Genomic DNA, 243793 nt, shown 5'->3' with positions numbered 1-243793 from the left:
CTCCTACCTAACTAGTTACAAAAGCTGAATTATATTGAGAATATTATTTCAATTCAATGAATTTCAAATTGTATCTTAATTTGAAAGAGCCGAGTATGACAAGGCCCAGGGCTAATGAAAATGTCTTAACTATTCATGTTGTATTATTTAAAAAAAAAGAAAAAGAAAAAAACCACAAACATGTATGAACTGCAGAGGCAGTAATGAAGTAGGAAAAGAAAATTAGAGAGGTGGAAAGCACACAGAACCCACTTACTAAACTAGAGTTGTTAAATCCACACGAGTTTAATGTCTGTACTTATGTACACGAGTTGTCTTTGGAAGAAACAAACTGCAAACTTAGCTAGATGGATACACACAGCCCAGAATTAAACTGCACAGCGACATTTTTATTGTTCCAGCCTGAAAAAACATCCCTTTGAAATTTCACACAGCAAAGCAAGTTAAAAACTTCACTCATCAAATAAATGATAATTTAAACAAGAACTTGCTAAAGAAACCTCATCACAACAACGTTTTAGGGCCTGATCACTTTAAGTCCACGGGGCCATTATGAATTATAATCTGCAAGCCGTTTTCCTACAACAAGAAGGAGAAACATGTTTCCTTGACTCGGGTGACACATAGAAAAGAAATCATGATTTTTTTTTCTTTTGCTGTAACAGGCAGACACTGATTTCTTGTTGTGATCAGGAAAGATGGAACGACTGTTGGCCTTCTCTTGCTGCTATCAACAGTTTGTCACGCATTATCTCAATGCTTGAGTAGTCCGGCAATTTAAGATAGTTCACACAAGTCATTACAGAGGGTAAGAAGTCATCTGGGTTTTCTGTTGATTCAAATGTCTTCCGCACAATTGTCAGAGGTGGATTTAAACTCCGGAACCCTAGTTCAGAGGAAAAGAGTTCCAGAAATTTGGTTGATTTTATTAAAAATGTCACCAGTATCACAAGACATATCGCTGCTTTGTTATAGTGTTAAACTCCCACACAAAGTACTCCTCTCTCCTGGCTAATGATGGCTCACTGACTAAGAGAATTGGCCACTGTTTAGAAGAATCAGGCTCAATTGCCAACACCTACAGGGTGGCTAACAGACATCTCTAAATAGAGTCCAAGGAGGATCCAACACTCTCTTCTGGCCTCAGAAATACTTGACAAGCAAAACACCCATATAGAAAATAAAAACTGGGGCTGGAGAGATGGCTCAGAGGTTAAGAGCATTGCCTGCTCTTCCAAAGGTCCTGAGTTCAATTCCCAGCAACCACATGGTGGCTTACAACCATCTGTAATGTGGTCTGGTGCCCTCTTCTGGCCTGCAGGCAGACACACAGACGGAATATTGTATACTAACTAACTAACTAAATAAATAAATAAATATTAAAAAATAAAAAAATAAAAACTGAAAAATCCAAACAAAGCAGACTCGTTCAATTTTTATTTCCAGAATGTATTCTTATCTAAATTAATGAAGAATTATAAAATCTGCAAACAGTCTAGAACTTTATCTAAGCAACATTCCTGTGCATTAGTAATTATGTATGTTTAAAGCAGTCTCTGAATTTCCCTGCCGGTGTTTCTTCACACTCCTAAGCAGACAGGTTGGCAGCTTAGGAACATAATAGTATTGTAATAACTAAGAAATACTATACTCCAAGCAATGGACTAGCTCTAAAGACAAATGATGTTTTACTCACAGTTAGAATTAAGGCTAAACACAGATACTACCCACCTCCAACTGGCAATCGTGGGCTACCAGTCACAAACTGGAGAAACAATCTCTGCTGCTCATTATCAAAACTACTGAGAATCTCAAACAAGAACTTCACAGCTCGACTAAAAAAAAAAGTAGAACAGAATTATTTTGTGTTAAAATACTATGTCAATATATCAAGCCTTACTTATAATTATTGACGATATCTATTTCCAGATATAGTTACATATGAACTCTCGTTATAACACACTTTAAAAGTTTTATTTTGTCATCATAGTTGACATCCTAATGGAACAACTTTAGCAAAACTCAATTTTAGAAAAAAACTTCCCACAAACTGTGATGAGTTGATCCCTCTCCCTCTAAATCCCTAACTATTAACTGAATAGGCAGATCCTACACTTACCTGTCATGAGTATAGCCATGATCAGGCCTACAGCATTCCATCAATGTCTTTGCATCCCAAGTGTCTGCTTTACTGCCGCACAGGAGCTGATCCAGCTTTGAAACGAAATAAGGAGAAAGAATTAGTAAAGAAACAACTTCATGCTTGGGTGACAAGTAGCTAAGAGCATGGCTTCCAGGGGGCTACCCCTGCCAAGTCCCCTTCTCACTGAGCAGCAGGGTGGCCTGGACTAGAATGCTGCTGCTGTACTTTACTTTCGCACAAGGATCCTATCTTCCCACCCCCAGGCCTCTACAACACCTTATTTAACATATTTCCTTAATCAGAAAATTTCCTTAGCCTTTCCCAAAACTCCAAGCCCTTACTCCAAAACGCTGTAGAATGGTAGGGTTTGAAGCAAAAAGGCAAACTATTCTGCTACAATAACACAGGCAGAAATGAATGTCTTTTAGATGTGAGCTACTCACTTCTTCTGGGTAGAAGTACTGAAGATGACTGAGTGGGAAAACTGACTCAAATCCATCTCTGAACGAGTCAAACTGCCTAGAAACACCTTCATTTAATGCCCAGAATATCACCAACTGCAAAAAGAGAACACTTTTAAAACTCCACAAAATTCCAAATCAATATAATATGTGATAAAGTATAGTAATTAACCTTCTAGAATCATTTTAAAAACTAAAACTTAAAATACAAAAATAAACTCAGGCGGTGGCGGTGGTGCATGCCTTTAATCCCAAACTCTCCCTCCAGAAGAAAATCATGTCTTACCAGAAACCAAAGACAATGTTCCAAGAGGTTAAAATGTTACTGAAATTAAAAATTAACATTTCAAAATTCTTAGTTAGCAACCAGCCACATTTTTAATGTGGAGTGTTGACTTCTAAATCCTGTCAAGTTTAGAGAACCATCCTCTGTAGTGTGTACCTCTTCTTAGAAACAGATACAGCTTGGATATTCAGGAGAACAAAATTGAGAATAAGAAAAAGCAGCCCTAAATTTACTCAGCTCCCAGTGGCCCTGATTAATTTATTGGTACACAGAACATTCAGATTAAGACAAAACCATTATTAGTTTAAAACTAACAGTTACAAAGTAGTTTTAGAAAAGCAAGGATATAGAAGTTTGCACATTATTTGTTAGTAAGCTGGAAACACAGCTTCCCCAAAGATGGAAGAAACAGGTAATACAAGAAGATAGCCTGATTAGTTATTAAAAAAAATTACTTGAGTCACAGAACTGTTGGGAAGGCAAGGATCTTGGATATTCTTTTCTTTTTAAAGAAAATAAAGAAACTAGAGTGAAAGTTTTTCAGAGGCTCTATAGTCCCACACAAGGTATTTTAAGTAACGTCAAGGTTTCAAGATGAGCATTCTAGTTTGAATCCAATGTTCTTTATAGCCCATGTCAGGTATTAACCCAAGCAAACTTTTAAACTCCGCTAAATGGAAAAACATATAGCCTGCAATTTTTGCATGCAACAGGAAATAGTTTCTCCTACATTTAGCGACCTTAAGTCCACAGTTGTAAATACCTTTGGGGTGAGCCCAACAAAGACATTAAGTATGGGTATGTGTGCCTATGTCAGTATTTTAAAAAGCAATTCTGCCAAGGCTTAAAACAGGGACAGAAATGTAGCTCAAACAAGTGATAACTTCTTTTTGCTGATATCTTCTCTCACAAGAGAAAAATGCAGTGTAATGCACAGTATTCAATTAGGCTTAAAGACGGGCCAATGTAAGATGCATGAGGCACCGAGAAAGAACTAGTAAGCTTTTTACAGACGTGTTTACTGCAGAGTAAAGGGATACGAAATGCAACCTTTCAGCTCTAGGGCTTCTTCCAGGATGAGAGAAGATAAGTGGCATCTACCTATACAATGCTGCTCCATCGTTATGGAGCCTTTGATGGGTGAATAACAGCTGAAGAAATCCACTGTGTCCTTTGAGGTAACACAGAATAAAATTTAAGGTCACTTTTCTAAGTCATCATTGAGGTAAGCAGCAGACAGAGTTCACAATGTTGAGGGTCATCTTAAAAGTGGACTATGCTGGACCTACTCAATATGCAGCTTTTGGCAGCAGATTATGAGACTGGGTGGAAGATCGTGGTTTCAATAATCCACAAAATCCATCTATCTATCCACAGGTCTCACCTCCTAGGTTTAGACTTTTGTGTCTATTTTCAAAGTGTGGAGCAAGCTAACTTCTTACGGTTTCTTTGTTGTTGTTTTAGCATAAAATATTTGTGTGTTTTCTACAAAGTAAACAGAAGCTTACAAAGGCTAAGATAAAAGGTCCTCTAAGAGTGGTCCCAGTGGTGAACAAGGTCTTTAGCAAAGGTCCACACAGGCAGAAGCTAAGGGTTCCACCAACCCTAACACACCTGTTCATACAAACACAGCAGATAAACTCCTACGGCCCATGGCCCACAGAAAAAAGACAATACATACTCTTAGGTAGTCCTCTAAATTGTGGATAGTGACTGGTATATCCTTCCCTCCTTTCTTCAGTTCAATGTTGGGAAACCCCGGCAGTGTAAAGTCCAGTCCCAGATCTTCCACTGAGCAGCCATTCATTGTGAGAGTTTCCAATGCATACTGTAGACTCTCTTTAGTCTTTCAACGGAGAGAAGAAGAGCACAAAAATTCATGCAAAATTATATTGTATTCACAAAAGACATAACACTATAACAATTGATGGTTCCTTTAGTTCCTGATTAAATTTTTGATCATACACTACATATTAAACAAGCCGTTGGGATCACAAAGAAAATCATTTTAAAGACCTCAGTATCGATACGACAGAAACGAGATTGCAGGAGTTATTTTCCATATTGAGAAGTAATTTCTCCCTGGAAGCACACTCAAATCACATATTAGAGAAAGTTAAACAAAATAGAAAAAAACCCTTTTCTTTATTCTAGGCCATTATTGATAAGCCTAATTATATACCCATGAATATATAAAATTTGTAAAATTACAGACAGTGTAATAAACTTTTCCCCTCCCCTACAAAGTTCAAGTGTAAAGCACACCCTGGAGATGTTCACTTCTTGTCCCCAAAGCACAGCACAACTTTGTACAGTGGGGATGGGTGGCTTCCAAGAAAGCTGAGCCACATCACATCAAACCCAGAAGATTTTTTTTAAAATGCCTACAACTTGAAAGGGCTACATAAAATGCTAATTTTTTAAAGCATTAAGGTTCAATGACAAACACAAAAATTTAAGTACTAAAAATAAAGGCATTCAAATAATGCTGATTCATTAGGAAGTTCTCGAACTACCCTTCATTAAAGCAGACAGGGGATTATGGAAAACAAGTGAGGAAGATATGGGAGAAAAGTCATGAGAGAGGAACATAGGAAATACTGGAGGTTTGCTCTCAGGAGGAATCTAGATAGAACATTAACAGGCCTGCCCATGCAGATACACACAATACAACAACAGAAAGGATACTATCTTGGGGAAAGAAAGTTAATGGAGTCGGGGAAGGGGCGAGGGGAAAAATGTGTAAAGTACAATGATGCATTTGAAAAAATTTTTAAGAAACTTATGACTTTGTACTTTAAAAAATAAAGTAAGCCTGTCTCTAAACAGCCTGTCACAGATCAAAGCAATCCCAACTGTCTACCCCAATTATGTAGTCATGTATAACATTCAGTACATTCAGAACATAAGAGAATAGACTGACTGTTAGTCTAATACTAGATTAGACTTAACACATTCCCAATTATCTTGTGAGAATTTAACCTACCAAGTCAAGGGTCTAAAGATCTAGCTCAGTGGTGGAGTACTCGCCTTGCAGACTTGAAGTGGCAGGTGTGGTCCCTAGCACTGTAAACAAACAGGTCAAATCTGAGCCAGAAAAAATGTGCCCCATTTGTTTTATAAGACAAGGGGACAGTAGGCCAGGGATGTACCCCAGCTGTTTATGTACCCTGGGCTTACCTGTCAGTACTGCATAACCTGACATTGTGACAAACGCCTTTAATTGCAGCATTTGGGATTCAGAAACTCAAAGTAATCCTTGGCTACATAGTACATTTACATAAAGTTAGGACACCAACTGTTCATACATCTTACAAGATTGCAGAAGACTGGGAATATGTGAGGCAATCAAAACATGCTACAACTTTTAATCTCCTTTCCTTTTCTCCCATTCTGTATGTAATACACGCTAAATAATGTGACAGAAGTTTAAAGTACTAGTGTCTGCAAACCTTTGGATAGGAATAAGGAATCAGGCAGACCCCTGACGTTAAATGGACAACTAGTCTAGTCAACCAGTGAAATTTAGGCTCAATGAGAGATGTAGCCCAAAACATCCGGTGGAGAATGATTGAGGAAGACATCCAAGGTACATCTCTGGACTAAGTAAACACAACAAAATCTTGTAGTTATTCAGTACAAACCTATACAATTCTAAATAACTTCTTAAAACATCATTTATCCATTTATTTTTGTGTTTAAATGTCTCTTTGTCAGAATATGCACCCACATGTGCATTGTGTGTCCAGTTAAGAAAACAGTGTCAGATCCCTGGAATTAGAGCTACAGATGACTGTGACCTACACCAAGTAGGTATGAGAAACGAACCTAGATACACTTGAGAAGAGTAGTAACTGCTGAACCGTCTCTTCAGACCAAATTCTAAATGTAAGATTAATTCTTATACAGAAATAATAATAATAAAAAGACCTAAATTGTGTCTTAGTTTCTTTTCTGTTGCTGTGATAAATGATTGAGAAATCCAACTTAAATGAGACAGGGTTTATAGCAAGCTACAGCCTGTGCCAGGACAGTCACAGTGGTAACAGCTTGAGAGAACTGTTCATATCACAGCCACAGTCACAAGCAGAGCTCAATAGAATAACTAACATGCTCAGCTCACTTTCCCCACTCTTACACAACCTCTGCTTATAGAATAGAGCCATCCACTGCAAGCTATTCTTTCTGTATCAATTAACATACTCAAGAAACTCCATGCAGATACACTACCAGAGGCTAGACTCAATCTAAATAATTCCACATGGGTATGCCCAGAGGCTTGTCTCCTAGGTGCTGACAATTAATACTAATAGCTATTACAGCACCTTTAAACACTGTCTCCTTATAAACATAACTGGGAGATAAAATAAATACCCTTTCAAATTATCTTCCAGTCTCTACTGTATTTACCCCATCAAGGTGCAATGCTGTCTTTTATTAGCTTGTTGTCTTACCTTAGATAATCTTCAAGTGCTGGAAAGACAACTATTAGCTGCACTGGTGCTGATCTTACATATGACGGCTCATAGACCTGATGCCCTCTTCTGGTCTCCTTAGGAACCAGGCACTCATGTAGTACATAAACTTACATACAGGCAGCCATACACACACATTAATACAAATAAGTAAGCTATGAAATGACAGTTGGTTAAACCTACACAAACAGAAGCTACTGCACCATGTTATGTTTTAGAAAATACAACCTGTTTTTCTTCTGATATTCAATACCCACACATATAATCACAGGTTAGCCTAAATGAGCTGGTAATACATACAATTAAAAACACAATAATGATAGAGGATCAAGATTATGAGACAAAACAGAAACCTTAGACATCTATGAACCTTTTCTTTATTATAATAGTGAGCCTAGCACTTCACACATGCTATTTTAAGTGCTTTACAACTGAGCTGTATAGTCCCAGCCTGTCAACAACCACTAAAAACCATTTCCAAGCTAGGCGTATTGGTATAAACTCGCAATGCAAGCACAACCTGTGGTGAAGAGGGAGTAAACAGACAGAAATAGAAATACCTTTCTGAAGAATTAATGAGAAGGCATCTCATTATCTAAAATTTAAGACAAGTGGTCTTTGAACTTTCATTAGAAGTATAATTTATTTAAAAGTCAAGACATCCACTTGATGTTATTATAGATCACAGTGGGTACATTGTGAAATTATACTTCTGTAAGTTTGAAGGACACATTAAACATCTCCAATAAAATGAAATAGTGCTGGGAAAGAAAGATGGCTCAGTGCTTAAGACTTAACGGCAATTGTTACTCTTTCAGTTTCTAGCTCCATGTGACAGCATCTGATGTGCTCTTCTGGCTCCCAAGGGCATTGCATGCAAGTAATATACAAACACACATGCAGGCAAAACACCCATAAAGATAAATTCATGTATTTTAATTAAAAAGCAAAGTAAATCCTATCATCAAATTAACTAGGTCAAATACAAACCAGTGAAGAAGTCTCATAATTCTGACACAAAGAACTGATCTGACCCTCTGGACATCTCCTCTAGACCTACCTGAGATTTATCCTGCTCCAGTCTTTTCTTCTGTCTGACAATGTCTTCTAGGTGATATACTGATCTGGCAACAACAGGATCAATGTCAAATAAATCATGAGATGTCAGTGAAGTTTCCTGCCGCAGCATCCATTTATAAAAGGGTAGGCCAAGCGGAAGGTCCACCTGAAAGGGAACAGGCAACATACTTTGTCACAACTAGTTTGTAAGAGGTCATTTGCAAAGGTCAAATACTCTCCAAGAAAAAAAGCAATTTAGGAACTGTTTCTCTTTACATGAAACCAAGAGTCACAAATTGGGGCCCAAATCTCTGTCAACAGTTTAGAAGGTTAAAGAACCTATAAACAGGTTCTTTAAATAGAAAGATGGCTCAGAGGTTAAGAACATTGCCTGCTGTTCCAGAAAATCCAGGTTCAATTCCCAGCACCCGCAAGGCAGTTCACAACTGTCTGTAACTCTAGCAACAGGAGATCCGACATCCTTACACAGGCATACGTGCAGGCAAAACACCAATCAATGCTCATAAAAATAAACTTAAAAAAATGAAACCTATTTTAAGCATAATACAAAAATAGAAATGAACATACAATATAAATTAAAGTTTTTACCTGAGTACCTCTGAAACACTATAAAGTGTTTTGACTTTATTTTGAACCAAGTAAACTCAAAACGATTCTACTTATGTATTTAATATTTTGAAATCAGAGAAGGTAAAATGAACTTACTTAAAACAAAAATTAAGACAGAACTTCTAAAATAACTGAGTTGTATACACCTCTTTACAGAGAATGTAGACTTGTGGGTTTATCAAATGAAAATGTCTCACTCATACTGATAAAATAGCTCATAAAATGTGAGAAGAGGAAATGAAGAAAAGTCCAGAAATATTCAAACCTCCATGAATACTGATCACTTGGTTTATTTTCATAAGAACATCTAACAGAAATTCAATGAGTTTACCTACAATGCTCATGGCTTTCTTGCTGAATTAAAATTTAATTGAATCCTGAAAAAAATTTGATTAATGCCATCTTTATGTTGCCCGACTCTGAACCCTGGCTACTAAAGGAATGGGTTTGGTGCTGTTACCTCAGACACAGGACAGCCTTATATGTGTGCTACAGAAGCAGAACTGGCATTTTAAACAAAATTCTCAAGCAGCTGGTGCACACATTCGAAATAGAGCAGCAGTGCTCTAACATAGCATTGAGTGTAGGGAACTGAAGTACTTTCATAGAACATTGTACAAAATTACAGATAAGCAAACAATTCTAAACTTACCAATCTGAAATCCATGATAGCCTTAGCCATTAATTTTCCTAAGAAGCGAAATTTCATCTTAACCTTTGCGATATGAGCTGGCTTAGCTGTCCTACCAAAGGGAAGCGCAAACAGGCCCTGGAGGTTTTGAATATACTTGGTCCCTTCTTGGCTTCCTGTAAAACGAACAAATTACCAAACTTCAGATGAGATTTTCCAAAACAAAACAAAACAAAACCTAGTAACTAAGAACATTAAGAAATTCAGTATTCACAAAATTGAAGCAATGACCTCTAAGCTGGAAAGCCTTCCCATTGGATAAATGAGAAAATAGGGGCAAAAAGAAATGAAAGGCCAAGAACACAGCCCCAGCAGAGACTAAGATGGAGGCCCCCTTACCTGTTCTGAGTCATACAAACTGAACAGCTCACAGCTGCACATTACCTTTTGGATTGCTAAGAGTTACTTCTTCACCTCTCCAGAGACCTAAATCAGCCCTCTGTAGTTCCTGAGAAACAAGTGCATAAAACTCCAGTGTTGGCCCAAGACCTGTACCAACCTAGGAAAAGAAAAAATCATTTTAGAAACTGTGGTGCCTTTTATGCCTGGCAACCTCTTAGATCAGTGGCCCCTATAAGTGCAAGGGTACACTGGAAGCCCAAGACAATTATCAGTGTTACCACATGTATCATACAAGGTGTTTGCCAGGAAGCGTAATAAATGGTTTTGCAAGATGTCCTGAATAGAGATTCTCCGAGTCTTGGGCACTAGAAACCCTTTATCATTCCCCTAACCCCAACATTCCAATTGTATGGTTCAAAACTCTTGCTGCAGTTATGAATTTTTCCTTTAGAGAGCAACAATGTACTTTTCATACATGCTTATTTTTCTCTTTAAGGGAATTATCAACCTCAAACAACTCAAGAGCCATCTTCACAGGAGAAGCCTCCCAATCTTCCCCAAATAATTAGTTTGGCTCTTTCCTATGGCATTCTACGGTTTTACCACTATTCCATTACATACTTGCAAGTTTTAAATGAAGAGAATTATTTTGACTGCCTTGAATCCCCAGAGTCTAACATACATTTAATAAGAATTTAAGAGTTAAAATTCAAGGCCCAAATTCATGTCAGGAAACAGAAGCTAAGATCAGTGGCCCCTATAAGTCCAAGGGTACACTGGAAGCCCAAGACAATTATCAGTGTTACCACACGTGCACCCGTGTGAGAGAACACAGCATTTCAGCGGTAGGAGTCAGGGTGGGGATCTGGAGCTATTATTATTTAAAAATGAAAATTCAAAGGTTCAGCTTCCAAAGTTTCTACACGACAGCACCATCATCAGTATGCTTGGAGCAATGTTCACGGACTCGGCATTCCTCCATGTTCTAGCAAGATCCCACCAGTTTAGCACATAATAATAATAATAATAATAATAATAATAATAATAATAATAATAATCCACCAGTTTAGCACATAATAATAATAAGAAGAAACAATAATAAACTTATGTCACAATTCAAGATTATAATGTAACAATAATTGTTCAAGTGGCCACTTGCTTACAAACCATGTGTAAATAAAGGATATTTTATTATTACATGTACTTTTTAAAATGGTGCATACTATCGATCCTAAAAGTTGATAAAGTCCACCATATTAATTTCAATTTTCAAAGCAGTGACTGTTTGCACCCAGAAAGTCATTCTGATTAGATTCCACCCTTCCCGCTGAAGTCCACATGAGTACATGGGTACCACCATGTAAACATGAGTGAGGGCTCCAACAGAAATCTGGTAGTTCACCTTTGGCTTCTTATTCCCCACAATCTAAACCAGTATGTTGTGTGATGTTTTATTCTTTATTATTTTTGAGGAGCCTTCCACCCAGCTCCCAAATAAATCGCACACGGAGGCTTATTCTTAAGTTATGAATGTCCATTAGTTTGACTTCTTTCTTGCCAGCTTTTCTTAAATTGTCCTACGCATTAGCCACTGGGCTTTTCCCTTTCTTACGTCATGCCTCACTGACACTCTTATTCCGAGCGTGACTGGTCCTAGTGCCCTTCTTCCCTTCTTCTCTTCCTCCTCTCCTTTACCTCAGTCCTCCTGATTTATACTCTCTGCCTGCCAGCCCCACCCATCCTTGCTCCTGTCCTGCTATTCACCTATTTTTTATCAGGACCATCAGGTGTTTTATACAGGAAAAGAATTACATCTTCAGAGATAAACAAAAATCACCTAACTTTATATTACCCAACACCAATCACTACACAATATAAGCCGTTATCCCTTAAAAGCACATTCTAAACTAATGATTCTCTACCACCCTCTTTCATTTGATCTGCCTGGGGTTGCTGAATGACCACGTGCACCACTGTTCCTATATCTTACATACCACATTAACAGTGATTATTTCCTAAGAAAAGCTTTCTTGTTCAAAGGACAGCACATATATTTTTTTTAACCACAATCTAATAGCCTACATAGACTATTCCAGTATGTCTACTTCCAGCATGACCACTGACCTTGACTACTACACTTCTATATCCTAACTACTATTACCTCTAGCTACCTTGATCCCATGAATAGCTGGAACACACTGCCTCAGTTATTCTGTTAGAACCAGAGATCTGCCTGCCTCTGTCTCCTGAGTGCTGGGATTAACTTTTATCTCAATGATAAAGCATAACCAAACTAAAACCTAGTGAAAGGTCTCAGCATCTTCTCCAAAATGGTCAAGGAACCAACAAGCAATGCAAAAACAGTATGTTTTCAAATCATACCAAGATTCTACTACTAATTCATTACTAATTTCAATTACTAAAATTGAAAAACCTGGTAATACCAAGTACAGACTCATAAAACATTGAAATAAGATCAGAAATAACATCACTGGGAAAAGAGAAAAACCTGCTACTTTACTGATGTAAAGTATGATAGACACTTCTTAATAAAATTAAAATATATTACCAAATGACTTAGTAATTGAGCTATATATCCAAGAGAATCACAAATATGTTTATTACAGAAAGGCTTGGGCATGAATGTTAAAAACATTGTCACTAACTCAAAAAAAAAAAAAAATGAAAATGCCCCAACTAGATATTGACACATTATCAAGCCATCTGTGATATAAAATACACAAGAAAAATTGGAAAATTAAAACAACAAAAAACCCTACACAACATGAATGAGGCCTATATGCATGGAGGAAATGAAAGAACAGCAACACAACAGCCACATTACTGCATGAGATTGTAAAAATAGGAAGCCAGGCCATAGCTGCTATGTAAAGTCTTTACAGAGATGGATGTTCCTCACTTGCCATGGTGGAGATGGCTCCTGTCTGTATATATGTCAACTCTTAGAACATGATTTATCAATAAACTCAACTCTGAAAATGCAGTCCAAGCATTTCTGAAATAATGATTCTAAGAACAGCCTTTCATTTCATGAACACTATACAACTATGTGCATAATTATGCCAGGAAAAAAAATCCTATTTCTTAATGTGCATTTAAACCCCTGAAAAATGGAGAACGTAAAACTTATCATTGAAGAGAAAGTAGACCAAATCTTTGTAAGGTAAATTTTCCAGCTGCCTTTCAGAATTACATAGTACCAATATGCACAAATGATATCGCACCATCAAGGAGTCCAAAACTCACCTCATTTTCATACTGGATTTCTAACATGGCCCGTGAACTACCAAGGTCCTGCATCACAGACTCAGCTTGTTTTAGCAGCTCCTCTCTGTTCACAGTGCGCTAACAAAAGAAATGGATGTGAAGAAATAAGAAATAATGCTCCAGGTAGCACTTACTGCAGTGCAAAATAGATTTCATTGTCAGAAAATAACTCCTTTAAGCACATCCCTTAGGAAGGCTACAGTATTTGCACTGTTAAAAATTAGCAAGTCCCTGAAACTGACCAGATTCACTACCCTCTATGACAGATTAAACAATAAAAAGCTGAGAAGACTCTCAGATGAGCTAACCTTCTAAGACTTGGACAAGCTAAGCTGCAAAGAACACTCTCAGAGAAGAAAAGCTGCAAAGACGACTCAGGGAACAGAACAGTTACCTGGAAGAACGAGAAACCAACTGAGCTGCCTGGAAGAAGTTTAGACCAACTGAGGAACCTGTTGAGTTGTCTGCAGCCTCCATGTTCCCAGTTTTGTCACGCATGCTGGGGTGGGCTTTGATAATGCAACCATCTTTTGAGTAATTTTTGCTTCTATAAGTAACCTCTCATCTATATTCCTGTAAGTAGCCCTAATGAAACTCATCTTCATGACACTGGACTTTGGTGGTATCTGCACTTAGTTCTGTTGTGGATTACCTAACTGGGGTGAGTGTATGTGTGATGTGTCTCCCCAGGAAAAGTTTTGTCACACAAATGTTCTCCATGTATGAAAGAAAGCTAGATATAAATAACTAATATAACCTGACCCATGGCAAGTTTAGAAAATTCAGGTTAGGAAAAAGACCTCTGCTACTTTGCCAAACAGTGGTATAATTCAGGGCTCCAGCTACATGAAATATCCTTGGGACATTTATACACTGATGATAGTGAACTGGGTGGGGAGATGACAGAGGAGACAGCTAAGCTGGAAAACATCTAGGTTCTGAACATTGAGGTTCTGCTACAAGAACAAGATGCCTCGTAATGAGAGCATGATGATGATAAAGAGCCTGCCATTTCCAAACACAGCATCATGGCAATTGATGACTCCATCAATTAAAGAAATGGCATGGTGTGCTGTTAAATACAGCTATGTGGGTGTATATGTGCTTGTTTCTAATTACAACCCCTCCTTCTACCTTTTGTTATCCCTAATGGCTCTCTGAGATAAAAAACTTGGAAGAGAAAAGTCATGGAAGAAAACAAAAAGCAAACAAAAGAACACTGGAAGTCACCCAGGCAATATTGCACATTTTTAATTCTACCACTTGGGAAACAGAGGCAGAAGGGTCTCTGATTTCAGGGGCAGCCTGTTCTACAGAGTGAGTTCCAGGACAACCAGGGATACACAGAGAAATCCTGTCTGAAAACACACACACACACACACACCCCAGTGCAGATCAAAAGGCTGGGATTTGTCTCACATGAAATGGCATCAGTACAACTGCAAGCCAGAGAGCATGATAGATGATGAAGTCAGCAAAACTGGAGCTGACTGGGTCAAATTCAAAATCTATCAGGGATTCTGTTTCACTCCCTTCCAAATGGGCTGCCATGCTAAAGGGAGTAAAATGCATCTAATACACAGAGAGTCCATTTTAAAAGAGAAGTTTTAAAATATGAAAAGGAAGAAATTAAGGTGTGTTAGTAAGATTCATGGTAAATGAAGGATGTTATTTCAGAAATAATGGAAGACAAAAAAAAGTAACAGACAATACAGTTTCAAGAGGCTCATGGGAAAATATACTAACAGAGGTGATTTTTTAAAAGATAGAATGATAGTGCTCAGCAATTAAGAGTGCTTGCTACTTGTCTCTCAGCCCCCACATCAGGCAGCTCACAGCCTCCAGCTGAAGGGGACTCAGTGTCTTTGCTTCTAGCCACAACCATAAACACACTCACAGACAGACCTAAGGATCAAGTGAAGGTTGTTACTCCACGGGCATAATCAGAGTAGTACTTTAGGTATAGCCTTTAATTTAGAAAGCTCAGCATAAATAAATACTTATTGGTAGGAAATGCTTACCTTTTTTCTATCCAATCTAGGTGCAACTCTGCTGTCTTGTGAATCAGACTGGTTGATTTCTGGGTTGGTATCAAGCAATCTTTGCATTGCCCGGTCTCGATCAAATGCAGTTACATAAAAAAGCATTTGTCGGGTATCAAAAGGAAAGAAAAATGGGCTATAAAAGATAAAATACAAATTTACCATCTGTGTGAGAATCAAAAGACATTTAAAAAACATCAAGATCTATATTGAAAACAATTTGATATATTAGTGACATAACACCTTTAATTCCAGGTCTCTGGAGGCAGAGATAAGACAGGCAGACTATATAGAGGGAGCCTGTACACATGTACACACACACACACACACACACACACACACACACACACAATTCCTATATAAATATTTTTAAAAATCTGTAACAGCTTTGTTGCCATGGAGTTTTACTGTGCTGCCTAGATTGGCTTTAAACACTTAGGGGAATAGTCTCTCCTAAAATTTCTCAAATGGATGGGGCCTACAGGAGTATGCCAATACATCATCACACCTGGCTCTTGCTGAACTCACTAAATGTTAAGCAATTGTATTCTATATGCCTTTCCACATGGAATCTACCATTGTCTATCCACAACTACCTTAAACCTATTCTGAAGATTTTAGGACATGCAAGCCTCCATGCCATATGAGTTCAACATTCCATACTCTACATACAAAAGTTAATGGCTTTCTTATTTCGTGATATTCATCATAGGCTTAGCATTTAAAAAAAAAAAAAAATCACTGCCAAGACAAGCAAGCTCCCTGTTCTCAAAAAATGAATCCTGCAGCCAAGACATTTCCTACCATGATTTTTAAGGGTTTGATTTTATTTTCCTTTTTGAGAAAAGTTCTTGAAATGTCCATCAGAATCTCTGTATTGTACAATACGGCAGCATGTAGAGATATGGTGAATCCAAGTGAAAAACTCAATTTCTAACTTGATTTTTACTGTAACTAATAGGTCTATAGTGTCTAGTTAAAAAAAAAAAAAAAAAAAAGGCTCAGAAAAACCAAGCATCACTTTCAGGAAGAATTTTACTGCCCTCAGTCAAATATACTTCACTGGGTTTGTCAAGTTGTCAACAATACTACAATATTGGGAAAGATATGAACAAGTCAACTTCAACATCTCCATCACAAATCAAATAAAGACTTGTTAATACTTAACAAATGTATCAAAGGGACTATCTTACCAGGTTTTTCCTAGTTCAGTGAGCCATGTTGGGATGTTTCCTGTCATGATTACTAGAGGATCTTGAAGCTGCCTATTCGCTTTTGCTGTTAACTTACTGTTAATAAATTCACTAGTTGGAATAATCTCCTTGCACATCGCATTCTGTAAAATTTTTAAAAAACAGTTTAAAATCTAGTTATTTATCCATAAGTAGGTCAGTCTGTACAATTCACCTGTTTTTGCATGCAATATCCAGTCCCTCAATGGTATTTCCCATTTCTGAAACTACCTATAGCCAAACCCCATGAAGCTGTTTCCTTCACTCCTCACACTATATAAAGAGGTATCCAACTGTTTACTCAATATAAATCTTTATATGAAGAAATGAGTGCTGGCAACTTAACACGAGGGAACCTCAATTTCCTTTTGGTCAAGGTATTTCATCCCAACAATTGAAACCCTAACTAACTAGGACAGAAATTGGTACCAGGATTGTGAGGTATTACTGCGACAAATCTTGAACCTTGTTGTCTTTTGTAAAACTATGGAAGGACCTTTGTTCTTTGGATTGGAGTCACTGAAGACTCAATTCAAACCTTGGTGAGCGGTGCTGTGGGAATGTGGAGGAAAAGAATGCTGGTAAATGCAGAGGATGGAAGCCTGGCTTGTGAAGTTCTAGGGGGAAGTTTTGGAAGACAAAGATTATCATTTTCAGGACCACTGCTAGGAGGGCTCAAAGACTAAGTTGTGACTAGCAAGAGTAGCACCACTGAAGTGAAACCTTTGAGTTACAGGGACAATTGATGCTAGTCTCTTGGAGCAGTGATTAAGAAGAAACGAGCATCACTGAGGTGAAATCTTCTGGGAAGTGTTTCCTCAAAGTCAGCACACAGAAGCTGTGTTCCAGAGGTGACCAAAGTTTTCCCTTGAGCTGGCAGCTGATCTTAGTACTGAAAGAGCCACCCAGGTGGTACTAATTTTGAACACATAAAGGGGTCATAAAGAACAGGTAGGGTTGACACCGTGGCATGGCTCAAGTCCGTGAAGAGATTTGAGCCCAGGAGATTTGAGTTGTTGGTGAAAGTGCAAACCACCTGCAATAGACCTCAGTATTTTGGAGATGCCAGTACCATGGAATGACCACTAAGGACAGCAGCAGTAATGGAGTGGAGCTTAGAAGACAAGCAATGTGCCCAGCAAAGGGAGCCGGAGAAGTGACCCAATCCCCTTGGAGGAACCATAAGATAGTGAGTAAATGCCAGATATTGGAAATTGAGTTATTTACACTGTAGGAATTCAGTTTTGCTTTGTTCAGATTGTGAATGTGACACATTTCTTCCCTCTTGAATAAAAAAATTAATTTAATTTCTGTTTTTGCAGTAGCCCACAACTGAGAGACTGTGAACTTTTAAAAGAGATTTTGCAATTTTAAAGAAAATAGATTATTTTTAAAAAGACTGTGGGGACTTCATGTTTTATATTTTGATAATATTAACATGTGACTTTGGAGATAAGAAAAAAAGGTTATGGTTTAAACAGTGATATGTTTATGTGTCAAGTTGACAGGGAATCAGTTGTGCTGGCTAGTTTTATGTCAAGTTGATTGATGTAAGCTATAGTCATCTGAGAGGAAGGAGCTCAAATGAGGAGATGCATCTATAAACTGGGCCAGAGGGAAGCCTGAAAGATATTTCCTAATTAGTGATTTTTGTGGGGAGCACAGTTCATTAGGGGTTTGGCCATCACCACACTGGTGGTCCTGGGTTCTATGAAACAGCAGGCCGAGCAAGCTATCACAAGGAACAAACCAGTCAAGTAAGCAACACTCTTAAACGGCCTCTGTACCAGCTGCTGCCTCCTCCAGATTCCTGCCTTACTTGAGTTCCTGTATGGATTTCTTTCAATGATAAATAGTGATGTGGAATGTAAGCCAAATAAACAAACCCTTTTCTCCCTAACTTGCTTTTGGTCATAAGAATTTCATCATAGCAATAGAAATCCTAACTAAGAAAAAATATTTGGCTATTCCCTAATAAATAAATAAACAAAGCAAATAAATAAAAGACTTATTCTAAGAATATTAAGTTCAACAAACGAGTTCACTGTATACATTTAGTGAATCACTGTTTCTATTTCAACTGTAATAAAGCACTCATTTACTAAACAGAAAACTGTAAGACGACACAGGATTTCATGAAGAGACATTACTCACATCATACAAGTAATACCAGTATCGACTGATGGCGTGTAAAACTCTTAAAAGAAGGATCACATCTAAGGATGGGTCTTCAAAGGTAATATTTTCAGGTGGTGTGGGAATGAGGTAAACTTCTAAAGGATTTGCTACTGATGGGCACACTCCATCTAAATGATAGAAAGTTTCAGTTTTAATCAAAGCAACAAAAGCTAAACTACAGACTCAAAGTTACCTTTACCATCTGAAACTGTGTCATGTTTAACTTCTTGGTATATCAATGTCATCAAACATTTCTTCCCTTTTAACCTTGTGCACAGTAACACATAGGTACATAAAATTTCAAGTTCCCCTGAACATACATACCCAAACAACAGTAAAAAAATAACTAACCCCTTTTTGGATTCCCTGTTGCAGTCCTATGAGGTTAATTAAGGGCCAATCTGTTGGTGACCAAAGTCTTCAGCAGTCTTTAGTATAAATGTAATTTAACCCTTCATGAAATCATGAATTCTTAAAATATTAGAAGAATGTCATGATTGATTTTCAGTTTTAATTTTATAGATACTTAATTCTAGATTACTAGACATTAAGGTCAAAGATTTAACTAAAAGTTAAATCTACAACTATAGTAATTTATTTAATTATACACAAAGCTTTCTGGAGCTCTGAATCAGTTTTATTGGGAAGCAGGAATGCAGAGAGGCACGGGCCCTGCTTCTTGCAGTATGATGTCACCTTACCATGCCATAACTCATCATGCTTCTTTGCATTTCTGGGGGAAGTTTTTGTTGGAGCTGTTTGGGCTCTTCCCCTTTTGCCACCAACACAATCTTTACTATTTTCTTCATCCTCTCTCACGGGTTTGTACCTAAGGAGATATAACAGTATGAAAGTCAAATGTAGCTTTTTAATGTGCAAATTATTCAGCAAAGCTAATGTCTAAGTCACAGAATTCCTAAGAGTTTTCGGAAGTCTGCCCTCTATCTCCCTATTCGGTTTCAGAGTTACCATGTGTTTGTCTTCCTAAAACAAAACAGTCAGTCTTCCCAGGAACACTTTATTTGGGAAATGATTCTTTTCTGTAAGTGGCAGAAGCTATAAAGGCAGCATAGGAAGCTGCAGCCAAATGCCAAAGAATTCAGAGCTTCAAACTTATAATACTTATAATACCATACCATTTTGACTCCATTAAAAGACCTAAACTAATCAAAAAGCAGCTTACTGCCTATAAACATGCTTTCTAGTAGACAGAATGAAGAACTAATGTTCACATACATCTATGCATAATAAATATTTAAAAGGCTTTTCATAGTTCAAATGCAGGATTTAGGTTCTCCCTCTAGTCACAGAATTGGGCCATGAATTTAATATGAATTCTAAACCAAAGATCACATACCACCAAGAGAAGCCAGTTCAGACTTACCATATTGTATGAGTCTTTGTCCAAATACCAGCTCTTCCCAAAGGATTGCTCTCATCATCAGTAGATTCCCTTTCATCTTCAGCCTGTACACTGAACTGCCGCACTGCCTGATACACCGTCATGTTATAAGGTAGTAAATGTTCTCCAATATAAAACTGTAGCCTGTGCCTTACATTTCCTGAATTTAAAAACTGAGCAGCCTGAATAAAGCAAAGAAAGGTCCATATAAGCCCAAGTACTGGCATCTATACATTAGCCAAGACATATCCTGCTGGAGAAACAAACCAAGACCTATGGTGGACGTTTGAAACTACAGATCCTCCTGAAATCCATATATTCTGATTATCACTTACTTAAAATGTTTTAAGACAGAAGTGATCAGAGATTGAACTTTTGTTTCAAGAATGAGGATACTTGCATATACACAGGGATGGGACCCAAGTCTAGACAATTCATATTTTGCATTCACTGATTTGAAGACAACTGAATATTAGTACAATTAATAACTTCCATTTTTTCTATAACCTACCACATATAAGCAAATGTGATATCCAATTGATTTCTGATTTTGAAATCCCTCTAGGAAATTGGTCAATTTTTTTCCTCTAGATACATCATTAATTTATAAGCAGATACAATAAGAAACTTATAAATAAAAAATTTATTACATAAATACACTAAAATAAACTATTAATTACTAAAACAATTATTCATTTCTGTGATTTTTTTTCCAACAATGGTTGGTGAGAGGCTATTTGAACCCAGAAAATTTAAATCACAGATAGAGCATGATGTAACCACAACATGGTATAAAGAGTACCTACCAGGGACTCATCTATTTCCTCATCTGATCCATCATCATCACTGTCTTCATCATCTTCTCTTACTCTTCCATACCCTAAGCAACAAAACAAAACCAAACACAAACAAAAAAAGAATTAGGCCAAAAATATAGTTAACTAGGAATTTTAGGTGTCAGATAAAAGATTATATACACTGGTTATACTGATATTTTCTTTAAAAAGTAGATATTACATTCTGACCTATCAGAAAGAATTCTGATTCTTATCAGAAAGCATTCTGAGAACTACAAATTCTTAAACACAAAACGCTCTGCCTATTATTAAGCAAGTTCAACATATGCCTATTTATTTCTGGTAGGAACAGAGATTCCTACTACCTAAGGTTTATCAGGAGCACCAATATACCCTTTAATACTAATTTCATAACCATACAAGTAAAGAACATAAATGTAAAATACCTCTAACCACAAGGTATCTTTCAATAGCTTGCACCAGAGCCAGAGGATCGATCTTGACAGGTCCGCCTTTCCACTGCTTCACATTTGCACAGTCTGGGTGTCTTTGTAATTGACATTTTAACTGATGTGTGTTGAAAAATTTTAAAGCTTGTGATCCTCTGTTGAGAGAAAAGCTCAAGATAATTTGAGAAAAAAAGGTTATTCTATTATTTTCAGTCAACATATATTAGTTTAACTAAAACACACACACACAAAAATCCTTTTTTATAGTTCAAAGCACTTAGCATGGAAAGAACATGATCTCTGGCCACCGTGAATTCATATGAACAACGATGTCATAAATACTGGCTTCAATGAAATGCCATGCCTATTGATTATTCAGGTGGAATAAGAACTCTTCAACTATCTGAACACACTTCTGCAGGAATTTGTCCTTCCCTACTAAATTCTATTCAAAAAGCAAGAAAGGAAGAATCCTCTATTTTTTTATTTTTTGCTTCTACTTTAAATTTCACTTATAAAAATAAAACATCAAATAACATAAAAATAACAAACCAACCTTCAAACTTACATTGCTACATACTTTTAAATGAACGGCTATGTCTTTGATAACTATTTTCTTCCTGTTATAAGTTCTGACAAGAGTCAAATATAATCAAACTTAAATGTGGCTAATTATACAACTCCATGAAGCATGCAAATATTAATCAAGCATAGTTCATATAAACACAGACAAAAGTGGAAAGCCTCATGGCTTTTTTTATTCTGGTCTATGTTTGAGACTCAAATAGCCCAGGTTAGTTCTAAATTCTAAGATGCGTTTCTGTCTACACTTTGTGGCTATTCATTTAAAAAAATGTAGCAAAGTAAACTGAAGGTTAGTTTTAAATTTTGTATTATTTTGTTTTATTTATAAGCGAAATCTAAAGGAAAACAAAAAGGATTCTTACCTTTCTTGGTTTTTGATGTGAATCACAGATATGCCGCCATATTTTGTGATATCCCTTTGTTTCATAAAACTATTCCAAGGTAGTATAATGCTATGGCACATTATACAGAAAACAACTTCAGCCACACTATGGATAGCATTATCTACATTGACTACAGATACTGTTTTGATTCAAATTTTTAAAAATGTTTGAAAACACATAAAAACATGGATTTTAAAATAAAAATAACATTTTTTCAATGAAGCTTACAGAATTTTATCTTTCTATAACAACTTTTAAGTATTTAAAAATCAGTAAGAATAACACAAAAGTTTTATTGAAAGTCAAACTATAATATGATCGCTTAGATGGTAAAACCCATTATAGTTATATAGTTATAACCACTTATCACATAGTCTCACAATAAATGTTTTGTTGCCCACATGCAAAAAAACTATTTGAGACCAGGCAGTGGCGGCACATGCTTTTAATCCCAGCACTAAAGAGACAGACAGGCAGGTATCTGTGATTTTGAGGCCAGCCCTGTCTACCTAGTGAGTTCCAGGACAGCCAGAGCTGTTACACAGAAAAAAACTCATCTAGAAAATAAAAATGAGTGAAAAATAGTTGGAGAAGCATTACATGTTAAAACTTATTAATGTAGAGAAACTAAAATTGTGTTCCAATATTGTCAATCCAGTCACTGATTTACCTATGTTAAAAATATTAGTTGTCAAAATACATGGTGTGAGCTAAAAATAGTGTCACATGCCTAATCCCAGCACTTGCGAGGCAGAGACAGGCAGATCTCTGAATTTCAGTCTAGCCTGGTACATGGAGTTCTAGGACAGGCCAGACTACACAGAGAATTTCTGTCTTTTAAAAAAAAAAAAGACATGATATTACCAAGAGCTTACCAGCCCTCTAACCGTGGTTTCCTTCAACAATTCTGGTAGAAAGTGGCCATACCCAGGCAATGGTCCTTACCTGCCTCCAGCCCCATTTCCACTAGGGAAATCGTGCACTTTGACTGGAAATTGCTCCATTTGGCTGAGGCAGTTGTTCATCTTATGAACTAGTGCCAACAAAGGTGCATGGCCCACTGGTTCTACTCTTCCAATGGGCTCTTCTCCAGGAAGCTAGAGTTACAAAGGAACAAACATTAAACAAACCTTTGGAAAAGTCAACATTACATAGCAAAAATATTTTTTAATATTTACTTATATATTAGATATATATGAATAGTTTGCCTTTATGTATTCTTGGGTGTCAGATGGATGCCTGCCTGGTGCCCTAGGAGTTCATCAAATCCTCGGAAACTGGAGTTACAGATGGTTGTAAGCCACCATGTGGGTGCTTGGAATTGAACCTGGGTTCTCTGGAAGAGCAGCCAGTGCTCTTAAGCACTGAGCCATCTCCCAAGCCCTAGCAAAAACATTTTAATAGGAAGTTTCACAAATGGAGATTATCAATTTTTTTCTTTTATAATAGACTTCATTAGGACAATGTTTCCAAGTAAGTTGGTTAGTTCTTTTTATTTTATTTTATGTGCACTGATTAGTGTTTTGCCTGGCTGTATGTATGTCTGTGTAAGAGCATTGGATCCCTGGAACTGGAGTTATAGACAGCAGTTCTAAGCTGCCATGTGGGTGCTGGGAATTGAACCTGAGTCCTTTGGGAAAAGTGGCAGTGGTTTTAACCACTGAGTCATCTCTTCAGCTCCCATATACATAATCTTAAGCAAGATATAAAACATTTGGTATATCCTACACTTGCACCCACATGCATGTGAAAATAAGATTTAAGATAATACACAACAAAATTAGTATCTAACAATACCATTTCTGATTTTAGACAGTGTTCTAAAATGCCTATGAACACTTAAAAGGGGCATGGTTAAGCAGTTAAGCTAATAAACAGTAATCATTAAGCTCATCATACCAAAAAAAAAAAAAAAAAAAAAAAAAAAAAAGCCACTTCCCGAGTTATGCCTCTAATGCAGTTGTAATAGGAGGTCTAATCAAGAGTATATGAGAGTCGTTAGCTCTGTTCTCACCTACTAAGGGCAAAAAGAAAAGGTGGGAACAAGCCTACAGACCCAGACCCTGTCTTTGTAACCTATAATATAAAGATAGTTGTTAAGCATCTTTTATGGAAAAAACTATAACCTCAACAAATAGTAATAAATATTAAAATGTAAAGCTACTACTAATGATTTACCTTGTGGGAAGGAGGGAAGAAAAATACTTGACAAAGTTGATGTGGGCTTCAGGTCACTAGTGGTTGGAAGAAGGATGGTTTTCTGTTTTTTTTTTTTGTTTTTTCTACCCAGACTGGTCTAGAACTCACTTAACTCAGGATGATCGGCCCTGCCTTGCTCTCCAAGTGTTGGGATCTCAATCATGGGCTTTATGTCTGGTTGCATTTTACTATCTATTTTATTACACATAAAAATTTAAAGTCAGGCATGGTAACGCATACCTTTAACCCCAGTACCAGGGAGGCAGAGGCAATCAGATCTCTGAATTCCAGGCTAGGCTCATCTATAATAAAATCTTGTCAATAAATACATGTCAAATGAATCTAACTGAGTAGACAACACACCGCATACTCTCATTGGGACACAAATGTATGCACTTGATAGCACCAACTCTATTAAGATGTGACCATTATTAACTTACTGGAGAAGAAAAAAATACATGTAGGAATCGCTTTAATCGGATCTCTCTGCTGACAGCATCCTTTTCACTTTTAGATGTCAAGTAGAGCAACAGTTGTTTCACAAATCCACTATGTTGGATTTCAAATGATGAAACATCTGATTCGGAGACTATGCTACGGATTTCTACAAGGCACTCAGCTCCACCATCCACCTGAAAGAGTGAAGAGAATTCTATACTGATTTAAACAGTACAATTCACATTTCCCCAAAAGTTAATCAAAATATATTTACATGGGCCAGCTATGAACCATATGAGCTGTAATACAACCTTCCAGATAAGATGAGCCCACCGGAGCAAAGTGATTCGAACATTACTTGGCTAATTCTCTACTTAAGATTTGAAGCCCACTGCACATGAGGGAATTCATTCCCAGTACTGTAAACCAGGTTAGAATCCAGTGGAGGTCATAAGCCCTACTGTTGTTTTGCTAAATGGCCAGTGTCAAAACATCTTATAAATAATCAGATTAGTGTTGGTCCCAGTCTTGGTCAGAGACCGTTGTTTGCAACAGACAATAACTGGTAAAATGCTGAGAAAAATTTCTTTTAACCGTTCATCCCAAAGCAGAACATCTACTATCAATCCTTACAAGGATCAGGGAACATCACAGAAAAAGATTTCATGATGAAAAACAGGTATTCTATTTAACTAATTCATTTTCTATGTAGGGATTAAAAAATAATATAATACAAACTCAAAATAAAAGGGCTAACAGAAAAAATTGTGTCCTTAAGTGGATGTATCATTATGTTCAGCAAAATATGACATGTTATCTCTAACTATGCAGAATACATTTAACACCAAAAATAAACACAGAATTAGAACAATGGCTACTAAGAACCAGAAGAGAGGGGGAACAAGAAAGGGTATTGGGAGGAAAATTTGAATACAAAGTACATAATATACATGTATGGATATGTCATAATGAAGACTATAACTTTGTACAATATTTTAAAAACTTTTTCAAATTAAGAATATTTTTCTTTTTGAAAGCCAGATTAAAATGATGAAATGTGCTGTGGTTTTAGTTAGTAAACTTAAAATATTTATAAAATAGCTTAGAAAACAAGAACGGAAATTAGGAAAGGTACATTTACAGAGTCAATAAAATGGTCATGACAAAGTCTCACGCCTTTCCAAGTAAATGCTATGAGTCTGCAGGTGGAGACAGTTATGAGGATTTAGAAAGAACATTCTTAAGAAGCCTTCTGAAATTTGGTCATTTGTCAAGAACTAGAGAGCACAAAGAATGAAAAGCAATGGCAAGTCAAGGGACACGGAGCAAAAGAATTAGTTGTAGAAACCAATGTTTCTACAAATCCCACGAAGTGATCTATCGGCAAACAAGATGCACTGCACAGTACCTGGAGGTTGAGTTGTTCAGTTGCAGCACAAAGTCTCTGAAGTACATTCAAGGCAGGGTTGCTTCCATCCATATTCTCTGAACTAAAGTAACGCTCAACAAATTTATGCGCCTGCTCCTTAATCCAACCTTTAATTTTTTCTCTACAAAGAGGAAAAAGAAGATATTAATGTCTCCATGTAGGTTAAAAAAAAAAAATCTACACTGAAAGTCAGATTAGAGACCTGTGAGATATTTTAGCAGGTTAAGGTGCTTGCCAAAATGACCTGAGTTCAATACCCAGGATGGTGGAGAGAACCAACTTCTGCAGGTGTTTACTGACTTCCACAAGTACTTAGTTAGATACATACATATATAGACATAAAGGAAATAAAATTACAGCTTTTATTAAAAAACAACTAGCAGCTCACTTAAAACACTGGCCTATAATCATTACTATAATTCAGATTAAGTAAATATAGGTTAATTCTGAAAACAAGCTAAGATGTATCTATATAATTGCTTAGGTATGTAGAATATATTTCAGGACATCACATGAACAGTAACAAGAAGATGTTCTAATTTCTAAGTGTTCAAACCCAAATAAAATTTACGTAACAATTGTTCATCACTATTCCCTAAAGAGGTAAGGTGAAAATAAGGTATACCAGAAGGATGTGACCAGGCTATTTAAATTATAAACTTTAAAAATACATTTGCTTATTATTCTTGATAACTAAAACAACTCAAACAATCAAATTAAAAGTTATCTTTAAAATAAAATATTACTGGGAAAATGTCTTATTTATAGAGGAAGTAGTCTACACAGATACTCTACATCGAGTGCCTTCCCAAGAAAAGCACTGCCATATGACCCACACACTGGGAAGAAATTAGTATCTGACATGGAGCCAAGTACGTTTTTAAAAAAGCAGCTGCTCTCAGCTACAAATCTTCAAATTCCATTAAGTAGGTAGAAAAATTTCATTAAACTGTATAAACAGAAAATGAAAGCATAACTCAGTAAAAGGTTTCACATAGAAGAAAACTAATCAGAGCTGTCAAATGGATATATTATTGCTATGGTTTTTATATGCAGGGCATAGGGCTGAAACCATAGGCAAGTCCTGAGCTACATACATCCTCATAAGAATATACCTTATCTTTGAGTTGAGAACAAATTTAACGAAGCCCATGTGTAATCTCCATGTAATGAATGTGCTCAATACATTCATACTGAGACCTTTCAGATGAAGAACTCCCACCCCCAATCCCAGCACAAACTTTACCTATTATTGGATATGGTGTCTTTTGAGGCTGCCCTGGCAAGACCACTAACTCCTGCAGTTCGTGCTGGCTCAATGTTGTTGCTGTTGGACTGTGCACTTAATCTCCCCCATGTTTTTGGATTCAAGCTTGCCAGGAAGGAAGATTTAGGTGACTGAGTAGTGGTAGGGCTTTTAGCTATAAAGAGAAAGAATTACATTCAAATCATTTCAACAAAACCGAGGGGAAAAAAAATCAACAAAATACACAGACTTAATATAGGAATTAAGAGCACCAAATCATTAGCAAACTTATCACCTTCTCCTCCATTTACCTATTAATTCAACAAAGGACTCACCTTGATTGTCCACTTTGTCATCATCTCTTGGAGGTGAATACTTTGGCCTTCTTGGCCCTCGTTTTGGCAGTCGTTTTCTCTTGAGAACATCACTTAATCGACTGTTGCAGAGAAAAACAATGGATGAGGAGGTTAGCAATTACCACGGAAGAACGCAGCTAAGATACAAGAGGCAGTAACATGAACAAAAATGTCACAACAATTTTCACTGAGTGATTTTAATATGGAATCTGCAACAGTCACATTCAAAAGAATGTATGGAGACAGAAAATTGCTGCTAAAAAATAAAAACTAAAGCCTTAATCTTCTTCATATGCAATTTTGTAAAATGTAACGTATTTAAATAAAAATACAAAGAATGAATGACAAAAAAAATAAAATGAGTATATTTCTTCCGTAACTTAACTTGCAACATATGGGGCTTAATGTTCATACTACTTACAGTATCATATTCAAAAGGCATAACGAAGGCAATAACAACATAAATATATTCATAAGGATTTCCATAATTGTTTTAAAACTATGTAAGTCTATTAAGTGATAATGTGAACAACCTATTTGGAACTAGAACCAATATTAATTGAATTGTCTACAGCATTTCTTTTACCACGTTTTGTTTGATTGTTGAGATAGCATTTCCACATTACCTTAGGTTGGACCTCAAATCCATGATTCTCTTTCCTCACCCTTTGGCTCTGAGAGTAGGGAGGGGCTTCACTTCATCTGCCCAAAGACTTTATTCTAAGCAACACTACAATACACTACACCTTGCAACCTCCTGTTCTTGACATTAAAAATTATTTAGTAACAAAAATACAAAAGAATGAGCAAATAAATGAACATTCTAGGGGACAGCAAGATAGCTAAGTAAATAAAGGATCTTGCCATCAAGCCAGACAACCTAAATATGATAGAACAAATGAACCAACTGGTGCAAATTGTCCTCTGACTTCCAACACTGGCAACAGGGAACACAAACACACAAATAAATATGCTTTTAAAAATTAAGCTAATTGTTCTAGTTGTGTTGCTCTGTAGCTCAAATAACATTTAAATAATTCAAATGAAGACTCCCAGAGTCTGGTAATTCTATGAAACAGGTATATTTAATATATTCAAATACACAACCAAGAAAAATAAATTTTCAGGAAGAAATATGCTATAACAACTTGTAAATGAAAAATGAACATTTCACTTGGAGGGCTGAGGACATGGTTCAACAGTTAAAAGCATCTGTTTCTCTCCAGGAACTAGGGTCTGTTTCCAGCACCTACATGGAGGACCACAACCTTATTTCAGGGCATCTGATGCTCTCTTCTAGCCTCTGAAGGCACCCACACATTTATGATGCACAAACATATACTAAGGTGCACATACATAACAAAAGCATGAAGACTGTCTGTAAGGCCTGTTCTACACAATGAGTTCTTGATGAGAGTCAGTGCTACATATCAAGATTTAAAAACTTGGAATAAGGAACAATTTAAGATAAAATATTTTAAAAGTAAGGTTTTCTTTGGAATAATAAACTATTACATTGTATAATAAACAACTACTTCCTTATTGAAACTGGCTTAGAAATATTATATTATCAAACTATTATAAACAATTGTTAATTAATATAATGTTAGAAAGATTATTTTAGTTCCAGAACACAAAGAATCCTATCTCCATCTACCCCTAGCAAAAGAAAGATTACATCTGTCTGCGCTATCTCACAGAATCCTGTGATGGAGCAGTTAAAGGTATCTCAGGCATCAAGTAAACATGTTATAGTAAAACCCTTTAATAAAATATGGTTACTGAAAGACAAAAGTATAGAAGAAGTGCTGAGATGGAGGAACAGTAAGGTAGAAAGGTAAATGGGAGAAAAGCACAACAGCATCAAAGATGGGAAGGTAGAAAGTCCAACAGGCTCAAAGCTAATTTTCACAAACTTGCCCAATTAACAATGAAAAGCATAAACTCACCCACTTTCCTGGATTAGCAAACAGCCCAATCTAGAATTTTTACTTAAGCTAACGTACGTAACTGCCACAAGGTGGCAGCAAAGTAACTCTTCCTTTAAGCTTCTGACCCCCAGCCATCTAGCCAGATGTACAAGACTGGTTCTTTAAGGTATACAAGATTTAAATTTAGGATCCCAGTGAGAATATTTTACCAGATATACATTACAGGAGCTAGAAAATTAGGAGCACTAGCTCTGATTTCCTAGCAGCCACATGAGTTCAACTCCCAGCACCTACAAGGGAACTCACAACCATCTTGAAAGTCTAGTCCCAGAAGGTTGGGTGTCTTCTTTTGGCCTGCAAGGGAACTGCATGAACATGACACAGAACCATACATGTAGGCAAAAACACCCATAAATATATAATAAAAATGATAAAAGTTTTCATAAAAAATTTTAAGATGTATTTTATAGCAAAAGGAAAAACACTGATTATGCGGAGTGCAATTTAAATTTCAGAACTGAATGTGGCTTTCTATATACAACTCATGGCAACAGTCCAATTTCCAAAATAAGACCTCTTAAACATAATCTTCTAATGCAACAACAATTAAAATAATATAAAAGTTTCCCAATATCCTACATAGTACAACAGAACAGGCATAAATGAGTTTAAGAACTACCATTTATTTTTCTTTAAGATATAGCCATGTGCTTGGGAATTAAAGCTAAATGAGAAGTCAGGTTTGGCCACCTTGCCTATAGTCTCTAATTTTATATTTTTCCCTGCATCAACACCTTTATAACACAAAGGCAGATATGCAGTAATACAAAGTAATTACAAAATTATGGAATCAGAAACAAAGGCTAAAATACTCTGATATGTGTAAACAAACCTAGTATGTCTGCACTTTATTTCATTTGTGTACCAATGTGAATTATATGCTCATATCTCATGTAACTACAAAACAGGAACCAGTAAAGTAGCTTCCCTAAAGTTATTCTCTTTCCACTCCAAAGAGCAGAAGAGCTGAGGCTCTTCTGTGGTAGAGGTTAATTGCTGAGGCTACAGAATCGATTCACACTACCACAAAAAAGTCCACCCTCGGGTATTTTATTCTCAAGTAGGTGTCTGGAACATCAACGCAGATAAAGGCAAAGTACTTTAAAAATTCACAACAGAACTCACCCTTGAGGGCTCAGGTCCAGTGAATCATCTCTGCTATGCTGCAAGCTGGGTGACCCAAGATCAGCAGAAGCATTGGTTGCAGCCGTGGCTGTCCCACTGCTGGCTGGTGTTGTGGACCCCAGGGATCCTGAACCATTTGTACATGCCTTTGGTGGACTTGTCAACAAAGACTCAGATTCTGCTAAATGCTTTACTTGATGCATGACACCTTCAAACATAACAAAAAGAAAGAGAGGTCAGTTTAATCAGGAGTTAAGAATAACCCCTACCACTATGCAATCCCTAAATGTTAAGCCTATTAACTAGAAATAAAGCCAGGAAAAGAAGTTTTCATATCGACTCCAATCAGAAAGAGTAAAATTCAGGGGCTGGAGCGATGGCTCAGAGGTTTAGAGCACTGGCTCCTCTTCCAGAGGTCCTAGGTTCAATTCCTAGGACATACATGGTGGCTCATAACCATCTAATAATAAGATCTGGTACCCTCTTCTGGCATGCAGGCATACATGCAGATATAAAACTATTTACTTATATAATAAATTTTTTAAAAATAAATAAAATGCAAAGGTATTTTAATTGAATGTCCTCTAATCTTCAAACCCAAAATCATATAAAACAGTTATACAAAAAGTAGAAAATATCCATTTTATAAATAGTAAATCTAAGAAACGCAGCACACATTTTATATATATATATTCATATATGATTGCACAGACATTTTTCAGGGGTCCCAGTCTTTCATTAGATTCTTTTTGCTTTATGTTGTTTAGGGTTTTTTGTTTGCTGTTGTTTGTTGGTGTCCATATATCTCTAGCTTCCTAGAATTTTCTATGTAGACCAGGCTGGCCTCAAACTAACAGCCATCCCGAGGGCTGGGATTATAGATGGTTACTATCATACCTGGCTTCCTTTAGATGCTTTAAGAAAAGAAGGGGGGAGGGGCGGATGATTTATACTTCAGGCACTTGCTATAAAAATGTTTTAGGCTAGACTATGCTAGATACTGAGGACATAGTTAACAGGCAGAACAAAAGCAAAAATGACTAGGAATGATACATTTCTTAAGGATGCCAGTAAGTAATGATGAGCTCATAAAACAAATACAGCAAGCTAGAGTACAACTGCAGGAGAACCAAGGTCAATCTGGAAGGAAAACAAGACCTTCAGAAAGAGGTTAATATTTATTCTGGTGTTTTATGATTAGCATGACCTAGTCATGCACAATTAACACCATTATGTATGCACCACAAATATTTGAGGGTAGAAAACAGAATACGATGGTCCAGCAGATTCTCTATGCTTAGCAAAAATCACTTGGCATGGGAGAGAGATGAAAGTGGGCAAGTGGATCTCATTCACACCTAAACCAAAAAATTAGATGTATACCCGCAAACCTACCTGACTTATTACAGACAGGTAATGGAAAAACAATGTTTTGTTTTTAACATCTTTAACATCTATACCTACTGCTGTTCTTGTTCTGTTTTTTTTTTTTTTGTTTGTTTGTTTTCTTTTTCTTTTTAAGTATGTTGTTAGTTGAACAAAGCTAGTTACTTGGAGATGGTGTCTCACTATGTTAGTTTTTGGGCTGGAAGTCAAGAGATCTACCCCTCTTTTGGATTTAAGGTATACAACACTTTACAAACATAACTTCAAATGGTTAAATCTTCTTCCTCCTTTGTTCCTATTACTATATTGGTATAATATTTTAAAACATGGAAAAAACTAAAACCCCAATATAAGAAGTGTTGACTCTAGCCAGGCAAGCAGACCATGCCTCCTTCCCCTAGACTGGTAGTGGCGGTGGTGGCACACACCTTTAACCCGCACCCAGGAGAGAGAGGCAGGCAGATTTCTGAGTCTGAAGTCAGCCTGGTCTATAGAGTGAGTTCCAGTAGAGTCAAGGCTACCCAGAGAAACTCTACCTTAAAAAAAAAAAAAAAAAAAAAAAAAAAAACAAACCACACAAACACCAACATTACCAACAACAAAAAGTTTCCTCCTGAATCACACAGTAACAAAAAAACCCAGAAATCCACAGCCAGACAAAGGGACACTGGAACATTCAGCCTGAATGAAATGTCTCCATCAAAACCTTGCCCCTCAGGGCTTAAGGAACCATGTGAATGGTGATGGAAATAACTTAAAGGCCAGATGGAATGAAGAACATAAAGGAATTAAGGCTCTCTAAACAACGTATATAACTCAGAGACAGGGGCAGCGGGCACAGGTCAGCATGGGTCCGCACCACATGGAGTTATAGAGCTGAAGAAGTGGAAACAAGCTGCCATCCCTAACCCTCTAATCCAGAAGCTATCCAACTGATAACCACCTGCAAATGAAAATTTGGTATTCTCCAAGGGAGTCTCACTCAGGAAATAAACTACTCCTAAGGATATGCTGCTGGTCCAGCAGTAGATGGTCAGCATAAATGAAGTTCCACATTTCAATGTCACATCAAGGTTCTTCCTTTTACCCCTTTTACTTCTCCCCTTTTTTCCTATTTACTCTTGTTTTGTACATTTTTCTTCTCTCTTTTAACACTAGAGATTCTTTGAGTATATATTATGGCTTTCACTTCAGTGTTTTTATGGGATTCTTAAATGTATGAACAGTGGGTTCACTACACATATATCTGTTTCTTAAGACTTTTCTTGGGCTCGTTTCTACAGTTTGTCTACTCAGGAGGCAAAAGTAGACAGATCTCTGAGTTAAAGGCCACCTGGTCTACAGACCAAGTTCCAGGGCTTCCAGGACTACACAGCGAAAAAGAGGGGGGGGAAAAGAAGAAAAAGCATTACCTTCTCTTCGGAAGTAAACACTGAAAATATCAGGTAACTTTTGCATTAAGATTTCTGCCATCTGAAGTGCTCCAACTACTATCTTCAGATCTTGACTTGATAGCATGGAAGCAATGTGACTAAAAAACAAAACATTTGTGTATGAACTATCTGAAGTTGGTCTTTGTTTCCGGCCATACAACTTAAAATTTAAGAACAAAATTCCATTCTATTATAACAATTATAATTTTTATTAAATTCAGTTAGATTTTAAATTTAAATAATATTAAAATAGACATTAAGTGATTCAAGACATTCTAAACAAACTTTACTTCATTTTTTTTCCTGTACCATGATTTGGAAATTTCTAAAATTAATTCAGATTTGAATTTCTAAAACATTTTTAGTTTTTTCATGAACACACCTTGAAACAGCATGATTTTTCAGAACATCCTTCAGAAGTTCAGCATCAGCAAAATAAATTATCCTAAGAATTGCTCTAAGGCACTTATGTCTGACTGCAGGTCCTGCTGAGGAGCTATACACTTCATAGAGAACACCAAATAAGGTCTTAATGAAAGACTTAGCCAGTTCCGGATCTTCTTTCATTAGCTGTGCTCGAGCATCATCCTTCTTTAACTCTGAATATCCACCTGATATTTAAAAAAAAAAGTCAAGTCCTGAAGTGACTGACTACTATAGAAACACAGCAAAAAACAAGTATTCAGCCAAGCAACTCTGTGAAATTCTAGGGCAGCCTTTCTCATTATAGAACAAACTAACTTATCTGAGCATTAAGAGACTACTGCACTGAATATTCTGACCAGTTAAAGTATCACTGTACTAAGTATGCTTCTTTGTACTAAAACATAGTCTAAGAAACACTAGGAAAATTTCAATACTAACCTACTAAAATACAGGTTGAAATAAATACAGGACACTATACAGTAAACAAAGTTATTATGCAGATAAAAGTTATCAAAAAAAACTGGAAAACAATGTGACTTTGCTATTTTGTTCACAAAAATATGTGTAAAGGAGAATGAATTTGATGAAGACTATGAACAAGGGTTTGGCCAATTATAGTTACACATCTTGCCCTTTGCCTGTAAAGTACATTTGTTCATGTCTCATAATATGATAGCTTTGAGACTACGACAGTATTAAAAAGGGCAAAGACTGCGTAACCTCTGAAGTTTCCAACATTTACTGCCCAGACCTTTTCTAATAGAGTGTTGTAGGGTCAGATCAAGAGAACACCTGCATTCTAACCGGCGCCCCATCACTTAAAAAAAAAAAAAAAATTGTGGCAAAGACACAGCACATGTAGCAATACTGACTTATTCATAATAACTGAGGCACAGGTTTTAATTAAATATATCACCATTATTCAACAATCTTACGCCCCTCCAAGGATACTCAATAAAACCATAACTATGTAAAAAGAAAATATTACGCCTAGAGAAGGAGAGGGAGAAGGAAAAAGGCAGGGAGGGAGGGAGAGAAAAAACAAAAATATTACAGGTTCCAGCAACAAGGTAAAGGTGCTTAATAAGGCGAAAGATAGAACCTACATGGCAGAAGAGAAATTCAAGTTACTCTCTGACTTCCACATGCATGTTATAAAACACGTATGCCCACATAACATACTCAAAATCATTGTGAAATAAACCCCAACAGTGCATCTCTACTTAACTCAAAGGATACTTACTAGTGTTAGTATTGGCTAAGGGGTTAGGTTTTCTCTGAATGGCACGTGCTGTTCCCGTGTCCTCATTGATTTGCTGCATAGAATTAAAATCAATAGTATAAACTCGTCCCAGAGTGGACAAGCTTATCTCATCCTCACCGACCTGATGGGCTGCCTGAGAGCAAAGAGAAAGAAACCTTGAATATAAACATGTAGAAATTCTTTAACTTAAGCACAACAGGGACCCTCTACACATGCTACTTTACACATCTATTTTATGTGGCTAGTAAACTGACAGAAAGCGGAAATTTTAGTACTGCTGAAAAACTCGTTGCTTTAAAAAATCATTTTAAATTAAACCAAACCGTGAGCTCTGAGGCAAAAGTCAGATACATACTTACTTACAACTCTTAATGGTTAGACAGAAAACATTTTTTACCTAATCAATTTCTACTAACCTAAAACATTCCTTTAAGCCTAATACCTTGTAAAATTGTCTTTAGGTAAATAAAATACATCATATTTACATGCTCTTCTAAGACTGTAAGGAACACAACTAAAACTTAAGATTAATAATTCCGATGCAAACACTGCACAGAAGAGACTATTATTTAACTTCAGGCACCCTAGAGAAGTGGCAAAATATGCTGCATATGGCAGTTGTGCACATGGAATCCCAGCACTCAGTAGGTTTCCAGGTTCAAAGACAGCTTAGACTAAATAGTAATACCTATCACTTTAAAAACAAATAAACAAACTACTCTTAATACAAAGATCAGTCTGGGCTGAGACTCCTAAACAGACTCAAGTAATAGAAACAGAAATAGAGAGTAATGGAAATAGAGACTAAAGTAACAATGAAGATGTAATTATCAGGAGTATGCTAAAAAGAAAAGCACTTAAAGTTAGAAATTAAGAACACTAGCAGTTGTAGTATAAAGGGCTAGTCAACAATTAACTCATAAAAGCACAAGTTGGTTCTGAATCCTGAGTTCCTTTATAAGGACTCCTGACTTTAGAAACTGATTGGAGGAACATATCTGGAAACTTATAGCTTTATAAGAGGTATAAAGATGGTTGCAATTCAAAAGCTGTATTAAATTTAGAAAAATTATGTTTAAGTATGAAAAATGCTAGCAAAAATGTATATAGCCTCTTGAGTCCTGCAACACTTTTCTACTTCAAGTCTTTTTGTCATCTGAGAAATTTAAGATTATTCCAGTGAATGCAAACATCAGATGAACATAAATCATACAGAAATTGTCATTAACATTTTGGTATATTACTCCGACGTATTATTCATTTTCTTTTCTTATACCAAGTTACAAAAAGTTCCATCATTTTGAACACTGCTTTCACATTTATGTCATTAAAATCTATTGCACAAATACTGAATTACATACTAGTCTATTTATCACAGTTTTCATGTTCACCCTGAGGCAGGTATTTAACTTGTTTTCCCGTTTTTCCCCATTAAGTATAAAAAGCACACACTGGGAGATTTCTTCTGGGTTGAAATAATAGACCTGCTTCGAGACATAGTCTAACCCTCCAGTGTTTCCTTTTGGAAACAAACTATGGGATAAAGAACTTAGATTACTTGCTCCAAGCCAAGCAGGTAGTTAGCAGCAGAAGCAGGACTAGAACATCATGTTTTCTGACCTCAACAGAATGAGGACCTTCTTTCTCAGGAGACAAAATGAGAGAATCTTAAGTTAATTCAAAACTGAGCACACTAAACACACACCCACCTCCCCATTCCATCCCTACACCCTCTGTCCACAAAAATAGGCATATTTAAATGGTACAATGAAACTACTACCTCAATGATCCGGCTGTCAATCCTGTTGTAGGGATGCCAGAGGCCTCGGTCATCCCGCCACTGCCAAATTGCACCATCTGTATTCTGCGCATTTCCCTTCTTTAGCATTGTATCAACTGCAAAAATGCCTTCTTTTGGTAAACATGGCATAAGTTCACTGGAAATAAAAGGTGTAATTATTTTAATAAGTAAGTTTCTGTGCCAACTATAAGTGTTAAGTAAGACTCTCAAGGAAAATAACCTCATTTTTACCAAATCAGAGAGGTCAGTTCATACAGTTCTTGAGGACTTCGTGGAACAAGATCAATCTGCTCTTGACAACTTCCATTGGAGGCACCACACAGAAGAAAGTGAAGTGTTTCTGCAATGTCTGTTAAGCCAACAACACATAACATAAGCCTATTAGACTAGGTGTAGTAATTTATTTAAAAGACAATCATTCCCTAGAGTAGGGCAAAAATTAAAATTATTTACTCACAGAGGATCTGAATATAGGAAACAGCAAAAATATAAACCAATTATATGTGGAAAAAGAATAGCAGAAGTTTGTGGCTTTTAAGCATGTCTTTCTGTGGACCTCCATCCTGAGTACATATCCTCCAGCTTACCCAAAATACCACATTGGATCCTTTTGCTACTGTAAGGAGCACAACACTTTCTAACAACAGGCTGTCACTCAGATATACACATATACCTACCACCTTCCTTTCAAATATACTGGAAGCACGTGGTCTATAAGGTAAACACCTGGGGCTCAAGCTTCCGGCCTTACATTATACTTACATGTTAACTCAATACAAACATCATTAAAATATTCTCCATATCAGTTTTCCACTCACAGAAAACATTCAGTATCTGGAGAATCTATGATAATCACTCAGGTGCAAAGGGTTAGTTACTCTAACAGCTAAAACCTAAGAACAGTTATGTCTTTGTTAGCTGTACTATGTTTCTAGAAATAATGTCTATATGTAAATATGCACAAATACAGCTATTACTTTTATTAATCTTGAAAAGGTACGGTTTTGCAAACTTTTTCAAGTAATATTAATACACTGTGTAGGGTTTTACAAGGATGCTTTAATGGGCATGAGGAAGGAATTCAGAGACAGACCACTTCCTAGACCTACAGGCTTTAAGCTTCATTCTGCAGAACCACAAAAGGATCTTGAAATTGTGCTATATAGATTATTTTTTATAAAGATATCAGATAAGTGATCAGAAAAGTAGTTAAGATAACCCTTGAAAAAAGAGGTAAACGTGCCCACAATTACTTTTTATCACTGTAGAAGGAAACTATCTAATGTGGTCCATGAGATTAAGGAAATGTCCTAGATATGCAAAGAGGTAACAATATGACATCAAAGGGAAAGTATCCACTGTGTTCAAAGAAAGCACTTCCCAAGCTGGTATTTAAAGCTGGACTACTGTGCCTCACAGCAACTAGTGAGAAGCTGTTCTCTCACTGTTTAAAGAAGTTCTAGAGACTTCAGAATAAGTAAAGTTACAAAACTGTGAAGGAGTTAAACATATCTCCATTTCACTGACGTTGGGAGCACTGTGTAAACAAACAAGGGAAACAATAATCTGTCCAACCAACCACCTCAATGACACTGTCTTTTGTCAAGGTCTATCGTCAATGCATTAGTTCACAAGAAATGCAATGAAAATGAAAAAAGGTTTATCCAAGACAAAATATTATACAGTCTGAAACAGTGGGACCAAAGCTGTGTTTTAAGTAAAAGGCAAAACTGACCCTCAAGATCGAACCTTGGAATTTAAGGTTCCAAGTATAAAATAATTAATCACGATTGGAGTTGTTCCGATAGTTAACACTGTAACAAAGAATCAAGATACAGATTTTTTTCTGAAACCATACCACCTTCTGACGTTTACTTATGAGACAAGGCCTAAGAAAGAGGGATCAATTTGTCACTGGTTAAGAAAAACAAAATTAGTAAGTTTTGTAAAAATTGGAGATACTGATCAGTAAAATTAAGGTCCAGCTTTCTGAGAGAAGCATTCTACACTCAGATAATTAACTGGAAATATCAAACAAGGGCTGAGAGAATTGAGTTATTGTTAAAAGTAATATAAAAATTAGAAAACTAAAAACAGATCATTAGTGGTTAGTGTAATATGAACATCAATGATCTTGAGTCATTCCCAATATATATTAAAGAATATAACATTAAAATCTCATGATCGAGCCAAGTGTACCAGCATACACTTTTTAATCTCAGCACCAGAAAGGCAGGAGGGATCTCTAGAAGTTTAAGGCCATGCCACAGCAAGTTCTAGGTTAGCCAGGGCTATATAGAAAAATACTCTCTCAAAAAACTAGAAAAAATCTTTAGCACTACTGGATATCAAACACCCAGACTTCGTATATGTCAGGTAATCCTCTATCACTGATCTTACTTTCCTACCCCACCATTTTTCTTCTTCAATACCCAATGGTATTTATGGTTTCTTACTTTTGTGACTTAGGTTGACTTGTTAGTGAAGAAAGAGACACTTTTATGGCTTAAAATACCAATAATAAAACAGCACTTACTTTGTTTCATAAGCTGAACAGCTAGTGTTGGACAGTTGGAACACATCAGAGAAAACATGCGAACCACCATTATAAACATCCCAGAACTTAAAATCGGTGGAGTCACTACCAATAGTTGTTGAACATTTGTTAGCAGATCTTTGGAAGCAACCTGCTGCAGTAAATTCTTCATGAACACAAGAAGAAAAATTATTATGCTGTTATTTAGCAATTGTACAATTTAAAAAATATACTACCAAGACGATACTGACCTCCTCGTGTTGAAAGTTGTCCACTAGGCGTGCAAAACAAAGGCAAGTGCTTTCTACTGACTTTTTGTCCTATTTTTCACAAAGGAAATGAAGTTTATTAATATAAAATGTTAGCACCACCTGTCACTTAGCTCTTTCTTTGCCCCAAATCTAGATAACCTCTTTATCAGATATAAGCTTTGAAAAGCGTAGTTGGTAATATTAAAAAAGTATGTGCAAACATTTCTATTGAGAGACTTGAAGATTCAGGAATTTGTAACCATCAGCAGATCCAATCCCCTAAGCACTAAGAAATGAAGTTACTGATAACCACTGGTTTTTATATTGCTATAAAAATAAAGCAATTTTTGGAGAAAATATATGTAATACTCATCATAACAACAAAACTAACATTTTCTTTATTTCAACTAGGCTTCCTTCTGTAAAAATAGAAATCAAAAAAGATGCAAAAGCCCAAATCTTTCCTGTTACTAGATTCCCAAGAAAGAAAGCTAAAAAGTAGTAGCTGACTTAATTTAAAATTTCTGATTCTTAGTTCTCATTTATGAAGGACGTTAGGTAGTACTGATTTTCACAATTAATAACAGAACGTATTTTAAATTATCGCGGTTTCAACTATGCTTTTAAGAATAAACAAATTAAGCCAGGCATGGTAGTACACAGTTTAATCAAAACATTTGCGGCGGAGGGAGCAGAGGCAACTGATCTCTGTGAGTTCTATGCTAGCAAGAGATATATAGTACGATCATATCCCATAGATTAGATAGATAGATAGATAGATGGATAGATGGATGGATGGATGGATGGATGGATGGATGGATGGGAAAGAAGCAAACTATCTAGGCATGTATAATAGGCTTGAAAGGATTCAAGTTCAGAGCTAGCCTACACTGCACTGTAAACTATCCCTTGTCCCCTATAGAAAAGAAAAAAACTTAATGTCTCTAATCTATCATTAGCATTATAGAAATGTAGGTGACAAATGAGCCCATCATTTTATGTAATCCCTTAAGCATATTCTGTACATCTAATTGTCCCAAGGTTTAAAATAATCTGTGAAAAGTATATTTCTTTAAAAGTATCTCTAGTAACAACAGCATTTGTAAAATATGGGTACAAGAAAACCCAGTTTCTCCCTGACCTCCAGATATAGCAACTCAATCCCCCCATTCAAATCTGGTATGAATACTGCTGTTCAAACTCTATCTCTGATATTTTACCTTTTACATACCTATTCTGCTCTCCTCCAATCCCAACAGGTAGAATCTATACTTTCCATTTCTATTTCAGGACAACCCGTTTCTCTCTTCCAGTCTTGACCCATGCTCCCAATGCCTTTTAGGGGGATCTTTCTAAAAGTAAATTCTTATCTCACAAAGGAAAATCTTAATTGATACAATAACAAAGTCATCAGTTAATACCAATATAAAGATACTGAACCTATAAATTGCTTAACATTTCGGTAAATCTGCCAAAATCTTATAAAAAATAATCTAATATGTTACTAGATAATATATTTAAAAAGAAACATGGATCAAAACACTTTGAGTTATACACATCCAATTAGAAAATCGTAAACAGAATTTGGGGAAAAAACAAAAGACAATAACAAAACTTTCATGACACAGGAAACAGATTCATACTTTACCTGATGAGTTAGCCTCTGGGTAAGTAATGGTAGGGAATCTGCCACAAAATGAAATTCATCAGGTGTGATACTCTGGCAGCAATTGGCTGCAATTGCTAGTGCATTTCTTTGGGCATTTATGCTGAAGAATTCTAGATACAGCAAGCAGTCTGCCAAGCCACCCTAAAATACAGAAAACTGTTAAAGTGAAAGAAAAATATCCTTTGAAAAAAAGAACTATTATAAATGTCTATAACGTCACATAGTGCATAATATGTGCATCTTACGGAGCTACAATCAAGGAACTATCACAATGCAGTTCTGAAATAACATCAAAGGAAATACAGTCTTTTAGCAACAACACTTACCGCCTGTAAAATGGCTTTACTATGTCGCCGTGACAGCATCTCCAAGGCAGTTAAGGCCTGCTCTGCCACATCGATACACTGAATAACTTGCAGCTAGGAACATTAAAGTAGGTACCAAAGGTTATTATTTATTTTACAACAGTACTTTATCTGCAAGAACACTGTATTCATCTATTTGTAGCCACTTACACTACCTCCAACATGAAACCAAACTAGAAACCAAACTAGAAAAACTCACCATTGGGTAAAACTTATAAAGCTTTTACTTTCCTCCCAACAACTTACTTGACTTTAGAATACTGTAAAATATTACCATAGAACAAAATTTCCTATCTAAAACAAGTTAGTTGATAAATGCAGCAAAATTTTTTAAACCTGACTTAAAAAGTACATTTAATCAGAGTAATTACATTTTGCCAGATAAACTTAGTTTTATTGTGCATTTAAGAAAAATGTTGGATATAATACAGCATAAGTACGACCACTGACCATATGAAAAATTTCCTTTCTCCATTAGTCAATTTTGTGAACATAAGCTCTCCTTTGTCTCAAACTTTTCAGCAATCAAATAACATTATAGCTATGAATTCTACTGTCCTGATGTTCTGTTAACTCCTTTTATACTGATTGTGATGTGTTTATGCTCTCATACACACATGCTATAGAACGCATGTAGAAGTCAAAGGGCAAATTTCAGAAGTCAGTTTTCACCTTCTACTTTGCAAAAGCAGGTCTCTATCTCATGTCTCATCACTATCTTACAGGTATCAAGATTACAGATACATGCCACTTGGCTTCTTTAAATATATATAATGTATGCAATATTCTGTCTGTGTGTATGACTTTTTAAATATTTATTTATAGATTGATTGATTGTGTATACAATATTCTGTCTGTGTGTATGCCTGCAGGCCAGAAGGCGGCACCAGACCCCATTACAGATGGTTGTGAGCCACCATGTGGTTGCTGGGAATTGAACTCAGGACATTTGGAAGAGCAGGCAGTGCTCTTAACCTCTGAGCCATCTCTCCAGCCCTGCCACTTGGCTTTTTATTTGTGTTCCAGGGGTGATAAAAATTTAGCTCATAAGGTTTATCCTTAAGTGCTAGTACTCAACTCACTGGCCCCCGATGTGTTATTTTTAATGAAATGCTTTATGATGCTGATGTTAACGTGTTAAAAGCTATCATTAAAAAAAAAAAATCATGAAGTTGAACTTATAAATGATTTATTAGTTTCAACTACTGGGTTTTTTGTACATAAAATAGTTTTTAATATATAGTTTTGAGTATATTTGTTAAAAACACATACTTTAATTACATCACAGAAACAAATTCAAGAATCCAAAATTTGACTCCTCCTGTGCACTTATGAACAAGCTGTGCAAAAGCAGGACTACCTTTTCTAAGAAGACAGGAATAGCATCTACGACAACAGCAGATGATCGAGGGAGTGCTTCCATCATGTACGTTAAGGCTCGGCAAGCGTGATTCATCTAGAAAACAGGATGAGTTTTTATTCAATACATACTCGAATTAAAATTTAGGTAGCCTTTAAAAAATACATGATGTACTTACAATGTCAAAATTATGTTCCATCTGTAGTAATGTTATCTGTTAGAAACATAACAAAATGTTAGAAATATTTTTAAAATATTTCTTGCATTTCACTGAGATGGAGAGAATTTTTGTTCCTTGCACTACACACAAAAAAGTAATAGCAAGACATATTTAAGTATTATTATGCTTATAATGTCTTTCATTACATGCTACATCTCTAGGTTGGCAATGCTGTTTTAATGCATGAAGCTAAAAATCATCATTTCTGTTGCTTATAACCAGCCATTTTAGTAGTTCTAATATACTTCAGAAAAGCCCATTAACATGAAAGAGATTTATCAACTGACACATCATCAGAGCCAACAATGACTGGTATTCGCTGAATTATTATTAACACAGACTGAAGACTACAGTTTACATTCTGTACACATCTAATAGAAATCTAATACGGTACTGTCATAACCATATGCTAATCATACAGTGGTTTGAAAACAGAATCGGATACATTAGAGACTACAATTAATAAATGACATGCCAATTAATTACTTCACAAATAAGTCTAAAAGTTAGAATTTATAGTATTTTCTCATTAGAAAAAGACTTCAGAGTTGCAGCTATTTTGGTCGAAGAAAGCAATGCAAAACTTGAAATTTTTAAATGCACTATATTTCAGGTATTAAGTACCCTTCAAATAGTTGCTGAAAATAAAAGATACACAATACCTGATTATTACATGACTTCTCTGGTAAATACATACATAGAAAAAACTGTTCAAAACTGAAACATTTATAACATTCACCATCTAAATCAGTCCTTTGAAAAACCCATCTAATTTCAAAGGGTTTTCATGTTAACACAAAAACACTAAGCACTAAGTTCCCTAATTGAAAGATGAAAACTTTCCCTTACACCAAAAGGGACTACTTGTTTTTGCCTTTCTGTTTTGTTTTTTCATTTTTATGAGACATACCTTGGCAGGTATGGAACTAGTTCTATAATATCAAGCTGGTCTCAAACTCGCAGAGATCCACCTGTCTCTGTCTCCCGAATGCCAGGATTAAAAGCATGTGCCACCACTGCCCAGCAAAAAGAACTACTTGTAAATGTCAATTGTTTTAATCTTATTTCTGTTGCTATGATAAAATATCCAAAAAATAAAAGTAACTTAGAGGAGAAAGGCTATTTTAGTCAACAAGTACAGGACAGAGTCTATCATTTCAGGGGAAGACAAGGCAAGGACTTGAAGCAGTTAACCACATCAACAATGAAAAACTTACTCCTTACTCCTGTTCAGTATTTATAGTCCAGGATGCCATGCTTAGGGGATGGTGGAGCCCATTTAAGTTAATGTGATCAAGACAATTAAAAAAAAAAAATATGAACTCAGGCCAAGATGACCAAAGACCCTCTTTTATCAAGATTCTTCCCAAATTATTTTAGATTATGTTATGTTGGGAGGATCAGAATTTAATCTGAAGGTTGAGCTAGCAGAAAGGCAAGAAATTGCTTTATAGTTGCCAAAACCAAACCTTTCAAAAGGAAAGAATGTGCTAAATAATGGCTGTGTGAAGCCCTTTATATTTGATAGACTTTACTCAGAACTCCTGAATATCAGGTTTCCATAGTGTAAGAATGTGACCAAATGAGAAAATCTCATACACCATAATTTTTGTCAACTACTTGGATATATGATAAGGAATAATATTTATTTAATTTTCTGTAACAAAATATGCTATAAGCCTAATACTTGTATAAAATTAATGGTTTGCTGCCTGGCTTGACAAGTCTTCCCATGCATAATAATAAACAAATAATAAACACTCAATCTTTCTCCACCACAAAGATAACCCAAAGTATTATTTCCCCAACGAAAAAGGAAATTTAACAATAAAGCCTAGCACATTTTTCACAGTAAAGAAACAAAGCATTACTGATGGGTTGAATAAATCATTTAAGTAATGAAGATCAAGTGAGTGACTTCAACAAAAAATTGGCACAAAAATATTTACGAACTCAAGGTGGGTATATAGCTCATAAGTGAAGTAAGCAAATATAAAAACAGCATGCTTACCAAAGCTGGAACAACACTCTTCACAGGAAACCCTCCTAATGTCTCCTCATTTCCCATGACCAGTAGCTGACACATTTCAATGACTGCCTGAAGCTGTTGACTCTCATCACTCGCTTGCAGTCCTTGAAGAAGCTGTTGGGCCTTAGAACCTGCACGGAAAAAGAAGGCATTACTTTTAAACACTGGAGCTAGAGAAATAGCTCAGCAGTTTGGAATAATATTACTCTTCCAGAGACTCCGACTCTATTTCTGGCAGCAATGTCAGGCTGTTCATGATCACTGATAACTGCAACTCTAGGGGTAATCTAACACCACTTCTGGCCTTCTCACATATTCATCCAAACGTGTGTGCACAGAAACATGTAGAAATACTCACAAAAACATAAAAATAGTTGATATTTTTAACATTGAAGAGCTAGGGAGATGGCTCAGTAGGACTGAGACCAGATTTCAAAACAAAATGTTTGTCCAGCCATGTAGAAATAAAAGACATAATACACATAATTTTAAATACCTACTCCTGGAGACAGATGTTATAATAATAGCAAAAAGAGAAAAGGAAAGCAAACGAAGTAAGTCTATGCCACTTTACACTCAAGGGAGAGCTAACTATTTCTGCTTAGCCTTAACATGACCTCAATTACTTGGTTTACGCCTTTTTAACTTAAACAAGTTCATTAATTTTTAGCAGCAAAACTCACATCACCAAAAACCAAACAAAAACTGCACTTTCAAAGAAGTTAATGTAGTGAGTATAATTTTAGTCCAATAAAAATTTCCTAATAACGGTATCTGAGGGTAAAAAGAATTTCATATTTCTTTAAATATGCAAACCAAGATTAAATACAAAACAAAGAAAAGAAGCAAAAATTAAAACAGGCGGAATAATGCTTCTGAAGATATGAGGTACTCTGTATAAAAAACAGATAAATAATCTTTGTAGTTCTAATGGTGCTACCGGTTCATTTAAGCCTTGATTCCATTATGCAAATTAGTTACAGTGAAAGAACTCATTTTAAAATCAATACTGGAAGTAAAAACTCAGTGCTACAGTGCTTCCCTAGTATTTGTGAGACCTGGGGATCAATCCTCAGCATGGTAAACAAATTAGTAAAATCTGCAAATCTGTTTTATCTCTTCAGAGATGCTTTCCTATTAAAATGATTTGCACGGTAGGCTTTTAAACTCAGTTATCATTAAGTTTTAAAATATATAAAACTGGATACAAATATACCTGAAAATAACTTTCAATCTACATAAAATTTACATCAAAAGTAGTTTACTATAATTAAGGTTCAGGTGATCTTCCCGGTGAAATAACCCTCAAAAAGACGTGTGACCTGTTGGGAAATATTATTTTAGGGTGTGTTGCTTTTGTTTCTGCTGCATTTATTTAACTCTGTGAAGCTATGATTCTTTCCCTATTTAAAACACCCGATGGTCTAATAAAGAGCTGAACAGCAAGGCAGGAGCAAAGATAGGCAGAGCTTGCAGAGAGTATAAACAAAAGGAAGGGGAGGAGCAAAGAGAACAAGAAGAGGACTTCAGGGACCTGTCACCCAGTTACCCAGTCAATAGGGTAGAAGAGAAAGTAAGATACATAGAAGAAAGAAAGCTAAAAGAGCAGAGGCAAAAAGTAGACAGGATAATTTAAGGTAAGAAAAGATGGCTAGAAATAAGCCAAGCTAAGACTGGGCATACATCACTAAGAATAAGTGGGTGATTTATTTGGGAGCTGGGTGTTGGACTCCCCAGAAAGAGTTAAAAAAATTACACAACAGTGACCTTTGCAAGACTTGTTTTCTAAACTGTATGTAACTAACAATTTGTATAATTGCTGCCTACTATCTTGTAATAACTAAAAGTCTACCTGAAAACAAAATGTACAGACATGTTCAAAATAATACAACTTCTAAATTCTAAACTAAATATTAGTATCAGTATGACAGGTATATCATTTGTGCTTAAACAATACATAATTTTTAAAAAGTAACTAATGAAAAGAATCACCAGTACTTCCTAATTTCACCTAAAAAGGATGAAATGCTGTACACCAAGTCTATCTTAGCAACACATCACCTAAAACAGAGAAAAACTGGCAAATATGCCATGCAATGGGTATCTCAAACACTGAAGCTGGTAAGCCTAAGTATAATCATTATCAGTGAGATTACAATTATCTAAAGCCCTATACCAAACCAACTGTGTGAGAACTTCAGTAAAAACAATGGCCAAACTGGTTAAGTACTTCTGATGCATGAAGAAATCCAATTATTACCAGTAGATTTTAAATATTGGATCATTTTACACTCATAAACAATTAAGTTGGGAGTTCAATTGTAAACCATGTGACCAGCAAGCAAGGATGATGCCATGCATTCAACTCCACCGCCAGGAAATAAATAGAATAAAAGCAGTAGCAGTCATCACCACCCATAGCACTGTTTAAGTAGGCTAAAAGTACTTCTAATCAAAACTTGGTGCATATTAAAAAAGTTCTTATACACAGAATTAAAACTGTCCTTTCTCAAAACAAATAGTAAAAACTGTGTTACTGTGTGATGGAGGAGTGTCTATGTGTTAATTTCATTGGTTAATAAAGAAACTGCCTCGGCCCCTTTAATAGGACAGAAAATTAGGTAGGAGGAATAAACAGAACAGAATGCTGGGTAGAAGGCAGTGAGGCAGACACTTCAGGCAGTTGCCATGCCTCTCCTCTCCAAGATGGACGCAGGTTAAGATCTCTCCTGATAAGCGACCACCTCGTGGTGCTACACGGATTACTAAATATGGGTTAATTAGCTAGTAAGAGGCTAAAACTAATAAGCCAGGCAGTGTTTAAAAGAATACAGTTTCCGTGTAATTATTTCGGGTATAAAGCTAGCCAGGTGGCCGCTCCATCTACAACTGTGTATCTTGCAAGTCATCTCAATGTCAAGTTTAGTAACAACAGGAGATATTACTCCCGATGCTGAAATCAAGTATATAAAAAAGTTTCTCATTATGTTACAAAGATCACAAACACTAAATTAGGAGTAAAGACCAAGTGAGTTCATGTTACATATTTCAAAGGCTTCATAAAGCAAAACTAGAATTACTGAATTTACCAGCACTTAATAAAATTATTCAGGCTGGCACTGAAATTATAACTGACAAGTTTGAGAATGAAATAGTACTGCTTTGGTTCTTGTTAAGCTACCAGCAGTTTGCAGTTATCAGTTTAAACATCAACTGAGGTGAAAAGGGAAAGCCCAGTATTGCAATTACTAGTCACATCCTTATATTTGCATGTAAGGATTTCAGAAACCTCCCACATAGCCACAGACCAACATTCCAATAAGCACTGGAGATCAGAAATTGGCAAGCCAACATTTTCTATAAGGAGCTTTGGAGGCCATATGATCACCACCGTAGTTATCCCAATTATGACTGTAGTATTATAGTTCAATAGTAGACACAGACAGCACCAAACTAATGAACATGGCTTTGATCCATTACAACTTTATGGAAAGTAAAATTTGAAATTCACTTAATTTTCAACTTAAAATATGATGCTTCATTTTTTTTCCAGGCACTTAAAACTATAAAGACAGTCCTAGTTCTCAGGCTATATAAAAGAAAGCAGGAGTAAGTGAGATGGCACAGTCCAACTGAACTCTGTAGATCTTATAGTGGAGTGAGAAAAGTGGCTCTTGACAGTTGTCCCCTTACCTCCACATAAACTGCAATGCACACATTAAAAAAAAACAAACAAACAAAGCAAAATCAAGCAGGGGCTAGATTGGTCCTAACAGGATATTGCAGAATTGTAACATTTTATATTTTCTTCAGTTCTTTTATACATAAAAAAAAATACTAGCTTAATTGATATAAATTGGAGATACAAAACTAAATTATAAAGAGGAAAAAAAATCAACACTTCTAGGCTATTTACTGCGACAATGGCTGGGAATATGGCTCACTGGTGTAATGTACAAGGTTCAACTGCTCCAGTACTACCAACAAAGAAAACAAGGGATGGGCACTACAGAATTTCAACAGAAATCTGCAAAAAAAATCAAGAACTGCCTAGAACTGAAAAACACAGCATTTCAAATTAACTCAATACAAAGCAAATAGGTAGCAAAAGATTGTAGCAGACAACATTTAGGAAAAAAAACATTGTTATTAAGTGTAGTGGCACATTTAATCCCAGCACTAGGTAGACAGAGGAGAGCAGACCTCTAAATTCAAAGCCAGTCTGGTCTACAGAGTTATACACAGAGAAATGTTCATACACACACAGACACACAGACACACACAGACACACACACCCTTGCTCACAGGAAAAAGAAAATCCTACAAAATGAAAAAAAAAATTAAAAGAAAAGCTTAATGGAGATAAACTGTGGCAACTGGGGGTGTGCTGATAAAGAATGTTATATGAGAAAATAGCCTTTGAAATTTAAGGCATAATAATTTTTCAAACAAAAAAGATTGCTATTGGTCACCTTTAACTCCCAGGACATACAGTTCTCCAGCCAAAAGAAAATCATGCAAGCAAAAATTAAGCACAATGGAAAGAATAAACATTTTTTACAATGCATCTAAAACTCTAATTGTTATCAAATTTATAAGAAATGTTTCATACAACAGGAATAGAGGAGGCCAGAAACTAAACCATTACAATTCTTATACTGCTTTTGATATGACAAATTATTAAATTAAGATATTAAACCAAGGCTATATATAATATTTTTTAGAAAAACCATTCAAACACACAACATACAATTTAGTAGAAAAAATATATTAAAAATAATACCAGATGAATATCTATGTCTAAGTCATAGTCTCCCAGCCACAACAGCTGCGGAGGCATTTTTGAGCAATGGGGAACACTCACGGGCTGTGTGATAATGAGAGATCCAAACACCAAACAATCCAGGGGCTTTGAGTTTGTTACACATGCCACTGTACAGGAAGTTCATGCCGCTATGAATGTGGTGGATGAAAGAGTTGTGGAACCTAAGAGAGCTGTGTCAAGAGAGGATTTTCAGAGACCAGGTGCCCACTTACCGTGAAAAAGGTCTTTGTCAGTGGTATTAAAGAAGATGTGGAAGAACATCATGTGAGAGATTATTTTGAGCAGCAAGGGCAAATTGAAGTCATGACTGAGAGGCAATGGAAAAAAAGAGATTTTGCTTTTGTCACCTTTGATGGTCATGACTCTGTGGACAAGATTATTCCGAAATATACTGTGAATGTGCACAACTATGAAGTAAGAAAAGCCCTATCCAAGCAGGAGATGGCTAGTACTTTGTCCAGCCAAAGAGGTCGAAGTGGTTCCGGAAACTTTGGTGGTGGTCGTGGAGGTGGTTTTGGTGGCAATGACAGTTTTGGTTGAGGAGAAACTTCAGTGGTCGTGGTGGCTTCGATGGCAGCCATGGTGGCAGTGGGTATGGCTCTAATGGATTTGGTAGTGATGGAAGCAATTTTGGAGGTGGTGGAAGCTACAATGATTTTGGCAATTACAACATTCAAATTTTGGAACAATAAAAGGAGAAAACTTTGGAGGCAGAAGTGCTGGCCCTTATGGTGGTGAGGCCAGAACTTTGCTAAACCACGAAAACAAGGTGGCTATGGTGGTTCAAGCAGCAGCAGCAGCAGCTATGGCAGTGGCGGGAGGTTCTAATTACAGCCAGGAAACAAAGCTTAGCAGGAGAGGAGAGCCAGAGAAGTGACAGGGAAGCTACAGGTGACAACAGATTTGTGAACTCAGTCAAGCACAGCAGTGGCAGGGCCTAACTGCTATACAAAGAAGACATGTTTTTACACAATACTTGTGTGGGGGGAAAATAAACAACTCCAGGACTGTATTTGTGACTAATTGTATAACAGGTTATTTTAGTTTCTGATCTGTGGAAAGTGTAAAGCATTCCAACAAAGGGTTTTACTATAGATCTTTTTTTCACCCATGCTGTTGATTGCTAGATGTTATAGTCTGATCATGATGCTGAATAAATATCTTTTGTTCTTATTAAAAAAACCTCTATCACCACAAAAACAAAAAACTCCTTTATAACCTAAAAGGATGTTAAAACCACTATTTTGAAAATTAGGCAAATAATAAGAAAAATTATCTACCTGTAGCAACTCTCCTATGTAATCAAACAAAAGGGAAAGTCATCTTTTATGTATTTCCACTAAATACTTCTCAAAAATTTGATCTAAATGCTATCATCTTGTAACTATTATTACTTTGAAACTTGAGTTTAGTTTGCCAGGGAACAACCAGAAATTATGTAATTCTACTTGTGTGTGGCATAATGTATGCCTAGGAAAACAAGATCTCTCCTTCCACTATGTAGGCTCCAAGGATTAAACTCAGATCATTAGGTACATGGGACACATCTATAGTACTATAATCCTTAGCATAAAAACATATTACCATTTTGAGTAAACATTTTTCACTGGGTAAAAAGGGATAGACAAGTGTCAAATCCATGTCTAGAGACATGAGATTAAGAACACTTGCTCTTTTAAGAATAGACTGGATTCTCAAGGCTCACAAGATTACAAGATTATGACACTCTCTTGAGATTTCTGAAGACACTGCATGCACATTGTGGATATATTCACAAAAATGCAGTCAGGCAAAACAGAAACATAAAAACAAAGTCATTTTTAAAACAACCACAAATCTGAAATAGACACAAGAACTAGCAATTTATGAGAAATAAACTATTTTAAACAAAAGAAATCTAATGTTAGATACCATTGAGGAATAAATCTAAGAGCAGTTAATGTGTATTTGTGTTTGAAAAAAAAGATACCTAAATAATGAAAAGTTCTAATTACGTAATATCTGGAATTTAGTTCAAACACAAGGAAGAATATGGGTTAAGAATAAGGATAAGGACTGGAGAAACTGATCAGCAGATAGGAATTATCATTATCATTGAGAGGACCCAAGCTCAGTTCTCAGCATCCACACCAGGCAGCTCACAATTGCCTGTAACACCAGCTCTAGAGAATTCATCTCCCTTTGCTAGATTGTGAGGGCCCCTCCACACATATGCATACTGATGCATAAGGACACACAAATGGACAGTTGACATACACACCACAAATAAATGTTTAAATATATACAGGGTTAGAGATGGTTCAGTGGTTAACAGCAATGACTTGTATTCCAGAGAACCCAGGTTCAATTCCCAACACCCTCATGGTGGCTCACAACCATCTCTAACTCTATTTCTAGAATATCTGATGTCCTCTCTTGGACTCAGTGGGCACCAGATATGCAAATAGTGCAGAGATAAGGCAAGCAAATAACTTATCCATAATAAAAATTGGTGAGGTGTGCAGCATCTCAACCAGCTAGATAAAGAATTTCAATGTCGTCAAACTTATAAGGCCCGGACCCAACTTTCTAATCTTTAACTTAATGAAATGGCGAAATAATTTTAGAAAAGCAGAAAAAGCATAAATTGACTGCAATGTATGAATCATACTAAACAAAGTTTTTAATTTTTGAGAACAGCAATATTTCTTAAACATAATCAACCTTTTAAACTATGCCTGCTTATCTTTAGGTTACATTAAAGAATATACAGATGCTTTTAGTGTGAAAGAAATGGCAAAGGATATACATAAAGCAGTAATTGCTGAAGACTATTAAGTTTTCAACTTGGGTCTGGGTTGGATTTATTATCTTATGCCACTTCCTGTCACTAAGCCTTGTGGCTGCCCTATCAGGGTACTCAGTGACTTGGTAGATGTATGTACCTTTTGGGTTTCATCATTTATCACTGTCCACAGTTTCCTGTTGCTGCTTTGTTTCTTAAATATGCAAACTCAGGCCCACATCTCATGCAATACACATTCTTTCTGTGGGATCTACGTACTGCTAGCTTCTAACTACATTTATATATCTACGAAAACTTCATGTCTCTGAAGTTCCTCTAATCAGACAACCTCTCTTCTTCCTAACTGGCCTACATCCTTACTATGTTTTCTTTCACTGTACTGATACTGCTCTCTGCATTTTTAACATACTGTATTACTTGTGGCCGAGGTAGAAGGCCATTTAGAAAACAATTCTGCTTAAATGTATTTATGATTAGTATAATACCAGCATCTAGTAAATAGTATTAAATATTCAAGAGTTCAAGAACACAGGTATGGTAGTATCTACCCATAATCCCAATACATGGGAGACCCAAGGACTCAGTTATAATTAAGCCTGGGCTATATTGTGTACCTCACAAAACTCTTAAAAAAAAAAAAAAAGAACTTTGTGACAGAATATGCCACCTGAGATGTAGGGAAACAAAAACACAACTGCTTTTAAGTTTTCTTGCTAATAAAAGTCAGAAATTAGTTGTGTTGTTTGGTTGTTTTGCCTGCATGTATGTCTGTGTGAGAATGCCAGATCTTGGAGTTAAAGAGAGTTGTAAGCTACCATGTGGGTGCTGGGAACTGAACTTGGGTGCCTCGACCTCTAAGTTGTCTCTCTAGCCCGCTGATTTTTGTTGGTTTGGGGGGAAGGGCACAACAGAAGGAAAGGAAGATTCGGGTGTAAAAATTACACATAATGCAAAAACTAGTTTTTGTTTTCAGTTTTTGGTTGAGACGGTTTCTTTGTGTTGCCTTGGCTGTCCTGGTACTTACTTTGTAGACCAGGTTGGCCTCGAACTCACTCAGAAATCTGCCTGCTTCTGTCTCCCCAATGCTAGGATTAGACCCAGCTTATAATGCAATATTTTAACTAGAAAATAAAGGCTTGGTACATGAGCCTGATGGGTTCTATCCTTAAACCTATACAAAGTTAGAGAGGACCAACTCTAAAGTAGCCTTCAGACCTCTACAACTTGTCCTAGCATGTGCACCCATACAAATCAAGCATATATTTAAACATGCACACACTAATACCACCTGTAAGACTTTATTTTATTTTTAAAACTTCAAATACTTAATGATATATATTAGTCAGTTAAAAAGCTGACTATAAAGTTAATAAAAAATTAACAAAAGATAAGTCAAAAAGGATTTTAACTGGACTTTTAACTATACGACAGGACTTTCCATTATAATCAAGACTATAGTCACTGTTATGTCTGGGGAGAAGTAATGCTGCTGAGAAACTGTTCCTTTCAGGTTCATGTTAACACTGTCTTATAGGGGAAATTTTATAAAGCTTCAGATAAAAAATAAACTGAAAATATGTAATCAGATGACATATCTATGATTCTTTCCTACAGTCAGAAAATTAATTTTTTCAATAAAAATCTGGATTATCAAAAGTACAGAAGGAAATCTAAAGGATGTTAAATTATTATATCAACAAGTAACCAATAAGAGTAACACTTAACTAATTATCTTCAATTGAGGGAGGAAACATTTTAAAGTATTCACTTACTAGCTCCGCTTCCAATCGTTCTATGGAAAAGCTGTGACATCCGAGGACCAAGAGGACCAAACAGGTGAGGAGGAAGACCCCTGGCCTCTAACAGGGCTAAAAAAAAAAAAAAAAAAAAAAAAAAAGGCAGGGAGTAGTTGAGTTGATTTAAAAAAATTGTTCTTATCTAGAAATGTCAAGGAAGTGACTCATCTCCTACATCCCAATGTTACTTTCCAATCTGAATTTGAAGAGAAACTAAGTTAAATTTCTAAGACCTCAGACATAAACAAATTTAGTTACTACAAATTAAGGAACCCCATGATATCTTCAAATATATTGAAGTTTTAGGGAGAAGTTAAAACATATCCTGATCAAAACTATGTAAGAAACCGTGAGGTAAATTAAGTTTTCCATAAACATTACTTCCCAGAGAGATTTTGGTAAACCTATCCAAACCATGAAAATCATTTTTACCAGTTAACAAAGAAAAGCTATGTTTGTAAATGGGACCACAGAAGAAATTACAAAAACTTGTTATCTCTCAGGAACTGTAAAGCAATGTGAAGCTGAAACATCATATCTCTTTTTAAGTCTTATATTGAAAACCCATCATTTGAGATTTAAGTACAAACTTACCTATTCAAACATAGAGTACATAAAATACAATATTTTATTTTATTTTAAAGGCTCTGAGAACATTAATAAAAATAAAAAACGAAAACCAGAGTTTACAAACAAAACAAAACAAAACATAACATGGGACTTGGGGAAAACCTACCCTATTAGATTTATGGTGTTAGATACCACAAAATAACAACATATTGAGGTGCTTTGTTAATTTATTGCTAAAGCCAATTACACATGTAATCATGTGAATTAACTTTTTGAAAAAAAAAAATGAGGCTTTGCTTGGTTAAACAGTAAAAACGAAGGCGCAGACAGGTCATTTCCAAACTCAAAATATCATGTTGTCATGAAGTACATTTTTTTCTCCAGAGGAGCAGGTATACCTAGAACTGCTAGACAACATTCAGGTGAATATACATGAATTGAATCAAGTCAAGAATAGGAGGATCTGCAGCCTGTGATAATCATTTCTTGCAAACTCAATAGCTCTCTTTACCTTGTAATCGTCCCATCTCAGAATCATCCGATTCACTCTCCCCAGAGGTGGTCATGCCAACAGCCCCTGCAACAGAACTAGAGGCTTGGGGAGAGGGAGGTAAGGATTAGGAGGAGTATTTAATCTTGTATGTCTGGCTTACCTTAAAGAAAAACCAAAGTTTACAGACTATAATAAATTAAATGTGTCTTCCCACACATTCAGCCATTCTACAATCCCTTTCACAAAATTTAGGAGCAAAAAGAGAGGTCAGCTACTTTTATAAATATAATCATAAACTTTGCAACCTTCAAGCCCCTGAAACAGCTTTCTCCAGAATTCCTCTGCTGTTCATCAATCAAGTCAGGCTCTAAATTATAGTTCAGAAGTGTAAATAATCATTTATCTGTTTTGTCTAATTGCAAGAGATTATATACACTCTTCCTTTGGGAATGAACTACTGAAGACATACATTACAATTTACACATAAGTGCAAAGAATAGCGATGAAGTTATGAAAAAAAAGAAAGATGCCAAAAATTAAAGTAAAACGAAGGCTTCTACACAATATATATGAACCAAATAAAAAACAAAACCAGTTTAAGTTAACAGCAGCAGATATTATAACTCTTAGAGGAAACTAGTAGTCTGCTAAATCACTAAGTGTATGCTGAGGCACACACAGTTTCAAAAATAAGTTTGGTCTACGTATGACTACATCATTAACAATACCATCAGCCTACTTACTGGATATTGACAGAATGCAAGGCAAGAACACAGAGGTTTATGACAGACATAAATTTGGGATTTCTTCTGAACAGGACATGGTGGCAAGTCCATCACCAGCAGAGGGGACGGACGGACGGACGGACGGACGCACACACGCACACACACACACACACACACACACACACACACACACACACACACACCACAAGACCCCATTAAAAAGTAAAAGATGCCAATGTGCCAGTCACTAACCAATTCTACATTTTTAGAAAATATTTCTTTACAAATTGTATTCTTTAACTTCACCGGACTCTTTAATTCTTAAATATAATTTAGAAAAAAAAAAGCGAACAAACAGTAGCCCATAGGTTAAATCTAGTCCATTAGTTATTTGTTGATATAACTGATAAAAACATAGCTGTATGCATCTTTATGAACTGTCTTGCTGCCGTTTTCCAATTAAAATCCCAATGTTAACAATTTCATAGTTAAAGTTAAAGCCTCTAAGATTAGCACAGAAGATTAAAAGACTAAACTGCACCATACAAAGCTACTTATGAGGAAGCATTAATATGCATATATGCTGAATTGTCAACATTTGTCAACTACCACCCAAATATTCTTCATGCACAGGAAAAATTTTAGCTTCATGACTTCAACTGCTCATGCCACCTAGTAATCAGGTTAGAACCCAGAGAGCCAGGCTTCACTCCTACACTCTAAACTATACTTCTAAAACACATCCCTCATCTGGAAATTTTAATTCAGTTACAATCATTGTACCAAGCCCTATCGACAAGTAATAATATTTTAGGTACTAATTAAGACCCAGTCTGTTCAAATGGCTTTTTTAAGTATGGGAAAGCAAGCAAAATTTAAACATAAAATGTCCAAGAATCTACAATCATTAAAAGATGTCTATATTTCTAATAAATTTCATAATAAACACAGCAAACTACATTTCGACAAAGATGTTAACCAAGAAATGCAACTTTTGAAACATAATTAGGAGCCCCTTTAGTGACAAAAGACTTGGCCTGTCTAATACAAGTAAAGCAGGTCTAATTCTCAATGACAGTAATAGGCCAAAAGGATTCTATTACACTGGAACTCTAGTAGTGTGACCTTCCTCCCCAAACCACTCTATAGAAAGGATAGGTACTTTTCTTTTTCAAAAGGTTAAATTGCCAAATAGTGACAAATTTGCTATTATTCAAAATGAAGAAATTGAACTTTTTGCCAGCCCTTAGCGTGTAGAGGCCAAGGGAAGACATCAGGTTTGTCCATCTATGGGTACCAGGCTTACTCCTGAAACAGTGTCTCTATATGCTGGCTTAGGCCAACACCGGGGTTACAATACTGTAAATATAAGAGGCCAAGTCCAGCTTTTTAAAGAGGTACTAAGGAATCTCAATTCATACTTTCCTGCTTCTGGAGTAACAGCTCTTAGTCACTGAGATCCCCACCCCCAGACCTTGGTAGCTCTTTCCAAGTCTGACACAATTGTCCAATGATGTCAAGTTCCCTTTACATACTGTTGTACAAAATTAAGCATTCAGATTAATCTAGCCTTTAAGCTAACTTAAAAAAAATTGTTAACTCAAATATTCATTAGTCAAGCCCAAAAACTTTATTCATAACCAAAGTAATCAGAAAGAGAAGGCATTAAAAATGGGGGTCGTAGTGCAGGCCTTAATTCTAGCACTCAGGAAACAGAGGCAGGAGGATCATTGTGAGTTCAAGACAAGCCTGCTCTGATTCCAGGACAACTAGGTCTGTTAAAAAAGAGAAACCCTTGTCTCGAAAAACCAAAAGAGAGAGAGAGAGAGAGAGAGAGAGAGAGAGAGAGAGAGAGAGAGAGAGAGAGAGAGAGAGAGAGAGAGAGAGAGAGAGAGACCCTGTCTCAAAAAAATCAAAGAAGAAGAAAAAAGAAAAAAAAAAAAAGAAACTGCGTGCACGGTATGGTAGCTTACACCTTTAATTCCTGCACTTAGAAGAGGAAACAAGGCAAGCTCTGGGAGTTGGAAGCCAGAGTGACAGCAGGCCAGAAAAAACTACATAGTGAGAACCTATCTTTTGTTGTTTATAGGACTGTTAATCTTTAATTTTTATATAGTTTTAATTTCAAAACAAAATAAAACCAAAGCAACACAATATAAAACACCCAACCATTTTATTTGGTGAAGGAGGGAGATTTCCTGTATTAAGGCATCAATAACAGAATAGAGGAAAATAAAACTGGACATAAGCAGAGAGCCAGGTAGAGACCCTGTCTTAAAAACAACAAAAATCATGCTTTCTAGGATATGACCCTGACCATTTCCTGAAGTTATGAAGTCTTGCTATAAAAAGTGAATACCAGGACACTGCCTATTTTCCTTTGCCAACTACAGAACCACTGTTCAAAAAACAGACATCAAAAAGTAAGTAGTTCAAATCACCCCAACTGTGTCCTCTATGCTAATTTTGGTTTGTATTTTATACATAGAAAAACTAAAGTACATTTTCCCAGAAGTATTTTACCTCAGGCCAGAGGAATTTCTGCTATGCATAAAGAAATTACTAAACTCAATGCTATTCTAACAAGTCAACATCCATGTGAATATTTCAAAAAAACAAAAAAGACGGGGGCGCCCTCTATCACAGTGATTTCAAAAGTAAATGACAATAAAACACACTACAGTCACTTGAAGCATTTATCCTCTTAGATAATGTATCAAAGACCAAATCTACCTACCCTTCTCCTTTCTAGCCTTGAAATGTATACAAATAAATTAAACTCTTCTAACCCCTAGGGAGAGAATACAGCTGTACTTTGTGTCTATGAACTGGATTGATGCGTCATACATCTTAGCTTAGAACTCTGGGAAGGCTTAACCAATGTGTGCCTCGGTTTTCCCTCATTTATAAAATGGCAGAAACAGAATTCACACCTCAACAGGTTGTTTTGAATAGTTAATGGGATTGTGTGGGGGAATGTTTAAAGCCACATCTGCAGAGTGAACAGGTGCTACAATTATAATTACTTTAACAGTAAACTCTAACAATGAATTCAGAAATTTCATTTCTGTCACTCATTTGATGACTGACCTCATACTCGAATATACTGACTTGAAATACATAACGAAAGGATAGGAAGTGATGTTCAGCACTGAAAAGGAGAGGCTTTGTTATTATCAATTAACTAGTTAGAAAAACAGAGGGGAATCTTTAAAATTTAATCCCCAATAGAAGAGATGCTACAAATTCACTGTATAATTTTTCTTAATTTAGATACAGTAATGACTTCAAAATAAGCCTAGCTAAGCAGAGTACAATAACCATGAGTAACCAGACCTTTCCAGCAATCTAATTTATTACCAACCACAGGCATAAAGAAAACTACTGTATAGTCTAATATCAAATCACACTACATAAAAGCTTTGTTAAAAAGTTTGTATGTTTTGCAACTAAATTTGATGTAGCATGATTGTAGAAATACAGTGTTGATTCTGTTTTGAAAGAGCAATTTTACACTAGGTTTTAAAATTCACTTTCCACAATTATGGTAATGGTAACGGATAATTAAAGCTAAAAAAATTGCATTTTTTTCCTGGGGGGTGGAGGGGTAACACCCAAAGATCATAAAGAAAAAAAATTTTAAAGCCCATAGAAATCTAAATACTATTATTATAGTATCTTCAGAACAAAATAAATTTTTAAGGGCTTACAAAATGCTAAGTTAAGATTCATATGCTTACAAAACAATTTAAGTACATCCTTACATATTTATTATAAAATTAAATTCATTAAAACAATTGTTAGTCAACTCATCAAATATATCGATTCATATATAAAAACCTTAAATGGAACATTTACACCTTCGTATAAAGCCCTCTGAATGTAACTAGTAAATGTTTATACAACCATGAAGCTACTAATCAAAACACCCAATCTATTATGTACAACAAAATGGGTGGGGGGGTATTTCATGGTGACATCTATGGTAATTTTGTTCCCTCCTTTATCTTACTTATAAATAAGATAATTCATCCAAAATTAAAGTTTTAAGACAAAGGAAAATGTTTTAGAACTAAAAGTGCCAGTCTACCTGCTGCTCCTTGCGGAGCTTCATCTGTCCGGGCAGCTGAGGAATTTACTGTCTCCTGGTTGCTTTCTGGGTCTGCCATTTTCTCTTGCCGCCGGGCCTCAGCTGCTCCTCTCTTGCCCAGGCCAGAGCCTCGCCGACTGCAATAGAGAAATGTCATCACAGTCAGCATTACCAAGGCACAAGGAGCAATGTATAGACAACACAAAGCTCAAATTCACACAGCACAAAGCCAGTTTCTTCTCCCTTTTAAATAAAAACTGTTATAGAAAAATCACAGACTTTGTATTTCTGAAATTCTTCCAAGTTATAGCTCACACAGTACAAGCTTTTATTACTGGAGCTATTGTCTTCTTTACAGACATGATTTTAAACACTTCCAGCTAAATGGAAAAGTGGATCTTCCTGGAGGAGGAAAAAAAATCTACACATTTAAAATACAAACTCACTTCCAAACATAGACAATGGCTTACAGAATGACAGCAACAATAGTAGGATCAAAAGAACAGAGATCATGCCCATACTCTTATATCAGACTACCTAAAACATCTAAATCAAATATCTTAACAACGCAAAAACTGTTAGGGGTTTAATACTTATGAACACCACATATGACTTTGAGAAAGTCTGTTTTAAGCACAGCCTGTAAGTGCAACCTGAGAGTGTCGAGTAACACAAAGAGAATTGGTTCAATAAGCATGAGAATGAAACTCTCAATTCACCCGAGTAATTGAGTTTATTTTTAGCCAACTCTAAACAGGAGTGGGCTTAACTAATCTTTCCTTCAAAAGTAAAGAAATCATTCAAACCTAACTTCGTACCAAGCTGCAAATGAGAGTTAAATACATTCAACATGTAATTTTAACAATACTCTAGGCGAAACACTCTGTATATACAAGATGTTACTCAAAGACTGTTTCTCTGAAAAAAGCCCACAAGCTCATTAGGTCAACAAGGCATAAAAAAAAAATAAAAACCTTCCAGCACTCGGGAGGCAGAGGCAGGCGGATCTCTGTGAGTTCGAGACCAGCCTGGTCTACAAGAGCTAGCTCCAGGACAGGCTCCAAAGCCACAGAGAAACCCTGTCTCGAAAAACCAATATATATATATATATATATATAAACCTTAAAAATCCATAAAAGGTTGTAGACCAAGACTGTTTACTTCCAAGTTAGCTAGACGGCTTGTGCACAACATGACCATGTGTACTGAAATTTTACATGCATTGATCACAAGGCCATGCGTAACGAAAAGGTGCAATGAAAGAAAAAGAAAATTATATTAACACTAAATAATATCTGACTTCACATGCAGCAAATTCAAACTATAACCCTTGGTAAGACTGAAAGGTAGAAGGAGTACTGTAGAGTTGTACAGTTAAGGGAGCATATCTCTCTTCTAGGTGACCAGAGATCAGTTCTGAGCTCCCAGAATCGACATAGGGAAGCTCACAATTGCCTGTAACGCCAGCAAGATCAGTCACCTCTGACCCCTAAAAACACCTCCACATTATCAATAAACATAAAGATTATTTTAGAAAATGATTTTTTCATTTTTTTTACAATGATGAAAATTTGGCCCAAAATGTGAATAAAGTTCTGCAGAACTCAGAATTATTTTCTCACAAGCCCTCAAAGGTATTAATAAGAAACCTCAAATGCAGTCAGTTACACTAGTTCTAGATACTTTAAAAGCAATATGGAAAAAAATGTGTGTGGAGGACAGAAAACAGAAGTTTTTTATTCTCAGGCTATGATGAATTCATATTCTATCTGGGCACTATGGCACAAATCTTTAATCCCAGCACTCAGAGAGATCTTTGGGTTTGAGGCCAGCCTGGACTATACAGTGAATTCCAGTACCCCCAGGGCTATATAGAGAGAACCTGTCTCACTTAAAAAAAAAAAAAAATTAAATTCTCTCCCATGTCATCATTAAACACTGAAAGCTGATCAAAACCGACTGTCTTAGGAAATAAACAAGTGCCATTCAAAAATTTGACTGCCTACTTAAATCTGAACAGAAATAAATCAGACTATAAATCGATTACCCATTACTATTTTTACTGCATTTTCTAGAAGAAACTACATTTAAAAGAGGAAGAGTTAGCTGGGTGGTGGTGGTACACGCCTTTAATCCCAGCACTTAGAGGCAGAGGCTATTGGATCTCTGAATTCCAGGCCAGCCTGGACTACAAGAGCTAGTTCCAGGACAGGCTCCAAAGCTACAGAGAAACCTGGTCTCAAAAAATAAATTAAAAAAAGAAAGAAAGAAAAAGAAAAAAGGAAAAGTTGATATTTGGCTCTAAAATAAAGCTTTATTTGGAGTGTACATTTAATCCCAGTCAGTGCTATATAGTGAGACCTTGTCTCAAAGTTCCTAGCATGTACATGATTGTTCAAAATTGTTCTCTCTCCTCTTATTTTGGCAAGGGTGGGTTTTGTTTTTTTGTTTGGTTGGTTGTTTTTTTTTTTTTTTTTGGTGTGTGTGTGGAGGGGGGATGTCAAAAAAAGAATTTCTCTGTTTAACAGCCCCGGCTGTCCTGGAACTCCGTAGAACAGGCTGGCCTCGAACTCACAGAGATCCGCCTGCCTCTCCCTCCCAAGTGCTGGGATTAAAAACAAGGTGTGTGCCACCACACCTAGTGATACAGCCATTAAAGCGGGCACCCTTTCGGTTCAATCACATTGCACTGAAAGTCCACCTATCTTAAACGAATCTAATCTGCACAAAAGAATAACTGGAAATCTATTTGTAGAACTATGCATTTTTTTTCCCAGCCAGCATTTCACTATATAGTCTTTGCTTGTCTGGAATTTACTACATAGACTAGGTTTGCCTTTAACTCGTAGAATTTTGCCTGCCTTTGCCACCAGAGTGCCAGGAGGCGACATTAAATCCAGCTCAACCTAATGTCTAAATACTGGTAATAATTGTAAAATGTTTTTTCCAAAAGAAAAAAATATATAAATGTGTCAAAAATAACATGGTTTGTGCAACTCCTTTGAGGCATTATAAGTTGGGCTCTCATTTTTATGTTTTTTATTCATTTGTTATGGGATAGGGTCTCACTATGCAGCCCTTGCTGCCCTGGAACTGGTTATGTAGATCAATCAGGCTTCAAACTCAGATCTATTTGCCTCTTCCTTTAAGTGCTAGAGGATTCTCAGCCCAACCACACTTGGCTCAATTTTCACTTTAGTTCTGTTGTCAATTACTGCAACAGGAATTAGACATGACTAGAATGACTATGTTTACTACACTGACTCACTTAGAAAAAACTGGTTTTTGTGGTTGCTATTGGTTGCTTTTTCTTTGTGTTTATTTTTGTTTGGTTGTTCTTTTTTGGACAGTCATGGGGGCACATGCCATTAATCCCAGCACTCCAGAGGAAGGTGGATCTCTGAGTTTGAGGCCACCCTGGTTTACAGAGCAAGTTCCAAGACAGCCAGGGCTACACACACACACTTTTAAATAAAAAACACCTATCTAGAAAAATAGAATTAACTTTTAAAATTTTTGCTTAAAGTTGACAAGTTATTCCATTACTTTTATTTAATATGTAAATTACATTCTATATATTACTGAGCTGGGTGTGGCAGCATACTCCTGTGAGCCCATAACTTAAGGGACTGAGGGAAGCAAAAATTAAGTCCCAGGTTACCTTGATCACAACCAAGACCCTATTATAGCAATGGAAGGGAACGGAAGGAAGGGGAGGAAATGGAGACAATTTGGAGTAAGGGAAAGAAAAATTAGTTGGTAATTTTAAGATGTACATACAGAAAGATTGAAACAAAGTTGAAACACTCAAGCAAAAGAAGGTAAAAACTGTAAGCTCAAAAATTCAAATTACCTGGTACTAGCACAGGAGCCCGTGGTCTTTTGACGTGTGCTCCTCCTCAAACTGGGGAGCTCAGCAGGTGGGGACTCACTGCGCTTCTTGGTAGACTTTCTTAAACCTACATGAGAAATACAAAAGTAGAATTTTCTAAATTATCATGAATCAAGTGTCCAGAACACCATGTTTTATAAAATACCTATCAGCTCTTTCCGTGATCTTTTAGGATTAGTCCAATCACTCAACACAAGTCTCACAGTAGCAGTCCTGCCTTTCCCAGGTCCTCTACCCTCTAGCTCCTGAGATTTCCCTGGTATATATTCTGGACTTAATTCAATTTAACTGGGTTGTTGTGGCGCATGCCTTTAATCCAAGCACTCAGGAGGCAGAGGCAAGCTAATCTTTATGAGTTCGAAGCCAGCCTGGTCTACAGAACTAGTTCTAGGACAGCTAGGGCTGTTACACAGAGAAATCCTGTCTTGAAAAACCAAATTAAATAAATACGGAAGGAAAAGAAAAAAAAATTCACTCTCATTAATTTTACACTACCCCTTGATCCATTTTGGCTACTTTACATAAGGCTAATAAAAAGAACACAGTATGCAAAATAGTATTTCATTATTTATGCCATGAGCCTGAAGCTAAAAGATTAGTGGAATGACCAATTTTAGAACATATTTAGGAAGAAATCAACCCAGCACACTTTACAATTATTCTGAAAGCCCTTATAGTGATAGTTGCTACTACAGTTCTAATAACCAAGAGCTTGTTATTTTTAAATGAAGAAGCCATGACAGCATCTACACATAAACACCATAAACAATGGTACCATGTATGACAGTATACTGGGCAGTAGGCTCTATTTAGTGAAACAACTTCAATAGTGAAAAGACTCCCAAGTCAATACTCTGAATACTAAAGTTCTCTGAATACTACTGGACCAACCATGTTAAATGAATGCAAACTTTTCAGAGAACAAGTATGTGTTTGGTCTCAATTCTATTTTTTCTTTAAGTTTTAAGTTTTGGACATATATTTTTAAGGTGAAAATTCGCTACAGGGTGGGGGAGGGGACAAAGACAACTCATTGTGTAGCCCTAACTGGTCCGATGCTTCTTTGTCTCCCACTGCAGAGATTAAAGTGCACTCACTACCACTACCTGGCCTGGTACTTTTGAATTCTTAAAGCGCCAGGAAGGGGACTGGGAGAGAATGAGTTGAAAAAAATAATTCAGAAAATCTGTGGGACAAGGGAGATGACTCAGTAATTAAGGAAGCTTACTAGCAATCCAGATTCAGTTCCCAGCACTCATACACAGAAGGTAACCACCTCTATCTCCAGATCCAGGTAGGCCTTCTTCAAACCTCCACAGACCGTGCTAACACACTCCTTGCACACTTACATACACTCAAACATACAGATATTAGGTATCTCCATCTTTTTCATTAAGTTAAAACTGCTGCTCATTCAAGTAGAAATCATCTTTATATAATCAGGAAAATCGATGAATGAGTCTTGAAACAACATCTAAAGACAAATCCAATGGCCAGAGTGACATTTACTATAAACTAAACATTCAGGAAGTATTTTACTTCTATATAACCTTTGAAAGAATAACTAGACAGTTAAAATGAATGGAAAAGAATCAGAGCATTATAATGTAATTAATAAATAAACACTAGCTTAAGAATTCTTGAAATCTCCATTTGGTTTTAGGTTAATTTTCAACCTAATTTCTTGATGTAATCACACACCTGTGCTTTCTACTCTACTAAGCCTTTGTCTTGACATACACTTTGATCACAAGAGACACAACAGAAGTGCATACTGCAATAAAACTGACAACATATTTAGTCAACATTTTTTAAAAAAAAATCCAGCCACTTCGGCAACATGTTATAAACTTTGCACTTGGGGATGGAAATGGGAGGATTATGTTCAAGATTAGCCTGGGTTGCATGAGTCTATCTCAGAGAAGAGAGAGAAATTTGTTTCAATATTATCTCCACAAAACAGTAACTTCAAACCTAGTCTGAGTTACACAAGGCTCTGTCTCAAGCAACCAAAAGCACTCAAGATCGAAAGGGGATGATAGATATACAAAATATACACAGGGAAAAAAAAAAGCAAAACAACTTTCACTTACAATAAATCACTTAAAAATCTGTCAAGAGCCAGGAGGTGGTAGTGTACACTTTTAATCTGTGATTAAGGGAGGCAGAGGCAGACTGAGTTTAAATCCAGCCCTTTCTACGTGTAAGTGAGTTCCAGGACAGCCAGGGCTACACAGAAAAACATTGTCTTGAAAAACCAATCACAAAAAAACAGTATTTGGAAGGAAAAAAAAACTGATAAGGATACTAATAAGGTCATGTCATGTTATATGTGTATCTTTCTGTATAACACGACAGTGACAGTGGTAAGTAATAGACAGTAGCAGAAAGAAGAAAAGCCTGCAGAGCAATGATGGTATACACCTTTATTATCAGCACTTGGGAGGCAGTGATAGGTGGATCTCTGAGTTCCAGGTCAGCCTAGTCTACAAAGCCAGGGCTGTTATACAGAGAAACCCTGTCTCATCGGTCCCCTCCCCAAAAAAAGGAAAGAAAAAAAGAAAAAGGAAAAAGGAAAAGAAATGCCTAGTGCCATGAAAAACAGAAAAAGTATTTGCACATGCATAAAAAAAAACTGCCTTCTGAAATAAAAAGACTAAAAAATATGCACTGAATTCTACCCCTTCACAAAATGTCACTAAAATGTCCATTAAAAGAAAACTCTGACTTTCAAGGTACAGAGAAACACTGTCTCAAACTCCCCCTACCCAATAAAACACACACACACACACACAAACACACACCTCATAATAAATCCACAAAGGTGGTTAAGAATCATGAACTAAACTGGGCGGTGGTGGTGCACGCCTTTAGCACTGGGGAGGCAGAGGCAGGTGGATTTCTGTAAGTCTGAGGCTAGCCTGGTCTACAAGAGCTAGTTCAAAACTCGCTCCAAAGCAACACAGAGAAACCCTTTCTCAAACCACCTCCCCACCCCACCAAAAAAAAGTTACTTATGGCTGGAGGGTGGTGGCACACTGCTGGGCGGTGGTGGTACATGCTTTTAATCCCAGCACTCTGGAGGCAGAAGCAGGAGGATCTCTGAGTTCGAGGCCAGCCTGGTTACAAGAGCTAATTCCAGGACAGGCTCCAAAGCTACAGCGAAATCCTGTGGGGGGGGGGGGGGGGGGCGCAGGCGGCCCGGGAGAGACACAGGACAGTTTTCCAAGTGAAAAGCAAACATTGGCACTGCACTCCAAAATGTTAAAGGCAGAAAATTGAGACAACCACCAATTAGAGCTGAGTCTACATACACTAAAGACAGAGAAACTGATGGTGCTAAAAACCTCTGGGGCAATTCTGTAGTTAAAACAAAAGATTAAATGATGAGAAGTTTATGAAGCTACCCGATTTCCAGATCCTGATTACAGAGTTCCTGTATAATTTTCAACTGTGAAGCTGGACAACTTTCTGGACCCAGGAAACACAGGAACGTTATACTTCACAACATGCAAGTTACAGAAATTCTTGTTTAAAGCAACCAGTTACAAATAAATATGTCATGTTCCCATGCCACACCCCAGGACTCTTCTCAGTTAAAGTTCCTCAGAAGTTTGACACCCCTTCACTTTCAGACAGGAGTTTCAAATCTTCCCCGTGGAATTTTACCAACCTAAAAAAAAAAAAACTAATCTAAAAATAGTAACACAGATAAGATTTCATTACAGAATAGTCCAACCAATCATTAGGCAGTAAATCTCAACTCACACTCACAGCTTAGAAATTAGGTTTCCGCTCTTATCTTTCACTTGACTCTGAGCAGACAATCACTACCAAACACTGAAGAAAAGTTCATAGTTTCAAACAAAACCTATCCAAATGCTAGCAAACACACAATCACTTAAGTCAGAAAAGGACAATATTCAAGCATGGAAAACTACCGCTGTAGTCAAGAAACAAAACTAATAAACCAAATACAGGATTCAATGTAGAAAAAAAAAGAATCATAACACAATCTCTTGAAAATAAGATAGTAAATATGTGGGCTAGGGTGAAAAAAAAAAATCAACAGGTTGGAAGAGGAAGCTGGGAAAGCTACCAGAACAGAATGAAAGAAAACCAAGGACAGAAACATCAGGTTTCATTTAAGAGGAAATCCCCCTACCCACCCATTCAAAATAAATAAATAGAAACAGGAAATCTAGAGCGAAAGTAAACAAGGACCAGGCAACTAGCAATGGGTTTTTCTAGGACAATCCTGACTTTTAGGCTCAAAGTTCAAACCAAGTGAAAGTCCTAGATCCAGAAAAACAAAGACAGTTGGTCAATCTAACAATGAATGAAAACAAATGCTAAAGAAATAGTTTTACTTTCTAAGTAACAGATAATATTTAAGCTACATAAAAGCAAATTACCAAGACATACAGGTAGTCATAGTATTAAAAAATAAAAGTGGTAAGATACAAGCCATTTAAAATCTGAGAAAATAGCTCTGAAGAGGCTGAGGCAGGACAACTATGAACATGAGGCCACCTATAAGAAAAGCCTACAAAACAGGAAAAGATGAATGAGTAAAGCACAATCTACAGCTGACAGCGACACAACCAGGCATAAAGTATAAAGACCATATGGAGAAGTATGGAGGCATATGGAATTAAGAAAGTGATATGATCAAATAAAAGTAGAAAAACAACAAAAAATTCAGGGAAATAACAGATTAAAATGAAACATTTATTTCATATAGTACAGACACATATATTCATGTAATACAACAATTATAAGCAGAAAACAGAAAGTTTATGTTAAGCAGAAGGATGGGGAAGTTAGACACAAAATTCTCATAAGTCTTAGGATTAACAGCATATTGGTGTAGTGCAGGTTGGTTTGAGGTTCCATCTTTGGGAATAAAGGGATGTTAAGGGCTATCCTCATTTTCCATAAGGACAATAAAAGATCAAGCCAGGCAGTGGTGGCACATGCCTTTAATCCCAGCACTGAGGAGGCAGAGGCAGGGGGATCTTTGGAAGCTGAAAGCCAGCCTGATACAGAACGAGTTCTAGGTTAACCAAGGATACACAGAAAAACCATGTCTCGAAAAAAAAAAAAAAAAGCAAAAATTAAAAAATTAAAAATCAAACCACAGGGAGAAATAACCAATCAAGGCACATAGCTTAGTAAATGCCAGAGTAACTGACTAATAAAATGCATGTGACATTAAGTATTGTAGATTTGTTTTGTTTTATTGAGGGGAGTGCTTTATTTTTTTGAACCATTTTGCTATATATAGCCCAGGTTGGCCTTAAATTTGATTGAGACTTTCAACTTGATCTGTTTGACTGAAATGTCTCAATGCTGGGTATAGAGACATGATGAACAACAACTGACTACTGGTTTTTAACAGTAACATGTAGGTAACTTAGATTTTAACTGTTCTTATGTGTTAAAAACTAACTCGGCAATGCTTTTAACATTTTATAGAGTTTCAAACAAAATATGTGTTGGTTTCTTTTTAAATTTTGTGTCTGGGGGAGAGGAGAAACAGCATGTGGCAACCGGAGGAACAGGCTTCCTACTCTCACTTGTTTCTGAGGCAAGGGTCTATTTTTTCTACTGTCTACTACAGGAATGTGTCTCACTATAGGTCTGCGTGGATTACAGGAGAATGCAGCTACATCAGGGTCTGAAGATCAACTTCAGGTCATCAGGCTGTGTGTCAAATGTTCTAAGCTTTGAGCCCTCTCTGTGGCCCTTCCTGGCATCTTTTCACATTTAAATTATTAAATTATTACTGTCTTGTAATATATGTGTTTGTGTCCCTGTGTAACCAGGACTGGTACAGAACTATGTGAGCCAGTGTAATCTCAAACTCCTAGGGATCTTTCCTGCCTCTGCCTCTCAAGTGTTAGGATTAAAGGCATGCCCCCACAATTTAACATCCAACCTTAAGTTTTCTACCTCAGAAGGGACAAAAATAACCCCATCTTTCCAACTCAATGAGAATAATATAAAAACTTATCCAGAGTCTAATCTCTAAATTCTTCACTTCTGCTCAATTCCTTTTAGTTTCCTCCCTCTGTGTTAGATGCAAAGCACCATGTATCAAACAGACAAAAGTTCTCACAAAGTAAGTTCACTTTCAATTGCTTTCTCAGAACTCTTCATCTGCTTGATTCTTGTAGAATTCCAAAAGTGGCCATAAGCTGCATAAACTCACTAAAAGAACATGAAATCCATGGGAATAATTGATGGGAATAAGTTGGTAATACTATGTCAGTAACAATGTGCACATTGAAATATAAAAGCCCACTAATTATTTGAGGATTCTGAATATATAACCTGCCATACTGTTTACTTTAACTTTATAAAATTCATTTTATGTTCATTCACATTTCACAAGAATATTATCTGAGAAATAAGATTAGAGGCAAGTTTGCCCCTAACTATAATTGAACGTTTTGTTATTCACAAAATTGGCATGAGTACCAGAAAGCACTACTCTGTGTTTGCTGCTGAAATTAGTCACCTTCAGTTGTGTTTCCTACACTGTGATAGCCACATGGTTGTGATTATGTTAAATAAGTCTCTGCAGATACACACTCTTCAAGTATTATACCCATTTCCCAAAAAAGGTTACAAAGTAGATTGTTGAACTCTATTATGGACTTGAACTCTATTATGGACTTTCTCCCCAAAACATTAATATTTCAAAACCAATAACAGATATCTTTCTCTAACTCCACCCATTGTTATGCATTTCAATTCAAGACATTACAGAATGGCCTAGATTTGAATCTTAGTGCTATGACTTCTTTTATGACCTTGGACAGAAACCAGACCAATGATTCCATGTTCTACCTGTGGGCTGAGAATAGTATTTGGCATAGAAAGCTGATGGACAAAGGAGACGATCCATGACAGTCAAATACAAGCACAGTAAATATTGGCTAGTATATTTTGAAACTTTTTTATTTATTTTAATAAAAAAAAAAAAAACCCAGCAGGGCAAGGTGGTGCAGGCCTGTAATCCCAGCATTTGGGAAACAGAGACAGATGGATCTCTTTGAGTTCAAGGCCAGCCTGGTCTACAGAGCAAGTTCTAGGTCAGCCATGATTGTTATACAGAGAGAAATCCTGTCTCAGGAAGGAAGGAAGGAAGGAAGGAAGGAAGGAAGGAAGGAAGGAAGGAAGGAAGGAAGGAAGGAAGGAAAAAGAAAAAAAGGAAGCAGTGAGACTGGGAAAGCAATGCGCTGACCTCATATGACAGACTAAAGAAGTAACACTGTACAATGAGTCTAAGAACACTCCATCAAGTTTCTGATCATAAGCATATTTAATAGAATATGCTATTTGTTTATGTTCCAACAAAGGGACAGATCTTTTTTCTTTCTTTCTTTTTGGAAAAATCCTTTTAAAAAAAGTCTAGTTATCTCCCTACACAATGGTCAAGAAAGATCTACAAAACTCCAAAAGCAATAGAGACAACTGCAGAATTACACGATAAAGCCCTATGCTGATGTTGCCGTGCACCTAGGCAAGAGAAGATACAGAAAAATCAAGCTGGCACTGAGCTTGAGAACTCCTCTTTACTGGTCAGCCCTCATAGTGCTAATGGTTTAAGTGTTCAAGATTATTGGGAGAGCTGTCACTCATAGGTAGATCTTATGTCAACATGAACCAATTTACACAATAATGGCAAGTCTGTAAAAAAGGCAAACAACTGCTTTCTGACCAGATTTGATTATCACTCCACAGGAGAGAACTCACATTTGCTACTGTAAACCATGGTATTACTGCTTGTGGGGGGTTGTAAAAGCTCTAGTGAAAAAGTTATTGCTGCTTTCTTAGTAAATAGACATGGTATGCTTGTTATATTTCCTTCTAAGTAGCTATGTCTATGCTCATAGACAAGTGCTACTATTTGCTAAGATGAGCATTTTTGAACTGCTCAGTGGTAACTGCATAGTCTTGATCAAAAGAGTGCTAAATGCTTTAAAGGGATATCTGTACCATGCCCTAACAGTACAAAGAACACTGCAAAGGGTAAAGGAACTTAATAATAGTTTGGGGAAGGAGGGATGGCACACGTCTCACAACAAACAGGAGAGTTTATTGCCTAGAACCCAAAGTTGAAGACAGAAGGCAAAAATTGATTCCCTAACTCTGTCTTCCACAAATGTGCCATGAGCATACCATTTCCTCTCCCCTATTCTCCTTTTTCCTCATCCCTACACATACATACATACATACATGCATACACATACACACACACACTCAAAATGATATAAGGAACTTAGAGATGACTCAACAAGTAAAAGGTAAAGACAGTGCTGTCGAGCTTGAGACCTAAGTTTGATCCCCAAAACTGACAAGATAAAAGGAAAACTCCCACAAATTATCGTCTTACTTCACCATACACTAAAATGTTACCACACTAAATGTGCACCACCATCCTCACATACACGCAAATAAATGTAATATTATTTAAAGAAACCAAAAAACTTTTTTCCAGAAATGGGGGAAAGGGTAAGAAAAGGGATGGAATGCTACCTCCCCGATATGACATGTTGTAATCTTGAACAACAATAGTTGTGATTACCTTCACAAGATCTGCTCAACTAGACTCAGCAAAATCTGTCCTGGAAAGAGAAAAGGCTCAGACCCAGCTACTCCCTAACGAATTATACACATTTAAAGAAATTGATGATAAGGGTAAAGACATTTTCTTAAACGGCATAAGCTCTTAGCTAAATATCCTAGAAATTATCTCTCACTGTCTGTTCCTCTAAGTAGCCCTAATGAAATTTGCTGGGTTCACTCACACACACATACCATCACATCCCATATAACATTTAGCTAAGGGAGTAATTGGGAAGAGGAAGGTGAATATTAAAGGAAACCCAAAAAAAGGTAATAGATATGACTGGATTACATGAATATAGAAAGCCATTTTGTATAATTGTATATATACAAATAAAAACTCTTTCCTTTCCCCTTCCTTCTGCCTCCCTTCCACCCCTTTCTTTCTTGAGGGTCCCACTATAGCCTCAAACTCACAAAGATCTGCATGCTTCTGCATTTGTCTCCAGCCTGCTGGGACTGAAGATGTGCACCACACCACACCTGGTCCTAGAAACTATTTCTTTAAGGTGACTGGCTGGAAGGGTTGAGAAACGGATCATCACTTATCAGCCTTCGTTGTTCTTCTACACAACCTTGGTTTGATTCCTAGTACCCAAATGGCAGCTCACAACTGTAACTCCAGTTCCAGGGAATCTGACACCCTCTGTCTATGAGGGAACCAGGCATGAGCATGGTAAACAGACATAAATGCAGTCAAAACACCCATATACATAAAAAAAAAAATTTGAAATGTTGTTAGTAAGAAAAGAAAGCTCAGCAGGCATAGCGGTACATGCCTGTAATCTCCACACTCGAGAGGCTCAGGCAGAAGGATGAAGAGTTCAAGTCTTCTAGAGTAAGCTATAGTTCAACCTTACTTGCATAAAGAAACCCTACCTCAAAAGAAATGAAGAAAGCTGACATTTGAGGAGTTAGAAGACATGGCCTGTAGTATTTACTATGTCCCATCACCTGACCATGCAATTGCCTTAAGAATTAAGAACCTAGCCTGACAGTGGGGGCACACGCCTTCAATCCCAGCACTTGGGAAGCAGAGGCAGGAGAGTCTCTCTGTGTTCAAGACCAGCCTGGTCTACAAAATGAGTGCCAGGACAGGCTTCAAAGCTACACACAGAAACCCTGTCTCAAAAACAAAAACAGAAACAAACAAACAAACAAACAAAAAAAGAAGACGAAAAAGGAAGAGTATGAAGAGATGAATAACTTGAGTGAAGTACTGAGAAGAGGAAAGGAAGAATATCAATCTTCAGCACTGTAATAATGTAAACAGAATTCAATTCACTGGCTATAAAAACTACAGTTTTCTAACAGAAACACCCACAAAGAAAGCCATAAGTTATTACTTCATTTCAAGTGAGAAAGAGGAATAAGAACTGACATTAATATTTCTAGTTGTCAAGAAAACCTGGGCAGAATGGGGTATCAAGCTTTTTTCAGGTCTTTCATTTCCTTTTGATGCCAAGTTACTAAACTTCCAAATCCCAATGCATTACCTACACAATTTTAAATGATGTCACCTTTCTAATAATCATATGATATAAGTAAACAAAAAATAAGTAAACAAAAAATCAGAATCTAAAGTAGGAAAGAATCAAGTTGTCCTCTGGCCCCCATAAGCACCACAGCACATGCCCAGGTATGTGTGTGCATAGCTATAGATTTAGTGCTAAACAGGGTTAACACCTGAGGCTCTGTATTAAGTTAGGCTAATTGGGTATTAGCAAGTTTTTGAATAAGAACATTAGTGAGAGTGCCTATCTGAAGGCTCAGCCAGTAAAGGTGCTTGACACTGGTGTGAGAACCTGAATTAGATCTCCAGGACCCACAGGGTGGAAGTAGAGAAACATAGGTACCAAGACATATGTGTACCCACAAACACAAGAAACAAAAGTAATTATTTTTTTAAAAAATGCTAGCAGCAACCATTCAAAGGCTTTCAATAATTAAGGAATACCTTAGCACTTTCTAGCCAATCTTAGAAGAAGACTCAAAAAAGAAAGACTACCTGAGCACCAAAGTGCTATGCTATATGCTTGCAATCAATCCCAGGCTTAAGTGTGAAGATCACAAGGCTTGAAACTAGTTTGAACAACATGCTGAGACTGTCAAGAATTTCAAAACATAAAGAAAATCAAGACCCTTAAACTTGTTATAAAATGTAAAAAGGGCTAGGTAGTGGTAACACATGCCTTTAATCCAAGCATTCAGATGACAGAGGCAAGTGGATCTCAGTTTGAGGTCAGCCTGATCTACAGAGTAAGTTCCAGGACAGCCAGGCTACACAGAGAAATGCTACTACCCACCTACCCCCAAAATGAAAAGGATGTTGCTTATGTTCTTAATCTCTTTGTCCTGTATTTCTTATAACAGAACAAAGGGAACAGCTTCAATATGACCAAAATCAGAAGTTATAAAGTCAGTATCATCTGTGTGCCTCAGTTACAAGAAGAAAGTCTCCTGTGAAGAGGGGTGGAGTGAAAGGAAAGCGGGGAGGGAGAGGGGGGAGGAAAAGGGAGAGGGGAAGGGCAAAAGAGATAGCGAGAGCACATGTGTGTGCACCAAGGTAGTTCAAAAAGGAAAATATACAGCACTATGCTTCTTCCATCTGTTTCTTTGCTTAAAATAGTGTTACTACTCTCCTACAAACTTCAACAGGACAATATTCTTTCCATTAACTTAAGTGCCTAGTAGTACGTGGAATATAAGAAGCACCTTTTAAAAGCACCTTAACAAGTCAAAATATTGCACTTTTTAAATCTAGTACAGAACACCAACTTTTCCCCCATGCTGACATTGGGAAATGACTGATCAGTAGATGTTGTAAAGACAAACATACAGACAATGAAATAAGATTACTTAACACTAGTAAGTTAATGACTAAGCAGTAATAACTCTGTCTCTGCAAATTTAACTTGTATTTCAATTGACATGCATTGCCATATGGAGATAAAATAGTAAATCTGAGAGAATAAATAAAACTTGAAAGCATAGTCACTCCAGATCAACCAGGAGATGTTCTTTAAGTAAAGAAAGATTGTCCCATAAACTTACTTGCTAATTTGGCCTGTAATCCAGAAGGTCCAGGTTTTGATGTCTCTGACTTAGAAGACCCTGGAAGAGACAGTTTTGTTTTAGGTAGGCTAACTTTAGGGCTGAAACGAGCAGCCCAATCAAATTTTGAAGAGCCACCAGTTTTACTCTGCTCCTTCTCCCTGCTACTTCTTCTGGGACTAGGACTGGACGCTGAACGGGAACGCCTGGCCTTGTTCTGGTCTTTTCCTTGTTTCACCCTGGCACCTGGTGGTACAGTCGAAGAGGCTGAAGCTACAGCCGAAGAGGAGGAGGAGGAAGTAGAGGCAGCAGAAGAAGAATCGGTGATGGTGCTACACCCAGCTTTGGCTGAGGTGGCTGATTTTGAAGCCAGCTTGGTGGGTTTTGCAGATCTCTCTTCGGCACCAGTTGATTCAGACTCAGGACCACTCTTAACACAAGAACTCTCTGTCCTCTTTCTTTTTTGACTCCGTGAACTACCAGCAGCCACACTCTTTCTGGTGTGAGCCTTGCTTGTTGATGGCAATTGTGCAGATTTCACTTGTTGCTCCTGGTCTAAATGTCTCTTCTTCGACTTACTATGTGGCTTATTGGTTTCTGAGAGAGACTCAATGTGCTGAAATGCTCTGGGCTTTTTCGCAGAGCTAGGAGAATTGGTCCTGTTGTAGTCTGGACTAGCACTGCGTTTCACTCCTCGAGAATTGTCTTTCTTAGGCACCTGCCCCGTTTTCTGCCTTTCAGAAGTATTGGCTCTGTCTGGATCCTCTGGTTGTGGAACTATGACAGTAGATGATGAACTGCAGCTTCTAAGAGGTTAGATAAGAAAAAGAGTTAGTAGTAGCATATCACGAGTAAACCTGACATCTAACACTTAAGTCTAAAACTCCCCAAAATCCCTGAACTAAATACTTGGGGGAAAAAGAGGGTGGGACAATTTTTGTGAATTCCAATATTAAAATTTTCAAATAGTTCAAAAACAAAAGAGAAAGACTGATTTTTTTTAAATGTCTTTTGTTATTAAAAAAAAAAAAAAAGCATACTTTTTACAAGGAGAAGAGGGAGGAGGTATTCTCTCTCTCATAGCCCAGAATTGTCTATAACTAAGAAGAGTCTCAGTTAAGACTGTCTTTGAACACCGGTCGTGCTTCTGCACCCATGTGCTGGGATTTCAGGCTTGCGCCACAACACCCGGTTCAAAGTAAGAATACTCTTTGACCCAAAGATCACTGACACTAAACTCCTGATCAAGAGTTTATTGTTTTAAGAAAAAGAATGCTTGGTGGTTCATAACCACTATGTTTTCCCAATGTATAGAGGAAATAAGCATAAATCATTTCTGAAAGGTTGGACACCACCTTAGAAAACAATCTTCACAGTAACACCCCTTTGCAAAGCCTCCTACCAATTGGAGATCTAGAGAGATGGCTCGTTTAAAAAGTACTTGCTGCTACTGATTCCCAGCACCCACGTGGAGGTTCACAAGCACCAGTAACTCCACTTCTAGGGATCCAAAACCCTCTTCTGGCCTCCTCTAGCATCCACATTTATGTAATACACATAAATAAAATAAAATTTCCTTTAAAAAGAATACTGACTTGTACTAACAAAAAAAATACTGACTTAAACAGGCACTGACAATCATTAAAAAAAATGTTCATTAAATGACACGGTCAACTGCCAACAATGGGGCACAATTAAGAGGAGTTGAGTTCAGTTCCCAACACCCTGACCAGGTGACTCACAACTAACTCCAACTCCAGGGAATCCAATGCCTTCTTCTGGTCTGTAGGCATTGGCACTCATGTGCACACACCCACAAAGATATATATAAACACACAGGGTTTTTTAAATGCCTAACGTGGATTGTTAACCAAATGAGGAACCTCATAACTCCCCAACAAGTAATAATTCCATTGACTAAGGTATGTTTAAGTGATACCACCAGAAAGGGGATAAAATATACACTCAGAGGAAAAAAAGAAAACTTGTGTAGATAACTTTGTAAATTTTAATATTATGCAATAATTCAAATGCAATTTGTCTCCCTTGAAATTGTACAAGCAATGTGAAAATTTACCTTTTAGAAAGGTGTCCCCTTGACAGTTCAGAAGTGGTATTAGATTGCACTTTGGGTGCCTTAAAATTAGATTTTCTACTCTCAGGAGGGATATATCCCTTATGTTTTGCCTGCCCTAAATGTGACCTGTCAGCAAAAAATCAAAACAGAAATCTATCAGGACACTGAGATGCAAATACAGTATTGAAAGTGAAATTTTTACATTTAAAAAAGTCTCCCAAATCAGAGTTGACCTACACTTCTTCCAAATATTCATTAAATTGAGATCCTATCAAATAATCTGCAAAAAGTAATTTTTGTCTTGAACCCAACCACCTCTATACCCAAAGGTGAAGATTCCTAAGTATCAGTTACCAAAAGGCAGTGTTTACTTAAGCAAACTTTTCAGATTTCATTACAGAAATTCAAATATTTTCACACAAAACACACACATAAAGCATATATTACTTTTAGTATCAGTGTGTGCTAATACACAGTAGGTTAACTAAATGACAATGTACTATATATTCCGAACTGAATTCTGGATGTATTAATAAGGAAGAAATGATAAATAACACAGGTATATTTGAGTTGATGTTTAACATTAGTACATAATGCAACATATATAAAAATATATTATCACATAGTACCCCATAAATGTGGAATTTTTAAACTTAAAAGAAAGCAATGTGACTATGGCTTTAAAGATTTATTATAGCTGGCTAAGCAGACCAGTGGTAAAGTATGTGCCCAGTTATCATGCTTGACAAGATCTTGGTTTCAATCTCAAGCACAGAAGGTAGGGAAAGAACCTGTTTTGTTTCTCTTTAAGAAAAAAACTGAAGAAAAAAGGCAATTATGATTCAAAAAATGATGGTTTCCAATTTGTAATTAAAATTCAAGTAAAGACAGTAAATGAGAAACCCATTTTCAATCTGGTTCTGCATTAAAAAAACAATGTGGATATTAAATAGTAAATAAAACATAAAATCAAGACAGTATTAATAGAAAGTACACATGTTCAAATGTACATATACATCACCCTGGAGATAGTAAAAATTACCACAAAACAGTTCATGTTCAAAAGACTCCAGTGATATACCTACATTTTGTTTATTTACAACAAATTTTTGTATCAATGCCATCATTATTCTAAAAGCAAGTTTTGAAGAAATTGTGTCAACAGTTAGATCTTTTGTGTAACCAGCCAGGGTCTACCTGATAATTACATAGGCAATAAAAAACAAATAATAAAAAATCTATCAAAAAACTCATCTTAATAAAAACAACTGGGACCCATGTTCCTCTTAAAAGTGTGTTCTAATAAGGAATGAGAGCACAGTGTTATTAATAATCAAGACAGTTGCATTTCTAAAAATAAACTGACTGGGGTAGAAGAACTAATTTGTATGCAGTAGGTCCTGGGTTTGGTACTAACTTTCAAAATTGTTCTATAGTTACTTACAAAGAAAGGTATAACATTGTTTTTTCAGAAAAAAGGATTTAGTGGCAACAGAATATTTATATACTATATCATCCAGATACTATATTATTTTCAGTTTTCCTGTTATACTAGTTATACTTGTACTGGAGAATGAACTCAGCCTTGCACATGTTAGACAAGTGATCTACTGCTGATCTGTTTAATAATTTAAAAATCATGAATTGTTCATTCAAAACTAGCCATGTTTTTGAGAAATAATAATTGAGTAGTGGTGCACCCCGTTATCACCAGCACTAAAGACGCAGAGGCAGGCAGATCTCTGGGAGTTCAAGGCCAGCATGGTCTACAGAACTAGTTCTAAAAAACAGCCAGAGTTACACTAAGAAGCATTATCTCAAAAATCCAACATCAACCTCTGGCTTCCACAAGTGCATACACTGGCTCCTATATACTATATACTAACACATAAGTAAGTAAAATAGAGGCTAAAGAGATGGCTCAGTGGTTAAGGGCACTGTTTACATCCCAGAGGACCCGGGTTCAATTCTCAACACCCATATGGCAGCTCACAACTGTCTATATAACTCCAAGTCCAGGAGACCTGACACCCATGGCAACACCAATGTACATTAAATGAATAAAATAAAAGCAAATAAGTGTTACATATCCCAAATATCACAAAAAAATAAAATTCTTTATCATCAAAAATTAACCTACATTAAAAAAACAGAACTATTCTTTCAAAGCAAAATTATTCTTGGGTTTTTAATTAAAGTCCATTAAAATAATTTTGTAGTGCTAAACTTAGAATGCATTTATCATGGCCTTACTAAGGCCTTCAATAAACTAGGAAACAGCATATAAATTCTCAGTGTCAGGTCACAAAAGTAAACTCTATTAAATCAGATCAAAACTGAGCCAGGCAGTGATGGTGCACACTGGGAGGCAGAGGCAGGTAGATCTCTGTGAGTTTGAGGCCAGACTGGTCTACAAAAAAACAGAGCTGTTACACAAAGATACCCTGTCTCAAAAAAAAACCAAATCCAAGACCAAAACAAAACCAAACCACAAAAGCCTGGTAGTTGTGATGCACACCTTTAATCCCAACACTGAGGTGGCAAAGAAAGGTGATATCTGAGTTTAAGACCTTCCTGGGAAAAAAAAAAAAAAGACCTTCCTGGTCTACAGAGCAAGTTCCAGGGCAGCCAAGATTACACAGAGAAACACTGTATTAGAAAAACAAAACAAAAATTCACAAAACTGGTCTAAACTAACATTACTGTGTGATCCTTTCAAAATCATTTAGCTGCTGTTATTCTGACTGAGGAGTGACTAGTGTTTTTAAAAACTACCATACAGAGCTAGCAAGATGGCTCAACAGGTAATGGCACTTGCCACTAAGTATAACAACCTGAGTACTGTCCCCAGGACCAACAAGGTGGGAGGGAAGGAAAAAAAAACCTCTACAAAGTTGTCAAATCTGAACACATGCACTGTGGCTCACTCATACATTAAATAAATAAAACTTTTAAAACAGTGTACAATTGCATGAAAACACTAGCCATTTTACCTATTTGTTTTAGAAAGAGAGTAATAGCTCTTCTTTATTTAAAGGACAGTCAATATTTTCAGCTTTATAGGACTTGGGGCATAACTTAAGTGGTCAAGTAACTACACGCTGCAAGCCCTGGGTTTGATCCCTGGCACCACAACAACATAAAAACAATTATAACCATCAAATCAGGTAGGGTCTTCTCTTTAGATCAACGTAAAGACAGGGACATATTCCTTTGAGCTTCCTATAGTTAAGTTCAGTGGTCCTTAAACTAATTTTTTGTATTGTTTTCACATAGTACCAATTCTTTTCTCTCTTTTAATCAAAACATCTTTCACCACTTGACTTTATGTAGAATTGTTGAGAAAAGTGACTATTAATCAACAATACTTCCACATTATATTGACACCAATATTAGGTATATAGCTAGGGAGAAAAAAGACTAAGCCCACCATAGTGGTGCATGCCTCAGCACCTGAAACAGAGTCATACAAAGCAAGTCTAGTCTACATAGTGAGAATCTTAACAAAAACAAAATAACAACAATCAAAATTTTAAAAGATGACTACAATCAAGGTTATTGTGTACTTGCAGAATCATCTTAAAAGCAAGTCTCAAACACTTGTCTTTTAGGTTAAGAGTATTTACTATAAGTGCAATTTAGTCAGAAGTTTGGTAGATAAAGGATTAACTGTAATCTCTATAGCTTGGAAATTAAATCAGTGGTAAAATATAAGCCTTAGTATGTATGAAGCCCTGGGTTCAACTCCCAGCACCAAAACAGAACACCCACCATAGCCAAATCCATACACACAAATTCATAGCCCAAAGATTACAAAGAGATCAAAACTTTATGTCAATGAGTATATTGCACTTAATGTTAGAAAAATAAAATGTGACTAGTTAAACTATACAGTCTCTCATGTTATAAAATTTTTAAATGTTTGAATTCTGAATAAGGATAAGATAGATTTGATTTAAGCACTATAAAAATCAAGCCACAAGAAAACTCAGAAGAAAAAGATGTTCTTGGTTCTAAAAAAGGACAAAAAATAGGAATGGAATTAATTTTGATGACTTCATACATTAAAACAAAACAAAGCCAAAAAAAGCCAATCAAGGTCATGAGTTAATAACCTTCCATGAAGAGCTACAATTAATTATACAACAATCATCTTTGAAACTAAGACAAAGGCCATCTAACGAGCAATGAATGACATATAGGAAGCCAATATATAGCAAGATATTCAATTCACAAGCAATCAAAAAGGCTAACTTCTGCCAACGGCATTTTTTTTTCTCACTTCTAAAAATAACTGCATGGGGATAGAGGTGTAGCTAAGTAGACAAAACATTTTCCCAGCATTCACGAGGCCTTGGATTCAATCCCCAGCACTGCATCATCAGATATTCAGCTAATCGATACTAAAGACAATTCAACTACATGAGACCCTTTCTCAAATTAAAGGCAGTAATAAAGACATGGAACAAACTACATACCACAGTTATCTAAGTGGTAACACTAAAATGATCTTATTTTCCTGTAGTTCCCCATTTTATAGTCCCCATACATACTTTTATGGAAAAAGCAATACAGAGGAAATTAGCACTGATATAATCTTAAGCAAAATTGCTATAAAAGTTAATTTAATCCCACCACTGCCCATTGAGAAAACAAGTGAAAGCACACAGTACAATGAAAATGATACTGCATGGCCAAGAGGGAAGGGATAGCCTACAAATACCTGTGCTAGAAGTGGAAAATGCTAGAAGTATCCCTGAGAGCAAGCCAACAGAGAAGCAGTGGAAGGAAGATTTTTCCTAAGGAAGAAAAAGAGAACAGAAAAGAGAGGAACAGATCAGCTACCATCCAAAAACTCAGAGGAAAGAGAAAACGAAAAATAATAGGAGTAAGATGTCTAGTTCATTACACACAGCAATGGAAGATGTGAGAATAAAAGGGAACAATCAGAAGATACTTTTATCATAGGAATGAATGAATGCAAATTATTCTTTTTAAAAGGTAAAGGGATTGAAGTGTTGACTCTCAGTTAAGAGCACCACTTGCTGGTTCATAAGGACCAGGATAATACCTACAAGGAAGATCACAACTATCTGTAACTCTAGTTCCAGAGGTTCTGACACCCTCTTTGGCCTCTTAGAGAAATACATTGTGGCACACATATATACATGCTAGCCAACAAAAACAAAAACAAAACAGAAAAACACTCAGACACAAAAATAATCTTAAAAGAAATAAAGTTAAGTTAAGTTACTAACCATAGCATGGTGGCACATGCACACAATCCCAGCAATCAGAGGCAAGGGGCTCAAAATGGGACTGGCCTGAACTAAATACAGAAGCCTTGTTGAACAAGTGACAAAAGCAAATAATGAGAAAGAGTGAGCTTGAGAGGTATTCTTGATATGGGAGGACAGGTTAACTGGAAGAAGACTATTCAAAAGTGGCAGCTTAATCCTGTATGAAAGCAAACAGCAAACCAAGACTGAATTTAAACAAAAGGTCTAAAGATAGCCAGATGATTTCACAGCAGTGGCAGCACGCACCTTTAATTCCAGCACTCCAGAGGAGGCAGGTGGAGATCTCTGTGAGTTCAAGGCCAGTCTAGTCTACACAGCCAGTTTTAGGACAGCCAGGACTACACAGAGAAATCTTGTCTTGAAGAAAGAAAAACACCTGTATAACTGCAGTTCTATGGGACCCAAGACCCTCTTCTGTTCTTCATAAGCACATAAACACACCCACACACACACAAATAAAAATTCATCTTCAAACTACAACTGCAATTGCTCTTTCCTAATAAACTCAACCTTCTCCCTCACAAAAACCACGAGAGAAGTTTTTTCAAGATTAGATAATTGTTAGGATAACACAGTAGCAAGTTAAGTCTGGGCTTTGATGAGAACACAATCAATTTCTTTCCAGCTGAGATTCTACTACCAAAGAACCAAGACAAGATGGCAATAATTTCATTAAAAAAACAAACAAACAAAATCCTATGTTCTTTTTGGCCTAAAGCTGTTTGATTATGCTTATATTTATACACATAAAAACTAGAAAATAAATTATTAACTACACAGTTGAACACAGACATACCTCAAACAAGATATGATATGATGCTAAGCTTAGGTAAGTAAATGAGACCTCTTGTTTATTACTTCTGTAAAGAGATCATTCTTTGGAAATAGGCTGTCATGAACTTACTATGTTGATCCTGAACTGACAATCCAGTTCACACAGTGCTGGAGATCCAAAGGGTTTTTTGTTTGGTTGGTTGGCTTTGGGTTTTCTGTTGTATTGCATGCTAGACAAGTACTACGCATAGACAGTTTTGGAACAAAACAAAATTTACTAAATATCTTTTTTAAAAGACATGATTAAGGTCAAAAAGCATGTGAGCATCAGCTGGAAAGATGCCTTGGTCATTAAAAACAATAGCTGTGCCTCCAGACAAACCAGCACCCAACAGGGACTCCCCTCCCCTCTTCTGGCCTCTACTAGCATCAGGCATGCATGTGGCCCACAGCCACAAATGCAGGTAAAAAGAAAAAACTTTTAAAAGAAAATTATGAAAGTTGAAATTCACAGAAGTGAAGAAAATAAACTCTTTGCATGTTTTCCGTCATTTTCAAACATTTAAAATTTTCATTTTTTTCCTTCAAAAGGAAGCACAGGATAGATTGTCTTAGGGCTGGAGAGTTGCATATGCTGCTCTTTAGAAGAGTTCCCAGCATTAAAATGAAGTGAAAAATTCTACCATAAACACCACAAGATTTACAAGCATTTATAAATCCAATACCCTCTTCTGAACTCCAAGGGCACCTGCATAAACTCACATGCAGACACAAACATAAGCATTTAACTTAAAGGAAATAAATAAATAAATAGATAGATTGCCTTAAAAACACATGAGGGGGCAGAAATGGGTGTGTCAGGTAAAGATACTTGACACACACAAGTCTAGCAACCTGAGTTTAATTCCTAAACGTGTGAAGGTGGAAGGACAAGTGATTTATTTCACAAGTTGTTCTCTCATCTACACACACAAACCACAACATGTGCACCCAATACTCACAGATCATGCACATAATGATGACATATTTTCTTAATGCTTCATTTAGAAATGTGCTATTCTACAATCTACTGCAATTCCAATTATTGCATCCTTATAAAGCTATTTAAACCAACACAATTCTAATCACAATAGTTAATGACTTCATTTGTTTCAAACTTTTGGGAGGATATGGGTGAGACAAATTCTAGCTTTACAGCCAGACTGACCCTGAACTTGCTGTGCAAACCCAAGAATGGATCAAATTTGGGGTCTTCCCTGCCTCCCCTCCAGAGCACTGAGAATACAGGAATAAATACCACATCCAAAGCAGCTCATTTGTAAACAAGTCACTATTAGAAAATGCTTACATTCTACAGAACACTGATTTATCAAACCAACAATATTTTGCAATGGCTCAAAATGTTGACAGTTCATGTTCTAAAACATACAGCTTCAATTGTCCAAAAGATCTAACTTATATGAACCCATGTACTTGCAGTTTTAAAAAGACTGACAATCTCAAGATCAACAGAAACATTTCATGTGGACTGTGGAATTCATTTTTATTTTACTTTTGTATGTTCCCTGTTCTGATAATTATACTTATCCATATCTCAAACTTGGACATGGGGATCTATGTATTTTGTTACTACCAAATTATGGCGGGTTGTGCTACCTAAATTATAGTGGCATTGAATGCTGAAGAGTTTGAAATTTTCCATTTTCAACAATATGTGAAATGAGCTGGGTGCAGTTTCTCATGCCTTTAATCCCAACACTAGGGAGACAGGCTGTGCTGAGTTCAAGGCCAGCCTAGCCTACAGAGTGAATTCCAGGAGAGCCAGAACTATACAGAGAAACCCTGTCTAAGAAAGGAAATAAATAAATCAGTTTGTGAATGACGCAGATATTAGGATAAAATCTCAAAAAGTAATGCTATTTAAATTAATGAAGAGTTATTTATTTATAGTCATCAACATAAAGGTAAAAGTATAGCTGTTTCATATGCTGAACGTAGAAAAAGAAAGCACAACTCTATACTAAGTGTGACACTAACTTTGCACATTGTATTAGTTAAGATAACCAGCAACTCCAAGAAACAGACACACCCACTTGAGAGGACTAAGCAACTAAGATTCCCCTGAAACCGTACCCCAAAGACTCGCAACTTCTACAGCAGAGGCAGAACTCACACACAAAGCTGTCCTGGTCCAAAGTTCATACCCATGACTACTTACAGTCAACATGACAAATCATATAATTTATTATTTACATCTGACATTTCAGCTTCTTTTTAATGATATACCAATATAAATGACTACCTCAAATTGTTAATTTAAGTAATCATTCTAGAAATAACTAGAATTCACTCTGACCCATTTCAAGCTAACCACTGACATCGCTAGATTACAGACTTATGCTTGACAAGTAAAGTTCTGAGTACTTAAACAGTGAGAGTCCATGCCTAAATCAGACCCACATTTTACATTTAAGAGACTGTATCTTACTCTTCATACTATTGTATATAAAACCATTTTGATACAAAGACCAACAGCAGATGACAAAATCAGAGAGCTGCTATGCTAACAAAACATTTCACAGCCTCATAGTTCAGTGTTCGTATGGAGTCCACAGGAAAAACTAGTCCACATCCCATCACCCTCTAACTGGGTGTTAAAACCTTCCTTTCAATAATATCATTCCGTCTTAAGAAAAGGACCACAAATGGCTGAAGGACATGTTGCAACATGTGTCAGGCAAGTAGAAAGAACAAACACGATATGCCTTATGCGAACAACCTTAAATTCAGACTTCATATCAGTGGCTGGGAACTGATTTTAGAGGAGCCTCACTTTAGAAAAAGACTGAGAAATTACTTTAAATTCTAATTGTGTGTTACTTTGCTCAGAAATTAGGGAAATGCCCCATGAGCAATGCTTTGGTCCTCATAATGAGAATGTTTTTATGTGTTTGTTTTTTAATTCCCAACTTCTTTTCAGATTACTGTGAAATACATACCTTCCTCCTATTGAGTCGTCTTGTGGTTGGGCCCCGGCAGTGTTCCTCTGTGAACGTCGCAGTGACCCCCCTGGATTGTTATTAGGCCGGTTGGACATTGGCACCTCTCTCTTGAAGGGACATACCCTTTCTAGACACTACCATTCACTGAAAGATAAAAAGGAGGGAAATAGTCTAATTAGATATGCACAATACTATAGAGAAGAAATGTGGGGCAGCAAGCAATACTACCTTACCATACTGTGTAACTTAACTATAAACATAGTATAAAAGAACAGAAATTTGGAGCTGGAGTGATGGCTTAGTGGTTAAGAGTATTTGTTGCTCATCTAGAACTTGAGTTTGGTATCCAGTACCCACATTAGGCAACTCACAATCACTTGGAACTCCAGCTCAGTGGATCCAAAATCCTCTTTACCATCCTTAGGTGCAAGCATACATAATAAACAAGAACTAAGGGCCAGCAAAATGGCACACCTAATCAAGAGACTTGTTGCCAAGCCTGAGTTTGATTCCTGGACCCATGGTGGAAGAAGAGTACTCGTCAGTTGCCCTATGACCTCAATTCATTTGCATACATGGACACACTAACCACTGCTACCTTATCACTCAATGTAATTATGGTTTCAAAAGGTTAAACTAAAAGGCCAGTTCTCAGGAAATGTTTCAGAAAACAAGCCAATTATTTGGGACTAGAAGAATAGCTATTAAGTTAAGACCAGTTACTGTTCTTACTGTGACCTAGAATTTGGCTCTAAGCACTTGTCAGGTAGTCCACAACTGTCCAGTAAATCCAAATCTCTTGGACTCCAAAAGTACCTTCACTCAAATGCACAGATCCACATGCAAACAGACACACATCTACCAGATAATTTTTCTTAAAGCCTATACTTTAATCATAGAACAATTTGTTTAAATAAATTCAAGTTGGGTATGGTGGCATCCTTAATTTCCAGTTCTGCTGATGTAGGAGGGTCTTCTGTTTTGTGTTGATTTCATGAGTTAAATAAACAAACTGCCTTGGCCCTTTCATAAGGACAGAAAATTAGGTAGGTGGAGTAAACAGAACAGGATGCTGGGTAGAAGGTAGTGAGGCAGTCGCCTTGAAGCTCCAGCCCAAGATGGACGTAGGTTAGAATCTTCCCGGTAAGCCACCACCTCGTGGTGCTACATACATTAATAGAAATGGGTTAATCAAGATGTGAGAGTTAGCCGGTAAGAGGCTAGAGCTAATGGGCCAGGCAGTGTTTAAATGACTACAATTTGTGTGTTGTTATTTCCGGTGTAAAGCTAGCCGTGCAGAAACCTGGCGGGACGAAAAGGAGGCCTGCTCGCCTCATCACTACAGAGGCAGGAGGATCTGTGAATTTGAGAACTATACTATATACAGAATTCCAAGCCAGCCACAACTACATAGAAAGAACCTGTCTCAAAAAATAAATCATAAACCCAATCTTTCGTTTTTGTTGTTTTGAAGACAGACTTGTTATATATACAGAGTTACTGGGATCCAGTTTTCACTTGTATAGTACTATCCAGAAAAGAACCATCTCACAAAGTCCCAACTTTTTTAAAGCCTCCAAAGAAACTGGCAATCAATTCTTTCAGTACATCTGTTTACAAAAGGAACAAATGATCTCCGATTTTACAATCTGGCCACTACCAGACCATAATTAAATTTCTTAAGTGGAATTTTGGGACTATTTTATAACTGTGATAGGAAAAAGTAGTTTATAATCTGACCCAATTCCATACAAAAGAACTGTTTACCCTTCTTTATTCTAAGCAAACTATCAAGAAGTTCAAATTACTACCCAAGCATAATAGCTCATTCCAGCACTCAAGAGGATGAGGTAGAAATGAACATTATGTTCGATGCCAGCTTGGGCTATTGCATCAAGACTCTGAATACAGAAGAGAAAAATTTCACCTTGGGGGAGGAGGGTTTGAGGAAGTAGGGGTAGGGTGGGGGATGGGTAGGGAGATGAGTTATTACAAAGAATTTCAGTCCTTTCTTTGGTACCAAACAAAAGGGAAACAAATAACTGTCAATATAAGTTTTATTTTAAAAAATAATACTAACCAGTCGGTGGGGGACACACACCTTTAATCCCAGCACTTGGGAAGCACAGGCAGGTGTATCTCTGTGAGTTTGAGGCCAGCCTGATCTACAAAGTAAGCTTCAGAACAGTCAGGACTCTTACAGAGAAACCCTGTCTCGAAAAACCTAGATAGATAGATGATAGATATAGATAGATAGATAGATAGATAGATAGATAGATAGATAGATAGATAGAGCACTAAATTCCTCAATGTTCTGTACATTACAAGTATACCATGACATGCAAACTTCAGACCCTTCACAACATGGTCTTTCTTACAAGTGTTTGTATTGAATTAGTTTCATCTCTCACTACACACTGGGTTCTCAAAGACTGCCAAGAAGTTTTCACATATGGCAATACTTCATGTTACAACATTCACAAATCAGCAAATGAAATACAATGGATTAATCAAAGTCTTCCCCCAAGACTCTACCGGTACTAAACCGTAAAGCAACAAGTTTTATGCTACAATAGCTATAGTTGGCAATTCACATATTAAAAATAATCTTCAGGGAAAAGTGAAATAAACACAGAAAAGATAACAGACACTAGGTAAGCGTATCTGAAACACTGGTTTCAGTTAACTTCCTAACACTCACCTGTCCGGTTTTCACTAAATACAGAGATAACCACACTCAGGAAGTAACTCTACCAAACTTATTCTCCCTACCCCCACTGCACTGTTAAATCTTTTTTTTTTTTTTTTTGGTGCCTCTATAGCAAAACAGATACTCTCATGAACCTGACTCAGCATTTCTTCCAAGAACAGGGACAAATGAAACTATCAAGTCACAGTATACAGGATAACAATGTACAGATTTCCTATCCTACTTCTTACTATCTAACTCTAACAAGCTAGATGACTAAGATCAAGTATCACTCACTTAAAAGATGACTGCTCATCAGCACTCAAGCATCTACAATTAAAGTTAGGTTGGGAGGCTGATATCTTGATTCCAGGACCACTGTCAATATGACTTCCTTTTTTGTTCTGAAACACCATCTCACACTCTAGCCTAGGGCGGCTCTGAGCTCTTAGCTATCCTGTTTCAGTCTACTCAGTGCTGGGGCTACAGGTGTGAGTTACCACCACTTCCTGCTTAAACTGACCTTCACAGCCCAAGTCCTTATTCAAATTCATCTTGGAGCTTTCCCTTGTTCAATGCCATATATAGTCATGAGAAGTAAAACATACTCTATTACGAAAGTAAGACTTTCTCTAAGAGGCAGTAGAGTTCAGAGGTTTTAGGCCAGCATTAGCTATGAGACCGTACCCACCTTCCCCTCACCAACACCCTCAAAAATATAATACATTTGAATCGAGAATCCTCTTTTCTCACTATTTACCAAATTAAGAATATTGTGAAGCTTGAAAAATAACGCTGAACAAACCAGTAAAAAAATTTCTAAGATCAGTCATTTCTTCTCTAAAGTAGAAAAACAGTTCACTAAAACAAGAAGCAGAGATACACAAAAGCTAACGTCCACACCTTCAAAATGTAAAATTAAAAAAACAAGCTGGGTTTTGGTGCACACCTTAAATCCCAGCATTCAGGAGACAGAGGCAGGCAGATCTCTGAGCTAGAGGCCAGCCTGGTCTACAGAGCAAGTTCTAGGACAGCCAGGGCTACACAGAGAAACCCTGTGGGGGAGGCAACAAGAAGAAAAAGCCAGGACAATTAAGTCTCTCCTAGGGGTGTAATGGATAAAAACTAACAAAGAATGAATATCAAGTGATAGAAGATCCACCCTCAGGCTTTGTGGAGACAAAAGCTACACTTCCAGCTGTTTTAAGACAAATGAAAACGAGATGGTAAGACTGTGATTGACATTAGAATCTTCAGGAGGGAGGCTCCTCACAGGCTTTTTAATCTCTGTACACAGGCTATTATCACTAGAGTGAATCTAGAGCCTAATATAGGGAAAGTTGCATATGTGCCTTTAATCTCAGGAGACAGGCAGATCTATAAATTCAAGGACAGCTTGGTCTACATTGCAAATTCTAGACCAGCTAAGGCTACACAGTGTGACCCTGTCTCAACCTCCATCCTTCTACCACATATTCCCACACATTCTCTCTCTCTCTCTCGCTCGCGCTCTCTCTCTCTCTCTCTCTCTCTCTCTAATGCTGTTAAGGATGTAAGGGAAAAGGAACTGTTTTAGAGGAATGTAAATTGTATAGTAACAAAGAACAAAAAAACAGATTGATCTTGCCATTTCTTACTGGACAAAGATGGTCTTGGCAAGCTGTTCTGCTGTTTCTCAGCCGTTTGTTGGTATGGTATACTCTGATGATTCTAACCTTTGTTTGGGGAAAATCTCCTAAACCTTCCCATGTACATCCAATTGAAGTCCTGACCAAGAACTTGCCTGTTACCTGACCCAGCTATCACACTCTTTTATTGGTTTTACAAGACAGGGTTTCTCTGTAACTTTGGAGCCTGTTCTGGAACTTGCTCTGTAGACCAGGCTGGCCTCAAACTCAGAGATCCATCTGCCTCTGCCTCCCGAGTCTGGGGTTAAAGGTGTGCACCACCACCTCCCAGCCACACTCTTGAGTATATAACCATAAGGTTTTTAAGTCAGCATACCAAGAAATACTTGCACATCCATTTTTACTGCTGTTATTCACAATAGCCAGAAAATAAAGCCAGCCTAGATGTGTCTGTTACAGTGAATGAATAAGCACAATATGGTACACAAGCCAAATGAAATTTTATACATCCATAAAGAAAAACAAAATTATAACATTTACAGGATGTATACATTTTGAATGTATACAAATACCACGTTTTCTCTCACATACAAAAGCAAATTTAAAATAGGTATCTATATGTATGCTTGTAGGAAATAAAACCAGAAAAGTAGAGAGAAAAAATATCTAAAGGGAGGTAGGAAACAGTAATGTGGAATACATGCATTGGAAAGCAGGAGGAACAAGCTAGAAGAAAATAAGGGAAGAAAATGGGAGAGGGCAATGGTGAAGGAAATGAGTAAAAACAAAGTATTGTTACATACGTATGAAGATGGCATTATGAAACACATTACTTGTATGTTAACCTTAAATTTAAAAGAAAATTTAAGTCAGCTAAGGGGAAAACAAAATACCCAGAGCATAAAGAGTATTATTACCAAATAATGGTACAAGTCCTGAGCCAGGCAATACAAACAACTGCCAAGGAAAAAAATTCAAACATTCTTAGGAGTAGAGGTTTTCTCCAGGAGGAAAAAAAAAAAAGGGTGAGGGGAGCGTGGAATATGAGGCTAACAACTTGTACTAGATGGGAACAAATCTCAGGAAGACCTAAATAAATGAATAGCAAACAGACGGTGAATGTTCTTACAAGAAAGCCTGAAGCTTCATTAACACTGGCATGATGGAGGAGGGTCATCTGTCTATGTTATTTTCATTGGTTAATAAACTGCCTTGGCCCTTTGATAGGACAGAACAGAATGCTCCATCTACACTGGCAGACAACACTACAATTATATAAGGCACACTCTTCCAAAAAAGCTTCATTCCAAAGCACTGCAAGCTTTTTAAGTGAAAATACCCCATATAAAATTATGAAGAGGTACAAATCCTTACTTAAAAGTCAACTGAGTTGGTGGTGCTGTAGCTAAAGTGGCAGAGTACTTGTCTAGCATGTCTCAGAATCTGGGTTCAAACACTAGCAAATCATACACACACCAACACAAATTAACTGCTAATTCTTACTTTAAAAGGGGAGGAAGAGATGACTTTGTCATTAAAGGCTAAGATCAAAGCAAAGCAAAAAGGCTTAAGGTAGTTCAATGGTAGAATGCTGTTCAACATCTGGGTCCCCTCCCCATAAAAATTTTAACTTTTACCTTTTAGGGTAGGACTTTCACTACCTTGGAATAGTAAAACAGAGCTTTTTAATTTGCTCCTGTCTTTAAGTTCAGTCCTGCAGTAAAAACTGCCGTCTTTCCTAAATATTTACTCTGTCATGGCAAAAGAGTAGCACATATTCTAAGGCACTTGACAGGAAGTGCCTTTTCTTAAGCAGTTCATACTGGTAGAAGGTACATACAAACACTACTTTCTTTTAAAGTTTGGAGTTCTATTTGAGGCAGGATCTCCTGTATCACAAGTGTGGTTTGAACATACTACATGGCTGAAGATGACCTTGAACTTCTGTTTCTGTTATCTTTACCTGTCTGGTACGAGTCTACAGACATGTACCAGTTTATGTGTTAAAGAAATCAACAAAGGTTTTTGGGCATGCCTAGTAGACACTCAACCACCTAGGTCCAAGCATTCTATTGGGGAGAGTGCACCTAGGTCCAAACATTCTATTGGGGGGAGTGAGGTTCGAGACAAGGTTTCTCTGTATAAACAACAGCCTGGCTGTCCTGGAACTTGCTTTACAGACCACACTGCCTGGAAAACGGAGATACGCAATCCTCTTCCTCCCAAGTGGTTAAAGGCGTGCACTGCCAATACCACCCAGCCAAAATAAATCAATTTTTAAATATATGTATTTTATTCTGAAATTGTTTCTGCTTTCTGAAGTATTCCACTGCATCAATAGGAAAATCCTAGATATTCTATTATATTTATTTGGGGGTAGAGGAGAACTTTACACATTGAACCATCTCAACTGATAAATGTGTCTATTTAAAATCTTCAACTATGTCCACAGATCAAATGCTAAACTCCTCCTCAAGTATTGGAAGGTACCATATAAACCAACTGACATTTACTTTGTGATTCAAAAAAATCATATTAAAAGCCCAGGAATTCTAGACAAGTACAGGACCATAGAACTAACTATGTACCACCAGCCCTCCACTTCCCAAATTACCAGTCTCTCACTTAACTTTGCTTCTCACGTAACATGCTAAATAATCACCTTTAAGAATGAAAAAACAAGCCAGGCAGTGGTGGTACACACAGGCCTTTAATCCCAGCACTCAGGAGGGTCAGGAGAGAAGCAGAGGCAGGATTTCTGAATTCAAGGCCAGTCTGGTCCACAGAGTTTGCTCCCGGACACCCAGGGCTACTGAGAAACCCTTTCTGGAAAAACAAATCTTGAAAAAACTACACACAGTGGGGCAGGCCTTTAATCCCAGCTCTATGGAGTCAGAGGCAAGTGATTTACACAGAGTCGGCCAGCACTACAAACAAAAAAGGATGAAAAGAAATGGCCTGGCATGGTGGCATATACCCTTAAGCACAACACTGAGAAGGCAGAAGCAGGCAGATCTCTGAAGTTAAACGTATCACACCACACCTAGATAGCAATGATTTTTTACAAAAATTTTTCCACCGATGCTTTCATATCAATTGGACTTGCTTGCTTGGAAGGAGAGGTCTTAAACTTTGCCCCACAGGTTTATATACTGAGTTTGGTTGACAGCTTAACAACTTTAGAAAAAGGCCTAGATCCCGGATCTAGAATGTTCTGATCTTTAATTACTCCACTGACAGAGTTAGTAAGATGGCATTATAGGGGGCGAAGAGTGAAAAAAATAAAAGGTGAAGCCTAGCTTAAAAAATAAAATAAAATTACTGGAAATATAACTCCCCCAAAACACATTTTTTCCCTCTCCCATCACCCTCTACTTCCTGGTTGGCAGCAAGCAAGCAGCTTCTGCCACATGTTTCAGGCCTAAAGTAGACAGCCTGAAACTGTGAAAGAAAAATAAATAATTCTTCCTATTAAATTTTTTGCAGGGTTGGGGTATACACTTCAGCTATTAGAGTGTTTGCCTATCACACCGAAAGCTCTGGATTTAATCCCCATCACCACATAACTGACTATGCTACTAGTACACACCTGTACTAAGGGAAGCTGAAGGATCTGAAGTTCAAGGTTTTCCTCTGGCTATGAGTTCCACGACAGGAATACAGAAAATCCTTTCTCACACATATTCAAAAATACTAAGCTGTTCTTTGGGGCATTTATCACTGAACTGAAAAGCTCACTAAGAAGAGACACAAGGCCTGTTGGTAACCAACCACACCCACCCATACAGTACTAGCTGGGAACCAACCATAGGGCTTGTGCAGGCTCAGCAAGAGCTTGACAGGTGATAAGTCTCTAACAAATATTACTTAACCTTTACAAAAAGGACTTGCCCCTAGAGAAACTTACATTCTAGTGGGGCAGAAGACAAGCAGCAAACATCAAGAAGTACTGACAAGAAATTACATACTCAAAAGCAAGAATAAAAAAGGAAGAGATCTTAGGCAAAAGAAATTAGACGTCCCCTACCCAAATTCCACTTCTCATCCTCTAGACTCCTATCATCCTACCCCTGCTTAAGCAACATGGCACAAGCCTATGAGCCTGTATAGTCCCAGCTGTTCAAAAGGCTTGCGCTCAGGAGTTCTGGCTAGCTTAGGCAATAAATACAAGACTCATTCCTTGAAAATCATGGTGGGGGGTGGTCAACAGAGGCACACACCTTTAATCCCAGCGGTTGGGAGACAGAGGCAGATGGATATCTGTGGGTTCAAGGCCAGCCTGGTCTACAAAGCAAGTTCCAGGACAGCCACAGCTATTACACACACACACAAAAAAAAACCCTGTCTCAAAACACCAAGAGAGAAACAGAAAGAAAACGGGGGAAGGTGAATGACATTTTAGTCTCTGGGACACAAAACTCATTTTGATTAAAATATTAGACCTAAAAACTAAGACCCAAGCTTTCCCCTCAGGGGGAAAAAAAAAAAAACCTCAAAATAAAAAATGGCTAACACCCCTTTTCAATTAAGAAAGGGGGCAGCCTAAGGGTTTAACAGCTGCTCAAGACTGGAACTGGTATTCGATAACAGCAATGTCACTGTACTCTTTCCCATCAGAAAAGCTTTTGTTGTCCTTTGATTAATGTGGATTTAAGAAAATTGTGATATGCTTAATCGTCGATTCATTGTTATGGTATTGACCTGATACTTGTAACTGCATATAAGATGTTGAAAAAAGTTGGTATTGACCAATGTTGAAAATTATGATACTGACCTACTGATATTTGTAACTACATATAAAATGTTGAGAAAAGTTGGTATTGACCTGATGATGTTTGTAACTGCTTACAAGATGTTGAGAGGGCTGGAGAAATAGCTCAGTGGTTAAGAGCACTCACTGGCTGCTCTTCCAATGGTCCTGAGTTCAATTCCCAGCAACCACATGGTGGCTCACAATCATCTATAATGAGATCTGGTGCGCTCTTCTGGCCTGCAGGCATACATGCAGACAGAATACTGAGAATACTGTATACATAATAAATAAATCTTTAAAAAAAAGATGTTGAGAAAAGTTTGACACACCCTATAAATGTTGGGATTTAATGCATATGATAAGTAGTTTGGATTTTGACACAATGTAAAAAAAATTAAGAGGTGCTCTAAACTAGCTGAAAAAACATTTTTTTTAAATATTTATTTATTTATTTGTTATGTATGCAATATTCTGTCTGTGTGTATGTCTGCAGGACAGAAGAGGGCATCAGACCTCTTTACAGATGGTTGTGAGCCACCATGTGGTTGCTGGGAATTGAACTCAGGACCTTTGGAAGAGCAGGCAATGCTCTTAACCACTGAGCTATCTCTCCAGCCCCCCTGAAAAAACATTTTCAACTCAGGCGATTCTCCTCTCCTTTAATAGGAGACTATAGCCTTTAGGAGCATGATTATTCATAAAGCATTATAATTTATCCTGACAAAAATTTATGGCTCCAAGACACAGAGCCCAAAGGTATCTCTCTCCCCTAATCTCTTTCCTTCACAGAGATCAGCAGTCAATGACGGGTCTGAAGTATCTCCATCCTAAAAACCTAAGACAGAAGATCACAAAAAAATAAAATATGCCTAACTTCCAATGACAGGTAATTTGGGGTAAAGGGAGGAGTCTTTCCCCAAGGCAGACGTAGTCATCTGTCCTGTTGCAGAAACAGTTTTTTTAAAATATTTGTTTATTATGTATACAATATTCTGTCTGTGTGTGTCTGCAGACCAGAAGAGGTCAGCAGACCTCATTACAGATGGTTGTGAGCCACCATGTGGTTGCTGGGAATTGAACTCATGACCTTTGGAAGAGCAGGCAGTGCTCTTAACCACTGAGCCATCTATCTCTCCAGTCCCCCAGAAGCACAGTTTTTTATTTTAAAATTATTAAGAGAGAGTGAATTGTGGGGCAATATTATATAGGTCACATATTTCTGCATTGAATGGTGGCCAGACTCTCAAGCCACAGTTCGCACCTAAGGTGGTCACACAGCACTTACAGATTGGCTGTAGCCTGGGTCAGGATATGCTAATGTTGTTCTGCTCTCTTCTTTGTAATTATGGAGACAGCCTGGGAAGAGGTGTTAATCCAAGCTAATGACTTTAGTCCTGCTACCCAGGAAACAAAATGCTAATGAACTTCCCCCTCGGTTTACCTTTGAATATAAAGGTTATTTTGAGAATTAACTCGGATGATCTTCAGGATTGAAATATACCCTGAGACCCTTCCGATATTGCTGTGTGAACAGTGTCTCAATTACTCCCACGCCTCCACACCAGTCCAGAGAGATAATTTATGTTGGGGTTGGACCCCGACACAGGGGCTGCCTAAAACCATCAGAAAACAGATATTTACACTATGATTAAGGAGTAACATTGAGAATAATTCTATTGTTGGGAGTCACCATGACATGAGGAACTGTATTAAAGGGTCGTAGCACCAGGAAGGCTGAGAACCACTGGCTAGACTGTGTTGTTAAAAATACTAAGAAACTAATTACTACAGTCAAGCTGAAAGTCTGAAGGCTAGATGGTAATAATACGTTGATATATTTGGTTTCTCAAGATTTATGCATGTTATTTTGAGTTTTAAGTAATTCCAGCTTCAGGAAATTTAACACCCTCTTCTAGCTTCCTCAGGCAACCACATACATATGGCATACACTCACACAGACATACATATAAATAAAAATAAAGTACAATTTTAAAAATTATTGGTCATGAGGGCTAGAGAAATAGCTCAGCAGTTAAGAGCTCTTGCTGCTCATGCAGAGGACAAGTATTCTGTTCCCAGAACCCACATGGTGACTCACAACAATCTGTAACTCCAGTTCTAGGGATTAACATTGTCTTCTGACCTCCAAGGATACCATACATGAATGTGGTGCACATGCATACACGTCGTCAAACACTTATACACAAATAAAAAAAATAGTCATGGGCCAGGTACAATAATACACTTCATCCCAGTACTCAGAAGACAGATCTCTCATTTCCAGGCCAGCTAGGGCCACATAGTGACAGCTTGTCTCAAAAACAAAAACCAAAAAAAGGATCAAGTAAAATGGTTCAGCAGGTCAATATGCTTGCTGCCAAGCCTAACGACCCGAGTTAGAACCCCAAAACCCACAGTGGATTCGAATCCAACAATATGTCCTGATTTGCATACATGTCACACTACACAGAATAAGATTTTTTAAATTAAACTCAGAAGAATCTTAAAAATTGTTTTTTTCCTAATTTACATGTTAAATTGACCAAGGTCAAACAACTGGAAAACCGTTACCCAAATTCTTCTTGCTACAGATTTTATCAATACTCTTCAATGATATCCTTACCACCCAAAGACAAAGTCCTTTTTTTTTTTAACCCAGTTTTTCAAGACAGGGTTTCTCTGTATAGCCTTGGGTGTCCTAGAACTCTGTAAACCAGGCTGATCCCGAATTCACAGAGATTCGCCTGCTTTTGCCTCTGCCCCCAAGTGCTGAGAACAACAGCATATGCCACCAACACACAGCCTAAGACAAAGTCTTAACACTCAACTCTTGAGTATAAGAGAAACCCAACTTCTCGAACTGTATTTTCAGATGTAAAGAAAAAAAATTTATCCTATCAGTAAAAATGGTTACTAGCTAGCGATAATAGCTAACTAATCAAGCTTTTTGTTCTTGGCATTATTCTAACTCCTTTGCAAACATTAATTTTCATAATATCGGTGCTATTTTTCTTTTTTTAAGGGGAAATTGAAGTAAAAAAAGAGACTTGCCCAAAGTTACGTGGCAAGTAGTTTAAGAGCCAGGATTTAAACTGATTAACCACTACTTAGATTCCTTCATCACTAGGACATTATCACATTAACTTTCCAAGACTCTGCAGTCTATTAATTCTACCATGCTCCATGCAGAAAACCAAAGGGGAGGACTGAAAGGAACTTAGTTGCTATTGCTGATATTACTACTTAAAGCCCCTCCTACATAATTTATTATAAATAGTTTACATAAATATATGCGGTATACTCTTAAAATACTCTGGGCTGGTCAAGGTTATTAGAGGTTAATGAAATAAGAGATCCCCAGCACTGTCAAAAACAAAACAAGCTGGGCGGTGGTGACACACACCTTTAATCCCAGCACTTGGGAGGCAGAGGCAGGCGGATCTCTGTGAGTTCGAAGCCAGCCTGGTCTATAAGAGCTAGTTCCAGGACAGGCTCCAAAAGTTAGAGAAACCCTGTCTCAAAAAAACAAAACCAAAAAAACAGACAAAAAACAAAACAAAAAAAAAAAAAAAAAACAAAGCTAAGCTAAGCTTCTATTTTTCAGCTGATTCAAAATACTCTAATGATGGACTAGTATCTTCTCATTAATTCCTTTCACCTCTAATTTATATAACATGTTTAGGCACAAGAAAGGGAGTAGCATGAACTAAAGTGCATGCAGCTGAAAGGCAATAGTGGCTGATTAGAAGAGGCATATTATCTTACACTGCACAGCCAAGGCTGAAATTCCCCACGTCTTACCTCACAGCAGCAACTGGAAAGCAAAACTAAAAAGGCAAGGCAAAAGACAGAGATGTACTCTCCATATTTAGCACTCTAATTTTCTAGAAAACATTTTGAAAGCAACTGTGTCTCAATGGATATTGACAAATAATTAGCAAGTCAGTCTGTTCTAAGTTAAAACTAAAACTACTTAATCTTCAAAATTCAACTGAATTATTGCCATCTACTGAGGAAAGGGCACAATTGCATGTGGATGTGGTATAGAGGAGGATGGATCATGGAGAAATTCCATGAGACTAGGCCATTTCCCCTAAGTAGGTAAAAGAATGGAAATAAATACCTCACAAAGATAAAGTCTGAAACTGCGTATTCCTTCTGCACAGACTCCTGATTCTTATATTAGCAAGATATACACTTTACATATTTTTATCCTAAAGTTCAAACAAACCAATGGAAGTTAGATATGCAATGCAGCCTTCCTAACTTCACAAAAAGAATGGAATTATGGTATGATGTTGAAGGCAGGCAATAGTAACACATATCTTTAATCCCAGGCAGATCTCTATGAAATCAATAAATTAGGAACTCAGGAGGCTGAAGCAAGCTTTTGAGAATAGCAGTCTGAGCCTCTCTCTCTCAAAACAAACAAACAAACAAACAAACAAACCTCCTGAAACTCTACTGTTTAAGATCAAATTCAGAGTGATCCTTCTGCCTCTGCCTTCCCGGTGCTGGAGGAAGAGGAAGAGGAGGAAGAGGAAGAGGAAGAGGAAGAGGAAGAGGAGGAAGAGAAAGAAGAAGAAGAAGAAGAAGAAGAAGAAGAAGAAGAAGAAGAAGAAGAAGAAGAAGAAGAAGAAGAAGAAGAAGAAGAAGAAGAAGATGATGATGAAGATTGCTGGAAGCACCTTCTTTATACAAATATATCAGGAACAACTAATATACATCTGCAGGGTGGAGGTACAGCATAGCGGCAGAATGCTTAACACTATTCCTGAGGCCACAGAAGAAAACTACAACAAAAACATTCAAACTGTACCTTATTATCTCAAAGAGTTCAAAATAGAGCACAATATTTAATACAGTATGAAACCAAAGTGGTATGAGATTCAGACCTGTGGTAAAGCTACTTACAACTTCCTGGAGGAACCTGAGAGTAAGTACAGAAGAATGGGAAGTTTAATAGTCTCACTCTGGCGAGGCTACTGTGGTAAGGTTTGTAAGGTTAATGATAAGGAAACCTGAATGACATTATTACAGTACTTATTTTTGAGACAGAAACTATGTTGTCCAAACTTGCTCAAACCCAAAATTCTCCTCCCTTTAGTATCCTGAATGATGATGGGACAAAGGCATGGGCTATCATACCCAAGTCTGTACTGTAATCTTTCAATGGGAGACAAATAAATTTGAATTACTGTATGGAAATGGCTCAGAGCATTTGCTGCTCTTGCAGAAGACCGGAGTTCATCCTACTCACACTAAGCATCCCTCAAGCACCTATAACTCTAGATTCAGGGGATCTCCCACTCAAGCCTCCTCTGTAAACACTCACATGTATGTTAACATAGAGACACACATAAAATTAAAATCTTAAGAATATCCTTAACACAAACTATACTAAATTTTTATTAGCATTTGAATAAAAAATAGCATGTAAATATTAATTTACAAATGAATTTTCAGTTCAGGGGGCCTAATCAGATGGCTCATTGGTGAAGAGCACTGGCTTCTCTTCCAGACAGCCCTCAGTTCCGTTCCCAGAACACACATGGTAGCTCACAACTGTCAGTAACTCCAGTTCCAGGGGATCTGACACCCTCTTCTAACTTCCATGGGCACCAGGCATGCACATGGTGTGCATATATACATAGAGACAAAACACTCATACACATAAATAAGTAGTGAACAATTTTTAAATGAACTGAAAAGCAAAATAAAACTGTTGTTGGACTTCCCTTACTATGACACTGAATTTTGTAGTAAATTTTGGCAAAGATAAGCACAATGAAGGTGTATCTGAAACAGGTGGTACCTATCTTTAACCCTGGCTATTCCAGAGCCTAAGGGAAAGGATGCCTTCAAATTACAAATGAGACCAAACAGGACAACATAGTAAAAACCATCTCAAATGGGGCAAAAACAAAAAAAGTCCTGAAAACAGCATTTCTTGTTTACTCTCTAGTGCCAAATAGCATTAAATGTTTCATAAAATAAGAAAGATCTGATTAACTAACTCCCATCAGTCCTTTGTTCAATCACATGACATTTGATTACCATTAATTCAGATTTTTTTGATTGTTGTTATTCTGAGTACTGTTTAAGACCTAATGCCTGATTTTTACTATTATTCACTCAGTATTTTTTAAGTTATTATAGAAAGAAATTTTAAGTATAGCAGAGTTTAAAAAAATACTCAAGGGCTAGTGAAGGCAGATCACTTAGATAATAAGACATGCATGGCATATGAAAAGCTCTAGGTTCCATTCGCTCAAAAAAATGTCAACTTTTATGGAGTTAGACAGACTACTGCTCAGTGGATAAGAGCACTGGCTGCTTTTCAGTTCCTGATGCCCTTATTAGATGACTCCAGCTCCAGGAGATCCAATACCCTCTCCTGGCCTCCACAGTAATCCCCACACGAGACACACAAATATAACCATATACATAAAATAAAAAATAAATTTTTAAAAAATTACAGCTTAGAATATAAATTAACTTCTACCCAGTTTAATATTTTTGAAAGTTTTTTTGTTTTTTTGTTTGATTTTTCAAGACAGGGTTTCTCTGTAGCTTTGGTGCCTGTCCTGGAACTAACTCTGTAGACCAGACTGGCCTCAAACTCAGAGATCCACCTGCCTCTGCCTCCCGAGTGCTGGGATTAAAGGCATGGACCACCACCAACCCCAGTTTAATATTTTTAAAGTATCTGCATAGCATTTTAGTTGATGCCATAGGTATTTTTTAAAGATTAGTATGCTTTAATTAAAAGCACGTGTAATATTTGTCTAGATATGTACACTGAGTACAGATGGCCCATGGAGTATGTCTGATCTTGGCCAGCCTGGCCTACAAAGAATGTTCCAGGACAGCCAGGGGTATACAAAGAAAACGTATTGGGGGGGGGGGGGGGGGGGGAGACAGCCTTGGAAGCCTGAGGGTGGAGCTGTACACTGTGAAGATGTGTCGTTCTGATTGGCTTAATATAAAGCTGAATAGCCAATAGCTAGGCAGAATTTTCAGGAACACAGGACACTGAGAGGAAGAAGAAAGGAGTCACTAGCAGACAGAGCAGCTATATGAAAGAGTGAAGGTAGTAAAGCCACGAGTCAAAAAGTAGATTGATAAAAATGGGTTAATTTAGCAGGCAGTAGTGGTGTGTAGCATGAGCTGGTAGCTTATCAGGAGAGATCTTAACCTATGTCTGTCTCAGAGAGGAGAGGCGTGGCGTTCTGTCTGCTCCGCCTACCTAATTTTCTGTCCTATTAAAGGGCCAAGGCAGTTTCTTTATTAACCAATGAAAGTAACACATAGACAGATGACCCTCCTCCATCAGTGGTGGACACCCTTTATCCCAGCACTTGGGAGGCAGAGGCAGACAGATCTCTGAGTTCAAGGCCAGTGAGTTCCAGCAAAAAAAAAAAAAAAAAAAGGTGTTGGGTGGGTAACTTTAGTTGTAAGAGCTACTAAGCTATCGGCTGAGCTTTCACAAATAGTAAAAAAATCTCCATCTGGTTATTTGGGAGCAAGCTGGCAAGACAGAAAAATCTGCCTACATGCTAGGAATTGAACTGGGTCCTCTAGAGGAACAAGAGCTCTTAACCAGTAAGCCATCTCTTCAGCCACTCACAAATTAATATTCTTTTATTTTCCATTTGTCTTTCAGGCTGGGCACAGAAATAGAACTCAGGACCTACTGAGCCACACCTCCAGCTCACCTGTTCATCTTAATAAAAGTGAATATATGTACAAGATTTTATCTTATTTACTTTGGTTTCTTTAAAGCAAGCAGTCTTGACCTAGACATGGTTCAGACATTTTTAAAAGTTTTCCTTTCAGAGCACAAGATTTGATTCCTAGCAGCTACATGATAGTTCACAACTGTTGATATACAGTTCCAGGGACATTCACTAGTCAACACATACATACATCTGTTTTAGTTTTTTTTTTTTTTTAAAGAAAGAAGACAGGGTCTGTCTCTGTACCATAAATTGCCCTCAAACTGATTACATAGCCCAGACTAACCCTGAATTTACAACAATTATCCTGCAAATGCAAATGCTGGAATTATGGGCATAAACCTCTTGTAAAATCCTTATGTCCAAATTTCTAAATGCAGAAAATATGCCTTTTATAATACCTATAGAACACTGCTCTATGATAAATACTGTATTCCAGCCAGACAGTGGTGGCGTGTACCTTTAATCCCAGCACTCAGGAGGCATAGGTGGGTGAATCTCTGCGTTCAAGGCCAGCCTGGTCTGCAAAGTGAGTTCCAGGACAGACAGCTTGGGCTATATAGAAAAACCATGCATGGAGGTGAGGGGAGAATATTGTATTTCTATATAATTATTTTTTTTTTCATTTGGGGAGGGGTTTGGGGTGTTGGTAATTAAACCTAAACCTTCAGGGCTGAAGAGATGACTCAGCAGTTAAAAGCGCTGGCTGCTCTTCCAGAGGTTCTGAGTTCAATTCCCAGCAACCACATGGTGGCTCACAACCATCTTTAATAGGATCTGATACCCTCTTCTGGCATGTAGAAATACATGCAGATCATTCATACATTAAAAAAAAAAAATCAAACCTAGAACTTCACATGTACTAAGTATACATTCAGCCAGACATGCCCTAACAACTCCTGTGTCAACTATGTGAAATATAACAAAGCTCCAAGAACTGATTATTTTAAGTGCTTTTCATATTCCTCCCAGCAATGTTGGCAAACAGAAAGGAATGGGTAAATATATACTGGTAAACTGTCATCTAGTAAAAAAGAAAAAGGAAAAAAAAAAAAAAAAAAAAAAAAAAACAAGCTACTAACATTAAATTTGGATCAATTTACCAAAGCTGTCTTGTGCCTTAACAATTCCGTAATAGTGAGCTGGGAATGTAGTTCAGTTGGTACTTACTCAGCATGCACAAAACCATGAGATTTCAATCCAAAGCACCAAATAAGCCATGGTGATTCATACCAATAATCCTAACATTGAAGAAGTGGAGGTAGGAGGATCAGGAGAGCTTTCTTTCCTATCTTAAAAAGGAAACATTTGTACAAGTACCTGATTTGGTGCTGAAGAGATGTCTCAGTGGTCAAGAACACTTGTTGCTCTTGCAGACCTAGATTCAGTTCCCAACACCGACATGATGGCTCACAACCATCAACTCCAGTTCCATGGGTTCTAACACCCTCTTCTACCCTCCTGAGCACCAGGCATACACTGGTAGACAAACATACATGAAATCAAAACATCCATACACAAATTTTTTTAAAAAATTTCTTAAGCATTTAATTTTGTTGAGTATGGTGGTACATGTCTGTAATCCAATCACCAGAACCTGGAGACAAAGGTCAAAGTCATCCATATTGAAATTTCAGGCCAGGCTGGGCTACATGAGATCCTTTTTCACTACTCCCAAAAAGAAAAACTAGGTAGCTGATCTTAGTAAGTCTAACTGAAAGAATTCATATCCTACACTAGCTATCGACTTTAGAAAAGTCCAAACAGCTGAGAGTGGTAACGCACACACACCTTTAATCTCAGCACTGGGAGGAAGAGGATCTATCTTTGTGAGTTTGGGGTTAGCCTAGCCTACATAGTGGCAACCAAGACTACATAAAAAGACCCAGTATTCTATTTTTCATAAAGAACTGCAAAATCAAAGAATCTGTAGCTGACACTATGTTATACTGGCATAACATTTGTGCCAGACATTACGAGAATAAAAAAAAAAAAAGATCTCTACTCTTCAAGTCAAAGATTTAAAGAAAATAAAAAGGCCAAAGATTGTGTATGGAGAGATGGCTTAAGATGTTTAAGAGTACTAGCTGCTCTTCCAGAGTGCATGAATTAGATTTCCCAGCCCCTATATGGCAGCTCACAACTGTATGTAACTCCAGTTCAAGGGAACCAAAACCCTCTTCTGGTTTCCACAGACAACAGGCACACATATGGTACACAGTCATACAAACACTATACCCATATACATAAAATAAAAAATTTAAAAATCAAAATGAGCTGGGAATAATTCAGTGGTAGTGCCCTGACCTAAAAATGTGAGGCCCTAAATTCAGAAGGTCAAAGATTTAGTAGTACCTGATACCTGTAAGCCCAATTATTCAGGAAGATCAATCAAGAAGATCAGTTTATGGACACCTTGGGCAACATTATATACCAAGAGAGGGTCATTAAAGAAAAAAACAACAAAAAATAGTAAGGAGGAGGAAGACTAGGGGAGAAAGGATTTACACCTTTAATTTCAGTCAGCACTCAGGAAGCAGAGGCAGGTGACCTCTGAGTTCAAGGCCAGCCTGGTCTACAGGTACAAAGTGAGTTCCAGGACAGCCAGGGCTATACAGAGAAAGCCTGTCTTTAAAAAAAAAAAAAAAAAAAAAAAGCTGTTAAGGAGTCAGAGATTTTTACTGAGTGGTAGACCACTTGCCTAGAGAAAGCAATCCCTAGGCTCTGTCCCCAGAACTAAGAGGGGGGGGGAGCAAAGAACTAATTATATAAAATTATAAAATTATATAATTATTATAAAATTATATAAAATCGAATGAACCCTACAGCAAAGAAGAAAATGAAGACTAAAAATTTACAGAAGCTATTAGAAGTATACACACACATTACAAAAGATACATGATGGGGAACGAAATAAAAATGAGCAAGAACACAAAGCAATAACAAAAAAAACTAATGTAATATTAAAGGCAGATCAACATACTTGTGCATTTCTGTTTACAAGACAACTACTACAAACACTTAGTTTCGGAGGAAAAACTAAAAAGGGGGTGTGCCACATGATCTTCCTGAACCCTGAACCTCTCTCTAAAAACACAAAGATGCTTAAGTTACAACAGTGAATTTCAGATGGACTGTGAGAACTCACTTGGAATTTCCAGACCATCAGATGTTTACCATGATAAGGCCTTCAAATTGGGTTCATCTTAAGACAGCACAATGTACGTATATTTATTCAGAGTACCACCCACAGTACAGTGAGCAGGAATTTAAGTCAGGGTAGAACTCAATAGTTATGACAGCCAAAGAGATGATTAAGTACACACTGAAATGTTCTAATTCAAGTCTTGAAGCTCATTTATAGATAGTTCAGTGTTGTGGAAAGTTAGGCTTGTTACATTTGTTTATGCTGCATTTGTTTAATTACATAAACATGCGTTGTTTTTTCACCTTGCCTACCTAAGGCACCTGGCTGATGTAATAAAAAGCTGAATGGCTAATAGCTAGACAGTAGAGGAATAGGTGGTGCTGGAAGGTTGAGAGAATAAGTAGGAGGTGGAATCTAGGCTAGAAGAAAGAGAAGAAAAAGAGGGAGAAAGACAGACACAGAGTAGGACATACAGAATAAAAGAAAGGTTAAAAAACCCAGACACAGGGTGGTAGTGGTGCACACTTTTAATGCCAGCACTCTGGAGGCAGAAGCAAGTGGATCTCTTTAAGTTCGAGGCCAGCCTGGTCTACAAGAGCTAGCTCCAGGCAGCTAGGGCTGTTATACAGAGAAACCCTGTCTTGAAAAGCCAAAAAATGAAAAAAAAAAACCAAGACAATCAGGCAGTGGTGATGCATATCTTTAATCCCAGCACTCAGGAGGAAAGAGACAAGCGGGTATCTGTGCGTTCGAGGACAGTCAGCAGTCAGTCTAGCCTACAGAGCAAATTCCAGGGCAGGCTCCAAAACTACAGAGAAACCCTGTCTCGTGGGGGAAAAAAAAAAGCTCTGAGACTTAGATGAAGAAAAACAGGTTAATTTAAATTATAACGGCTAGCACAAAATGAGCCTAAGATAAGGCCAAACAGTCAAAACTAATAATAAGTCTCTATATCATAATTTGGGAGCTAGTTGGTGGCACAAAAAAAAGTCTGCTATACTTCAGTTTGAAAACAGCTATAAAAATCCATGTACAGCAACACTACCATATTTACAGAAACAAATGCATCCCTCTAAAAAAATAAAACTAAAATGATGAGATGTTAACATAAATTGGTGGAGGAAATTACATTTTTCCAACATTCCAAAACATTACTGTGGCTTTAAATAAATTATTAGCCCTGCCATAGTGGTATCAAAACTATAGTATGTTTTGATCAAGAGCATCATTTCAATAAAAACCAACTACTATATGCAAACAATGGACAATTAAAGAATAATATACAGCTGCCTAGGATTCCCACCCCCCCCCCACAGGGTTTCACTGTATAGCCCAGGCTGTCCTGGAACTTGCTATGAAGACCAGGCCTCAAAAATCAAGAGATCAGCACGCCTCTTCCTCCTGAGTGCTGGAAAGGATTAAGGCTTGCACCACTATCACACCAGATTGTTTAGTACATATGATTTCAACTTACAGTCTCTAAACGCATACTCATCAGCCAGGCTACGAGGTAATACATTCGTATAATCTCAGCACTTTGGGAAGCAAGAAGTTGGATATTTTGAGATTGGTTTAGCTATGTAAGACCTTGTCTCCAAGCAAGTCATTTCACATTAACAATGCATACAGTACCTTGTTCCTACAAGGTTTGTTTCCTTCCACAAACTTTCTTTTCTGAAATAGGCCTTTGCTGAACTGGAAATTTTAAGTACTTACCAGATGGCGCTGAACTCAGGATCTGCCTGCCTCTGCCTCTCCACAGTGCTAAGATTAAATAAAGTATGTACATCCAAGTCCAGACTTCAATAAACATTTTTTTTTAAAGTATCTATTATTGGGGCTGGAGAGATGGCTCAGAGGTTAAGAGCATTGCCTGCTCTTCCACAGGTCCTGAGTTCAATTCCCAGCAACCACATGGTGGCTCACAACCATCTGTAATGGGGTCTGGTGCCCTCTTCTGGCCTACACAGACAGAATACTGCATACATAATCAATAAATAAATAAATAAATAAATAAATAAATAAATAAATATTGTGGCTAAAGAAATGGCTCAATGATTAAGAGCACTAGCTGTTCTTCCAGGGATCCTGAGTCCATTTCCCAGCAGTTCCACATGTGCACAGGCAAACAGAAAGGCCCAGTCTCCAAACTTTCATTGCCAGGCTGTGGTGGCACACACCTTTAATCCCAGCACTTGAGAGGGAGAGCCAGGCAGATCTGAGTTCGAAGTCATCCTGCTCTACAGAGTAAATTCCAGGACAGCTAGGGCTACAAAGAGAAAACCTGTTATCAATACACCAAAACAAAAAATGTTTTTTACTACTAAAAACTAAGAACAGCACAAGCAGCTAGAATGATTTCTCCCAAGACAGTGTTTAATCATGCATCCCAGGCTAGCCTTGACCTCCTAAATCTGGGCCTCCTAGGTGCTGGGTTTATAGGCATGAGTCACAATGCCCACCTAAAACACAACTCTCCACTATTTTTAAGATAGGGTCTCACTATGTAGTACTGGCTATCCTAGATTCACTATATAGACCAGGCTGTAAAGAGATCCGCTTGCCTCTTCCTGGGACTAAAAAATACGCATAACTACATTAGAACGCCTTCCTAAATTAAGCAAAACCAGGAAACTATCACCAAGATTCCCCACACTCAAAGCAGATAAACCTCAATCATAAACTCATTTTTCTTCTGGCCAATGAAACTAAAAGAACCACCAAGAAAATCAAAATCTAAATGGCCTCAGGGAAAAACATATTTACTTCAAAAGTAAACATGGAGCACAGGTAGCTAAAGAACTACTAGTTCACCGGGCGGTGGTGGCGCACGCCTTTAATCCCAGCACTCGGGAGGCAGAGGCAGGTGGATCTCTGAGTTCGAGGACTACAAGAGCTAGTTCCAGGACAGGCTCTAGAAACAACAGGGAAACCCTGTCTTGAAAAACCAAAGAACTACTAGTTCACAAAACTTACCATCACCTGTTAAAAACTAAAAACTAGAAACACGCCGTGTGGCGGTGTTACACACCTTTAATCCCAGCACTCGGGAAGCAGAGGCAGTTGGATCTCTGTGATTTCGAGGCCAGCCTGGTCTACTACAGAGTGAGTTCCAGGACAGGCTCCAAAACTACACAGAAAAACCCTGTCAAAAAAAAAAAAAATACAAGCAGGGCGGTGGTGGCGCACGCCTTTAATCCCAGCATTCGGGAGGCAGAGGCAGGAGGATCTCTGTGAGTTAGAGGCCAACCTGGGCTTCAAGAGCTAGTTCCAGGACAGTCCCCAAAAAGCTACAGAAGAAACCCTGTCTCGAAAAAAAAAATACAAACACCAAAATTATACAATCTACACATTAGACTTAGTGTAGTAGCCTACTTTTCTCCCCAGTCTGATTAACTGCAGGTTAGACTATAAGAGGCAGAGCTGGCTCAGCGACAAAAGAGAATAAAACACCAACCTGGCTATACAGGGCTACATATCAGGACCCTGGCTTAAAATAATTAATGCAATACGCAAGCAAGCAAAAAAGTAATCTACTGTCTTGATACCGAGCCACAGAGGTGACACATCTAACCTGTTACCTCAGTGGAAAATCAGTTAGTGAAGACAGAAAGGGACCAAAACCACTATCAAACCACAGGAAACATTCTCAAGAATGTTGGGGTCAGATTTTGCAGGTTAACCAGTGTACCTGAGTTTGATACCCAGGACCCACATAAAGGTGCACGAAGCAACTGATTCCAGAAAGCTGACCTCTAACCAACACATGTAGAGCAATAAATAAAAAATCTACTGGACAGAGCAAAGAAACCTTTCAAGCAAAGAATCCTTCCAAGCAGAAGACTGGTGGCTATCATTACTCTTCAAATGCATCTTCATGCATACTAAGATGATCTAAAATAATTGCCCTCAGAAGTCTAGAATGCACTGACGGAAAACAAAAGCAACACATCAACAAGTACTCCATTATAACCCAAAAATAAACCATATACAGACAACCAAAAAATAAAAAAGGCAGAAGATAGATTTTAAAATATCAGTTGAAAGAAAGGGCAGGCAGTAGTGGTGCACACCTTTTTATCCCAGGGATTGGGAAGCAGAGGTGGATCTGAGTTCAGGTCAGCCTGGTCTACAGAGCAAGTTCCAGGACAGTCAGAGCTGTCAGATAGATAAATCCCGGGGGGAGGGGGGTGGGAAGCAGGGGAAGGAGTGTAAAGGGGTAAAGTTTGTTACCTCCTCTGGCTACTGTGTATATAGTAGGTGCTTAGTACTGGGTTTGAATGACAGAAAAATGCAAGCCAAATTGATATCTGAAAAAAACCTGAGCCATCAAATTACCTCCATATGGCCAGTGTGGCAGAACATGCCTACAATACAAAAAGGAAGATCATGAGTCAGAGGCTACATGAAACCCTGTCTCAAAAATTAATTAACTGTGCAAATAAAAATAAAATTAACACATTTGCTCATCCTTGCCCTATACTGATCCACTTGGGGGAAATTAAAAGCTCCCTAGAGGGCTGGAGAGATGGCTCAGTAGTTAAAAGCACTGGCTGCTCTTCTAGAGGTTCCAAATTCAATTCCTACCACAGGGTAGCTCACCATCCTCTACAATGGGATCTGATGCTCTTTTCTATCATGCAGGCATATGTGCAAACAGAGCACTCATATACATAAAATAGATGAAAACTAAATCTTTAAAAAAAAAACTCTCTAGATTCTGTAAAATTCTACAAGACAGCCGGACGGTGAATGCCTTTAATTTCAACATTTGGGAGGCAGATGCAGGCGGATCTCTGTGAGTTCGAGACCAGCCTGGTCTACAAGACAATTCCAGGACAAGCACCAAAGCAACAGAGAAACAGAGAAACCTTGTCTGGAGAACAAAACCAAAAAAGTCTACAAAACCACTTCCCTTAACACTAAAAAAGTCAGCTGGGAATCCCAGCACCTGGGGTGGACACCCGAGATCAAGTTAAGGTCATCATCAATACAGAGTTCCAAGCTGGGCTAAATGAGACACAAGAAAAAATAAGTTATGTGAGAACCACAAACCAGGAAAAGTACAAATTCTGTCAGTAATAAAAATGTGCAAACATGCTGCCCTGTAGAGATGGCTCAGCAGTTAAGAGCACTTATTCTTTTGTTTGTTTGGGTTTATTTGTTTTGTTTTTTATTTTATCGAGAGATTTCTCTGTAGCTTTGGACCCTGTCCTGGAACTCACTCTGTAGACCAGGCTGGTCTCAAACTCAGAGATCCGCCAGCCTTTGCCTCCCAAGTGCTGGGATTAAAGGCGTGCGCCACCACTGTCCGGGTCCCAGATTCAACTCCTGGCATCCACATGGTAGCTCCCAAGGGATCCAAAAGACTTTTGTACCAGGTATAAATAGCATGTTGTACACATACACACATGCAGGTAAAACACACTCAAAATAAACTTAAAAAAAAAGGTCTCACATTTCTCTAAATAGGATTAACAAGTTTAGCTGTGGGACATACAGGAATGTTAATGCAAACCTAGATAAAACTTTTTTTTTTTTACTTTAATACTGAACTTGGGCTTAAGTTTCACTACCAATCAATTAGTAGTTTATAAGTGTTCTGCTGCATACCAACTCTGCCTTACTTAAGACCCACTAACATCTACCATAATTTTCTAATATGAATATCCTTCTTGAGCGGCTGGGTTTTTTTTTTTTTCCCACTAATTATATTTTCTGGGTTTCCAAAATCACCGGGTGAAAAATACTGCCTATTCACATTTTAGGGATAAAATGGAGACCAAGTAGATTAAGGGACCTAGTCTAAAGCCACATCAATACTGTTAACATCAACTTTCAAATCAGTAATGTGTCTTCTCTAAGAGATGTCTCTTTAAACAGAATAAGGGGTTAGAGAGAAGGTTCATCAATTCAGAGCACTGGCTGCTCTTCCAGAGAATGGGAGATTCCCAGCCCCTACTCTATGGCTCACAACTGTCTATAATTCCAGTTCCAAGGGATCCGATGCCCTCTTCTGGCCTCAGTGAGAACCGAGCACACAAATGACACACAGGCAAACATGAAGGTAAAACACCCATATACAAATAAAGTAAAAAATATAAAAGAACCATAAAACCTTAACCACATTACAATTTGCATAAAAATAAACAGCACTCCAAAATGTACTCCCCTTTCAAGATCTTTAATTCCAGAGACAAGCAGATCTGCTTGTGTTCCAGGACAGCCAGGGCTACAGAGGGAAAAGCCCTGTCTTAAAAACTAAACACTGCGCCAGGCGGTGGTGGCACACGGCTTTAATCCCTGCACTCAGGAGGCTGAGGCAGACAGGTCTTTATGAGTTCAAGGCCAGCCTGGTCTACAAGAGCTAGTTCCAGGACAGGCTTCAAAGCTACAGAGAAACCCTGTCTTGGAAAAAACAAAACAAACAAACAAAACAACAACAACAACAAAAACCCTAAATACTGCCAGGCAATGGTGGCATATAGCTTTAATCCCAGCAAACAGGAGGCAGAATCAGGCAGATTTCTGAGTTCTAAGGCCAGCCTGGTCTACAAAGTGAGTCCCAGGACAGTCAGAACTGTTACACAGTAAAACCCTGTCTCAGAAAAACAAAATAAAAAAATAAATGAATAAATAGCTTCAGTTGATGCCCTTCACATGGTGTGCTCGAAGGTAAAGGTTATAAAGTACATGGAAAAGTGAGGTTCACACTGCAAAGAGAAAAAAAGAATGCCTGAAAGGAACATAACACACTTAAAAAGTATTCTCAAATGTAGACAGTGATGTTTTAAGAAAGATGTTAAAGAGATAGTAACTCTGGTGGTACCCAAACATTGCAGGAAAAAAAGTCTTAGGACTATGAAAGAAATGACTTGAAATGGAGACAGGGACTAAGAAAACAGAAAGACTCTTCTAGAACAGCATGGACAGTCCCAGTACAGATGAATCAGAGACAGAAAGAATGAAGGCAAAGTGAGAGAACAAGACTGAGGGGGAAAGGAAACAAAGCAAAGGGCTTGACCTAGTAGACCCTTCAAACCTGGGAAGTGCTTAATGGACAGAAGTTTTGGTTGGAACGTCTGCACTGATTAAAGCTCTAACTAAATAAAAGTCATTTGCTTTCAAACTTTAATTTGGCTTTATTTCAGTAATTCAAAGCCAAAATAACTCAGTTGTTTTGGGAGCTTGAATAAAATATCTTAGAAATAAATAATTTTATTTATTAAAATAAAAACATTATTTTATTTTGGTTCGTTCAAGACAGGGTTTCTCTGTGCAACAGCTCTGGCTGTCCTGGAACTCACTTTGTAGACCAGGCTGGTCTCAAACTCAAGATCCGCCTGCCTCCACCTCCCCAGCGCTTGGATTAAAGGCAAGGAAGGCATGGACCTCTACTACCTGGCAATACTTTCAAATTTTACAATAGCACTTTCTGGAACTGACAAGGGTTCTCAAACTTCTAGAAAGTACTCAAAAAGCTAAAACAAAATGCCTGATCAGAGAACAACGGAACGTCAGCTGAGCACACTTAAACACTACTCACAACCCTGAAACAGTGAAGCAGATGGAAACAATAAAAGAGCTTTGCAATTCTTGTATTGGTACAGTAGTAGACAAGCAGTCATATACAAAGCCCAGCAGCAACCATGTAGAAAACCATACCAGGTCTTGGACTAAACATGAAACAAGGAGTAAATTCAATACTGTCTTAAGATTTAATACTTAAGTAGCTGCATAAGCATAAGAAAATAGGCCTCTGTAATGCCCTCCACAATTTATTATCCATAAGTTTGTAATAACTCCAAATTCGACACAAACAAGGCCTCATATACAGGCCTCTTGTCTTTTTTCTAACACAACTACGACCTTTGTTCCCCGCATCAGTTTTTTACCCTACTCAATAAAAGCTCTTTCAACTTTCTACCACGTATTTTTGTTGTTTTTAAGAGGTGAGATTCTAAGCCTCAACTTGCCAAGTCTTTAAAAATTTTAATGCTAAAAATAAACAGTCAAGAAAATGAGTAAGTTAAAAAAGACACCACTACAAGGCCTACAAACCGATGAAAGCCTGAAGATCGGTGATTTGGCAGCCCAGGCCAGATCGCGAGCTCAAACTAGGGAGACAGGAGAGCGGTTAGACCACTCGGAACAGAGTCACTGCGCTATCAACCGCCCCCCCACCCCCACCCCACCCCCACGTTTACCTAGTAACATTCCCGCCCCCAATTAACGGAGCGAGGACACTAAAACCCAGCACCCCGGCAAGAATCTACAGCTAAAGCCTCTCCCAGAAAAAAACCAAAACGTAGTAACAGAAAAATCTGCTGGACGGGTGGGAAGCCGCCCCTTGCTGTTCCCCTCCTCACCTCAGAGGTAATCAGTCCCCTCCAGTCCACCTAGAGTCAGTCACAAGGTGTAATTTAGACACCACCACCACCCACCTGCATTTTCTTTCTTTTTTTTTTTTTAATTCTAGTAATGTTTCTCCGTCCTAACTAATTAAGGTTATCTGCTATTCCGAGGAAGTGAACGGCAGGAGGCTGGGTCTTAAAACCTTCGTTTTCTGAACATCCCTGGAACCTGTTTCCCTAACCAGAAACGCACTCGCTGATCACAAGAGTTGAACTGACGGACAAACGTGTAATAGGTTTTATGTAATCCACATATATTAATCGCCTGACTCGCTTTGAATGTTAATACGATCGGGATGACAATCGGCCCACCTCCCTCTCCCGGGCCCCGGTTAACCTCTGCGTCCTATGCCCCTGCTGGTCTTCTCCGAGGATGCTGCTTCCCTCCGCCAAGTTTCTCGGCCTCTCCCGCGGCCCCTGCCAGCCCGCCGGGCACGTCGTCGTTTCTCCCTCAGCCTCGACTTCCCCGGCTGGAAAGGCCTCCCTCCTCCCCGCGCTGGCTCGCCCGGGCTCGCCCGCCCCCAACCGTCCTCCCTCAACAGGAAGACCCTTACCGCGGCCCAAAGTCACTCCCGCCTCTCCCTCCTCAGACCCTTGCCTCCCAACAGTTGTCACTCGAGCTGCTCCCTAGTTTCCATTTCCGGGCCGTCCACAGCCCAGAACCTCCCTTTCCCTGTTTCCGGGCCCCCCGTCCCATTTCCGGGGAACCCTTTGCCGTCTTCACGCCCCCCACCTGCACTTCCGGCCCCCCACTTTCTCTCTTCCTAGACGCCCTCCAGGCTCCAAAGACCACTTCCGGTCCCCTCCCGCCCCCCGCTGGGCTCCCCCAGACCCGCACGCCCTACCCAGGTTCCGCCTAGGGCCTTCCTCATCGCGGGAGGCCAGAGCGGGAGGGGGGGGACCCAGCGCTTCCCCCCCACACCCCAAGCCAGTCGGCCCCGGCTCCTGAGGCCGCGGGGCTCGCTCGAGCGCCTCACCCGTCAGCCTCGGGCTGGTCCTTCCGCGGCCCCGCCGCAGCCGCGGCCGCAGGCAAGTCGAGCCGAGAGCCGCGTCGCCACGATGACACGAGCGGGCAGCTGGGGACTTTCGGCTCAGGCTTCCCAGTCCTCCTCATCGCCTCTCCCCTCCCCCAAGGCCCAACCCCGCCGCTCCGAACGGCGTCCCAATTACCTAGTTAGGCCCCAAAGTCTCCGGTCCGGACTCGGTGGCGCGACGGCAACTTCCACGGGCTCCCCCCACCCCCCCCCAGCGGCGGCGGCGGCGGCTTGTCTTCCCTTCAATTATCAGCTGAGCCGCAGCACCGCGCCGCCGTGCGCCTCCGCCCGCGCCGCCTCCCTCCCCGCCCGCTCGGCTCCAGCCGGGGACTACTTTGCCCTGAGGCTCCGGCCTGCGGTATCTTCCGCAGGACCAGCCCCGCTAACTATTTACAGCCCAACATATCGCCCCTCCCTCCCCAGCGCTCGGCTCCGCTCGGCGAGCAGCCTCCAGTCTCCTTCCGATCCCTTCAAGGGACCAGGAAGGGGACTGTGGCACTCCACTTGGTATCCCTCCGCTGGGGTCACCCCCGCCCCTCCGCGCTAGCAGGAACTAAATTCCACTTCGGGTCACCCCGGAATCCGATTGTAAAAAATTCACAAAGCAGTGCTCCTTGTGACCCCTGGTCAAAGAAACCACCACCCCAAGTTAAAACCCCCAGTGCCAACTCAAAAAGCGGGCTTCGCTTTAAACTGGGGCTGCGGCCCCCTGACCCCTATCAAGCCCCGCCCCTTCCTGGTTGTCTTAGCGACGGTGGTGGCGTCCCAAGATGGCGTCGTGGCTGCCGGAGAGTCTGTTTGAAATTGTAGGACAAGGCCAGGCGCCGAGCAAAGACTATTACCAGTTATTGGTCACTCGGACTCAGGCAAGTGCGAGCCGCGGGTTCCTGTCTCTCCTGACCCCCTTCCCCGCCCGGCCGGGCCCCACGATGCGGCCCGCTCCAGGCAAACAGCCACCGTGGCCTGCCGGAAGCGCCGCGTCTCAGCTCACGGCGAGAGATCTCCCCTCGTCACCTCTGCTCCGCGGCCTGAGAATCGGTTCTCCCCCACACACACCCCCAGGCCGGCTCGTCGCTGGCGAGCCTTCCTTGCCTCCCTCCCCCCCCACCCCCCCGAATGCCGACCGCTTCCCTTCCTACCTCCCGGCTTCCTACCCGCTGCGTTCCCTCCGCGCGCCAGAGAAAAACAGGCGTCCCTGCTTGCGTGCCGCCTCACCTCAGCGTGGGAAGGAGGGAAAGAAAGACTCAGCCAAGTGTCCCAAGGAGGAGCCGGCAGGGGGAGAAAGGGACGGTCTCTTCCAGGGTAGGACTTAATCCTGGGGGAATTTTTTTTTTTTTTTTTTTGAGAACCTCAAGGTGGCCTCTACAATTAGCAAATCAAAATTCCTCTTTCTAACAGGAATGACTGACAACGTATTTTCCTTACCTTGCTGGAGCCCCTTCTATCCCTTTGAAATTGGGGGGGGGGGAAACAAAAATGTTTCAGCTGCTCTGCTTATCAGCCCCACCCATAATGACATCTGCTCCACAACAATAAGAACGAGGATTATGTTATCGCTGGGGTAAAGTAACCCCGGGGGCCTTTTTTTTTTTTTTTTTCTCCAAGTGTTTTGGTTGTCAAGGGTAGGCTTTGGGTAATGTATTGTGCCTCGAGATACTCTGGTTGATCTGGGCCTCCACTGAGAACACTGCAAATTCCTGGCCGAACTTATCCTAGTCATTAAGCTGTTCATGCACCCCAAGTTTTAATAGGCCATATTCCTATAAAATTACGTTTAAAAACTTGTATTATTTTGGGTCTTGGTGTTGATTACCCCATCTATCTTTGTTCCACGATCCCTCAAACAAAAGAGCAGTGAATTAATATTTCTTTTAACCTGTAAAACAGTAATGATGTGTACATTATACCTAATTATACTTCAAATGTAATAGCCTTCCGTTTTTAATTATTTTAACTTCTTAAGAATTTGACAGCTAAGATTTTGAAGGTTTTGGTTGGGTTTATATATGAAGTTGGTTTTGGTTTGGTTTGGTTTCTTTGTTTTGGCTTGAGACAGGGTCTCACTATATAGCCCTGGATGGCCTGAAACTTAATGTGTATACCGAGCTGGCCCTGAACTTAGAGAAATCCACCTCCTCTGCCTCTTGAGTAAGGCATTGCACCCACCTTGAGAGTTGAGGGTTTTGTTTTTCGTTTGTTTGTCCTGGTTTTTTAAAATATTATTTTATGTACATTGGTGTTTTGCCTACATGTATGTCTGTGTGAGGGTGTCAGATCTTGGAGTTACAGGCAGTTATGAGCGGCCTTGTAGGTGCAGTGATTTGAACCCAGGTCCTCTGGAAGAGCAATTAGTGTTCTTAACCACTGAGCCATCTCTCCAACCCCGAGATGAGGGTTTTGTTGGGTGGTTTGGTGTTAGTTTGTTTTCCCTTTTTTTCTCTTTGGCTCTGTGATTGGTAGTACCCAAGGCCTTCTGCTTGCTAGACAATTTTACTACTGAGCCAGATCTCCCCTACCCGTATTAGCTTTAAGATCTATGATCCTAATAATTCTTCATTCTTTGTATGACTGTATCTTTAAAATTGTTCTTTTGAATATTTTTTTCCTTGAAGGTCTGGTGTCACAGGAGGGTTTCTCTCCCTCACCCTCACTCAACCCCCCACCCCCAGGGGTGTCTTAAGCCTCAGTGAATTGAGAATATCTGTCTACATGCCATCCTCTAATTAATCTGCTATATGAAAACCACCCAAAATATTCTTAACTTTTATTTTCATTTTAAAGACAGAGTATCCTGTGGCCCAGACTGTCTTGAACTCCTGATCTTTCTGCCTCTGCCTCCCAAGGGCTGGGATTATTACAGGCATGAACCACATGCCTGACATTCTTAAAAGAAAAGGAAGAAGGGAAGGAAGGAAAGAAAGAAACCCTTTTTCGAGCTCGGTGGGTGGTGGTGCACGCCTTTAATCCCATCATTCAGGAGGCAGCAGAGGCTGACGGATCTCTTGAGTTCAAGGCCAGCCTGGGCTACAAGAGCTAGTTCCAGGTCAGGCTCCAAAGCTGCAGAGAGAGAAACCCTGTCTCGAAAAGCCAAAAACAAAAAAGAAAGGAAGAAAGAAGAAATCCTTTTTCATTAACAGATAAACCTCTGTTCTTTAAACTAGGAATAGTGGCACAGACCTTTAATTGCAGCACTGGAGAGGTAGAGGCCAGAGAATCTCCAAGTTCAAGGCAAGTCTGGTCTACATAGGGAGTTACAGGCCAGCAAGGGATACATAATGAAGCTTCTCTCAAAAATTAGTAAGTAAAATGTTTTTAAAGAACTCTTATTTGAGGCCATATTCTGTTTATCACTCACTCACACGTAAAATCCCTCTAAAGACCTAGTCCAGTTTCGTTATCAAATATACTACAGTTCTACAAGGAAGAGTTCATTTCAAATCTGATTAAGTTGCCCTCTTTTCAAAATAAAATTTGTTGTAAAAAATAAGTCAAAAGGGTCTGGAGAGATGGCTCAGCAGTTAAGAGCACTGACTGCTCTTCTGGAGGACCCAGGTTCAATTCCCAGCACCCACATGGCAGTTGTCTGTAACTCCAGCTTCCAGGGGACCAGACACCCATGGCAACACAACAATACACATAAAATAAAAATAAATATATTTGGGCTGGAGAGATGGCTCAGAGGTTAAGAGCATTGTCTGCTCTTCCAAAGGTCCTGAGTTCAATTCCCAGCAACCACATGGTGGCTCACAACCATCTGCAGGCATACACACAGACAGAATATTGTATACATAATAAATAAATATTTATAAAAAAAGACCCGACCTATATAAATAAATAAATAAATAAATATATTTTTAAAGTCTTATATAAAAAAGTCTAAAATAATTTTAGTCTTGAAATATATTATGTCTAAGGACAGGATAATTTTTCTAAGTCTATATACAGGAAACGTAATACTTTGTAAGAGGTAGCCTGGCATAAGTATTTAAAAACTGTTCTATAGACCACTCTCTCTGGAGAAAGCCATATCTGTCTTCTCTGTGGATGCCCAGTTTTACCCTTATTAAATCTTTTTTTTTTTTTTGAGAGGCAGTGGTGATATATGCTTTTAATACTAGCCCTCAGGAGACAAAGGCTGACAGATCTTTGAGTTTGAGGCAAGCCAGGTCTACGGAGGGAGTTCTAGGACAGCCAGGACCACCAAAAAAAAATAAATAAATAAAATATTTTTTTTCTGCTTGCCTGGTATAGTGTATGTAATCCCAGTATCTGGTAGATAGAAGCAAGACTATTGAAAATTCAAGGCCAGCCTGGTCTACATAGCAATTCCAGGACATCCAGGGCTACCTAGAGAGACTCAGTCTCAAAAAACACAAACACAAAAATTAAGACCTTCTTGTGTTCCAGGCATGGTGGCACACACCTTTAATTCTAGCACTTGGGAGGCAGGCAGATGGATCTCTGTGAGTTCCAGTACAACCTGGTCTACATAGCACTATCTCTTGTGCTACTAGGGCACTTGCTGCCAAACCTGATGACCTGAGTTTGATCCCGGGGACCCATATGGAGAGAATGGACTCCTACAAGTTGTCCTCTGACCTTGACTTTCACATGTGTGTTATGGTCTTTATGTGCTCATGCCCCCCCCCACACACACACACCAAGAGAGAGGGACTATAGTAACCTTGAATTCACGGAAGTTCCCCACCCCACCTCTTCCTCTGAGAGCGGTGATTGAAGGCATGCACCACCACCACTACACCTAACCACCTCAATATTCTGTCCTCAGAGTCTCTATGTAGTCCAAGCTGGCTTCAGGCTCGCCTTAGTGCTGGAATCACAGACATTCACTAACCATACCTGGCATATGCTTTTATTCCTACAGAGGCATTCTCAGTGAATAACTTAATGCTATAAAGCACAGCCCTGTAATCCTAGCACTCAAGAGGCTGAGTCAGGGAGATTTCAAGTATAAGGCCTTTGCGGGCTACATAGTAAGTCTGGGGCCAACTTGGCCTATATAACAAGACCATCTCTAAATAGAAACAGGTCTGGTATGATGGTTAAAGGCACTTGCTGTTCAGCCCGATGACCTGAGTTCAACCCTCAGGACCTACATGATGGAAGCAGAGAACCAAGTCCCCAAAGTTAGTTTCTGATTCACATATGCACCATAGTATACATACATAAATATACACAAATAAATGCAATTTTAAATTTTATAATAAAAAAACTTTCAAAGTATAGCTTGAGGCCAATGCAGTTCTATTCTCTAATCTTGCCTTTAATATGATAATCCTAAGACTTAGAAAGACAAACATATTTTTCTTTTGGGGGAGTGGGGTAGGGAAGTAGATAGGGCCTCTCTATATATAGTCCATGCTAGTCTAGACCAAGTAACCTTGAATTCACAGAAATCACCTCTGTCTACCTTGAGTGCTGGAATTAAAGACGCACACCACCATCACCACCACCACTACACGTTTGAGTGCTAGAATTAAAGACGTACACCACCATCACCACTACACGTGGCTAATGCACTATTTTTTAGTTTTTTTTTTTTTCTTTTAATTGTTGTTTTGGTTTGGTTTTTGGTTTTCAAGACAGGGTTTCTCTGTATATCCTTGACTGCCCTGGAGCTAGCTGTGAGGACCTGGCTGGTCTCAAACTCATAGAGATCCATCTGCCTCTGCCTCCCAAGTGCTGGGATTAAAGGCTTGTACCACCTGGCTAATGTACTATTTTCTAAATCAAAGAATTATCCATTAATTCTCACACTAGGTTTAATGTATATTGAATCTCAATGTTATGAGAACTAGTAGGTTTATGGTATATCAGACTAGAAAAACATCTTAAATATTACTTTTTATTTGTAACATCTAAGAAAATTTCAGTTGTTTTTCTGAATATAGATATTTTCCTTAATCAGTAACCTAGTTTATATATAACAGTAGTGTTTTATATATATATATAGTTATATATAACAGGTGTGTTTCTTCCCGGCTTGTGTTTACCGTGGAGTCGAGATTCCTGGCTCCAGAGAATGTCCCACTCATCCGACACCTTTCTGTTAGATGATAGATACTATTCTAGAAGCTGGGGAGTTACCAGCAGCAGCCACATTCTCTCAGGCAACATTTGCTCTACTAGGAACGTTAAAGTTAATGTGATTGACTTACACTTTTTTCTCCTAAAGAAAAACAAGACGCGGGTCTCGCTACTTAGTCCAGGCTGACCTTGAACTCAAGATCTCCCTGCTGCAGACTTCAGAGTGATGGGGTTACAAGCATGAGCCCTTCCTCCCAGAAAGTATAGTGCCCAGTGCTTATATCATTCACAACCTATTGCGAAGTTAACGGTATAGATGTTTTAAATCTGTGAATGCAAAGAAAGCCTAGAAAATTGCTCTATATGATTGTAGCTACTATTGCCACAAATATGTTGTCTTCTGGGACTGAAGGTGTAGTTCATTAGTAGTGTTTGCCTATTATATACAGGGGCCTGGGTTTGAGCCTCACCAGTACTCCCATGCATACAAAAATTCAGTCTTTCTTGTTTTGTTTTTGTTTTCCAAAAAGTTTTTTTTTCCCCCAACAAGTGGAGATAGTGGTACACGCCTTCACGCCAGCACTCTGGAGGCAGAGGCAGACAGACCTCTCTGTGAGATCTAGGCCAGCCTGATTTACAAAATGAGTTTCAGGACAGCCAGAGCTGTTACACAGAGAAACCCTGCCTCAAAAAACAACAACAACCAAAAAAAGATGGTTCTGCTCTTCCAGAGGATGCAGATTCTATTCTCCACCCACATAGTGACTGACAACCACCTGTAACTCCCATTTCATGGCACCTGATGCCCTCCCGTGACTTCCTCAGACAACAGGCATGTCCATGGTGCGCATATATACCCTCAGCCAAAACATTTATACACATAAAATAAATCTAAAAACAGAAAACAATGTGGTGGGAGGGCATTGAGACGGCATCTTTCTATTCTGTGTGTAGCTCTGGCTGTCCTGGAACTCACTATGTAGACCAAACTGGTCTCAGTCTAGATCCACCTACCTCTGCTTTCGGACTGCTGGCATTAAAGGCATGTGCCACCTTATTCATCTGTTTTATTTTTAATTATGTATATTAAGTAATAGTTGTGTTTGGGTATGGTGCATGGAGTTACAGGTGGTTATGAGTCGCCTGACATGGGTGCTGGGAACCAAACTCTGGTCCTCTAGAAGAACAGCAACAGCAAGCACTCTTAACTATTGAGCCCATTTTTTAAAAAATTAAAAGTTCTATCTTCTAAGAGCTGAAGAAATAGCTCAGTGGTTAAGAGCCCTAGCTATTCTTCAAGAGGATCTGGGTTCAAGTTTCAGCACCCACATGGCAGCTCACAACTGCCTGTAACTCCACCTCCAGGTGATCCAAAACCCTCACATGGACATACACCAATGCACATAATAAATAAAAATAAATCATTTAAAATGTTTCTATATTCTTTCTCCTCAAATGGAAACGTTGCTTAAGGTAGCCAAAGCCTGAAATTTATATTTACTGTAGAAAGTTTTAGAAACAATAATCATGTACTAAGAGGTGGTTGATTCCACTTCTTGCAGCTAATAATATAAGAGATGGTCTCAGGCGTGCCGACATGTAATGGTCACTCCCATAGATAAAAGGAAAAATCGGGCAATAATGCGGTCCTGCTTATCTATTATGGAATCCTACTCAGAACTACAAAAACCTGAAGATAACAGAATATAGTTCCCTTGATAGTGTGCTTACACTAGCTTGCACAGAGCTCGAGGTGTGATCCCTAACACCACACAAACTGAGCTTAGGGGCACACACCTGAGGAGATGGAGGCTGGAGGAGCAGAAGTTCAGGGTCATCTTGGCAGCATTTTTAGGGCAGGCTAGGCTACATGAGGCACTGTTTCAGCACCCATGCCTAAAAAGAATAGAAAAAAACTAAAGAGTTATTCTTTCTGCTTTGTTAATTATAAGACAGGGGAAAATAAAGTAGGAGCTGGGGTTGTGGCTTAGTGGTAGTCTGCTTCACTGAGAAAAAAAAAAAAAAAAAAAACACTACTAGTTTGATTTGGCCCCAAATAAAGGGATTTCTCTGGTAAGTTGAAGTCATTTAATAAGCAATAGATTGCCTATTTTGGGAGGTAGATGGACACAGTTAACTTGTTAGTGGGTATTTTTCCAAGAGGAATCTGAGAGTCATGCGTGTCTGGACCCGATCTTCATACACACAGTCCCTGGGAGCCACACATACAGGTGGAGGAAAGCACAGAGCAACTCTGCTCTTCTCTTCTACATACTTATCCCCCGTGTACCCCTGGGAAGTCTGCGTATGTCCGAACTCCATTGTCCAGTTTACCCACTGCCTGTCAGCCACAGCCCAAATGTTTCCACCTGCAAACTCCGGTCCAAAAGTCAGGCTCAACTGTATTAGCTCTGCTTCTTTATCTTCTTCTTTTTGTGTGACTGCCCTAGCCCTTTTCCCCTTCTTCCCTGTAGCTGAGAACATTGAGCCCAGCTCTGTCTATCCCTCCTGAGGTGTTTCCATTTTACCTACTGAAGTCATTCACATCTTCCTACTCTTCCTGACAGCCACAGCCGCAATAAACGCACCCTTCCCTACCCCACAGGTTGGGTCAGGTGTTTATAATAATAAACTGCATTATTCTTCTATTCCTCATGTCTGACACACTTTAGAAAAATGGCTCCCAACCCTGTGACACTCCAGGATGTACCTAATTAGAGTTGTGAAATGGCTTTTAATCAGAAATTTTAAATTCCTTTTAAGTGGCATAGGATACTTGGGGGCAGAAGAGGAATGACATGGCCCAACTAAATAGATTAAACTCTTGAAAGTGTTCAGTGTGGCTCTCCATTTTCACGTCAGAATTCCGTAACACCTCCACAGACTCCCCCGCCACCCCTACACACACACACCCGGCATCTCCTGCAGGTGAGTTGTTCAGCACCTGTGAACGCCTACTCAATCTGGTCTCACCCCACGTTGCCACAATTCGGCTGCATAATTATGTGGGGCAGTAGAACATTAATTGGGAGTCATTGAGTCATGGATCCTTTGAGTCCTCCTGCTTCCATGCAAGCTCTTGACCTGAGGCAAGGCTCTTCATTTATCTGGGCCACAGTTGCCTCGTCAGCTACTAAGGTCACTAGACTTAAAAGATCACTAAGGTTGAGTCTGTCGCTAAAATGCTCTTTCCTATGGCAGTGATGTTCGATCCTGGAGAAAGCACTAGATTTTTTTTTTCCTTAGAATAATCGAATTGGCAAAGACTTCATGTTGGTTGCTGGGTGGCCTCCCTCACCTACCTAATGTTCCAATGTTCCATTTTCTTTCATCTGGGAAATGAAGAGTTCCACCACGGCTGCTTTACAGAACAAGAGAGAAAGAACTTGGAAAAGGCACTCAGGGCTTGCGTTTCTCAAGGGCAGGTTCGTGATCAAGACTGGGGGACCCTGAATGAAACAAAATTATATTTGCTTCTTTCTGGGACTTCTTGGGCTTTGAAATCCTCCTGTGAAAGGAAGAATCAGTAGGCGTACGAAAGAGGGGGATGTCGAAGAGGTGAACGGGATGCAAGTTGTTACAGGCGTCCATAAGGAGGTCACAATGAAACCTACTGCTTTGCATAATGAGTACATGCTAATAAAAACAGAACAAAACCCTGTTGTGTGTCACGAACCTCCAGAGACTGCAGTCACGTGACCCTGGAATCTCCTTCCCTGAGGCTCTTCAGGAGCAGAAACTCTGAAATGCTCTTTGGAATATAGCAGGAAATACCAGAGGAGCCAGTATTACCTTTTCCATGAAAAGAACTGGAGCTCAGTTGCCTGTCAGTGGTTTTCATTTCCCTGTTTATTTTCACAGTCATCTTTTGCCGCCACAAAAATAACAAGTGCTATTTTGTGTTTGTATTTTTGGTGTTGCATTTAGTATATGGATAAATTTTCATGAACTGATATCTTTTGTTAATACTGTGTCTAACTTTGCAAAATATCTAGGTATGAAATCTTACTGGGTGATAGAGTAGAAATCATAGATTTGTTTTCTTAGACATCTAGGTGTTTCTTTTTTGTCATCATTTGTATAACTGCTAATTGCTTCTCCAAATCGTGTGTCCTGTTTCTACTTAACGTTGGGTGGGTAACACTAATAATTCCATATGTTACGCAGGCGCTCTACCACTGAGCCAAACCCCAGCTCCCTGAAGTTGACTGGTGACTGCAGTAAATTCCCTTCTATCTAGTGATCTTGCTAAGTCAGCTACTAACTCGAATCATTACTTGTAGTTGATGTCAGATTTTCTATGACTAGTCCATCTCATCTGTAAATGATGACACTTTTAACCATATTTAGTCTCTAGCATTGGGGGGCAGGGTGCTTTGTAAGAAGCTGTTTGGGTTTCGGCTGTTTTTTAAGGTATTTATTTTATGGGTCTGAGTGTTGGTCTGCATGAATGTCTGTGCACCATGTGTGTGCCTGGTGCCCTGAGAGGCCAGCAGGCAGTTTCTGGAGTTACATTCTGTTGTGAGCTATGCATGGGATGCTGAGAACCAAACCTGGGTTCTTCACAGGCACGGCAAGTAATCTTAACCTTGATCCATCTCTCCAGTCCTTCTTTGCTTCTTTCTTTCCTTCCTCCCTCCCTTCCTTCCTTCTTTTTTTTGGTGGGGGTCTACAAGGGGATCGAGACAGGGTTTCTCTGTAGCTTTGGAGCCTGTCCTAGAACTAGCTTTGGTAGACAAGGATGGCCTCTCAGAGATCTGCCTCCCTAGTGCTGTGATTAAAGGCACGTGCCGTGGCCACTCTTGCCGCAGCCGCCTCCTCCTCCACCACCACCCAATTTAGCCTCTTTCTTTACTTAAATTGTCCCACCTACCTTTTGCCTCTAGGCTTCTTCCTGTCTTCTGTTGTCTTTCACTCTTACTCCAGGACTGGGTGTGTGACTGGGTGGCTAGGCCCTTCTTCCTCCCCCACCCTCCTCAGTCTCTTTTTTAACTTCTTTTTATTCTCTGCCAGCCCCACCCATCCCTCTCCTGCTTAGCCTTTGACCATTCAGCTCTTTATCAGACCTATCAGGTGTTTTAGACAAGCAAAGTAACACAACTTCACAGAGTTAAACAAATGCATCATAAAAGAATGCAACACATCTTTGCATCATTAAACAAATATTCCACAGCATAAGCAAGTGTAACACAGCTGAAAATAACATTCCACCACAACTTCTGGTTCCAGAGACCTAAGAATCCATTGTGGTAGGCTAACATGGCGGCAGGCAGATGTGACAGTAGGAACAGAAAGCTGAGATCCCACATCCTCAACCACAAACATGAAGCAGATAAAGGGAGCTGTGAGCAGAGGCTGTATAAGCTCACAAAGCCCACCACCAGGAGAGATGTGAGCCAAGATCTGCTGGCGACTTTCCTGTCACCAGGAGGATCAACTCACCTACAAATGCAACCATTGTATAGGGAAAAGGAGCCAGCCAGCAAGTGAAAAGGTGGGGTTATCTTTTGAGCCTCTAGAACCAGCCAGACTATAAGCAAGCCAGTAAGGATTTTGTTGTTGTTTGTTTTGTTGTTGTTGTTGTTGTTGTTTGTTTGTTTGGGGGGTTTGTTTTCTCAACTACAACTACGTTGAGAGGGTTTTCCACCACAATAAAACTTCCTGACTTTCAGAAAGTTTAGGTCAAACGGCCAACCTGAAGCCAGGCAAGGTGACACATGTCAGTAGATCTTAGCTCAGGGAGGCGGAGATGGGAGAACTGCTTTGCATCTTAGCCCAGTCCAAGTTACAGAGTAAGGCCCCGTCTCCAAAAAAATAAGAAAGGCAAAGCAATTGGCCCCCCTCATCTGTTCAGCCACAGTTAGAACCAGGGAAACCCAGCTCATCTACAAAACTAGGAGTTCCCTAGTCAGCTCAGGTTGGAGAGATGGCTGTGAGAGCAAAAGCACTAATCCCCTCAACCTGATAATCCCTTGAACCCATGTAAAAAGCCCACATCTGTAATGCAAGCACTCCTACAGGGAGATGGCAGGCAGAGGCAGGCACATCACCCTGACAAGCCGCTCACATTGGCAGCAATCAAAGAGAGATCCTGCCTAAAAAACAAGGAAGCAAAAGAGAATCAGATTGTCTTCTGATCGCCTTATCACCCTTAACTGTTCTTAAAAAAAAAAAAAAACAAAAACAAAAAAAGCAAGAATAGGTGCATGGGTGGGTGGGAAAAGGTCATTTGAAGTTAAGCTCTTTTGAATATAAATAAGGGCATGCAAGGATGAAAAAGTCAAGAAAGTCACTGTGGGTATGTACTAAGGCCCACTAGATTCCTATTCCCCCAAAATTAAAAAAATAAAATAAAATAAAATAAAATAAACAGCCTTGGACCCTTCTGTAGTAAATACTTTCCTGTTGCTGTGGTAAGCCATGACCAAGGTGACTTGTAATTGACTCAACAGTTCCAGAGGGTGGCCAGCATGGCAGTAGGAACAACCGAGTTCACATCTGGAAACATATTCATTAGGCAAAGGGAGCAAGCACCAGTAGGCATGGCGCTAGTCTTTTGGAATCTTAAGCCCTAAGAGAGATTGAAGCACGGTTAATAAAAGCTCAGGTCAGAAATTGGGGTTCGACTTGAAGATCCACAAAACAAAACAGCCAGTCACTGGCTCTTATCTCAGCCTCGGTCCGAAAATGGCGATCCTGCCTCCAGGAATCTCAGAAGGAGACTGCCTCTGAGAGCTGTCTCCCCCACCCCCACTCCCTGTTTTATATTCCTCTCTAGAGCTGGTATTAAAAGTGTGCACCACTTAGATTAAAGGTGCGTGTCACTGTGGCTACTGGGAATAAAGCTGTGTGTTATTGTGGCTGGCTATTGGGGTTAAAGCTGTGTGTTACCATAACCTGGTATATAAGGCTGACTAGTGGAACTGTTTTACTCTCAGATCTTCAGGCGGTCTGTATTGAAATGCCACTACAAGAGATGTTCTGAGACTTCAGTTCTTTTCATGTCTTGCAGTAAGCCCCATGACCCAACTGTACTTAAACCTTCATGTATGATCCACTGAAAGACAGGGCCCGAGATCCATTCATTAAAACCTTGAGAGCAACAACACATATTGCATCAGCAGCCCATTCAGGGCAGGATCGAGCCCCCGGATGAGAGCACCACCACCACCCATTCCCACTGCCTGCACTTAAACATTCTTTGGAGATTGTGTCTTGGATTCTCCAACTTAAAAACCAGCAGTGTTTGAGAATGGAAGTGACATGGAGTCTAAAAGCAAGCAAGCAGAAGGAATATTTGTGTAGATGGCTCACCAAGTTTACCTGCCACATTGAAATACTTGCATTAGCCAGGCATGGTGGCACACGCCTTTAATCTCAGCATTTGGGAGGCAGAGGCAGGGAGAGCTCCATGAGTTAAAGGCCAGCCTGGTCTACATAGTGAGGCCCAATTTCAAATAATAATAACATACATGTGTTTGTTGCACAGTTCCACTGACAGCTATTTTATAGATTACTGCTGTGGTCTGACTCAGTAGAATAGTGTCATCCTTGTAAACATGAGATCAGATGGGTAGCTTAAAGCAAACAAAGCCTATTCAAACGTGAGCCTATGGGGAGCCTATGGAGAGATGGTTCAGTGGTTAAGAGCACTGACTGCTCTATCTAAGGACCCAGGTTTGAATCCAGCACCCACATGGCAGCTCACAACCATTTTTGACTCCAGGGCATCCAATATGCTCTTTGGCCTTCTTGGGTACCAGGCACATACTTCCAGGCAAATCATCCATACACATAAAACAATGAAATAAAATTTTAAAATAAACAAATTTCTGATAGTTGAGACTAGCAAAAAGCAGCAGGTTTTTTTGTCTAATGTATGAAATAATGAAGAATAAGAGTCTGCCACATATCTCAATTGGTAAAAGTTCTTGTTCCCAAGCTGATAACCTGAGTTTGATCTGACCTGGAAGACAGAGAACTGCCCTCTGACCTACACACACACACACACACACACACACACACACACTGGAACATGTGCCCACACACACAACATGCACATAAATACATTTTTTTAAAGAAATGATGGAGATTGTAGTGGATTGGGCATACAGCTCAGTGGTAAGAGTGCTTGCCTAGCATGCACTAGGTCCTGAATTTGATCTCTAACACCACAGACAAGAAAAATGAGGAATTTTGTTAGGGTTGTTCAGAAAAAAAAAATTGTGAAAGCTGCTGGACAGTGATGGCGCACGCCTTTAATCCCAGCACTCGGGAGGCAGAGGCAGGCGGATCTCTGAGTTCGAGGCCAGCCTGGTCTACAGAGCAAGTTCCAGGACAGCCAAGGCTACACAAAGAAACCCTGTCTCTGAAAAAGAAAATCTTGAAGGCTTTAAGAATGTGTTAGCTCCAGTTTTAAATAGATTCAGACAACTAATTTTTCTTATTTTTTTGAGACAATGATTTAACATAACCCACACTAACCTTAAAATTTCTTGTTATGTGGCCAAGGTTGCCCTTTAACTTCTGATCTTCCTGCCTCTGCCTCCTGAATGCTGAGACTATGATCATGCATCACCCTCTCAAAATTGGATGTCTGGGGTTTCTGAGCAAAGGGTAAATGAAGAAATTAGGGTGAAATAGTATTTTATTCTATTTCAGATAAAAAGCAGTGACCAGTGTTGGGGTGGGGAGAGGTGAGGGAGTGAGAGTAAGGCCAAGGAAGAAGAGAAGACAGTGGTATGGTACGAGGGGTGGAGAATCAACTATGACCAATACCACCCACCGACAGTACTGTAGTTAAACATATTTTCGAGTTGTTCGTTAGTGAGCAAGTCTCTATCTTCTGCCTCAATTTCTGTATCTAAAATATAAACTAGGGCTAAGATGATGGTTAATGAGTAAAGTGCTTATTGTACAAGCCTGAGTTTGGGTCCCCAGCACCCACCTAAAAGTAGGGCTCAGAGGCCCACATCTGTAGCTCCAGAAGTAGGATGAAACATAGACAGACAGGGGCTGGAGAAATGGCTCAGTGTTCTTTGCTTGTTCTTCCAAAGGTCCCGAGTTCAATTCCCAGCAACCACATGGTGGCTCGCAACCATCTGTAATGAGACTTCGTGCCTGCCCTCTTCTGTCATGCAGGCAGAACAGCATATACATAATAAATAAATTAAATTTAAAAAAATAGACTAACTGAATCAATAAACTACAGATTGAATGAGAGAGACCCTGTCTCAGAAAAATAAGGTGGGGCCAATAGTACATGCCTTTAATCCCAGCACTGAAGAGACAGAAGTAGGCAAAATCTTTGTGAGTTCCAGGCCAGCCTGATCTACAGAAAGAATTCCAGGCCAGACAGAGCTACATTGTGAGACCCTGTTTCAAAAAAAAAAAAAAAAAGTGGAGAGGAATTGTAACAAACACCTAACATTAACCTCTGGCCTCCAAACATGCCTGCACACACACATTTAGGAAGACAAAGTAGACTAAGGGTGGAAAATAGCACAATAGTAGTAGAGCCCTTGCCTGGAATACTTAATTAAGGTCCTAGGTCTAATCCTCAACCCCATGAAAAAAAAAAATGAAAGTTAAAAAAAATAATAGTCATTGCTTCCTAGGAGAAAGAAATGAGCTCATAAATATAGACTACCCTAGAACTAGCCTACGGATAGTTCAGTTAGTACTTACCACTGCAGTAGAAATCGCAAGGATGGGCACATGACCCAAGGCCTCCTCGAAACTGCAGTGTTAGTTAATTCAGACTGAACCAATATAGTCAACCTTTCAACCTTAATTGCTGTTTGTGTGTGGTGATGGGGATTAAACACCACCTTCAACCCCCACGCATCCCTAAAGACTTCACCTTTGCTAGGCAAGAATCTTGCTGCCTTCCCAGCCCCTCAATTTCACTGCCTGTGGTGCACCTCGAGGCTTAGATTCTCCAGTGCCTAAGGAATATACTTCTGCAATCAGAGATAAGGAGGCCTGCAACAGAGAGAAGAAAACTAGGAGGGCTGGTAATCAGATGCTGTCATTGCTACCTCTGGGTCCTGTACTGCCTGGTGTCAGCCATAGCACTTACCTGCCATGCTAACATAGGAGAGAATGGTCTCTAACCCTTTGGGGTTGAGTTTGTCTCTTTAGGCCAAAGATCCTAAGTGAATGTACCCAGGCCTTTGTGCTGTCTCCAATGCACTGTTAGTAATAATGTAAGCCCTGTTTGTCCCTAAATTTGTCCAAAATTTAGTGTGTTTGGATTTACTTCTCAATATCCTAAGATATTTTATGAATTTTAGTTCAACATCACTCTTTATGGCCTTTTTAGTTAAGATCAAATGTGTGATCGCTTCTGTTTTAGACAGACAGACTCATGGAGACCGGGAAGATAATCAGGAAGTAACAAAAACAAAACTCTTAGGATGTAGCCGTAGGAGGGTCAAGAGTGGAGGCAGACAATTAAAGCCCTAGGACCTGCAGGATGCAGGCAGACCTGGCAAGTCTTCCCAGATGCCTTACGGATTGTCAACAAATAAGGTCTTGGGCCAGCAAAATGGCTCAGCAAGTAAAGGTACTTGCCACCATGCCTGCCAACCGGACTTAAATTCCCCAGGATCCGCATGGTGGAAGGAGAGAATCAGCTCCTATAAGTTGTTCTCGGACCTAAATGTCTGCATGACATACATACATACATACATACATACATACATACATACATACATACATACATACATAAAGTAATTAGTGTAAAAACATTTTTTAAAAAGTTAAAAAGTCTGATCAACATTCAGGAGGCTGAGCCAGGAAGATGACAAGGTCTGAAGCCAGATCAGTCTGCACAGAAGCCAGCTGTGCTACAGAACAAGTCCTTACCCCAAAACAACAAAAAGATTTTTGTTTTTGTTTTTCTGTTTTTCAAGCTAAATACGGGGGCTAAAAAAAACTGGCTTAGAGACTGGCTGCTCTTCTAGAGGACCTGGGTTCAATTCCTAGTACCCACATGGCCGCTCACAGCCATCTGTAACCCCAGTTCTAGGAAACCCAGTGCCCTCATTTGGTCTCAATGGATACCAGCCATACACATGGCACACACACACATATATGCAGGAAAAGCAGTCATACACTTAGAAAGGGGAAGGGCACTGAAGAGATAGCTCAGATGATTAAGAGCCTAAACTGTTCTTCCAAAGGAGCTGAGTTCAGTTCCCAGCACCACGTCAGACAGCTTACAGCTCCCTGTAACTCTGCTTAAAGGGGATAAAATGACTCTGACTTCCATAGACGCCGTGCACAGATAATAATAATTAAAAAAAAAAGTCAGGCGGTGGTGGCTCAAACCTTTAATCCCAGCACTCAAAAGGCAGAGACTCAAAAGATGGATCTTTGTGAGTTCGAGGACAGCCTGGTCTACAGAGTGAATTCCAGGACAACCAGGGCTGTCACCCAGAGAAACCCTGTGTTCAAAACAAAAGCAAAAACAGCAAACAAACAAAAAGAAATGGGTGATTCTTAGAGAAACTTACACCCATGTTTTTGAGTGTATCTTTCTGAGGGCTGGAAAGCTGGCTCAGAGTCTAAGAACATCTGGTACTCCTTTAGTTCAGTTCCTATTACCCATATTAGCAATTGCATTTAACCCAGCTCCAGGGGTATTGGAAGCCTATGTCCTCTTCACATACCTGCAGTCGCATGTAGATACCCACACACACCTGCAGTCGCATGTAGATACCCACACACACCTGCAGTCGCATGTAGATACCCACACACACCTGCAGTCGCATGTAGATACCCACACACACCTGCAGTCGCATGTAGATACCCACACACACCTGCAGTCGCATGTAGATACCCACACACACCTGCAGTTGCATGTAGATACCCACACACACCTACAATCACATGTAGATACCCACACATAGACACGCACATAAATTTTTTCAATTAAAAAAATGATTTTGAGAGAGAGTCTCACTATGTACTCTTGGGTGGCCTGGAATTCTCTACTTAGGCCAGGTTGTCCTTACACTAACAGAGATCTATCTACCTGCCTCTACCTCCAGAATGTTGGGATTAAAGGTGGCACCACCATGCCCGGTTAGTTTCTAAGTTTTTAAACTCTGTCTTTCTGAATGCTTCTTTGCATCTCTTTACCCTCTTTTTGTTGTTGTTGTTGTTGTTGTTGTTTTAAACTCTTCATTTTTGGGGTGGATTGATGGCTCAGTGGTTAAGAGCTATACTACTTTTTCAGAGGGCCCAAATCAGTTCCTTGCACTTGCATTGACTTACAATTGCCTGTAAAATCCAGTCTCAGGCTGGGGCCAGAGAAATGGTTCAGTAGTTAAGAGCAGCCACTGGCTGCCCTTCCAGAGGACCTGGGTTCAATTCCCAGCACCTGTATGGCAACTCACAACTATCTGTAACTCCAGTTCCAACACCTATGGCAGAACACCAATGCACATAAAATAAAAATAAATAAATTAAAAAAAAAATCCCAGTCCCAGGGGATCTGGCCCTCTGGCCTCCAAAAGCACCTGTACACATGTGGTATACACATAATTAAAAAATAATAATGAAATCTTTCCAAAATATATGTTCAAGGGTTCAAAAATATGTGTTCAAGGGTTGGAGAAATGACTCAGCAGTTAAAAGTTCCTGCTGCCAGGGTTATGAGGACCAGTGTTCTTATCCCACCAGCCACTTAACAAGTCTGTCATCCTGCAACCAACTACCAATTCCAGCCCCGAGGGACCCAGCACCCACTTCTGACTTCTGTGCTTGCACAAGCGCACCTGCACACACAGCTGCACGGACATCCACACACAGCAAATCAATTAAAAAGTGAATAGGCGCTCCCCTGCCCCCTGTATCAATATTGTCTCTTGAATTCACAGGACCTCTGTCCCCGCTCGGGCCACTCTTCTGTGAGAACGCCTTTTCCCTAATCTTTACCTGACTCTGCACTCAGTTCTCAGATTCAGATTGGCCCGTCTCTGCCAGGGAGCCCCCGCACTGAACACGGGCCGTTTCAGGGAAGCGTGTGCGGCGAAAGCTTAGGAAATAAGGACCCAAATAAGGCTTAGCTCCAGCATTTCAATCCTAACCATCCAAGTGGCTCTGAGTGACACCAGCCCACATGGGGTCATTTGGATCCACGACAAGACACTGAAGAAAATGCAACTTGACATGATCAGCAGCAGGCACCGTCCATTTCTTGGCATATCAGTGAGATGAATGCAGGCAGAAGATTACCTTCCTAGCAAATGAGATGACGGATGGGCACTGGCCTTTTCCAAAGCTGTGTAGAATAAAGATGCAGGAGTCTGACGGTCCATGTTCAGGTGGCATCTGGCCCTCTGATATAGCTCTTAGCACAGAGCTGAGTACAGTGTGAATTCAGTGACTAGTTGGTGACTTAATAAATGTCTTATTTATTAAAGTTTACTTTTGTTTTTTTTCCCTCTGTACCTTACTTTCCCCACTACTTGGGATTGAGCCCAAAGTCTTGGCACACAAGGCAAATACTCTGTCACTGAGCTGTTTCCCCAGCTCTTGCTGTATCATTTTTACTACATTCATTCGTTTTGGGTGGGTGGGTAGGTGGGGGTAGGTGAGGAGGTTAGAAGACAATTCTTAAGAATTGGTTCTCTTCTTCTACCATGTGTCCTAGGAATCAAACTTGGGTCATCAGGCTCGGCAGCAAGCACCCTGTACCTACTGACCCATCATCCCATTGGTCCTGCTGTAATACTGTTAAAGAAACAACACAAAACAAATGGTTTGGAATGTAGCAGTAGGCTCTGGACACTCAGCGTAGGGCTGCTCCATGTTTTCCAGAGACAGAAGAAGGGAATAGGAATAATTTTAGAAAAGCTGGCCTCCATCTCAGCTGCGACTGAATTGTGATACCGGGTGTGACACTTCTGGTGATGCTCCATGAGAGGCAGGAAAGGAGCAGCGAGTAGCACGAGGGGATGCTGAGGAAGGGTGGGCAGGGGTCACTGCTGGGCCTAGCATACCACCCAGGCTATGGGCTTTGGGAGGAACAAATAAAGATCTCATTCATGGCCAGGCTTTGGTGGCACACACCTTTAATCCTAGCATTCGGAAGGCAGAGGCAGGTGGATCTCTGTGAGTTCAAGGCCAGTCTACAGAGTGAGTTCCAGGACAAGTAGTGCTACTCAGAAAAACCCTGTCTTGGAAAAAAAAAAAAAAAAAACTCATTCACAATGGCATCTTTGGAAGAGGCTTAGGACTACTACATAAGGATGAACTGGCTCAGCACCATTGAGGGATTAGTCTTCTGAGGTCTGGACCCTTTGCTCAGGGTACCATGGAGGTGAATGACAAGGAACATGAAAGAAGCGAGACTGATAGAATTCGGTCAGGAACTTGATGTTGGGTGATGGCAGAGAGTTGAGAGCTTCTAGAATGAAGCACCAAAATCAGGACTGCAGGAAGGAGAAGAGGAGGGTTTCATACGGTTGCAAATAAGATCCCAGTGGATTACATAGGTGGGTGTACCCTTTAAGCAGCTGGGTGGTTTACAAAAACTCCAGAAATTAAGAATGAGATCTAAACCTGCCAGTGGTGGTGCACACCTTTAACTCCAGTACGCAGGAGGCAGAGGCAGATGGATCTCTGAGTTCAAGGCCAGCCTGACCTACAGAATGAGTTCCAGGACAGGCAGGAATACACCAAGAAACCCAGTATTGGGGAAAAAAAAAAAAAAAACACAAAAAGGAGTTTGAGAGACAGCTCAGCAGTTAAGAGCACTGTCTGTTCTTACAGAGGACCCAGCTTCAATTCCCAGGGCCCATTATGGCAGCTCCAACTGTCTGTAACTCTAGTTCCGTGGGATCCAATACCCTCACACAGACATACATGCAGGTAAAACACCAATACATTAAAAAGAAAAAGGAAAGAAAATATCAAACAAACGAAAAGAATGAAAAGCTAGACTTTGGGTCAGCAGTGTGAAAATCTCATGAATGACATCACCTGAGGACAGAAAGCAGCTAAGGATAGAACTGCTGAAGATCAAGGCAGGATTGGGAGGTGGCTCAGGAGTAAGGTGTTTGCCTGGCATGTGTGAGACAAATACAAAACCGTCAAGGCAGAGAGAGAGTTGCATATCCACATTAGGACGTCCTCGGTGGGCTAGGGAGATGCCTCATTGATGCTGGTATCATACCCTATACAGGTTATTTAAGGATAGGTTCCAGTTAAATATTCCTCCTAATAGATGATAAAATGTATCTATAATGTAATCAGGAAGTGCCTGATAAAACAGTCTTGGTTAAAACATGGAAAATAAAGGTTTCTTTTGTAAGAAGTCCCCATGAAAATGACTGGTTACATTCTGGTACATTCTTCCTGAAATCATTAATCATTCATTGTCCCCAGTAACCATTTTTTCCTTTTTCATAGTGAAAGGCTATCTGATTGTAGCTGAACAAAGACTTCTCAAAGAAAAGGAAACATTTCTTTTTTTTTCCTTACATTTTTGTTGCTGTTGTTTTTTGAGCCATGGTTTATCTATATGACAGTTCTGGCTATCCCAGAACTGGCTCTGTAGACCAGGCTGGCCTTTGAACTCAGAGATCTGCCTGCCTCTGCCTCCAGAGTGCTGGGATTAAAGGCATGTGCCACCACTGCCTGGCAAAAAAAAATTCTAAACCACCCCACCACCACCCTGTAGCTACATATGCCCACATAGCCAAGTTTTGGCTATGGGATAAAAAAAAAAAAAAAAAAAAAAGCCCCAGGGATGCCTGACTTTTACCATATAGGCCTGGAATTACAGGCATGAGTGTTATATTTAAAAAAAAAAGTGGTATGCTGCCGGGCGGTGGTGGTGTATACCTTTAATCCCAGCACTTGGGAGGCAGAGGCAAGCTGATCTCTGTGAGTTCAAGGCCAGGCTGGTCTACAGAGTGAGTTCTAGCAATTGCTCAATAGCTACTGAGAAAACCTCTCTCCAAGAAAAAAAAAAAAGGTTCATGAAAGAAAGACACCATGTGATAGATTCATACTTTGACTGTTATGTGGGTACTGGGATCCAATCTCTGGTCTTCGTAATTGCACATCTGTTTTGAAAAAATATTATTTATTATATTGTTAATTGATGTGCCTCTCTGGGGGATGGGTTTGCCATAGTATGCCTGTAGAGGCCAGAGGACAGCTTATGGCACTCAGCTCACTCCTGCTTTATTGGTCCCGAGCATGGAATATGGGGCGTCAGGCTTGGTAGCAGAAACCTGCACCTGCTGAGCCATCTCAGTGGGCCTCCACAAGCACTCTTAACCCCTGAGCCATCTCTCCAGTCCTAGGGCCCTACCTAGCCCTTTTTAGAGAGTGTATATTTTTGTTTGTTTCTGTTTGGATTTTTCAAGACAGGGTTCCTCTGTGTAACCCTGGTTGTCCTGAAATGCCTTTAATCCCAGCACCCAGGAGATGGAGGTAGGCAGATCACTATGTAGCCTTAACTGACCTAGAACTCGTTATGTAGATCAGGCTGTTTCTAATGCATTGTGAGACCCTGTATCCAAAAAAAAAAAAAGAGAAAGTTTATAAAGAGATTCATTTGTAAAATTAATTGTAATTAAAATCAAATTTTAAGATTTTAAATAAATAAAGCTATTTATAGACTTGTTTATCTCAGTATTTATCAAATTTAAAATTGTTTAATGATATGAATTTGATCCCCGGCACTATTAAATATTTTAAGTGGTATTGTACAGTGATCCCCACTTTTTTTATTTGAGGGACTCCCTGCCAGTTTGATTAGAAGCCCAGCGAGAGCATCTTTAGCCCTATTGTGGAATTTAATCTTTCCCTTTCATTACCACTTAAGCAGCACGCCAAGAGAATCCCTTGTTCATTCTTGTCACACTGGTTTTCCCAGCACCTTCCTGCACTTAGCATTTCCCAAAAGCAGAAAAAGCAGCGGGCAAGCGTGATCTGGCCCTTTAATGTAGTCTGCTGGAAAACAGGCGAGGTAGTTGAGTTACAGCCTGGATCCTTACATGTATTTAATATGATTCAAATACTATGTTCACTTAAATAATCTTTAGTCATTCACACACAAAAGTGCTTTTGTAGCAAGCTTTTAGTGTCTCTTGTTCTTTTGTTTCTAAGACAAGAGCCTTTAAACTCACAATCCGCTGCTTCAGCTTCTCTTCCAGAACTGTGTCACCATACCTGGCTTTTCTCAATTCTTAATATTTGCTCAGGCTGGGCAATGGTGGCTCACTCTTCTAATCCCAGCACTTGGGAGGCAGAGGCAGGCACATCTCTGTGATGTTTGAGGCCAGCCTGGGGTCTACAAAGCAAATTCCAGGATAGCCAGGGACTACAAAGAGAAATCCGGACTCAAATCCTGCCCCCTCCAAAAAAAAAAAAAAAAAAAATGTTTACTCAGAAGTTTTGGTCTATTCTTTTTGAATTTTAAGATAACTAACTATGTAAATGTATAGTGAAAATAAAAGTGTTTGCTAAGCAGTGGTGGTGCATACCTTTAATCTCAGCACTCAGGAGGCAGAGGTGAGCAGATCTCTGAATTCGAGGCTAGTCTGGGGTCTACAAAGTAAGTTCCAGGACAGCCAGGGCTGTTAGACAGAGAAACCCTGTCTCGAAAAACAAAACAATAATAGTAATAATAAAATAAAAATAAAAAGCTCGCCAAAGCAGAAACACATCAATATTAAAAAATTCTAAATGCATATGAACATAAACCTAAGTCTATAAATTTAAAATACCAATTTTATATGTAAATAAACTGTGTATTGATGAGGTCTAGTACTTAGAAATCTTACTGTTGTTTTGAGCACTATAGTCTAATGGGAAAATCTCTGACCTTTCCTAATTTGGTTTCTTCCCTTTATTGGCTGGGTGCCATCAGATAAATCAGTGTCTTGATTTATTCTAGAACTCGGGACGGAATCACTTGTTGACTCTGTGCCCTTTACCACACTGGACGCTACAAATGATGAAAGGCAGCTCTAAAAATGACGCTTTGGAGGCTTGCAGTGGCGCCCGAAAGATAAATAACCTGCTGGGGCACATGCCCACTGCAGAACTCTCCAGTAGCGGCTGGAGCTTAATGCACCTCAGGCTGTTACAATCGTGTGCTGTGATTCGAAAATGGTATTCTAGGCCATTTTACACACGTGTGAGGAGACTTTAGGAGGCAGGCCAATGCCTCCTAGCACATGGAGCCTTACGGGTCATTCCCAGCACCAAAGAAAACTTGTGGTGGCACAAGTATTCGTGGCACTCAGGCAGTGAAGGCAGGAGCGTCAGAAGTCATTCTACAATATTGAGAGGAAAGGAAGGTGGGAAGACCTGGTTTGCAAACAAGGTGTGAATGGAAAATGGGGTGGGGGTAAGGAAATTAGATAATTCTAGGAAAACTTGCTTGTTGGGCTGGAGGGATGGCTCAGTGGCCAAGAGCTCTCATGTTCTTGCAGATTTGCTTCTCAGGACCCACACAGGGCTCACAACCATCCTTAACTTCAGGTCTAGGGGATCCAATGTCCTTTTCCAGCTTCCAAGGGCACTAGGTTCACACGTGGTGCACATACATACATATGTAGAAAGCAGAGGAAACTCTGATTGAATGAAGTCCTGAGTAAATGGGTATCTTGGCATGGGCAGAGCCTGTGGAGGACTCTGAGACCAACTGGCCCATGGGAAATTGACAAAACCATTACCCATATGGGCCAGGCTCCAAAGAAATGGCAAACTTTTCTCAGGAGTTGGAGTATGAGTGTTTATGGATCAGTGTGTGCAAAGACTAGCAACTGTAGCTCCTCCTCCTGGATGTTTACAGCCTGAGACTGCAGCCTACAGAGACCTCCTACTGAGACTAGCTAATCCCCACAACCCCTAATCCCTATGTTGTACTTAATAAAAGCGGTGAGGTTTCCCATTAAGGCAGCAACAGGAACAGAACCCAACCCGATCCTTGCTTTCAGGAACCTTCCCTGGCAGAGTTCCTGGACCTAAACCGAGCAAAATGTGGCATACATACATGCAGATAGATATTCAAACAGACTTATACAATTAAAATAAATTAATCTTTTTAAAACAATTACTTGTTTCTGCCGGGCAGTGGTGGCGCACGCCTTTAATCTCAGGAGGCAGAAGTATGTGGATCTCTGGCCAGCCTGGGCTACAAAGCTTACTTCCAGAACAGGCAGAGCTACAGGGGAACAGAGCTAGGCAGGGAAAACTAAAACTAAACTAAACTGAATGCTGGGAGAAGGAAGGTGAAGTTTAGAGAGAAGCCATGGAGCGGCTGCCAGAGACAGATGTGCTGAAACTTTTTTTAAAATATTTATTTATTATGTATACAATATTCTGTCTGTGTGTATGCCTGCAGGCCAGAAGAGGGCACCAGACCCCATTACAGATGGTTGTGAGCCACCATGTGGTTGCTGGGAATTGAACTCAGGACCTTTGGAAGAGCAGGCAATGCTCTTAACCTCTGAGCCATCTCTCCAGCCTGATGTGCTGAAACTTTGCTGGTAGGTCACGACCTCGTGGTGATGCACAGATTAATGGAGATGGGTTAAATTAAGATGTAAGAGTTAGCCAATAAGAAGCTAGAGCAAATGGGCCAAGCAGTGGTTTAAATAATACAGTTTCTGTGTGACTATTTCAGGGCTGAGCAGCCGGGAACCAACAAGCAGCCGCCTCCAACAGCCCAGACCTGAACAATCACACAGAAACTATATTAATTACAACACTGTTTGACTAACAGCTCAGGCATATTTCTAGCTAGCTCTTATATCTTAAATTAACCCATTTCTATTATTTTGTATTTTACCATGAGGCTCATGGTTTGTTACCTCTTGCTTCTTGGGCAGCTAGATTGCATCTACCTCCTTCCACAGCTATATGGTGTGTCCCTGACTCCTCTGCCTTCTCTCTCTCTCTCTCTCTCTCTCTCTCTCTCTCTCTGTCTCTCTCTCTCGTCTCTGTCTCTCTCTCTCTCTCTCTCTCTCTCTCTCTCTCTATATATATATATATATATATATATATATATATATTGCCATAGGCCAAAGCAGCTTTATTCATTAGTCAATAAAAAACAACACAGCAGGCAGTGGTGATGCACGCCTTTAATCTCAGCACTAGGGAGACAGAGGCAGAGACAGGCAGATCTCTGTGAGTTCAAGGCCAGCCTGGTCTACAAGAGCTAGTTCCAGGACAGACTCCAAAGCTACAGAGAAACCCTGCTTAAATAAATAAATAAATAAGCAAGCAAAATAAAAGCAACACATATACAGAAGGACATCCCACATCAGTGTTAGACCTGCCACTGGAGACAGGCACACAGCTCCTCACCACATCTGTAATTGCCTGAGTTCTTAGAAGCCTCCAGTTAAGCAAGCCTGGGATTTGTGGCGTCTATAACAGAATTAATTTTAGAGTGAACCCGAAATGAAGCAACGTTGAATATATGGAGGAGGGAGGGGACCAAGACCGAGGGAGTGGGCAGGACATGTGTGAGCCTCTCTAAGGGAGGCCTTTAAGTGTGTTTACAATGAGGATATATAGTCTTTGGCTTTCTGAATTATACCTCTAAAGCTTGCTAAGGACTCCTCCTTCTCTCTAGCATTGTCTAAAGAATGTAATTTATAACAAACTTAAAAGCTGAAGAAATTTTCTCAGTAAACAGGGCTGTAAAGAGGATTTATGAGGGGTGCTATTTAGGTTTAGGGGAAAGAGGAGAGTGCTAGAACCCTAAGGTTATGTATCATTTTAGCCAAAGTAAATGCAGCCTAATTATCATCTGTGACTCCTTGATTGAGGTGTCTCTAGAAACAGCACCATCTGATCCATTATGAGAGGAATGTATTTATTACCTTTGAGGATGGCTTTTGGGAAACGTAGATTGTCTCTGTGGCCTTGGGGCCCTCTCAGTGGGGTCTGAAGACTCGGGCCTTTCTCTGCAATAAAGACTGACCAGCTTTCCTGGTCCAGACTTTTCTCCCCATATTGCCGTAATTCCCCCATGGTTTTATCCTACCGCAGATACAATTAGAATCATTTGCTGGGCATGATGTTAATCCCAGCACTCAAGGATCTGAGACAAGAAAACCTGAGTTCACGACCAATCTGCTCTTCATTCACATCTATGTCAAGACCAGTGTGGGCTACAGTACATAGTGAAAGTCTGTTGAAAATGGTGTTATTAAAGGTGTGTGCCTCCCCACCTGCCTAAGGATTTTCTTAAGCGCCTCTGCCTTTGCCTGCTTGTCTGTTTACCACATGTATGTGGGGCCTGCAGAAGCCAGAAGAGGATCTTGGCTCCCTCAGAACTGGAGTTACAGGGTGTGTGAGCAGCCTAATGTAGCACTAACATAAGAGCAGCAAATGCTTTCAAACTCTGAGCAGTTTCTCCTGCCTGATTTTAAAAAAAAAAAAATTGATACTTGGTTACTGTTTCAGTTTGGGTTAAGAGAGAAAGCGGTAAATTGCTTCATGCCTGATTAGTTAGTGGCACAGGACAGGAATTCTCTCTATTCCGTGTAGGGGTAAGGCTTTCTGTCTCAGATGTTAGCGAGAACACAGGTAACCACAACAGCCCCTGCCAAACTGTGCCTGTGCAGTAACCAGCCTTTACTTGAAACCCACACTGCCTGAGCCAGGAAAAACAGAACAATAGAAAAGCCCAAGCTCCTGATGACAGCCTTCACCTACAGATGCTTCCGGGGTGAGGCTCCATGTCAGCCTGGAGGGGCAATGAACGCATCCTCACAGATCATACGAAAATAAAATAGAAAAAAGCCTTGTGTCTACGGAGTTCAGAGAAGAACTTTTATAAGTGGGTTCTCCATTTCCACCATGGGTTCTGGAATCAGAGAGTGCTGTTCCCTTGCTAGCTTTTTCCCACTGAGCCACTGTGCCATACGTCCTAAACAAAGTTTTGTGTCCTTTTTTAAAATTTGAAACTGGGTTTCATGTATCCCAGGCTAGCCTTGAACTCACTATGTAACTGAAGGAACTGCCAGTCTTCCTGCCTATACCTCGCCAGTGCCGGAATGGAAGAGGTATGTGCCGCCATACCTTGTTTAAGACAGGGTCTTGCTGTGTAATCCTGGAACTCCCAGACTTTTTATATGAAGCCAGATGGGAAATATCTTGAGTTTGTGGATCACATACAGTTTGTGTTATGTATTCTTCTTTGTTTATTGTCACGGTTTTCTTCTCTGCCCCCCTCCCCTGAAAGATTTCTCTGTGTAGCCCTGGCCTCAAACTCACAGGGATCTGTCTGCCTCTGCCTCCTTAGTGCTGGGATTAAAGGCCTGCACCACCACCACCTAGTTACAGTTTTCCCCTCTTTAAATCTTTCGAAACCTGGGGCTGGGGGAATGGTTCATTGGAGAAAGTGTTTGCCAAACAAGCATGAAGATCTGAGTTCAAATCCCCAGGAACAAAGTAAAGGGACAAAGTAACACATATCCATAACACATAACACAAATAATCCCAGTGTTCTTTGTTGTGTTTTGTTTGTTTGTCTTTTCTGTTCGTTTTGGGTTTTGGTTTTTTGAGACAGGGTTTCCCTGTGTAGTCCTGAATGACCCGCACCTGGAATTCGCTTTGTAGCTCAGTCTAGCCTCAAATTCAGAGGTCCCCTTTCCTCTGCCTCCCAATCTCTGGGATTAAAGGCATGCGCCACCACCACCTGGATAATCCCAATGCTCTAAAGTGAGATGCAAGGTGGAGACAAGGAATCCTTTGAAGTTTGCAGGCAAACATCTAAAAGCATCAACAACAACCTCTTCTTTGGTGACGGGGGATGTATATTAAATATACATATATGTCCTATTGGCTGGAGTTTTCCAATCCCTCCAAACCCCGTAGAAGGGGACTGAAAGGAAAGAATTGTTGATTTCTAGTTTAAATATTAGGGTAGCACATCCAGGTAGACGTGTTCATAAGCCAAGAGATCTAGGCTGGAGATAGGAATTGTGAGTCATAGGCACACAGGGGCCAAGGAAGGAGCTTGGGAGCCGCTAGCAAAATGCTGAAAGATGGGGGAAGAGTCACAACTAGAACTCAGAGAGCCTTATCCCTCTCCACGCCCAGAGTGAGGGTCAAAGTCTGAGCAGGTTGGCTGAGAATGTGAGAAGAAAGCCAGTTTGGGTCCTGTGGCTTAAAAGCTGTGAGCGATTTCTGCGCAGACTCCAAGGCGTGCAAACCAGCCTGAGCTTGAAAAGAGCTCCCGACCCCTGCCTACCAGTCCAGGACTGGGAGGAGCCAAATGTTCCCAGCAGAGGCAGAGCAGGCAAACACAAGCGCTGGTATGCTGGCAAAATAATAGCTGAGGTGGGACCCAGGCTGGGTGAACCAGAAGGGGCTGGGAAATCTGAGCCTCAGGCAGTGGCTGGGGACCACTGAAGATTTTTCTTCAGTGCTGGGGACGGGACCCAGGACCACTCCTATGCTAGCCAAGCACTCTATGCTAGGCTACACTGGGCTACCTAAGAATTCTTTTAACAGCTATGAGCATAAAATGAGAATGGGGCAGCAAACCTTTGTAGCTAGATATGATTGTGTACACCTGTAAGCTCAGCACTTGGGAGGTTGAGGCAGGAGGATCGCCAGCCTGGGTTTGAGAGTGGATTAGAGAGGAATTTAGGAGTGGCATGGGTTCTTTTGCTGTTTGTTGTTGTTGTTGTTGTTGTTTTGAGATGGGGTTTCTCTGTGTAACAGCCCAAGCTGCCCTGGAACTGGCACTGTAGACCAGGCTGGCTTCGAACTCACAGAGATCCGCCTGCCTCTGCCTCCTGAATGCTGGGATTAAAGTTGTGTGTCACCACTGCCTGGCATGGCATCGGTTCTTTCTAACTGACTGGATGAAGGATAAAAATGAATGAGTCTTCCAGATTTCTGCTGCCCCTGAAGACTGGGATTACACTATCACTGAAACAAAGAACTCTAAGTGCTGAGGGTGTAGCTTAATTGCTAGAGTGCGTGCCTAGCATGCACAAAGCCCTGGGTTCAATCCCTGGCATGGTAAAACAGCATGGTGGCACACACTCACTACACACATGTAATCCAGCACTGGGGAGGCAGATGTGAGAGGTTCAGGAGTTCAAGGCCAGCCTTTACCACATGGTGAGATATTGAGTTCAAGACCTACCTAGGATACAAGACACCATGTCTAACTCTTTTGTCCCTACCCTCTATAAAGAAACCAAGCAATACATTCTTTCTTCTTCACTGATGGAATGCAAGCTTCATTGAGACAGGGAATTTTATTTATCTATTTATTTTCTTATTTGAAACAGACACTCATAATAAGGCCCTAGTCGGCTTGGCCTCCAATACACAGAGATCTGCCTGTGTCTGCCTCCCAAGTGCTGTGATCAAAGTGGTGTGTCACCCCGCAAGGCAGGACAGGGGGTTTTAATCATATTGTGCTCTGCTTGTATCCCCGGAACCCAAAACTGTATGGCACTGATTAAAACTCCCTAATTTGGTTTTTCATTTTTGTCTCTTTGGGGCAGGATCTTGTGTTGTGAAATATTATTTTAAACTAGGCAAAGATATACTGCATTTGTTTATGCTGTGGAATATTACTTTAACTGTGTAAAGGTGTGTTACATTTGTTCCTGCTGCCTCTGTTAAGGACATAAAGATGTGTTACATTTGTTTATGCTGCATTTTTTAAAAGATTTATTTATTTATTATGTATACAATGTTCTGTATGTATGTATGCTTGCTGGCCAGAAGAGGGTACCAGATCTTACTACAGATGGCGGTGAGCCACCATGTGGTTGCTGGGAATTGAACTCAGGACCTCTGGAAGAGCAATCAGTGCTCTTAACCTCTGAGCCATCTCTTCAGCCCCCTATGCTGCATTTTTTAAAGATAAAGATGTGTTGCTGTTTCACCTTGTCCGCTGAAAGCACCTGATTCACCTGCTAATAAAAAGCTGAATAGTCAGTAGCTAGCTAGGAGACAGATAGGTGGGGCTGGCGGGCATTGAGAATAAGAAATCTAGGTTTGAGAGAGAAGAAAGACAAGAGAATGAAGGAGAAAGAGAGGGACATGCTCGGGGCCAGAAACCAGACCACCACCAAAGAGACAGATGCTGGAGGAAGCAGGAAAGTAAGGCAAACAGAAGAAAAATAAAAAGCCCCGAGGCAAAAGGTAGATAAAGAGAAATAGGTAAATAAGTTAAAAGAGCTAGCCAGAAATGTGCCTAAGCTAGGCTGAGCATTCTTAACTAATAATAAGTCTCCATGTCATTATCTGGGAGCTGTTTGGTGGCCCAGAAAAAGAAAGCCTGCTATAGTCTTGCCTTGTAGCTAAGGCTGTCCTGGAACTTATGATGATCCAGTTTTAGCCTCTGGAGTGTTGGGAATACAGGCATGCTCCAATACCCCCTCCTAGTCTCTGAATTATCATACACACTTTCTGTGGTTCTGGAAATTCAGCCCAGTGTTTAATTTAAGTCATGCTAGGCAAGCACTCACCCAACGGGCTAATCTCTACTCCTGCTTTGAATTTTTTTTTAACTTTAAGTTACCCAGGCTGGTCTTGAATTTAGGATCCTCCTGCCTCAGCCTCCTTAGTAACTACAATCATCTTCTACCAGTGATACCAGATCTGGTCAACGAACTACTGGTTTTCCATTAAATTACTGAAGAGATCATTGTTCATATAACCAGTAAGTAAGTGTCCGTGAAGATGTGTGGAGCCAGATGTATATAGTACAGTGGTCTAATATTGTGGAGAATATGAGGGATTCAAGATAATGTCTCTCAGGTTACACTGAAAACCCCAGCCGAGAAACATACTGGGCAGTAGCCAACCAGGGGAAATTTTACATTTCTTGGCCTCAAGAGAAATGAATTCTTTCATGCAGTTTCAGAGCTGCCAAGAGCAACCTCGGGAAACTGGCAAGAGCTGAGGGACCAAGAACTTGCGCTAAAATATAGTCTGAAAACCCCAGGGAGGGCCGAATGAGTTGACGTTAGAGAACCGAGTCCTTCAGGCAAAGCCTTCATCCTCAGATCATCAGATCCCCGGTGCAGGCTTGCTGGAGATGGCCTCAGAAAAGGGGGAGATGGGGAAGAGCATGGGAGCTTACCTGGGATTCCAGCTGTTCCTCCCAGCGATTTGTGTGCAGTCCTGCACTAATTGCACAAGGCCTGGGGGAGAGGCTCTCTTGGGAGCCTCTTGCATATAGGCTGGGTAAGGTTAACAGAAGGAGACCCATTACAGGGAAGAGGGGAGCCACCACATTGTTTTAGGTGTAGACTTTCCATCTTTGGGGTCACCCATACTACTGGGAGCAGTTCCTCACTCATGTTCTATAAGGAAGCCGAATAAACTCACTAGTTGCCCAAGCTGAATTTTGTTAAAATTCACTGCTGATGAAAGTTTGAAAGTCAAGCAAAGCCAAAGTTCACTCGAAGGGGACAATTTTATCAGAGTTTAAAAGCAAATCGCCAAGGCTGGCAGTCTGTGTATTTCAGCTGCTGCCCAGAGAAGGAGACCTGAGAAAAGAAGGGTTTGGGGGAATGGGAAAGCCTTCACCACGTGACCGCACATGGAGGGGAGGGGAGCTTTAAGAAAGAGTATCGAGGTCCAGAAAGTACCAGGGAAAAACACCAGAGGCTCTGGCCAGCATCAACAAGAAAAAAGAGCTAGGCAGTAGCAGCCCGTGCCCAGCACTCGGGAGGCAGAGGCAGAAGGATCTCTTTGAGTTCAAGGCCAGCCTGGTCTACAGAATGAGTTCCAGAACAACCAAAGTTAGAGAAACCCTATCTCAAAAACAACAAAAGAGAGAACTCCTTTATGAGCCCAGACTCAAAAGCTGAATAAATCCACTCTGACCTTACTGTGCCTTGTGAGGGCTGCAATAAGCAGGGTTAGAATTCTGGGAAAGAAAAGTGCATTATCTCAAGAGGCTGCCTATCTCTTTAGCATGGCTTACAGAGAGCCTTTTCCCTTTGGGTGGTCCCTCAGACTCACCCTACTCTATTAACTCTTAAGGTATTGTCTCCATCTAGAGTTAAATTCTCTTCTTTACTCTATCATTCCCCTGCCTAAGGGTTGTTTAGGAGACAGAATGAAGTTGAGTAGCTATAACCCATTTTCACAGTGAAAATCAAGAGGTTCGGTTTTAAAGCCATTCACAGAAGGAATCTAAGTCCCCACCTTGAAGCTACACCTGGAGAAACCAGAACTCCCCTCTAGGATTCCTGGACAAGACAAAAAGGATGTTTCTGGAACTGTGTGTAGCCTTTGAGGTCCCTGTCCTAAGTAGTTTTCTACTTGCTGTTCCAGTCAATTGGGACCTTAGAAGGAGGGAGTAGCCATTGCTCAAACCCCTAAAGGAAATTTCAAAGCATTCAGTAGAGGGAGGAGGAATGTGAGCAGGTGAGGTGACAGCAGGGACTAGGAACAAGGAATGCTCCAGAATACAGGATTTACCAATGTTTACACAGTTCCAATTTAGCCTGAACAGAAAGCCTAGGGAATTTTTGGTCAGCTGAACCCAAGTCTGGAACTTTAGACAGGGTCGCTTTGTAGCCTTAGCTGGCTTGGGACCCACCTGCCTTTTGCTGGAATTAAAGGTGTGTGCCACCACCTCAGCTATAAATTATTTTATTGTTGTGCCTAACGAGTGTGGGGGGGGCATTCCTTCATTTTAAATTGTATATTTAAAATGTTTTGGGGTTTTCTAACATAATGGGACTGCTGGTCAGATAAAAAACACTTAGCAGTTCTTATTATGCTGTAGTGAGGACTGAACCCACAACCTTGTACTTGCTAGGCAAGCAACCTTCCACCATGCTACATCTCCAATTCCTTTCTATATTTTTCTTTTTGAGATGGTCTCACTAAGATGCCTAGTCACATCGTGAAATTGCAATATAAATTAAAAAAAAATAAGGACATGGCAGCTCCTAGCTCTGGTGGAGGAGGTTTAATGTAGATGATATGAGGGGAGAACTGAAAAAGGCCATGAGAAGAGAGGGGGAGAGAGAGAGAGAGGGGAGGCAGGAGCTAAGAGAACCCATGAGACCAAGAGGCAAAGAGAGGAACCACAGACCAAAAGAGATCAAGAAGCAGAAGCAAAGCCAGCCAGGGCCAAGAGGGCAAGAAGCCAAGAGACCTGGGAGCCAAAATGGCTGCGGTTGTATAGGGATCTGAGAAGTGGGGGAAGGGAAGGGCAGCTCTGGGGCTGGAGAGGTTCAGAGTGGGGGCTGGGGTGAGACGTGCTGAAGCGCCAGGACTCAGCAACAGGCCACGGTGATGCTGAGAGAGACTGGCTACCTGCCGCAGTTTTGATTTCTTAAATAAGCACCTCAGGTCCCTTTTGCCAGAGATAAGGAAAATGACTCCTTTTATCAAGTAGGGACTATCTTAAGTCCCTGAGGGAATGCTGGCTTTTGTCTAAATGCTGGATCCTAGGAAAAGGAATTTCTTGGGATCTAACACAGTCCTCCTGCAGTCTCCATAGGAGCCTGGATTTTACACATGGTCTGCCAGGCCAGGTATCATTTAGGCTTCCCTCCGGACTCTCCCTTTCCCGCCAATATCTGCTCTGATCTCTCAAGCCTGCTCTAGTGACGCCTCAGGGGAGTTTCTTCACCCAAAACTGTGGGTAAAGGATAGGGTCTTCAGAATATCTACCATAGACAATAGATTGGCCCCCAAGCTCCTGGTAGCCTCCCTAGGCTCTGGACCATCAAATTTGGAGAAGATGCTGCTGAGAGAAAGGGAGCTTTTCTCCTGGGTCCTGGGGGAGGCGGGGTGACGTGCTCTGGGATTCCTTTTCAGCTAGTTTGTGAGGGAAGCTAAGTCAATAGCCTCTTCAGGAGACCCACGGTCTAAGAGCCCAGTGGACTTTGCCTTGTTCCTGGAATTGGGGTCAGAGCCAAAGCTGGACATTAACTAAGTTAACCAGTTGGAGTGAAAAGCAAACACTGGAAAAATAAAAAAAGACCCAGTGTCACTTCCTCCCCTCCTCTCCCCCCCCCCCCCCCCAGTTTGTCTTCAAGGTCCTAAATGGGTTTTAAGATTTAAGCAGAAGGCAAGAGGTGTGCACAACTATGTCAGCCCCAGTGTCTCCTACGAGGTCTCCTGACATCGTTTTCCCCTTTGACAGATTTCTTCTTTGGCTATCACCAGGGCCTCAGCCAATTCCTCCTTCCACCAAGAGATTGCTGGCAATTTCTAGTTTCTCAAGATCCACTGTTTCAACAGGTGCCCATGGCCATTCCTTTAATTCCAGCACTCGGGTGGCTGAGGCGGGTGGATCTCTATGACAGCTAGGATCTCTACGCAATAAAAACCTGTCTCAGAAAAACTAAAAAAAAAAGTCTGTGTGTGTGTGTGTGTGTGTGTGTGTGTGTGTGTGTGGTGTGACTGGAGAGTTGGCTCATCAGTTAAGAGCACTTGCTGTCAGAGGAATGGAGTTGAGTTCCCAGCTCCCATTTCAGTCCCTTCTCAACAATCTGTAGATCCAACTCTCTCCTCTGGCTTCCACGGGAACTTCCCATATACAGATATAATTACTAATCAATTTTAAAACTTAAGAAGAAAAACAACTTCCTGCCATGAGAGTTGTACCACTACCACATAGTGTGTGTGGTCAAAGGATAACTAGATGCCTTTACTTACTGAGCCATCTTTAGCCCTGCTGGCTTTCTCCGCCCCCAGAAAGAACAGGGAATATTATTAATTAATAATATTAACAATAATTAATTAATAATAATTAATAATAATACTACTAATAATAATCATGACACTTGAGTGATGGCCAAGAGGTTTAACAGACTTCCATACTAAAATAAAAGTGGCTGAAGTGGTGGAATCTTCAAATTATTTTGTTTGTTTGTTTGTCTTCTGTTTTCCAAGACACATTTTCTCTGTGTAACAGCACTGCATGTAGACCAGGCTGATTTCAAACTCACAGAGATCTGTCTGTCTCTGTCTCCCAAGTGCTAAAACTTTGTTTTTTTTAAAATAAATTAATAAATATACTGGCAGGGCAGGACATAATGCCTCACACCTATAATCCAACATTCTGGAGGCAAAGGCAGGTGAATCTTTCTGAATTCTAGGCTAGCCTAGTCTACAAAAGGAGAGTTTCAGGTCATCCAGGGCTACACATTGGGCTTCTGTCTTAAAAAAAAATACAATAGACTCATTTATAATTTTTAAACATTATTTATTCTTATTTTATGTGCATTGATGTTTGGCTTGCATGTATATCTGTGTGAGGGTGTCAGATTTTAGAGTTACGGACAGCTGGGAGATGCTGTGCTGGTGCTGGGAACTGAACCCGGGTCCTCTGAAAGAGCAGTCAGTGCTCTTGACCGCTGAATCATCTCTCTAGCCCCATCTATAATTTTTTTTAAATTTAAGATTTAAGCTGGGCGTGGTGGCACATGCCTTTAATCCCAGCACTTGGGAGGCAGAAGCAAGCAGATCTCTGTGAGTTCGAGGCCAGCCTGATCTACAGAGCAAGTTCCAGGACAGGCAAGACTACACTGAGAAACCCTGTCTCAAAAAACCAAACCAAAACAAAAAACAAAAAATAAAACCAACCCCAAACATTCATTCATTCATTCATTCATTCATTCATGCATTCATTTTGTGTGTGTGTGTGTGTTTTGTGTGAATGTATGCCGTGTATGTTCGGGTGCCTGAGGCCAGAAGAGGGCATAGGGTCTCCTGGGAGATCCTGGATCTTCTAGAGTTACAGGCAACTGTTAGCCTCCCTTGTGGATTCTGGGTGTAGGACCATATTATACAGGCCCATATTCCTACATTGTATGCCGGCCAGACTTTCAGGCCACAGTTTGCACCTGCCACACAGAAGGTGGTCACCTAGCCTTTCCAGACAAACTGATGCCATCCTAAACAAAGGGTCAAGATATGCTAATGTCGCTCTGCTCCTTCTTTGTAATTGGGGAGAAGCTGCCTGGGAAAGAGGTGCTAATTCTGTCTAAGTGACAGAGCAGACATAGTTGTGGGTGTGACCTAAGTCCCCAGCTACCTAGGAAACAGAATGCTAATGAATTTCCCCCCTCAGTTTACATTTTGGTATAAAAGCTGTTTAGAGAATAAACGCAGGTGATTTTCAGGATGTGAACTCAAGATTTCATGAGGGATCCCTAAAAACTTCTTCCTAATAAAGTCATGTGAGTTGTGTCTTTATTCCCATGCCTCCCCTCTGGTCAGAGATATAATTTATGGTCCGGGACACTGGGAAGGAAATTCAGGTCCTCTGGAAGAGTAGAAAGCACTCCTAAGCTCCAAGCTCTTTAACTAAGCAGGTTTAAGCAACTTTGAGAACTCCTTGGTAAAATGTTAGGCTCTGAAGTGTTTGGGGGTTTGTGTGTGTGTGTTTTATTTTGTATAAGTTAGAGACAGTATTTAACTCTGTAACCCAAGCAGGAATTTCTCCTGCCTTAGCCTCTCAAGTGCAGGGATAAACCACCACTCCAACAGCACTTGAAAACTTGAGGCTTCTTTCTCTTGGAGAAGTTTTTTTTTTTTTTTTTTTTGTCTGCTAATTCTCTAACTCTTTGGCTATCCCAGTACTTCTATTTATTGGCATTGCCTTTGCATTAATTTGGGAAGGAATGATTTTCTTTAAATCAAACTGTAACTTTAGTTTCAGGAATTGAACTCCTTGTTCTTGCCTCTGCAGGCCTTGAGCATGCAAGTTGTGCACAGACATACAGACAGGCAAAGCACTCATACACATAAATTTAAAAGTAACAAAAGCAAAAATAAAAAAAAAATCTTTAAAAGATAGTGAAGCACACAGTCTGTAGCCCTTTAAATATCTTGGTACTATACAGCACATCATCAACTTACAGAACTGCCAAGCAACCCTTCAGCACTAAAATGACAACCGGATGGGGTTTCTGTCAGGCACAAACCTATAGAGATGAAGGGAATTAAAAGTAACGAAAGGAACACGTTTTTGGTTGGTTGGTTGTTTTTTTCAAGCCAGAAAGTAGTTCATAGTGGAGCTTAGTCTGGAAACCCTGACAAAAGTTCAGTTTAGAGCTGGGGAGGAGAGCCAGAGGCCAGCGGAGGTGGGGAGGTGCAGGAGGAATTGACTGTGATGGCAGTACTATGTAGTCCTGGGTGTTCTGCCTGAGGATACGACTGTGCACCACGTGCACACAGTATCCAAGGAGGCCAGAAGAGGGTGTTGGGTTCCCCTAGGACTGGGTTACAGATGGTTGTTAACAGCTGCATAAATGTTGGGAATGACAGCTCTTGGCTACTAATCCTTCTTTCCAGCCTCAGTGACCTGGTAGAATCCTCCCCCCCCCCCCCCCCGCCCCCGACCGAGCCGAAACAGGGCTTCTTTGTGTGACTTTGGCTGTTCTGGAACTCCCTCTGTAGACCAGGCTGGCCTCGAACTCACAGACACCCATCTGTTTCCAGTGTGTTGGAATTAAAGGCGTGCACTGCCTGGCTTCCAACCTAATAAATCTTAAAACCCCTTACAACACTGATTTTGTAACGCTAATCTCTAAGGAAAATGTTCACTGATGCCCAGATATTACTTCACAGTGTAAAGTTATTGCTGATATTGGGAGCATAGTCCAACGTGCATATTACAGGCACCTTTCAGCACCCTAAGTTTAAGGTAGGCATGGTAGACCATGCCTGCCAGCACTTGGTAGACAGAGACAGAGAATCAAGCACTCAAGGTTAGTCTCGGTTATTTAGTGAGTTCTAGGTTGGTCTGGGCTACATGAGACCTTGTCTCAAATAAAATAAAATTAAAATAAATAAACAAGCAACAAACAAAAAGCCTAAACTTAACATAGCTGACAGGGTTAGAGTAATTTTTAACTGCTACCAACTCCTGTTTAATCACAGATGATCTTTAGATGGTGGAAGATTTCTCTGAGAAGCGAGTTTCGGTCAGCAAAACCTGGAGAGATAAAGGAAACCCATGAGGACTTCCTAGACAACTCTAATCTTCAAGGTGAGGCAGTCACTCCCCAGCATATGCGGCAGAGATGGATCACAGGCTTCATATTTATGTGATTATGTTCTTAGAAATAATAGGCTGGGCAGTGGTGGTGCAAGCCTTAGATCCCAGCACTTGGGAGGCAGAGGCAGGTGGATCTCTGAGTTTGAGGCTGGCTAACCTGGTCTACAGAGAGAATTCCAGGACAGAGAAACCTATTTCACAGAAAAACCCTGTCTTGGAAAACCAAAACAAACCCAAACAAACCAAACCAAACCAAACCAAAACAAACAAAAAAAAAAAACAAAAAAAGAAAGAAGATAAAAGAAATAATAGAATGTTGGATTCAGCCAGTCGGTAGTGGCACATGCCTTTAATCCCAGCACTCAGGGAGGCAGAGGCATGTGGATCTCTGTGAGTTTGAGGCCAGCCTGGTCTACAAGACTAGTTCCAGGACAGGCTCTAAAACTACAGAAAAACCCTGTCTCAAAAAAAAAAAAAAAAAAAAAGGATTGGAGTTTTACTTCTGAGGATTGAGGAGATGGTATAGTAGTTAAGCATATACTGCTCTTGCAGAGAAAGGGAATTCAGTTGCCAGCGCCCATGGGAGGAGGGGTTTATAAATCCAGCTCCTGGAATCTAGTGACCTCTTCTGGCCTCTGTGAGCAACTGCACAACCCATACCCACATAACTAAAAAAAAAAAAAAAAAAAAAAAAAAAATTTGTTTGCTTGTTTTTTGTTTTTTTCTAGATAGGGTTTCTTGTAATCTTGGCTGTCCTGGAACTCACTCTGTTGTAGACCAGGCTGGCCTTTAACTCACAGAGATCCAACAACTTCTGTCTTCCAAGTACTGGGATCAACAGCCTGTATCACCATGGCCCGGCTAAAACAAATCTTTCAAAATCTCTTTAGAATCAAAAAACTAAATTTGAGATAGTGTCTTCTGCATCTTCGCATTGCGTCATTTTCTGGGGAGATGTGAACAGATGTCTGTTTGCCCCAGATAGGATAACAACAACAGACGTGATTCCACCCAAGTACGGTGAGAACACTGGGGTTAGTCACAGGCATCTGGGTGACTCAAAGGCAGCTGTGTCGCTGAAAAGCCCAGCCCTAGAGTGGCTGATGACTCAGATGGCCGCGGTCCCCATACACGTCGCAGGCAACCCGGTAGTCAGTGCTGCTCTTCTCTACCCTCCGGTCTTGGAGAACCGTGCGGAAAGACGTCTCCCTCAGCAGGAGAGAAAGAAGACACTCATGGCCACACACGGTCTGGGGAGGGGAGGGGTCATTGGGCCAGCTGGAGCCTCGGTGCTGCCACTAGCCAGCTGTTGTAACTATAGTGACAGCTCAGCCCCTTTGTGAGTCACTTTCCTTGGTAGGACTGGAGATAATCATGGCCACTTTATTCAGTTGTCCTGAGCCTTCTGTGACTCGCTGGGCATTATATATAATCAGCTCTTAATTATCGTTTGCTGTATTGTTAAGCAGACGGCCTTCGACTGGACTTACTTTTCTGTCTCCTCTTGGTCGTCTCCCTAAGGTCCCCTACAAGATTTTCTCATGCAGAGATCCTTGCAGAGGTTCTGAGCATGTCACTCTTGCTGCCTGGACCTCTCAGCGGTACTTAGCAAGCAGGTGGTATTTCCTGTCATTTGACCTCGGTCTTAGTTCCTGTCCCTCACTGGCTTCTTAGGCTTCAAATCAAGATGACAGGACTAGGAGTTCAAATCTGTACCTTTCTCCTGTCTGTTTGTGGTTATGTTCTGGGGGAATCTGGTTCAGACTCTAACTTTCAGTGCCATATATAGGGCTCAGTGGTGAGGAGCATCTCCTGTCCTTGCAGGGGACCCAATTCCTGCTCTGGCACCGTGGGCAGACACACATGTATACATGTATACACACACAAACCTCTTACTGGGTTGCCTCTTCTAGCCGTGATGTGATGGTATATCCCTCCCCCCAAGACAGGGTTTCTCTGTAGCTTTGGAGACACACACACACACACACACACACACACACTATAATTTAAAAAATTTCTAATCTCACCTTCCATGAGATGGTAGGTGGGAGGAGGTAACCTCAAGCCTCAAGCCACAAATTCTGACGTTACTCTTTATGTCTTTTCCTATCAGTGTTGGGCCCTTCCCAATCACTATAATCTGGGCAGTGGCAGGCAAGAAAACCAGTGCCCTTAACCTCTGAGCCATCTCTCCAGCCCATTCTAGCTCTTTTAAGCCCTTAGATGACATAGTAACACAGTTCCAATCGCAACCTCAACCTCAGGAGACCCTGTTTCAAAAATAAACACAAAAGGCCTATTTTTCCTGGGATGTCTCCACTGGCTTGCCCATTATTCAGTCTGCTGACACTGCCTTCTTAGCGAATGCTTCCTTGAACCACTAGACAGAAAATCACAGCCTTTCTCCAGAATGTCGTGTCTCCCACATACTCATTGTCAAATGAGACACTGTGCATTCAGCTGTTTGTTTCTTGTCTATTTTATTGTGGTAAGAACTTGGCTTGTTGAGGGGTCCTTGGTGCCACTTAGAACAATGACTAGTACACAGCCCGGTAAATAAATTACCATATGAATTATTTAAGAAAGTCCTTCCTTCCTTCCTTCCTTCCTTCCTTCCTTCCTTCCTTCCTTCCTTCCTTCCTTTTTTCTTCTTTTTTTGGCAGGGTCTCTGTATGTAGTCTTGGCTGTCCTGAAACTAGCTATGTAGATCAGGTTGGTTTTGAACTCATAGAGATCTACCTGCTGCTGGCTCCTAAGCGTTTGGATTAAAGATGTTCAAGAACATGCTTGGTCTTATTTATATGTGTATGCATATGGGTTTGTGTAAGTGCAAGTGCAAGCTCCACCAAAGACCAGACTAGGCCTTCCGATCCCCGATACTAGAGTGAAATATTGTGGAATAAATTAACTTAAGAGACCACTGGTCTCCACCAACCAACTAGGAATATCCTGAGATAGCTTTTGAGGTATGTAACAGAATTTCCTTCCCCCTCTACCACCTTGCTGCTCCCCCATTGCCCGATGCTCCCACCAGTGTATTTGATCACCAGTTGTGGTGGCGCACGCTGGTAGGATTTGCTGAAGGATGCAGAGGCAGGAGGATCACGAGTTCGAGGTCAGCCTGGGCTGCGCATCTAAAAAAAAGAAAACGCCTAGATCTATGACTCCCTATGTCCTGTTACTTTAAAAGCTTAATGAAAATGTTATATTAGGAGCTGGAGAGATGGCTCAGAGGTTAAGAGCACTGGCTGCTTTCCCAGAGGTCCTGAGTTCAATTCCCAGCAACCACATGGTGCTCACAAACATATATAATGATATCTGGTGCCATCTTTAGGTATGCAGGTGTATGTAGTGTGGAGCGGCTGCGGGCCGGCTTCCCGCCGCGAGGCTCCCAGCCACCAGCTAGCTTATGCCCTGAAATCACAACTCACAAATTGTATTCTTTTAAATACTGCCTGGCCCTTAGTTTCAGCCTCTTACTCACATCTTGACTAACCCATATCTAATAATCTGTGTAGCACCACAAAGTGGTGCCTTACCAGGTAGATTCTAGTGTACGTCCACCTTGGGCTGGAGCTTCATCGCGTCTGGCTTCTCTCTCCCGAGAGGCACAGCGGTCTGCCTAACTTAAGAGAGGCTTGGCATCTGACTGAGCCATCTACCTTACTTCCTTCTTCCTGTTCTGCCTACTCCACCCACCTATGTTCTAACCTATTAGGCCAAGCAGTTTTCTTTATTAATTAACCAATGAAATCAACAGATTGATAGAAGACCCGCCTCCATCAGGTGTACATGCAGGCAGAACACTTTATTATTTACATAATAAATAAATCTTTTTGTTGTTTGTTTGTTTGTTTGTTTTTCGAGACAGTGTTTCCCTGTGTAGCTTTGGAGTCTGTCGTGGAACTTGCTCTGTAGAACAGGATGGCCTCAAACTCACAGAGATCTGCCTGCCTCTGCCTCCTGATTGCTGGAATTAAAGGTGTGTGCCACCACCGCCTGCCTAATAAATCAGAAAGAAAGAAAGAAAGAAAGAAAGAAAGAAAGAAAGAAAGAAAGAAAGACAGAAAGAAAGAAAGGAAAGAAAGAGAAAGAAAGAGAGAAAGAAAGAAAGAAAGAAAGAAAGAAAGAAAGAAAGAAAGAAAGAAGGAAGGAAAGAAAGAAAAAGGGAAGAAAAGAAAAAGAAAATGTTATGTTAGAATACGGAATTTGCAGTGCCCCAAATCTGTCTTCCTTCAATGTGTTCACTCCTTTTTGGCTCCCGAATAAACTCTGACCTCCTTTGAGGTTGGAGTTGTGGTTTCACACGAACAGGGTTACTGAAAGGAACCGCAGTGGCTCTGTCCCTGCATCCTGAGAAGAACTGAGCAAGACGTGTGTTGCTGGAGAATTGCGGCTCCTCTTGGCAGGCCTAGTCTTATTGATGAAAGAATTTTAAAAGATGGACTCTGAAGGAAACTCAAGGACCATTTTATTAGGGTTTGAGAGGAAAATCACAGGGCAGAAGAGCTGTAAATCCTGGCAATGGACAGGAGGAAGGAGATGGAGAAACCAGGGTTTGAGTTAGGTTTCGATAGAGCAGGTAGCTGGGGCTGAGGTGATGCTGTTAAGAGCACCGGCTTCTCTTTCAGAGAACTTGGCTTTGATTCCCAGCACCTTGAGGCTGTTCATAACCCCCTGTAACTCCAGTTCCAGGGCACCGAATGCCCTCTTCTGGTCTCTGTGAGCACTGCTGGTACATGGTGCAGATACATACATAAAAAATAAAAAGGAAAGAGGGCGTGCGTGGCGGCATACACCTTTAATTCCAGAGAGGCAGAGGCAGGCAGATCTTTGTAGCATGGGCTACAAATCGAGTTCCCAAACAGCTAGAGGTTCACAGAGAAATCCTACATATATATATATATATATATATATATATATATATATATATATATATATATATATAGAGAGAGAGAGAGAGAGAGAGAGAGAGAGGGAGGGAGGGAGGGAGGGAGGGAGGGTTGGCTGCTAACACCTGTAAAACTGAAGGTGGGAATGAGAAGGACCACTGTCACGGCAAACATACTTAGTATCCAAAGAAGAGAAAGAAAAAAAAAAGGGAAAAAAGTATTCTTCTCAGTTAGAACTCAGAAATATGGGAGGCTTAGCAAAAATTGGTAAGCAAGCAGCTGCTCTGAAGGAAAGGCTCCCCTGGTATATAGCATCTCATTAAGGGACAGATTTCTTCTCATCTCCTAGCGTGTTTCCAGCTTTTGGGGGCTGGCTTCTGGGCTGATGATTGACAGGTTCAGTTGGATTAACTCTTAAGGGGGTAGACAATAGTATGTAATATTCTAATCATTGGGATGGGACAGATTAGGACTCAGATTCTATCCTTATGATTAGGAGGAAATGGCTTTTCCTTCATGGGCCTCAACAAATTTCTGAGATATCTCATGGTGTTAGGTAGGGTACAAAAATAGTCATGAGGGAGGGGTCCAGTAATCTGGCCTCCATCCCTGTTGGTGCTTGTTTAGATGTCTAAATTTGGGCATATGGCTGCCAGAGTCCAGGCTGTGACCCTAAAATCTCCAGTTCCACAAAGGGAAATTCTTCAGGTTATTACTAGTGATCTATATCCGAACAGGTGTTTCCAAGCTTTTGACCTTAAAAAAAATATTTATTCATGTTTGCGTATGTGCTTAAATGTGTGAGCACTCATGCTGGTTCTCACCTTCTACGGTGTAGGTCCTGAGCTAGAACTCAGGTTGTCAGCCATGGTCTTGAGTACCTTTACCCTCTGAGCCATCCTGCACACCTATCTTGTCCTCTTATTAAAAGGGCTCACACAGGTTAGCAAAAGTAGCAAGGAGGCCGGGCGGTGGTGGCACACGCCTTTAATCCCAGCACTCGGGAGGCAGAGGCAGGCGGATCTCTGAGTTCGAGGCCAGCCTGGTCTACAAGAGCTAGTTCCAGGACAGGCTCTAGAAACTACAGGGAAACCTTGTCTCGAAAAACCAAAAAAAAAAAAAAAAAAAAAAAAAAAAGTAGCAAGGAAACTTGATTTAAAGGCAAAATAAGTGGCTGGGAGATGGCACAACAGTTACGAGCACTTCTGTTCTGCCAGAAGACTGAGTTTGCCGTCCAGCACCCATAGGGAGTGGTTTACAACCACCTTTAACTTTGGCTCCATGGGACCCTACACACTATTGTGTCTTCTGTAGACATCCCATCCCAGGCATGTACACACACACACACACACACGCGTGTGTGTGTGCACTTGTGCGCATAACACACACACACACACACACACACACACACTTACTCCAAAGCAATAGTAAAGATCAGAAACACGGGGCTGAAGAAATAGTACAGCGCCCACAAGGTGGCCCACAGCCATCCCTAAGTCCAATTTCGGGGGACCTGCTGCTTTCTGGATTTTGTGGGCACCAGACAAGCACGAGGCACACATGTATGTGTGCATGTAAACACTCATACACATAAAAAGAAGTCAGAAGCTTACTGTCAAGATTGACAATGGAGGCACACAAGAGCCCGGATTATTGTTTGTGTTTCCTCTTATGGGGTTCAAAAGAAAGAAGAATATAGTTAATAGTGAATGGTTCTGTTTTGACAGATTAGGTCATGTAATCACGTATCTGCTGAGAATGTTCCTTCCCATAATGCCGCTGATTTGAATGATATGCATTTTATAATTTTAATTTTGCATAGGCAGGCATAAGATGGTAAATAATGAATTCTCCCTGAAAGTTTACCTGAGGACACAATTTTGCCTTATCGGTCAGGCACCCAGAACCAGCTCATGCTGGACTGGCCTCTTTATCTTGGGACCAGCATGCATTGGGCATGCTGTTGAGCACAGACTGTCCAAGTTTGCTGGTGGTCAAAGGAGGAGACTATTCCTTTGTTCAGAGAGGAGTACATGCAGCCAGATGTAGGCAGGGCCTGAGGATGCCAGGTGCTTTGTTTGGAGAGAGCAGTGTGTGTATGGTATGTGCAAGCCAAGGGGTGGTTATTAGAACAGAAGAGGGTAGCATGGTGGCACACACCTTTAATCCCAGCACTTGGAAGGCCAAGGCAGGTGAACTTCTGTGAGTTCCAGGCCAACCTGGTGTACATAGTGAGTTTTAGGACAGCCAGGGCTCTGCAGAGAGACCCTGTCACAAAAGTATCCAAAGCAAAACACATTTCCATTCTTTGGTTATTCAGAGAGCTCAGGAGCGAGAGGGATCTTCTTTTCTATTTTTCTAAATAAAAATTAAAAAATTTTTATTACGCTTTGTGTGTGTGTGTGTGTGTGTGTGTGTGCCTGCAGCACACATATCACAGTAACTGCACAAGTCCTGAGGTCAGAGGACGATTTGTAGGAACTGGCTCCCTCATTTCATCATGTGGATCCAAGGAACTGAACTCAGCCTTCGCCTTATCTGCTTCACTATCTTGCCATTGTTGGATCCAAAGCCCCCTTGCCCCCAGCTGCCCCTCATAATCCGAACGACTTGTCCACTTGAGCTGCCTCGCTACCCTTGCTGTTTTCTGCTGTCTCCCTTGTGCTTTCTCATTCCCCACACTAAACTCCATCTCCTGCCATCTTCACGGCGGCTTTCCTGGCCCTGGCTGTGTCCAGTCTGCTGCTTCGCTCAGTTCTGGAGTCCTCCAGATGCCTCTGGATCTTTTCTCTTTTAACCACAATAAAAACCCTTCCCCCTAGTGGTCACGTCCGCAGTTTCTTTTCTTTTCTTTTCTTTTCTTTTCTTTTTTTTCTTTTCTTTTCTTTCTTTCTTTTTTTTTTTTTTTTGATACAGGGTTTCTGTGCCCCTCGAATACAACTGGCCCATCATTTTTGCTTCTACAGTGAATTTATGTTTATGTCAAGCATTCCATTAGTCTATTGTCTGTGAGCTAAAATCTCCTTTGCAAGTAACTAAAATGTCTAAAAATACAAGGCAGCGAGCGCTGAGCATGTTTCTCATGTCTTGAATCCCAGTGCTGCAGAGGCAGAGGCAAAATAGATCTCAGTGAGTTCGAGGCTGGCCTGACCTGCAAAGGTAGTTCCAGGCTAGACAAGGCTACATAAGCAAACCCTGTTTCAACCTTAAAAGAGAAAATAAATATACAAAGCAAAGCCATAGTGGTTTTCATGAAATATTCATCTGTTAATGCTGTTTATCATCACTTTATAGTTGCTAAATTATGTAAAGATGGGGATGAAAGAAGGTGGAAAGGAAGGAATTTTAATAAGAAAAAATAATCAGAGTCAACTGAACTCAGCATCCTGTGTTCACATCATCTGGGGGCGGGAGGGGCGTGCACCGACCTCCCTGTCCATCACAGGGGCAGATCCCGGGAACTGAGTCTTTCAAGTGCCTCGTGGAGAAAGCCCTCAGGCTAGAGAGCCCCAGTGGAATCAGCCTCCTCAATCCTTTCCTCATTAGCATTTTTATAGAGGAGGACCAAGAAATCAATTCAAGGTCCAGGCTTATCCTTCTGGCCAGGTGGCTTTTGTCTCTGACGTCCCCTCCCCCCCTATCTTTCTGTCACTCTCAGCGTAGCTGGGGAGTTTGTGGGCACCAAAGCCAGGGGCTTGAATTCTCCTTTAAAATTATTCTTTAAAGATTTACGTATTTATTGGTTGTTTTGTTTTGTTTTGTTTTGTTTGGAAACAGGGTCTCTCTATGCAGCCTTGGCTGACTTGGAACTTGCTATATAGACCAGGCTGGCCTCAAACTCATACAGATTCACCTGCCTCTGCCTCCTACTGGGGTTAAAGCTTGTGCCACTGCAAACAGGTAAATGTTTATTTTTATTATTTTATTTATGAGTAGGCCAGGGTGTCTGTCTGTGTGAGTGGGTAACAAAGGAGGCAGAAGGGGGCTTTGGATCCCTTGGAGTTGGATCCCTGTAGCTGGCTGATAGTGGTACTGGGAACTGAATTCAGGTCCCCTGGAAGGCCAGCAAATTGTCTTGACTGTTGAGCTATTGCTCCAGCCTTCGCTCCTTCTCTAAAATAGTTTTTTTTGACAATTTTTTATGTGTGCATGTGCATTTTGTATGTAGCAGGGGGAGGGTTTGCAATTTTTAGTTTTTGAGGACTCTGTGTAACAGCTCTGACTGTCCTGACACTTGCTTTGTAGACCAGACTAGCCTCGGGAGATCTGCCTACCTCTGCCTCCTGAGTACTAGGCCACCACTACCACCACAGTGGGGTTTGCAGACTTTTAAATCCACTGAATCTGAACCTTTTTGTTTGTTTGTTTGTTTTTTGTTTGTTTGTTTTTGTTTTTTTTGAGACAGGGTTTCTCTGTAGCTTTGGAGCCTGTCCTGATCCTCAAATTCACAGAGATCTGCCTGCGTCTGCCTCCCAAGTGGTTCACTAACCCTTGCAGCCCTTCCAAATCCTTTCTTTCTGTTGTCAGGGAGAATTCTTGTAAAGAAACTCCTTTTTTTTTTTTTTTTAATTTCGAGACAAGGTTTCTCTGTAGCGTAGGAGCCTGTCCTGGAACTCGCTCTGTAGACCAGACTGGCCTCGAACTCGCAGAGATCCGTCTGCCTCTGCCTCCCGAGAGCTGGGATTAAAGGCGTGCACCACCACCGCCCGGTGTAAAGAAACTCCTAAAGACACTGGTTGATTAGAGCTACACAGGCTAGCCTAAAACTCAGGATTCTCAGGCCTCTGCCTCTTTTTGTTTGTTTGTTTTTCGAGACAGGGTTTCTCTGTATAACAGTCCTGGCTGTCCTAGAACTCATTTTGCAGACCAGGCTGGCCCTGAACTCACAGAGATCTGCCTGCCTCTGCCTCCCAGGTGCCTGTACTACAACCACCTGGCTATGCCTCTGCCACTTTAGTGCTGGAATTGCAGGTGTGAGCCACTTCAACCCAGCCCTTTGCTCTTTTTAATGTTGGATTCTCTGCCTAGAGATGTTCCGGCCACCATTTTCTCAGCATACGGCCTATGTGGAAGTGTGGGGACAAACTTCCACAAAACCCATGCTTCGCCTCTCCATGTGATGATGGATTTGGGGAAAAGACAGTTCTGAAAACTATCGTGGGTTGAGGGAGGCCGATGGGCTTGGTGACAGGGCCTCCATCTGTTGGTCTGCCAGTTTTACAATAAAGCTTGTTTCCCTCCCCCAGCTCCTCCATCTTTCAGGTCTTTGACAGTGACAATAGCCAGATTTGAATGCAACAACAGTAAAGGGCAGTAATGCCTTATACATATTTCTCAAGGAAGAGGGTGTTTGGGGGAGCCAGTCAGCCTGCTGACACTGGCACTAGCCGCTACACAGTTGTGAACCCTTTTTATTTCTTACTACTGGTGTTTCCAGTCTTATTCTTAAACATCTTAGTTATGTATGTTAATGTAGTGTGTGTGTATGTGTGTGTGTGCGTGCGTGTGGCGTGCGTGTGTGCGCACACCACAGCCTGTGTCATGTGTGTGGAAGTCAGAGGATAACTCGCAGAAGTTAGTTCTCTATTTCCACACTAAATGGGTCCTGGGATCAGACTCAGGTTGTTGGGCCTGACAGCCTTTACCCATCAGGCCATCTCACAGGGCCTTCCTTTTTTTTTTTTTCCTTTTTTCCTTTTGAGACAGGGTCTCACTATGTATCCCTGATTTTCCTGTATCTTACTGTATGAACCAGGCTGGCTTCAAAGCTCATAGAGATCCATCTGCCTCTGCCTCGCAAGTGCCACCAGCATCTGGCAGACCTTCACATTTTATGCATGTCCGCCTGGCACAACCAGGGAAGTGATGATGCTCTTTGTCTGTTCCACCCACTCAGTTAGTGGTGGGTGACGACCTCCCTCATTTGTCTCTAGCTGATTCTCTGTCAGCTGGTAGCCAGGGTGAGCATCGCCTGTCACGCCCACCTCCATATGTTTCTGGTATGACCATTGGAGGGGGGTGCTGCTCGTCATCAGACCCCGTTCTCTTTGTTCTCACGCATTTGCATTCATTACAGACTTACCATTTTGCCACACCAGAGAGCCATCCCATCATCAGGACAACTAACGTCTCCAAAAATCCACTCCTTTAGTGCCACAAACAGCTTGGAGAGCGTAGGAATGACTGGTTTTCTCTGTGTAGCCCCGGCTGTCCTGGAATTCTCTCTGGAGACCTGGCTGGCCTCTGCCTCCTGAGTGCTGGGATTATAGGTGTGTGCCAGCACCACCTGGCTTCCAGACCTTTTCTTTTTTTTTCTTATTCTTGATGGTGTAATGAGGTAACCGGCAACCGTTGGTTTGTGGTTTGGCTTACAGTACAGATCGCCTTAGTGTTTGGTGCAAGAGTATTAGACTATGTCTTCAACCTGTGCCAAGGTAAATTTGACTACCTGGAGCGGCTGTCGGACAAACTGCTGCTGAAGATCATCTGCTACCTGGACCTCGAGGATATTGCCAGGCTCTCGCAGACATCTAGCAGGTTTGCCAAGGTAACAGTCCCCGCTGCTGTGTTGGCTGCACCAGCAGTACCAAGAGCCCTCCCACTGCCCTCGGGGGGTCCGTATTGCTCTTTTGCCTTATCTATTTAGGTTTTTGCTATTTTATTTAGTGATTGCTCTATCTATGTAATGTAGATGGACGTTTCGCCTGCATGGGTGCCTACTGTGTGCCTACTGTGTGCATGCAGTGCCCATGGAGGCCAGAAGAGGGCACCTGATCCCCTGGAACTAAAATCAGAGGCAGCTGTGAACTGCCATGCCATGGGATGTGCTGGGAACAGAACCTAGGTCCTCTGCAAGAGCAGTCAGTGCTCTTAACTGCTGAGCCATCTCTCCAGACCCCTGAGTATCTTTCTACTTGTCTGTCTATCTATCTGTCTATCTATCTATCTATCTATCTATCTATCTATCTATCTATCTATTTATCTACTTACCTACCTACCTATCTCTTCATTTATTGAAATAAGGATTTATGTAGTATATCCTAGCCTTGAACTTCTTTTTCTTTTCCCCTTCTTCTTCCTTTCTCTCTCTCTTTCTTCCTTCTCCCTTCCTTCCTTCCTCTCTCTCTCTCTCTCTTGTTTGGTTTGACTTTTCAAGACAGGATTTCTCTGTGTAGCCCTGGAATTCACTCTAGAGGTCAGGGTGCCTCTGCCTTACAAATGCTGCACTTAAAGGTGTGTGACACAGCCAGTTTAGCCTTGAACTTCAAATCTTCCTGTTTTTACCTCCCAAACATTTTGATCAGAGGTCATGTCACCATGGCCAGTTTATTTTTTTCTTTGAGATAGCTGAGACAGCGTATCTGCAATCCTTCTGCCTCAGCTTCCCAAATTCTGGGATCGTAGATGTGACCCCACCATGCCTAGTCTTCTTGTGTTTAATGTCCACAGCCATCTGTTGAGTCCTGCCTCTGTGACAGACGCAAGCAACCAAGATGGCATTATTCCCACACTCAGGGAACTTACTATCAGATATCAGGTTGCCACACAGATACAGGTTGTGGTATAATGTGATGGGTTTGACAAAAACATGTGGGCAAGGTACAAGGACTGGGTGTCAAGTGGTTTCCTGTGCCTGGCTTCTTAGAAGTGGGTCACTCTATCTGTGTTTTGAGTGCAAAATAGGGGGCATTTGTTGTAGGTTGAGTGGCGGGCAGCGTCCCGCTGCCCAGCTAGCTTAAACCCCGAAATAATCACACAGAAACTGTATTAATTAAAACACTGCCTGGCCCATTATCTTTAACCTCTTATTGGCTAACTCTCACATATTAGTTTAACCTATCTCCATTAATGTGTATCGCCACTTGACTGTGGCTTACCGGCATGAGTCTAACCAGCGTCCATCTCGGGCAGGAGAACCATGGCGTCTGCCACACTGCCTTTTTCCTCCCAGAATTCTGTTCTGTCTTCCCTGCCTACGTGAGTTCCGCCCTATCAACTAGGCCAAGGCAGCTTCTTTAATAACCAATGAAAGCAACACAAATACAGAAGGGCCTCCTACACCCGGCATTCAAGACAGGGAATCTCCCAAGCCAAGGAACAGAGGCAGAGGTAGCATGGTGGCACTAACAGTACTTCAAGAGTGTCTCGGTTAGGAGTATGCACTGCCAGCTGGTGGCACATTCTCCTAGGAGGCATCGGCAGGTGAAAATTTGTGAGTTTGAGGCTAGCCTGGTCTACAGAGTGATTTCTACACCAGTCAGTGTTACACAGTAAGACCCTGCAGTAGAACCGAGGTCTGCCTCCAGCACCCATGTCAGGAGGCTAGCCAACTAACACCCTTTCCTGGACTCTTCACGTGCCTGAACTCACATGCACACACCTCCACACACCTCCACATAAATCAAAATAAGTCTTTTTAAAAACTGTTTGCTGGGCATTGGTGCATTTCTTTAATTCCAGCACTCAGAAGGCAGAGGCAGGTGGATCTCTGTGAGTTCGAGGCTTGCCTGGTCTAAAGAGTGGGTTCCAGGGCAGCCAGGGCTACAAAATACAGCAGCAACAACAACAACAACAAAACAAAACAAAAACCTAAACAAACACAAAAAACCAGAAAACCAAACCAACCAACCAAGCAAAACTCAAGGAGTAACTGACCTATATCCATTTCAGCACGGGCAGTTTTGGTGGCCCTGTGTTCCTGTCCTCCCAGCCCAGGCTGATCAGGGGAACTCTGACCCTGGTACTCTCAATCCTTAGCAGCACGTGCTGGGGCAACAGTGCCAAGTTCAGCCCTGTTGGGACAGGGCCCGGTTTCCTGCCCCCTCAGCCATGCCTGCAATGCTAAAGTGCCTGTGTTCCACAGGCAAGCACACTAGCATGTGCCATTGCACCCCCATTTTGGCTCAGCTGGAGCGCGTCGCTGGCAGCTGAGGAACCTTGGCTGGCTCAGTATTTAGCTGTGAAGTCATGGAGGAACAGCCACATAAAGGAACAGGCTTTCCCAGATGGTTCAAAGGACACTGTGACCCAAAGAGTCAACAGTCCCTCCCCCCACAATAACACAGTAAAATGTCTTCACGATTAGAATTCATTTTCAGTAATATAATTTATTGGGGTGCAGAATTCATTTATTTCTATTTACTTTTGAGACCAGATCCCATCATGAGTTAAGTTGCTGGGGAAGTCACTGTGTGACTGAGGCATGGTCCTCCTTCCTCAGAACCCCAGGTGCTGCCCCAGCCCCAGCCACCTTCCCCTCCCTGCCGGGCCTTCCTGGCTCTCCCAGAACTTGCTGCGTGCACTGCCACTGTGGCAGTGCACCCAGTGATAGCCGGCTGTGGGGTGGTCCCTCGCCAACCCCACCCAATATATTGTTCTTTATATGAATTAATTTATTTATTTTGAGAGGTCATATTATGTAGCCTTGGCTGGCTTGGAACTCATAGATATCCCCCTGCTTCTGCTAGAATTAAAGGTATGTGACATCACACCCCCCACCCCTGCCAAGCATTCATACTTTAAGGAGGATGCTGAAGTAACCAAAACCCAGTGGTAGGGACCTATGAAAGCTCCTGCCAGGGCCTGGGTTTGTCTCCTCCCCTCCATACAGTGACTCAGCAGGATCCGACATCTGGTGAGCTCTCTCCTCACACTGGATACGCATTACTTCCCGTCCAGTTCTCAGGCACGGATTCTCTCATCCTCGCCGACCTGCCATTATTGCCGCACAGTTTTGAACTTGCGCTGAGTAATGTCCCCAGAGCTCGACAGTCAGGCTCTCCTTAGTGGTTGGTGTGTGCACACGGGGAACATGTGTGCGCATGGGTACACGTGCCATGACGCTTGTGTGGAGACAGATGACGACGCTGTGGGGTCAGTCCTCACCTTCCATCTTTACGTGTGTCCTGGGGTTGAACTTGCGTTGCCAGGCTTGCGTGGCAAGTGCCTTTATCTACTTTGCCATCTCCTCAGCCCTTTTTAAAACTCACTGTGTAACCACGAATGACCTTAAATTTCTGATCTTCAGAAGTCCTGGGGGTATAGGCATGTGCCGCCACACCCAGTTTACGAAGTGTAGTGGATTGACTCTAGGGCCTAAAGCCTCCTGGGTAAGTAAGTACTCTGCCACTCAAGTCACAGCCCAACCTTTTTTTTTTTTTTTTTTTTTTTTTTTTTTTTGAGACATGGTCTTATTATGGAGCTTTGGTTGGCTTTATGTAGACTAGTCTAACCTCAAACTCACAGAAATCTGCCTGCATCTTTCTCCCAAGTGCTAGGATTAAAGGTGTGCACCATATGCCCATCTTTTAAAATTACATTTATTTTCTTTATTTGTGTGTGTGTGTGTGTTCACACACACTTGTGTGCTACAACATTAGTGCAGGGGTCAGTGGACAAACTATAATTTTTCTCTTATAATTATAATTATAATCTTATAATGATTCTCTTCTGTTTTCTGGGTTCTGGGGAATCAAACTCAAGTTCTCAGGTCTGGCAGTAAATGCCTTCACCTACCCAGCCGTTTTGCCAGCTCCTCAGATTTTTAAGTACCCCTGCACAGGCACACATTTAACATACTTGTGTTTTTGCATATGCATGTTCACTAGGGGTTGAACCCAGGGCTTTACATATACTGAAAGGTACACACTGAAGCCAGGTATGGTGGCTCACTGTTGTTTCAGCCTTTGAGAGGCGAGGCAAGAGGACAGCGGTGAGCTTGAGGCCACTCGTCTAAACAGCGAGCTCTAGGCTAGTTAGAGCTGCAGTGAGGCCCGCATGTGGCACTTGTACGAGTGTGTTCTACATTCCTGGACTTTCATCCCTATCAGACTGAAGACTCCCATCACTTAAGTTTGTATGTCTACCCTGACAGAGTGCCTAGCCTGGGTCAGCTCCAAGGGTATGGTGTTTTATTTTATAGAGGCTATGCCTCAGTAAAGAAGGGTCTGGGGCTGGAGAGATGGCTTGGTGGCTAAGAGGGCTTGCTGCAGCCTGGTGGCGGTGACGCACACCTTTAATCCCAGCACTGGCAGGCAGAGGCAGGCGAATCTCTGTTAGTTTGAGGCCAGTCTGGTCTACAAGAGCTAGTTCTGGGACAGGCTCCAAAGCTACAGAGAAACCCTGTCTCAAAAAACCATAAATAAACAAATAAATAAATAAGGGCTTGCTGCTTTTCTAGAAGACTTGTTTGGGTACCAGCTTCCATGTCACAACTACCTGTAACTCCAGTTCCAAATCCTTTTGTTTTGTTTTGTTTTTCAAGCCAGGGTTTCTCTGTGTAGCCCTGATTATCCTGGAATTCACTTTCTCCAGACTGACCTCGAACTCAGAGATCCATCTGCCTCTGTCTCCCAAGTGCTGGGATTAAATATGTGTACCACCACTGCCTGGCTTCAGCTCCAGGAGATCCAGCACCTTCTTCTGACCTTTGAGGAACCATCACACAAGTAGCATATGCACACAGATACAAAATAAACATAATTCTTGGGGCTGGAGAGATGGCTCAGTAGATAAGCGCACCGGCTGCTCTTCCAGAGGACCTGAGTTCAATTCCCAGCACCCACATGGTGGCTGGCAACCATCTATAAGAGGATCTGATGCCCTCTTCTGGCCTGCAGGTGTATATACATGCAGAGCACACATACATAACATATAAATACATTTTTAGAAACTTTTAAAACATTATAAAAATAATCTTAAAGCAGGGACGATATCAATTTGCTTCTGTTTTTGAAATAATGATTTTCAGTTGAGGATCTGGTGGGCTCAATGCCGATTTTTTGGTGTAAACAAATGAAGATGCATCCTCCCAGCTTGGCTGACTGGAGGGCACCCTGCAAATCTTGGATGCCAGAAAGGCAGAGTTCTACACTTGTCAGATGAAGGGCCAGCCCTGAACTGAAGGAAGTTCACCAAGATGTGCAGTCATCGGGTCACCTGCCTGGGAGCCTGCTGACTGGCCTCAAGTCAGAATGTCCATGCTATTCTTTCCCTTCCAACGGCACCAGAATTGACCAAGTAGTTACAGAGATTTTCAGACACACAGGAAAAGAACAATGATGGTTGGGATATGACTGTGACCGTGCTTCTTATGGCTTAGAAATAACTGAGGTTACTAAGCACGTTTGTTTGCACATGAGACCTGCCCCAGAAACAAAACAACAGCTGGGTATGGTGTCTTGCAACTGGGAAACTGAGAGGCGGAGGTAGGAGGATTTCTGTGAGTTTGAGTCCAGCCTGGTCTACATAGTGAGTTCCAGGACAGTCAGTGCTATCTAATGAGACCCTGTAACATACAAACAGCCCCGAACAAAACAAGGGACTCTTCACTCTCACATGAGGAGGCAGATTTTTAATTTTTTATTATTATTTCTTTTAAATCATGTGTGTATGTGTGTAGGTGTGTGTGTATAGGTGTGTGTGTGAATATGTGTGTGTAGGTGTGTGTGTATAGGTGTGTGTATGTGTATAGGTGTGTGTGTTTATGTGTGTAGGTGTATGTATGTGTGTATGTGTGTAGGTGTGTGTATGTGTGTGTGTCTATAGGTGTGTGTGCGTGTGTGTGTGTGCCATGTAAGCAGGTGGGTGTTCTACAGCACAGATGTAAAGGTCAGAAGACATTTTACTAGAGTCATTTCTCACCTTCTCCCATGGATTCCAGGGATCAAAGTCGGGCCTTGGGCTTTTCAGGCAAGCAATTTTAACTGCTGAGCCATCTCACTGGCCCACAGGGACATTTATTTTCCTTGATCTACAAACTCCCATTGAAGAGAATTCCCAACTCTGGACAAACAGGTATTGTACCTGGTGAACAGGTGAACACAATTGTCAGGTCTCCCACTCTGTGGCAGGTTTGGGGGTCCTGAGGGGACCTAGAATATGTGTGTGTGGTGTCTTACTGTCATTATTGTTATCTTGAAACAGAGTCTGACTGGTCAGCCCTTGCCGACCTGGAACACGCTTTGTAGACCAGGCTAGCCTCGAACTTGCAGAGATCCATCTGCTTCTGCCTCTTGAGTGCTGGGATAAAAGGTGTGCGCCACCATCCCCCGTTTAAATTTTTTTTTCCCTAAAAGACATTTCCTAAGACTTAATTTTTGCTATTCATAGTTAGAATGTGTAACTCCTAGTAGAGGAATGTTGAAAATTGGGTAAGATAATGAATGACTTGTAAAACATAAAAGGGTTTTGGGGCTGGGGGTGGGGGCTCATGACTGTATTCTGGAAGTTCAAGTAGGATTGTTGAGAAGTGTAGACCAAGACCAAAGGTTCACTGTCTTTTTTTTTTTTTTTTTTTTTTGAGAGAGAGGACTTCTCAGTAGCTGTGGAGCCAGTCAGTCCTGGAACTCACTCTGTAGTCCAGGCTGGCCTCGAACTCTCAGAGATCTGCCTGCACAAGACTCTGTCTTAGAAAAAAATGGATGGTGTCACACATTTTTAATTCCAGCACTCAGAAATAGAGGCAGGAAGATCTCTGTGAGTTTGAGGCCAGCCTGGTCTACCAACAAGTTCCAGGCTAGGCAGGGTTATGTAGTGAGACCCTGTTTAAAAACAAACAATGCACCTACAAATATGTAGGGGACAAATGCATGATTTGGTGTCACTGCGTATCTTGCATTATGTGACCTATAATGGCCGTTCCATTGCTGTCTATGTAGATAGGACAATAAAACACCCATTTAGAGACCCAATCTCACGTAGTTCAGGTTGGCTTTGGATTCTCTGCCTCTGAGGATGACCCTGGACTTCTGAATGGACTCACCCATACCATACTAGAGTACAACATTGCTAGTACAACCACCTCTGATGCTTCAGAGACTGACCCTGACTTGTGTTGGAAAGGAGAACAGTCAGCACTTCACCTCACCAGCCAGCAGAGGCTAACCTTCAACTTCTGATTCTCCTGCCTTCACCTCCTAAGCACCTCCACAGCTAGTTAATGCAGTGTTGGGGCCCAAAGCCACAGCCTCATGCATGCCAAACCAGCATTCTACCAACTAAGCCCTGGGTTTCACATTTTTTTGAAATAATTTTTAAAAAAAATATTTATTTATTTATTATGTATACAATATTCTGTCTGTGTGTATGCCAGCAGGCCAGAAGAGGGCACCAGACCCCTTTACAGATGGTTGTGAACCACCATGTAGTTGCTGGGAATTGAACTCAGGACCTTTGGAAGAGCAGGCAATGCTCTTAACCTCTGAGCCATCTCTCCAGCCCCGTTCAGGCTTATTATTAACTAGCTCTTACAACTTAAATTAACCTGTACTTCTTATCTATATTTAGCCATGTGGCTTGGTACTTTTTCCTAGTGAGGCATTCTCATCTCGCTTCCTCTGCATCTAGATGGCTACTGTGTCTGTCTCTGCCTTTCCTCTTCCCAGAATTCTCCTGGTCTGGTTGCCCCACCTATACTTCCTGCCTGGCTACTGGCCAATCAGCATTTTATTAAACCAATATGAGTTACAAATCCTTACTGTGTACAAGAGCATTATCCCACAGCAATGGGATGTGATACAAGCTAGTGGATGGTGTGCCTTAACCCACTTCTGGTTTTTTCCACCCGCAGCTGTGCAAGTCTGACTGGCTGTGGGAGCAGATAGTTCAGTTGGCTTGTGACACCATCACCCCCGACATGAGGGCCCTGGCGATGGACGTGGGCTGGAGACAGATGTTCTTCACCAACAAGATCCAGCTGCAGAGGCAGATCCGCAGGAAGAAGCAGGAACACGGAATGCACAAGGAGAAGCATATTTAGGGGCCATGGTGCTTCTCTTCAGGTCTGGATCTCTGCCAATTCCAGGAATCACCTGAAAATCCCACTTTGAACACACATGAAAATCCACCCAGTGCCTTGCTTGAGCAACCACCCCTGTCCTGCTCAGGCCAACCCATGGCCCACACACCTAGGGCTACAAGACAGGAAGCCTCTCAGGCCACCACCTTCCCCATCCCCTGCTGCTCCTGAGGGAAAAGCATATTGTGTATGAACTAACAATAAAGAGTTACTAGCAAGCTTGTGTTTTTGTGTATCAGACAGGGATCCCAATCTGGACCTTTAGGATGGCTTTGAACTTCTGACCCTCTTGCTTCCCTCTCTCCGCTGCTGGGATTACAGGTGTTCACCACCATGCCCAGTTCATAAGGTTCATAAGTTCATAAGGTGGGAGGATTTCTCTGTGTAGCCCTAGCTGTCCTGGAACTTGCTCTGTAGAAGAGGCTGGCCTTGAACCCAGAAATCCACACACCTCTGCCTCCTGAGTGCTGGGATTAAAAAAAGGTATGTGCCACCACAGCCCAGCTGTTAAATGTCCATTCTATCTAGGCTTTCAAAACAGCAGCTCAGCTTTTGATTTTTTTTTTCCTCCTGGTGTTGTATTACCTGCTGTATTATCTGTGGGTGGCTTGGTGTACTTGGAGGTGCAGGTGCCTTGGAGGCACCCCAGGAGAGTACAGCTGCTCCCTCAGTTCATTCAACAGAGTCTGTATTCAGTCACTGTCCTTGTGGGCCCAAGGTGTCATCCACCACACAAACAACCCCTGATTTGGCGCTGGAGGGTAGTTGAGAGAACCCAGACATTCTGCAGGCAGCCCTTCCTCAGAGGATGTTACCACTGTTAAACCAATCAGTTCTTAAGGGAAGACCACTGCTCTCTGAAGGGAATGTAGCCAGACAGCACTTCGCAGCAGGGATTTTTGTTTGTTTGGGTACAGGGTTTCTCTGTGTAACAGCTCTGACTCTCTGGGAACTCACTCCGTAGACCTGGCTGGCCTCAAACTCACATAGTTCCACTTGCCCCTGCCTCCTGATGCTGGGATTAAAAACCTGTGTTACCACTGCTTGGCTGCAACAGGAAGTTTAAGAGCAGAGGCTGTGGGTAACCAGTGTGAACAGTTAGCATGTCTTTAGTTAGTATGGTTCAGGGATGCACATAGCAAGTTCGAGACCAGTCAGAGCTACATGAGACCTCGTCTTTAAAAAGAGGCAGGGCTGCAGGGCGGTGGTGGCGCATGCCTTTAATCCCAGCACTAGGGAGGCAGAGGCAGGTGAATCTCTGTGAGTTTGAGGCCAGCCTGGTCTACAGAGCGAGTTCCAGGACAGGCTCCAAAGCTGCCGAGAAACCCTGCCCCAAAAAAACCAAACCAAACCAAACCAAAAACAAAACCAAAAAACCAAAACCAAAACAACAACAAAAAAACCCAACCAACCAAAAAAAAAAAAAAAAAACAAACCCCAAAACAAAAAAATACAAAACAAACAACAAACAAACAAACAAAACTCACTGGCCACCTTTAAAGAGGACAACATTTATTTAGTTACAGGTAAATAAACACCACTTGGGTATGCAAAGGGTAAACGAGAAAGCATATGATGTGACCACACAATTAACCAGTGGAATATCTTCAGAACACTGCAGGTGAGAGCAGAGATAGGAGCCGGGGTTTCGTTGTTGTTTTAGCAAGCATGTCTTGCTTCAGTTTTGCAGGGACCTCTGATTCAGTAGAAGCCACTGCACCCTCAAGTACAAGTAAATCCACAAAGAGGACTGTGAGCAATCTACCTGGACGCAGTTCCAGCTGGGTCAATGGGCAGAAAGTCCGTATCTCTGATGCACAGCGAGCAATACAAGATCCTTGATCATGGACCATAGCACCATTCAGCACACTGATCAGCCAGATCACTGCCTCCCGTTAACTGACGCTACAGACAATGAGAGCAGTGAAGTAGTGTAGTTTAAAAACATATAACATGTTTAATCATTCCTAATTGCATGGTAAATACCTATACACACGTGCATGTGTGTGCTTGTATGTATTTAACATGAAAACAAATATCACTGTTTCTGTTTTAAAGATTGCTATTTATTTATTTTTTGAGACAGAGTCTCACTCTGTACCTCAGGCTGTCCTGGAATTCACTCTGTAGACCAGTCTAGCCTTGAACTCTTCCTGCCTCTGCCTCCCAAGTGCTGGGATTAAAAGTATGCACCACCATGCCTGGCTAATATTACCTTTATTAAAACATCAAGTTGTGCTATAGGTATGATGATAACAAACAGGTCTTTGGCCAGGGGTGGAGGTAGAGACAGAGGGGCAGAGGAAGGCAAGTCTTAATGATTTCAAGGCCAGGCTGGTCTACATAGTAAAATCCTGTCTCACACAAAACAAAACAAAACAACACACAAACCTATCTTTGAGTTAAGCCAAATGGAGCACAGCATCTAAATTATCATCAATCTAACTTCCAGGCAATGCTCACATCAGTGGTGGGAATAGCAAGGGTGTGTATTAGCAGGGCCTTCAGGGCACCCTTCTATGGGCCAGTCTGCTCACTACTGGTGTTATCTGGGTGGGTTTCACAGCACAACCTTTTCCACTAGTTCTTAGGACAGGAGGCCATGGAGATGAGGCACGAGGAAACTGTTCATTTAATTACCTGTTAACGCCTGGGAAGCTCCCTTTGCATTCTGACTGAAAGTTAGACCTTGGGAGCATTCTGCAACTCCAGTTCTTAGCTTCCTGCTTTTCATTATCAAAGATAACCGAGACTGGAGTGCATTCATTTTAGGTAAATTTGACCCAAGACACTGGCAGTTTTGTTTGATGAGCAAATTGTAAGTCCAAGTTTCTTGCTTTATGGTGTGGAGATGAATCCTAGGGAGAGTCTTGAACATGTTAGACAAGTGCTCTTATCACTGAGCTACACCCCCCCCCCCAAACCAGCCAGTACACATTTAAGTCATTAATTAAAGGTATGTATAAATAAGTAAGGCAGTCAGAAATTTCAAAATGATCCTGGGAGGAACATTCTGTAGTCTGAAAATGTTTTAGCTTTAGAAAAATAGAGATCTCAGCTAAGGAATAGTATTTGATTTTATAATGTCTCAGATCAGACATCTTCATGTACGAAACCTACAAAGAGAACTATCTTTAAAATTGTGTCAAGCTCAGACAAGTGGATAATAATAACATGGCAGGAGGCACCAGAGCTGGGCTGGTTGGCACCACTGCCCCAATGTCAGGTACATGGAAAGCTACAAGGCAAGCCAAAAATAATCCTCACAGCTCGATTCTTTTTTGTTTTTGTCCCCCCACAACCAAAACAGGGTTTCTTCGTTTAGCCATGGTTGTCCTGGAACTCACTCTGTAGACCAGGCTGGCCTCAAACTCACAGAGATCTGCCTGCCTCTGACTCCTGAGTGCTGGGATTAAAGGAGTGTGCCACCACTGCCCAGCTCTAAAAAAAAAGGTGTTCACTCTAAAACAATAATAGTATGAATCAAAGAGTCTGAATTGTAGCCCTTGATGCAATAGCATGTGCACTAAGAAACACACATACCACTAAGGACATTATTCATAGACCACTTGGGAAGGATTTGTGTTGAGTTCATAAACTGAACTCATCTTCTGTGACATGAGAAACTGAGTTAGAAGGATGGCCAATTTTATTTCCTAAACGAAGAGTTAAAAACTGCACTTCTTAGCTACAGAATTCTTTCATAAAAATATAAACTGTGTTTTTTAACTGTATTAAATTGTCTTACTTTTTAAACAAAAGACTTGTTTTCGTATTTTATGTGTATGGGTGATTTGTCTGAGTTCATGTATGTATGCAACATATGTGCAGTGACCACAGAGGCCAGAAGAGGGCACCTGAGCCTCCGGGACGGGAGCTACAGCTGGGTGCTATAGCTGAACTCTGTGTGGGTGCTCACAGCTGAACTCTGGTCCTCTCCAAGAGCAGCAAGTGCTCTTAATCTCCTAGCCACCTTTCCAGTCCAAGAATTACATTACTTTTGAAATGACAGCCTGCCTTTGTATGATATTAGCAGACCAATAATTCCTTGTAAAAAAGAATTCATGACACTCAGTCATGGTCTCATGCTCAAAGTCCATTTATCTGAACCCTTTGGGGGAAATCTAGACTCTTGGGTTTTACCTTACAAAGAAGTGGTTGAGTTGCAAAGCTTTTATTTCCAGTCTCTGTATGTAAAACCCTAGTCCCAGTGGAGTGAGAGGAGAGGAAGAAAGGAAGGAAGGGAGGCCAAGAGGAAGGGAGGAAGAAAAAGAGGTGGGAACTTTTTTCTTCTTTCTTTCCTTCCCTTTTCTTTTTTCTATTTCTTTTTCTTTCTTTTTTTTTTTTTTTTTTTTCAGACAGGTTCTCATGTAGCCCAGGCTGGCCTGGAGAGCACTAGGTAGCAGAGAGGCTAACCTTGAATCTCCAATCCTCCTGCCTCCACCTAGAGCTGGGATTACAGGTGTTTACCACCATGCCTGGCTTGAAAGATTGCATCAGGACATCTGTATCAACTACTGAATAAGCTCTAAGCACCATCATCTCTAAAACACACGCAATTCTAATCACTTCTACCACCTCAGGAGAGGCCACGCTGCTTACAGACGAATCAATGACAAGGGCTTTACAAAGTGACACTGTCGGCCACCACACAGCATTCCTCTAGGGACCAGGTGAGGTAGGCAGGGGGAGGAGACCCACGCGAACTATTGCCCGACACTAAACGTGTGCACCGTCTGTGTACTTTCTTCTGGATTGTTCTATCCTCTGAACACACGGTTGAATGAGCAAAAAGAGTATTCCTACCATGTAAAGCAGGCCACATATATAAAAGGAAAAATCGTATTTTTGTGTGATGTCGAAGATCCACCCTACGAAAACAAAGAAATACAAATATATTCAGTATTACACAGTTTATATATAACACAAAGTTCAAAGATATAAACCAGGTATTTATTGCTACTATAATTTTTTTTTTTTTTTTTTTTTTTTTTTTTTTTTGAGACAGAGTTTCTCTGCACAATCCTGGCTATCCTGGAACTCGATCTGTAGATCAGATTGGCTTAATTTTTTTTAAATGAGTTTGGGCTGGGGATACAGCTCAGTGGTGGAGCACCTGCCTAGCATGTATTAAAGTCAAAGTTCAGTCCCCAATACTGCTTTTCTAATTTATTAACTTTTCTTTGTGATGCTGAGGATGGAGCACAGAGCACTGCACATGTCGCCACTGTCTGCCACAGAGACAGACCTCATTCAGAACTTTTATTTTCCATACAAGATCTCATCTATTATACTGAAGGCTGGTCTCAAATCCACTATGGATTTTTTTAAAACATTTTTTTCTTTTTTAAAAAAGATTTATTTATTATGTATATAATGTTCTATCTGCATGTATACCTGCCCACCAGCAGAGAACATCAGATCTCATTACAGATGGTTGTGAGCCACCAGGTGGTTGCTGGGAATTGAACTCAGGACCTCTGGAACAGCAGCCTGTGCACTTAATCTCTGAGACATCTTTCCAGCCCCCTGGATTGTTTTTTTTTTTAAATCTTTAATTTTTTTGTTTACTTGTTCTTGAGACAGGGTCCTATAATGTAGTTTTGGAACTCACTACATAAACCAGGCTGGCCTAGAACTCGAAGAAACCTTCCTGCCTCTGCCTCTCAAGTGATGGAATTAAAGGTGTGCGCCACCATGCCTGGCTGTTAGCCTTTGTTTTTATTTTATTTATTTTTGTAAGTGTATGAACTTTTCATACGGCACTCATGTACTATGTAGAGGTCACAGAACAACTCTTTTTATTTTTATTTACTATGTGTTGCTGTGAAGGTATCAGATTCCTTGGAACTGGAGTTAACATATAGTTGTGAGCTGCATGTGGGTGCTGGGAATTGAACTCGGGTCCTCTGGAAGAACAACCAGTGCTCTTAACCACTGAGCCATCTCTCCAGCCCCACAGAGCAGCTCTTTGGGGTTAGTTCTCTCCGTTCACCTCCGTGGGGTCCCAGGGACCTAGCTCATGTCACTCAGCACTTCACCCACTAAGCCAGCTCATCATCTCTATCAAATGTGTTATTTGACTTAAAAATCAGAGTCAGCAGATGTGGCAGAAGCAGGTGATCTCTGTGAGTTTGAGGCTAGCTTAGTCATAGTAAGTTCCAGGCCAGCCAGAGCTGCCCAACGAGAGCCTGTTTCAAAAACAAAACAAAACAAAAACCAAAAGACAAATAACAAAACAAAAACAAGAACAAAAAAGGAACTTAAAAATAAAGGTCATATTCTTTAGACGTGGCTTACTAAACTGCCCATCCTTTCTCCATTTGCAATCTAAGACAAGATTAAACACAGAATCCAAAAATAATGATGAGTCTGAAAGCTAACACTGATGTCTCAACAAACCCCCACCAACATCTGCTCAGTGTCACAGCTGCCGCCCATGGGTCACCTGGGAGTGATGACCACGTGAGTAAGTGAAGACGCTGTGGCTGTCGAGTGGTCCGTCTGTATCTATCTAGAAACAGAGCGGGTGCGGGCACCGACTGTAATCTGAAAGACAGACGCCCAGGGCAGGATCTGGGGCACAACAGGTCCGCCATCCCAGCTCCTGGAAGACTGTAAATTCAAGGTCCACCTGAGCCACAGAGTGAAAATTAGCCAAGCTCACCCCACACCTCTAATCCAGCACTCGGAAGGCAGAAGCGAGGCAGATCTCTGCGGGTGAGGCCAGGCTGGTCTGCATAATGCATTCCTGGCAAGCTATAGCCAGCCACACAGTGAGACCCGGTCCCCAAGAGGAAACAATGAAAAGCAATTGGTGATGTAGCCCAATGGTGATCATTTACTTGCTTAGGATACGAAGAGGCTTTGGGTTCAATACCCATGGAGGCCAGAAGAGGTCGCGGGTTCTCTGACGCTGCAGTGCTGAGAACTAAAACTGAATCCCCCGAGCCATCTCTTTAGCCTCCCCCCCTCCCATCCTGGAGACTGGACCTAGCTAGGGTCTCAGACTTGCCGGAGGTGCGCTCTGCCAACGTGCCACATCTTCAGCCGCGTGAACTCCCTCTGTAGCTGGGGATGGGCGAGATTTCCTCACCCGCCACACACCGTCGCACCTGGTTGTGACTTCTGTTCTTTGATTTGGAACACGGGACCTTTGTGATCCTTTCATCCACTAACTAAAGCAATAGCTGTGAAGTGAAACCTGGTTCTCTACTCAACTGCCTTCCCTTTTCACTTAAGTGTGCCCAGTGAGAAGCACAGGCGGCTTTCTCATCAGTTAAATTGCTCCCAGCTTTTGGACATCGAAAATGCATGTTAGGGGGCTAGATTTTATTCATATGAAGGTGAGTCATGTAGATTACTCAGATAGACAAATCTGAAGGGCTAGATTTTGTTAGAAAGTATTCTGGAACCATCTAGAAAACTCACCTACTGCCATGACATCTTTTAAAAAGAAGTGAACACCCAGCAACATTATAACACAAATTAGACTGAAGTTGGTGTTGTTCAATGCCCCAGTTGAAATGTCTGTGTAATGTCTTGAATTGCATGCTTTCCCTAAATGGAAACACTCGAGTGTCTAATGTGGTACTAAATTGTACCAGGTTTGTAAATGGGCGTAGAAATCTCTCTGAAAAATGGGAAACACGTTTGTTTCTGAAACCACTTACAAAAAAAAAAAAAAGGGTAATTGGAGAAGTAATTTTTCTCTGCTGCACATTAAGAAGCATTAAAACCCATTTGGGCTGTCTAGCAAGAATTGAATGTGGTTATTTAGTCGATCCTATTGCCAGGCACCCTGACCCCATAATGCATGAATGCTGGTCCTGCATCACATTATGACTTTAGTTTCTTGGCCTGGAGAATCAATTAAACATTATGTAGGCAGCCAATGAACGTCCTTCACCATTAGTGTATGAATCGGTGGGAGGAGAGGAAGCAAGAATATAAAGAGAAAGGGCACTTCAGACGTGAGGGACACTAGCTTAGAGTCCCCATAGCAGTGAGAGTAGGCACCCACAGAAACTTCTTTCTTGCTGGGCAGTGGTGGGTGCACACCTTTAATCCCAGTACTCGGGAGGAAGAGGGAGGCAGATCTCTGTGAGTTCAAGGCCAGCCTGGTCTACAGAGCGAGTTCTAGGACAGCCAGGACTGTTAAACAGAGAAACCCTGTCTCAAATAATAATAATAATAAAATAATAATAATAATAATAATGTAAAAAAGAAAAGAAAAACTTCTTTCTAGTTTCTGTTGTGGTAGTGATCTTTTTTCTTTTTGGTTTTTCAAGACACGGTTTCTCTGTAGCTTTGGAGTCTATCCTAAAACTAGCTCTTGTAGACCAGACTGGCCTCAAACTCGGAGATTTACCTGCCTCTGCCTCCCGAGTTCTGGGATTTAAAAGCATGCGCCAGCACTGCCTGGTTGTGGTAGTAATTTTTGTTTGTTTTGTTTTGAGATGGGGTCATATGTAGCCCAGGCTAACCTTAGATTCCTGAAACTCCTGCCTCCACCTCTCAAGTGCCATGATTACAGGCTTACACAAACATGCCTGGCTTTAAAGTTCTCTCATAACTATATATTTATATAAATATATGTGGAGAATATATTCAGTGCTTTTGTGTAAGCATATGCACATGTGCATGTGAGCACATGTGTGTCTGTTCAAGTGCTTGAAGGTCGAAAGGCGGTGCTGGGTGTGCACATCCTGCTTGTCCCCCCACCTCTCTCCATCTGGTCCTCTGAGGTAGGGCTTCTCCCTGAACTTGAGGTGGTCCCTCCCTCCCTCCCTCTCTCCCTCCCTCCCGCCCTTCTTCATTTCCTCCTTTCCTTTCTTCCTTGACAGGGTTTCTCTATGTAGCCCTGGCAGTACTGGAACTCAGAGATCCGCCCGCCTCTGCCTCCCAAGTGCTGGCATTAAAGGTGTGCACCACCATGGTGCCCAGCCAGAGACTCATGTTTTCTTGGCTAGACCTTTGGCTGCTAGAACAGTAAGATAATGTTTACAGCAGTTTATTTGAGCAGTGACAGGCAACAAACACGAGTCTAGACCCAAGAGCATGGATGCCTTTTGGTAGTTTTTTTGAGATAGAGTCTCATGTGGCCAAGGATCACCCTGAACTCTGGATCTTCACCTCTGCCTTTCAAGTGCTGGGACTACAAGCATGGGCTACCACAGCAAGGGTATGACGTGCTGGGCGCAGAACTCAGGGCCTCCTGCATGCTAGGCAGACACTCTACCAACTATGACAACCTTTAGCCTTGGTTTTGATTTCTTCTCTTTTAAAAATTTTGTTTACTTAATGTGTGTGTATGTGTATGGGTCTGCACCACGGTATAAACATGGAGGTCAGAGAAAAATCTGTAAGATTCTATCCTTTCCTTCTACCATGTGGGTCCTGGGGATTGGACCCAGCTCATCAGGCTTGGTGGCTGAGTCACAGGCTCCTGGGCATTGATTTCTGGAGACAGGGTCTTATCGTGCAGTTAAGTTGACCTGGAATTTGTAACAATCCTCCTGCCTCAATACCCGTATCACTGGGATTACAGGTGTATACTACCACACCTGGCCTTTTTGTTTGCTTTTTGTTTTTTGAGACAATTTAGGCTGATCTCTAACTAGGAGTGCTCTTTCTACCTAAATTTCCCAAGTGCTGAGATGACAAATAAATGCCACCACGCCCAGCTCTGATGTTGAACTTTGTAAGGGGTGGGGACACACCCTGCCCTCCCGCATGCGCTCTAAGCTCTGGGTACCTTGGGGCACTCACCTGCAAATGGTGGTCCCAGTAAAGCCGAGATGCCGTTGGCACAGATGATGATGCCATAGGCATTGGCCAAGTGCTCAGTGCCAACCAGGTCCTCTGTCACCACAGGCATGAGGGAGAAATACCCACTGGAAAACCCAATCAGGGCACAAATGACAGCCAGGCTGGCATAGGTATGCATCAAGGGCAGAAGGAAGATGCTGAAGACAAGGGTGAAATTAGCGATGAGGAAGACGTTCCAGACGCTGATGCAGGGGAGGTCAGCCACCGCCCCCAGGATCACCTTCCCGAAGATGTGAACTATTGCTATAATTGAAGTCAGGGGGAACACGTCGTTCTGTTCTGACAGGTTATACAAGCTGACGATTTCCGGCAGGTGGATGAAGGGGATGACGAAGCTGCTGTATGCGAACAGAGCCCAGAAAATAAAGGCTACAAACATGCGGTTGGTGAAGAGTGAGGCCGCTCCGAAATAGCCCGAGTACCAGTCCCCAAAGCCCTTCTGGACTCGCACAGTGAGCTGGCTCACTGTCTTCAGAACCCGGAAAGCACACGCGTTCTTCCCGGGCCGGGTTTGACCTTGACATTCCTGGGCTTGAAGGTCACAGACGGTTTCCTCGTTCCCAGGCGGTCTGTCCTGTTCTTCAGTGATGCTCAGTGGTCCTGATTTCCCAGATTCAGCGGAGTAAGCTGGGAGAGCACAGGGCTTCTCCTCTCTCGAGCAGTTTTCTACCTTCCCAGGAGAGAGGGGCCTCATGAGCGCGCCACAAACACAGAGGTTCAAGGACACGGCGCCTTGGATGAACATGGCGTTCCTCCAGCCATACTCTGCACACAGGTATTTCAGCAAAACAGTCATCAAGAATGTCCCAAAGCCTGTCCCTGTGGTACTGAGGCCCTGGGCTAGGGCTCGCCTCTTCTGAAAGTACCTTCCCACCATAACCACCGCAGGCAGGTAGGCCATCCCGCTGCCGAGGCCTGCAGGTGAGATGGAAAAAAATCAGGAGGCCCAGTCAGAATCCATAGACCAGCTGCTGTGTCAGGCAGACTGTAGCAAAAACACCTGAGGCAATCAACTTAAAAAGAAGAAAGGTTGCCGGGCGGCGGTGGCGCACGCCTTTAATCCCAGCACTCTTGAGGCAGAGGCAGGCAGATCTCTGTGAGTTCGAGGCCAGCCTGGTCTACAAGAGCTAGTTCCAGGACAGGCTCCAAAGCTACAGAGAAACCCTGTCTCGAAAAACCAAAAAAAAAAAAAAAAAAAAAAAAAAAAAAAAAAAAAAGAAGAAGAAAGGTTTACTTTGGTTAGTGATTTTACAGAACTTAATTCTTGATGCTTTGGGGGCACGTCAGGGCAGAGAGACGTGGCAGAAGCTCATGGGTTGCTGGGAAGACAAGGAAAAGAGGAAGCGAGGACTAGGGATCTAGCTGTTGCTGGAGTGCTTGCCCTAGCAGGCATGAATTTCCACCCAGCACCACGTAAAACTGGTCACTGACACTGTCTGTAATCCTAACACTTAGCAAGCAGAGATAGGAGGATCAGAACTTCAAGGCCATTCTCAGCTACACAGTGAGTTTGAGGCCATCATGGGATGCACAAGACCCTGTTTAAGCCGGAAGCAGGGGGAAGGGTAAGGAGAGCATATTCCCCGATTACCTATTCCTTCGACTAGGACCCATTCCCTAAATTTCCTACCACCTCTCAATAGTCCGTCTTCGCTACTTACTACACAGCCTTCAGAGACGTTTAAGGTCCAAACTGTTACACCTCTGTCTCCCTACACCACCGTTCTTTTCTGTTCTAACGAAGGAATAATAATGACTATGTAAAGAAGCTCCGAGCAGGGGAGCTGGGAGGAGCCGCCAATTTTCCCATAAGGCTTTGCAGTAGTTTCTGCCAGTGACATGAGAGAAGATCCCTCCTGTAGGATCAGAAGATTTAAAAACTCGGCGAGCTCCAGGCCAGCCTCACCTATGGAGCGAGGACCTGACTCAGGCAGAATCTAACAGAAGAAGGACGTGACAAGTCCGTCGTCCTCTGGACCACTGCCCATGAATGAAGCTGTGGGAGGATTTCTGAGAACTTGTGAGTAAACAGACAAGAGCCTTGTAAGCCCTGCTCCTCCGTAACATGGGCTGATCCTGGAATACGCTTTGGTGCCCCTCCCAGGTGCACGAACAGGGATAAGTTTATTTTAGGTCACTCATTGTTCTAGCCATTGTTATTCAGCACAAAGTTTCCAAGCACAAGTGGCCCTGTGACTGTATATAGTGACTCTAGTGAGCATTGCTCACATGACCTTCCTAACCCTCAAAATACTCTCAGAATATAAACTGTCTGAGACCCTGAATAACGATGGCCATTCCATGAAACTTCAGTCTTCCTTAGTCTCCCACTCTCCCAGGTTCATGCCTCCAGCTAGAGCAGTAACAGTCCCTGAGCCTCCTACCAATGTCAGTGATGGGAAGACACAGTCCTCAACTTTGGGCCTAAATCTGGACAGTCTTTATAAAGCTTATGATCACAAAGATGGAAATCTACAATTTCTTAGAATGTAAAATAGACAAAGAAAAAACAGCCCAGAGGTTAGCAAGACGAGATGGAGGGGCTTGACAACCTGAATACCTGAGTTTGATCCTCAGGATGTACGTGGTGGAAGGAAAGAACTGAATCCTTCAAGTTGTCTTCTGACCTTCCCGCATAAGAACTGTGTTACACACACAGACACACACACAGACACACACACACACACACACACACACACACACACACTGCTGTGGATAATGTGTTTGTACTCTGTAAGGATTTGTCAGTTGTATTGATTTAATAAAATGCCGATTGACCAGTAGCCAAGTAGGAAGTATAGGCAGGGCAACCAGTAGGAGAATTCTGGGAAGAGGAAAATCAGAGAGTCAGTCACTAGCTAGATGCGGAGGAAGCAAGATGAGAATGCCTTACTGAGAAAAGGTACTAAGCCATGTGGCTGAACATAAACAAGAATTATGGGTGAATTTAAGTCATAAGAGCTAGTTAGTAATAAGCCTGAGCTAAATAATCACCATAAGCCTCTATGTGTTTATTTGGGATCGAATAGCTGTGGGACTGGGTGGGACAGTAACTTCTGTCTACAACACACACACACACACACACACATATACACACACACACACACACACACAAATGTAAGGAAAGTGGCTGGAAAGATAGCCCAGTAGTTGGGAGCATTTGTTGCTACTGCAGAGGGTCTGGGTTGATTCCTGGAACCCACACGGCAGTTTTAACCCTTTCTAGTGGGTCTGACCATCTCCTCTTCTGAACTCTGTGGTCACCACATACACATGTGGTTCATATACACACATGCAGGCAAAACACTCATATACATAAAATATTAAAAAATCCGGAGAGATGACTCAGTGGTTAAGAACACTTGCTGTTCTTGTGGAGGACCCAGGTTTGCTTCTCAGCACCCACATGATGGCTCACAGTCACCTGCAATTTTAGTTCTGGAGATCTGACACCCTCTTCTGGCCTCCAAGGGCATTGCACACATACGGTACAGATATACATGCTGGCAAAATTCCCATAAACATAAAACAAAAATAGAAAAATTAAAAAAAATTTAAAAGACATTATCCCATGGCCCAGTACTAGGCCTACATCCTCCTCATGGGTTGAGTTTGGATCATCTGTAACATCTACCTGCTATTTGAGAAAATTAACAAAGTAAAAATACAGAAATGATCTAATATCTAGATGACTGCATATCTAAAACCCTAGCTTGATCCTCCAAGAAATGAGAAACTCAAGTCGATTTCTGTGGCTAGTGTGGACTTTTGAGACCTCTTGCCCCTTTAGAAGTCGCTGCGCTCATGCCCTTGGCTCCCAGACCATCAGACATCAATCAGCAATGCTACCTGGACCACACTGCTGTGAAAGGAAATGCCTCTTCCCCTTCTCCTACCCTATTATCCCTCCCTCGCCTGGTCCCAGGTAGTTGGTTAGTTCTCTTCTTCTATCACGTGGTCCCAGGGTTGTAACTCAGGTATCAGGCTTGGTGGTAGGGACTGCTGCCTGCTAAGTCATCTCACTTGCCCAAGACAATTTTTTTTTAAAAAAGAGATTAATTTTGCATATTTTTAAAAAATCAACAATTTATTTAATTTTATTTTATTTTATGTGCAATGGTGTGAGGGTGTCAGATCCCCAGGAACTAGAGTTACAGACAGTTTTGAGTTGCCATGTGGGTGCTGGGAATTGAACCCCGGGTCCTCTGGAAGAGCAGCAGCCAGTGCTCTTAACCGCTGAACCATCTCTCCAGCCCCCTAATTGTGCATTTCTAAAGATAAAGCATATTTTTTAAAAAATGAGCCTCTTCAATGAGTGTGTCTATGGCTCTTCTGAAAAAAAGCCCCGAGAGGTTGAACCACAGGGCATGTGACTGAGAAACACACCATAAGGATGTTCTGTTGTATGGACATCACACATCATACTTACAAAAAGTGCTTGTCCAGCGTGCATGAGACCTTGGGTTTGGTCTCAGCACCACATAAACCAGGTATTGTGACACACACCACTAATTCCCAAGCTGAGAGGCAAGGCAGAAGTATCAAGGTTATCCTTGGCTAGATACCAAAGTTGAGGCAAGCCTGGGCTACATGAGATGCTGTCTCAAAAAACAAAACTCAAAATCTAGGGTGACGGCATCAATAGGGGGTATAATCTTCAGATTTTTTTGTTTTATTTTGTTTTTTTTTTTTTGTTTTTTTTTTGTTTTTGAAGACAGGGTTTCTCTGTAGCTTTGGTGCCTATCCTGAAACTAGTTCTTGTTGACCAGGCTGGTCTTGAACTCCCAAGTGCTGGGATTAAAGGCATGTGCCACCACTGCCCTGCAAGATTCATTTCTTGGGCGGGGGGGGGGGGTGTCTATGTGTGTGTGTGTGTGTGTGTGTGTCCGTGTGCAGGTGCTCTTGGAGGCCGCAAGAGGGTACTGGGTCCCTAGAGTAGGTGTCATAGCTGGTTGGGAGCTGCCCAATGTGAGTGGTGAGAACTGAACTCCAGTCCTCTGCAAGAGCAGCAAGCATTCTCAACTGCTGAGCTATCTCTCCAGCTTCTAATGGAACAGTTTAAATCAAACTCTGGGAAGCTTTTAAAAACAGGATGATTTAATGACTTTTTGTGCCATCACTTAGCTTCAACAAATCTCAACTCGCAGCCAACTTGGTAAATACCACACATTATTTTGAAGCAAATCAAGAATACATTATCTCATGTGTGCATATTTTAGTATAAGTCTCCAAATGTAGGAATCATTTAAGTGGCATACTTCTCATATCATTATCTCATTGGGAAAAATAAATTTTTGATACCACTAAAAATCCAGAAGGCTCTCAAACTTCCAAATGTTTCATAAATGGCTATTCTTTACAAAAACAAAACCACTCCCCAAACTTGTATTTTTAAACCATGATCCAAAAGAGTTTTACACATTGCTGTTTGTTGGTGCCTATTTTAAGTCTTTTACAGTTCCCACCCCAAGACCTCTTGCAATTTATTTTATTGAATTTAAGACGAAGACCCTAGGTGATTTGTTCTGTGACACTGTCATGCTTTGGATTATGACGATGTCACAAAATAAGCTTACTTATTTTAGACAGGGTCTCTTATAGCCCGGACTGACCTAGAATTTGTAGTTCAGGATAGCCTTGAAATTCTGATCCTAGCTAAGCGGTGGTGGTGCATGCCTTTAATCCTAGCACTTGTGAGGCACAGGAAGGCAGATCTCTGTGAGTTTGAGGGCAGCCTGATCTACAGGGTAAGTTCCAGGATAGACAGGCCTGTTACACAGAGAAACTCTGTCTCAAAAAACAATACCAAACAAAATGAAACAAAAAAGTTTCTAATCTCTTTTAAACATTATTATTATTATTATTATTATTATTATTATTATTATTATTACCATTGCTATTTTATGTATACATGTGTGTGACTGCAGACACACACATACAATATCATGCATGTGGAGGTAAAAGGATAATGTTTAGGACAGTGTTTCTCAACACGTGGGTCGCAATTCTCTTGGGGCTCTAAAGACCCTTTCACACAGAAGTGGCATATCAGATTCAATTCATAACAGTAGAAAAATTACCAAATTTGTACAAAAATTACAAAGCACCAAAAACAGTTTTATGGTTTGGGGGTCACCCTACCATGAGGAACTGTATTAAAGAGTCACAGCATTAGGAAGGCTGAAACCACTGGTCTAGGAGTTAACTCTTTCCTTCCACCTTGGCATCCAAGAGCCATTCAGGCTGTCCAGGCTCGTACCTGTCATAGGCAAGTACCTTCACCTGTGTGCCATCTTGTCAGTGCATTGGCATCAGGTCTTAGTGTTCCATTCCTCTTGTCTTAAGGGATATACTCGAGTTTATGACATATTTATGCTACACATATGCTACCAAGTTTATATGTCAGCTAACATTTATCAAGCACTTTAGTACCTAGCATCATGCTAAGCATTTTTCTGTGAATTACTTCCATCATTTCAACAGGAGACTATGATTGGTACTCCAGATATGGCGGTACGTAGCTATCATTTTAGCCCTAAGGAGGTGGAGACAGGAAGACCCCCGATTTACACGTAAGGAAACGGAGGTACAAGGCGCTTCCGTGATGAGTCTAGTGTGACTAATGGCACACGAATACTAAGCGGTTACAAAAGGAGCACACAGACGGGTGGCACTCAGTAGTAAGAGTGCTTGCCCAGAAAAAGTGAAACACTTAATAAACCAGGCCTGACGGCTCATTGCTGCAATCCCAACAGTCAGGAGGTAGAGGCAGGGGGATCAAAAGTTCAAGGTCCTTCTCTGCTACACAGTAAATTCAAGGCCACCCTGGGAATACGAAAGGGCCCATCTCCTAACAGAAATAAATAAATATAAATCTTTATTAACTTTTTGTTTTTACATTGATTGCTTTCTGAAGTAAGGTCTTAAGACATAGTCCTGGCTAAGTTTAACCTTTCTATTGCCTTGCCTGAAGCTCCTAAGTGTTAGCAGAACAGATGTGCTATGTACCGCTGTATCCCATCCAAAATAACTTTTTGTTGCTTTTTTTTTTTGACCTTTGTTTGCACAGGGTCTTGTGTAGCCCAGGCTGGTCTGGGACTCACTATGTATGTAGCTGAGGCTGGCTTTCCCTTCTGCATCTTCCTATCTCCACCTCCCCAGGGCTAGAATTATAGCTATGTATCACCACATTCGGATCTTTTCTTTTGCTTGTGATTTTGTTTTTTAATTTTGGGACAGGGTCTCAATGTCTGTGGACCAGGGCTTTGAACTAATAGAGATCCTTCTTCAGTCTGTCTCCTGAACACTGAGATTTTCTTTCCTTCCTTCCTTCCTTCCTTCCTTCCTTCCTTCCTTCCTTCCTCCCTCCCTCCCTCCCTCCCTCCCTCCTTCCCTCCCTCCCTTCTTTTTTCTGAGAAAGAGTCTCACTATATAACCTGAATGACCTGAAATTCTCTATATAGACCAAACTGACCTTGAGCTTTTGGTAATGCCCCTGCCTCTGACTCTCAAATGCCATGAATGCATGTGTCACTACATCCGCTCTCTTAATCAAAATATCTTTCAACTCTGATTCAATAATTCTTTTTGGGAGGCAGATCAGAGTTTTGTTCTTACAGAGTCAGGCGGGATAGGCTTCACCAGAACACAGGGTTCAAGGAAATAGCTACTCACTGTGTGAACCCCACAAACCGTGGGTAAAGGAAATTATGGCTATAAATACATTTTGCAGAGTGCAGATTACTCTGCGTGGTATTTGGTTTTAATCTATCCCCTGCCTGTGTGCTAGATTGGCTTCCGAGAATCTCTGTCTGCCAGGGACTTATGCTAATTCATTTCATCTGAACGGAGCTGAACAACAAATGACTATTCCATCAGTCACATTTAGTCCTGTGGTTATTAACGAGAGTTACTAATGAATGTCACCCATTTCCCTAGCATCTTGGTTTACTCACTTAAGTTTGTGTCATTGTCCCCCCCTTTCCCATTCTTCGAAGGAGAAACCCTAGCACATAGGAGCTGGCATTAAAGTTTGGATTTCGTTCTATTTGGGGGAAGTCAAATACAAATACGTGTGCCAGACGTAAGGGACACTTAGCATCTATTAAAGTGTTTCTTGGGTCGATGGATAAGACAGTTTGCTATGCAAACACAAGGATCTGAGTTCAAACCTACAACATCTGAGTAAAAAGCTGGGTGTGGCTTTGTACACCTGTAACACTAGTGGTGGTCGGGGTGTCACGAGAAGGAGGCTCTCTGGGGCTTGTTGGCTGACATCCTAGCCCCAGATACAGTGAGAGACCCTGTGTCCAACAGTAAGGCAAAGGATGACAGAATGGTGCGTGCGCGCGCGCACACACACACACACACACACACACACACACACACACACACTTCCAAGACGATATAGAATGCTTTAAAAGTTTTTTCTAGATTTGTTTATTTTGTGTGAGTGTTTTGCATAAATCAAAACTGTATGTAAACTGGTGTGTGTGTGTGTGTGTGTGTGTGTGTGTTCCATAGAGATCAGAAGAGGATATCAGATCCTCTCGAAAAGAGTTACAAATGGCCGTGAGCTGCCATGTGGATGCTGGAAATGGAAGCTGGGTTCTCTGTAAGAACAAGTGCTCTTCACTGCTGAGTCATCATCTCTCTAGACCATCAACAGAATGTCTCAATGGGCCTCTTTGCTCCACAGTTAAATTCATCCTCTGAATGCACAGGACACTGAAACCAACCATGTTAAACCATGCTTACCAGCTGCCACTCCAAAGGTAACAAAGAGAGTTTGCACATTGGCCGCGTAGGCGCTCAACACCCAGCCGAGAGAGTTCACCAGCCCTCCAATGATCGCTGTCTGGCGGCACCCGCAGGTGTTAATGAACAAGCCGATGAAAGGTCCTGCCATAGAACAGTGGAAAAGGCACTGACTAGAGGCTCCTTGTCTTAGTGTCCCCCCACAAAAAGTTAAAGAGTAAAACATCACCAGGGTGTTGAAAGAAGATCCAACCAGGGCTAGCGAGATGGCTCAGCGGGAAAGGGGCTTATGGCCAGAGATGGCAACTTGAGTCTGAGCCCTCGAACCTGCTTGGTAGAAACAGACCAGACTCCTATAGGTTGTTGACCTCCACACATGCACCCTCAATAAGCAAGTAAGTATAGATTTTAACAGCATAGGCAAAACCAAAATATCTTATGATGGGGTCTCTGCAGGTGTCAGGGCAGGCGGAAATATGAAAAGAAGCAAGAATGAAAAGCACGCTCAGATCAACTTGGTCAACCTGGACCAAACTTTGGGAAGTCTGATGCCAGGCGGTTTTTATTGTAATTTAAACATAATAGAGGCTGGAAAACGGTTTTCCAGGCTACAGTCATTCCGATTCCAGGCGCACAATAAAGCTTAAGGTGTGACTACATAGACATTCCTTTACAAAGAACATGTGACCATGAAGGTGGGTTCTACAGCTAAAAGGCCTGGGATCTGGTGCAGTCTCTGAAGACAGCACAGAGGTCAACAGGCTAAGGAAGGGCTCTGTTGACTGGGAGCTAAAGATAAAAGTCTGGGGTGAGAACTTGGGGTGATCATTCTGGGGGTCTGGATGAGGTCTACCTCTACAGGTAGCAAAAAGGTCATCGGGTCATTAACAACATTTATTCTACCTTTTTGGATAGAATACAGGTTTTATTTTATTTTATTTTATTTAATGTTCATTGGTGTGAGGATGTCAGGTTCCCTGAAACTGGACTTACAGTTAGTTGTAAGTTGCCATGTGGTTGCTGGGAATTGAACCCGGGTCCTCTAGGAAGAGCAGCCAGTGCTTTTAACCACTGAGCCATCTCTCTAGTCCAGAATGCAGGTATTTTATTGAGGAGATGTAATACAGTATTTATTATCCACTGAGGAGACAACCCTGAGTGATTAATATTCTGGTTTCCCTGTCAAACTGTGGACACAAGGACCGTTGTACCCAAAAATCTTAAAGTATAAAAACCTTGCAGATGTGCACAATCTCATCAGAGAACATACAGCTCTAGCGTGGACACAACGGTCAGCCTCAACAGAAGCCCACAACAGAAGCCCTCAGCTGATGTTCTAATAGGATCCTGCCTGGCATGTGTTTTCTGGACCATATACAGAGTTTGAAAATGTGTGGAATAAGCAAACACTTGAACATGAGAGAAACCACACACACACACACACACACACACACACACACACACACACACACACACAAATCCAGTAGCAAGGCTGACATTTCCTATCTCTCCCCAAATGACTAGGGGCCATGTGATGGCTGACCCTCTGGCTTGGCCACGCCCTCTCAGGCTGGTAGCAGTTTCTACCCCTGCCTCTTGAGATTAAATTCCACCTATGACATTTGCTTATGCATGTCGATGTGGGTGAATGTGCCATGGTGTTGGAGTGGAGGTCGGAGAACAACTTACGGGACTCGATTCTTTCCTTCTACCATATGGTTTTATGGGATGGAACTCAGGTTGTTAGGCTTGGTACTCAGGGTTCACTGAACCGACTCACTGACCCACACCAGAGGTCTTTGCTCCAGTTCACTTTTTTTTTTGAGACAGGGTTTTTCTGTGTAACCCTGGCTGCCCTGGAACTCTCTCTGTAGACCAGGCTGACGTCGAACACACAGAGGTCTGCCTGTCTCTGCCTCCCAAGTGCTGGGGATAAAGGCCCAGCGTGATTTCAGTTCTAAAGGAAACATCAGAAAGGGATTCCCACAAAGATGACCTACAGCCAGTCACAGAGAACTCACCAAAACCAGAATTTATAAGGACTGCTGTCTTCAACTCACTTAGGCTCTGCTTTCTCTTCCAGTTCTCTGAGACCATGGGGATGCAGTGTTTTGGTTTTCATGCAGCCCAAACTGACCTCGAATTGCTTACATAACCAAGGATAACCTCGAACTTCTGATCCTCCTGCCTCCACCTCCCAAATGCTGGGTCAACAGGCATCTGCCACCATGCTTGGTTTATTAGGTGCTGGAGGATGGACCCCAGGGCTCTCCATGCATACTAGGTAGGTGCACTACTGCTGAACTGCACCCCCAGACTCTAGGGTATGCATTTTTGACACTTTGTTTATGAGCTGAGTTCAGTTCCTAGAACTCAGAGTGGAAGGGAGAGGGCGGGTTTCCGGAAGTTGCCCTCTGACCCTTATCCATAGGCTGGGGCACACTTGTGCCCACACTCATACAATGATAAATGAAACAATCGAGCTCTCAAGAGTTTCCCTGCTTAGCCCAAACTAAAACAAGATTTCCCTGTGAGGTCTCTTCTGTGTGAGAGAAGGAACTGGTGCCTCCCACGGGCAGGGGTGCATTTGTTACTTTCGCCAGACCAGTCCTGATAAAAACAACTTAAGGGAAGGTTTGTTTGGGCCGGGGTTAAAGGGGTTCCTTTATCAAGGACGACACAGAGCCTGGCCACATTGTGTCTGTCATCAGCTTCCTCCAGACCCACGTTTAGGGTGGGTCTTACCTTTCCAGTCAAATCAACTCAGAAACTCTACAGAGGTTTCTCGCCTGTGACTCCAGTTTGTCAAGTTGATAATGAAGAGAGCATTATACTGGTCAAGTGTCCTGCCATTCAGCTACAATCTAGCCTTGTCTGCTGTGTGTGTATGTGTTCAAAGATTTTTTTAAAAAAAAATTTTTGTGTATTTATTTATTCAGTATGTAGTCCCAGCTGGCCTAGAGTTTGCTATGTAGACCAGGTTGGCCTGAAAGTCACAGAGATCTACCTGCCTCTGCCTCCCAAGTGCTAGGATTAAAAGTATACCCTATGACACCTAGCAAGATTTATTTTAAAAACGTATTTATTTACTTTATGTGTATGTATGTCTTGCTTGCATGTTTGTATATGCGCCGTGGGCACGCCTGTTGCCTTCAGAGTCCGGCAGACGGTGTCAGATCCCCTGGAACTAGAGTTTTAGATCACGAGGTACTCATGGGTGCTGGGAATTGAACCCAGGTCCTTTGCAAGAGCAGTCAGTGCTCTTAACCACTGACATCACTGCAGCTGCATTATTTTGTTTTTTATTATGTATATGTCTGTGCATTATGGGTATGTGCACATGAGTGCAGTGCCTGTGCAGGCCAGAGATGTCAGCTATTCCTGGAGCTGGAGCTACCAACAGTTGTGAGCCATCTTAGACGGGTTCTGGGGACTGAACCCAGATCCTCTGCAGGAGCAGCAAATGTGCTAACCCATCAGCCATCTCTTCAGCTCCTTGTCTGGTGTCTTTGAAAAGTACATAACTTGACATAATGTCAAGACTTATTTAATAAATTCTGACATTAAAGGCAACAATTAACTCATTATAATAGACTTATTACATACTAAATATATATATATTTTTATATATTATACACATTATATAGCAATGATATATATTGAATATGTATATTATATAAATAACCTATAAAATCAGCCCATTGTTATGAGCATCTGGATGAATTTTTGTGAGTAACTGAAATTAACTGAAATTGAGATACCGTAAGTTTGAAGGTATTTCTTTATATATATTGAAAACCAAATTAAATTACAGGTCCTATGGAAGGGGAGCCAGTGCTCTTAACCACTGAGCCACCTCACCAACCCTACATTTGAATTGTTATACATTCACACTCACTCGGCCATGCGATAGTTGGATGACCAAGTGACCCCAAATGGAACACGTGTGACTCTTCGTTTTGCTGCTGACAGCCCTTTAATACATGAAAGACCGGAAGGCCTCAGTACTATGTTTATTTCCCACATAAAAGAAAGGATTCAGAGGCAAGCTTTTCTGATATTCTTGCTTATGAAATATCCTAAGACATTTGAGAAAAATAAAAAGAAAGGAAAGCCACGTATATTATTTGTATGTTGATAAATAAATCTTGCTTGAGGACCAGAGTCAAAGCTAAAGTCACTAGAGGTCATGCATTGATGACACACACTTTTAATCCCAGGATTCTGGAGACAGAATCAGATGGATCTCTGTGAGATCAAGGCCCCTGTAGGCTACACAAATTCAATGCAGAAACAAATCCAGGTGGTGGTGCCTCACACCTTTAATCCTAGTACTAGGAAATCATATGCTTTTAATCCCAGCACTAGAGGGAATATACAACGAGATGAGAGAGAGGCTTAGTTTGCTTAGTTGGCTTAGTTTACAGTCCTCCAACCTTGGTAGAAGTAAGACTTCTCTCCTGGTTTGGCTGCCTTGCTTTTCTGGTTTTTGCGTTGAACCCAATTTCTGTCTCTGGGTTTTTATTATTCGTGCTACAAGTCAGTGTGACTATTACTAGCTGAAGGATTTCATAAGCCAGATGGATGGCATTAGCTGCCGTCCTGACATGAGCACTAAGTGAACAAGAGCTGATGGCCTCAAGTGGCTAACTGTCTGGCTTCCTAGTTAAGTGGCGGCTGCTCACAGAGGAGTCCCTCAGTCGTTTATGGTTTGTGAATGAGCAAAGTCAGATGGGAGGTGCTGTAAACCCTCTGCAGTTAGGAGGTCTGGGGCTGGAACTCTACGCTAAACTTTCTGGCTTAGTTTTGTTTCTTAAGCATTGTTTGTGAATGGCCGGTAGGCGTTACCAAGAGCTAACTGCCATTCCAGCAAAATGAAAAGAACTGACTCCACAAGTCAGTCTCTCTCTCTCTCTCTCTCTCTCTCTCTCTCTCTCTCTCTCTCTCTCTTATACACACACACAATAATGAACTCTTGCTCCACACTCTTGGGACAAAAGAAACAATAAAACCCAGATCCAGATCCAGTAATTTCATTATGACTGGACTTGGGAGCAGATGGTTGTGAGCCACCACACAGGTGCTGGGAGCTGAACCTTGGTCCTCTGGAAGAGCCAGTGTTCTTAACCACTGAGCCATCTCTCAGCCCTGTCCTAGTTGTAAGATCAAGACGAACTGAAGAAGACAACAAAGTCATAGATATTTGTCAATATTTTTGGTTTGTTTTTGTTCTTCGAGACAGGGTTTCTCTGTGTGACAGTCCTGCCTTGAACATCTGCCTGCCTCTGCCTCCCTGGTGCTCGAATTAAAAGCAAGCTCCACCACCGCCTGGCTACCAACAATCTTTTCACATGCATATGTGTGCCCTTGGGTTTCCTGATTGTAGGGCAGGCCATTCTGGAACTCGCTATGCATCTGAGGCTGGGTTTGAACTCCTAATCCTTCTCTGTGGTAGTGTGAATGGGACGTTTCCCCCTTAGATACATGTATTTGTATGCTTCACCCCTGGTTGGTGGTGCTACTCTGGAGGCTATGGAGCCTTTAGGAGGTGGAGCCTTGACGGAGGACTGATGTCACCGGGGGTGGCCTTTGAGGGTCTATAGCCTCACCCCACTTCCAGTTTGCTTTCCCTGCCTCTGGCAGGCACACAGCTTGTTCCCTGCTCTCATACCCACTGTGTTCTGCCACCCCTCCCCGCCGTGATGGAGTCTTATCCTTTTGGAACGGTCAGCCAAAATGAACACATTCTTCTATGAGTTTCATTACAATAACAGAAAAGTGGCCAGGCCTGGTTAATCTTCTGTCTTTTAAAAACTATTCATCATCACTGGGTAGCAGATGCAGTGCAGTGGTAGAAGATGCTTGCTTAGTGTGTGTGAGGCCCCGGACCTGATGCCCACCAGTGCCCCCAGGACATTCACGGATGCTAACTAAACTGGGTGAGGCGGCCCGTGCCTGTCTGTGATCCCAGCATCTGGAAAGCGAACAAGGGAATCCGAAGTTCAAGTCATCCTTGGCTAGGTACTGAACTTAAGGTAATTTAAGCCTGGGCTACATAAAACCCTGCCTCAAAACAACAGAAATGTTGCACACTCAGGAACCACGGAGCTAAGGTCAGTTCCAGCGAAAGTGTTAACCAAGCAGAAATGATGGAGATGAATCATCAGCCACAGAATCGGTGCTGAGGCCGGTGAGAGAGCTCAGCAGGTGGCGGTACTGGCTGACTGGTCTGGCAACCTGAGCTTCACCCCCAGGCTGAGGTGGTGGAAGGAGAGAATCCACTTCTTCAGTGGTCCTATGATCTACATAAGTGCCGTGGGACAAGCACACACACACACACACACACACACACACGCAGAGCTAAATGGTCAATTTTGTGTTCTGAATATTTCACTTTGATTTTAAAAGTGAGTGATGATGATAACCTGACCCCCAATGTTTCAGGAATGTGATGAATGACTCTCAACAGCGACTTGTCATTGTATAGCCCCCTCCCTCCCTGCCAACAAGTGGCAGTGACGTACCCACAATCAAGGTGATGCCCATGCTCAGGGAGCTGACCCAGGCGGTCAGGCCGCGGCTCTGGTGGAACTCTTCAAGCCACTCCACATTGAGGACTCCCAAGGCCATCTGTGAGCCCATGATGAGGATGTGCACAAAGAAGGAAGAAAGGACCATCATCCAGGCCCACCCACCGTCGATGTCTGGGTGGGGCTTCAGGGTCTTCTTAGCCTTGGGATCATCTTCAAGGTCATACCCGATATCCTCATGGCTTGTATACATTTTCTAGGATTTCTGAAACACATGCAATAAATAAGTTCAGTACACACCGAAACAGAAAAGCACCTTCCTCGGCTTTGGACAGCTCTGCCTCCCACTGCCATCAAAGTGGTTTCAGGGTCAAATGATCCCCAGATTAGTCTTTGTCACTGTGGGTCTAGGGACACGCTTTACTTCTTCACAGATCACCTTAAAATCTGTCTGTAGCCAGTTGTGGTGACGCACGCCAGTGGGATTTGCTGAAGGAGGCGGAGGCAGGAGGATCACAGGTTTGAGGCTAGGCTGGGCTAAAATTTGTCTTTATAATCACCTCACAATATTATAAAGTTAAGGAAGAGAGAAGTGAGGGTAGGGAGAGAGATGGACGAAAAGAGAGAGAGAGAGAGAGAGAGAGAGAGAGAGAGAGAGAGAGAGAGAGAGAGAGAGAGAGCGAGCCCTGGATGTGATGGGTAAGTCTTGATAACATTTGTTCTCTGAGTAAATAGTGGGGATGGCAAGTCAAGCCCTATAGATAGTTTGCTTGTTTGTTTGTTTTTGCTTGTTTGTTTTTTTGAGGCAGTGTTTCTCTGTAGCTTTGGCGGTGTCCTGGAACTAGCTCTTGTAGACCAGGCTGGCCTTGAACTCACAGAGATCCACCTGCCTCTGCCTCCCGAGTGCTCGGATTAAATAGGCACTGCCCAGTTGAGTTCTATAGTTTAATGTCTTTGGTGAACTAGGGAGTTAGCTCACCATCTGAGAATGGTGAGTGTGGAGATTGTAAAGGGGTCTAAATGTTCAGGATAACAGAAGCAGCCATTGCCTGCAAGTAGAAATGATTGTTGGGAGGCTTGGAGCTGGGGAGCATCTGGGAGCCAGCAGGATGCCTGCTACCCCAGCGCCTGTACAGGTGGAGCATGGTCTATAGCATGGTCTATAGATTGAATATGGACATGGAGAACCTAAAATAACATCAAATGAATACAGTGCTCGGGAGACAGAGGCAAACGGCTACACGGGGGAAACCCTGTCTCTAAAAACAAAACAAGAACTAGGGAAAAGGAGAGCAAAGCTGTGCGGTGAAAGGCTCATCTGGAGAGTGGCATTTTCAGTTGATACACACAAAAACGTTTCGCTCCCTTTGACTATTTCCTTTGAAATTGAAATCAACTTTGATTTATGCTAGAACAGAAGGCAGTGGCTTAGCAGTAGTGCACTGACCCAGCACGAGTGAAGCCCTGGGTTTGCCCTCCAGTACAAGGAAAACCAGGGGCTGGACAGATGGTCAGTGAGTGGTTAGGAGGGCTGGCTGCTCTTCCAGAGGCCCCCCGTTCAGTCCCCAGGACTCACATCATGAGGCTTACAACTGCCTGTAACTCCAGTTCCACGGCATCCAGTGCTGCTTTCTGGCCTCTGCAGGTACTGCAGATGCGGTACACAGACATTCAAACCCACATGCGTACATACACAATGAATTTCTTTTAAATAAAAGCATCTAAAAACATAACAAGTACGCGAAAAGGTGGAGATCAATCAAGACACTTGACACTGATTTTTTTGGTTTTTCGAGACAGGGTTTTTCTGTGTAGCTCTGGATGCCCTGGAACTCGCTCTGTAGACCAGGGGCTGGCCTCCAACTCATGGAGATCTGCCTGCCTCTGCAACCCTAGTGCTGGGATTAAAGGTGTGTGCTACCACCACCCGGTGACATTGATTTTTAATTTCCATGACAAAATGCACACACACCTACACACATATGCATGCGCATACACACCGCCATGTACATACGCAAAATAAAATGATAGTTTTCCAATCCACAGAAAAATGCCTGAAATATTAAGTATTTTTCTGTGGCAGTGTTAAGAACTTTATATTCTTACTGAATTATTTATTTTATGGGTTAACAATGTGTCTGCCATGGAACTGCTCTGGGCATTTCCAGTTTCTTTGATCATACATGATGAATGTTGGTGAGTAGCATGTAACGGACAATTTTATGCAAGAGGCTCAAGTGTGAAGACAGAAGATGGCATTGCGTGCAGACAACTCTGGTTGAACGAAGGTGGAGTAAATAGCTTACTGAGACCTCAGGGGCCCCGTCTGATCTCCCTGAAAGAACACATGAGGAGGTGTGGTGGAACGTGCCTGCAATTACAGAAAACGGTAGGCTGAGACAGGCCAATCGCTGGGAATTTGAGACCAACCTGGGGTACACAGTATTTGTCTTAAAAAAATCTGGGGGAACAAAACAGTATGGTGTATTCCTACAACCTTAGCATGTGGGCGGTGGCAACAGAAGGATCAGGAGTTCAAGGCCAGCCTCATGAATATAACAAGTTTGAGGACAACCTCGGTCTCAAGAGATCCCCCTTTCAAGAAAAACAAACACAGAAACAACAACAACAAAACCCAAATCAAGCAAATAGGAAACCAAGTATTTGCCTTTTGAACTTATACCTTTCAAAGAGCAATCATTCCTTGGCTTCACAGTTCCTTATCCGACGAGGTCACTAAACCGGAAGTCTACAGGAAAACAAGTGTTTACTCTGATGCGATTTGACTATTTCCTCCCAAGCTCATGTTGAAACCTAACTGCTACTGCAACCATAGTAACAGATGGGTCCTTTAATAGGTTTATGCCACAAGGGCCCCAAATTCAGGAATGGATAAAGGTCACTGTCCTTGGAGTGGGTTAGCTGTCTTGGGAATGGGTTCCTGATACAAAGGGGATAGGTGTGTCTTGATATTTAGCTTGATGCCCTTTTCTGGTCTCTGCCCCCACCCTGCACTGCATGCACACAGCATACACACATACATGTGGATAAAATACTCACACACATAAAATACATTTTTAAGGGAAGTTGGAGAGATGGCTCAGTAGTTACAAGCTCTTGTTTCTTTGGCAGAGGGTTTACTTCCCAACACCCACATAGGGTGACTCACAACTGACTGGAATTCCCTGGGACCCGATGACATCTTCTGGCCTCAGAGGAACGCGGCGCACACACAGACAAGCAGGCACATACAACACACATTTAAAAAAATGCACAAGATCTTTAAAAATTTTAAGAGCGAATAAATAAAAGTCATAAATGAGGATGGGGTGACATTGAAGTGACAAATATAGGCTACACAATGGAGTAGTGGGGAAAGTGAGAATGTCAGCTTTTTTTTCCTGGAGTGTGCCATACATTAAAATATGGTTAACTTTTTACAGTTCCATCATAGGAGGAATTTTTACAAGCAGGTTGTTCATTTTTTAAATTGGGCTGTCACTATGTCTAATTCGATGAACTAATTATAATGAGAAGCAAAAAGGGGTGCGTGACAAGTGAAAACTAAAATTGCAATCTCTTCCCAGAGGGGTAGGCTGAGTTCTTCAACCCCAGTCTAAAACAGTTTAACACCGGGCATTTCAGGCCGGTAGAGGGCGCGCTCGAGACCAAGAGGCCGCGGAGCTGAAAAGGAGGCAGCTAGTGTAGGTAGACAGCAGGACAGGGAACCTCAGTTGGCTTCATATTAGGTTGTAAAGAGTGCGTGTGTGAGTGTGTGCGTGAGTGTGTGTGTGTGTGTGTGTGTGTGTGTAAGAAAATGGGCCAGGGATGTGCTCTGTGGTTTTTGCCACGATGGTCTTGGCCGGTTGGTATCGAGGTCCCAAACGACCCCATTTTACAGATTAAGACAACTGAAACGTCTGTTTGTGTGTTTGATCGGATCTCAGGTAGCCCAGGCTGGCCTCAGGTTGAAGGATGACCTTGAACTTCTCACCCCCCTACAAGATGGGTGTTGTATTACAGTGCTGGGTTTAGGCAGTACTGGGGGAATTGAACCCAGGGGCCTTATGCATGCTAGGCAAACACCCTATCAACAGAACTACATCCCCAGTCCTGAAAGTGAGACAGTTGTTTAGTGGGTGCCCTGTGAAGTTCAAATATGAACAAACCTATAATCAGTCTCAACCTCTTCTCCAACCCCCTCCCCTTTCTCCCTTCCCCTTTTTCCTTTGACCAGGAGAAAAAGAATCTTTCTGGTTGCTAATAAGCACCTCCAGGTATCCTTGCTAATGAGCCTGAACCAACTTTTCCGCAGGAAGAAAGGGCTTAATTGGTAAGCAGAAATGAGCTCAAAAAAACCTCGTCAGGCCATGGCAGCCTCTGCCCTTTAATGGCTGTGCTGGGTCTTCACTATCCCCTTTCCTCTCTGAAGATGCCGGATCCGAGCAGCTCCCGGGGGCTCAGCATCCGCCGCCCAGGTCCACCCGCGCGTGATGCTACACCCTCCGAGCCTCCATCCCCCCCCCCCCAGGGGACCCAGACACAGAGACACCCGCACCCTCGGAGGTCGATAGCTGTAGCCCCATCACCGTCTACTTCAAGTAGTAAACTAGGGCCTCGAGAGCCCCTGAGCGCGAGGCCGGGCGCGGCGACGCGCGCTCTGGTGCCCGGGTGGCGCGCGACGCCCTGGACGGTGCGCGTCCCCGCCTGCAGTTCGGAGGATGAGGGAGTACCACCGCCCAGCCCAGGTCCCTCTCTTCCCCCCCCCCCCCTTTCCCGGCCTCTCGCCCCGTAGAGGGTCTCTGGAGGAGCCACGGACACCAACCAGTATCCACCGGTATCCGCCAGTTCGGAGATGCTCCAACCCTGCGGCAATCTCTGGCCTCAGCACAGCCCTAGGGTACTCACCGCACGCAGCCTGCAGGGCTGCGGTCTCACTCGGCTCCTGGTCCCCACCCGTGAACTGTTCCGAGAACCCGGGGCCGCTGGGCGTGGGGATTGGTGGCAATATCGACCAGCATCCTGCAGATGCGGCGCCTGGGGCTCGGCTCTCCGCCCGGCTCCGTGCGCTGGGTGCAGAGCTCCGGGACTCGCCCTCTGCTCGTTCTCCAGGTGAACCTCTGGAGCCTAAGGCTCGATGCTTCCGTCCTGTAGCCTTTAAAAAGGGTGCATTTGGAAGGGTCCGAGCCTACCGCGAGCTTTCTTCCAACCCGTGCAATTTTAGAGCTCCACGCTGGTTCATTCCTATACCGGCTAATTCTGGTTTGGCAGGAAAAAAAATCTGCGGGCTCCTCACAGGCACACTCTTGTGGCCGCCTGAAGTTTATCGCCTTGACTAAGATTTGTCAATGTTGTGCACATTTGCAACCTTAGGAAATGGCCAGAAATCTTAGGGGTGTGGGGGACATGAGAAGTATCTTTCTTCCCCTGCTCCCCGGACTAGGAGGGAAGTAATGAACCAGACCTTCATATGATTCGCGGCCGAAAAAAGAGACATTTTGGAGCGAAGAGAAATTTCAATATTCAAGGCCACAGTGGATTGAAAATCCCACATCTTTGTCCCAGCCTGGGTACCCTCCTCTTTCCATCTTTCTGAAGTACCTGTTATCTTCACTCATAGATGGGCAACATAATGCTTTGTTCTCGGAGAGTTTTTCGTATTTTGTTGAATAAATGAAGCAAGCGCTCTTTGACCTAACCTGACCCGTTCTGTACTTTCCTACTATAAATGACCACAAACATAGTAGCTGAAAGCAACACAAATTCATTATTTTACGTTTCTGGCAGTCAGAACCTGAAGTGGGCTTTACCAGGCTAAAATTCTGCGTGTTGGCACTCTGCAGGTCTGTGTTCTTCCTGGCAGCTCTAGCTGAGCCACCAGCTTCTGCAGGCTGCCCACATGCCTTGGCTGGCAGCCACTTCCTCATCTTCAGAACCATCTACATTACATCATTCTGTCTGTCTTGGGTACTAGGTCACCCTCTCTCTATTGTTTGCCCCTTTCTCTTCCTTTTTCATTTACATTCTTTCAAACGTGTAAAATTTATTTAATGTGTGTGTATGTGCGTGCAAGGCACAGTAGTGTGTGGAGGCCAAAGGGCAGCTCCTGGGAGGCAGTTTTCCTTCCACCCTGTGGGTTCTGGGGATTAGGCAGGCTTGGTGCAAAGACCCTTTCCTGCTGAATATTCTCCCCAGTCTCTTCTCTTCCACTTGGGGTTATCTTGATCCTGCCTGGATAATTCACACATCTATTTTAATGCCAGCTGACTAGCAATGTACTTCCATCTGCTACCTTGATTTTCCTTCTGCCATTTAAGGTCACATAGTCACAGGTTCCTGGGATTCAGATATAGATTTCTTTAGGGGAACCAACTATACTGCCCACCATGGATTTCCTTTCCCCCCTCCTTCTTTTCCAGAAGACATTCGTGTGTATTTTATAGAGTTGTTGACTTTATTGTTTATTTTTTAATTTTCAAGAGACAGCGGTTCACATGCCCCAGGCTGGTCTGGAAGTAGCTATGTGGCTGAGGATGATTTTGAACTTCAGATCTTCCTGCCTCCGCTTCCCAGGTCCTGGGATTATAGGCATATACCACCACAGCCACTTTCCGCAGTGCTAGAGTGCTTGGTGCCTGCTAGGCAAGCGCTCTCCAGGTTGAGCTCCATTCCCAACCTTCTTATGCTCATCCTAAGCACTGAGATGATTGTGAAGAACGGCTAAATGAGGACATTTGCAGGAACACTTCTCTGATGATGACAGCGGAGCAAATGGATGGTGAGTACTCCCTCGGGCTGATCTTCTCAGATGTCATGCATTCTGAACGGGCTTTTGACAGCAAGTCAAGAGCGGGAAGATGGGTGTAGTGGCTGACACTTTCACTCCCAGCACTTGGGTGGTTGGGAAGTTCAAGGTTAGTCTGGGCTACAAAAGAGCGGCATTTTTTTTCCTAAGGTGGAGAGTTCCAAGCAAGTATCTCAATACAGATGGATCCATCTGTTTTTAAAAAGAGGTGTTATGGATTGAATTAAGAGTGAGACATCCCCCAGAGGCTCATGGTTCTGAGCACTTGGTCCTCAGACATCAGTGTTGGTTGGGGAGGTTATGAAAGCTTGGGACACATGGTGTACCTAGCAGGAGTGAGTGGCTGTGGGCAGACTTTGGAGATTCTAACTGCTTCTGATGCTGGTCTGACTTCTCTACTTTCTGATCCATGAGAAGTAGAGAGATACTGACACATGCTCCTGTTGCCATTGGTGGAGCCTCTCCATGGTCACGCCTTCTTTGCCACTGAAGATGGAAGCTGTGAACCCTTGAACCAAAGTACCCACCCTCCCTTAAATAGTTTCTGCCAGCATTTTGTCATAGTAAAAAGGAAACTGATACCAGAGGTCCTGTAAGATCAAGGTCCCCTTCTGACCTCCTGGGCCTGGAATCTTGTATTTATAGGAGTGTAATTTATTGTAAATCTGGGGGAACCATTGCCTCCATCAAATAAACTCCCAAATCCTACCCGTGTCTCATTCTCTCAGATATCCCCAGGCGTCCTCTCACCCACCCAATAAATCTATTTTTAATGTAAAAAATTGCAATGCAAGCCTGGCATGTTGTCCCACTCCTATAATCCTAGCACTCAGGAAGGCAGAGGCAAGCAGATCTTTATGAGTTGGAGGCCAGCCTTGTATACATAGGGAGTTCCAGGATAACAAGAGCCGCACAGTGAGATCCTGTCTGAAAGAAAGTAAGAAAAAAATTATAAAATGCAATAAAAGGCACCCAGATTGGGAAGGGAAATGTAAAATTATCTTTAATTTCGGGTGATATGATTATATATAGAAAATAATGGAAGTCCACGAAAACGTTAGGACTAGTCAATGGGCTCAATGAGGTTCAGTGCAGTTTCATTGGTAAAAGCTTCAAAAAAGAACCTTCAAGGCTGGGAACCAAGTTCAGTGAAGTACTGTACTCTGAAAAGTTATAGGAGGTTTACTGAAAGAAACAGAAGAAAAATTGAATGAATGCAGGGCTGGAAAGATGGCTGCTCTCCCAGAGGACCTGGGTTCGATTCCTAGAACCTCTATGACAGCTCACAACTGTCTGTAATTCCAGTTTCTATGGCACCCCTGCATACATGTAGGCAAAACACCAAATTCACATAAAACTAAATACATCTTTTTAAAACAATTGAATGAATGCATACATCTCTCTGGGTACCAGCGACCTCCAGTCCCAGGATTTTTCTGTAAGTCTGACTTGTCTGGTTGGGCCTCTGCAAGAGAAGGTCACATACATATTTTGCAGGATGAGTGTCAGTATTAGGAAACTCTTCACACTGCATAATTGGCCATGATGTAACTAAGGCACTGTCCTGTCCCCGTAGAGGCAGTTGAGCATGCACGGCAAAAACTGGGAGTGCATGGTGCTTAGGTGTCTAAGTCAACTGGACCTGAGCAGAAAATAAACCCTTCCATTGTACATCTATGTGACTTGGCCATCAGCCCTAAAGTGGAGATAGTGGCAGTACTTACATCATAGAGTTATTGCAAAGGTTAAATGATACTGTGTGTCAAGCACCCTGTCCCCATATTGTTAAGAAACATGTTTCTGTTTCTTTAATTTTTTTTTAAACTGGGCAGTGGTGGCACATGCCTTTAATCCCAGCACTACAGAGGCAGATGGATCTCTGAATTCGAAACCAGCCTGCTCTACAGAGTGAGTTTCAGGACGGCCAGAGCTGTTACACAGAGAAACCCTGTCTTGAAAAAAAATTCTTTTACGTGTGTGTGTGTGTGTGTGTGTGTGTGTGTGTGTGTGCATGTGCACTTGTGGGTGCAGGTGCCCACAGAGGAGAGAGGTGCCTGATACCCTGGAGCTGGAGGTACAAGCAGTTATAAGCTGCTCATTGTGCATAGGAGGAACCCAACTTGGGTTCTCTGTGGTAGGTATAGCAGTAGGTGCTCTTGACCACTGGGCAATCTCTCCAGCCTCCAAGTTGATTTTTTTCCCCTCCTAAAGTAAAAATGGCCTACAAACTTCGTGGATGAATTTGTCCAACACTGGTGCCTTTTCCCCTTTGAATCAGGGTCTGGTTATGTAGTGCAAGCTAGCCAGAAACTCACAGTCATCCTGCTTCAGCCTTCTAAGTCCTAGAATTCCAGGCACTCACCACCATGCTCCACCACACTCCTTTGGTATCACAGTCCCTTTGAGAGGCAGCAGAAATCACCAGGGTGGTCATACAACGTGAAGACTCAGCTGGCACAGGCCTTAAATCCCAGCTCTCTGTGAGTTCAAGGCCAGTCTGGTCTGAATAGCAAGTTCCAGGACAGCTGGGGACACACAGCAAAAAGCAAAAAGCAAAATAAAAAACCAAAACAACAACAACAAAAAACCAACCAAACAGAAACCCATGGAGACTCTTTGGACTCAGTGAAATTTCAGTTCTCATCATTTATTTCACATCTTTCCTTTGGGCAGGGCGTGGGAGTGGGGTCGTGTTTAATGTGACATTGATGATGAGCAATCGTAGAAGCCACTGAGATTGCTTTGTAGGAAGCAAAGCAAGACTCTCACCAAGCCAACAGGTGATGTTGCTGACTAGGATTTAAACGCTAGTGGGAAGTTGACAAACCAATTTAAAGGCTGTTGGCAACTGCTGACGCCTTAGACAGGCGGAACCGGTGAGAAGCCATCAATAAATGCCTAAATCACTACAATGTACAGGTTTACAAAAAACTAGCCTAAAAACAAGACTCTTGGGCCCTGCTGAAACTTGGCTCTTGGGAGAAAGAAGTTTTTATGTTTAATCTCTCTTCCTCCTACTGCGGTTTCATGTGAGGGAAAAGTAATTATTTTTTTCCTCGTATTAGTTTTCAATGTTGATTTGTCAGACCTCACTTCTGACAAGTCTGGGTTATCACTCATCTTGATGAAAAGGAATGCTGCAGGCCGGAGGGCTCAAGCGAGGCCGCGTCAGCTGAGACTCTGCACACCTTTTAAGGATTCCTTTTAGGCAAGGTGTAGTGGCGCACACCTTTAATCCCAGCACTGGGGTGCAGAGGCACGGGGATCTCCATGAGTTCAAGGTCAGCTTGGTCTATACATAGTGATTCCAAGACAGACAGGGCTATGTAGAGAGATCTTGCCTCAAAAAACCCCAACATCTGTGTGTCTTTTTGTTTGTTTTTATGAGACAGGCTGTCCTGGGACTCACTCTTTAGACCAGGCTGGCCTTGAACTCACAGAGAGCTGCCTGCCTCTGTCTCCTGAGTGCTGGGATTAAAAACATGTGCCACCACTACCTGGCCTCTGTTTTTTTAAATTTTAGGTTGATTTATGTTTATGTGTAGGCATGTGTTGCCTGTATGTAGTTTGTGTGTGTGTGCCATGTGTATACATGCTGGACCTCCTGAGATCAGAAGGAGTTGGATCCACTGGAACTGGATTTGCTCTTGCAGGTGGTTGGTAGCCTTCATGTAGGTGCTGGGAATCAAACCTCGGTCCTCTGCAAGAGCAGTCAGTACTCTTAACCACTGAGCCCATTCTCCAGTGCCGTCTGTAGGATCCTTAACAAAGATTATATGAGATTTACTTATTTTATTTTATGTGTATGAATGCTTGCCTTCATGTATGTCCGTGTACTATGCTCTCAAAGCCAGTTTGAGGCCAGCCCCAGCTACAGAGCAAACCCCAGCTGATAGAAGGAAAAGAAGAAGCCATCAAATGTCTTTCTATAAACCTAAAAGATTTAGCAGTGATTTCTTTTAACCATTTAGGTGGGGTTTCCCTTTAAAATTTAGAATGCAGTTCCAAATGGAAGGGGAGCAAGGAGGAGCAGGGAAGTGAAGGGAGCTAAAAGTACACACTGGGAACAAAGTCCCAAGGGAGCTGCCCCACTGAACTGCTGAGCTTGTCTCCTGCTTTCTTTTCTGGAAACCAATTTTTTTCCCAATTGCCAGTGGCAAACAGCTGCTCAGGCAAACATCTTTTCAGACACTAAAGCCTCTGTATCCTGTTTCTCGAGAGACTCCATCCTGGGACGAGAAAGGCATGTGTGTTTCTTTAAGTTCACCTCGGACTGTTTAAAACACCATCACAGATGTTGTGAGTGACTAAGTCAGAAACAGATGAACAGCTTGTGTCTTTCCAAAAACGCCAGAACTTATTGAGTAACAATAGATTCATAAGATATGTTGGTTTTTGTCGGAAACAGTTTGCCAGTGATTTCCCCGATAGCCAGTCAAGGCAAACATGGGTTCTTTTGTTCCAACCTTAGCTACTAAGATTGTCTCAGTTCACACGTCACATTGTAAATTTATCTGTCCATATGTGTGGAAGTTGTGGAAGTCATATTAGAGTTCAAGGAGTTTCAGAAGGGGCTGGACACAGGTGGAAGCTGGAAACAGATGGATTTGCAAAAAGAGCCTGGGGCGGGACGCGGTCTAGAAAGCCTGGGGAGCTCTTCTACACATACCGCGGTGGATTCAGGCCGTGGGGTCAGAGCTGATCTGAGCTTCAGGATCGAGTCGGGTTACAGAAGTGAGGTGGGTGGCTGCAGGAGCCACCGAGGTAAAGTCCAGGTGGGCTGTCAGGCCAATGGGTGGGCAGCAGTTGAATAGACCCTCTCAGTCGTGGGAGCAGCTGAGCTGAAAGGAGACCCTTGGGACAGTTGAGAGTTCTTTATCTGTCGGTCCTTTGACCCTATGGTCAGAGACAGGCTGGTGGGGCCCCTGCCATTGCAGTGTGAAGTGCCCTCCTCTTTGTGGGGTCTAGGTGAGGGAGTTACACACTTGCTTTAGTGTGGTGTACCTGGTAAGCTTAGCCCTGCTTTGCCTGATATGCTTTCACTATGCCCATGTGTTCCTACAAACTCAACTTTAATAAATTTATAAAGTGGCAACCTTTCAACTTAGAAATAGGTTCTTTTTTTTTCTCCTTCTATTTTTTGTTTTTTTCGAGACAGGGTTTCATTGAGAAATAGGTTCTCCATCATTCTGGGTCTGCTGGGCGGTAACAAATGATACCACTCATGTGTCCACCAGAGTCAGAGTCATCCTTTCTCTTTATTTATCCTCAAAATGGAGTCAGTGAGTGTGAAATGGAGCCACTCAGGGCAAGGCACAGCCTAGAAAGCCACTGTTTTATACATTATGGAGTGGCTGAGGACAGTGTTCTGGCTAGATTATTTTTATTTATTTATTTCTTTATCAGCTTGACACAAGCTAGAGCCGTCTGGGAAGACGGAACCTTAATTGAGAAAATTCCTCTATCAGACTGTCTGTGCCACTAACTGTGGGTGAGTTAGTGAGACATTTTCTTCATTAATGATTGACGCAGGAGAGCTCAGTCCACTGTGGGTGTCGAGGACATTCTGACCGCAGTCTGCCTCTCGGGGGGAGAATTCTCATTATGCCCTGAACTGACCTGTCCCTTTGTTCCTTCTCGTGCATCCGACCCTGTCTAGCTTGTGGTCCAGCTGTTCTTCCTCAAGGATATCTCTGGAAGGGGCCAGGGTTTATCCATCATTGTAGAACAGTGCCATAGCTTGCCTAGATTCCCCATTGTGGCTCTGCCGTTCGTCAGCTGGCTGATCTTAGGCATTTTACCTAACATTTCTGGCTTCAATTTTTATTTTTCTTTTTTTTTGAGCAAATTAGAATGAAAATAACATTTGTCTCATTGCATTGCTGAGAGGAGTAAGTGAAACATACAAAGAGAGTGGACAGTGCCCGACTTAGAGTAGCTACACAGAACATCAGCTCTCAGTAAGATACTGCGATGGCTTTCTCATCAGCACCAACAGCATCGTCATCACCATCCTTTACTCTTGTTCATTCACCAATACTCTCAGAATGTGACTGTGAGCCAGCACTGCTCTAAATGCTGGGATTACAGCAATGAAATGACACAGGTCAGGTCCCTGCCCTTGTGATGTCTATGCTGAGGGAGAGGGAAATAGAGACAAGCCAGCAAACAGAGAAGATAGAGTGACAGACAGATCTTGTGATAGAAAGGGACTCAGAGATCTCAGAGGTATTTTTAAGTTTTTCTTCTTCTCCTTCGTCTTCTTCTTCTTCTTCTTCTTCTTCTTCTTCTTCTTCTTCTTCTTCTTCTTCTTCTTCTTCTTCTTCTTCTTCTTCCTCTTCCTCTTCCTCTTCCTCTCCTCCTCCTCCTCCTCTTCCTCCTCCTCCTCCTCCTGTTCTTTCTCCTCCTCCTTCTGTGTGTATATGGTGGGACTGAAGGTGCTTGACACAACTGTCCAGCAATATGCAGCCTAAACTCAGGGTCCTCTTGCCTCCATCTCCTTCAGCAAATCCTACCAGTGTGTATCACCTCAACCGTCTGGTTTTTGTTCTTAAAGATATTTATTTATTTATTTATTTATCTATTTATTTATTTGAGACATGGTTTCTCTGTGGAGCCCTGGCTGTCCTGAAACTCTCTCTGTAGACCAGTCTGGCTTTGAACTCACAGAGATCTACTTGCCACTGCCTTCCAAGTGCTGGGAGACACCAGGCAAGACATTTTTTAAATTTAAAATTACATTCGACCCAGGCATGATAATTAGGTCTTGATCAACTTCTTCCACAGTATTTATAAGTCTATCAACTATCTTTCATGTTATAATGATATACTCATTATTTATCAATAAGAATATTCCACTCTTAAATCTAAAACTCCTGAGCTGGGCGTTGGTGGCACATACCTTTAATCTCAGCACTCAGAAGGCAGAGATAGGTGGATCTCTGTGAGTTAGAGGCCAACCTGGTCTACAGAGTGAGTTCAAGGACAGTCAGGGCTACACAGAGAAATGCTATTGAAAACAATCAAATAAACAAAATTACATTTGTGTGTGTGTGCGCGCACGTGTGCATGTGCATGTGCACACTCTTGTACCCTCACACTCATACCATGGTGTGTGTGTGGAGGTCAGGAGACATCTTATAGAAATTAGTTCTCTCTTTCCACAGCTTGGGCCTCAGGGATTGAACTCATTACATCAGGCTTGGCTGTAAGTATTTTACTGAGGCACTTTATGAGACCTTTAGAGAGACAGGGCTTGTCTCTACAGCACACTTTAAAGCTTCTTGCTTGATAATCCTCTTAATAAGCTCTTTGAGAGCCATGATGGTTAGCACTGATGGTCCACTTGACAGGAGATTTGAACCACCTATGAGACAAACCTCTAGGCATGTCTGTGAGGGAGTTTCTAGATCAGGTTAATAGGAAAATCCATCTTCAGTGTGGGCTGTACCATTTTGTGGTCTGACCTCCTGGACCAAATAGAAAGGAGGAAAGGAGCTGAGCACTAGCATGCTGCCTCTGTCTGCTGTGGAATAATCTTTCTGTACACTCTGTGAATATATATATCGCTATGATTGGTTTAATGAACAAGCTGACTGGCCGATAGCTGAACAGGATAAAATTAGGTGGGAAAGCCAAACTGAGAATGATGGGATGAGGAAGGGCAGAGTAAGAGGTGTCACCAGCCAGATGGAGAACTAGTTGGACACACAAAATGGGGTAGAGGTAAAAGCCATGAGCCTTGGGTCAGCACACAGATTAATAGAAATGGGGTAAGTTGTAAGAGCTAGTTAGTAATAAGCCTGAGCTATTGGCTGAGCATTTATAATTTATATTAAGCCTCCGAGTCAGTTATTTGGGAAGCACCTGCCATTTTGGGAGCAAGCAGTCGGGAGAGGAAAGTTCCACCTATATCTGTCTTCCTCCTGACTGCAGATGCCATGATGTGACGGATAACATCGATGCCAGCCTTCCCACCATGATAGACTTTATACCCTAAAATTTCTGAGCTGGAATAATCCTTTCCTCCCTTAAGTTACTTTTATGAGGCATTCTATCATTGCGACGGTGAGAGTGACTAGTACAAAGCTTACCTTTTGGGACAGCCCCAAATAGTTCTTACTAATCAGTGTCATTGAGAGGGACCGTGTTCAACTGAAGAGGTTAAACTCTATCACCTTTTCAATTCCTTGGTGAAGAGCAGGAACTGATGCAGTGTGGGCAGGCAGAGTGTTTTCACATAGAATTGGTGTCCCAGGAGCTAGAGAGGCTTCAAGGGCACAAGAGCAGCATCTCGGCTAGGAAGTGGCAAGCCTGAACAAAGCATTGGGGCTGAAGAGAGTCAATGCCAGGAACTCCAGAGTGAGCACGGAAGGAAAGTGAGGGAAAAAGCAGCCAGGCAGGCTTTATCACGTTCTGTCTCATACGAGTCTGGTCATGCTATGAGTCTAAGGAGATGGAGAGTTGATAGATTCATGAGTGCCAGTAAACTTAGGAGAGCGTGTTACATATTTGGGAGAAATAAAATAGCATTGGGATTCCCTTAAGTATGACCTATGGTCATCTTTGTGTTAAATGATAGAGCTGAATAATTGCAACAGATGTCCTGAAAAGCTGTTTTGGTGTTGTTGTTGTTGCTGTTTTATTGGCCAGTAAAGAGCAATATTATTATTATTTTGAGAATCAGTTTTCTTTGTAAGTAGCCTGCTTCAGACAAAAAGCTAGCTAGTACAATAGTCCAGAAGGAGATAAAGGCTACTGCCATGCTTTTATTGTCAACTTGATACTGTATAGAGTCAACTGGGAAAGGAGTCTTGGTAAGGGATTGTTAGGTCAGGCAGGCCTGTGGTGGCCTTGTCTGTGGGTGATTATCTTGATTGCATTAACTGAGATGGAAAGACCTGCCTACAGTGGGCAGCACCATTCCCTATATAAGAGTAGAGAAATCCAGCTACCTGCAGGCATGCATGCATTGTGTTTTGCTCTTGACCATAGATGTGCCTAGCTGCTTCAAGTTCCTGCTGCCTTGACTCCCTCACAGTGATCTCACAGTGATAAACTAGAACAAAATTGTGAGTGAAATAAACCCTTTCTTCCTTAAAATTGCTGTGTAAGGGTTATTTTTTGCTTTTGTTTTCTGTTTTTTTTTTTTTTTTTTTTGGTGGTGAGCAAGGTTTCTCTGTGTAGCCCTGGGCATCCTGGAGCTTAGAAATTCACTGTCTCTGTCTCCCCAGTGCTGGGATTAAAGGAATATGCCACCACCAGCTGGCATCAGGGTTTTTTTTTTTTAATCATAGCAACAGGATACAAAACGCAGACAACTTTTATCTTAGGAAATAAAGGATAGGAAATGCCTCTAAACTTAAGAGCTCTTAAGATCAATACATATGTTGATTTAAAAAATTATTTGCTTATTTTATGTATGAGAGCTCTATCTGCATGTATGACTTTATGCCAGAAGAGGGCATCAGATCCCACTATAGATGATTTTGAGCCACCATGTGTTTGCTGGGAGTTGAACTTAGGACCCCTGGAAGAGCAGCCAGTGCTCTTAACCTCTGAGTCATCTTTCCAGCCCCATATATTGATTTTTAAAGATTTATTTATTTATTATGTATACAACATTCCTTCCCTGTATGCTTGCACCAGATCTCATTATAGATGGTTGTTAGCCACTATGTGGTTGCTGGGAATTGAACTCAGGACCTCCGGAAGAGCAGTCAGTGCTCTTAACCTTTGAGCCATCTCTCCAGCCCCCATATATTGATTTTTAAACACATTAAATATATGCACGTCTCTCTCCAATACCCGATTAGATGTTTCTGCCATTATGTTCCCTCAGTGCCTCCATTTCAGTATGTCGTTCCTTCTCTAGGTTTGCCAACACGTATTCTAACTTCGCTATTTCTGCTACAAGTGACCGTCAGATTCTGAGTACCCTCTGACAGATTGCTCACTTCCTATAACCATCAGTTCTTTTTTAAAAAAGATTTATTTATTTATTATGTATATAGTGTTCTGCCTGCATGCCCAGAAGAGGGCACTAGGTCTCATTACAGATGGTTGTGAGCCACCATATGGTTGCTGGGAATTGAACTCAGGACCTTTGGAAGAGCAGCCAGTGCTCTTAACCTCTGAGCCATCTTTCCAGCCCCCTAATCACCAGTTCCTTAGCTCTAGAAGGTTTAATTTGATTTTTGATTAATTAGATTATTTTAATTAATTCTTTAATTTTCTTGGGTTGCTTTCATTTTCTTGTTTTTTTCTTTTGTTCTGTTACTTTGTTGGAAAGAAACTACCTCCCTAGAGAGGTAGTTTCTAGGGTGGTAGTTTCTAGTCATAGGACCATAAATGCCTTCATAGATTGGGGAAGAGACTTAATGGGGAAAAAAAGGAAGTAACCTCCTTTTAAACCACAGGCAAAGATAATTATCTCCTTTTCCATGTCAAGGTCAACCTCAGTTCTAAAAAGTTAAAGATTCAAGTGTCTTTCTTTCCTTCTTTTTTTCTTTCTTTCTTTCTTTCTTTCTTTCTTTCTTTCTTTCTTTCTTTCTTTCTTTCTTTCTTAAGTATAAGTCCCATTTTATTTTTTCCAAGATCTTTTCTTCTTCTGTCCTTAAGAAGCCACCTCTTTACATGGGCTTTGGTGGAGGTCGTGGTGCAGGACCAGCAGGTCTAAATCATGGTGGGGGTGTTCGGTCCTTCCAAGCTTCACGAGATCGATTCCTGACTACCTTGCTGTGACTAGCACAGCTCACACAGTAATGCAGCCTGACATAATGTTTGGGGAGCACATGAGCATCGAAGACACTTGCTTTGGACATGTCTCTTACGGCAGTGGCCTCTACAGTGTTTGGAATGATGAACTTCTTAATGGTTTTGTCGTCTTTGGGTACATAATGGGCATAGTTCATGCAGCAAATTGGCTACATATGGCAGTGGGTCGTTTTTGACATGGGCCATTGTTTCTTCTTTTTTTGGTCATCTTGGAGCCAAGACCCAAAAGAGCTCAGGTGTATTTCTTTTTTAAAAGCGTTACTTTTCAGCTGGGCAGTGGTAGCACATGCCTTTAATCCTAGCACTGGGAGGCAGAGGCAGGTGGATCTCTGTGAGTTCGAGGTCAGCCTGGTCTGCAATGGTAGTTCTGGGACAGCCAGAGCTACACAGAGAAATCTTGTCTTGAAAACAACAACAAGATTTATGTTTATTATTTTTTAAACATGTGTATGTGTGTGATTGTGTGGATATGTGCATGGGAGTGCGGTCGGTGCTCACAGAGGTCAGCAATGGGTGTCAGATTCCCTGGAGCAGGAACAAGCAGTTGTAAATCACCATGTGGGTCCTGGGAGTAGAACCCAGGTCCTTTGCAGAATAGTCAAGTGCATTCAACCACTGAGCCATCTCTCTAGCCCATGAGATTCAGTGTTAACTTTTGTTCACACCTATTAATTATAAGTCAGGAACTTGAATCATGCAGCTAGTTCTGTCCTGAGGTGTCCTACATGGATGTAGTCAGATTCAAGGGTTGGACCTGAAGGATGGAGCACTCTATGGCTCGCTACTAGTTGGGGTTCAGCTGGGGTATTGACTGGTACTCCTAATCAAGGTCTCTCCAACATGGTACCCAGGGAGGGAGCACTGGGATCCTTGTGTAAGGTTCCAAAACACAATGGAAGCATTCTCTTGGGGGTAGAGACAGTCATCAGCCTACCCAGCTTCCAGAGAGGTGGGGTGTGGCTTCCACCTTTGGATGGCAGGAATATTGTGTTCCCATCCTGGAGGAGCAGCTGGGAGTGGGAGATACTTCTGTGACCGTCTCAGGAAGCTGCAGTTTGCCACAGGTATTGTCTTGCGATTTTCTTCCCAGGCCCCTCAGCTGTGTCACAGAATAGAACCTGGGTGGGAGGAGCTTTGGAAGGTGCTTTCTGTGTATCTGTTCTTCAGCATCTCTCTTCTCCAGTGCTTCCCATCCCCTGTGCATAATGAACGCAGAAATGGATCGCCTGGCACGTGGCCAAAACAGAGCCATTTGGCTTCACTCTACTTTGATACTAGATTTGTGTCTTTGCACAATCATCTCCTCCGTGACACACTGCTCAACGGCTTCCTGGTGTTTGTGTCAAGACTGAACGACAACAGGAAGAGCAATTCATTGTCTGGACGGCCTCTTAGAGAATATCCAGAAGGGCTTGAAGACCCATTTCCTGTTCTCAATGGAAATGGTCTACATTCCCTAAGAAGGTCACCCGGCTCTGTACTTCAAGATAGCATGGTGCATGCAACCCTAACTTGCACAGGCCTTGACTAATTTTATTTTTGTTCTGTTTTTGACAAGATCTCACTATGTAGCCCTGCCTGCTCTGGAATCCAATCTATAGAGCAGGCTGGTCTCAAGCCTAGGGAGCTGTACCTGCTTCTGCTTCCTGAGTGCTGGGACTCTAGATATTCACCGCCACACCCAGTGTAGCCAGTCTATTCCATCGGTTCTCAGAGTTTTGGAGGAATTATTGCGGGGGGGGGGGTCTTTCATAAAAAAACATGCAAATCCACAGATCATGTTTCTAACCTGGACCAGCAGTTTCAGTGTTTAGCAAGATGTTTAGAAGTTGGAGATAAGAGCTCAGAGCAGGGAGCGTGTAGACTGTTTATAGATAAGCATCTTCGTCATTACTCACATATGATTAAGCTATTTTGTAGTCTGACATAATCCCAATGGAAGTCAGAAAACAGAAAGTTTGCAAGGCCATATTTTATGAGGACATCAGACAAAGGGACATGTGGGTGTGAATATACCCAACCCTAGGATATACCGGTAACCCATAGTTACGAATTCTTCCCGTCCCCTCAAGGCGGGGAGCTTGATGTGTGTCGGAATGTGGCTTGCTATGTCAGTCCAGCTTCTAGCTGATCTGGAGCCAAACATTCTGCACATCTTTCCTCTCAGCCCTGGGCTAGTCCTGGCTGGTGTCAGATAATCGAGAGGGCAGAAGATGGAGTTTACCAGTGTCTAACAGCTAATATCTTGTTTTCCCATCCTAGAGTAGAAGAATCATTTTCTTATGTTCTGAATTCACCCAAGCATATTTGCATGAGTATCAGTACGGAAAGTCTTAAAAGACTTCCTGACGGGGCTGGAGAGGTGGCACTGACTGATCTTCTAGAGGATCCAGGATTGATTCCTAGCCTCCATGTGGCAGCTCACAACAATCTATAACTCCAGTTCTAGGGGATCCAACGCCTTCTTCTGGCATCCCTAGGCACTAGGCATGCATGTATGCATAAATGTACACATAGGTAAAACACCCATATGCATAAAATATAGTTAAATAAATAAGTAAACATATGTGTCACCACACCTATATTAGAAAGAAAGAAGGAAAGAAGGAAAGAAAGGAGGAAAGAAAGAAGGAAAGAAAGAAGGAAGGAAAGACAGACTTCATAAATACTGTTGCTGAGACTCTTCATTTAGGAGTTTGGCTTGGGGCCCAGGAAATATTTCTTTCAGCTGTAAATCACACTTGGCTCAGAGTTCTGGTGAACCTAGCTCCACCCCCCTTTCCCTTAAACCCTTCTTCCTCTGTTTCTGATTGCTTCAAATTGAGGTGTGTGGGGGGGTAGGGGTAAGCAGTACTGAGGGACAAAGACAGACATAAGCCTCCCTCTCCAAACTACCTTCATTTTATTTAGCATGGACCTGATTTTTTAGCTTGAAGGTTATCTGGCCAAGAAAGGACCCAAATTAGACCCAAATGAACAGTTTTGCCAGTACCCTGTTCTTCATCCTCAACTGTCTTGTTGGGCAGGTTTTGTGGGAAGCAGTCCGACAATGCAAATAGTCCTTTAGGGACATTCCCAAGGAAGTGAGGGGAGAGAGCTTTCCCAAGCTAGGGAGGTAACGGCTATCTGCTGACTTTTCTTTCTTTCTTTTTTCTTTTCTGGAGACAGGTCTCTCTGTGTAGCTCTGGCTGTCTCGGAACTTCTTCCCCAGCCATGACTGGCCTCCGTCTCCCAAGAGGTCCACCTGTCTCTACCTCATGAATCCTGGATGATTGTCAGTTTTTCATTTTCATCTTCATTTTTTAGTTACTATTGTTATTGCTATTTATTATTGTTGTTAGAGACAGACTCTTATTCTGTAGCCCATTCTAGCCTGTTACTATGTATCCCAGGCCTGGCATTCTCCTATCTCAGTTTCCTGGGACTGCTCTGTATCCCAGGCCTGGCACTCTCCTGTCTCAGCTTCCTGGGACTGCTCTGTATCCCAAGCCTGACACTCTCCTGTCTCAGCCTCCTGGGATTGCTATGTATCCGAAGCCTGACATTTTCCTGTCTCAGCTTCCTGGGATTGCTCTGTATCCCAGGCCTGGCATTCTCCTGTCTCAGCTTCCTGGGATTGCCTGGCTGACTAACAGACTTTCTGAGCTTGATTCACTGTCACCAAGACAAAGAGAGCAAAATGCTCCTGATGTTTGTGGCTGAGGTAGAGTCTGGCTTTTCCATACTTCCAAAATCAATTTTTTATGTCTTGGACTTCCTTGTTTAAGGTCTAAAAATGGACTGAGTCTCTTAGTCATGTGTATAGTGAAGGGCTTATAAAGAAACCTGTAAGCCGCCATACCTTCCCATGTGCTTTGTTGTTACTTTCAAGAACTACAACTCCCAGAATCCTAGGAAGTTACCCGGTATTTGGGCAGGTGGAGATTACAGGTTAATTTAGGGTATTACATTCTCTCCTAGTGTTGTATCCTGGGTCAAATCCTTGACTCTATGATGGATAGTGGATCTAATAACCATCAGCTTAATAGTACTCAGATAGGAATTACCATTTAGTCATTGTATCAATGATGTAAGAGCCAATAGTAATTAGCAGAAGCGGAGGGGCCCAAGACCCTGTGATGGATATTTTTTTATTCTGCAGCAAACAGGCCATGTGTCCTATCACATGGAGAACTCTTTTAGCTAGTAAATCTACCTGTTGATAAGTCTGAGCTCACTTTTCCTGGTATACCAGTTGGCATTATAGGCAGCCAGTTTGTCTCCTATGTCAGGGAGTTTCCTTTTGACTTAGCATTTCAGCCTGTTAAGGGGGCAGGGATGATGTACTCTCTTCTGTAACTGGTGAAACTGGGGCATCGGTTGTCAGGGCCGAGGAGGGCTGAAAGGCTAGTCAAAGGCTGGGCAATGGGGCATGTAAAAAGCATCTGATTAGCTGACCCAGCTGAAGAGACAGGGAGCAATCACATCAGCTTCCAGCAAGTCCAGAGCTCAGCAGTTTTGTAGTCCGAAGGTGCTCCCTGGATGGTGTCTGTCAGTCAAGTGGAAATCTGCTGAGACAAATAGAGACTAGGGACAGAAGTTAAATTTTAGGAACTGAAAGGAAAACCCTACATTTGGAACTTTTACTTATCCGGAGTCTGTTTGACCTATGACCGGTAGATCCAAGCCTTATGACCAAAGCTTATATGAACTTTAGTCTATCGAAGAAGATAAAAATTCTAAGTATATTAGCACTGCCATTGTACTGAAATCCACAGTGTAGGAAAAAACAGTTAACAGGTGTCTGTAAAAGAGCCAAAACAGGTTTACACCTTGGAGTCGTATCAAAAACTACAGCTTCTGGTTAAAATTCATGAGCTATTTTTTTTCCTGTCTGGAGAGTCAGGTATTTAGATTTGGACAGAAATGTTTTTAGCTTGATGAAAAGCACCTTTAAATCTATACTCAGAAGGCAACCAAAGGAAATTGAAATCTTGAGCTTGTGACGACTGCATAGTGAGTAATCAGTGCAATTCTTACAAAGGAAAACATTGAATTGGGGGCTGGCTTACAGTTCCAGAGGTCAGTCCGTTATCAGCATGACCATGCACAGGCAGACATGGTGCTGGAGCTGAGAGTGCTACGCCTTGCTGCCAACAGGAAGTCAGCTAACAGCACACAGGGGGAAGCTTGGGCAAAAAAAGACCTTCAAGCTCACCCATACAGTGATGCACTCCCTCCAACAAGATCACTCCTCCATCTCCTCCAACAAGGCCTCCTAAAAATGTCATTCCCTTTGGGGGCCATTTTCTTTCAAACCTCCACAATGTCTAAGGAACCCAGAGAAACAAAGAGGCAGCCTGATTGCGTCACTGTCCAAGGGAGTGCCTTAGTTTCTGAGGAACTGAAAGGCACATAGTGCCCCAGGAGCCACAGACTCTAGCCTGACAAACCTATGACACGTGCCTCTCAAGACAGCTTGACCCAAACAACTTCAAGAGTACCAGAGTACTCTTGCTCAGCCCCCCTGGGATTACAGGCATACATGACTGTATCTGACTAGTCATGTGTATTTTAACATAATGCATAGAGTAGGTCTAGTGCATGCTTGTCCCCCAAACAAATAATGTTTCTATACCATAGCTTTTGCTGGAGATGGGGACAGGAAAATTATAATAAGATCCCCTGGGTGTTCATGGATGGAGTAGGTTACAAAGGATGCTGAGACTCTAACTCCCTTATCTGCAGAGAGAGAGAGAGAGACAGACAGAGAGAGAGAGAGAGAGAGAGACAGAGAGAGAGAGAGAGAGAGAGAGAGAGAGAGAGAGAGAGAGAGAGCACAGACAGGATATATGTCGCATGTCCCCAGTGCTCATCTTCAAAAGGGGACACTAAGGGGAAATTCTTACCTTTAAAAAGATGCTTATCCTGTCGTCTGTATCTTACACTTTTGGACAACAAGCATATTACTTGAACAATTGCAAAGAGAAAGGCTATGCCCATTGAAGGGTCCAAGAATAAGAAAATAAAAATGTAGATTCCAAAAAATAGGAATGTGAGAAATAGAGAAATAAAAAGTTGTAAGCCTAGGAGAATGAGAGCAGGCTGTCAGGAGCTTTCTCAGCAGCTTGAAGATTAACTATTAATAGCGGGTTACTCTGCTTTACAACCCATAGCTCTATTCACAAGGCCGAAGCATCTCTCTGCAAACTGAGAGCTAGTGTACGGGTATGAGCTGAGTCAACTTTTAGGAAACAGATATATGACCTCTGGGTTACGCATGATCCCTGCTGTGTGAAACTGGCAGCATCAAAGGGGACAGCACAGGGCTTCAGTAAACATCACCTGGAAGTACCAAGAAAGATGATAGTTTAAGCGCAAACACTAGTTTAACTGAAAAACTCTACTAATGGAGATTGTAACATAGGGCAAGCTGTATTTGAGTTTTACCTTGAGATTGTAAAAATTCCTTTGTTCAGACCCAATGCTTGGTGCCCCTATGATAAGCTTTTTGTGCCTCATGAAGATTTTTTATTTTATTTTATTTTTAATTTTTTTTCCTGGATTCTGGTTTCTGGAATAAAGTTTGCTTCTGGTTTATTAGACTTTGGTGGTCTGTCCCCATCTTTGTGCGACCCCCTCCCCTGGACCCAGCACCTATAAGGGAGAGCCGGTAAGTAATGCTTGTGGGTTTAAAGCAGAGGTGTTGGCAATCAGGAAGTACTGGCAGAGCCTTGCAGAAGCTCAAACCGTCTTTCCCTTGCCTCTGTTACAACACTGCAGTTCTAACAACTGAGCCTTAAAATCACCAGGTCCAGTGGCTTGAATGTCCCCTGCAATAGTGTGGGGAAGCCATTTCAGCTTCCCCTGGAAGACACATTTCTTACTCATCTCTATGTACCATGGAGCTGGCCTGGCGCTGGAAAGGGCGCAGAGGCCATGTGCCTTGCCCGAGATGGAGGAGCAGTTCATGTTCCTCCGCTTCCTCCGACAGAAGGTGCTGAACTTTCTCTGAGGAAGTGGCCACAGCAGAGTTGTCCCTGGCTTTCTCAGAAGCCTTGACTCATAGAGTGTGACACCGACCGAAGACACTGGGGAAGTGGCCCTCAGATCTGATGGCTCAGGGAACTTGGTTCCAACGGCTAGGCGCCGGCCATTGGAAATTCTTCCTAGGACTCGCTGCTGTTTCCAACGCCTCTTCCTGGAAAGCGCAACTCACTGCTGGTTGGACGCGCAGAAAGGCTCTCTGGTGGTGAGGTAAGGTGGAGGGGGTCTCATGGCTGGCCAGGCACTGGAAGTCTCCTTCTGATTTCTACCCGAAGCGGACTCTCAGCAATGCAGGGCTGACCAGACCCTTCTGGAGTCGCTCACTGAAAAGGACTGGCATCTTAGTGTCATTTTGAGAGCTATAGTTCCGAAGGGAGCTGAGCAGTCAAGGCACTCTGATGTCGGTAGGAGAATCCATGCAGAGGAGAGGAGGCAGAAGGTCGAAGGACCATGTTCGTGTTTCCTGTTAATGGATCCAACACACCAGAGTAGAAATGCCATGGGAGGGAAGACCTGGTCTGCCTTGTTGGATGTGGTATTCACAGCATCTCAAAGAGCCAAAATGCGCGGTGGTGGTAGCTCAGGCCTCTAATACCAGCACTCGGGAGACAAAAGCAGGCAGATCTCTGAGTTCGAGTTCAAAGTCAGTCTGGTCTACAGAATGAGTTTCAGGGCAGCTGGAGCTACAGAGAGAAACTCTGTCTTGCAACCAAACCAAACCAAACAGCCAAAAGTATTCATATACATGATAAGCAGGCCAGCTGGCTGGGTAGACAAATTTGTAAGTTTTCAAGGGTCCTGTCCTGTGGGAATTCTTTAAAATTTTTAAAAACTAATTATCATATTTACTTATCTATTGATTGTGTGTGTGTGTGTGTGGACACACTCGCACACACACGTGCATGCATGCCATGGTGTTTGTGAGTCAGTTCCCTCTTTCTATCATGTGGATCTGGATGTCAGGTTTGGCGGCAAACACCTTTACCTACTGAGCCATCTTCCCATCTTTTTTTGTTGTCTTGTTTTATTTAATCTGAGACAGAGTCTCATGAAGCCCAGGTTGGCCTTGAGTTTACTGTGTAGCTAAGGATGACTTTGAACTCCCAATCTTCCTGCCTCCACCTCTAGGGTACTGGGATTGGAGACACGGTCCTTTGAGGCTGCTGTCCTTGGCTTGCAGTTGGCTACCTTCTTCCCACCCCTTCCTGTGGTTATTACTCTCAATGGGGGTACTCCCGGAGTCTCTCTTCATGCCCTAGTTACTTGTTTTAGAAAAGAATCAAAGACTCTAGCAAGATTGAACCAGGTACTGGAGGTGCTCACTAGGTGACAAATCTCCTTCCATCTGTGTCACCTCTCTCTCCTGACAGAGGGATGGGAACTCCACTAGGGTCAGTCTCTGCAGTCACTTGGGAAGACCAAATGATAGGGTGTGAGGAGAGCCCTTGGTATCTGTTCAACGTCAGTCACCAGTGACTTGGGGCACCAGGTTCTAGAGTGTGGGCCCTGCAGTTGGACAGCCACCTGCAAACTCGAGAATCACGGTCAGGACCCGATTATCCCCAGACTGCATTCCTTCCTGCCTTCTTCTCTCCCTTCCTTTTCTTTTCTGGAGGGAAAAAAAAGTGAGACAGGACAGAACCGACTTCATAGGTTGTTGCGTGCATGCGTTGGGGATCTCAGCACTTCCTGAGGCTGCCTCACAGGAAGCCGTAGCTGCGCTGGCGTCTGCTGCAGTGTTTTGTACACGTCACCGCCCTTCTTTTGCTTCCTTCCAGACTAGTCTTTGCCCCGAGTTTTGTCTGAAGTCGGGTGTCTGCTGGGGCCTAGCTGTCTGCTCAGAGGTCAGAGGAGTGGGAAATGCTCTCAGCCCATGCTCAGAGCACCATGAGGACACCAAGACAGCGGTTGCCCTCTGGGGGAAGGGCCTGTGTCATCTGCTCCGGTTTCCCTGGTGTACCCCCTGCTCCTGCATCCTGCCTGCGGCATGGATTTCTTTATCCATCCCTTAGTTGATGGGCACGGAGGCTGAGGGTGCTGGTGGCTCTGTACCAGGACAGGTGCTCTGAGTCACAATCTCTAGGATGCTGGTTACAGGGTTTCCGATGCTGGTTACAGGGGTTCACGTTCCTTTTCCATCCAGGGTCTTAACTTGTTTGTTTTGAATCATGCTGCAATAAGCACGGGTGTATGCTGTAGTATGCTGAGATTCGGGGCCATTATTTGGAGATGCATTTACTTAGTTAAATACATTTTTTTTGAGACAGAATTTCACGTAACTTAGGTTGACTTCCAACTTGCTGTACAGCTGAGGACAATCTTGAACACCTGCCTCCATCTCCCAGGCGCTGGGGTTAGAAGCATGCGTTGCTACACTTGGTTTTATATAACACAGGGGATGGAGCCCGGGACCTTGTGCCTACTGCGCAAGCGCTCTACCGTCTGAGAGACACACTCAGTCTTTCAGTTCTTTGTACAGTCTGGACAGACATCTCTGGCCAGATGTCCGACGGGAGATTTGCAAAAGAGTGGCCGGTCCTGACTTTGTCAGGGAATTTGTAGACATAAGAATTCACTGAAGTCTTTGGGCCCCAAAGTCTTAGTTCAAAACTGACCCTGTGGGCTGGAAGGAAGCAGGTGTTCCTTATTTTAAATTTTCAGAAAAAGCCCCTAAGAACTGCCACTGAATAGGTTAGTAGATGAAGCAGATTATTTGGGCCCGATTGCCAGAGCTCTTGATATGCAAATGCACCTCTGAGAAGGAATGCAAATGGGATGAGGGGATAGGACTGAGTCTCTGGATATATGATCCTAAAGAAATCACTGATCTTCCTGGGGTCTCGTAATATAAGAGCGATTAAACCTTTCTTCCTTTATTCTGCAGATTTCCAGCTCCAGTCACACAAAGTGACTAAGCCACTTACTCTGGTGGCGGTGTCCACGCAGCCAGCCTGCACTTGGGCGTGTTGCCGCCTGTCTGCAGGCCGGTGCACGTCAAACCGCTCACTGCAGGAGGGTGGAGGCATCTCATCTGGGCTCCACCTCACACATGCACTCTTCTTAATTTTACTCCTAACCGTTTCATTCTTGCTTACAAAATGGCTTCCCCCCTGGGATGGTGGCTTATTATCTTCTGAATTTGAGGCGTCGCTCTCCCTCGGCACGGGCTGTTAATTTGCTCGGGATCTGCCTTGCTCTTCTCCTCCTGCCTGCACCCCAGCCCTGCTTCACACTCGGGATACATTCCTTGAAAGGCTTGATTCAAGTCTCCCTTCCCCAGGAAGACTTCTCTGACTACAGCCAACCGGGGCAGTGGCTTTGATTTCTGCACAACCTGCCCCCCGTTTTCTTACTGGCTTAGTAAAGGAGTAAAGCCATACACGATGTCTTTGGCGCCTCATTATTCGATTAAACTGGAATTCGCATCATTCACTGAACAATAAGTCTTTGTTAGCTAGCGACTGTTTTACCATCTGTCCCCACACCGTTTAGGATTAGGCATTGTCTATGTCAATGACAAAACAGTGTGTCACGCTGATTCATGTGCTAAATGTGTCAAACTAGTGGAGAAACCACTTGGTCCCCACTTGGTCTCACCAACAGTAGTTCCCAGAAGCTATTTTGGATTAGGGGTGGGGGGGGGGAGGGGCAGCTCAGCCTTGATGGCAGCTGCAACTGCTTTGATTGGAGGGGGGGGTGGTGTCAAGAACAGTTTTTAGAATTTCATTCTATAGATTGCGCAGTGACGGGGCTTGGAGTCCTGGAACACTGTTGGCTAAAGCCCCATCATGGCTGACTGCATGGCTCACGTGTAATGGGGCAGGTTTGTGCCTGACATGGGATACCTCAGGCAGGTACAGGGAGGCCTGCTGAATAGGACAGAGGAAACCAGCAGGGGTGACTGGGACTCTGGACAAAATGAAGGGTGGCAAGCAGGATCAAACACCAGAGATATGTAGCTCATCAATGGGGTAACCCTGGCCATGGTGAGCCCAGGTGTGTGTGTGTGTGTGTGTGTGTGTGTGTGTGTGTGTGTGTGCGCGCGCGCGCGCCTGTATACATGCATGCTTGTGTTATACCCAAATCTGCGGAGTTCCCCAAAAGCCAACAAGGAGACCGAGTCCCGTATGTAAAAGCAAAGAGCCTTTATTTTATGCATGTTTGCAAACTTGGTCTTTCTGCACGTCCAATGTTTTGGAATAAAGGGAGAGCCCTGAGCTCAGTCAGAGTTGGGTTTTTATAGTAGTAAAGGTGGGGGTGAGGGGTTTCTGAGGTTCAGGACCCCTGATTGGCTGACATTTGTCTAGGGGCATCCTGGTGAGTGTGTGCTGGCAGCGGTGAGTGTGTATCTATAGCAGTTGGAATGTTAGGCATTTTCTTTGGATGCTCTGTTCTTGGGTGGTGCTCAGGTAATCTCAGTTTGTGGTTCTTCCTGCAACCAGGTATTGCTTCAGGGTAAACTACTGAGACTCAGACCTCCATTTAAACTTATTGCTGGCCCAGTCCTACTCTGGCAGGTGATAATGGTTGGAAGTAAAGAACTTCCTTTGGGTGCTCTGTTTCTATTTAGCTTATCATGACTGGCTCCTACATTTCCCCCTTCACAAGCACCAATAACAGGACCCAATCTTGGGTCCTGCTTGCCCCTGGTTTTAAGGAGGTATGGAACTACTTAAATTAACAAATCCATTAATTGACAACTCTGGACCTAGTTTTAGTATATCAACAAGCACTATTAGGTAGTTATCTTGTCCCCCATGCCAGGGGAGTTATCCCTTGTCTCAGCCTTCAACCTATTCTGGGCAGGGAGCATGGGACGGTGTGTTTCTTTCTGCAACTACTTTAAGCTGACATTGGGGCATTGTTATCTGGGTCCAATTAGGTTGAAAGGCTAGCCAATGGTTGGGAGGAAATTTAGGCAATGGGGCACTCATCAGACTTCATTTGAAGGAACAGGGAGCGTTCATATCAGCTGAACTGGTCCACATCAGCTTTCAGGAAGTTCAGGGCTCGCCACCATTCAGAGCAGGTTGTAGTCAGCAACTGATGCTTAGATGCGTCTGCCAGCCAAGTGGAAGCCTACTGAGATAAGTCTAAACTAGGAACAGAAGTTAAAGTTTAGAAAAAGAGCTGATAACAGATGTCTGTAAACAGAAGGAATAGACTCATACTTTTGAGTCCTAGCAAAAACTACAGATTTTGGTTGGAAGCATGTATAGTTTTCTGCTGTCCAGAGAACCATGTACGGCAGCTTTAGAATGAGCTAACAAGTTGGCTATAGCTTTGTGGAAGAATCTGGATACCTTTTGTTGTTAAACTGACACTATAACTGCCCTAGCCATTAATACTATCGGAGATCTCAGAAGGATAAGTAAAGTATATCTGAGTACAGACCAAATAGTTTCCAAATCTATTAAAAATACAGGGAGAAGAGTCCCTATACAATTAGTCATTCCCAGGTCTCCATAGCATTCGAGGCAGAAATATCCAGAACAGCAGTCTTACTGTCTAAGCCAGGCCCATAAGGTGACTTTTTTCTTTTTCTGTGGAAGAGGGACATAGAAAAGACTGACCTTATTTTGTCTAGGCAAAGGTGGTGCAATCAATTCTCCAAGGTCCTGCTGTTTGTCCATAGTCTGGACCGGGTCCTGGCAGCAGGAGTTGCCCTGGGACATCTCGCCCAGTGGTCAGCGTCGTCGTAATCCAGGTGGAGACATTATGGTGTCTCATAATCTTCTTTGGAGACCTTGGGTTACTGCTAGGATCTCAGGGTCTCTGTCTAATATAGTAAATTTTTAAATCAACATTTTAAATGACATATTCTGCAGATCTCTGAAGTATGAGGGCTGCCTAGGTATGTCTGATTAGACAAATTTTGTTTCTCATTCTTTAAGTTTGACTTTGAAAACATATACAGGAACTAAATAAGGCTTATTCCTGTAACTAATTATATCAGTACTTTAAAGATGACTGACTAACTTGTATTTCCTAACAATAATACAATCTATAATAAGTTAGCAGCTTTCTCAAGACTAGAACTCCACATTCTGTAATGATTTTGAATTAAAACTAATAAAGAAACTGAATTAGTCATTCTGAGGGTAAACACAGAACAAGTTTATATCTAGCTGTTAATGCTGTCTCCTGCAAAGGCAAGGAAGGGGTCCCAGGGTGAAATGGGAACAGGAGGGAATCTAAGAGCTAGCATTGCCCTAGGGCAAACTGAGACTCAGGCCTACATTCCAGCTGATCTATAAAACCCATCTTGGGGAGCTGGAGAGGTGGCTCAGAGGTTAAGAGCACTGACTGCTCTTCCAGAGGTCCTGAGTTCAAATTCCAGTAACCACATGGTGGCTCACAACCATCTGTAATGAGATCTGGTGCCCTCTTCTGGCCTGCAGGTATACATGGAGGCTGAACAGTGTATATAATAAATAAATCTTTTTAAAAACAAAAACAAAAACCCATCTTGTCAGGTGTATACCAAGTTGCCCTGGGAAAGCTGCCCTACATTTTTCCCCCTTCACAAGTACCGATGACAGAACTCAATCATGGGTCCTATCTGTCCACGGGCTCAAGGGGGTGATACTGGAACCTCAGTACCATCAGTTGAACAGTATTGACCTGTTCTCGAACAAAACCCATCAGTCTGTTGATAAGAAGAAGCAAGATCATTTGGGCCTGTTAGAGCTGGAAGCAAGGTTGTTAACCAAGGAGACCAGCAGAACAAGTTCTCATCCAGCTTCCCCGTGAGTGTTCTGTTCTCTATCATTAACAAGGCCATTGAATCTCTAATTACCCGGAGTGATTGACATAGAAACAACATTCTTTCCCCAGGAGGTCCAAACCTCTTAGTAGCAATACAAACATTTATGACTCAGTTTATCCAAATAGCTTAAACCCAACAATGTCAGCAAAGATAAGGAGACTAAACATACATTTTAAAGTATGAATAGACCGTGAACAAGAAAATATATTTTAAATCATTAGTTAATATTTTTAATGCTTTTACCTTTTAATATAGTTTTCCATGTTACAGTGATCCTCCCATTACAGAATTTCTCCTGTTGGTATTTTACAACTGCAGTTTTGCGTATGTTGTGAATCTCAATCCAAACATCTGACACACAGGTGGTCCTAGGCTACCCCTGTACATCCTCCAAAAGATTGAGATTCATACGCTTGGGTGCTGTTCCAAGTCCTCTTTCAAACTGCTTAGGTCATTGTCTTCTGCATCACAAGAAATGAACATTTCCATTTCTGGTTAGCTTTTGCTGCTTATGGCTCTAACCCTAATTTTTAGCCTCTTATTTTAAGTTTAAATATTAACAATATAAAGCATAATATAAAACATTTTATAGCACCGATGCCTCACAGCTTTATAAATTTATTTAATTTTTCCCCTAAAAATTAAAATCTCTTAAATGTCTGCAGTATTAAGAATATCAAAAATAAAGAACTTCTTTGGTCCCACCCTCGACAGCATATCCATAGCCTGTCTTTTAGATCTCAGCCTGCTCCATTTCACTTTAGCTGGTACTTCTGGCACCAAACCAAACTAAAGACGACAGCCTCAAACTGTTTTGAGAGTATGGCCCGCCCCTCTATCGAACTGAGACCACTATCTGCCTGTCTCTCAACAGAACTGAGACCGCTGCCCGCGTGTCTCTATACAGAACTGAGACCGCTATCCGTGTGTCTCTCAACAAATTGAGACCGCCACCTGCGTGTCTCTCTACAGAATTGAGACTGCTACCCGCGTGTCTCTCTACAGAATTGAGACTGCTACCCGCGTGTCTCTGAGACCACTACCCGGGTGTCTCACCAGAGGGAACCACCCTCTGCAGAAGGGCCCTGGGGATGTCTCCTCCAGGCACCCTGCCTGTGATCTCTTAGCGCATCTGCTTAGATCGCTATAGGCTCTTACGGTTCCTGGGCCAGCTCACAGAAAGACATGAGACACAGACATGAGACATGAAACAAAACACAGAGAACTTACCAGCCAGTTGAAGGCTCTACGGGTGGTAGTCCCAGTGGGCTTCGGGGATCCGGTACGAGCCCCCAAATGTTATACCCAATTGGCAAAGTCTCCCAAAAGCCAACAAGGAGACTTGAGTTCTGTATGTAAAAGCAAAGAGCCTTTATTTTATGCAAGTTTGCAAACTTGGTCTCTCTGCATGTCCAATGTATTGGAATAAATGGAGAGCCCTGAGCTCAGTCAGAGTTGAGTTTTTATAGTAGTAAAGGTGGGGGTGAGGGGTTTCTGAGGTTCAGGACCCCTGATTGGCTGACATTTGTCTAGGGGCAACCTGGTGAGTGTGTGCTGGCAGCGGTAAGTGTGTATCTATAGCAGTTGGAACGTTAGGCAGCTCCTTTGGATGGTCTGTTCTTGGGTGGTGCTCAGGTAATCTCAGTTTGTGGTTCTTCCTGCAACCAGGTATTGCTTCAGGGTAAACTATTGAAACTCAGACCTCCATTTAAACTTATTGCTGGCCCAGTCCTACTCTGGCAGGTGATAATGGTTGGAAGTAAAGAACTTCCTTTGGGTGCTCTGTTTCTATTTAGCTTATCATGACTGGCTCCTACGTGTGTGTGTGTGTGTGTGTGTGTGTGTGTGTGTACACATGTATTGTTGGGAGGTTCTAGTTAACAAGAAGGCCTTGACCACTGTCTATTCGGCCAGCAGTAGCCTAGCCTCCTTGTATCTGGGACTCAGAGTCTAGTCGCAGGAAATGAGAGAACTTGGTAGAAGAGACCTGGTTCTATACTAGACAGATGGGGTGTTCGCACTGAGGCAAGCCTGGCCTCACCCCTTGAGGCCCTGACAGAGTGGTCACCCCTGCATCATGCTTGCGTGCACTGCAGACAGTACCCTGTCCCTTTAAAAGGCGAAACTCTGCCTATCTCTATTCTTCCTCTTCCTCTTTCTCTTGCTTTCCCTCCAGCCCTCCCTCTCTCTCTTCCCTCTTCTGCTGCTCCTGCTCCCAGAGGCAGGTCTCTTCCCTCCCATTTCCCTTCTCTCAATAAACTGCCCACTTAACCCCTGTCTGCATGGTGTGTCTGTCTCTCATCTGCCAAGGTCCCTCGTGGGCAGAATCATCACACAAGGTTCTGTTCAGATCAGTAAGGGACAGTGAAATCATATAAGAGGTTCTGGGGTAGAGGTGGGATTGATGCTATGGGCCCAGGCTCAGAGTTGCTCCTTAAAGATGTGAGTGAAGTTGATTCCATACAGCAGTGGTTCTCAGTCTTCCCAATGCTGTGCCTCTTTAACACAGCCCCTCATGTTGTAGTGACCCCCAGCCATAAAATTATTTCATTGCTCTTCCTTCCTTCCTTCCTTCCTTCCTTCCTTCCTTCCTTCCTTCCTTCCTTCCTTCCTTCCTTCCTTCCTCCCTCCCTCCCTTCCCCCTCTTTCTTTCTTTCTTTCTTTCTTTCTTTCTTTCTTTCTTTCTTTCTTTCTTCCTTTCTTTCTTATGTATACAGTATTCTGCCTGCACGTGTCCCTGCAGGCCAGAAGATGGCACCAGACAGATATCATTACAGATGGTTGTGAGCCACCACATGGTTGATTGAATTGAACTCAGGACCTCTGGAAGAGCAGTCAGTGCTCTTAACCTCTGAGTCATCCCTCCACACATTGCTACTTCATAACTGTAGTTTTGCTACTGTTATGAATCATAATAGAGATATTATTTGATATGTGACCCCCAAAGGGGTCACAACCAACAAGTTGAGAACCACTGCCATAGAGGCAGGATGGATGTGAAGCTTAGCTTGGTTATGCTGCATAGCTCTGAGGTCAGGAATCAGGGACCAGAGAAGCAAAGAGACTTCAGCATCCAAAGTCACATGCTGTTTGCAGCATAAAGGTTACGGGTTTTGTTCTTGTGATTCCTCCAGTCGTGGGTGCAGTGGTTTCCAAAGGATAATTATGGTATGTGTGTGTGTGTGTGTGTGTGTGTGTGTGTGAGAGAGAGAGAGAGAGAGAGAGAGAGAGAGAGAGAGAGAGAGAGAGAGAGAGAGAGAGAGAGAGAGAGAATTCTATTCTCTTTGGGAATAGAGAATTAAGAAGGAAGTCTTATGTTTATTTATTTACTTAAGACAAGATCTTACTGGGTAGCTCAGGCAGGCCTTTGAATCACTACACCCAACCTAATACTGAGGGATTCTGGGTAGGAGTTTTTTTCTTTTTCTTTTCCTTCCTTTCTTCCTTTCTTCTTCTTTTCCTTTTCTTTTCTTTTCTCTTCTCCTCCTTCTCCTTCTTCTTCTTCTTCCTTTATGAGACATGGTCTTACTGTGTATCCTGGCTGGACTGGAACTTACTGTGTAGACCTGGCTGACCTGAACTCACATAGGTCTGCCTCTGCCTCCCAAGTGCGAGCATTAAAAGCATGTGCCACAATACCCAGTCTTTGTGTAGGACAGTGGTTCTCAACCTTCCAAACATTTTGACCCTTTAATACAGTTCCTCATATTGTGGTGACCTCCAACCATAAAATTATTTTTTTGCTGCTTCATAACTATAATTTTGCTACTGTTATGAATCATAATGTAAATATATGTGTTTTCGGGTGGTCTTGGGTGACCCCTTAAGGGGTTATGTATGACCCACAGGTTGAGAACCATTGCTCTATACCTTCCTCCCCCCCCTTTGTCTCTCCCTTCATTCTTCCTTCCAGAGTCTCATACATTCCAGTTTTGCCTCAGACTTACTGTGTAGCCAAGCCAAGGATGACCTTAGACTTTGGATTGTCCTGTCCAGGGTGTGATTACAGGCATGCGTTACCATATCTGCTTTAGTCGGTGCTGGGATCAAACCCAGGACTTTGGGCATGGAAGGTAAGCCCTCTATTAGCCACGATGATTCCCCAGCACCAGGCCTCTGTCTCACAGGTTCTGCCATCTCCCAATAGGGCCATCTCGGGGTCTAAAGTTTTAGCACATGGGCCTCTGGGGGACTCTCAAGCCTATAGCTTTCCTAAGCTTCATTTTCTCATTGGTAAAAAGTGCACAATAAAACCACCGTGTGAGACATGAGGCACACGCAGGGGAACTGAGGAGAGAGAATACTATGAGAATAGCTGGCTTTCTAAAAAGTACCCATGACCACCTGCGACTGTAGTCCACTACTGTTAGTCTCCTCCTCTTGTCTTAGGGACCTAAAGGAGTGAAGGCCCTGGGCTAATGACTTGCCTACCCTCCTCCTTAGATCTTTGCGTGTATTATCTCAACACATGCTTAGCAAAAAGTCATTTGGCTTTATGGTCCTGATGGAAAAGGACACACAGGCATTAGCTTGGCTCTTGGCTTTGAATATTCAGGATAACATCGTCCAGCCTTCTTTCCTATGACTTACCCAGATGCCTCTTCCCTAAGTAAAGGAAGCCTTGCACGATTTCTCCAGCTTCCTCGAGCTCCCATCAATACTATCTAAAATCATCATCCCCCTTGAAGAAAGTACCATGTAGTCCTTGCACCCCAACACAAATCGGAGCTGGAAAGCACACAAGGAGCGTCAGGCAGAGACACCCATTTCTGTCTTCTCTCTTCCAGGAGCCAAGTCAGCCCCGAAGACCATGAACTTATCCTTTGAACACTGCAACATATCTGACTGGTTGAGACTGGAGGCCACGGTGAAGGCCTCTGTGTACGTGGTGGCTTTCTCCATTGCCACATCCATCACCGTTGTCATTATCGCAATAGTGTCACAGGATCTGCAGCTGAGGAAAGAGGTCCGACTGGTCCTCCTCTGTCATCACCTGCTGTGCATCTCTTCCTACTGTGGCCTGGGGGTTGTCTTCCAAGGAATGCGGGCCTTGATGGCCAACAGCCCCCTGCTGCTGTGCTGGCTGGTATTTGGGGCACAGCTAAGCGTGGGAGAAGGGATCCTCCTTACTCTGGCCTTGATGGCGCTCAACACTTACCTGGCCATTTGTTATCCCCTGAACTCTCCATCCTTTGTAGAGTCTGCTAAGTACAGGATTCTGGCTGGGACCTGGACCGCTGTTCTACTCAAGAATGTTGGCTTATTCCTCCTAGAGGCCACTAGCCCTCCTCCAGCCTCTGTTTTCCAGTCTGCCCCGCTCTGTCCTGTCATCTTGAACGGTATGCCTGCCAGAGTCATCGGCATGCTTTTCCTTGCCCTTCCTTTATCTGTCATCCTTGTGTGTTACTGTCTGATATACCGAGAAGGGAGGCGGGCTGGCCATTTTAACAGATCAAACATCAGGGCCAGGAGAACTGTCCTTGTTCATCTACTGCAGATAAGCTTACACGTCATCCCCACGCTGCTGGTCATAGGTTTGGGAAAGCGGTGTGGGGTGTTTTTCTTTACTCTAAATCTGGTGCTTTTTGGTATCTTTGCATTTGCACAGTGTTTCAACCCTCTGGTGTACGGGCTATGCAGCAGAGACCTGCAGAAAAAACTGTACTCTTGGCTGTGCTGTCAGAAGAACCAGCAGGGGGCTGGCTTAAACAACGATTTAGCTCTTCCTAGTAACTCCAGACTTAATAGGGGTGTGAAGGCTGAGGACTTGCCTTGCATTCAGTCCCAAACTGTTGCCGTGCTTTGATTTTGAAAGCAGTGAGACTTCTCGACTGCACGTTGGTGAGGTCAGCTAGTGCCTTTGACACTAAACCCAGATGAGCACTTTCTGATGAGTCTGAGTATGACAGCCGAAAGGGCCGAATCTAGGAGTCACATGATAATGGAGTCATTGGAAAGGCTGGGGGAAACAGAAGTCAGGGTCCTGCGGACTCGTGTCATGTCAAGGTAGGCCAAGAGCCCAAAAACCGTATGCTCTGGGCACTCACATCTTGACAACTTTGTTCTGTCAGTAGAAAGAGCAACAAGATGGCTTCTACCCACATGCTCTCCTGTAATTGGTGGCACCTAATTGGCTATGGAGACCCTAAAAGCAAAGGAGTCTGGGAAATGTAGTTTCTAGTTTTACTGATTTGGCAGTAGAAGTTACCTCCCAAGGAGTGAGAACTGAATGAGCCAATTTATGGGCCCCTTTCTTACTACATTTAGTTTTATTTACAGATTATAATGATAACAGAAACAAACAAAAGACACTATTGGGCATTACGTTTCACCCACTATACAAGCCATTTTATACTATGTCAGAGCCTCACAAAAATTTGTAATATAGACATAATTACTCTTGATTTACAAACGAGAACAATGGAGGTTGAGGAAAGATTTACCTAAGCCTCAGAGGTTCTAAATCTCGCAATTTACATAACATTTTCTGCATTTGTTTGGTACAGGGTAATCATTTTTCTTAAAAAAATTAAAAAAAAATTAGTGTGTGTGTGTGTGTGTGTGTGTGTGTGTGTGTAGGTCAAGGACAACTATTAGAACTTGGTTCTCTCTTCCACTTTTGCATAGGTTCCTTTATGTGGTCATCAGGATTTCGAGGCAAATACTATCTTGGCTGAGCTATCTTGCCAACCCAACTTTTTCATTTTTGAGAGCCCATACTAATTGCTTGAGAAAGCCAGGCCTTGACTCTCCACTTTGCTTTGGGTCTGGAATCCTGCTATGGAGGAGATCTTCTTTCTTATCTGTCACTTTATCCAGCACATTTCCTTCTTATCCATCACATCAACAACGTTCTATTGTTCTGAGGCCATCCTTATTTCATACTCCAGAGCTTCTGTGCCGTGTATATACTCTTCTTTGGTTTCAAGTGCTCCTCTTCCCTCCTCCATCCTCTCCTCTCAAGTTTGAGAGATAGAGTACTTGAACATGCTAGGCAGATGCTATTCTACTGAGATACAGTACTCCAGTCCTCAGTTGCTTGTCTCCTCTTTAGGTATTTTGACTAAGTTTGCCCCTTTTCCTAGTTCAAGTGCTAAGAAACAAAGCTCCACTGTTTTTTTTTTTTTTCAGGAGACCCTGGATCTTATTTCCCTTGTCTCTCAGTACCTAGCATAGTGCCTGGTAGACTTCAGGCACTCAGATGATGAAATAGAACCACTAACCGGGAAGAGATGCCTTTCTACAAACCCTTTTCTTTTTTCCTTTTTGGTTTTTGAGACAGAGTTTCTCTATGTAGCCCCAGCTGTCCTGGAACTCACTTTGTAGACGAGATTGGTCTCAAGCTCAGAGATCTGACTGCCTCGGTCTGTAGACAGAAGTTTCTGTCTTGCCTGGTCCTGTAGTCATTCAGTCCCAACAAAACACACAGAGGCTTATATTAACTATAAATGGTTGGGCCTATTAGCTCAGGTTTATTTTTAACTAGCTCTTACAACTTAAATTAACCCATAATTCTTATTTATGTTTAGCCACGTGGCTTGGTACCTTACTCAGTGAGGCATTCTTATCTTGATTCCTTTGCATCTGGCTGGTGACTACAGACTAAACCTTTCCTTTTCACAGAATTCTTCTAGTTTGGTCATCCTGCCTATACTTCCTGCCTGGCTACTGGCCAATCAGCATTTTATTAAACCTATACAAATGACAAATCTTTACAAGATACAAGAACATTATCCTGCAGCATCTGCCTCTTAAGTATTGGAATTAAAAGCTTATACCACCACCACTTGGTGCCTTTCTATAAACTCTTATATCACAAAAGCCAGTCTCTTTGCACTGAGAATCAAGAATCTTTTAGGACTGGAGAAATGGCTCAACAGCTAAGAGTACATATTGCTCTTACAGAGGAACCATGGGTTCAGTTCCCACCACTCACATTAAGCAACCCATAAACTCCGGTAACTCTAGCTCCTGAGGACCTGACACTCTCTTCTCGACTCCATGGGCACATCACTCACAGGCGCACATATCCTCTCACATATACACATGTATAAACATAATTAAAAATAATAAAAATAGGCCAGCCTTTAAACCATATACACACAAACAACAAAAACAGACTCAGAAGACTGGATCGACATACATTTGTGCATACATATATACGTATTGTATGCATGTGTATTAGTCAGTATTTTATTGCTGTGAAGAGACACCATGACCATGGCATGTCTTCTAAAGGAAAGCATTTAATTGGGGTAGGCTTACACTTTGGAGGTTTAGTCCATTATCAGCATGGCAGAAAGCATGGCATCAGGCAGGAAGATAAGGTATTGGAGAAGGAGCTGAAAGTTCTACATCTGGATCTTCAGGCAGCAGGAAGAGAAAAATGTACTGGGCCTGGCTTGAGCTTCTGAAACCCCAAAGCCCACCCCCAGTGACACGTTTCCTCTAACAAGGCCACACATCCTGATCCCTGTCAAGTAATATCACTCCCTAATGGCCAAGAATTCAAACACAGGAGCCGATGGGGGCCATTTCTATCTAAACCACCATAGCATGCAACAACAATAATCAAAATGCATCTAGCAACTTGAAATGGGGGAAATGTGGGTTGGGTTTAAGGGAGGGTAGCTGTGAGGGACTGGAGGAAGGAAAGGCAGGGGAAAGTGAAGTGATTCTATTTAAATTAAAAACATTAAAAATAATAATATGGGTAGGGAGGGAGAAAAACTGTAAGAGCCAGAGGAACAGGGAGTTTGCTATGAGCTTGTGTCTCCCAGGAATGTCAAAACTATGTCCATGAAGTCTCATCTCACCGACATGTCTGCCTAAACATGAGCTGAACAAGGACATCTGGCGTGCCAACGTTCACAGGCAAAGCCAGGAGGCCTCAGCCCCACATAAAGAACTACAGGCAACTAAGGAATGCTGAGAGCAGGAGAAATAGTCTTCCCCAGGAAGAGTGCACCAAACGGTTTTCAGCCTGAAAATATACATATATACTTAACATTATATGTGAATTTGAAAAGGAGCAAAAAGGGTATATGGGAGAGGTTAGAGGGAGGAAAGGGAATAGGAACTGATGCAATTATATTATAATCTCAAAAATAATTAAAAAATGATAAAAACAAATATTTTTAAGATGTCTCTCTCTCTCTTTTTTTAACCCAGAAAGTCAAAGAAGAACAAAAGTTGACCACATTTAACTCAATTGTAATTCCTAGATTTAATGACTTTTGCTTTTAACATTAGTGGGTAGCTTTATACCTTCAAATGCAAATTTAATGTTTTTCAAAGTAGGAATATATGGTATAAAATTTAAAAAGTTGACAATGATATGGTTGGAAAAACATCTCCTCCCCTGTTGTGGTTTTAAAGAAAATGGCTCCCAAAGGCAGTGGCACTATTAGGGGTCTGGGCTTGTTGGAGGAAGAATGTCACTGTGGAGGTGGGCTTTGAGGTCTCATATATGCTCAAGCCATGCCCAGTGTCTCAGACCACTTCCTGTTGCCCATGAGTTAAGATGTAAGAACTCTCTCAGCTCCTTCTCTAGCACCATGTCTGCTTCCATGCTATTGTTTTTCCCACCATGACAATAATGAACTAAACCTCTGAACTGTAAGCAAGCCAGTAAGCAGCTCCCCTCCATGGCTTCTGTATCAGTTCCTGCCTCTAGGTTCTAGCCCTGCTCAAGTTCCTGTTCTGACTTCCTCCAGTGATGGACTATCACCTGGAAGTGTAAGCCAAATAAACCCTTTCCTCCCTAACTCGATATTTGGTCACTGTGTTGTGTTGCAGCAATAGAAACCCTAACTAAGGCATCTGCATTTGCTTAGTTCTTGATTCTCGTCTCTAAGCCAATAACTTATGATTTTTGTGTCTGGTTTCCTCAAGAGATGATCTACAGAGAGAAAACTACTGGTAATTTCTCATTCATAAGATAATTTTATTCCTATTTCATTTCTATTTTAGTTTTTGTTTCTTTTTGAGACAAATGATGCTTTGGCTGGTCCAGAACTTGCTATGCAGATCAGGATGGCCTTGAGTTCAGATACCCAACTGTATTTGCTTAGTGAATGCTGAGATTAAAGGTATGTGCCACCATGCTCAGCCTCATTTGTAAGATAATTTAAGTCTTAATAACATGAATTTGGATCAGAAAGATGTTTACCTTGGTGATTATAATGGCAACTTATGTCATGAGTGACAGGTTGCCATGAGAGCCAGGATTGATTTAGGATGTGAAATTCTCAGTCAGGCATAGCTGGCCTATATTTCCAACACTCAGGAGGCAAAGGCAGGCCATTTCTGGTCTACAGAGCTAGTTCTGAGGCAGCCATGGCTATGCAGGGAAACCTCATCTCAGAGAGAGAGAGAGAGAGAGACGAGCGAAGAGGAGGAGCGAGAGAGAGAGAGAGAGAGATGAGGAGTGAGAGAGAGAGGGAGGGAAATAGAGAGAGGTGAGATCCCTTGCAACCTAAGCTTGGGTAAGCTGTAGAAGGGGAGAGAAGGAAGGAAGTGGTGGTTACAGTCACTTGCAATCAGAAGAGAGTTCTCTAAAATGTGCCCTCCCGTGTTCCTATGATGTTAAAGACTCAGGAAAGGGTAGGAAGTTGGGGCAAAAATATTCAGAGAAGATGAACTTGCAAACAGCCCTAAGAAGTTAAGTCACTTAAGGAAAGAAATATAAATTATCTTAAAATTTCAAACCCTTTGTCTGCATGCTTCATTCCCCCAACTGCAGTCACGTCAATACTGCATGGGATATTTCTGACCCTCTGTTTAAGTTAGGAGCACACACTGGCTAACATCAGACAACGTTGGAAAATCTCTAAAGCAAAGAATATAAGAAACTTGAAACTTTTTAATCATAAGAAAATATTGAATAAATTAGGCCATTTAGAAGTTTCAGAAGTTCAACCAGACTTACAAACTTGAAGAATTCTTTCCTCTGAGAAGGTCAAAGGGTTTGGTTGGGAATGCCTGCCTGGTGGCCAAGCAATGACATATTCTTACACTGATAGAGAGAAAATGGCTGTAGGAAAGAAACCAGAGTATTCTTTTTTTTTAAAAAAAAATTGTTTTATTTTTATTATTTTCCATGGTTTTGCCAGTATGTATGACTATGCATCATGTGTGTACAGTGACCCCAGAAACCAGAAGAGCACA

The 243793-nt window shown here is 41.4% G+C and overlaps 5 protein-coding genes across 19 annotated transcripts; 2 read left to right on the top strand and 3 right to left on the bottom strand.

Annotated features, from left to right (window-relative positions):
• Nucleotides 1–368: 368 nt before the first annotated feature.
• On the bottom strand, nucleotides 369–117643 carry Trip12 (thyroid hormone receptor interactor 12). 12 transcript variants are annotated; one of them, XM_038339580.2, is made up of 43 exons: nucleotides 117529–117643; nucleotides 87985–88131; nucleotides 78912–79037; nucleotides 76835–77640; nucleotides 65105–65210; nucleotides 61252–61388; nucleotides 56455–56538; nucleotides 55350–55445; nucleotides 45950–46098; nucleotides 43897–43932; nucleotides 43719–43814; nucleotides 42320–42412; nucleotides 41973–42134; nucleotides 40325–40393; nucleotides 40074–40239; nucleotides 37769–37886; nucleotides 37514–37673; nucleotides 35716–35869; nucleotides 34429–34657; nucleotides 34026–34144; nucleotides 31228–31435; nucleotides 28091–28191; nucleotides 27756–27930; nucleotides 26489–26630; nucleotides 25091–25274; nucleotides 24365–24373; nucleotides 23389–23539; nucleotides 21473–21645; nucleotides 21036–21109; nucleotides 20212–20411; nucleotides 19529–19656; nucleotides 18804–18955; nucleotides 16611–16753; nucleotides 15397–15553; nucleotides 13355–13453; nucleotides 10130–10244; nucleotides 9707–9861; nucleotides 8426–8590; nucleotides 4572–4736; nucleotides 2587–2700; nucleotides 2120–2214; nucleotides 1732–1835; nucleotides 369–886 (listed from the first exon to the last, which is right to left on the bottom strand). In XM_038339580.2, exons 2-43 carry the CDS (start codon nucleotides 88080–88082, stop codon nucleotides 690–692), a joined length of 6210 nt encoding a protein of 2069 aa, XP_038195508.1. In that variant the 5' UTR covers nucleotides 88083–88131; nucleotides 117529–117643; the 3' UTR covers nucleotides 369–689. The 12 variants fall into 12 exon arrangements, with proteins under 12 accessions (XP_038195508.1, XP_038195512.1, XP_038195513.1 ...); XM_038339584.2 differs by lacking the exon at nucleotides 24365–24373 and having other exon boundaries at nucleotides 23389–23540; nucleotides 25083–25274; nucleotides 76835–76894; nucleotides 76982–77640; XM_038339585.2 differs by lacking the exon at nucleotides 24365–24373 and having other exon boundaries at nucleotides 21473–21630; nucleotides 23389–23540; nucleotides 25083–25274; ... (1 more) ...; nucleotides 76835–76894; nucleotides 76982–77640.
• A 512-nt stretch (nucleotides 117644–118155) lies between these two features.
• Fbxo36 (F-box protein 36) lies at nucleotides 118156–176348 on the top strand. Of its 3 annotated transcripts, none has more exons than XM_038339589.1 (4): nucleotides 118156–118258; nucleotides 156324–156432; nucleotides 167708–167880; nucleotides 175903–176348. In XM_038339589.1, exons 1-4 carry the CDS (start codon nucleotides 118163–118165, stop codon nucleotides 176089–176091), a joined length of 567 nt encoding a protein of 188 aa, XP_038195517.1. In that variant the 5' UTR covers nucleotides 118156–118162; the 3' UTR covers nucleotides 176092–176348. The 3 variants fall into 3 exon arrangements, with proteins under 3 accessions (XP_038195517.1, XP_038195519.1, XP_038195520.1); XM_038339591.1 differs by lacking the exon at nucleotides 118156–118258 and adding an exon at nucleotides 146603–146749; XM_038339592.1 differs by lacking the exon at nucleotides 118156–118258 and adding an exon at nucleotides 156115–156151.
• A 4501-nt stretch (nucleotides 176349–180849) lies between these two features.
• Slc16a14 (solute carrier family 16 member 14) lies at nucleotides 180850–201501 on the bottom strand. The gene is made up of 4 exons (XM_038338378.1): nucleotides 201243–201501; nucleotides 194719–194862; nucleotides 185902–186876; nucleotides 180850–181001 (listed from the first exon to the last, which is right to left on the bottom strand). Exons 1-4 carry the CDS (start codon nucleotides 201499–201501, stop codon nucleotides 180850–180852), a joined length of 1530 nt encoding a protein of 509 aa, XP_038194306.1.
• Nucleotides 201502–218732: 17231 nt separating this feature from the next.
• LOC119821383 (40S ribosomal protein S26-like) lies at nucleotides 218733–218966 on the bottom strand. The gene has a single exon (XM_038340375.1). The coding sequence runs from the start codon at nucleotides 218964–218966 to the stop codon at nucleotides 218733–218735; it is 234 nt and encodes a 77-aa protein (XP_038196303.1).
• A 6929-nt stretch (nucleotides 218967–225895) lies between these two features.
• On the top strand, nucleotides 225896–239728 carry LOC119821219 (proteinase-activated receptor 1-like). 2 transcript variants are annotated; one of them, XM_038340135.1, is made up of 2 exons: nucleotides 225896–226065; nucleotides 237412–239728. In XM_038340135.1, exon 2 carries the CDS (start codon nucleotides 237435–237437, stop codon nucleotides 238428–238430), a length of 996 nt encoding a protein of 331 aa, XP_038196063.1. In that variant the 5' UTR covers nucleotides 225896–226065; nucleotides 237412–237434; the 3' UTR covers nucleotides 238431–239728. The 2 variants fall into 2 exon arrangements, with proteins under 2 accessions (XP_038196063.1, XP_038196062.1); XM_038340134.1 differs by lacking the exon at nucleotides 225896–226065 and adding an exon at nucleotides 236617–236697.
• Nucleotides 239729–243793: the final 4065 nt, after the last annotated feature.

This window comes from Arvicola amphibius, chromosome 8, assembly GCF_903992535.2.
Source record: "Arvicola amphibius chromosome 8, mArvAmp1.2, whole genome shotgun sequence".
Classification (NCBI taxonomy): domain Eukaryota; kingdom Metazoa; phylum Chordata; class Mammalia; order Rodentia; family Cricetidae; genus Arvicola; species Arvicola amphibius.
This window is presented reverse-complemented; position numbering and strand designations above follow the sequence as displayed.

Bases quoted from the DNA above. Each gene is read 5' to 3' on its own strand.
- Fbxo36 (XM_038339589.1), top strand. From the start codon at position 118,163: ATGGCGTCGTGGCTGCCGGAGAGTCTGTTTGAAATTGTAGGACAAGGC. The intron at 118,259-156,323 runs GCAAGTGCGAGC...GTTTAATCACAG, and splicing joins TATTGGTCACTCGGACTCAG to ATGATCTTTAGATGGTGGAA. The intron at 156,433-167,707 runs GTGAGGCAGTCA...TTTGGCTTACAG, and splicing joins AGACAACTCTAATCTTCAAG to TACAGATCGCCTTAGTGTTT.
- LOC119821383 (XM_038340375.1), bottom strand. From the start codon at position 218,966: ATGAACTATGCCCATTATGTACCCAAAGACGACAAAACCATTAAGAAG.
- Slc16a14 (XM_038338378.1), bottom strand. From the start codon at position 201,501: ATGTATACAAGCCATGAGGATATCGGGTATGACCTTGAAGATGATCCC. The intron at 186,877-194,718 runs GTAAGCATGGTT...TCTCACCTGCAG, and splicing joins TACCTTTGGAGTGGCAGCTG to GCCTCGGCAGCGGGATGGCC. The intron at 181,002-185,901 runs GTGAGTGCCCCA...TTGTTTTCGTAG, and splicing joins ACTGGGACCACCATTTGCAG to GGTGGATCTTCGACATCACA.
- Trip12 (XM_038339575.2), bottom strand. From the start codon at position 88,082: ATGTCCAACCGGCCTAATAACAATCCAGGGGGGTCACTGCGACGTTCA. The intron at 23,541-25,082 runs GTAAGTTAATAA...TTGTAACTCTAG, and splicing joins ATGTATTTTTTTCTTCTCCA to CTTCCTGGAGAAGAGCCCAT. The intron at 15,554-16,610 runs GTAAGATAGTCC...TATCTTTTATAG, and splicing joins ACTGAACTAGGAAAAACCTG to CCCATTTTTCTTTCCTTTTG.